This window comes from Ylistrum balloti, unplaced genomic scaffold, assembly GCF_031769215.1.
Source record: "Ylistrum balloti isolate Yb309-2 unplaced genomic scaffold, AGI_CSIRO_Ybal_v1 Utg369978, whole genome shotgun sequence".
Classification (NCBI taxonomy): Eukaryota; Metazoa; Mollusca; class Bivalvia; order Pectinida; family Pectinidae; genus Ylistrum; species Ylistrum balloti.
This window is the reverse complement of record NW_026782067.1, coordinates 451,206-739,563: the sequence shown is the minus strand read 5'-3', so window position 1 is coordinate 739,563 and position 288,358 is coordinate 451,206. Positions and strand designations below refer to the sequence as shown.

The following is a 288,358-nucleotide window of genomic DNA, read 5'->3' as shown; positions in this document are numbered from 1 at the left end:
TACACTGAACACAATAATTTATGTATGGGGTGTAACCAATGTTAGGCTCCATAGATAGTAAATTAAATACAATACCTACGCCGAGGCAAGAACGACACTTGTGAGGAAACAGAACATAGTAACTAACCTAACGGGAAAGCCGATGACTATAAATGCTCTCTCTCATCATACAATATTTTACAGCACCACAAAGCCCTGGGCCAGGTAGTTTCTGAAGTTTGTCGAAACCTGGCGGACAGTCTCATCATTCCCTTCGATGTAAATGACTTTGCTGACCAGCTTGAAAACATGGTCAGCAGCCTTGACAACGAGTACGGTAAACTACTCAGAGACAATGGAGTTCGATTTGGTGCGTATTTTCAAATGCTTAGTCTAGACTGTGTTCAATATATAGTCAAATCGTGTACGTGATGAAATAATCTTATTCTGTTATTTAATATTCGAACCTACTATATCATCACAATTACATTGTAGAACTGTAACACAGGGTCTATTTTTTCAAGTAGATGACCTCTTACAATGTCTTCCAACTTACCGCTTTGTTAATATGTGGCTTCGAAAGCATGGTAATGTATGGATATATAGAATACTTATATATATATATATATGCTATGTAATACTCAGCGTTACGTTTGTGGACATTTATTTGGCTTAAATCATAATTATTGTTGGCAAACAATGGTGCCATTTGGAAAACTAGGTACAACTGTTTCATTTCGGTGTTCGTTTTCAACAGAATGGCTCCAACAAGCAGCGCAAAATTTCACAAATGAGGCCAAAAGGTTCACTGATCTGGTAAACAACGTCAACAAAAATGAGTAAGTGTCAAGAATGTCATTCCTACAATCTAAATAAAGGGCGTGTCTAATAAATCAACACGTGGGAAGGAACATGTGTGTTACTTGAGACTTCTTACAGTACAGAAACAACACAGAATGTACGAACATGACAACAGAATCTCAACACAAAATTAAATTGTATGAAACTAGGGCAAAATAGGAACAGATAAAAGGTTGACAGGGAGACGTGAAAAAGTACAAGGATAATAAGTCCATGTGAGGATTACACTCCTCTGCTTCGTTGACGATACCGCCATGTAATTAGTGGTCAATCTAAGTAGGCAGTGTCACGTTCTGAAGTGAGACAAAGGTCAACCGCAGCGGAATAACCAGGCAAATTTACGAACACCAAACACGTCCGACTTTACATTGCACACGGAAAACAAAATATTTTGCAATAAAATTATTGGGACGACAGTCAAAATTCTTCCTTATCGTCACCAGCCTACAGCTCTCGAATTGTTGCCATGAATTTGTCGACATCTTGCTCGGTAACTTGGTCATGATGTTGGCAGCATGACCTTGATTAGCCAGCTCAACTACGACATGCACACACCATCATCAGTCAAAGAACATTCACCAGCTTCTTTCGACTATTCATTTTACCAGTAACCGTCAGACTTCGAATATTCAAATGTGGTAAAGATGGTCGAATTAGATTTTGATATTCGCGTCTAGGGGTCCATCAGCTGTTAAAGGTCATTTGAAAGACACCAAAGGTCGGTTAGTGAGCCGACATGGACACTTAGCTTGCATTGTTTTAAATCATGCACGATTATCGTACAAACGAAAGTAAACAATTTTAGTGGCTGGTTTTCTTTTCATTTGTAGTCCTTTTGCCATTCGACAAATCAATGACCAGCTGATCCAGTTGGAAAGAGCCTTTATGGATCCCGCTGGACTTCCGAACAGACCTCTCGCTAGGTGTGTACTTTTTATTTTTCTGTTCCATTGAGGAAATTTGAATGGAAAAATCAAGGCATAAAAACTGCAGCTTTTAGTTATTTCTCCAAAACATTAATAAGTGACTTTCGTTTGATCTGATGGATAGTAAGCTCTTTTGGTGGACTTGTATGTCGTTACAATGTATTATACGAGTATAATTTCATGTGATTATTATTCTCCGTTTCATGTTTACATTTTATTCACTTAGTGCCTACAATCAGTTAAAAAAAGTAACTTGGAACTATTTGCTATTGACAATACTGTAAAGATCCCACTACGAGTTTAAGACCCTATTGACAATATTGTAAAGATCCCACTACGAGTTTAAGACCCTATTGACAATACTGTAAAGATCCCACTACGAGTTTAAGGCCCATTTGACAATATTGTAAAGATCCCACTACGAGTTTAAGGCACTATTGATAATACTGTAAAGATCCCACTACGAGTTTAAGGCCCTATTGATAATACTGTAAAGATCCCACTACGAGTTTAAGGCCCTATTGACAATATTGTAAAGATCCCACTACGAGTTTAAGACCCTATTGACAATATTGTAAAGATCCCACTACGAGTTTAAGACCCCATTGACAATATTGTAAAGATCCCACTACGAGTTTAAGACCAATCCACCCTGTTTGGCAATGAGTGTATTATTTTTGTACCCACAGACACATCTTGTTTGCCGCGAGCAGTGTAAACACCTACTCGGGAAGCAGTTTCCCTGGGCTGGTCGACGCTCTATTTGAGATTGAGAAATTGCCTTCTGCTGACCACGCACGAAGATGGAATGTGGTCAAGAAACATTTCTCTGTCATTGTGTTTACTGTAGGGTCGGCTCAGTCTACTCTCCGGGAAGTCACAAAGTTCATGCCGGACTGATTGGAGCAGCAGCAAAAAAGAACAAAATGTATGTTCCATACGATCTCATCATGTTAGCAGACAACTTAAACAACGATTGTTACTTTCATTTCTTTCATCAGAATACAATTTTGGCGCTTGGTCGGACCAATTTAGCTCAGAGAATGCCATATTAAAACTGAAATTATAACTTTGGCTCAGAGAATGCCATACTAAAACTGAAATTATAACTTTGGCTCAGAGAATGTCATATTAAAACTGAAATTATAACTTTGGCTTAGAGAATGCCATATTAAAACTGAAATTATTACTTTGGCTCAGAGAATGTCATATTAAAACTGAAATTATAACTTTGGCTTAGAGAATGTCATATTAAAACTGAAATTATAACTTTAGCTCAGAGAATGCCATACTAAAACTGAAATTATAACTTTGGCTTAGAGAATGTCATATTAAAACTGAAATTATTATGTTGGCTTTGAGAATGTCATCAGACATAAAAAATGAAGGATATTTGTATTGTGCAATATATTAGTACAAAGTTCATGACATGATTTTAAACATTCCTGTGAGAAATATATTTTGAGGTAAAATATTACTGTATGGAGTGCTACTTACTACGTATTATTTGTCTAAGCTCTATCAGTTTATTAATGTTTGTTACTCAGAACACCGGAGAACCTTTATCATATTATTAACTGGATATATATTGATGTGTTTGTGTGACAGTAATGACTGTAAATGAGAGAGCAAGCAAATGTGATATCGCATGAAAGTAAACTGTGCCATTATGTACAGCAATATGCTGTCGGGTGAAAGATGGAGAGAAAAAGATTAAAAATAATAAATTCAATGAAAAACACTTGAAACTCAAAATTAGTATCTGCAGTAAATTGCAATATATCTTTAGTGTATGTTTGTTGAAATCACAAGATTTTAATTCAACTGGAATGTGACGAGTTGGTGGACTTTCTTTACATTTGTCTTTAAAGCTATTATATAGATTTTATTAAGTTTGAAATGATATCTATGTAAATTACCCCGTTGTTCTACATGTAAAGTGACGAACAGAAACGTATAGATATGATAGCGAGGGTCACTGATGACACTATAACAGGAATCAATGGCCTTAGTCTCTCTGTAACAGAGTCAGTAATATTGGTCACTGACAGCACTGTAACCATGGTTATTGGCAGCACTGTAACGGGAGTCACAGGCCAAAATTCCTCTATCTGTAGCCGATGGCGAGTCAGTACTAGCCAAAAACCCCTGTCTATAGCCAGGTCAGCAGTCATTGTAATAGGAGTGACTGGCTAAAGTTCCCCTGTCTTTAGCTGAGTCAGTATGAAGGTCACTGTAACAGGGGTCACTGGCAAAAGTACCTGTCTGTAGCCAAGTCAGGATGAAGTGTCATTGTAATAGGAGTGACTGGCTAAAGTTCCCCTGTCTTTCGCTGAGTCAGTATGAAGGTCACTGTAACAGGGGTCACTGGCAAAAGTACCTGTCTGTAGCCGAGTCAGGATGAAGTGTCAACGTAATAGGAGTGACTGGCCAAAGTACACATGTCTCTAGCCGAGTCAGGTTGTAGAGCCACTTGCAGCACTGTATGGGAGTCACTGGCAGAAGTACCTGTCCCTTGCTGAGTCAGTCAAGATGAGTTACTGACTTCACTGTAAAAAGGCTGAAGTCACTGGCAAAAGTATACATGTCTCTATCAGTAACAATCATACATTCTTGGAAATATTTCAACATCAATAGAATATAATTCCCCTTCTTTTTATGTGACTGTAAAACAGACTATCACCTGTGGCCTCAAACATCCCCAAAACAATACACAATACTGTAATATGAGACTCCAACAATATTTATTATCTTAATGTCCTTATTTGGTAATGAAATAGACCTTATTGTTGTAGTATTTATTACCTCTGAGACATAATATTTGTGATTTTGTATGACACAATTTTTAACTTTTTTACTTAAAACATTATATGTACCATACATCAGCTAGTTAGCATAACCAGATAATGTGCAATAGACACGTTGATATCTAACAACATATGTACATATACTAGCATTTCAAAATAATGTACATATTCAATGTTGTGTAGCAACTATTTTCAAATGTAGTTGACCTTATAAGTGCACCTGCTCTTTAAGCACATGCCCACTTTATGGAAAAGTGGGTGGGAGGTGCACAAAAACTTTCATTTCACTGTTCTAAATTCTGTCCTCTAACTTGTATCTTCCATAGAAATGCTAGGATTTTATCTGCAATTCAATTTATGTTTTTTGTCATTACAAGGTTTTGTACCTCAACACTTTTCTTTGTAAATAGCTTGATTAAGAACAACCCTCTAATGATTTTGTAAATGTGCACTTATAAGGTCTACAATGATATTCATTTGTCAGCATAAACAAAAAAAATAATTCAAGCAGCATATCAATACATATGACAAGGACACAATAATAAATGTGTTTCACTGTATAGACAACCTATTTGTGGAATCTTCACTTTATGTGTCAAACACCAGCAAATTCATGAGATTGATAGTACATCATACAGAATGTGAAAGTTAATTTTGTATACAGAAAACATGAAGGTAAGAATTTTTTAATTAGATAAAGGGAAATGAAATGTATCAAAATATATACTGTACTTGTTCTTATAGCCAAAGACAGATTCAGACATTAATCAGTATATACCCACCACTAAGGCAAGAGATTTCTTAATAAACGTCAAAAAGACTAATGTTTTCTGTCTGTGTTCAAGATACACACAACCTGTCTCACTGAACATGTGTGTGCTGATGACATCAGAATCAGGATGGTCAATATGTATAAAGCCTCAAGCATCAGATTAATTACAGAAGTCCTTGGATATCTGTTTACAGTGGAGAAATCATATACACCCAATCTTCAGACATCACTCCTTGACACAGAAATTTTACTGGCAGGTACTTACAAACTTACATTATCATATTATAGGACATATAAGTTCCTCATCTAAAGATGTTTACAATAGAAAGTTGCATTTAGAAATTATGTTAGAAACTATTATAAATCCTACTTAAAAATAGAATTATCTCTGACATAATAATACACGTAGCACTTACAAAATTTAAGTAAACATTAAGAACAAACAGAATTGATATTTCTTAATTAAATAAAGCAACATTATAATCTCCCATGTATGATGACCTATATTTTGGATACCTCAGAAATGTCCGGAGTATCATGTATAAGTGCTGTACATTAGGAAAGTTTAACATTAAGATGTTTTCCAACAAAAAAGCCATAAATATGATAAACTGAGATGGATTCATGTGGAACATATGATGGAGTTATTACATTGATCCAAGGGATTCAGAAAATAAATATCATCAAAAATGATTATTATTCCAAGATCATAAAGAAATCAACACAGATGAACATGGTATTTTCTTGACTATTTCAGTTTATATGATTTCATTTGAGTCTATATGCTGACTGAAGAAATTACAATCAAAACTCACAAGCAAGTTGACAGAATTGGCCTTTATGCCGATTCATAATGAAAAATGAACAAAAATTTATATATTTGCATTAATTTTTTTTCAACTACAAAAAGACATGGTCCCGCAGGTAATAACAACTTAATCTACATACTCTGGAACAACCAGTGCTATGAAAAAGCACCTAAGTGATAAGGGCCATAAAAAGCATGTACCTACAGGTATGTACTCACTACCAAACCTACCTATAGGTATGTACCTTCAGGACCACTCATACTACTAGTTAGTACTCATGACCACACCTACATACAGGTAAGTACTCATAACGACACCTAACTACAGGTAAGTACTCATGACCACGCCTACATACAGGCAAGTACTCATGACCACTCCTACATACAGGTAAGTACTCATGACCACACCTACATACAGGTAAGTACTCATGACCACACCTACATACAGGTAAGTACTCATGACCACTCCTACATACAGGTAAGTACACATGACCACACCTAACTACAGGTAAGTACTCATGACCACACCTAACTACAGGTAAGTACTCGTGTCCACACCTACCTACAGGTATGTACTTACGACCACACCTACCTATAGATAAGTACTAATGACCACACTTACGTACAGGTAAGCACTTAGGGCTATACCTACTTGTAGGTCAACATTCAGAGATATACATTCCTACAGGTAAGTCAACACTGTACATGCATTTACAGGTAAAAGACCCAAGTTCAAGCAGGTATCAGCACTATACATACACCTGCCCTGAAGCCAGACGGTCCATAAATGGTGCAACAATTTCACTTGTTGCAAAATTGAATATTAGTCCAAAGGTAATGGATATGGGAAGAGCTGGCAGAGCCTTCTTAAATATTGCCAGCAACAGTAGAGTAAAACACAGCCCCTGTGGGATAAAAGATGACACAATCATTTTAAAGACATAAACATATACATAAAAGGAGAAAAAGATGAATCAATATTAACATACAGCCCCTGTGGGGGAGAGAAGAACAAATGATAGTAACACGCAGCCGTTGTAGGAGAGAGGGAAAACAGTTTATCTCATATCATGATATGCAACTTTTTAACAGAAAGAATACAGCATACATTTGTTAATTGTTGAATTTTCAAACACTTACTATTAAAATGGCGACAAAACATGCAAGGGTAGTGTTCCAGTCTCCATAAGATGAGGCTTTTCCTACCAACACACTGTAGAAGATGAAGTCCCCGAGACCAAGCTTTATTCCTCCTGAAACACAGCAAAATTATACAGCTACATCTACATACTATCATTACCCCTAACAATATATTACACTACACTTGACCAGCAGTATCAAACTGATGGACTAATTCTCTTTATTTAAAACTGGAATCAGAACATGCATCCTGACCCAGGAATAACAGACTTACGTTCTTCATCCTGCTGAGTTGAGTTCTGTGTCTCGCGAGAATTGCGGGAAGCAGTTTGTTGTGTTGGTCGACTGGTAGTTGTTGGTCGGGGCCTATCACTCAAGGCTGCTACTGCATTTCGAGCCTGAATTAAATATGACAATCTATCTTATACGTTTTCAAACATAATGCTTTCAAACAGCTGTATTTCTCTCTACATGAAATAAAGAAGATTTTTGTTATCAGAAGCTGACTTGAATTTAAGACAAAATCACAATCATTAAAATGTTTACCGGTCTGGAGTGGGGAAAACTGTAAATATAAAGCATTTTGATATCTTTGATTATATAAAGTTAGAAAGCGTGTTAGGGTTAAGTCAAAATCATGTATGCATGCTACTTAACATCAATGGGCACACGAAAAAAAGACTGCATAATGGGTATGCATAATTGTTATTATCAATTTGTATTCAATCCATTTTGGGTCGTAAAATATGCTGCTGCGCAGTATATCTTGAGCATTGGCAACTAGCAAGACAGGAAACTACCTATTGGGGTAAAGACAGTGGCCTGTTTGGGACAATGAAAACTAGGATGATTATGACTATCTTTTAAAACCCTTACATGCCTGTTTCATTTTATTCTCTTTCACTTTGGATATGATGAGGAAGAAGCCATGAACACATGTCTGTTTGTGTAATGGCTGATGTCAATGTTGACATATCGGTATGTGTAGTGTGGATTGAGACTTATAACTACAGATTTATTATTTATTGAAATTGGGACTCATTAGTTTTAATGAAGCATATCTACGAGTCTTACATTTACTTATTCGTCATGATAAATAGCCTTGGTGTTATGATCTATATATATAATATATAGAGTAAAACACCATTTCAGACTTTTAATATTGTTGATGTGATGTGTTAACTGAATATTCAGATCAATTTCTTACCTTCAGAAGGTAGTTTTGGACTGAATTTTTGGATGTGCAAATCATGTCAGTAGAAACATATTTTCAGCATTTTCAATCCCATAAAGTACATGCGCATATTTCTCAGATTTTATGGTAAACTATTCTATAACCTATTTGTTGTTTATTATCCTTATCTAAATTCACAGCAGTTAACTTTTGGGGAATCGTTTTATGAAAAAGAAGTTTGGTTTATGGTATGTATGAATAGTGTAAGGGCCTTAAGATGTTATTTTCCTGTTTGTGGTGAGTAGAATCATATGTAAACAACAAAAGCACAGGTATCCTGCCTATTTAGAAAGTAAGAATATTATAAGACTGTTACAAGCAATGTTGATAAAAACATCAACAAATATTACTCACTGTCAGGATTCAAATCAAAGTAGAAGTAGCATTCTAAAGATTATCTTAAAGGTAAGCGACTCTTATCCATGTGGAGTACCTAGGACACTAAAAATGTTATTCTAACAATGTTAACTCCTTTTTAATTATATTACCTCTGCAGAATCTGTACTACTTCGGGCAAAAATTTGTTCTTGTGTGGCATTTGAAGTTAATCCACCTTCTTCATCTTCAGACGCATTGTCTGTTGTTGAACTGGCTCCACCTGTAGCTCCTTTAATATAATTAACAGGTAATGTTTAATATGATTCTGTTAAAACACTCATCAAAAGTGATTTTAAAAGAATTTTTGATGTAAAGGATGATCAACAAGTAAAGAAAATGAACTTTAATTAACAATTTAAGTTTTGTTGATTGGTTTTATAAAAATGTTCAAAATGTTTAAATTGCTAAATGTTTCTATTTCATTTAATATACATGCCCATAATCAATTTTTTTTTGAAAATCAGACACAAGGAAACAAATTGTAAAATCAACACATTATTATTTACAAACATAGAAATATGCAATTATAAATTTAAAATTTGAATGTTTAGACATAAGAAAGATATGGTGTAGAATGTTTTGTTTTGCTCCAATAAGATTTCATAAAAACACCTCACCATCTGCTTGTGTGTCTTTCTTTGATTTCTTTGATTTTTTCTTTTTTGTTTGTCCTTCTGCCATTCCAATGCCAACAGTCCAGATCATGGTAGCTGTTCAAGAAAATTCAATTAAAAGACTTACATGTCATCAACTGTACAGATTTGCACTGACTAGATAAAGTATGTTTGAGAAATCTGAAACTGCCCGTATAATGGTAACTTTATTAGAAAATGTTTTCATCAGTAAAAAAAAAACTTTCAGGCCTATCAATCATTTTTCATTTAGAAGCATGTATAAAGTAACTGGTTGTCTGGGTAAGGTAACACCAATGTCTGTTTGTTTTAGGATGGGTTTTCCTAGTACATACCTGTAATGGGTAGAATTTGTGCACAGTATCTACCCTGATTGGGAGCATTATGATAAACAATATATATAGTTATCTCTAAAGACAAAGCAAAGAAACTATATAAAATGATCAAATGATATCATCGATCGTTTCACCAAAGCTAGAAATGACTACAAAGTGAAAATAAGTACTAAAGCGGAGTTAGAAAGCCACAATTTCACATCTAACATTGTCAGTAATGAAATATTGTTATTTTAACACATACAAAATGAAAACATCATTGGAGTGTAGATATTTTGTTCGTACTGATCCACAAAAACACCTATTCATCAAATGTATCAGTTGATCATCCAACTGGGACTAGGTCCAGCCATACCTAATGTAAGTTCCCAGATTATGGGGCAATGCTAACAGACTTCTTTTTGATTAAGTCACAAATTGTATACAAGTATTAGTTTCTTCATTTCACCAAGACATTTTTACTGTATAAATTTTTTTCTGTATTCAGTTGGACATGCACAGTGTAAATGCTGAAAGTGAACGGAATGGTAAAAGTAATGTACAGAATGGCATTGGTTTAATTATATCTAAGTCCGGACAGGTCAATTTAGTTCACTTCCACAAAACGGACCCTCCTTAAATTGGCCAAATATTAATGTCCCCTGCATGGTAGGTTTAGAGAGTTACACTCTTGAAAGCAGACAATTTATATGAAGTCTGGACATAACTCCCCTATTACAAGTACAAAACAACTAGTTAAGGACCTTCCAGGGGACATAACTCCCCTATTACAAGTACAAAACAACTAGTTAAGCACCTTCCAGAGGACATATCTCCTCTATTACAAGTACAAAACAACTAGTTAAGCACCTTCCATAGGACATAACTCCCCTATTACAAGTACAAAACAACTAGTTAAGGACCTTCCAGAGGACATAACTCCCCTATTACAAGTACAAAACAACTAGTTAAGCATCTTCCAGGGGACATAACCCCCCTATTACAAGTACAAAACAACTAGTTAAACACCTTCCAGAGGACATACCTCCCCTATTACAAGTACAAAACAACTAGTTAAGCACCTTCCAGGGGACATAACTCCCCTATTACAAGTACAAAACAACTAGTTAAGCACCTTCCAGGGGACATAACTCCCCTATTACAAGTACAAAACAACTAGTTAAGCACCTTCCAGGGGACATAACTCCCCTATTACAAGTACAAAACAACTAGTTAAGCATTTTCCAGAGGACATAACTCCCATATTACAAGTACAAAACAACTAGTTGCCCTAATTGCCACACTACATATACAAAATGGCTAGTTAACCTAATTGCCACACTACAAGTATAAAACAGCTAGTTAAGGACATCCAGGAGGACATAATTCCCATAATACATACATGTTTGAAATAACTTGTTAAGAATGTTTATAAGGGCATAAATCAACTTTACATGTACAAAATACAAATTAAGGAAAATTTCAGGGAATGACTTCAGCGTCACAAAGTATTTGGTAAACAAAAATGACTAAATAAATCACATCTTACAACAGAACTTAAAGTAGTTAAACTGAAAACAATGGATAACACATATTGTGTGGGACATACACGAGTATATAAGTAACACATATTGTGTGGGACATACACGAGTATATAAGTAACACATATTGTGTGGGACATACACGAGTATATAAGTAACACATATTGTGTGGGACATACACGAGTATATAAGTAACACATATTGTGTGGGACATACACGAGTATATAAGTAACACATATTGTGTGGGACATACACGAGTATATAAGTAACACATATTGTGTGGGACATACACGAGTATGTAAGTAACACATATTGTGTGGTACATACACGAGTATGTAAGTAACTCATATTGTGTGGTACATACACGAGTATGTAAGTAACACATATTGTGTGGTACATACACGAGTATATAAGTAACACATATTGTGTGGTGCATACACGAGTATATAAGAAACTCATATTGTGTGGTACATACACGAGTATATAAGTAACACATATTGTGTGGTACATACACACATACATGAGTTTATAAATAACACATATTGTGTGGTACTTACACGAGTATATAAGTAACACATATTGTATGGTACATACACGAGTATATAAGTAACACATATTGTGTGGTACATACACGAGTATATAAGTAACACATATTGTGTGGTACATACACGAGTATATAAGTAACACATATTGTGTGGTACAAACACCAGTATATCAGTAACAAATATTGTGTGGTACATATACGAGTATATAAGTAACACATATTGTGTGGTACATACACGAGTATATAAGTGCAGGAAATATTGGTTCATTCCTCTTCTGGGCAGTCTCCACCAACATCCGCAGCGGCCCCTTGGGACAAAGTACAGCCACTAAGTCTGAAAAGGGAGCACAACCATATAGAAAGCTGTCTGATAAATCAAAATGAATGACATATCAAATGGACTATCAATTACAAATTACGTGGAATTGTCCCAAAACACCTGGAAACAAATCAAAAGATAAACAGATTTCTGTAACAGTTCTTAATGATTTTTGTCTCTGCTTACACTAATATCTAAACTAGACAATTTTTTTTATAAGCATATATATATCAAACTTTTGAAACAAGAAGAACAGAACTTCCTCTAGTCACAAACACAACCACTTATATTGGACCCTTAAAAAGCATCATACAACAACAATTACATTAAGTACTTAACAGTAAATTAGTCAAGATGGCCACTATACCTAGAAAAACATGGGTACCTACCCCAAATGACCATAACTCCTAGTAGGACCCAAGTAGTCCAATCAGGCAGGTACTTGATGAAGATGAGGGACATGAGAGCAGAGATGATGATGAGGTAGGCCTGTTGGAGGATAAGTGGACCCTTCCAGTGGATACAAATCATTCCCATCACTCCAAAGTTCCAGATCAGCAAGGCAACTGTGATGTAGTCTATTGGTACATTGTATGCCTGCAGCACCACTCTGTAATAACAATCAAGGGGATTACAACTGCTGCACTGACATTGGTTTAAATATGCTAGACAGAAGTCTGAATTTACCCATTCAGCTGATTTTTCAAACTGCTTGAAACAATTTCTCATCTTTTCCAATGATGAGTCATTGCTTTCATTTAAGCATATCCATCATTTTTTTTATTGAATGATTAAAACATGTGTTTAATACTTAGACATAGGAGTATATACCTGCATTGTATGATTACTTCACTATATCACACTGTTTTTGGAATCATGACTATACAATTCATATCAGTGTCAAATGGAAGATCAGAATGACACAATGAGTTTAATGATATCTTCAAACTTTAATGTAACACAACAGCATTCCATGTAGTGATTTTTCAGGCTGTTACCTCAACTAAAATTCTAAAATGTGTTTTAAAAAGCTCAACTTTTTGAAAGAAATATTACTGTACACAGGTGAAATGTTATGTTTCTAGTTGACAGAGATGATAACAGTAATGATAAGGACAACATTGATGTAAGAGATAATTTATGTAGCACTACACTCAAGGCTATTAAAATTTCATGCCACTGTGTCATATAGACAGATAGGTATATATTTCTCTGTCAAATATGACAATTTTTTTAACTTTAGTACGAAGTTTAGCCAAGTGTCAACCTGGATTTTGAAAACATTAACATGCTTGAAGATTATCTATCTGAATTTTAAAATTAATCTAATTTCCATATCAGATAAACAGCCACTCTTTCTTGTGTATTTAAAAAATTACTTACTCAATATACAGATAGGAGAATAAAAACAACAGCATGAGAGATGAGCCCACCAGCCAGCCATGTATGAACTTGTAGCACCTGTATTTGTAGAGGAGGAGTAGGAATATTGTCATGACAATCACCACCCCCAGAAGAATCATCGCATTAGCTAATGACTGCCATACTTTTGTCCCTGTGGTTGAGTCAGCCTTATCACCGTCATGGAATGGAGTATAGATTCTGTAAAATCCAAACTTATCAGGTAACACATGATCAACTCTGAAGTTGTATAATGATTACAAATTCTTATAAATTTCATCTGATTCAACTGATAGTACAAATAAAATAAATTTAATCAAGGAATTATTTAATCTTTTATCTCTATAAACCTTTTGCCATTTCTTTTTTCTCCAATATCAGAATAATGATATAAACAGTATTAAATAATTCTAAAACAGTAGGATCCCACTTCATACCCTTTGTGTACATTGAATGTTGTAATATCCTAAAATTTTGAGAATTAAATGTCACTTATACCAGTATCCGTCTTAATTTATCTTTACATGGCTTATAATTTTTTTCAAAAGACTGGCATCTTTTCAGGGGCATATCATTTTTGAGTTGCAAGCTGATTGAGGCATATCATCAAGATTTGATTCTTTAATGATACAGAGTTGCCTCCCATTGTTCTAATCAAATCTCATTTTCATCAGCATGTGTCAATGAAAATGAAAAAAAAAGATAGAATTTGAAGTTATATGAAATAAACATTTCTAAATCAATGGAACTAGGATTCTGAAGCAAATACAGGAATTTTTATACAAACACTGTACCATACATTTGTGACCATTTACATAGTGCATGAAGCCACCCAGATCTTACACTCTTTCAAACAAAAAATTCTCAAGAGATCATCCTGGTATGTCATTACAAACTGGTGAGTTATTTTCAAAATACTAGCAGAGTTTGAAGCTTTACCAATTTGGAAAATAACAGATTTCAATTTCCCAGCATTTTGAATGGTGATCACATCATTGAAAACAAGGCTATGTACATACTGAGCCAATTATCTAAAGTGTTGTACATGGACTAATCTACTCTGACTGCCCTGCATGTAAACACAGTGTGTAATAAGATGGTTGAAAGTCTCAAAGTGACAAAATGAAATATGCAAGAGTTCTGGAGTCCAAAGGAAGGGATCTGATACCAAGATAACATGTACTTATATTAAACATATTAGGATAAATAATTAACTTGTCTGTTTTATTTATTGAAGAGAAAACATAACTGACTTTAACCAATTTCCTATTCACTGATAGAAAATAGTTCATATTTTGAAAGTGATTCTTCTAATGAATATAACCTTAAATCACAGGGTTTTACTTGTTTCGGACACTTTGCAAGTCATTACCATTTCACAAAACTATTAACAATAAAGCTAAATGGAAAATATACCAATGATTATGTAACTTGAATGTAACTCCTTTATAAAAAAAATAGTAAGATATGTTCTCAGCAAGACTAAATTACCACTTTGCAGCTGTGGCCTTGAACCTTGGAAATCAGATGGTAAACTTACAAATAGCCAGACTTCTTTGTGTAGAAGGTGACAGAGCTGATAGAGGCAACCACCACTATCATACACACGGTGACAGGAGCAAATAACATGATGACATGTTTTGCTCCATACAGCATCACCTCATCTTCATCTTCCTCTGTGTCACCACTGGTGCCACGCCGTCTTTGTGGCTGACGTGCAGGACGAATCTCTGTCCTGGTTTCATCTGTCTCATCCTCGTGATTCGCGTCCTGTAAAAATTCAACAATGATGGAAATTACCTGTAAATAATAAGTGTAATTAATATCCATATACATAGTAATTATAAATAAACGTACAGCTGTACTATGTAGTGATATAATACAAATGCTGTACATCAAATCACCAACATACATTAAAGCATGGTTGATCATTTGACCATAATGTACGCATATTTAGAGCAAATAATGTTTTGTGGTTAAATGTTTACTTATATGAAATAAAAAGGAAAAATAACACAATGAAATTTGGTTGATTGATTAAGTCCATTGTATATTATTTTGTTAATTAATACAAGTATTAGTAAATACATTCTAAAATGAGAAAATTTCTGTAAGACATAAGTCTCACTAATGAATTTATAGAAGCTATCAACTTTGACGTTTGACACTTCATAACACTGACCTATGATCATGTTATCATCATGACATGGGGAATGTCATGTTATGATACAAGTTATGGGGTAAACATGAAACAAATTTATTGAAAGATCAACAGGATGAGATAGGACAGACATGGGTAACACTATGTAACCCCCTCTTAATAAACAAGGGTGGAATAAAACAGTACAGCCTTCCTTTCTAAAGATGAAAAAGAGAGAAAGAAAAACAAGACAAGGAAAGCTGACAAAATGACTATAAATGAAATAGGAAAATGAATCAGGATTAAATGATATTTTCAGTGTAGTTAAGTGTACATTTCAGATTATATTTTCAGTATCAACAACATAATTTTATAGTAAAATATAATGAAATAATTTAATACACATATGTAGATAAAGAAACAGATAGAACTTCGTATGATATAATGTACAATGATAGAGAGACAGAAATGCATTCATGAATAGATGTATATGTTGACTTTTGCATGAAAACAAGTTCAAGTAAAGACTTGAGTTAGTCCATATCATTAAATGTATCCTTTGTTAATATTGTCTTATGTCTATTTTTGCGGGATTGTTTCCGTTACCACTCATTATTAATCGAATTTGCTATAGTTTTTAGTGGGTGTACGTATACTCGAATTTCACAGACTAGTTGAATTATTATTTTTTTACCATACCATTCCGATGCCATTTTCTTGATTATCTCTGTTACGGGCTTCCCCCAAGTCCTCATATTCCTCCCGGGTAACGGGTTGAGTCCTCCTACCCTGGTAGGTTGTCCCGGCAGACATCAGTGGCCTGGTTTCCCCGGCTGAATCGGACGAGTCGGACTCACTCACTTTTCTACTCATGCAGTCAAAATGGAATACAGATTGTTACGTTGACTACATCAGGGGCGATATATCAGCAGATACAAATGTGTCAGTACAATAGTCAATTAACTTCCTTAAACACCCGTAATCTGTTCAATGCAAGGAAGTGTATGTTATGGTAAGCTTTGTCCCCAACTCAGTGACGAAAATGGGTGAGTCATCTATTTGTTTCATTAAAACAAACTCATGGTTTCTGACGGTCTGTTGTGTCGGGAAATCAATAACAAGTTATTACAGCGATGCGAACATCAAAAAGTAAAGACTACATCTATCCTTTAAAACTATATTCACATCCACTCGGCTGTCTTCCTTGTCCGGAAGTAGGAGATATCTCATGACACAAAAGAGCACTGAAGGGAGATAACTTGATAACTTACTTGACTTTATTTTCGCGCGTATTACAAAATCAGCATACGGTGTCTGTGTGGTCGAAGATTATTGGATTTATTGCCTCGTGCGCAGCCGTGATCACTTTGAGGGAGAGTATCATTGTAGTAGTCTATGGCTACCTCAACGAACAACAAACGAGTGTCTCGTCGCATGCCGCCCAGAGCAAAAATGATGAAGTGCCTTGCCGAATCATACAGCCCATGTTTGGCGAAAACCGGTCAGGAAACACAAATCGCTCCGAGTAAAGATTTTCGAACCAAGCGGAAGATACAAACGAGTTCCGAATTTAGTTTTATTTGCCGATATAATATTAATTAAAGCAGAGACGTATATAACACATATATACGTCTCTGATTGAAGTTTAATATGTAGCTGAGTAACAGAGAATCAGAAGCAAGTAGGATGCAAAGAACTTTTCCCACTGTTTTTCTTACTTTCTTGTTTCTATCAGCTTCACATTTGCACTGCTAAACATTTGGAAGCATTTTTTAAAAATATTATTTATGTAATAAATATTGATATAATGGTTAAAGTATGAAAGAGCTTTACAACGGAGGGGATTTTATTGATTCAGTTATTGTTTATAATATAAAGAAAATGTGGCATAAAATGGTTAGAAAAAAACTATTGAATAGATACTACAGAATCTAATATTTTCAGATAATATGTAACACACATCGCTCCGTCGTCGTATTTCCAATTAGGCCCATTTTCATTTGAAAACTTGACTGTGTATACTGACGTCGACAAGGCGTATGCTAAAACTATGCGTAATGATTCAGTAGAGAATGTCTCGGACACGCAAGATTGAATACATTGAAATCTGGTACATAGCTACTCGATTGTTTGCACGTGGACATCTTGAAAAGTGCAATCGCGGCACCTGGTGGTCGGAATAAAGGGTTATGATTAGTGTTAATCGCTTTTTGTTACATGACTAGTATTTAAACCAGAGGAGAAGCTCCCATGTATTCATTTACGGAATCACGACAACGTCCTTCTGTAGATGGTGTTTTTGTTTGCTATTTTTTTCGTCGCGCCACGCACATGAAATAGAACGAAAGCGCGAGGAAAGGTTCCAGTAACCACGATATATATGGAGAATTTATTACCATCTATGTATCTATTCAATACAAATTTCTGAATTGCTCACGGTGTCAGAACACATACTACTAAGTAAGTCGGAACTTTCGGTTTGGTTTGAACTTTTTAACACATTTAACTGTGTAGTATTTTGAGTGGTTTGGCCATTCTGTACTGACGTCATTCAATTTGTTATTAATTACTAGTTCAACTTAATAACCCTATGTTACAATGTACACCAGATATCATTTACAGCTAGCGTGTAAAGATATATACAGGTATGGTATTTTGTAAATTTGACGTTTTTATTCACTACTAGTATTGCACAAATTAGCATTGGTACTTAATATTGTGAGGCCGCGATATATCGGTCAATAGTCCTGAGGTGTGTGGTTCGATCTCTTTTATAAGAAGCGAGAATTGCCTTATGCTTATGTCACAAGGTAAATAGGAGTAAGTGTCTGTAAACGTCCTGTTTAATTTGTATTCGTTACTGTCCGTGCATTTACGTGTATGTCCTTATTTGGTGTGTTACCTGTTAGGTATTGTCAGTGTCTGTCCTTATATGGTGTTGTCTTGAGACGTCTACGTGGCCAGGTATGACAGTTGAGGAAGTCATGCGAGAGTGAGTGTGGGGTAATAAAACTAGGGATACCCCTGGGTGCTGGGCAGAACCACAGATTAGCCACGTCGCTCTGGACGTCCTCGGGAGGCCAGGCGCCACATATAGCTACGGATGTAAAGTACTGACACGACCCGACGGTCGGTGATGTGAGATGGTTTCATTCCTAAACCAGGGGTACCAATAGAAAACTTTTAACACACAACGAATCCTAGTTGATGGTGTGACACTTGCATTGCCGGGTCTCTGGACTCGCTATATCATGCTAAGGGCCTCCAAGATGGTTTTCATTGGTGTAGCCACCAGCTACAAAAAGAAAACTCCGCCTCGGAATGACACTGACTGTTCATGAGATGTATAACCAACATCATGCAACACATAAAAAGTGTAAGGATACTTTGGCTGGCTGACATAGACCATCTGTTGGGTGGGGGTGGGGATGGGGTCATATTTAACGAAACAAACAATATACGTAACTTGTTTATGGATGATAAACACCGTGATTTGATTTTTAAAGGAGTGTTTACGTTTACAAGTGCAGTACACTCGGACAAAATATTTTTTTTATTCACATCACTCAATTATCAACTATCTGATTCTGTACTATACGTGATATATGATATAACTCTGGGAGATCTACAATATAAATGAATTCCAGGACACGAAGTAAAATATATTCTCTAAGACTTTAAACTTGGAACTTGATGCAGAATACCTGAACTCGATCACTTCAAACCATTTACTGCCCGAGGTAAAAGATAAGATTGACTGAGAAATGGGAAATACAGCTACTGTTTTGTTTGGCCAATTAGCAATACATGATCTTATCGTTTGAATTTATTTTCATCGATGGTATTTATGGAAACCACTTTGGCTGTGAAATAATAGGCATTCAGTAGTGTTTTGCCAAAACCGTATGTGTCTGTTGCATTCCTTTCAACACACCATTAGATTGGCGAAGCCTTGACATGTTTTATGATGAAGTTTGAAATAGAAAGTGGATCAGATTTGTAGAACAGAAAAAAAATAAAGATACGATACCATACCACTAAATAACAATAACCTTCCTATCGGATGTGGCGGTAACACGGGGAATCGCTTGTCGGTGGGGGGCGGAGGTGGGGGCGGGGGATCGGGTTTTAGTTTTACTTTGGGGGATCTCGTATCCAAGGTACATCAAACTTATCTATGTATAATATATTATCTCCAGCTGAAACCCCGAGGTTTTTCACGCAAACCTGGAAACGTTTTAGCACAATGTGTAGATCGAAGCATTGACGTATCAAAATCTATAATATTTGCTAACATGAATATTTCATAACCACCTTTACATTTAGTAACCATGACAGCAATGCCAAATAACAGTTTCTTTAATTGGAAGGGGAAAAGGAAGAAAATGCCCATAACGTGCTTCTAGCGAAATGTTCCTTCGGGAGGAATCTTGCTATTAAAGTGAAAAAAAAATTACATAAATATATATATTATACACAAATCTACCCAATACGGACAAGCGATTCCCCTGCGGTACCGCTTGCACCCGGTGGTTCCTGAAAAGGAGTGTTTTGTGTGTGTTGATATGTAACATCGCTATTTGAGCGCCATAGATATATAAAATAAAGAAATAACCTAAAAGTGATAAATAACTTCTCATCACTAACCGCGCCTTTTTACCGCGATCAGCTTGTACGTACCGAGAAAATGCTTCTGCTTGTTGCCCTTTCGCGTCGAGAAAGTGCGATTTAGCAAATTAAACGAGACTTCGCGACTGCAAAGCGCAACATGGGACAGTTAAAAAATGTTTTCTCGTAGCGACAATGTGCCGTTTTAGAATAAAACTGCTGTTTCGCGCTGTTGCGGCGGCAAAACGAAAAAGCATGCAAAAATAAACCAAACCAGTCCTTGCTTATGCATCACATTTGATTTGCTCTAGTCTACGGTGTTAAATGTGCCGTATTTTTCTTTGCACAAATAATATGCATACACAAGAAGGAATTGTGTTTATGCCTTATGGATGTCACTTGCATGCTAATCTTTTCGATATCGATCCAATAAGGTTAACACTAGTTTTCCGTTGTCCCTGATAATTACTGTTTGTAATAAGATATAATTACAACTATACATTTTCCATGACTCTTAACGTTGTGGATACGAGACCGATGAACTTAATTTGTGTCGTTATGACCATCGCTGAATAAACAAATAAAGATAAGAAAAAGATCACAAGCTGGGATATTTTGTTCTGTAGTCGGTTCCTTGTATGGGTCAATATTCAGCCTATATCAATGCAGAATGAAGAGTAAATACCATACGTTATCGCACAACTAAAATAGAAAAATGCAACTTTCATTCACATTATATGGTACTTAGAATTACAAACACTGCAGCTGTCGCGTGGACGAAATATACTACTTAATTATTGGGTTCGGTAGTCTGTGATCTGTAAAGCACGGTTACAATCAAAGCAATGCAGCAAAATGTAATAAAATCTTGGAAGTATCTGGCCTAGTCGTATCATCTCACTCGGCAGTGGTGTTGGCGGAGCAGACAAGCGCTTCACAGCCAGTCCACACTATCGATCTCACACAGACGAAAAAATCAATCGGAGCATTGTCCTGTTCTTATACACTGGAACTATGTTGTCATGTATGCGATTCAGAAGCTGTAGTCATGTCCTTATCAGGGATAATGTAGACGGTAAGTATCTAATTAATTTTGTGCGTTTTAAAATGAAATTTAGTATTGCATAATTTTTGTTTTTCTAATTCTCACACGCAGCTATATGCGAACGCACCTGCATTTCCTTACAGCCGTTCAACCAATCAAATACCAGTATTGATTTCAATATTCAAAATGGCGCTTCAGTAACTTTGCATGTGCCTTGGCATTTAAAGGTTAATGAAAACGCACAGAAGACGCCTCGGAAATATTGAAAATGTTTAATATCAGATTGATGTAGATGGGGTTGCATACATTTTGTAAATAATGGCGAGACCACGAAGTGTATAGCTTCAACATCGTCGTGTGTAAGGAGTCTGGAGGGTAATACTCGGCAGCAGCAACAAACAGCGGCAGTAGCAGCAGAGGAAAGCGTGTAGCCTACTGTATAAGCAGACGCTAAATTAGAATGCGATGTTACCGTGATTGATCGGAAGGACGGCAGAGCCCGTACAGTAGCGTTACACTATGGTTATGTTAGTCGAGACTATACCCATCTATTTTGTTTGGAATTTAAACTCCAATGCAGATGGCAACAGTGCTACCAGTCTACTACTGACAATATGTAGTCTGTCTGGCGACCTGTAGCGGGCAATTTTGTTGTTCTCGAGTTTTATAGCATGTGATGGATGTATTGCCTCTATACGGGAAACAAAGAGGAGGAATATGTTTAATGTACAGTCGTGAATATTTTACAAGTACTCGCATATAATCATCATCGGAGAGACTCTGGGAGCGGTAGAAACGCCTCCTGTTTTTTTAAGTTTTGAAAGACACTCTAGTGTTCCCAAGCTAGGGTTATTTCTTAGCTGGGATGTCGACTGTTTGATTTTTCCCAATAATAGATTGACCTAGGAGAAAGCAGCTCTACCGACCCTGTGTTGAAGCAGTGAGGAGGGTATAACTGGAGATGTCTTCCCTCTAAAGGTGAATCTTTCGTAGCTTTACCGAGTGGTTTTGGTGATTTATGATCTGGTTTTGTAATTCAGAGTGTGGAATGGCAAAAACTACAGAAATAAACACCATAGAAACTTAAAATCATCAGTATAGACAGTTTGGTGAGGAATCTGGGTTACTGAGTCAATAATTGTTGGTTTTCACTTCCCCTTAGCACATACTTTAAAGCATTTAAAAGGGTAGCAGCATGCAATGTGAAGTTTGATGCAATTATATGTGTGTTGCTTTGTAGCAGAGAGCAACTCTATAGATGTATATCTGATAATCTGGACCTGCCCCCAGTTTGTTTACATGCATGCTTGCCCAAACATTTCATGTGTATATATATTCTGTAGCTGTGTACTAACTGAATCACTCAACACAGTATTCCTAAATGATGCTTCATATAAAATCTTATCAGCTAAAAACTGCATTATGTTTTTGATATCTTAATCTATTAATTTAAAAAGGGACATGAATTTTATTAATCACAGGATTTATATGATTGCCTATAAATAACAATTTTAGTAATTTAGATCTTGTGCTTCACAGTTAGTATTAGCATTTAAACAGCAAAAGCAATACTATTGTTGTAAACATACAGTGCATACCACAAGTAAAACTGGTAATATACACTTAAAATCTGGTGGAGTGTTAATTACACAATTTACAAGTGTATCAATTAGTGAACAAAATAAACAAAAATAACCTTAATCACAGTGAATATTGTCAGACGTGGCAAAACCTGTCTATCTTTGATAATAATGAAAGAATTTCAGGTCATATCTTTAGATTGTACAAATTCCTTTGTAACAAAGAAAAACAATTATTAAGGAAAAACAATTGAAAGGAGTTGTTGACATATCAATTAGTTTACCTGTTCATGTAGTAAATGCAAAAACTGTCAAAGCGTTTGAACACCTATTGGATAATAGTTTCAGGAACATAATTCATGGTTTTGAATTGGTGCACTTCATATGCCATGTCTTTGATACTAGTCTGTTTTATGGAAATGTTAGATATAGATCTAGAAGCTTTCAGAGTCTGTCTATCAAGTTGATGTCATAAGGTGTTAATGTGCTTTTAAAATAAATGAATAGATATTGTGTTAAACTAAAAGTACACGATGTATTTATGTCAAATGAACATAACTAGATCTGTCAATTTTTATTTTGAGTCTGAAATTTGATTTAGTTTTTTCTTTTAATTTGAGATTTCTCAGGATTTATTAAAATGCTTTTGTAGTATTGTAAAGAAAGGATAAAGAGATGGGACTGGTACTGTTGGCATGTCCAATCAGCAGTATTTAGTAATACACTGCTATCAATAATGTACACTTATTATATTGTGTGTTTAGTATGTGTCCCTGGGGCATCATTAAGGGGGCTGGACAGATGTAGGAGTACATAGCTGATGGGATTACCACTCTAATAAAGACATCTGTGTACTCAAATATTGTTACATCCATTGCATGGTACAAAGCCTGAAAAACACATATACTTGTCCTTTTAGAGACCCTGTTTTGTTGGACATGGTTCAGCATTGGTGCACTTGTATCATTATCCATGTAAACATTAACATGTACATCAACAGTTAAAAGTTTTCAGTCCATCACATGATAGTTTTTACTTCAGGTTCTTAGAATGCATTTTATAGAAGTTGCTGCAAAACATTTAAATCGTTTTTGAGGCATTTAAGACTTTAATACAAATATGCTGTATACATGTACATTATGTATTCTGTGTAAAACATTAATAAACAACATTCTGGCCTCCTGGATCTTGATGATGAAATAGAAATACACTTTAAATATCGTTAGGATTACATGGTACTTGTATTGATAAAATAAAGTATGCTAGTTGTTATACATGAATCACCTTACTGTAAGTACTATTATGTACAACATTGTAATATATTTTAAAATGAATTACAACATATACAAATCACATTTTAGTTTTACTTTGGTTTACAGGAATTTGTAGTATTAAGTTGTATTTTGTAAATGTACAAATATGTAATTGTACAAACACTATTAGACTTTGAGCAATGTTCAGACCTACATGGATATATCCATTGTGCATATTAAGACTTACTTTCTATCAAAGTGTTCAAAATAAATATTTGTTGGAAACATTTAAAAAAAATCTTATCTGTTATGTCACACACAGGTGCTTAACTTAGTGTATTTTTCTTACATCAGTACATATTGATTTCCCCCCCATGATCTTTGACGTTCGTAATGCCATAGACTATAGCAATAGAATATATACTAACAATGTAAATGTGCAGTAAATTCAGTGAGAACAAACAGTCAAGTTTTATTTCTATGAATTATGATTTATCTGCAACATTAAAGTTAATGTTGAATATTCGTGTAGACACATTCAGTTATATAGCAATGATGTTAAAATGTAATATTCATTAAAATATAAAAATTCAACAGAGCCCTGATGATACATATCATTGTCTAGAAAACCTCCATATACACATGAAGAGTGGTGCTGATGTTGGCAGTACATATCATTCACCTTCTGGTGTTAACTTGCATGTTTGTTAATGACGAGAGAGCTCAGCTTTAGTCAGTCCATATGAATGGAATAGCTCAGACGGTACTACACTTCTCTTTCATTTCTTAAGTGATTTTATTTGGAATATTGCTACAGAAATTTTAGTGGTAAGTGTTTGGAATTACTATATCTCGTATATCTCGTGGTGTTTACTACTGTTTGGGATTATATTTACATTAAAACAAAATCCTCAGCAACTGAAAAGCTTGATTTCTTTTTTAGAAGGCAATTTTCTATTTTGTAAATTTCAAGTAAGGCAATATCTACATTGAAGTGAGCACTTGCAGTTTTCCTCAAAGAATTTGACCTTTTAACTTAGGAAATGAATTGGTAAATGAATTAATGTCAAAAACATCACTTGTACAATTTTTTTCTCCCCCATAATTGTAAGGGACTAACTTAGATGGAATCAGTTTTTGATTGCTGGGAAAGATCAAATGAGCAAATTAAATGGATGATGGGAGTAGGGCTAAATTTGGTAAGATGTGTATTATTGTTGGACTAAGGAGTTCAATCTTATGATATTGTACAAATGAATGCTATCAGAGAGCAGGCCTAGTAGGAGAGAAAGAAAGAAGTGCTCTAAAAATTTGGAGAAAGTAAAGGAAGATGTTTTCTTTTTCATTTTTGTCTGCAGCATCTTTTGTCTAAGAGTGTGGACCTCAGATAACTGGAGTCCACTATAGTACAAAGCATGGATAAATCCTGGCCAGCTGTACTACCTTCATCAGTAAATTTACTCATTGGCATTTTGCATAAAAAATTACTCTTGAATCTGGAAAATATTCTTGTTCTCAGAAAATATTTCCCAACAAGTTTGATTGATCCCCGAATGTAAATTTATCATTAAAACTCTACAATAGCTTAGAGTCATAACAAACATAGAGTGCTATCGTTTGTTGGCACACTTTTAAAGATGAGGTGTCCAGAAGAGGAAATGGAAGTAAATTAAAATTGTCATTATCAATATAGGTACAGGGAATTGGGTGTAAATTTTGTTTGGTACATACTTTGGCCCAATATGAACACTAAATAGGTCAACATTAAAAGACTACTCCCATCACAAGATATATATAGAAATCTTATCCTTATTTAGTTTGGACCACAAATATAAAGTGGATTTACCAGTAAAGAAGGTTTGGTACAGTTAGGGTGTCTTGGCCAAGAAGGCGTAGAAATGTAGCATAAAATGTATTGGTATTGGCTTCCTGAGGACAAATGGCAAGGCTAGGTAGAGTTTGTGATTGATGATTTTTTGTTGTTGTTGTTTTTGCCTCTCCACCATTATAGATAGATGAGACCAGTTGACGTGTAACCTACTCCTTCTCTTGTTTGATGTATAGAAGTAAATGATATGAAAAATAATACTCTGGTATGAAATCAAATGGAATTGAAATAAGACGCCATTATACTGGTCTATGTCTTGCACGGAGCATTGATTTTTTTGTGGTCACTTTAAACTTACCTTGTCACTAAATGTAAGATCAAAGCTTTGTGTTGTTAACATAACAATTAATTTGTTTTGTCAAATATAAATACTTTTAATTACACTGATATAGATACTTCTAGGCAGATCTGAATTGTTTTCTGAGGACAGGTTTGTTTTCGTACAACATGGTTTATAAACATGATAAGCGAGTGTTTTAATTGGTAATGCTTTTATGTTTTGACATGGTTATTTTGGTTCAGATGTTAGATTTTATTCTTTAGCATGGCTTACTTTATTGAATTTATTTTTTGAATTGGTGTCTAATTTTATACTGTATTGTCTTTGTGGTGTTCTGATATTGTTTAAAGCATACATGCATTGTAGCAAACATATTTCTTATATTTTTCAGGAATGGCACTCACCCCTAAATATAAACCAAGGACGGAGAGCCTGCCCAATACATTGTCAAGTGCAATGTTTGGGAATGGGCAGGCTAACCCTGAGGACAACCCTAACTATCTTGTCTACAAGAAGGTAAGTCACTAATACATTGTTTGGGACAATGTTTTGGAGTGGGCAGGCTAACCCTGAGGACAACCCTAACTATCTTGTCTACAAGAAGGTAAGTCACTAATACATTGTTTGAGACAATGTTTTGGAGTGGGCCGGCTAACCCTGGGGACAACCCTAACTATCTTGTCTACAAGAAGGTAAGTCACTATACATTGTTTGGGGCAATGTTTGGGAGTGGGCTGGCTAACCCTAAGGACAACCCTAGCTATCTTGTGTACATGAAGGTAGGTCTCTGATACATTGTGTGGGGCAATGTTTGGGAATGGGCAGGCTAACCTTGAGGACAACCCAAACTATCTTGTCTACAAGGAGGTAGGTTTCTAATAAAATGTCTGGGACAATGTTTGGAAATGGGCAGGCTAACCTTGAGGACAACCCTAACAATTTGATGTACAAGAAGGTAGGTCACTATACATTGTCTAGGGCAATGTTTGGAGGTGGGCAGGCTAACCCTGAGGACAACCCTAACTATCTTGTGTACAAGAAGGTAGGTCACTATACATTGTCTAGGCAATGTTTAGAGGTGGGCAAGAGGCAAACCCTAATTATTTAGTCTACAAGAAGGCAGATGACTGCAAACTACATAACTACTGTGTGTGCGTGTGTTTTTATCAATGCTGATTTCTGCTCAATCAGGAAAATATGTTGACCATATGATACTTGGCTTAAATGGTAATCTTTCTAAGTTATCAAAATCTATGAAATATCAACTTAAACCCTAGATCCATTTTATTTCAAGATTTTGTTTTGGTAATATCATAAATGGATAATAGATTGTTTTTATATTTTGAGTAATGGTGATGACTTTTGTTATTGTGGGTCGTGTATCAAAAAGCTTATGCAAGAGTGATATATCGTTATCCACATAAAATCTCACTATTATCATGACCTATTGCGCTGTCATGTCTTTGTTGATATAAAGGTACACTTATTCACTATGGCTCTCTAAAAATCAACACAAATAGGGTATAATGTTTGGTCTTTAAAGTAAATCTAGTGGTGAAAAATGGTTTACAAGTTTTGACTGATATGGATCAGAAACTAATTTTGACGTGATCATATTTCAACGCAATGTCAGTTTAGAACAAACAAACAAAATGATGAATCTGGGCATTTAAAATGATTGCTATATTGATGTCATGCAGAAACTGCAATAAATACCATAATATTTCAAGGCACTGTCTTTAGGCCAACAACGCTTATGTTTACATTGTTTGATTTGGAAGTATAGAAGTAGAGTCTCTGGTCAGAGGAAGTTTCACTGTAATTTTATGGCCTTTGTGTTATTCTGCAGAAGTTTTATGGGAATACCAGTATACCAATGGTAAATTTACAGCTGTATTTAAACTACGAATCGTATATTCAAATTTGTCTTATGTTTCTTATTTTCTTTATATTTATGTTTTTACGTTGTATTGTGATACCGTTCACTTTGGTGGCACTCTGCCATTTTTCAAGAAATCTGAATCTTTATCAGAAATTGATTCTGCTCTGGAGCTGACGCCATCAGTGGTAGAAGTGAATTTGAATTGTGCGGGAGGATTCAGATGGCTGGGCATAGGAAATAAAGCTTACTAAGAGTAAAAAAGTCATATTGGATGATGTTATTATTACACTGTCAGGGTAACATTTTTATAAATCTTTAGTATCAAGTTGATCTGTTTTCTTAATGTATGTACAATTTTCTCATTTTTGAAATCTTTACTCTCTGCAAAGACTTCCATGGCAGTGTTGCATAATCTGTACTAAAGCTTAATTTCTCATGGCTTACACTTAGAGGAATCAATGGCACCAAATCTGTAATATTAGGAATGAGTGAAGAAAAAATGTCCCTACCTCGACAGAGCTAGGTAACAAGGATACCAACCCTTGGTAGGCTTTTAACAAAGTTTCTACTATCCTAACTCGATAGGACTGGGTAAACATTAATACCATTCCTTGGTAGACTTTTAACTCATTTTCTACTCTTCTAACTGGATAGGACTGGGTAAACATTAATACCATTTCTTGGTAGATTTTTAACTCAGTTTCTACTCTTCTAACTCGATAGGACTGGGTAAACAATAATATCATCCTTTGGTACACTTTTAACACAGTTTCTACTCTTCTAACTCGACAGGACTGGGTAAACAATGATATCACCCCTTGGTACACTTTTAACACAGTTTCTACTCTTCTAACTCGACAGGACGGGTAAACAATGATATCACCCCTTGGTACACTTTTAACACAGTTTCTACTCTTCTAACTCGACAGGACGGGTAAACAATGATATCACCCCTTGGTACACTTTTAACACAGTTTCTACTCTTCTAACTCGACAGGACTGGGTAAACAATAATACTCTCCCTTGGTAGTCTTTTAACACAGTTTCTGATATAATAATACCAACCCTTGATAGACTTTAAACGCAATATTTACTCTCCTAACTCGACAGGATGATGGTTGGCTTGAAGCAAAGACTAGTAAGGTCAGCTTTTGCCCTCTACAGCTGTAATATTATACATAAATTTTGCAATTCTTTGGTGTTTAATGACATTATACTCTTAAAACCATATGTTAATCTGTGTGCAGATCGCTATATCCCAACCCTATGTGTAAGTTAACTCAGTACATTTCTATCAGATGGATATATTTTCAGGAGGTTAGAGGGTGCATGAACAAAGCAGGATTACTTCAAGTGAAGTCAGATTTTTTTATATCTTTAATAGGAAGGATTAATGAAAAATGTCCCACCCATGCTGGGGCTTGAAATGGCCCGTCTCTTGGCTAAAGGGAAATTCCCACCAGCTGAGCCTGACAGGGTTACATGTACTCTCTATTTTACATATGTTTAACAATGAAGATAGGATAGATCAGGGAGAGGGTTATACTTAAATTATTGTAGATTTTGGCAGGAAGCTTCGGGTTAATAGCTCAAATATGTCCACCTTCTGGTGACCTGCAGACTTGACACTTTGACAGATAGGAATAGGACGACTGGGTTTCTATTTTTTAGATGCACCATTATAGACATGGAGATAAGCTGATCACTTTGGGTAGCTTGAATGCACAGGGTCTTACCATTTTTGTTAGTCAAATAGGGTCAGGAATGACTGTTATGTATGACTTATAAACAACCTTTGATTGCTTAAGTGACTGTCTGACAACCATTATTTCCATCTAGGAATTATAGATGCACAACATTAAAATGACACTTTGAAAACTGAGACAATTGTGAGTCAGGAAAAATCTTGATTGAATTTTTTGAAAAAATTGAACAAGAAAGAGCATTGCCAAAATTGATATTGTCTTCAAGATCTATATGTAAATTTCTATTTGACTGAGTGAAGAGCTTCTGCTGGTTTGCTCGGTTTTATCCAATGTACATAGTAACTTAGTACACTTTAGAATGTATACAAGTGAAGTGATTCAGAGTAAAAGTCGGGAAACTACATAAAATGGGTACATAAAATGGGAAGGGTTGTTGGGTATGGTGTCAGGAGTGAAATTCTTACAAACCAATAACCAGGAGACTCCATAAAATAGGGAGGGTTGACAGGGATGGTGTTAGAAGTGGAACTCTTATAAACCAATAACCAGGAGACTCCATAAAATAGGGAGGGTTGTCAGGTATGGTGTTAGAAGTGGAACTCTTATTACATACAAATATTCAGGAAATGCCTTGAAATAGGGAGGGTTGACAGGTATGGTGTCCGCAGTAGAACTCTTCTTCTTAGCCATGATGGAAGTATTTCTATATGTCGCTTATATGAACTTGTACTTAGTCTTGGAACTCGGGTTGTAGCTGTAATAGTTTACTTTAGATGGTAGTCATCTTAGTGTTTGCACAAATAAATTAACAATTATCCCTGGTAATGTTTGCCTACTGATGTAGTAGTTATATACTTCTGTCTTGAGCACAAATATTAACTGTGTTTCTGTATATTGTATTTGAGTCATTGGCTTTCAGCAGCAATAGCGTTTGATTGTTAATGGTACATGATTTTGCAGGTACATAATACTTGACTTGAGACATTGGCTTTCCAGGTATTGAATTGTATTATTGGGAAAAACAGCTTAAGTGCTGGTTTATATTTGTCGTTGGTATGGATGGGGCATGTTATTACAGGTGAGAGAAAATGAAAATCAATTTTAATGTACCCAGCCTCACCTACAATACAAATACTTTATTCACCGATGCTTGATAATCAGTTGTAGATATAGTCATTTCATGGGTTGTATTAACAAAGGGTGTTTTCCCAATAGATCCCACATTTATTGGTTAAACATCAGCATAACCTTATCAAAATGACACAATTACATTTTATCATGGTGTTATGAATTTAATTTCTTCGGTTTGAGTTCATTTCTTGGATTGTAGTGTAAATATAAATATGCTAATTATATAGTCATTTGGGTGGAAGGGGATGGGGGATGGTTGATGAGTTTGTTTATTCACCCTTTGGTTTGGGGGTTGGGGGAGGGGTTGGGGGATGGTTGATGAGTTTATTTGTTCAGCCTTGGTTTAGGGGTTGGGGGAGAAGGTGTGGGATGGTTGATGAGTTTATTTGTTCAGCCTTGGTTTAGGGGTTGGGGGGAGAGGGTGGGGGATGGTTGATGAGTTTATTTGTTCAGCCTTGGTTTAGGGGTTGGGGGAGAGGGTGGGGGATGGTTGATGAGTTTATTTGTTCAGCCTTGGTTTAGGGGTTGGGGGAGAGGGTGGGGGATGGTTGATGAGTTTATTTGTTCACCCCTTTATTTGGGGGTTGGGGATGGGTTTGGGAATTGGAGGTAGGTAATTCTTTCCACTTTGGTTTTCATTAACTTCGGTGAGAGATGGGATTTGCTATAATTGCCAGGTTAGTTATATTCCAGGGAGGAAACCATTGAAACCCTAATAATTTCCTGTTGTTATGGTTTGCAGTACTGTAAAAAGTAACCTTGAAATGATTGTTTGGACATATATAGTCTAATCCTGTGAACTCTGTATTTTCTAATTGAAGTTTCATTGAAATTCATAAAACTAATAACTGGAGTGGTATATCATCTGTTTGGACCTGAAAGGTCACATTGCAGTTTATACTGTACTGGGTTACTGTTATGTTTTTCTTTAAGGTCATAGTTCATTTATTGATATTGTCTAATGTCAGACCTTCCATTGTTCTTGAAAAGAAATCTAGCTGTTTTTGTGATAATAAAAGCCATTAATTTTCATGCTTTTTATATTGAATGTTCCTGTTAGAAATATTATGGGAAAGAAACAGTTCTGTGAAACATGTGACTGAAAGGAAAAATTTGCTGCTGAGCTGAATTGATTTCAACCACTTACGAGTATCATATTCCTATTTCACAAAGAATCTTGTATTTAGGCATCCTATGCTTAAAGTCCTTGTGCAGAGTCTTGAAATGCATATGGAACATCCTTGTTTTAAGTACAACTTGTCGTTTCTGATGAGAAAAGTTGTTTTGATTTACTGCAACATATGCATAATTGTAATCAAATATGAAGTAGCTTATGTTTTGAAGTCTGGAGCTTTCCAAGGAAATTGGTTCTATTGCATCTGCATACAAACCTATAACAGGTGTGGATGTAGCTACATTAACAGCTGTCATAGTGAACCATAGACAGAGCTACAATGTTCTACATACAATAGATGTAACTATATTGTATAGTGAACCATAGACAGGGCTACAATGTTCTACATACAATAGATGTAACTATAGTATATAATGAACCATAGACAGAGCTATAATGTTCCACATAGAATAGATATAACTATAGTATATAGTGAACCATAGACAGGGCTACAATGTTCTACATACAATAGATGTAACTATATTGTATATTGAACTATAGACAGAGCTACAATATTCTACATACAATAGATGAAACTATAGTATATAGTGAACCATAAACCGAGCTACAATGTTCTACATACAATAGATGTAACTATATTATATAATGAACCATAGACAGGGCTACAATATTCTACATACAATAGATGTAACTATAGTATAGAGTGAACCATAGACAGGGCTGCAATGTTCTACATACAATAGATATAACTATATTATATAATGAACCATAGACAGGGCTACAATATTCTACATACAATAGATATAACTATATTGTATAATGAACCATAGACAGAGCTACAATGTTCTACATACAATAGATGTAACTATATTGTATATTGAACCATAGACAGGGCTGCAATGTTCTACATACAATAGATATAACTATATTATATAATGAACCATAGACAGAGCTACAATGTTCTACATACAATAGATATAACTATATTATATAATGAACCATAGACAGGGCTACAATGTTCTACACACAATAGATGTAACTATATTGTATATTGAACCATAGACAGGGCTACAATGTTCTACATACAATAGATGTAACTATAGTATATAGTGAACCATAGACAGGGCTGCAATGTTCTACATACAATAGATGTAACTATATTGTATATTGAACTATAGACAGAGCTACAATATTCTACATACAATAGATGATAACTATATTGTATATAGTGAACCATAAACCGAGCTACAATGTTCTACATACAATAGATGTAACTATAGTATATAATGAACCATAGACAGGGCTACAATATTCTACATACAATAGATGTAACTATATTGTATATTGAACCATAGACAGGGCTACAATGTTCTACATACAATAGATGTAACTATAGTATATAATGAACCATAGACAGGGCTACAATGTTCTACATACAATAGATGTAACTATAGTATATAATGAACCATAGACAGGGCTGCAATGTTCTACATACAATAGATGTAACTATATTGTATATTGAACCATAGACAGGGCTGCAATGTTCTACATACAATAGATATAACTATATTATATAATGAACCATAGACAGAGCTACAATGTTCTACATACAATAGATATAACTATATTATATAATGAACCATAGACAGGGCTACAATGTTCTACATACAATAGATGTAACTATAGTATATAATGAACCATAGACAGGGCTGCAATGTTCTACATACAATAGATGTAACTATAGTATATAGTGAACCATAGACAGAGCTACAATGTTCTACATACAATAGATGTAACTATAGTATATAATGAACCATAGACAGGGCTGCAATGTTCTACATACAATAGATGTGACTATATTATATAGTGAACCATAGACAGAGCTACAATGTTTTCTTACTAAAGATGTAACCATATACTTTACACTAAAACTATTGCAGTGTATCATAGACGGGGTTCCAATTTTCTATATATATAAGATGTAACTATATTGCATACTATAAACTGAAAGCTTTCATAGTGATCTATAGTCAGGGTTCAAATCTTCTTTATTTAGTTGATGTCATTATATTGAATATTTTATACTAAAAATGTTAAAGTGAACCATAGACATGGCTTCAATGTTCTGTGAACAATAGGTGTAGCTATAACATATGGGAGATACTTTGGTTTTGTGAAGCGTCTTGAGCTGAAATGGGATCTTGTGTCGAATGGAAAACAGAGTTATTGTCCTTTACCATGTCTTTGTTTGGATATATGTGGTCAGATGTACTGCTGTAGTCATTGCTTGTTATTCAGCTCAGTATCAGTTCATTTGGCAATTTTTACAATAATGTTTAATTTTGAAGATACACCAATTATTATTGAACACCAGTGTTTTAACAGCTCTTGGTACATGTATTACAGAACAATGATTCCTGATTTATGAAGGTATTATTGAGCACTTAAGGTTAATAACTGTTGGTATTTGAGAACAATGATCCCCAATTAATGATTGTATTGTTGAACTGTTCAACAAATGTTGATTGTTATTATTGAGTTGTTGTGTTCAACAAATGTTATTACTGAACCATTGTGCTCACATTAAGAAGGTACTGCAGTACTTTGTTGCTTGCCTTACTGGTGTTATTACTGAACCATTGTGCTCACATTAAGAAGGTACTGCAGTACTTTGTTGCTTGCCTTACTGGTGTTATTACTGAACCATTGTGCTCACATTAAGAAGGTACTGCAGTACTTTGTTGCTTGCCTTACTGGTGTTATTACTGAACCATTGTGCTCACATTAAGAAGGTACTGCAGTACTTTGTTGCTTGCCTTACTGGCGAAGTATATGATAATGATTCAGGATGATGCTAAATAACTTGTGCTGTTGTGTGTAATTATGATTGATCTCTGCCAAGTTATTGACTACTATATAATACTAGTAATGCTCGGATTAATTATCCGCTAATGGTACTTTAATCAATATACCAGCATAATGCTACTGTGATAAATTACTTACTAATGGTACCCTAATAAATGACTGGATTTTGATAATAGCCCACCAGTAAGTAGTTAGTGATATTATTACCTGGCAATTTCTCTAACTAGTATGTTTACTGTTAACCTATACCTTCTTAAACTGTCATCCTACATCTTGTATGTCTAAAAACACAATCTCTCACTTTTCATGAATACAAAATTATTTTAACATAAAAACAAGCATGTGTCATGTGATTTGATATTGTGCTTTGTTCGAAGTGTGGTGTATGAACAATATTTTACTTTTATTCCATATTAAAAGTCATGGTTGATAAAAGATGCAAATTAGAAATTATGTTGGGTTGGTGATTGTTAAAGATAAATTGGAACATTCCATTTTGCAGTAAGACCTTTTCTAAGAATCGCTCTATTGCATGTATAGTTGTAAGTAGATTTTTATCTGGTGACCTTGATCAACAAATGATGACTGACAATCAACACTGAATTCATTAGATCCATGAATAATTGCTGTAGGAAATATTATTCTTTCCATGCTGTTGATTTGTCAACTCCTGTCGTTGGTGTGAGTTTTTAGTGAAATAGTTAATATTTTAAATTCATAACATAGAGGATTAGTGTTTTTTTTAATTATATAATGTACATTAAAGTATATAGAAAATCAATATTGGTACCATACATATTTATTAGATGTCAAAGATATGTTATTTATTTAGTCTTTTTCCTATCCTCTGTTTTATGTCTATTTATGGTTATATGAGTTCACACAATGAATGTGTGTTGTGTATTGGTTTTACCTGTGTGATTCTACATTGTATTCAGCCAATGTGTGAAAAAAGGGAAAAAAAGATGGTTTGCATTTTAGAGTTTAAGTCAACTCAGCTTAGTGACAATTTAAACATCAGTAGAGTTTGACCACGATTATAAACTTTTGCCGAAAGTAGAACTGCTTGATTTCAATTGGTCCATCATATTTTACATCTTTTCAAACATTCATTTAATTTCCTTGATTATTTTTAGAATATGCTATGTGTATTTTATAGTAATTTATGTAGTCCATGTTGATTGGTCAAAGTTCTGCTATGTGGCTAGCCGTTATAACATGATATTTGTAACAGTAATAACATGATATTTATAATACTTTTATATCATGACATTTGTAACACTGTTATAACATGACATTTTTAACACTGTTATAACATGACAATTTTAAAACTGTTATAACATGACATTTTTAGTACTTTTATAACATGACATTTATGATACTTTTATAACATGACATTTGTAATATGGTTATAACATGACATTTGTAATACGCTTATAAAATGACATATATAATACTGTTATAACATTACATTTGGTATACTGCAATAACATGACTTTTGTAGTTCTGTTATAACTTGACATTTGTGATACTTTTACAACATGACATTTGTAATACTGTAATAACATTACATACTTCATTATCAGGGGCTGTCAAGTTTCCATATATATATATTTTGGTTTACAGAAAATGTCATTATAGGGAGTTAGCCATCAAGGTTACATGTATGATGTATGTTAAGTGTGCCTTAATTTTGTATCGCAGATCAAAGTGAAAGGAAATAAGGAAGTTAAAAATGCAATGATATTGACAGGAAGAGTTATTGTGTAGTTTATTAGTTAGTAAATGTATTGGACACATTCCAGGGTCAGTAAAATTGACTAGAATCCCTGCTGTTTGCCTGTGGCCTGCTCTAATTTGTCTAATCAAAAGTGAAAGTAATACTAATTGGGTTGGTGTAAATCTGCATCAAAGTCAAGCTACTAATTAATGACAGAGTGTTCAGGTATTAATATTATCAAGATGCTCTCCTTACCTTTGATAATTTAATTATGGTTTGTCTCTATAGCCTTAGGATTATTAATTTACTGATCAAGGATCTTTATTTATATATTTAGAGCTGGTCAAAATGCTCTGCAGAATGAAGCTGGAGTTTCTGTCTTCTTTAGCATCAATGTCAGTGTAAGCACTGCCTTGGTGGGTAGCTTGTATAAATCTGTTGTTGTTTTGGTGTTGATCAAGCCTTTGTAATCTCTGTTTCATTAGTATATCTGTTATCTTCTACCGGATTCACTTGACCTTGATGGCTTCTCTTGCTTACCAAAAAAAGAACAGAAATATCCACAAGCCCATACTCAGAATCATAAGGTCACAAGGCCACTGAATCATGAAGGAATTTAGAGTCCAAATTCATAGATGTTTTACGCTACACAAAACCATACAAAAGATGTACTTATGTTAACATGAATTTTTCACTAAATTTATTTTATATATGATGTCAACTTTTGAAATTTGCTGCAAGAAGCAGCATTGTTCCAGGACCTTACGTGTAGGTGTTGAAGATGTTTGTGAGAAGCTGTCAAGGTTATGATTGTCAGGCTCACACTCGGTGATCAGCCAATTTAACAGTGATTCTCTGGCACCATGACAGCCTGGCAGTTACGGTAATACCAGCCTGGCAGGACTTGACAGAAGAGATTTTTCTCACTTGTGATGTCAATTGATCATTCTGTAAATGATTTTGATTTAAAAAAAAATCATTCATAATGTATGATTGTATGATTTTAGCATAAAATAGATGTGTAACTTTGTGATGTTTGTCTGAGATTAATTTGGAGAAGATAATAAGAATTATCGATGTGGGCAGGTAGATGTAGTTGAGTAAGGACCAGTCGTGTTAGAGTAAAGATAACACACTAATAATGCTGAAGATCCCAAATTCATTGGTAATATACATATCATGATAAAATGGAAAATAATTTGTAGATACTGCTAAATTTTCCTGATTTTGATAGTTGTGCAAGTTAACTTCACTACATTTTTGGGAAAAGTTATCAATTTTTATCAAAGATTTCTATAGTAGCAGTTTAAGCATGAAAAAAACCCATGAAAAATAGGTAAAATTTGGAAAAATATTGAATTCAACTTTGAAATCTTGTCTAAAGTAATTACACAATTTTGAAATATCCATTTGATAGTAGTTTGGAATGCATTGCCATCTGGTTATAAATGATTAAGGTTTGGTGTACTTGACTTGTGTTCGTGATCCTAGATAGAGTATCAAAAGTAGTTAACAACAGTTTTATGTCCACACTTAATGATGCAGGTTCTTAACATTCCTTATAAATTTAACCTAAGGGAAGTTGGGGGTTTCATTATTACATATGTAATAATTTTAAACAAAATTTAGCAATATGCTACTGTAACTTCAAAGGTGTCATAGATTTTAGGAATAAATAGTTTATTCTGTGTTGTGTTCCTTGAGAGAGGCACATGGTGGTGTGGAATACTGTACCTTTGTGACAAACCTTGAGATAGGCACATGTTGGTCTGGAATACTGTACCTTTGTGACAAACCTTGAGATAGTCGTGATGTAGGTCTGTAGTATTACTCCTTTGTTCCTGATTTTGGAATACACACATTGGTATTGATTATTGAACATTGGTTACTTACTTTCAGATATACACATATTTTTAATTGAGCAATGAACCTGATTTGAATAAGGATGTGTTTTGTTTTACCTGATGCTGTGCCTAGTTTTCGCTTTACCTGTGTCTAAGTTGTACACAGGTACTATATGGGATGTTGTTTTTCGTGGGGATATGACCATGCAAAGATAAATTTTTTTGTTCAAAAGGATATGACAATGTACATACCCAGCCTTTTGTTCCCAGGTGTACAGCTGATTACAATCCATTGGGCATGCTTCATGCACTCATTGGCTTTTGGTGGTTCTGCTTGTCAACATCAGCAATAAAAGTTGTGGTTGATGAATGAAGCCGCAAATTAAGACAAACTGCTATGAAATTTAAATTGGTATTTAAAAGCGATAGCCTTGGAAGATAGCCTTGTAAAGATAATTAACAAAGTGTGAAAAAATTCTCTGTCTTAAAACATTAACTTGGTTGTTAACATAATGGATTGGATTTCCAAAAGGTTTCTCAAGTTTATTTTAGTGCTGATGCTACAATATGAGCTGTGAAAAAGAGAAATGTCACTGGATCACTGTTGGTTAGATTTAAATAATGTTGATACATACAATATCCTTGAGGTGCTAAAACTAGCTTTCTGTCTCAAATTCTTATAAGCATGCTGTCCATATTTTAGGTTAGGAAAGGGAGTGCAGGAGGCATATCAACAGTAGAAGATATATCATTTTATATATATCTTCATTTCATCATTGATAGATGATTTTCCTCTGTAGGAGTTTCCTGAATGTTGATTAAGCTTGGTAAATCTTTGTTTTGTTTTTTTAGATAAGAATCAGTTTTGGGCATTTTAAAGATGTGCCCTTAAGAACCGATGAGTAAATGCTATGGCGTGATGTCCAGCGCGCATTTACTTAAATCATAACTAGTCATGAATGACTTGACAGAGTTTGACCAAATTTGGTCTGAAGCATCCTTGGGGAAGAGGGAACCAAATTTTTATAAATATTGGTTACTGGCCCCCAGGAGCCTGATGCTCAGGGTTAAAAAGGGGGAATTTTAAAAGATCTCTACAATCTTACTTTTCCTCTAGAAATGAATGGATATTGCTCTATTTGTTCTGAAGCATCCTTGGGTGAAGAGGATCAATAGGTCCTCAAGTTATAGGTCAAATTATAGAATGATCACCATGCTTGTTTCTGATATCTTAATGGCTTTGTGTAACTTACAAGAAGAAATGATATGAGACTAGATGAATTTGGTCAGCATGCAAGGGCCTTTGTTAATAGTTAACAGTACAGACACCAATGGAGAGATAGTTTATTAAACCCTGTGTAACGTCAGGCCCTGTATCTGTGCAAAGACAATCTGTGAAAGAATAAAGAATATCGGTAAAATTTATTTGTGTATAATTTTTTTGTAAACTTTTTTAAATGTTTCATTGATGATCTCGATAAATTACCTTCCATTGTCTGTTATGCCAAATAATTTTGGTCAACATAATGGTTAACACTTTGTACGAAAGGGTGCAGCTTATCTGTGGATAGAATTTTTAAAAATCGCTAAAATCTGGCCCTGTGGCTTATATACTGTTGTGGCCTGGAAAATATGGTAATTGGACAAATGATTCTGTCGTATGTTGAAGTAATACTTTGAAGATAATTAAAAGAATTGTTTAAGTTTAAAATCATTTGAATTACATTGTAAAGGAAAATGATTCAGATATGTAGATGACCTTCTTTTCTGGAACAGCAATATTGAGTCAGTGTGATTACGTAACATTTAGCTGGTAATCTGAAGGTTGGCATTTCTATAAGGAATTCATTGCTGGCTATAACACACATTTATTTTCTGTACAGTATGAGATTATTGACTTGAGGTAGAACACATGTCTATTAGGACAGGGTCCATCAGTACGCTGTCACACACTTAGTGTTGGACAGAGCCAGTGTTGGAGATGTAATGTATTAGGCAAGTAGTTGGCCTGTACCCTGCTGGAACCCAGTCACAATCTCTCTGACAAACTCATGCAATGAGAAGCTGTCCATGAAAATCCATAGAGACGAAACCTTTAAAGAATTAATAATTATCCCACTTTTCTATTTCCGCAGCATATAGATCATAGACGTGATTGGTAAATCTTTTTGGTGATTGTTGGAGACAAACAGGATTGGTAGCAGCTGTTTGGCTTGAGTATATCTACTGCATATCAACACTACAGACACGTATTTACCAAGTCATGCAATTGTTTATATAGATACAACTGTGATATAGAACCATTACTGGTTCATTAATATCGATTCATTTTCCTTGGTGCATATTTTTATTTCTTCATTAGCAGTATGTTTTTGATATTAGGCTTCAAGTATGAATAGTGATGAATTATTTCAAGTTGTGTAAAGATATCCTGGCTCTGTGGAATTATTTCACATAAATCAAATGTGAAAATTTAAATTGCACAGATTTTGCTTGAAAATATTTTTTTGACTGATTGTTTAAAGTCTTTAAAGGCACCCAAGACAATGTTCATCTCAAGTGAGGCACCAAGGTCGTAACTAATCAAAGGTCATTATTGAGTCTCGTGCATCATCGCAACTTCTGAAATATGCATGATGTTACAAAATTGCTTGTTCATGGTTATTGACTTGTCAGAGAATTTTTTCTCCTGGTTGAAGGCAAAAGTAATTTAGTGGTACGGTATCGTAATAATTAAAGGGTGTTGAATACTTAAGGAGGTGTGGTAACTTTCATGTAAGTAATTATCTAGGCTAATACAAAACCAACCCTCATCGTAAATGACACAAACGGTAACACTCGGACTTTCTCACATATTCTCTGCTAGATGCAATGGCTCATTTGGAAATGCCATAGCTGTATGGCTCAATTGACATGAAATTATATATTTCTTCACATTAAAAAAAATTTATTCTGTGGGGCTAAACATTTGATCTTATTAAAACTCTTGAGAAATAATGACACCACTAATGATAAAATGTATATGTGGTGTTTAAGATTAAAACTGTTTAATTACTATATGGTAGCAGTGGAGCATTTCATATCTTTTTGATTTCATTTTAACCATAAATTGAATGACTGTTTCAACATTTTTAAGTATTACAGATGCATCATGGAAGTTTTGAATTTAAACAAGATGTGCAATATTTGAAAACTGGACTCTAATTATCTTATACTGAGGTACATTCTGCATGCTGGTAGTGAAGGAATTTTAATTTAATACAACTGCATCATGGGATTTAAAGCCAGAAGCAAAATGTATAATGCTTAACATCTGGATGCTGATAATCTTACACTGCAGATAGGGTCTAAAGCTCCTTTGTATGGTATTCTCCAACTAGGACTTTATACACTCAGTGCTGATACTCCAACATTTTACCAAAGAAGTGAGAGAAATGTAGATATTGTCCATGAGAACAGATATGTTCAGTATGACCCAGGGCCCCCTCCCTGTGGGATCTATAGCACTTATGCACAGTGTATGCATTAGATGTTGATCACAAATTCCCCCTTGCTCCACTGTGTGTCTTTGATGTGTTTCCTGTAGGGAATGGTATATCTTGACTTCCTTTACCGACTTGGGATCCCCTTTCTCAGTGCACTTGGTAACATATCCTTATCGCCCCGCAATCCTAATTATTATCAATAAAAATCAGATTTATGAGGCTCGACTAGCATTGTTTGTGTTCAGTTTTCTGTGCTGGCCATTCAGTGGTCTTCACCATCAGATCTCAAGATCAGGAATTGATTTGTGGCATAGGTTTTGTGCCAGGTCTATGGCACTCCTGATGTGCCAGATGTAAAATACTATGACCTTATTATGACTTTGAATGTTAGAAGTAGGCGATATTCTATGTTAAGAATATGAAGCTGAATAGTGTTTACATCTATCTTTAACAAACTTACTATCATGTTAGACCTAATGGGTATTGATCAGCTTTCAATCAAATGTTATTTCTGCCAGGTCAATGTCTTTTCATGATAGATATAGCCATCTCTTTTCTAATAATCATGTTGTTTTAAATGAGATTTTCTTCGAAAGCCATGAAAAAAAAATCTCCCAGATCTCAATTTAGGCTTTTATTTGTAACACTTGAATAGCTAAATGTATATCAACATTTAATGGCATAAGTTTTGAAAATATGTTTTGGTTAAGCATTGAAGATGGTCTTTATTACAAAATTTTCAATGTTGCAAATCATACTCTCACTTTCCAATTTATCATATTGACTCACTTGCTGGTCAGTTTGCTGTGATCATAGAGTTTAAAATTTTCCAGATTATTGGAGAAGACTTGTCCATGCAGTAAGAAGACAAAATTATGGGATGGGGTGGGGTGTGCTTATACAAGACATGGGTTTTGTATCAGAGTTTGTACCAGACCTGGGTTTTGTATCAGAATTTGTACCAGACATGGGTTTATTGCTGGATAAGTTTACTATCATGACAGTCAAATGACAGTGCTTTTTTTCTGTTGGTCATGTGTGTGCAATTAAAATGAAATTTGATGGTCACACAAATATTTATCTGTGCTTTGTAAATATTTCCTCGGGTCGATGTACCAATTTAACATTGGGAAAGAGTAGAAATGACAACATTGATTAAAGTTGTCTTACCCAAATAACTTCCCTAATTAGGTTATGTAAATTGATTATTGACACTTTACGTTTTGATTAGTTTAAATTTATCATACCATAAAACACAAGTTTAATATGTACATAAATGTTTATTATTGATGCTGCCAGAATGCATGACAGATTGAACCAGATATTGGGTGATAAATGATGAACAGTACCATTCTGGGACAATTATTTTTGTATTACACCGTTCACTGTAAAAGACACAAATTAACAACTATATATCTTCAGCGATTTTATAATTGGAACTACTGATTTTGTCTTTTCTGATATGGCAGAGTAAAAGATGTATATGAAGATAAAAGGCAGGTGTTTCTTATCATGTGTGTAGCATGTCCAACCATTTTGTAAGTATCTATAATGTATGAGACTGAAACGAAGCCACCTTTCTATCCTTTGTAAAGCATGTCCTGGGTATATATACCTTGATAACTCCTTGCATGTTTCACTTTGATTGTATAATGTAAATCTTCTCTGTCAGGTATTTTATTTAGATAGACTAAAAGTCGTCTAGTTGCCATATAAAACTTAATGCAATACCTGGTAAATGTATATCCCAAGTGGTTAGGAGGTACAAGCTCAGTAGGTGAGACATGCGTGTACAGAAGTCCTCTTGTATCGGTCCCATAAAATTGTCTGTCTCTTGTTATAGTGGTGTTGGTGATCAATCCAGTTTCAAGGTATAGGTTCATGCTAATCAAAGGAATACACAAATCTATGTTGAAAATAGTGTATCTTGAATTGTAAATCACTCAAAAAATGGTCAAAGTCAAACGGACATTAGATGGAAAACTTACAAACAGTCAGAAAAGAGGTCAAGATCACCAACCGCAATATTAACTACCAGCCAATTGGCCGAGATTTCTGCCAATGAGATTAACTACCAATAAAGGGGTCAAGATGTCTGCCAATGAGATTAACTACCAACCAAGGGGTCAAGATGTCTGCCAGTGAGATTAACTACCAACCAAGGGGTCAAGATGTCTGCCAGTGAGATTAACTACCAACCAAGGGGTCAAGATGTCTGCCAGTGAGATTAACTACCAACCAAGGGGTCAAGATGTCTGCCAGTGAGATTAACTACCAACCAAGGGGTCAAGATGACTGCCAGTAAAATTAACTACCAACCAAGGGGTCAAGATGTCTGCCAGTGAGATTAACTACCAACCAAGGGGTCAAGATGTCTGCCAGTGAGATTAACTACCAACCAAGGGGTCAAGATGTCTGCCAGTGAAATTAACTACCAATAAAGGGGTCAAGGTGATCACCCATAAGATGATCTACCTACCGACCAAGAGGTCAAGATGACCACTAATGAGATGACCTACCTGTCAATGGGTAAAGACCAATAAGATAACATATCAATTGTTGGTCATTATGACTGTCAGTAAGTTCAGCTCCCAACTGAGGGGTGAAGATGGCAGCCAGTGAAATGGATAAAGACTACATGGCATGAAGGGGGGAAAGACAGCAATAGCTCTGATAGTAGCAGTACATTAGTCAACTGAAGTCAAGTGAGTCGATTGAAGTGCAATACCACATATTGCATGTGATACTTCAGTTAGTCACAGAGAACTTGAATATTTAAGGATGCATTATGCTGCTCTTGGTAAAGGTTATGGTTTAAGGTTATAGGTAATTTTACACGCTATGGTTAAGGGTAATTTTGTACTGGATCAGGGTTGATATTTGTGGCTGAAAAGTTTCACTATTGAAGGTTCGAAGATTCCACATTTGAATTAAGACTGTTACTTTTATTCTGTTTACATTTTGGTGTCTGATTGATCTGTGCACTCTTGGCAAAGGAATACATAACATTAGCATTTGTTATTGGGAGAAAATATCCAAATTGACCTGACATGGTATAACTTTCTTATGGTTTATTCAATGGTTACTTCACTGGTTGCTCTAAATGTCTACTTAATGTACCATTTGTACTGATCTGTACAATTGTATACATGATTGATCCAGGTGTATCCATAACACTGATTATCTACACAGTGTATCCATAACACTGATTATCTACACAGTGTATCCATAACACTGATTATCTACACAGTGTATCCATAACACTGATTATCTGCAAAGTGTATCCATAACACTGATTATCTACACAGTGTATCCATAACACTGATTATCTACACAGTGTATCCATAACACTGATTATCTACAAAGTGCATCCATAACACTGATTATCTACAAAGTGTATCCATAACACTGATTATCTACAAAGTGTATCCATAACACTGATTATCTACACAGTGTATCCATAACACTGATTATCTACACAGTGTATCCATAACACTGATTATCTACACAGTGTATCCATAACACTGATTATCTACACAGTGTATCCATAACACTGATTATCTACACAGTGTATCCATAACACTGATTATCTACACAGTGTATCCATAACACTGATTATCTACACAGTGTATCCATAACACTGATTATCTACACAGTGTATCCATAACACTGATTATCTACACAGTGTATCCATAACACTGATTATCTACACAGTGTATCCATAACACTGATTATCTACAAAGTGTATCACTGACACTGATTATCTACAAAGTGTATTCATAACACTGATTATCTACAAAGTGTATCCATAACACTGATTATCTACACAGTGTATCCATAACACTGATTATCTACAAAGTGTATCCATAACACTGATTATCTACAAAGTGTATCCATAACACTGATTATCTACACAGTGTATCCATAACACTGATTATCTACACAGTGTATCCATAACACTGATTATCTACACAGTGCATCCATAACACTGATTATCTACACAGTGCATCCATAACACTGATTATCTACACAGTGCATCCATAACACTGATTATCTACACAGTGTATCCATAACACTGATTATCTACAAAGTGTATCCATAACACTGATTATCTCCATAACACTGATTATCTACACAGTGTATCCATAACACTGATTATCTACACAGTGCATCCATAACACTGATTATCTACAAAGTGTATCCATAACACTGATTATCTGCAAAGTGTATCCATAACACTGATTATCTACACAGTGTATCCATAACACTGATTATCTACACAGTGTATCCATAACACTGATTATCTACACAGTGTATCCATAACACTGATTATCTACACAGTGTATCCATAACACTGATTATCTACACAGTGTATCCATAACACTGATTATCTACACAGTGTATCCATAACACTGATTATCTACACAGTGTATCCATAACACTGATTATCTACACAGTGTATCCATAACACTGATTATCTACACAGTGTATCCATAACACTGATTATCTACACAGTGTATCCATAACACTGATTATCTACAAAGTGTATCCATAACACTGATTATCTACACAGTGTATCCATAACACTGATTATCTACACAGTGTATCCATAACACTGATTATCTACACAGTGTATCCATAACACTGATTATCTACACAGTGTATCCATAACACTGATTATCTACAAAGTGTATCACTGACACTGATTATCTACAAAGTGCATCCATAACACTGATTATCTACACAGTGTATCCATAACACTGATTATCTGCAAAAGTGTTTTCATGACACTGATTATCTACACAGTGTATCCATAACACTGATTATCTACACAGTGTATCCATAACACTGATTATCTACACAGTGTATCCATAACACTGATTATCTACAAAGTGTATCACTGACACTGATTATCTACAAAGTGCATCCATAACACTGATTATCTACACAGTGTATCCATAACACTGATTATCTGCAAAAGTGTTTTCATGACAATGGTGAGGTAGAAGAGTGCAGTTACTGTGCCAGTTACTTTTGACATGTGCCCAAAAGAAATGGTAAACTATAAAATGTACTTTACTGACAGGTCGCACAGGATTGATTTTCACTGGATTGAGAAGTCTTGGCTGATGACTGGGAGTGGGTGTATTGTGACTGATCCTTTCCTGTTGATTTCTGATCTTATTTGACATGTTTACTAGAACAGCTATAGGTATTAGGAGTTATACAATCACACGTCTGATCCCAGACAAGCTTTCATTAGTTTTACAATTGTGTATATTTCCAATGCAAAAATATTGTGTAGAAGATTCACAGCAAAGATATGATATATTAATTAGATTTACAAGATGACAATTAATTCAATTTCACATTAAAAGTAACGATGACACCTGATCGAGATTAATGTGATGATATCACCTGATTCTGATTAACAGTGATGATGACAACTGATTCAGATTAACAGTGATGATGTCACCTGATTGAGATTAACAGTGATGATGACAACTGATCGAGATTAACAGTGATGATGACAACTGATTGAGATTAACAATGATGATGACAACTGATTGAGATTAACAATGATGATGACAACTGATTGAGATTAACAGTGATGATGACAACTGATTGAGATTAACAGTGATGATGACAACTGATTGAGATTAACAGTGATGATGACAACTGATTGAGATTAACAATGATGATGACAACTGATTGAGATTAACAGTGATGATGACAACTGATTGAGATTAACAGTGATGATGACAACTGATCGAGATTAACAATGATGATGACAACTGATTGAGATTAACAGTGATGATGACAACTGATTGAGATTAACAGTGATGATGACAACTGATTGAGATTAACAGTGATGATGACAACTGATCGAGATTAACAATGATGATGACAACTGATTGAGATTAACAGTGATGATGACAACTGATTGAGATTAACAGTGATGATGACAACTGATTGAGATTAACAATGATGATGACAACTGATTGAGATTAACAATGATGATGACAACTGATTGAGATTAACAGTGATGATGACAACTGATTGAGATTAACAGTGATGATGACAACTGATTGAGATTAACAGTGATGATGACAACTGATTGAGATTAACAGTGATGATGACAACTGATCGAGATTAACAATGATGATGACAACTGATTGAGATTAACAGTGATGATGACAACTGATTGAGATTAACAATGATGATGACAACTGATTGAGATTAACAGTGATGATGACAACTGATTGAGATTAACAATGATGATGACAACTGATTGAGATTAACAGTGATGATGACAACTGATTGAGATTAACAGTGATGATGACAACTGATTGAGATTAACAGTGATGATGACAACTGATTGAGATTAACAGTGATGATGTCACCTGATTGAGATTAACAGTGATGATGTCACCTGATTGAGATTAACAATGATGATTATAACTGTAACACATAGTAAAACCCAGGGTTTAATAACCAGAGATAAATTCTCTGAGCAAAATTCTTTGTTAAACCTTACAGCTGATTAAAGAGATACAGTTATTTAGGACATTATTGAAACTATTTTATTTAATTTTCCAAACCAAAACTGATTTCTCATGTAGCCGTCTGAGGCTAGAATGACCCTATAAGTACCTTTTATGGCCCTTTCTAATACTCTTGCCAATTACCTATCCTATCTTATACTATTGTATGAATATATTCTTAATTAGTTATTCCTATAAAACCATATATGGAAGAGAACATGTCTAGACAATGTTTTTTTGCTAAATTAAGAAAGGCAGAAAAATAAATACAACTGGTTTATTGCTATGACTAGAAAACTACATGTATAGGTAATTGTGTCGCTAATCTGACCTAATATCAGCTAAGTACTGTTTAGTTAAGTATTGTAACAGCTGTTCATGTCACAGATGTTTAGTCTGGAATACTTGTACAATGACGTAAATAATAATTTTCTAGGTAGTTAATAATCAAGATAGTTTGTATTGAGCAATAAAAGTGTACATGTGTGCAAGAGAAAGAACAAACTGATTTTATCACATAATTCTGGTACATGTCATAGTAGACTGCTGTTATGAGATAGGCAAATGCTAATCACTGCTCCGTCCTTAAACAATGTAGCTGTCATGTGTAAAAGGTTTGTTTCAATGACGTTTTAGCAGCACTGATGACGTCCTTTTTCCATCATCTGTACCGTTGCACAATATTGGAATAAAAGGAATCGGTGTTAATTCTGGTATTTCTGCACTCCCCAATCTTTCTAATCCTGTTTTTATGTAAATGTACATTTGGGGGCAATCTGCATCACTATTATTGGAGGATAATGTGTTTTTCCTGTAAATTTTGCCCATGGTAACTGGAGTGATAATTGGTGAACTCCCAGGGTATGAATATTATCCCCCTTATGAATGTTTCAAGAATAAATCCTGACAACGTATTTTCCAGTGATAGGCGATTGTTATTTCTTCACATTTGTTAGGCTTTCAGACAGGCTTATTTAGGCAGGATTGGTGGTTTTATAATGATAGGGTTGTCAATAACATATGATGAAATAATGTTGGATTTACAGTTGATTTTAATGATAATGTAGAAAAATATATTATTTAACAAATATCTTTAACTAATAAATTTTTTCTTGTTTTTTTTTAATCAGCTGATGGACTAATAAATGATAGGTTAGGTTGTTTGGTTGAAGTATCTAAATGAAAATAGTTCTTGCACTTTAAATTTTTGAAAGGAAGGAATATATTTATTCCTTGCAAGAGATATGGTCCTTTATCATTCCAAATTACCAATTCCAGTTCATTGCCTTTTTGATCTAAAAATACATGTCTAATGCCAAAAAGCTAACATGCATTTGGAAATGCTGTGGCTAAATAAGGAACATATATGCCCTGACAGTGCTGTGTTTATTGTGTATGTCACAGACAAATGTAGGAAACAAAAGGTGAAACCTATGGCTGAATTGATGCTTCATATGATACTTTTTGTAATGATAAAGATACATTGAACATTAAGATGACACTTTACGGTGCCACTGTGCCACTAACACAGTACTATCATGTAACTCCTGGCTGCATTCATTATCGCCTGAGATAACAGGTCGGGTTTTGGCTAATAGTCACTGCAACACATTGATATGAGTAATAAAAATAAATACACTCGCTCCTTTAATTAGTTCATTTAAATGGTGAATGGGAAAAAAGTAGGCGAGATAGAATGTGTGATCATAAGAAAATATGATAAAATTTTGAGAAAAGGATGTAAGTTTTATCTGATTAAAACTTGGTACATATGTGAAATGTGTGCTAAACTTGTATTTGAAGTCTTAGTGCATATTTCTTAAGTTAGAATCTTTGACAATCAATTAAAAAATAACACATGACACATATCCATGATATTTTTCTGATATTTAACATTTGGATATATCTCAATAAAATTACCTCTCCAAATTTTCCAAAATAGAAAATTTTTGCATTTCATTGTTGACCTGATTATGGTTGAAGTTGAGGCAAAGATACACGTATAATGTATATATTTGTTTGTGTTTTACAGGTATTCATTTATTGTTTATTTATGTATATTTATAAGAAGAGCAGTTTCACAGGTGAGAATATTTTTTAAAGGAGTTACAGATATATCTGCAATGTTGATTGTAAATTATAAGAACTAAAATTTATTACAGTCTTGATAACATTAGGCATGACTACATCTTTAAATTCTCTGAGATGTTCAGTTTGTATTTGCAACATCATGATAAAGTATAGTATACAAGGATGTGGCAGCATCAATGTGAATATAACGATGTACCATTGCCCCAAACCATTAATTACTCACCTGTACAAATAGTACTGCAAGAACAGTTGGGACGGGACCTATTGATCAACAACAGATCAGCTGATCCAGGCTATATATAGCATCTTACTCTCAGCAATCTCAGCACTGATTCACTGCAGAACCTTATTATAGCAGAGCTGTACTATCAAAGGTCCATTGCAGAATCTTTTCAAACCTCATAATCAGATCATTTTAAGGGAAAGTATTTACCCTGATAGCCCACCCATTACATATCTTGTCACACACCTCATAAAACATTTCCTCATTTCATACTGAAACATACCACCACATACAAATGTTTCCAGGCCTCATACTGACACATACCACCACATACAAATGTTTCCAGGCCTCATACTGACACATACCACCACATACAAATGTTTCCAGGCCTCATACTGACACATACCACCACATACAAACACATTTTCTCACATACATACCACATACATGTAATTCTCTCCCCTCACATGTTGTTGCACACCACCACATAGAAATGTTTCCCTCACCTCACATTTTCTCACATACATACCACATACGTGTAATTCTCTCCCCTCACATGTTGTTGCACACCACCACATAGAAATGTTTCCCTCACCTCACATTTTCTCACATACATACCACATTAGGAAATAATGTGTCTTGATCAATAGAATGGCTGATACCACAAATTGCTGTATGTTTCCTGTGGTAGCAATGAAATCTTTTTGTCAAAGAATCTAAATCCATCAACGTAACCCTTCATCTGTTTATAGCAGTGAGATTTTGTTTACTGACAGAAGCGATCAGAGGCGAGATTTGTTATGATTTCCATCGGCATCTTTTCTAACTGATATAAATAAATCTTTGTTTAATCTTTAGAATTTCTGTCGAGATGTTAGATCTATCATTCTTTGTAATGTTCAACATTTCCTTGTTTAATTCACTGTGTGTCTTTGCCCAATTGGTCCATTGGAATGAATTGTATTGATCATAGATCATTGACTTGTGATTTTTTGTTTAGTGTTCTATAATCTTTATATTTAGTAAGTTTGTAGTTCTCACTTGTTTTACTGGACAAACTTTGTTGTCTTGGTTTCGATGTCTGTGTCAGCACTGTTCTTGGTTTAACAGTCTTAGTCACTCAGATGCTCTTATAATTTCAAAGAATCAGCATCATATATGTTCTTGTTCCAATATCTTATTATATCTTAGGTGTCCTTGGTTCCAGAGTCTTTCAATCAGGTGTTCTAGATTACAGGTTTTGTTTCAGTAGGATGTTCAGACTTGGTTTCTGTCTGTGTACTTGGTTGACTTGGTTTCTGTCTGTGTACTTGGTTGACTTGGTTTCTGTCTGTGTACGATGTTGACTTGAATTCTATCTGTGTACTTGGTTGACTTGGTTTCTGTCTGTGTACTTGGTTGACTTGGTTTCTGTCTGTGTACGATGTTGACTTGAATTCTATCTGTGTACTTGGTTGACTTGGTTTCTGTCTGTGTACTTGGTTGACTTGGTTTCTGTCTGTGTACTTGGTTGACTTGGTTTCTGTCTGTGTACTTGGTTGACTTGAATTCTATCTGTGTACTTGGTTGACTTGGTTTCTGTCTGTGTTCTCTGTTGACTTGGTTTCTGTCTGTGTACTTGGTTGACTTGAATTCTATCTGTGTACTTGGTTGACTTGGTTTCTGTCTGTGTACTCAGTTGACTTGATTTCAGAATCTGCACTAGGTTTACCCATTTTGCCAGTGGTGTTACCTCTGACATTCTATGTTTGTTTTGTATTAAAATGTCTTGTAATGACAGTCTGTATTTAGTAAGTAGATAACTTTGACATTTAAAAGCCCCGCAGGAGAACATGCTAAATGGCAACATATTAGGTTATATGCTTCTGATTTCTGTCAACAGATTACAAGAGAGTATATGTGGAGAAATGTAAGCAAAAGAAAGAAAATCATTGAAAAGTCTGAATCTGATGTTTATCACTTTCTGTTCAATACCATCTGTGTATTTCCCAGGGGGGACTATTTGTCTTTTTGATGACACGCTATATGATAGTACCCTGTGGAGCTTTCTTTGTTTGATGTAAATTAAATAACCAACACGATCATCAATTTTTCTCATGCAGTAAATTTGTCTGTGGTAAATTGATCCAGTTAATTGGGAGAATTGATTGGCTCATGTTTCAAAATATGAATAATTAATATTGAGTGCACATCTATCTTGGAAAGTTCAATAACATGTAGATTGAATTGAATTGAGCAGTATAATTCTTATGAAATAGATCATCTACACTAAACTTGTTTTGTGATTGATCAAAATTCATCACTTTAGAGAATTGAATGTGTGTTTAATACATCAGAAAATAATTCCATACTGACTGCCTTTCCAGAACCATTGTCTACACGGTGTTGTGACTTTCCTGCAGAATCTCCATCACTTTCAATGGCTGTTGTTTTCACCTGTTTGACCCATTTGGTAACCTTGGTATCTAGCAAACATCTAAACCATGTACTCTTGTCCCATTCCTCATACTGCTCCATTTCCACCATTCTACCAGTCTTAAATACAATCTCTATTACAACCATTCAGATATCTTGTCATTATGACCCCCTCCCCCACCTCCCAACCAATAATGTACCCCCATTGTCTCCATGACCATTAAAACCACTGTAAAAAGCCCTACATCAAAATGCCTTCTTCCAACTTTAGCAACTTCTTCCTTGCTCCCTCATTTCCAGAGACCAGAGTTCACTCCCTTTGCTTTTTCCAGTTGGCTTTAGTAACCCCCCCCCCCCTCCCACCTCTCCTAACAATAATACCCTCCTTCCTAACCTACTACTCATGTATTCTCGTCCTTCCACATATTCCAGTTTCTATTGATCTGTACACATCCAGTGCTCTTTGCAGTCGGCCACTTTATTCACGCCATTTCTTAGTGTTGGTAGGTTGACTGAATCTTTGCACTGCATTTACCGCTGCTACTGGTTGGAAAAGCTACCAACATTAATCTTTCTTGTTTTCCTATTTTACCCATCATTTCTAGGAATTGGTAACCCATTTAAAGTATCTCCATTATAAAAGGAAACTATGCTACTCCCCCAGTATCAGTGGCTGGTTTTCAATTGGAAGCCATTTTCCAGTGCAATGAAAATCTCTGCTCCCCTAATGCAATCTATCTGTGTGAAAAAAAGCTCAGTTAATAATGTTTCCTAATAAAATGTTAAACTTCCCCCTTCTTCAAACCCTTATTGTGGGAAGATAGTTCCTTTCTCCCCCTGACAATCTCTGGGTGTGAAAAGCCCCCCTGTTTGTCTACAATAATTTCTTGGTGTTATATGTTTACTGTTCCACCATTACAATGTATGGGTGAAATGTTTTTCCCAGTTTCTTTGTGAAGATTGAGAGGAAAGGTCTCTGTTGCCTTATTAAAAATTCTGGGTGAGGAAAGCTCCCATTTTTGTCACAAGACCTGGGCGTGGGAAGCCATGAATAACACATGTGTGATATTGATTGATCCATACTTTCCTTTAGCTCTGCTTTTAAATTGTCAACATGGGAGCCAACCAATTGTTGTAGAGGGGTGAAATGCCTAATTGTGTCATTGATTTCATGGCAGATATTTTGAAAAGAGGTGTTTTGCAATTTGTCACTACTTGCTCACCCATGTAATATAAATTTGAAAGCAAGGCAACAAACTAAAGGTTGAGTTTGGTGATCTTGCCAAAACTATCAAAGCTGTCTTGTTCAAAACATTTTTGTAAACCTGTCTATCAATATCATAATCTTAAACTAAATCTAAAAAGGTTCCCCACAGGTTGTCTCCCTTTATTCAGTGTATTACCCCATAACTCCTACAGATGCTTAATTAATCTGTCCTTAATTTGATTATGTATACTCCATAATGGAATTTCTGTGTGTGAAAGTTATGAGAATATCCTTGAACCCTTTGATGTAGCTAGATTCCAGAGTAAAGCAAAAGTTATAACTTCCAGATGTATGAGAAATTCAAGTTGCCAGAATTAAGAAATATGTTAGTGATAGAGATACAAGTTTTTGAATTATCTACTTTTATTTCTTACAATTTTGTCATAGATAGTAGTTTAATGAAGAAAGGGAAAAGAAAGGGAATAAACTTCCACTTCAATTGAGGTATTTTTGATGTTTGTCCTTGTAACCACAGTCCGCAGTTATGGCTCTTCAGTTGAATGTTGTTCTGTTGAGCTTGGTAATTCAATAACTACCATGAACTGTTTCAGGCAATGGCTCAAAGTACGTTTCACATCAGCAGCGAACCCGTATATAGAGATGGTGTGAAAATTGGGAGGAAATTGATAAATTAATGTGGGCTTGAATTAAAGTACTCTTATCGGCCATAAACTTGTATTGGTATGGAGATGTAATGAGATGAATGTCATTGCTAATAACAAGTACAAATGATTCACAACATTGCAACTAGACCACCAACAGGCTTATAGGCCAATGTACTTCACAGCTACAAGACCACCAACAGGCTTATAGGCTAATGTACTTCACAGCTACTAGACCACCAACATACAGGCCAATGTACTTCACAGCTACTAGACCACCAACAGGCTTACAGGCCAATGTACTTCACAGCTACTAGACCACCAACAGGCTTATAGGCCAATGTACTTCATAGCTACTAGACCACCAACAGGCTTATAGGCCAATGTGCTTCACAGCTACAAGATCACCAACAGGCTTATAGGCCAATGATTATACATCTGCCAGACCACCCACAGGCTTATAGGCCAATGTACTTCACAGCTACTAGACCACCAACAGGCTTACAGGCCAATGTACTTCACAGCTACTAGACCACCAACAGGCTTACAGGCCAATGTACTTCACAGCTACTAGACCACCAACATACAGGCCAATGTACTTCACAGCTACTAGACCACCAACAGGCTTATAGGCCAATGTACTTCACAGCTACTAGACCACCAACAGGCTTATAGGCCAATGTGCTTCACAGCTACAAGATCACCAACAGGCTTATAGGCCAATGATTCTACATCTGCCAGACCACCCACAGGCTTATAGACCAATGTACTTCACAGCTACTAGACCACCAACAGGCTTATAGGCCAATGTACTTCACAGCTACTAGACCACCAACAGGCTTATAGGCCAATGTGCTTCACAGCTACAAGATCACCAACAGGCTTATAGGCCAATGATTCTACATCTGCCAGACCACCCACAGGCTTATAGGCCAATGTACTTCACAGCTACTAGACCACCAACAGGCTTACAGGCCAATGTACTTCACAGCTACTAGACCACCAACAGGCTTACAGGCCAATGTACTTCACAGCTACTAGACCACCAACAGGCTTACAGGCCAATGTACTTCACAGCTACTAGACCACCAACAGGCTTATAGGCCGATGTACTTCACAGCTACTAGACCACCAACAGGCTTACAGGCCAATGTACTTCACAGCTACTAGACCACCAACAGGCTTACAGGCCAATGTACTTCACAGCTTCTAGACCACCAGCAGGCTTATAGGCCGATGTACTTCACAGCTAATAGACCACCAACAGGCTTATAGGCCAATGTTCTCTACATCTGCCAGACCACCCACAGGCTTATATGCAAATGTACTTCACAGCTACTAGACCACCAGCAGGCTTATAGGCCAATGTACTTCACAGCTACAAGTTCACCAACAGGCTTATAGGCCGATGTACTTCACAGCTACTAGACCACCAGCAGGCTTATAGGCCTATGTTCTCTACATCTGCCAGGCCACTCACAGGCTTATAGGCCAATGTACTTCACAGCTACTAGACCATCAATTGGCTTATAGGCCAATGTATAACATAATTGCTTTTGAAGACACTGCACATACATAGTCCAATTTTAAAGGATATTGAAAAAATTGTTAGGCAAACTCAGTTTTCATTTTAGTAAAAATGCAAATAATGTATTCTGTTGGGAGGATCAGAATGAAATATTTATGGTATTGTACCTGATTTACCTGCAAGTCACATCTGATGTGGGTCACTGTATAAACTTTCCAAATAAACTAAATTCAAATGTCAGCTGATTGATGAGGTGCTTCTGTAGTCAAAACATGAACTCTTGAACTTTCTATGATGACCTATGAAATACAATGTAACATGGCCTTATTTCCTTCAGTGAGAGCTGTTTAATCTACAAAGTGCAGATTGGGGTCCTGTGTTGATGATGTTTGTTGATGGGAATGATTCTCTGAATTAATATAATTGCAATGTTATTAACACTGGATTTCTTTCATTGTTTTGCTAATTTGACATTGCAGTGTTATTAATATTGGAATTTCTTTCATTAATTTTTTTTTTATTTTAGTTGTTTTAATTTCATTTCTGTATATAAAAATGCAAGTTGTTAATTTTCTAGTATTATCTTATTGTTTAGTCAATGAAGGTGTCAAAATATCTCAAAAAGGGAAGAGAAATGTACTGGAATCGGTGCCTGAGATGGCTACATTATCCCCTGGCCAGAAACCCTGGTCTGGTATCATATGTCCTCTCATGTCTCAGTGATGTCAACCCTCACTTGGGTATTTATCAGTTCTGTACTAATACTTTTTATATTTTACCTGATGCAAATTTCTACATTTCAGCTGGAAATTTATTGGCATGCCATATATGGTACTGTGTCCATACTTTTTCTGGTGGTGTCACAAGTATTTCTGATATGTTTTATTATTTTTTCACTCTTTTATTTTACAGATGGAGTCCATTGTTGACCGGATGCAGGATGAAAGCACAGGTGTACCCGTCCGGACAGTCAAAAGCTTCATGTCCAAAGTACCAAGTGTGTTCACAGGTAAGCCTAATGTTGTTACCTAGTGTTGGTTGGAGGATAATATTCCACTGTTTTCATATAGTCTTTTTTTTTTCTAAAAACATAAGTTATTACTGGATATATGAGATTTTGATATTGAAGAAAACATTCCCTTGTAGAGGTAGATAAAATGATTATTGTTATTGATCCGAGAATAGAAATAAAGATAGGTACCATTATGCAGTTCTAAACCTGAAAAGTACCAGAAACCTGCTTTTTTATTGATTTTTGATCAATTGAAAAATGCTATCTCACTAATTGGGAAAATCCTTGTTTAAAATAGCTGAGTAAACTGTGGAGTTTTTTCTGGACTAATGAGTTTTCAGAGTATCTACATATAATGTAATAGTACAACAACTGCTGCAAATGTTAAACATATATATTATTATATTCCCCTCTGTATCAAATGTTTCAGCACAACTGATGGGTTCGTGTTGGGGATACTTTAATAGTTTTTATTAATATTTTTGCCATGATGCAGAGGTTGTATCAAATTATCTATGTTTGAAGTCTCAAATCTTGCAACTGGAATGCTGTACACGAAATTCCTTTCAGAACATGACTTTCTTTGTAGCTTGCCTCTCATTCTGATCAGTGTTGGTAGATTAGACCTCTGGGGATGAATCAGAGATTTGGCAGATCGTTTTACCAGTCCGAGACAATTCACACTTACCCACACATGTAGCATGTCTCTGGTTAATTTAAAAAAAACAAGATCTACTTTACAATGTTACTGCATAGTAAATATTTTTTTAGCTCACCTAGGCCAAAAGGCTGAGTAAGCTATAGGAATACTGTAGTGTCAGTTGTCTGTCAACTTCTCCTATAAATCCAAACTAGTTATGAACAACTGAGCAGATTTTAACCAAATTTGGTCTGAAGCATCCTTGAGGGGATGGGAAAACATTTTATATAAACAATGGGTCTGGGCACCCCAGGGCTTTAGGAGTAGGCCCAGTTGGGAAAATCTACAAATTATTTAAAATTTGTCTTGTTCTTGAGAAATTGCAGGATATTGTCTAAATTTGGTTTGAAGCATGCTTGGATGAAATCAGTTTTGTATAAACAGTAGATCTAAGCCTCATGAGGAAGGAGGGATAGAGCCCACTGGGGAAAATCTATCAATTTCTTCAAAGTGTATTTTGTTCTTGAGGATTTCTAGGATATTTCCCAAATTTAGTCTGAAGCATGCTTGGGTGAAAGGATATTAGTTTACATAAAACAATAGATCTCAGCCCCCTAGGTTGGGAAGGATGGGGCCTCATAGGGGAAAAAGGAAAAATTATTTAAAATCATTCTTCTTATGTAGGAATATCTGGATTTTCTTCTGATTCTGTTTGAAACATCCTGGGTGAATGGATCAATTTTGTATCAACAATGGGTTCTGGCTGGAGGGCCACATAGTGGAAATAAAGAGTAATTAAAGACATCTTTGCTGAAGAGAACTTAGTTTTGTACAAACAACATATCTAAGCCCCTTTGGAAGGAGGGGTGAGCCTTTTATAGGGAAATAGATACAACTGTTTTAAATACTTTTCCTTTAGCTAGAATTAATCGTTTTCAGCAAACTTAAGCAGGTGAGCGATACATGCCTTATTGGCCTCTTGTTTTCTTTTTTACATTATATGAGTGAAATTTATTCCATGTTGAATACCAACTGAATTCTAGTACTGATATGTTGACACTATGCAACAGAGTTTTGACATTTAGAGATGTCAGCAGTGTCTTTTTTCATCTTGCTGGTTTAAAGTAGCATTCAGTTGATGGTAACAGCCTGGTAAAATATCACATTAGCTAAATGCCATTTTCTGTTTTAATACACAACTCTGTGGAATTGCACATTATCCTTTACAATGATCTTATAATGTCTGCTTGACAATAAGCCTGTTATTGAGCGCACCCAGAAAACAGGAATACTTAGGAATGATTTCATACTTTTGTATTGAATGTGATATTTTAATTTCTAACACTGCTACTAAACTATTGACTTATGAAAGAAGTCACCAAAATAAGGGACCTGATACAGATCTTTTGACTGTTTCAAATGACTGTGTGTTACAATGGTTATATAATGTCAGATCTTTCATCACACTAGGCAATGTATGGGTAGAATAAGGGCAGTATTTATATAAAGGTCATCTGACTGTTGATGTATAGCTGGAATTGGCACAATTTGTTCCAAACTGAAGGCAGCTTTGTTACATAATTTGATTAGCGTAAACATTAACTTTCAAACTTTGCCAATTGCATGTACCCCTATGCCAATAAAAGCAGGTTAAAAACCATTGGATAGCAGTTTCTTTATGTAATTATTAAGAAGAGCCAAACTGATGTGAGATGAAACTGGCTTGTTTTAGGTCTAGTTATATGATTATGTACCTATATGTATATTTGATACACTGCATTCCTATCATAGCTATAAAAATACTTGTCTCCTTGTTTCTGATCTGATTGTTTCCAGCTCTAGATCTGCCTCTTGTTTCTTCCCCATCTCAGTGGCCATGTTTTGCCTCTTTTTATGTTTTCCATTTTCAAGCTGTTGGCTTGTCTCTTCATACTCGATCCTTGTCTCCTTGGTTTTTTCTCCTTCCCTTCATATTATGCTAGTTCATTAATTTTATTTCTTCCATGTTTCCTCTATTCCTTTTCTTTGCATTATTTCCCCTTTGTCTAACTTTCTTCGTCTCTTTTCCATGCTTCTCTGTTTCCTTTGTCAAATTTTTTCCATTCTTGACTGTCTGCCACTGTTTTTTCCTTGTATCATTTGTTTTTTCTCTTTTCTTCTTCTTATCATCTTTCTGTTTTCTTTTCCTTCCTGCCCATTTTTATTTGTCTCTCTGATTCCTTTCTTCCCTATATCCTTACCTTTCTCCTTGTCACTTTTTTGTTTATGTATCATCTCTGTTGTTTTCGTTGACTCTGTTATATTCTTCCTTGTTCCCTCAAACTTTTTTCCTTTCTTTCCTGTGTCACAGGTCAATTTCTGCCTTCTCACTTATCCCAAGTCTTTGTTGTTTTCTGTCTTGCTGATCACAAGCCATTATCTTCTTTACTGATAGTTAGAATAACGTGTGTAAACTGACAATATATACCGTCATTTAATGTATACATAAAATCCAAGAGGGGTTGCTATTTCTGAGGTTTTTCTCCCAATATACTATCATATTGTCAATCAAATTATTTGTGATTGCATTGATGTTGTCATTCATGACATAGCCTTGCCATAGCGATGCTTTAAACATGCCTGTAGATTAGTCAGGATAGAGATATAACAGAGACATTGGCTGACAAGTAAAGGATGTACAACAATTTCTATAACAGATAGATATGTCATGCATCTTTGTTGTACTCTAATTTTGTTGACCTTGAATGACCTTGGGTTTGCTTCCTTGTCAGGTTTAGGATCATCTGTTAGGCAGATAGACATGTTGTAGAAGATGGCCAGAAAACACCTGGCTGTGTTTACATTAGCACAGGAAGGCAGCATTTAATACTATTCCCACCGCAGGGTACTGCATACAACACTGCATAAACACAGATGCTTCGCAGTAATACAACTGACAAACGTTTACATCTTCCCGAACAACACATGTCTCTCTCACCTGGTTATATGGAACTTGAGGAAGAGAAATGTGATTAAAGTCTATCAGTGACATCCCTTATTCCTGGATATTGTGACATTCAAGAAAATAAACATTGATAGTCTTGGCAGTGTTTTCTAACAATTTTCTGTACAATCAGCATCATTATTACATGATTGCCATGTCAGCAATTTTGACATGTTTTAGATGAAATTCTGAAAAATGCTGTTATATCCTTGAGACTGTAGAGTGTACCAGTTTGAGAATTTGTTTGATGTACAAAGATTTACAAACTGCTATGAGTCAAACAATCAGGTGACCTGTCTTGTTAGAGATATGTAGTATATGAGAAATAGGTTCATGGTAAAACTGTACTGGAAAAAGGATTCATTGTTAAACTTGTTGGTGGTTCTGAACATGCAATTGTGTGGGAAATAGGTTCATATTAAAACTTGCTGGTGGTTCTGAACATGCAGTTGTATGGGAAATAGGTTCATTGTAAAACTGCTATGAGTCCAACATTCAGGTGACCTGTTTTGTTAGAGATGTGTAGTATATGAGAAATAGGTTCATTGTAAAACTGCTACGAGTCCAAAATTCGAATGTCCTGTTCTGTTAGAGATGTTTAGTATATGAGAAATAGGTTCATGGTAAAATTGTATGGGAAAAAGGGTTCATTGTAAAACTTGTTGGTGGTTCTGAACATGCAATATCGGCTCTGATGGGAATCAATATGGTAAGAAGTGTGTCCTTGTTCAGGACACTAGTCATAATTGGGCTGTTAATGTTGAACCAAGATTGGCTCAACAGCTATTAATATCATCTAGCTCCAGCTGCATACTCTCTATTATAGCCTTAATAGGAATCTGTTCATGTGATTATTGGTCCTTCGTAGTCTGCTGACATAATGATCAGTACATTTACGTACGTTAAGTGGTCAGTGTTCTTTACTGAGACGTGTAACGATCAGTATCTTAGACATAATGGTCAGCTAAGGAGTGCAGACAATAATCTGAACAGAAATTCACATGTACACTTATCAATATAGACTGAAATGAAACACTTGCATGTGAAGTGTGTCATCCTTAGTGATTGTTGGAGCCAACATCCTGAGGAAGGTACATCATTATGTAATAGAAATAGTACATAGTTGAGTGAGGGTAAAGAAAAGGATAGGGGCTTGTATCGTATCTGAAGTGAGGATGTGGAAGAGGCAGAAGCATATATATGTCCTGTAATGAGGGTATAGAGGGACAAGAGCATTTATCTGTTAGCTAAAGAGGGTAAAGAGGAGGTTGGAGCATGAAACTGTTCTTTAATGAGGCTCTAGAGGAAGGAGCATGGAACTGTTCTTTAATGAGACTGGAGATGAGATAGTAGTATCTGTTCTATAATGAGGCTATAGATGAGATAGTAGTATCTGTTCTATAATGAGGCTATAGATGAGATAATAGTATTTGTTCTATAATGAGACTGTAGATGAGATAGTATCTGTTCTATAATGAGACTGGAGATGAGATAGTAGTATCTGTTCTATAATGAGGCTATAGATGAGATAGTAGTATCTGTTCTATAATGAGACTGTAGATGAGATAGTAGTATCTGTTCTATAATGTGACTGTAGATGAGATAGTAGTATCTGTTCTATAATGAGACTGCAGATGAGATAGTAGTATCTGTTCTATAATGTGACTGTAGATGAGATAGTAGTATCTGTTCTATAATGTGACTGTAGATGAGATAGTAGTATCTGTTCTATAATGTGACTGTAGATGAGATAGTAGTATCAGTTCTATAATGAGACTGTAGATGAGATAGTAGTATCTGTTCTATAATGAGAATGTAGATGAGATAGTAGTATCTGTTCTATAATGAGACTGTAGATGAGATAGTAGTATCTGTTCTGTAATAAGGCTATAGATGAGAGAGTAATATCAGTTCTGTAATGAGGCTATAGATGAGATGGAAACATGGAACTGTTCTTTATTGAGGCTATAGAGGACAGTCATATTCCTTATATGTTATATGTTTTGCATATGGGGTGGATTCACAAATAAACCAATGACTTGTAAAGGAGACAGGGATGAACTGGACAAATATATATGTATACTGGATCTGTTGTTGAATAAACTTGTCTTTAACTCAATGACCATTCACTATGTCTAGGCTAATGAACATTCAATATGTCTATGCTAATGAACATTCAATATGTCAAGGCTTAAGGAGTGGAAGGGATGTTACTTCTGCCTAGCCATTCAGTTAACCATTTTGGCCCAAAATTTTAATTAATTTTCTAAAGTAGTATTGAAGATCTAATGCAAACCTAATCTGACAAGAGATGACAGACAGTAAAAATGCTCCCAATGAGTAGCTTCTCTGCTTCTCTACAGTAAATCTGATGTAGATTCCTTTTTGTTTTCCAGTTAAGGAAGGAGGAAGTTTTATGATTCCTGATTTAAGTACTCCTATAGTACCGGGTCTTCTGTCTCATTATAATGTCGGTTACTACAACTGACATGTTCCAAAAGAGTGTTTAACTGCTCACACAGTTTTATGGTCATTTCGTTTCTTTTTTTCCCTTAGGTGTGGATCTGATAGCCTGGATTATGAAGAATGTGGACGTGGAGGATCAAGGTAAGGCCTCAGGAGGGAAATGATTTCCAGACTTAAGGCTATCATCTTTACACACTCACAATTTACTGTCTGTTTTCTGCATAAATGCTGCCAAGAATAAGGCGTTGGTATAAAGGCGGGCGCAAAAATACCTTACACATCTGCACAGAAATAGTTCAATTTGTGTAATGATGTGTACTTTGGACTGCCTAAATGTGACAGTGCTATTTCATGGCTGCTGCAGCTGTTACCTGCCAATGCTTTGGGTGTTAACTCGTACCTCTATTTAACTGGCAGATTAACGATCAAAACTTTGACACATACTACTTGATATGGCAGAACCTTGTTCTGTGAACATTAAGAAACAGAAAAGAAAAACTGAGGATTAAGATAACACATTCCTTTTCAAATCTGTCACTTTTATTTTTAACTACGTAGGATTTAATGCACTGACATTTGAGTAGGTGTTCTTGTAGGCATTGGTTGAAATGTTACTATAACTAGAATGTTTGTGTTTTACATACTTAACATCCCTCTAGGATCCAATGTTATTACAGTCCAAACACATTTTGAAGTCCACAATAATGTTTGTGTTTGACTAATCGTGATAATGTCAGTAATAAAGTTTTGATACAAGTGTTAAAATCCATTGATGCAACTTTGTTATTTTATGAACTGCATATTCCCTTGGGTCTGACCTTGATTCAGTGTAATTACAGCACAAGAGGATTTTAATAATTTTTGCTGAAGTTACAACATTAATGATTTCCCATTTCAAGACTGACATTTATTTTCGTCCTGAATTTTCAAGTTTTGATCCCACTGCAGGAGTTTATTGATATCATTCATTATTTAAAACAGATCCAGAAAAAGTTTATTACAGAATTCAAAATTGATTTTCTTCCAATTATGTATAATACATCCCAACCTCAAAAGAGTTAAAACTTAAATATAACTCAAATATCAAGGTCAGATGTTTACTGTTACAATCTGATTCACACCAAGTAAATTAAAAGTTCAGGCAATGTGTGACGTATGTTGACCAAAATAAAGGTCACATGTTTACTGTTAAAAACTTCAGGTAGTGCCTAATTTACTGTTGTTACCAATTAAAAAGTCATATCAAATGAACCAAGGCTCAGTATAAACCAGTTGATACAAAAATTCCTTGTCATTCCTGGTTGCATCATGCTAATAAGTTCATGAATCTATATTACAAAGTCATTTTGACCAGAAAACAAATAAAAATTGTAGGAGCCACAGCTTAAATTTTGTCATTAACTTGTCAAGTTGGGAAACATCAATTTATAATTGATGACGGAATGAAAAATGATGTATCTTTACTTACCTTATTTGGAATTGTAAACTGATTTGCAAATAAAATTCCAATCATGTGCGCAGACATGTCCAACCCTTCAGATATCGCTATTTGATAGGCTAAATGACCTGGCGTCTTACATCTTAACACTGAGTAATGACTGTGACAGGACAACAGCTCCTATCGTATGTCAATACAAGTCACTTGAGCTTGTTAAAATGGCACCAATGATGTGGGAACGAAAGAGCTTTAGAAATTTGAAGGGATCAGACTGGGATGAGTTTCTGTAGTGTTATAATCAAGGAATACACTGAACTGATAGGATCCAAGCCAGTGTGTCTAGAAAGTGAAGTTTGGCAGAGCTTATATTCAAATAGCTACTCCCACAAAGTGTCTGCAATTGTGCTCATCCTCATCAAGTGCAAATTGTGTAGAAAAATGTTTTAAGTAAATAAGGAATTTTGTCTCTGGCAAGGGGAAGTAAGTCCATAGCAACAGTAAACACTGTGTCAAGGTCAAGATAATTAATTTGTCAAGTTTGTTATTGAGGATAGATTTATACTTGGGATGACCTTGTGTATTGATTATATCTATATATACCTTTTTGCATATATAGAAGATTACATCATGTGATGTTTGATTGTTTTCCAATAGATTGCCATTGGTTTTAGTAACGTGACTGGGATATATGCTGCTAGCACTTTTATCATATTATAGGTACTACAATAGATCTAGATGCTGCTGAATCTGTTCTCAACCAGATTGTAGAGGATGAAAAAAATCTTGTCTTTAACAACTTGAGCTCATTTATCTAAATTCTAATGTAAAATACTATAATTTTAGACGTATGATGCCATAAAATAATTGAAAATGAGATTCCAAAAGTAAACAGACAAACAGAACAAAGCAATTGCAAAAACCTCAAGAATGTTTTGTTTAAGAAACCAGGAATAAATAAATGAGGTAGCAGAATGATGGTTGTGCCTCCTCCACAATATGGATTTTTGTCTGGTATGACTTGAACATATTACTACTGCCTGTACATAAAACACAAGCCGGAAAACACCAAATTCCATGAAGGGCTGCCTTGTCATTTTCTGATAGATTTCATATTTACTGGAGATGCTATCTGTAAGCAGTCAAGTGCCAATACAAAAACTATATTTCCAGGTTTTTATATTTTGGTTTTATCATAGGGTAGTTTTTTAATGACAGTATGGAATTACCTATGAACCATAAAAAAATAAAAAAGCCATCTGTTAATTAGGCTCGGTGGAATCCAACGGCACAATATGGCTCTGACTTTCATAGTTCTATAAATGGTACAACCATTTGATGTATGTAAACATTTTGTTCATTTAAGACAACAATTATCAAATGTTTTTACATTTAAATTTGTATGAAATTTGTAATCATGTTGTACAATATGTATTAATTAATGTTATTTTACTGTCTATAAACTGTCAAGTGTATTTAAAACTGTACTGTCAAAAAAAGAAGAATTATAACACAGCCTACACAACTAGAAAATATACTCGATAGAACCATAAAGATTTCTTCCTGTTGTATAACATTTAAGAGAGCTGTCATTTCGACACACCAAGCGTTATATCTTTCATGCATATGCAGAGTGTACAGGGCACCTCAATATGAGCCTGAGCTAGGTTGGCACATTGATTTTCAGCGAATCATTGCTTTACCATGCTATAGCCACCAACACATGGACACATCTTACAGGGTCTTCACAGTGTTACTGTGCTGTAACTGGTCCAAGGTCATGTGAATAGGTCAACATACTGTCACATATATCTAGTCTTCACAATGAGACTGCTGTAACTGGTCCAAGGTCATGTGAACAGGTCAACATACTGACATATATATCTAGTCTTTACAGTGTTACTGTGCTGTAACTGGTCCAAGGTCATGTGAATAGGTCAACATACTGACACATATGTCTACTTATCACATTTGTCTTTATACAGAGGTATCTAATACAATAACGGAACATTTATATTTGTACTATCAGGGTGTGTCTGAATGAAAAAGTGATTTTTTAAAATAAAGAGGTCTCTTGTGTTTCAGCTGAGGCGACACACTTGGCGACACTGATGGCTTCCCACGGTTACTTCTTCCCCATAGACGACCATGAATTGATAGTCAAAAATGACAACACATACTACAGATTTCAGGTTTGAAAATTAATGTTGAATTCCTACTGTATATATTTCAGGTCATAAGTCAATAGTTCTGGGATTCCTCTAATAAGTTTCACACTCCTTTCTAGACAGTTAAGTCAAGTCGGGTGTAGATATTGTTGAAATCAGGGTAACAATCAAATTAGGACTTCTTTAATCTCCTGGAGGTTTGTAGAAAAAGAATAGTGTGATGTTATATGTGGGGATAGCCCTGATGAGGGCTTCACAAGAAAAACATTGGACAAGTTTGTGATCAAGTTTGCCAGAGATGTAATCAAAGCATCCTGTCATTGGATTGTATGGTCAGGATCTCCAGGACTGTAATCCCATTACCTCAGTAATTATTTCGCTCAATCTACCCTCTAATTGTATAAGTGCCTAATTTGGTGTAGGGGATGATGTCTGTCTTTATTAGCTACAGTCTGCGATACATATGTATCATAGGACAAAGACCATAAGTGTTGAATGTGTGTTGAATATTGATGTCTGATATGTGTGGATGTATGTGTCTGGTGTGTAAGGAGACATTTATCACTGGACCAACATGATTGGTGTAGTGTGTGTGGATACATGTGTGTGTGGATGGACCTAGATGGTTGGTGTCTAGTGTGTTTAGATACATGTGTACAGATGGACCTAGATGGGTGGTGTCTAGTGTGTGGGATACATGTGTACAGATGGACCTAGATGGGTGGTGTCTAGTGTGTGGGATACATGTGTACAGATGGACCTAAATGAGTGGTGTCTAGTGTGTGGGATACATGTGTACAGATGGGCCTAGATGGGTGGTGTCTAGTGTGTTTAGATACTTGAGTACAGATGGACCTAGATGGGTGGTGTCTAGTGTGTGGGATACATGTGTACAGATGGGCCTAGATGGGTGGTGTCTAGTGTGTTTAGATACATGTGTACAGATGGACCTAGATGGGTGGTGTCTAGTGTGTGGGATACATGTGTACAGATGGGCCTAGATGGGTGGTGTCCTAGTGTGTTTAGATACTGGAGTACAGATGGACCTAAATGAGTGGTGTCTAGTGTGTTTAGATATTTGTGTACATATGGGCCTAGTTTGTTGGTGTCTTGTGTTTTTATATACATGTGTACAGATGGGCCTAGATGGGTGGTGTCCTAGTGTGTTTAGATACTGGAGTACAGATGGACCTAAATGAGTGGTGTCTAGTGTGTTTAGATATTTGAGTACAGATGGGCCTAGTTGGTTGGTGTCTAGTGTGTTTATATACATGTGTACAGATGGGCCTAGATGGGTGGTGTCCTAGTGTGTTTAGATACTGGAGTACAGATGGACCTAAATGAGTGGTGTCTAGTGTGTTTAGATATTTGAGTACAGATGGGCCTAGTTGGTTGGTGTCTAGTGTGTTTATATACATGTGTACAGATGGACCTAGATGGGTGGTGTCCTAGTGTGTTTAGATACTGGAGTACAGATGGACCTAGATGGGTGGTGTCTAGTGTGTGGGATACATGTGTACAGATGGGCCTAGATGGGCGGTGTCTAGTGTGTTGGATACATGTGTACAGATGGGCCTAGATGGGTGGTGTCCTAGTGTGTTTAGATACTGGAGTACAGATGGACCTAGAAGGTACATGTCAGGTGCTTGGTGGTTCAGACATCAGTTTTATTAAGATAATTGATGTCTGATGTACAGGATATTGTAGATAGCTGTGAAATATGGATATTTTTATAGTCAAGGAAAGTTATTTCATTATTTTTTTTTATGGTTTCAAAGTTACGGTGATAACTGAAAGCTTTCTGCAGCAGGAAATTGTAGGATCAGTAGCTTGGCACCATATTCTATAGGCACATTTAAGTTGCATCATCTCTTATTCTCCACAATCATCATAGTGAATTTAGTATTGCCATTTTGACAGCCACTGTTTGTATGGTCACTTCATCAGAATTTATAATCTTAAGCATTAAAAAATATGCTTTCCTGTGTTGAATAAAAAATTGCTTTCTTCACATATTTGAAAATGCTTTCAATGAAGCTATATTGCTATAAGTGATCAATATATTTTTAGGTCATTGATCTGAAGGTCAAGATGACCTATAACTATTGTGCTGCATCCATCGTCGTGCACTATGTGCCATGCATTATGCTCAAACTTTTTCTTTAAAACCCTACTCCTCTTTTATACCTTGGTGGATTTCACCCTTATTGGTCTGATACATCACTGGGTGATGGTTATCTTTATATTAAATTCAGAATTTCAATTCAACTCCTGGGGTCAAGGGATGGGGCCACAAAGAGGGAGGTGCTGAAATTGGCTTTAAAACCCTACTCCTACCTTTTTGCCAGCTTTGGCCAGATTCATCAGAGTTAGCAATTATTTCTTGAATTCAGAAATTTGATTCGACCGGAAGGGACTTGGAATTTGGGCTCCAAAAGGGGAAATTAGACAATATTTTGCTTCAAGACCATACTCCTTCTTAATGCTTTTGTAGACATCATCTAAATTGGGTTTGAAACTTTATTGCAGATGGGTTATCATTTCTCAGATTTAGAAAGTTGATTTGACCCTTATGGACCTTGGGATGCTGGGGCTCAAAATGGGGAAATTTGACAATACTGTGCTTCAAAATGCTATTCTTTCTTAATGCTTGAATGGATTTCAACCAAATTTGGTCTGAAACATCATTGAGTGTGGAGAATCATTTCTTAAATTTAGAGAGTTGCTTTTACCCCTACGGACATTGGGATAGGCGTGGCCCCACATGGGAAAGTTAGTCAATATGTTGCCAAGGACTTCGGTGCAAGGCCCCAAAAGGTTAGTTGGACAATACTTTGATTCTGAACACTTTTCTTCCTGGGAACTTGGGGACTGAACCCCAAAAAGGGAAATTTGTATCATCGCAGGCAGGTTATCATTTCGTAATTCAGAAAGTTGATTTGATCCTTAGAGACCTTGGAGCAGGGTCCCAAATGGGAAAATTACTCAATAATTTTGCTTCAATGCACTATGTTTCCTAAAGGCTAAAATGGATTTAAACCAAGTGTGGTACAAAACATCATTGAGAATGGACAATCATTTTTTAAATTCAGAAAGTTGATTTGACCCTGAGGGACTTAGGGGCAGGACTCAAAAATATTTTGCTTCAAAATGCTACTCCTTCTTAATGCCTGTGTAGATTTCACCTTAATTTGACCTGAAAGATTATTAGGGAGTGGCACTGATATCAGACATGAACCGGAGATTGTCATCTAGAACAAATAGTTTGTACTTCTTCTTAAGTTTCATTCACACCAATGAGAAAAATATATTTGGAGTTTGATTTTTGAAGGAAAAGAAAGAGATGATTTGTAGTTATTTTTCAGCCTGATCAAAACCTCAACACGGTAACTACAGTAACCATTTTGTTATATGATTGTGCAATTGTTTATCATGAACAGAACTTACCATTTAGGGGTTTCTGATACTTTCAAGGAATGTTTGAAATTTTAATTCATCAGATTTGTCAGACAGCTATCAGTGAATTCTGTGGTGTGTCCATCCATTCATTGATTGTCAGATGACTGTTAAGAGCCATGGATTTCTTGTTTATCATATTCACCATTTTTGACTTTGTTATGTTGCCCCATCCAATGACAACATGTGCTAGTGCAAATTCTTATTTATCTAATGCAATCTTTGCCATGTTGTAACTTTAAGCTGATAAAGACATTTTGATAAACTATTAACTTATCTGCATCACTTACAAGTGGTGTGCATTGAATTAAGATAAGGTCACTGACTTTCCAGCAATGTCAAAGGTCAAATGAGAGTAAAACTTTCTGTATATTCTTGTTCAGGCAATAACCTTTTTTAACTATTAGAGATATCTTGATTAAAGGTCACTTTGATCTCCGCATCTAAGTCACGGGTAAAAAAATATATCTTCTTGTTTTTTTTATACTTTTGGAGATATATTGATAAAACTTGAAAGTCACATTATTACATGTCAGTGTCATCATTTCAGAGGTCAAGATCAAAGTCAATTTTTCAATTTTTTACTGGTTTATATTTCGTTGTAACTTTCTTAATCAGAGTTTATCTTAATTGAGTGACAAGTTACTTGACTTAAGGATATGGACAGAGGGAGACCTAAATTTTTTTGTTCACAAAAACAATTTTTTATTCATATCTATAGAATTGAAATGATTCAGGACAACATTGTATCAGTGTTGAAGGTCATCTGAGATAAGTACATCAGTAAGCATACATAAGCAACTGTTTTGCAGGAGCTATTAGTCAATATCAGTCTATATATGGGCAAAGAGTACACAGACCTTACTGTCTAGCCTATCCTTATGTGTCTCTCTACACTCATCAGACCTTAGTGTATTGACCTGTGATAGCAATCTGTCCGGCATTACATTTCACTGGCTATAATATGCTCTTCTTTGTATTGGCATGATAACCTAGGATGGAACAGTAAAAAAGACATATTAGAAAGAACAGAACAAAAAAACACTGTCATGCAGCAAAAACAGAAAAAGTAGAACAAGGTCGACTCTAAAACAGCAAAATTTAGGGATTCATGGTATTATGTTGACTTCTTCACCTCTTCTATGTTTCATTTATAACTATAACTAAAGTTTCAGGGGGGAAGAAGTATGACTTTGGAAGCTGTGATATACTTGAAAATGAAAAAAAAAATGAAAAAAAAAACAACCAGAAGAGGTACACCAAATCCATAATATATTTTATAGGAAGAAGTAATGAAAAACACCCTGCCTCGCTGGGGTTTGAACTAGTGACCCATTGGTCTCTAGCCAAACACTCAACTAAATGGAAATTTCCACAAGCTAACTTGTACTAGCAACTTCTACTACACCATATTGTATTAAGAAGTGGTGTTTGATAGAAGATTATCTCTTGTGTATAGCTAAAAGGTAGGTTTTTATTTGTACTAATTCAGATTCTTTACAGCTACAATGTAACTTTACATATATATTCATATTTCTGTACTTGCATACACAATTCTCTTTTCAGACACCATGTTTTTGGCCATCAAGATGTGGGGAACCAGAAAATACAGATTATGGTAAGGAACAGATTCTTAATCCTTTGAACAGATGAATGGCGACTTCATTGTATTAGTGTCATAAAAGTTGTTGTTGACTTGAGGCAAAAAGAAAAAAGTGACTTTCAATTTTCATCTTTTGTCACCCTCGCTAAAGTACAGATGATATTTAAGACACTGACCATGTTTTGTATTTTATTATGGCACGTTTGTCAGTGAGGCAATACCCGGGCACTGGAAGAGTCACAAAGATGGAAAACTTGTCAATCAATCAATCAACATGTATTGGGAGGTCCCAATTAGCCGTCCTTTTGTAAGGCAAAGGAAAATGTTCTTTTATGGCAACGATAGCTAACCAATGATAGTCTGTTCCATGCATTTACCTGTGTTGTTACCTGTGTAAACTCTTACCAGAGATACTATTCTAAACACTACAGATACTCATACTCTCTCATACACCATATACATAATTTGAAGGCCTGACCCCTATCAAAAATATAGATGAAAAACTCGTAACTTTGAATATACATGCCTTAAATACTAATTTCATATCCCTACTTATTTAGAAATACTGTTCCTAACTCTACATTGCAACTCTCTATATTCTACTCTATATACCCAACTGTGACTTTAACTATAAAATGACAAAGAAGCAATAAGTCCCTACATAACTCTACATACTGCATTTATTCTAATAAACACCCTCTACCCCTTTTCTCAGTGATTTTCCCCAACTAAGATCACAAATATCCACACATATACATATGATTATGAAACAGGAAAATCCATTTGCCTTATGCATATGTAGGGCCTCAAAGCGTAAAAATCACCTGGATACTGGTTTCGCGTCTGTCAGTCTGCTATTTCATCAAGTTTTTATTAATATTACCATGTCGAACAGGCCTTTCACCTCCTTGATTTAAAAATTTATGTTTGTGCTGACACCAGTCCCGTACTCATTTTCTGTCTACACGGAACACATTAGCCACGACATGTTTTCCCTTTTCTTGCGCATATGCGATAACTTTAAGTTTAAAAGAAATATCTTATTTATGGTGTAATGACAAATTGGGATTGGAATAGCTATAGATTGATATTATTTTAATATTATATAATGACATACAAGTAATGAGAACACAAGGTCATGACCTTATTACTACATCTCTTAACAGAAGTTGAGACGCTCTGTCTAATTGTCATTTCATACACAACTACAGGTCACCATGAGTACAAATGACAACAATATTTATGCTAGTGCAGTTTCTTACATCAATGCCAAAACATTTGTTAATTTGCTTAACAATGATTGAAGCATTATACAGACATGATGGCTATAGACTCTGTTTATATCCTTATATTTACACCTAACAACCTTCCGAGTCTGAAATTTTGTGTTCTATTAAACGCCCCCTCCTTGGAAAATTGCATGCCTCCGGGGTGTTTATTAGAATAAATACGGTAATTACTACCATAAGACTTGGGGAAAAAGAATAAAAGGAGCTTACCAGCCTTGTCAAGACTTTTCTACTTACTAGCGTACTATAGAAAACCACTGGCTTTTACAACCATAATACAACAAACTGCACATTCAGAATTCCCACTAAATACTGGAACACTGACATCAGGTAAACAACCGAGGTGCTCCATTAGTTACATTTATTGATATGTACAACATACAGTATTATTACATTTTTTTAATACATGTTACATATAATTTTATATTTATTTCTTTATGCGCACTACATGCAATGATATAATATTGGCTGATATGAAATACACAACATACTTTGATTGATATACAGTACAGGTACAAACACATTATATATAAGGGATTTTTAACAGTCCAGTACTTTGCACATTATAATAGAAACTTTTGGAGAAAAGTCATTCTAAGTGGAAAAGATGTAATGCTGCGTTTTTGTGCACTCTATGATGTTAATCTACTTAGTCTGTGTTTTATATTGTATATGTAACAATCATGTGCATGTTTATGTCCATTATGCTTGTCTCTAAGAAACTTGACCTGTGACTGTGCATTGAATATTGTGTAGTTGTTTTGAAGTAGGTAGTTGTCTTGTGGGTACATGCAGTTGTCATGGTTTCGGGTACCTGCAGTTGTCACAAGGTAGTTAGTTGTCTTGGAATGGGTATTTGCAGTTGTCTCAGAGTCGTTAGTTGTCTTTGAGTGGGTAGTTGTCATGGTTTCGGGTACCTGCAGTTGTCTCAGAGTAGTTAGTTGTCTTTGTGTGGGTAGTTGTCTTTGAGTGGGTAGTTGTCGTGGTTTCGGGTACCTGCAGTTGTCTCAGAGTCGTTAGTTGTCTTTGAGTGGGTAATTCTCTTGAAGTGGGTTATCTCATAGCATTTATCGACATTCAGACTATCAAAACATCAACAATTATTGTTAAAAACTATGTTTATCTAACGTTTATGATAATTGCCCACACAGAAATATAGTTCCAAACTTCAACAGATTTTATATACCAAGGTACAAACATTGGTATACAAAACCTAGATAACGTTGTCATGGTTGTTTTAGTGATTTTGGAATGTATTTATGGTATTTTGGTGGTTGTTTCAGCAGTGTATTTATGGTATTTTGGTGGTTGTTTCAGTAGTGTATTTATGGTATTTTGGTGGTTGTTTCAGCAGTGTATTAATGGTATTTTGGTGGTTGTTTCAGCAGTGTATTAATGGTATTTTGGTGGTTGTATCAGCAGTGTATTAATGGTATTTTGGTGGTTGTTTCAGCAGTATATTTATGGTATTTTGGTGGTTGTTTCAGTAGTGTATTTATGGTATTTTGGTGGTTGTATCAGCAGTGTATTAATGGTATTTTGGTGGTTGTTTCAGTAGTGTATTTATGGTATTTTTGTTATTGTTTCAGTAGTGTATTTATGGTATTTTGGTGGTTGTTTCAGCAGTATATTTATGGTATTTTGGTGGTTGTTTCAGCAGTGTATTTATGGTATTTTGGTGGTTGTTTCAGCAGTATATTTATGGTATTTTGGTGGTTGTTTCAGCAGTGTATTTATGGTATTTTGGTGGTTGTTTCAGTAGTGTATTTATGGTATTTTGGTGGTTGTTTCAGCAGTGTATTAATGGTATTTTGGTGGTTGTTTCAGCAGTGTATTTATGGTATTTTGGTGGTTGTTTCAGCAGTGTATTTATGGTATTTTGGTGATTCTTTCAGCAGTGTATTAATGGTATTTTGGTGGTTGTTTCAGCAGTGTATTTATGGTATTTTGGTGGTTGTTTCAGCAGTGTATTTATGGTATTTTGGTGGTTGTTTCAGCAGTATATTTATGGTATTTTGGTTGTTGTTTCAGCAGTGTATTTATGGTATTTTGGTTGGTTGGTTCAGCAGTATATTTATGTTATTTTGGTGGTTGTTTCAGCAGTGTATTTATGGTATTTTGATCGTTGTTTCAGTAGTATATTTATGGTATTTTGGTGATTGTTTCAGCAGTGTATTTATGGTATTTGGGTGATTCTTTCAGCAGTGTATTAATGGTATTTTGGTGGTTGTTTCAGTAGTGTATTTATGGTATTTTGGTGATTCTTTCAGCAGTGTATTTATAGTATTTTGGTTGGTTGTTTCAGCAGTATATTTATGGTATTTTGGTGATTATTTCAGCAGTGTATTAATGGTATTTTGGTGATTCTTTCAGCAGTGTATTAATGGTATTTTGGTGGTTGTTTCAGCAGTGTATTTATGGTATTTTGGTGGTTGTATCAGCAGTGTATTTATGGTATTTTGGTGATTATTTCTGCAGTGTATTTATAGTATTTTGGTGGTTGTTTCAGTAGTGTATTTATGGTATTTTGGTGGTTGTATCAGCAGTGTATTAATGGTATTTTGATCGTTGTTTCAGTAGTGTATTTATGGTATTTTTGTTATTGTTTCAGCGGTGTATTTATGCAAGAGGACAATGCAGAACAAACAACGCTTAGAATTAGCAGATTACGAGGCAGAAAACTTGGCAAGACTCCAGAAAATGTTTTCTAGGAAATGGGAATTTATCTTTATGCAAGCTGAAGCCCAGGCAAAGTAAGTAATGGGTTTTTGATTTTATAATACATTAATGTTTTTTGGTTTTAATCTGAGAAAACTTAGGAATGGTAATGTGATCAAAATATGTTATGAGATGTATAGGTCTTTAAAACAGACATAAATCTGTTCATTTTTGGCTGTAAAGGTATAAAGAAGCTACATGTCTATATGTACTAGGCAGTTTGATGTCACTCATCAAAGTATCACTTCATCGTATCATCATGAATTTTGTCTAAATGTCACCAGTTCGAATGATATTTATACTGGCACAATATAAAGAGTAGATTAGACAGAATTATACAAGTGGTTTTGAGATTCTTTGTTCTTAGTTTCATACTAGAAGTTGAGATTGCACTCGTTACCTAGAAAACTGAAACTCTTCCACACACAACTTCCAGTAACTTTAACTTTTTTTGTTCTCTATCATAACATAGGAGTTGCAGGTTCACACCTGTGTTATATGTTGTCATGTTGAAATCTACAGTTTCTTCATCATTAACATCAAAAAAATGGGTACACATGACTCAAGTGGAGGCATATGTTCTCCATTCTCCACTAGCCCGTTACTTTTCCTGTCACCGCGACTCCAGGTCTATCAGGTCACCAACAATCAACAATGAAGCGAGACTCCACACTACTCCCTATTCTCTGCAATCGTGGAGGAATGGGGTGAAAACATTGAGGACATGGGACACTAATTCCTCCATGCTTACTTTACCTATTCTATTGTGGTTAGTCCTCCCCATGTACAGAGATCTCCACTAACACGAAGAGCAGCTTCTCTGCACCAAAGTTTATTATCCTCATGTAGGGAATATTAATCCCAATTCTGAGTATTTAACATTTTACCGTGTTAATCTCACACATGTCACTTACCCATAATGTAGCCTTCCAAAATATGTAGCAAATTAAACATCATTGGTTATACACATTGATGACAGTGAAAATCACCTTGTTGCTTTTTTCAATGCCAGTCTAGATAAAGTAAAATTTTAAGTCAGCGATGTCGGCATTGATAGTTATTTTTGAAATTAAACAGAATCATGTGGATGGATTCTTCATTATTCTAATATTTTACTGTCAATATTAAAAAAAAGAATGTGTGAAATGGATGTATCTGCCCATATATACATGTACATGTATAGGCAAGATGATAGTAATACTGACAGTAGTCTAAGATTGGTTTATCTACAATACAAAGGAGTGCGATAACAGTACAATAACTGTACAACAATATTTTCAGCGTGATTTAAAACTATGTATACTATTTGTCTGAACACCGCTGCCTGCCATGTAGTTGTTTCTGAAGTAGTCACTGGGGTGCTGTCACAGGAAAAGTTAATTGGGTAGATTTTACATCAAACTGCATCTTCGGACTACAAGTTTGGCTTCGTTATTTAAGTATCTGTCTTTGTAAATATTTCACTGAAGTTACTGTCCTAACTTAATCTGAGATCTCAGGTTCTGAGAGACATGTGTCAGCCTTGCACAAGATTACATTCTACATCAAATATATTGATTTTACATTGAAAAGCCATGACTCAGTTGATAATAAACTTTTGCAATTTCAAAGAAACATTCACTGTCTACAAAACAGTTGCCAATGTCTTCACATATAATGGACATAGACCTGCACCTGGATTTAAGATGAATGGTCACAGGTAACAGTTTCTTTTGTGTGTTTGTGTGTACCTGGCCAGGGACTACACCATAATATGGATCTATATTTTTCCCCTGCAAAATTCCATTTACACAGATGCAAGAAGCAGTATGTTACATAAATTGTGATATAATGACGCATAATGATGGCAACCATAACATGTATGCAAAGGTTATATGTAATTCACATGAACAGGGACATATAGATTAATATATGTCTGTGACACAAACTAGCATAAGTTACCTACATACATACATACATACATAAAAACCTATTGTCATTTTGTTGTTCTAGGTATTGGTTTTTAATGCTATTGAATTTAGCTTTAGCAGGTCCCAAAAACTACAAATTATCCAAGAGTCTTCAAACAGATATGTTTATGAAACAATGTTTTCAATGTAGACTGTAAATGTTCCTTACAAATTTATCTTCAATTTTGTGAATATATTCACGTTATTCATTTTTATATGATGTAAATGTGATCGTAAGTAACAGCGGACTGAAAAGAAGTAAACAATATTAAATGATCAGTATATGAAGTCGCGCACTCTCCCTGCATATTTATACACATTTGCTTTGCTGTCAAAATATGGCATCAAACTTATTGAATGCGGAAATTAGAATAAAAGAAAGACAAAGAGTAAAACTATTGCATACATATATATTCTGTATCATTCAGACTGTCACTGTAGTTGTCTCCCTTTGTGCTAATGATCTGCATGAAAGTGCAAAAAACTGATGTAATAAAACTAGAAACAATATTTTTCTTGATCAGGACATCTTTGGTTTTATTAAGAAAACTCGGTATGCAACAAATTTGTCTATTCTCAGCAAGACCAATTTTTGCTATGGAGGTGTTAAATTCTGTGTGTATTGTCTTATTTTTAAGCCCATAATGTGCCCCTTTAGTTTGTCTTTAGGCGTATGAGGAACACAGTCAGTGAATCACTGGCAGTAACAAGTTTTGACACTTCCAAGAGAGCCAGTATAGTACAATACCTTGATGACAAATTGTTGTCATTATCTGAGATCTTGTGGTTCTGTTTTGTTAACATTTGATGTAAAAGACATTCATGGATCATTAATGGTTGAATAGTTTTGTATATTTTACTTAATGTGGATTCGTATATTTTTACTTTGTCAAAAACCCAAGTGGTCTTTAACTGAAATTAACAAACATGGATGTCTGAGACAGTAAAACAATGAAACATTCAATATTTGGGATATTGTGTAAATTAGGTGTGAAGCTGTGGCTTTAACTAAGTTCAAATAAAGTCTACACATCTCACATTTCACTTGTTATTAGTTTGATAGACCTAATACACATTACAAAGTACCTCCTTTCTTCTCGACACCTGTGTCATCAGGCACAAAGTGTAGAGCAATGAACTGTCAAAGGTAAGTCAGTTCAGGAACGTTCAGGTACATGTAATGCTGGACTTTGGGTAGAAGGGTCAATTTATCAACATACAGGATTGTGTTTATTTGAAATTGTCTATGAGATAAAAGTGAGTGAATAAAACAAATAATAACACAAAATAACCAAAAAGCATTGATCTAGATCAGAGCAGTTTACATATCAAATTTTAATCATCAAATTATTACGTTTCATGTCCCTCAAAGGAAATCAGTTTTGTGACCAAACAATCAATATACAAGGAACAGATATCTGTTCTGTTTATGTAGAAGGGTTGGGTTCTTCAGTTCTCTTCTGATTTTACTTTCATTGCGGTTGTACATATCATAATGATAGTGTCACACACATTTCTATCATCAAATTTCAAAGTCTCTTTGTTTACAAGCTATTACTATATAGATCCACAGATTTTTATGCTGTATGTATGTTGGAAAGGACAGAAAGTTCATTGAAGGTATAATGTTTGATTCTTTGGTACATTTTTACAAAAACTTCATTGCCAAGTATAGCAAATGAAATCCATGACAAGGTCAACCACTGATAAAGTAGGGTGTATCTATGGAACTTTCCTTTGACATGAAACTCCTTGTGATAAGAACCAAGTAACGTTGTTACAGTTTGAGGTTCTAGCACCTAATAGATCAAATTAAATTCATTTATTCACAGTGTTAAAAAATGTATTACCTGAAGCAAGAAATATAAATGTAACAAGTTGCTGCACACACGTAGTTGTATGAGCAGCTGTCACGCACACAGACTGCACAATTTAATTGCTGAAGCACTGTGTGGCCAGATCTTCTACACTGTATGTGATGATGACACCACATTTTGACACCTCAAAACCTATAAGGATGATGTACGACTCCAACACATGCTAAAACAAGAAACACAATCAGGACTGGCAGAATATCCTAATGACTTCAGACAGGCGGCCATAGCTGTTTAATTTAATTTCAATATGTAATAAAATCCATTAAGGTTTGTGCTGTGTGTGGTAGTGAAGTTGATCTATGATGCTAGCTTCCCTCAGCTGGGCCAGATAAGTAATAGCCCAGCTATCTACCTACCTCTAGTGGAACAGGTCCCAAGGGCTTGTACCCCCAGCTTGTTTTTAAAAGTTGGACTGGACTGAAGAAGTGGTTTTGACAGTAGAATGTGACCTGAACCAGGCTAGGCTTTAATATCACTTTATCAGAATTGTGAATGAATGAAATTATATAAATGTATACAGGTCTGGACATGTTTGTAAAATTATATTTGATATAATATTGATCCAAGGACCTGAAGTGATTGTCTTGTGCTGCGGAGAAAACTAGTTTAATCATGGATTATGAATATCTATAGAGTGATGCTTTGAATCACGCATTTCTTTGATGGATTCAAGGACTGAATCAAAGACTCTCGACTTACAATGAATCTTACGGAGTTAAATAGTGATTAATTAGAGTCACGAAATACTGATCTGATCACCAATGAAATGACTCACAGGTTTACACAGCTTATTGACACGAGTTTTGGACCTTAACACTGTTGGGATTCTCTCTGTAGGATGTCATGAATCCTTGAATAAGATGTACTTCCTAACTAGTGCCCGTATACTTAACAGCTATCTAAGGATATAGTTTGTGTACAGCTATGTTATATGTTTCTGAACTAATCACTGTTCTTATAATGTTTATATTTCCCATGTAGCTGTTTTTAGTGGTTTTTAATGGGTTTGTTCTCTAAAGAACTCTCATCAAACTTCACACACCTATAAAGCATCAAAATATCCTTTAACAAGTTTGAGTTACAGGGTTGTAAGGCCAAGGTCAAGGTCACCATTCCTACTTTCTTTTTTCTTTCTTTTTTTTTTTTTTGAGAAAATCATTGTCAGCTCTCTAGCAGATATATTCCTTGAGATATTTTCATCAAACTTAACACACTTATTAAGCATCAAAACATCTGGGACAAGATCAAGTTTCCTGGTATTGAGTGCATGTCAAGTTCACAGCTACTACTAAAGTCATTTTCAACACTTTAGTGGCTTCACTCCTTCAGGGATTTTCATCAAATATGCTTTTAAAACACATAAATATATTAAACAGGTTGATGTTTCAGGATTGTGGAGTAAAGGTCAGGTCACTTAATTTCTTGTTACTGCTGTAGCAGCTCTACCCCATAAGGGATTTTCAGAAAAATCATTTCATTTTTAAAGTACTAAAATTAAAAAACTAGTGGGGTTAAGGTCAAGGTCAAGACCACCATTACTAGTGTTCAGAAAACTCGAGGAGCTTCATTTTGCCAGGATTTTCATCAGAGCTCATACACTTACAAATGTCTATAACACATTATTACACATCAATCATAAAACTGTATTGTCATTTATTGTTACATTAAAATCAGTTACAAACTAAATGATTACTTTTTATTTTTTTTCAAGTTAATACCAAACAGCACCTTTTTTATAAACCATTAGCTTGCGGGATTGTTAGGTGACATGTATTGCTTTAGCAATACTAGTATGCTTGTTGAACTAGTCCCAGTTCATATATCTAGTCAGTGTTTCTCAGTACAGCTGTTATGTTGTTGAAGTCCCTGAATCTGTATGTCCAGTCTATGTTTCCCCATACAGTTCTGTGGACGCTGGCCAAGTACGCCTGACCTAGTCACATCTTTATCTGCTGTTGGCTTACAATGTGAATTAAAAACCCATTAAAGGAAATTCCTAGTAACTAGGTGGTAGTTTATTTGACTTTTTAAATGTTTTTCTCTGTACAAACTTTTCTTGCAGTAATCATATAACATTATTTGTAGTCATTTAGGGCTGATAGTCACACCAACAGTATGTGGTGATCACAGACATTAACACCTGGTATTCAATGCACACAAATCAGACAAGAAAAGAACATCAGTGACATTTACAAAATTCAGTTAGGTTTGTACTTGGATAATGAACAGATGTCAGTGTTGTAGATTGCTTGCTAAAGGTCAAGGGTTGATGGTCATACGGTGTTCCTGATTGCTGACACATTGGTGTTATTTCTGGACATGAATAACTCTGTAACCCCAGAACTAATATAAAAAACATAAGAGACAATCATGCATTGTTTATCTTACAGGGTAGACAAGAAACGAGACAAATTGGAACGTAAAGTTCTAGACAGCCAAGAAAGAGCATTCTGGGATGTCCATCGACCTGTGGTATATAATTTCAAATATTAATATCCAGTCTGGGTTATGTAATTGAGTGATTTTGTATGGAATTCTAATGAGATAAACAATGATAAATCGTGATAATTTTCTACATCAATGTAAAAGTATGTCTGAAGGTGATAAACTGATAACCCTATTGTGAATGTATTTGTTCAGAATTGATCTTGATATATTTCTTCTCCAGCCGGGTTGTGTAAATACAACAGAAGTTGATATAAAGAAAGCATGTCGGATGAACCGCCATTCAAAAATGACACGGGTGAGTAAACGCATCTGCCAAGTCTGTTAAGTAATATATCTCTTTGGATATGAATTTCTGAATTCTTGAAAATGCACAAATAAATCCCTTCATCAGTGTGTTTATCTTGATTAAACTGTGTGTCATTTGTAAATCAAAGCACTGATAACAGCTGGGGCTAATGGCCAACTTAGTTTTGCTTATTTAAGGCCTATCTTCTGAATATTAACTGAAAAACCATGGTATTACATTAATTGACAGTCCTATTGTTGATCTGAATGTAGGGATGATTCCACCTCGTTGGTAATAATAGTTGTCTAATACAGAAGGATATGCATTTGTATTTTAGCATAACTACGCTGTACCAGGAGGACGGATTAGTCCCAGTGTGTCAGAAGCAGATCTACACAACCCTTGTGAAAGTATACGACATGAGGTAATGGCCAGTAATAGAGGGACTTTAGACTGTTCTTCTATTGTAACATAACCCTAATAATGCTTTGTTTCATTGTCGTTCACAAATTACTGGATAAATATATAATGCTGATATATAACTTGTTGTATAAACTTTCTCTGTGGTATCATCCATGTCTATATAATCTCAGCATTGATCAGGATTTCGTTTCTCAACAACCTATCATACCAAATCGTTGTTTAAGGAAGTTATGATAGGTCATCTGATTGGCTGAGGTAAGGTGAATGTAATGACCTATGATTTGCCATAGTCTCTGACTGGCCAGGACAAGAGGAATGTGATGGTCTTTGATTGGTCATTGATTGGTCATTGATTGGTCATTGCTGTTGATTGGCTAAAGCCAAATTAACATTATAGTTTACTTTAGGTTTCTTGAACTCATGCTTCATACTGTGCCTTCTTACTGAAAGTAGTTGCTTGAGATAGCTTTTCAAGTCATGAAAATAATTAGGGTCACTATTACTATAAATAGAGAAAAAAATTCTACTATTAGCCACTTAGGGAACACTTTACTAAGGGAATTTTTTGCGTTGTAATGATCTTTTTAAAATCAGGTTAGAAAGAAAGGTTAATTAAGCAAGTCTGAGATCCTTTTACTAATTGACATTTAGACTATTAACTAATTTACCATTGATATTTTACAACCTTAGATAATTATTACCACTTCTGATGTTAATTTGAGGTTGTAGTTTAATGAAACTTTAACTCATTACTGACTGAATCAGTTTAAAGGATATGATTTAGGTGCTGTGAACAGGCTCCTTGTGCCTCTTTTCCCATATTTAGGTCACTGACCTGAAGGGTTATTTATCAGCCTGATCAAAACCATAAAATTCTATCTGTTGCTGTGCAATCCTATTTGTTGCTCTGCTATAATAAGTTCTATCTTCTGTTAAAATTCCATTCATTGTTGTGCAATCCTATCTGTTGCTGTGTTGAACTAAGTACTGTCCATTTTATTATAAAATGGACATGCCAGAGGTCTCGTGTATTGCACACAGCATTAACATTAGAATTGATAGTTTGTATCAGATGTGTCTTGAAGTACAAGTTGGATGTTAAGTAAAAATCAATAATTTGATTTGTACAGCCTGTGGTATTGATAAGTCATTATTTCCATTCACATTGCATACAAATCTTTTTCAGCTTATTAGTGAATCCTAAAACAGATGCTTTTTAAATCCATATCAATTTATAAAAAATCAGATTGCAGTAAGTTAATTATATCTTGGATTGGAATGAAGCCCAGTCTGATACAAGATTTATGATAGTAGCTGCAGCAGTCCATGCCAATATTTGAGGAACTCGGCGAAGCATGATATCATATTTATTGCTGTAGAGGCAATAAATTAAATAATTTTTTCCTTGTCATGCATGTTAACTTGGAATAGTGCTGCCACCTGAGTTTAGCCCTTCCAGAATCAGCCTACGCCCACAACTACAATATATACCACAAATTACTAATTAATGTTTGCTTTTCCTAAATGGAGCATATGATTTGCCCCAAGTCATGATATGTGGTTACAAGATCAGGTTTTTATGGTACCTATTCATGGAATGTTCCAGCTGCAGAAAATACTATTTGCAATGATAGTGATAAACAATGATCTAATCACAAATCAGTCAAGTACTTCTGGAACAATTTCAGGAGAGAGGAGAAAGATATTCTTAACAATATGGGGCTAGTACATACATGTATGTCATTCAACACATATTTCATTGGCCATTACTGGATGATTTAGCTACAGATAATCAGTGTACACGTTGATACAGTGGTACACATATACAAAGGCCCTCAGTGGTACACATATACACATACACTCAGTAGTACACATAGACACAGGCCCTCAGCAGTACACATATACAAATGCCCTCAGTAGTACACATACAAAGGCCCTCAGTAGTACACATATACAAAGGCCCTCAGTGGTACACATATACACATGCACTCAGTAGTACACGTACACACAGGCCCTCAGTAGTACGCATATACAAAGGCTCTCAGTGGTACACATATACACATGCACTCAGTAGTACACATATACAAAGGCCCTCAGTGGTACACATATACACATGCACTCAGTAGTACACGTACACATACACACAGGCCCTCAGTAGTACAGTTACACACATGCACCAGTAGTACACGTACACACAGGCCCTCAGTAGTACAGTTACACACATGCACTCAGTAGTACAGATGCCAGACCTCAACTGAAGTCCTAGATATGGCTTTATTGATGTTTCTCCTTTGAGTGTAGGGAGACACTGTATTACTATAGGTTGTCCTGGTTCTTACTGAAAGTATACCTTTATTACTCTGTGATGAAGTGTAATATCTTATTGGCTCATTGTGACCTTAACATCAAGGTCAAAGGTCAAATAATTTCCTGTCCACATGATCATGAAAGTTACTGTATACCTTTATTACCTAATGATGAAGTGCAGTGCTTTGTAGTTTTTTTGTTTAATAAGTCAAATTACTGATTTAACAAGAGTTGTCATTTGTGGATACAAGTATTTACTTGTTAATTTCTGCATGTTTTACTGAATTTGTTACTTGTGATCAGCTATTAATGACTATTATGAAGTTAAATTGACTTACTAAACATAGCACAACGTAACAAAACTTGTCTTTATATTTCATTGTAGATCGACTCCTTAAAAAAGAAACTAGAGAAAAGAAGAGTAAAAATATCCAAAGTGACAGAGAGGTAAGTATAGCTGTGTATCACAGAATCGTGGTGTGTCACTATATCTATCTATAGTAAAGCATTTATAACCATGTCATGTTCATTTAACATTTTACTAATTAAGAAAACATTCATTATGGATATCTATTAAATATATTTTGACTTACTTCAGCAGTGATACAGCAGTGACAACAACAAACACTGGTCTTTGTCACCTGACTCATGATTTCATTTTGATATGTCAAACAAAAGTAGTGATAACCAGCATGTTACCTAAATATTGGTAGCTCAAAGGTATAACCAAATCAGTGGAAAAGGTCACATGGTAGTGAAAACAAAACCAGGTCAGAATGTATTGTACAGTTTCATCTTGTCTGATAATTTAAAAATAAACAACACAAAAACACAAAAAGAAGAAAAAAATGCTAATGACAAGAAAGCTATTTGCATGACAAATTGTGAAAAGAAATTTTTGGTTTTATTTGCACCTAAATGAAGTGGATTCATCAGCTGCCATTGTTTTTGCTGGGCTATATTATGTATAACAATTAAATTTGTTTTAGCTATGTGGCGTACTATGAACAATATGCTGAGTTTGACCCCTTTATAATGAGTCCTGACCCCTCCAATCCGTGGGTAACTGACTGCATAGACTTCTGGGAAATGGAGAAAACAGTGTAAGTAAACATATGTGGGTCTGAGTGAGCTATGTATTTTGGGTATAGAAAGATGAGGCCAGGCTGGGAAGTGGGTTATAGAATCTGGTTAGAGAATGGTGAGGCAACGGGAAACAATTTGTTATAGTGTGGGCAAAGTGACGTAACCCTCTAGTTAGAGGAAATAGGGGGCAGACTGGGCAATGTGTTATAGACTCTGGTTGGAGAATGGTGAGGCAACGGGACACAATTTGTTATAGTGTGGGCAAAGTGATGTAACCCTCTAGTTAGAGGAAATAGGGGGCAGGTTTGAAAACGTGTGGTAGACATGATGGATTGTCCATGAATGTAGGTGGTGATGTAGTTACAATTGATATGTTATGTAGGTGGTAAGCCTTGAAAGAGGAACGTCTATATTAAAATCTTGCCTTGATGATATTTTGCAGAATTGATTCATATTTATGCATAAATGAAAAATACATGTTATTGTTTTCATGGTGAAATTCACTTGAAAATAAACAGGATAAAAAAAGGTATAGCTCTGTTGTAAAACGAAAGTCATACTAATAGTTACTGATAGGAAAATAGTAATGAAGAGAGTATTTTGTATTACAATTAATGTTGGCATGATCAAACACATCCTCAAAAATTTAGAAGAATATTAATACTTTGAATGAAAATAATAAATGGTATTTTGATAAAGTCTAGTACTGGCTAGTGATATTATAAACCAGCCATTTTACCACAGCACTAAAGTTGAATTTGAAAAAGAAATGCATAGAATGATCTATGCCCCGTTCTCCAAAAGTAACCTTGACTCTACATGTTTTCTGTTTGGAGTAATGGAGAAAGTGTCCAGTTTTATAACAATCTGTAGATGACCTTACCCGGTGAGAGTGTTTGTTTTAGTCCTTCTATGTGTACTGTATGGAGGATTCACTGGTGTTATTTAGTTATCTACTCTGTTTAATGCAGCAATCCACGAGATATTCCACAACGCAGGGTAAAACGCTGGGCGTTTTCTATAGAGGAACTATTGGGGGACCCAGCAGGAAAAGAACAGTTTAGCAAATTTTTAGATAAAGAATTCAGTGGAGAAAATTTGAAGTAAGTGCATCAATTCAAAACTCTCTTTAATTTTTAATTTTGGAAGGTGATATCTACGATAAGAATCATGGTTTGTTTTTCTTATTTAATTGTCTTTTGAAAAATGTTATGTTCAGCATTTTGCTCAACCACTAACTTTTTATTTGAATTCCTCTTTGCATAGTTTTACAATTTGGTCATTGTTGATATGCATGGACAACTCCTTCACATTATTGAATTCTTTACATGAAATGTATTGCAAGACTAAGTGGTATGTAACTAACCCATCACTTTGACAGGTTCTGGACAGCGTGTCGGGACCTGAAGGGGCTAGCTATGAAGAAAGTTAATTGTAAAGTACATGAAATTTTCTCGTAAGTATGGCTTTTATTTAATTTTATAGGATAAAGTACTGCAGTGTTAGCATTTTGTTAGGTTACAAGGTTTTGAAGTCATCTAATTTTGAATAATATGGGTTAACATCATATAATGTGCAGGCAAATTTGATTGCCTGATTATAAGTCTAATAATGAAAACTTGGGACTATGTTAATTCTGAAACTATAATTTATTATGATAACAGTTACTTGTTCCTTCAAATTTATTTAATTAACGTTATCCTAAATCAGGATAATGTCAGAAATACGCTCCATACAGTATTGAGATATGCAAGTTCAGGAAACAAAGAACGTTAATTTAAATGATGGACTGCTTTCATTTGATATTTACAAAAGCATGCTGGTGTTTCAAATTGGATTTTTTTCTCCGGTTGACATTTTCATTGTTAGAAATGACTTCTACACTGATTCAAACGTGTATAAATGTATTTGATTTCTTGTTTAATTGATTTTACATTGTATAAGGTGAGATGTTTTAACCATTTGTAAACATTTCTCCACTCGTTATTGATGACTGAAGACTTCCTGTAATATCAAGAGACAAACCAGAAGTGCTGACAACAAAAACAGATATAGGGTTTATAGTCAGTTTATGTCATTTATAGGGTTAAAGATGCCATGCACTCTAATTGTCACTATGTTACAGAGAGTTCTTGGCTCCTGGTGCTCACAACCCTGTCAATGTAGATAGTCGTATAACAGAACTTGTACGATCGCGGGTGGAAAACTGCCCCAACCGATATTGTTTTGAAGAAGCTCAGGTATGTGTTTGATAAATTCTACCTTCAGTTTCAATTCAATCTGTGGTAATAATGAATACTCCCAGCCAAGTTATGTAGGTATTTATATATATGTTTGGCTGTGCTTTGTCTAATAATCTTGGTTTGTTATGATAATGAAGACCCTCAATTTTATTAATTTTTTAGTTTATATAAGTGTCGTAACTTTAAACATTGTATCTTGCGATCAAAATAATCAACATAAAGGACAAGACATACAACTGTTGACCTATTGGCGATTGCCTTTTGTCCAACGTTGTGCGCCTGTAAACTTTTAACATTTTCAACTTATTCTCAAAAACACCTGCACCGATTTCAGTGAAATTATATGGAAACCTTCCCGAACCAAAGATGAACACAAGTGGTGAATTAAATAGTTCCCAACCCAAGGGGTCTGTGGGGTGGAGCATAAAGCTCTCAAATTGATTCATATTTTAAAAATCAGCTTCTTAGATATGGTAGAATCAAATGGATAGAAGATTCTTGATGTGCTCTATTAAAACTGGGAATTTCATGGCCCTAAGGTCCCACCTTCCCCCTAGGGATGGAGTAAAGCTTCTATAGTTTTTATGAAAAAATTGCCTGTTTTTCTTGAAATTGTTTATTCCCACTGGAAATAACTTGATAAGAATTAGTAGTATAGGATGACAGTTTTGATAGTAGGTATATACTGACACTGGCTAACCTACAAGGGATTAAAACATATTACTTAAATCACACTGTCATCAATGTCACAATCTCTTTTTCATGTTGCTTGAAAGCTACTTACCTGATAACCTTTATATTTAATATTGCTTATTTCAGGTGACTGTCAAGGCCACTAGGCCCCTTGTTATCATAGATTTATAGTCGATTTAAGAATAAATTAAATAAAAAGTAAATATGAGTAAATAAAAATGATATTCTCTAATTGAATTTTTCAGGATCACATATTCAAGCTTATGAAAAGTGACAGTTACAGTCGTTACCTTCGCTCAGATATGTACAAAGAATTTTTAAGTGGAACCAGGAAAAAAGTAAGACTTCTACCAGCAATAGCAAGCAACTTCTCAGCGTTCAAGCACTCATCCTGACTGACTGTGTCGTATTGTCCATCCTGTCCTGTAGTTCGTCCCAACACTTGTATCCCATGTGACACTCCCATAGTCCATTTGATATTGTGGTGTGCTGTACTATCCCATGACAAGTCCAGAAAGCTCTAAATGACCTGTTGCCATGGTGATACATTATTAGACAATCTGATACTGGAGTAAAATTAAAGAAGATGTCACATTAACAGACTGAATGAAATATCATAGAGTGGGTTTCAGTGCTTATGAATAGGAGAGATTCCTCCAAAGTCATTACCCCATTATGTCTGTGACTTAAAACAAAATTTTCCATATCAGAGCAGTACCCCCTTCCTGTGTATCAATTACAGTCAAGAACATTATTGTTTCCGGACATTGCTAACCTTGACAACATGAGCTTAAGGCTTCCCATGGGATGTACAGCTTTCTGTGTCTAGTTGTGTGGTATGTTGGTGGTCCACTAAGCATCTAAACACTTGGATTTGGTCCAAAACTTTTTTGTGAATACTTTTCTTTGTTCAACCGACAAGATGCTACACAAATCATGGACTGACAAGATTTTTGGAAAATAAACTTTGAGGATTTTCATTTATATTCTGTTTAGTTGCTCAAACCGAAAACAATATGTATAGTTATCCAAACATTTTACTGGCTGAAAGAAAGCTGGAATGTCAGTGTAGGTATTTCCTGAATATGCCCATGATTTTTGTTTAAATTATTTGTTTTCGTTAACCATGAATGATTGTGTGATATAGTTTAATCACTTTAACCTCAAAATGTATTGTTTCTTTTCTAATCTTATTTTAATTTCATACAAAGTTGCTGTATTACTGATTCTTTCATTTGTTGCCTTCTTTACTTACAAAATATTTACATTTGTAAATAGACATCCTAGAATGAGCCATAAGGAGTCCAGATAGTTAGATATATATTTTATTTTGTAGTTGTTATTTATTAATCACTCAATCCGGAAAGAGATTATAAAATTGGAATGTAATTTATTTTTAATTTTTATGACGTGGACATTAAAAGTCCATTGTGGGTTTGATCATTTGTTACTGTTATAACAAGAATTTGTCTATTGGGACCAAGAGCAGATTGTCTCCCCTGCACTGGGTTCTCCTTCAGAATAAAATGCATTCATAAGTGATATTACAACTTATTTGCTGAAGGTCTTCCTTTTTCACTGTATCATTTTAATTGTCATATGCCATGAAAATATGACTGAGTTTGTGGGAATGACTGAATAATTTTTAATATTATCTAGGTACAGTTAGATTCCACTTGGGTTTAATCACCCATTGATATGAGGGAAAGAGACAAGTAGCAATTCATATGAATAAAACTTTTCTTTATGTTACTATTCAGTTCCTGTTGTGGCCAACTTTGAAATATGTTCAACTGTAAATTATTATTTAAAATTTTATTCAGAATGAGAAGTATCTGTTGAAATATGACGGAAAATATATATTTTGAAATAATTTTGATTAGTCGAGGGAAAAAAGGAGAATGAATGGAGATAGAAAAGAGCAATATTGTAATGTATTATGGAATTTTAATTCAGAGATGACAGAGATAAGATTGGAATGTTCTGAACGACCGTGTAGGATAATCTTTGACATTTCCTTTCTTGATATTTTACTACAGTCAAATGAGATAAAATGCTTATTAGTTGTGAAGGGAGCATTTGGCTTAGATAAGTTATGTCTCTGTAGCATGTCTGAATTGTGATAGGTTTGGGAACAATGTTTTGCTCACTTTTGTAATTTTAAAGAAAGGAAACTACACACTGAAACAAACTGACCAAATTTCTAAATGACTGTATATGTATATGTTATTCATATTGCAACCATTGCCTCATCATTTAGCTTTTGCTTATGCTGGCATAATGCTTCAATATACTTGTATATTTATTAATGGAATATTAGTGGGTCATTATGATAAAAGTGCCCCGACTGTTGACATTGTTACTGTCCTTACATAAACATTGGTCAGTGAATCCAGATGAGGTTTTGTAATCTGTATAAAATATCTTATTGTGATGTATTTTTTAAATGTATACATCTAAAGGAGGGAACAGCTAATGAAGAGCCAGGCATGTGTTGTAGATACAATTACTAGTCTTATTTAATTTGTTTGAAGCAGCACTTTATTTTTGTATAACACCTGTGATAGAATTTCCTAGTGGTGTACTTACACATGTTATAATTACTGATGTAGATTTGTTCCATTAGCACTCCATATTTTTGTTTCACTGGGTTAACAATTTTTATCTTTTTGTGTGCTATTGTTTCTTATTATTGTTATTAATTTTCAGTCTCTAATTGTTGATTTTATTATTTAAATTTATTATTTGAAATTTCTAGATTTTTTTATTGTTTGCAAATTAATTTTTTTTCAGAATATTTAATTCTTCCTGTAAACATGTACATATTTTCTATATAGATATAATACTGAATGTAATATAGATCTGCTAAAGTTATTTATTCTTGTTCAACACAGTATATTTTAATGAGTTTGCATGAAAAAATTTGTAGATGAATTTACATGAAAAAAATAAAATGAAATTACGAAATATATGAACTTTGTTAGTGATTTATTTACCTAATATCTCATCAGACAGAATGACTTTGAATTTTACTTGATATCGTAAAACTGGACAATTTTATTTAAAAAGTTTGAATGATATATATATATGTAAAATTTACATAATGTTTTTGAAATGATAAGAATGTTGTTTATTTCTATGATGATAGTAGGATACAGTATTTTTAGAAGTCTTTAAACTTACTATTAAAATTCAAAGTCATTTTCTGAACATTTTAGTTGAAATTATTCTTTATTAAGAGTGATGATGCCAAAATAACACTTTTCATTTGTGTGAAATATATTTTTTTTCTTAATCAAATTACCTTGCTTGTAACATACATATTGTTGTTTCCTCTAAAGTATGACCTTGGCCTGCTTGCATGTCAGTACATTTTCTATTTTTAACTCTACTAAATTTTCCCACTCCAGATTGTTGACTGACTGTTAGTTATGTGATTCTATGAAAGAATTTTTCTTTTTTTCTTTTCATTTTTAATTAAATACCTCTGTGACATCTCAAAATTAGATACTGTATATAAAGTGTACCCTGTAGGTATTGTGTGAAAGAACAATACATTTATTGCAAGATTTGCTTAAACATGGCAAGTTAACAAGCTATGAACCCAGAACCTGTTATACAATAATGTTTCTTTTTTTAATTACACATAAAGCATTTGAGAGAGTCTTTCAAGCTATGTTGTATGCTCTGAATAACCATTGTTAAAATATTTTCTGTAGACTTAAAAATAAAAAAATAAAAATGTCTTTTGGTGTTGATGTAAGTTAGCTAAAATCTTCATGATGGAGTTATGTCTTCTTTTTTTTCCCCAAGTCATTACATATATAAATACATTTAGAGAACTGATTGTGAACAAACTCTTGTCAATGAAAACATAAATTTATAAACAATGGAAATGCAAATGCATTAAATTTCTAGTTGAATATTTTAGACATTGAAAATTCTGAATATCTTGGGGTGTTTCTTGATCTCTGAATATGTCTATATCCTGAACCTAAATTGTAATAATTTAATCACAAACTAAACAACTGAAATGAGACTATCTACACCTTGAACTACAGTTTTAGATAGAGTATGAGAAGATAAAAAAGACAAAAACAAAACAAAAAATTTTAAAAAATACAAATGCTTAACCTTTTAAGATGTGTCTAAAAATTAATTGAAATTTGTCGCTTGAGCTATTTTAACTTTTTTTTTCAAATTTTTGTTGAAAGGTCATGCTAATGACCTTCCAGCTATTGCCTTTTTTTATAGTAATCTGTTATTATACCACAAAGTCAGGTGATTTGTAGTTACTTGTGTATTTTCTTTCATCAGACCTGTATTATTCAATCTTTATTTTCTAATTTTCCCAGTGGTGTCTCCACTGTACTAACACTTTATGAATGTGTTTTGTCTCTTTCCATGTCTAGCAGACGAGATCCATTATCCCCAAGCTACCAAGTTTAAGTCTGGGAGGTGCACCGTGACCCTGCATGGAATGGTCTTCACATAGCAACCTGTGCATCATCTGCCAGTGTTATAAAGCTGCCTGCCCACCTGTTTCCCTTGTCATCTTATCAAACTCTATCTTGAACTTTGCTTGTTGCCTAACCAATCACATATTTCCCTTAGTCCCATATTCTTTGACCTTTGAACCTTGTATGTTTTTGCAGACATTTTAACTAATCTGAGCTGGCTCTTTGGACAGTGTCAGAGGTGCTGACTAGTGGTCACTAAACAGCAATGGATATGATTATCTTTAACTACTGACCAGTACTGGGTTTAGTGACCTGTGACCACTAACAAGTACTGCATGAGTTGACCTCGGACTGCTAATATTGGTAACCTCTGACTGCTAACCAGTGCTGGATGTGGTAACCTTTGATTACTACCAATATTAGAATGCAGTGACCTCTGACCGGTATAGGGTGCATCAACCTCTGACCAATGACAAGTACTGGGTGCATTGACCTCGGACTGCTGACCAGTATTGGGTGCAGTGATCTCTAACCACTGACCAGGACTGGTTGCAGTTACTAAATGATATAGGATGTATTTATTTATATACTAATATGTTTTATAACCATTTTAAGCATTATTTGCACTCTGTTATTTCTACACACATCGATCTGTAAGGTTTTCATTCACTCAACAAACCAGTGGACTGTGTTAATACCTTAATTTTAACAGTTTGTAAAAATTCCTGTCTCACAATCTCATAGTGCTTGAGTTTTCAGAATGTGAATGCTAATCCTAGAATATGACATACCTGATTTGTTGGCCGTTGGTGAGTCCTTACTAACTACCAAAGGCCTGTTCTGGTAAGGTGTTCTCTACCACAACAGCAAGCTTTGGTGTGAAACGGTTTATAATAATGTTTTAGTTTTATATAAAGTTTGTTTCTGTTGAGAATTTTAGACTTTGAATATTTTTTCAAATTAAGTCATGACATAATGATTTCAGTAGATTTTCTTGTCCCAGTACAAAACTGAAAACTGTTGGCTAGCTCAAAAAATAGGACTAAATGGTTGCCATAACAATGTGATCACGCATGCAATGAATGTTGTCCAGTGCACATGTTTGGAGTTTGAACCTTACAGATCGGGCGTGCATGTACAATTGTATACCTCTACATATGTACTTACATATATAGTAATTATATTATCTTATTAAGTTTTTTGCATCTGCTCCTATAACCACTGCACTGTGCTGTATTTACACTATTGATTAGTTTTGCATATTTTGTAATTACACATTTATCTTAATATATTGTTGTTCATGATATTATCATAATTTCAATAATTTTATATACCATTATAATATTGGTCCATACTGTGGGTCTTTCAGCCCTTTTCTGTCCTTTAATGGTAAAAAGACATATTTTTTTGAATTTATAGAAATTTTTTATATGGTAGCGGGTTTATGGACAAACTCCAAAACTCAATCCATGTTGTTCAGATTTTTTATAACATTACAGTTGATCTGTCCAATCACAGACTGAGATACATTTATATCTAAGTCTGTGGTCCAATATACTAATAATTTTACTAATATAATGTCATTTTACAATAAGGCAAACTGTTTTCTATCCATATGACATTTTTGACAGTAAAAAGAAAAAGAAAAAAAGTGGGTTTTTTTTTCTTTTTTTTTTTTTTTCAAAAGCATTTCACCAAAACATTAGAGAAATGATTACAGCCTGTTTTTATTGTATAGATCAAACAATATGTATCATGTGCTTTTTACTAATGCTGTTGTTTAATCTGCTATGTACATAGTTGCATGTACTGCAGTCTGTCCACTTGATATTAACCACTGGAAGGGAAACTTTGATATAAGAGTATATATTGACAACTGGTGCATTTCTTGGTACTTTACAGAGTAGAAAACGATTGGAGATTCGGAAGGTGGTAGCTGTTTGATTTATCAAGACAAATATAGTGAAACGAAAATTCAGTGTTAATTCCATTTGAAGATGTGACACCATCTGGAAGGATGATGAGACGTTCACTGGTATATATAATGGTGATCCAACTTTATGGAATTGTCTTTCTTCCTGTATCTTTCAATGATTCATTATTTGTGAAGATGACAAATATATTCAAAACCAGCATGGTAGCCTAAAACCATTCAATGCATCGAAGCAACATCTGCTGCACTACAGAGCTACAGGAAGTCTTTTTAGACAGCAGACCGCACTCTGGATTATAATGGGCAAAATCTGTGCTGTGCATGGAGAACTTCAACTATGTGTCTGTAATTTGATACCTAATGTGCATGCCCAGAACTTTGACATAGCTGTAGTTGAGACACGATTGCTGTGGGTATAGGGGATCACACAACATCGCTATGGCAGCATGTCCTTGTGGGGTCTACATGTAATCTGTATATATGAGTCCAACACGCATACTAAACCTTGCATTGGACATATGCTGTTTCCAACTTCAGGTCTCCCCCACCTCATCACAAATGTTATCACAGGTAAAGTGGGACCACACATCACAGAAGAGGTGAGCCAGGAAGGATAACTCTTGTGTGAATGAGAAATGTACATTTTATGTATGATCTCATAATAAAAATTTGATATTTTAATGCAGAGTTTGCTTGCACCCAAGCTTTCCCTTGTTAGTGGAATATTTCTAGAGTGTATAAATGAGAAAACATTTTGTTATCTTTCCACAAACTTATAACCTTTAGAATGTTTTAATTTGTAGAAGAAAGTGGTGCTATTTTTATAGAATGCAAAAAAAAAAAAAAAAAAAGATTGTATTCCATGTTATATCATTGCTAAATATGATCTTCTAGACTATATATATATATATATATACATACTATATGTTAATATTTATAGAATTGTGACTGCGTACTGGTTATGGCATGGTGCACAGTCTGGGGCTTTCCTAGTTAGGATAGTGATTAATGAACATTCTTGTTAATTTGATGGAATTGATTGGTATGGGAGGTTGTGATTGGATACACTTGGAGTTTCCTTGGGGGAAGACTGTGATTGGATACACTCTGTGTTTCCTTGGGGGAAGGCTGTGATTGGATACAATCTAGTTTTCCTGGGTTGGAGACTGAGAAAGTAGTATACACTAGGGGTTTCCTTGATGGGAGGCTGTGATTGGATACATTCAGGGTTTCCTTGGTAGGAAAATGTAATTGGATACACTCAGGGTTTCCTTGGTTGGAAGCTGTGATTGGATACACTCAGGTTTCCTTGGTTGGAGGCTGTGATTGGAGACACTCAGGTTTCCTTGGTTGGAGGCTGTGATTGGAGACACTCAGGTTTCCTTGGTTGGAGGCTGTGATTGGAGACACTCAGGTTTCCTTTGTTGGAGGCTGATTGGATACACAAGGGCTTCTTTGGTTTGAGGCTGTGATTGGAGACACTCGGGCTTCTCTGATTGGAGGCTGTGATTGGAGACACTCAGGCTTCTCTGGTTGGAGGCTGTGATTGGAGACACTCGGGCTTCTCTGATTGGAGGCTGTGATTGGAGACACTCAGGCTTCTCTGATTGGAGGCTGTGATTGGAGACACTCAGGTTTCCTTTGTGGGAGGCTGTGATTGGAGACACTCAGGTTTCCAAGGTTGGAGGCTGTGATTGGAGACACTCAGGTTTCCTTTGTGGGAGGCTGATTGGATACACAAGGGCTTCTTTGGTTTGAGGCTGTGATTGGATACACTCAGGTTTCCTTGGTTGGAAGCTGTGATTGGAGACACTCGGGCTTCTCTGGTTTGAGGCTGTGATTGGATACACTCAAGTTTCCTTGGTTGGAGGCTGTAATTGGAGACACACAGGTTTCCTTTGTGGGAGACTGTGATTGGAGACACTCATATTTTCTTGGGGTGAGATTGTGATTGGAAACATTCAGGTTTCCTTGGTCAAAGGCTGTGATTAGATACTCTTGGGTTTTCTAGGTGGGAGGATGTGATTTGATACACTCCAGTTTCCTTGGTGGCAGACTGTGATTATTTTAAGGTTATGGTTTTTGAGAAATTGTGATTTGATGAATGTTTGTATATATTTGGTGAAAGATTTTGATTGGATGAACTGTCTAAGTTGTCAATGTGGTTGATTTTTCAACACTCGGGGGTTTCAGCTTTTGGAAAACATAATTGGTGATTTGCACAGTATTTCATGTCAGGAAAAAGTGAATCAATGGTCAGACCTACTGTATGTAGGATATTGGTTTTGACTGAATAAACAAACCATCTTTTGTGTGGCTTGGTGAGATGTAAGTTTTGATTAGATAAACAGTCTATGGTTTCTTTGGTAGGAGGTTAATGTTCATTGAATAAGCAGTCTGAGATTTCCCTGGTAGCAGACATTTGATTGGATGTGAGCCTCTGTGTTCCTTGGTTGAGGTCAGTTTCAATTGGATAAATAGTCTATGATTTGCCGGATGGGATTTTAAGTTTATTCGAATGTGGTCTTGTTGATTAAAAAACAGCAGGATGCAAGTTTTGATTGGGTAAATATCCTGTGGTTTTCCTTTGTTGGAGATCAGGTTTGATTGGCTAAATAGCTGGTGGTTTCTTTAATTGGAGGTCAGTTTTGATTGGTTAAATAGATGGTGGTTTCCTTCATCGGAGGGCTCTTTTGATAGGATAAGAATCACAGTTGCTTGCTATGAGGTAGGTAATGATTTGATAAACAGCCTTGTGGCTTCTGATATGTGGAATATGTCGGTGGAAATATAAGGTAACTGTGTTGTGTAGATCTTACAGACAATACCAGTAATCAGAGTATGTCAACTTTGTTACGGGTTTCATTCAATACTCTTTAGTTCGAGGGTCATCTAGACTAAACTGTAAAGCTTATTATTGTTTTCCTATTTACCTGATACAGTCGGGATCTACTAAACATTCAGAGTCATATCCATTCCTAACAAGGCTACATAATAGAATGCTATAGTTTTGTTCTATTGAAGATGGATAATTTAAAGTCATGTTAAATCTCCATGAACAGATTGATAAAAATTTCAGGCTGTAGGTTTCAAAATTAATAGACATTGAAAATACTGTTGTAAAGGGAAATTTTTTTCAGCAAGATGGTGGGCTGTTCTTTTTCTAAAGTAATTTTTTTTTCCATTATCGTATTCTGTTGAAAAGTGCCATAATTTCATTTGTATGGTAATGGTGTCATATATAGAAGAATGTTTCTTATGAAACATAAATAATTAACTTTGATGGCTGTCAGGAGGTGTTGAGAAAACATCAGTAAACAACATTACAGGTTCTCACACTGATTATATGGCTAGGTTAGAGTGGGTTATACTGCTGCTGTGACAAAGTTTTGTAAAAGTAAACATTTTAACCCCAGGTTTTTGCCATTTTCATTCTAAAACTGGATATCAATGATAAGGAGGAATTTTGTTTAGATTTGCATATATATACATGTGTATGAAACAATGGTAGAATGTATTCAATATTTTTGTGTGATTTTGTGTGAACAAACCCGGAAATGGTAAATAATTGATGGGATGAAGTGCTGTATGTTAACAGTGAAAAAGGTGTGAATTATTAAAAGAGAGGATCTGATTGAAAGTTTGTGCCTACATTATGTACAATTAAAATTAGCAATATTCTCCATTTTGAAATAAAATAATATACTCTTTTTCCATTACAAGCTTCAGTAGAAAAGTTGTATGCTCACATGACGGATTTTATTTAAACATGAACATTATTTTACCCAATGCCATTATGCACATTATATAAAAAAATACTTGTACTCCCTGCTTATAGAAGCAAGAGATTGCTTTTGTACAAACTGTCTGTCAGTTCGTCTGTTACACTTCCAGGTTCTTCACATCACTGTAGGAAGCCTATCTATGGATGGATTCTGGTTAAGTTTACCCTAAGACACCTAGAAAAAATTTAAGTAACAGGATGAGTGAATTTTCATTGATGAATGAAACATTTAATTGTCCTGTTTAACATACAAAACTGATAAGCTGTGACTACGTGTCTACCTGTACAGGATGTGTTTGAATGGGAGGGACTAGACCTGTATAGACATACTATGCTCTTTTTCATAGGATAAACTTTTCATAAATTCAGCAATAAACAAGAATGCTACACTATTTAACATGGATGAAGAAGCTAAGGCTCTACATGTGTATGTACCTAATTGCTGTGGCGTCATGTATCCACTGGTTGTTTTAATAATAAACATCTGAACTTTACCATCATCTACTTACATCAACTTTTCACCCATTAGACATGTAGCTGTATCATTACCATCAGGAGTGGCCACACCAGTGCTTTGTTTACCTCAGGAACCACAACATTGTGGCTATAATCTCACAATGAACGGCAATTTGCTGCCATCTGACTGTATTACATAAAGGCTAAATAGGGATTGAAATTCACAGTCTGATTTTGTATTTATACTCCAGCTGAAAGTCTACTCGGAACAACTTTCTTGTAACTTACATCACTTGTAAGGGGGAACTTCTTGTAATCAGTAATAGACATGGCCTAACATAACATGAAATAATGTTATAACTTGGTAGCTCTAAACAGACTTTAAACTCTTCCATGGTATATACTGAACATACTTATTGTTGTAGCACACTTCTAAATTATGTGAAAACAAATTTTCAGAGTTTTGTTTGAGGACAGCTTGCCTGAAATGATCCTGAGATGTTTCTGACTAATAGGTGTTATTTTTTGGGTTGGTCCTAAATCCAATATTGCCGCCATGGCAGCTATCTTGAAAAAACACATGTTTAACTTCTCAAGTTCCAAAGGTGTCATTGAGTGGAAAATTGGTGTGGATGTTAAGGAAGTGAAGCTAATAAAGTGTTGTTATTTTGAAGCCTCATCTAAAGTTACATATGGCAGCCATTGTGTTACGTGATTGCACAAAGTGGTTTTCCTGAGCCACATCTATTTTAAACTTCTTACAGCTCCACTGGTGGGATTTAGCTGAAACATGCAGAGAATGGTCTGGAGATGGTCCGAACCAAGTTTGTAATTTTTTGGGTCAATCCATACATCAGAATGGCCATCAAGACCCCCAACTTTAAAATCATGTTTTAAACTTCTCTTGTTCCACTGATGAAATTGGTCTGAAATTTTGTGGGAAGGTTAAGAAACTGAATTGAAGAGTGTTTTTGCCTTTACAGCTGAAATATTCCAAAATGTTTCAATTGGTTATTAATTGTTCCAGTGTATCAGATACTGATCTTTACAGTCAAATGACCATTGTGATTGGTTTACCAGCAGACTTAAGTTTACCAAGACAATATTGTACACTACCTTTTCAGGCAGTAATTGTGGTAAAAATGAAACATGATAACACATCAATCAGCATTATACCGTACTGATAATATACATAAAATGCAGAAGTTTGAAACGGTTGAAATAAGATTATAAACATGAACAAGTACACATGAAATTGACATTCAAAACCAGTTACATACTCAGATCTGAGAATCTGTGTCCAGTCTTGCTTTCTATATCTACAGACAGAAAGAGAGGGAACTAGTTAAATCATTAATATGTCTGTGCTGATGGAACAATAATGATTGCAAAGGTCATAGATCAACTTACACATTGAATTAATGATTTGTGTTTGATTCATCTCCCTACAGGACATGATTTGTGTTAGAGTTATCTCCCTATAGGACATGTTTGTGTTAGAGTTATCTCCCTATAGGACATGTTTGTGTTAGAGTTATCTCCCTATAGGACATGTTTGTGTTAGAGTTATCTTCCTTCTGGACATGATTTGTGTTAGAGTTATCTCCCTACAGGACATGATTTTTGTTCGAGTTATTTCCCTACAAGACAGGATTTATGTTAAGAGTTATCTCCATTCAGAACATTATTTGTGTTAGAGTTATCTCCCTTCTGGACATGATTTGTGTTAGAGTTATCTCCCTTCTGTACATGATTTGTGTTAGAGTTATCTCCCTACAGGACATGATTTTTGTTCGAGTTATTTCCCTACAAGACAGGATTTATGTTAAGAGTTATCTCCATTCAGAACATTATTTGTGTTAGAGTTATCTCCCTACAGGACATGATTTTTGTTCGAGTTATTTCCCTACAAGTCAGGATTTATGTTAAGAGTTATCTCCATTCAGAACATTATTTGTTTTAGAGTTATCTCCCTTCTGGACATGATTTGTGTTAGAGTTATCTCCCCTTCTGTACATGATTTGTGTTAGAGTTATCTCCCTACAGGCCATGATTTGTGTTAGAGTTATCTCCCTATAGGACATGTTTGTGTTAGAATTATCTCCATTCTGGACATGATTTGTGTTAGAGTTATCTCCCTACAGGACATGATTTGTGTTAGAGTTATCTCCCTATAGGACATGATTTGTGTTAGAGTTATCTCCCTTCATGATATGATTTGTGTTGGAGTTATCTCCCTTCTGGACCTGATTTGTGTTGGAGTTATTTCCCTACAGGACCTGATTTGTTTTGAGATACCTCACTAATTGACACAATTTTTGTTAAAGGTTATTTCCCTTGTTAACAATTACAGCTACAGGTCAAGCTACAGCCTGCCATTTATGTTAGAGTATTCTCTCTTGGTAATAAATGGAGATCAACCTTCACATCCTGATGATACTTGCATGTCAAGTTACAAATCATACTTGTGGCACATAATACTTTATTTTAAGCATTACATAAATGAAGCCAGTGCAGACTGAAACAAATTGATCTTCATGAAGTGTGTTTGTGAAGTTTATATTTTGGCTACAAGAGTGAATGATCATGGTTAACTATATATAGATATAGCTGAATGAATGTTGGATATATAGCCATGGTTAGCCATACCAAGGTGATGTGTGAATGTGTTATTATATTAATGTTAGGGTTGTACACAGTTACATATAGCCGAGATGATCGAAACATACCTGATAGTTGCTAATGACTGAGGCATGTCAATTTGTTAAAAATATTTATTCATAGTTGATAATCTCGGACAACATTGGTAAGAGTTGATCTTGTTTACCAGGTTTATCCTGCAATAAGCCCAGGGGACCAACACATTACTTCTTACTCAAAGTAAGAAAAACATTGGTGTATAATTTTATTGAACAGTATCTATGGGCAGACTTCTCACCAGGCATGGGCTTATTGTTGGAGAAATAGATAAAGATGACTGAGAGTTTTTATCATCTTGGTTAACTACATAGCCAGTATTTTATAATCTTTGTAAATTATTTAAGAATTAAGAATCCTGTATATACTTTTGGTTTAAGATATATAGCTGAGCATGTGTAAAGTATTTGTTAACTATAGCTGAAGACATGTCATAATAAGTATTTATCCCAGGGTTCTGATATGTATATAAAGAAAACATGTAGATACAGTGTATGTGTCGTCCTTGTTCACCAGGAATATGACGTGTACCGTTGTATTACCTGGCCTCATGTAAGACTGCAGCCAATCTTGCTCCCATGATGGGTTTGCATTGTCAAACTATGATGTACATATTGTTTGATACACATGGCTGGTAGAGAGTTGTTAGCTATACTTGGCTTTGTGTGGCTGTATCATTACTTTACATTAATTATTAGTGGGATTTACATGAACTGTCAAGTTATAACTGTAAAATATCTGCTACACAACCTATTGTTTGCATATTTCAACCACTGATAAAATACCTTCAGACAATTTGCTATTATTCATATTTTTAGCTCACCTAGCCCAAAGGCCCAAGTGAGCATATCCATGTCAGGATGTCCATCAAACTTTTCTTTAAACTTTTAAATAACCAGATGGTGTAGGGTCAAAATATTTAACTGATAGATTCATTGGACGGAGTTTGACAAAGTTTGCAAAAAACTTCATGATTTCGTATTATTAACTTAAGGGTCTAAAATCACAACATCTACCTGGTATTCCCGGAATAGAACCCAATGAAGTTTGTGAAAAGAAGTGACCTCGATCCATATTAAAAAAGTGGTAAAATTTGTTTAAACGCTAAAACTCTTATTTTTTAAAACACCTAGTAATTACAATTGTACCATTCAACTGTATATTTAACAACAGTGTATAAACAATATATAACATGCAGCTATAGGAGTATTTCACATTTGTTAAGAATCACCAGGCTTTTCAACGTGTATAAAGTGCCACTAGCTTATGAATAATAGATCTACACAATCAAGTAATTTATCTTTTTGATAAACAAACAACAGCCTTTTTGTATGTTTCAGTTGCTAGGTACCACATTGCTGTGTAATTTACAAATGCTTTGTACCACAAGGTTACTTGTGTAATTGATAATTGTTAAGAGCCACAAAGTTACTGGTATAACTGATAATTGTTAAGAAACACTGTAAATGTAACTACCACAAGGTTACTTGTGTATTTAACAACTGTTACAATACTACCACAAGGTTACTTGTGTATTTAACAACTGTTACGATACTACCACAAGGTTACTTGTGTATTTAACTACTGTTACGATACTACCACCACAAGGTTACTTGTGTATTTAACTACTGTTACAATACTACCACAAGGTTACTTGTGTATTTAACAACTGTTACGATACTACCACCACAAGGTTACTTGTGTATTTAACTACTGTTACAATACTACCACAAGGTTACTTGTGTATTTAACAACTGTTACAATACTACCACAAGGTTACTTGTGTATTTAACAACTGTTACGATACTACCACAAGGTTACTTGTGTATTTAACTACTGTTACAATACTACCACAAGGTTACTTGTGTATTTAACAACTGTTACGATACTACCACAAGGTTACTTGTGTATTTAACAACTGTTACGATACTACCACAAGGTTACTTGTGTATTTAACTACTGTTACGATACTACCACAAGGTTACTTGTGTATTTAACAACTGTTACAATACTACCACAAGGTTACTTGTGTATTTAACAACTGTTACGATACTACCACAAGGTTATTTGTGTATTTAACTACTGTTACGATACTACCACAAGGTTATTTGTGTATTTCACACTTTCTTAGGCTCCATCATGTTATTTTATATATTTACAGTATCACCATACTATCTGTGCATTCAATATCAAGATAAGGATTTATGTGCATCTGACAACTGTTAAGTACCGCCAGATTATTTGGTACCATTTAATTACTATCAAGTTAGGTTTTAGCCCCAACCTGCTTATGTGTGCTGGAAAAAATACACAGACTGGTTGACAGAGCCAACCAGTGATTGGTCGATACCGAAGGCCATGACTATGTAGATCAGCAGTGTTATGATTGTTGATTTTGTTATTATTTATTATCATTATTATGTGATCAGTATAATGTAGAACCAAGATGGCTGCTGCTGATCACTATGCTACTAATATAATGATATCATCAAAATAAAGATTCACGTTACAATTAAACACGGTTTTCTTGTCTTTTGATATCTGTGTACTAATATTTCGGTGAGTTAACCCTGAAATCCTGATCATTATAATCTATTCTAAAGACACCTACATATCGTAATATAGATGTTGTCAATAAAGGAGTTCAAAATGAATAATCTATCCATTAAGCAGGAATCAAAATATAAAACATATCTTAGAATTACATGAAAAATTTTATAAAGGCTTGTTATAACAGAGATTGTACACTATCTTCTGCTGTAAGGTGTAGGTGACCAGAATTATCTTCAGTGATTATCTATGACTAGGTGACCAGAATTAGGTTCAGTGGTTATCTATGACTAGGTGACCAGAATTAGGTTCAGTGATTATCTAAGACTAGGCGACCAGAATTAGGTTCAGTGGTTATCTAAGACTAGGTGACCAGAATTATCCCCAGTGGTTATCTAAGACTAGGCGACCAGAATTAGGTTCAGTGGTTATCTATGACTAGGTGACCAGAATTAGGTTCAGTGGTTATCTAAGACTAGGTGACCAGAATTATCTTCAGTGATTATCTATGACTAGGCGACCAGAATTAGGTTCAGTGATTATCTATGACTAGGTGACCAGAATTAGGTTCAGTGGTTATCTAAGACTAGGTGACCAGAATTAGGTTCAGTGGTTATCTATGACTAGGTGACCAGAATTAGGTTCAGTGATTATCTAACCAGAATTAGGTTCAGTGGTTATCTATGACCAGAATTAGGTTCAGTGGTTATCTATGACTAGGTGACCAGAATTAGGTTCAGTGGTTATCTATGACTAGGTGACCAGAATTAGGTTCAGTGGTTATCTATGACTAGGCGACCAGAATTAGGTTCAGTGATTATCTATGACTAGGTGACCAGAATTAGGTTCAGTGGTTATCTAAGACTAGGTGACCAGAATTAGGTTCAGTGGTTATCTATGACTAGGTGACCAGAATTATCTCCAGTGGTTATCTATGACTAGGTGACCAGAATTATCTTCAGTGATTATCTATGACTAGGTGACCAGAATTATCTTCAGTGATTATCTATGACTAGGTGACCAGAATTATCTTCAGTGATTATCTATGACTAGGTGACCAGAATTATCTCCGGTGGTTATCTATGACTAGGTGACCAGAATTAGGTTCAGTGGTTATCTATGACTAGGTGACCAGAATTATCTTCAATTTATTTGACGAGTCATGGGGACCGAAAACCAATTAACCATCAAATCATCTATAGCTAAAAAATCAGAACAAAGGTATTGTTAACCATAATTTATTATAATAAATACACTGCAATAAACAGCAAACAAAAATACTATAGAATCTCTAACTTGTCTAACAATAGATACGAATATTAGTATTGATATTGGCAGGTCACATGTATATAAAGTTTTATAATTATGTATAATGGTTTTTGGCAATTTGATTGATAAAGCCATCAAATTCAGCAGAAACTGTCAATAATAGGCATCACCTAGACAACCACAACTAAAAACAACAGTAATCTGAAATTGATATCTTTACAACATGATTATCTGACATGACAGAACTTACATATTCCTGATATAATACAGGGATTACAATGTTACTGACATGTTAATACAAGGTATACTATAGTACAGGGCTTTACAACATGTTAATACATAACAACAACTGTTGTTTTATTTACACTCAGACCACAGATCTAATATGTTGAGGGTAAGAATTTAGATCCAAATCATCAATATCACATGAAAACATCAAATTTTCAAAGACAAGTTTTCAGTGACAAGCATAACTCGCATCATTTTCAAATAAAGGAAAAGGAAGCAAAAAAATACTGAGGATTTTTCATCTTTTTTTTTTTTAAATTTCTGCGCTTAATGCCTCAGTTCCCTGGAGACAAGCATCCACTTTCAAAGTAAAATATTGTCTGTTCTCTGTAAACAACAGTATCATAATATACCAGTACCTTCATAATTTTTGGGAGACTTTTTTTTTTCAAAATGATTAATTGTAATTAAGAATTTGATGTTTATGATTTTACTGTATGACATCAATGTTGGACCCTCAGAATCTCAATGCTAAATAAAAACAATCAATAAAAACAACAGAAGATTACTAAGGCCTGTAAACAATGTGAATCATTGACCTTTCGACCTCGTAATGTAACAACATCACAATAGGTTTCACATTGTCATAAGTGAAGATTCTATTGTACTAAAAGACTGTCACAATAAGTTACGAAAACATTGCACTAAAATTTGTCACAATAAGTTATGAAAATATTGCACTAAAAAGGACTGTTTTCATAACTGGAACTGCCAGAATTCACAACAGAAACAGTCAGTTTTTACAACTGGAACAGTCATCCAGAGGTTAAATTACAACCCCCCACACCCCTACACCCCCACACCCCCACTTCTAACACCTCACCCTCTCCAATAGTTTCAATCCCAGTAATCTCAGTACTATATGTATGAGGAATTTCACTAGACATACATGTACAAATCCCTTGTCTTGTCCAATCACTTTAACATAAATCAGAAAAGCTATTGGCCATTGCACAAATACATATGTATAGTGACATAGTTGCCATGGCAATGTATATACACAATTACACATGACCCATAATATTTCTAATATAGTTTCATTGAAATTGTAATTCTTGACTAAATCCCTCTATTAATTGGTCTTTTGTTTGGTCACTACGGCAACCCAATGTCATCAGGTATTTTGGAAAATAGTATCATTGTAATTGCAATAAACACACTTCTAAACCCTAATATATTGATTTTCAGCATAACTTTGACCAGAAGAAGTCTCCATTGTTTTTCAAAAGTGATGGTTCTAGAAATACCTGATGCATCAAATAAAGGCATTGATAGTTAACACCATCTGACAATGAAGTATTCAAAGTAGCTCAAGTTTTGGAGGTCGTTGTCTGGACCAAACTTCTATAGTTAGACAGATTCCAGTATACAACCCCCTCCCTCCCACCCCGATGTAAGGTACATTGTATTATGGTATAGTTAACTATTGCACTTGTCACCATATGTTACCAAACTTTTGAACCAAAAAAGTAACAATAAGTTTCCAACAATTGCACTTTAAAAAAAAATAGGGCAGTCAACCCAGCCAGATATTGTCCTGGTCATCTTTACCTATTGATAATTCTATTTTACAGCCAGACCCTTGTATTCTCTGTGCAATATATCAACTGGCTATCACAGAACTTTACTGCACACTTTATGTAGATGTTGGATTTCTCATTCTTTGTCTATTGAAAAAAACTTTTCAAACTATGTGATAATGAATTATATCAAAATGTCAAGACAAGTCACTTATCATTGCATGCAGTAGATGATATTCCATAGAACAGTGATTTAATCACAGATTTGTCTCTTATGATTAGCTCTTAGATGATAAACTCACCAACAAATTACTGGCAACAGTTGAATGGTGAACAGATAACCTTCACTTCCATGTTATTATTATCAACAATTTTTACTGTAGAGAATTAGTTCCAATGTTCTCAGAGATATTGTATATCTGACAATACCAGCCAAGAAATGGACCTTAATCTGGCCCAAAATTGATCTGACAGATAACATAGCATAGAACTGGGTGGCAATCAAGAATTGGACCTAGATCTGACCCGAAATTGATCTGACAGATTACACAACGTAGAACCAGTTGGCAGTTGTGAAGTGGAACTCAATTTGATCCAACAGTTTATACAGCATAGAACTGGGTGGCAGCTGAGGACTGGACTTCAATCTGACCCAATTTAAACTGGCTACGTTTGAGCCAGTTGAGGAGGACTGTGGAGTTGACTGAGGCCAAATCTTTGGTAGGGCTTGGAGGCTCCCAATTCTCACATGTCTGCAGCTTCACCTGGCCTGATAACTGAAAGTTCAAATTACAGACACTGAGAAACAAGGGGTATGCTGTGTAATGAGTTCATCTGGTGCAAATTTTGCCATTAGGTGTCAAAACCACAATATGTAAATTTAGCCAGGTCATATTTTTGTTATTTACTAAAAGGAAGTAGAAATAAATGATAACGCTAAATAATGAAAATTAGACCAAATCTGTTATACCTCTATACAGATCTTTATACTCTCTCTAATCAACAAAATATTATTTTTAGAAAAAACAGAACACTTAAAAAACATTCTATTAAAGATATAACTACAGATAGATGGTGTTACTATACTTACACTTGAGTGATGAGTAAATAAAATGGTTGTCCACATCGGAAACAGCTGAAACAACAGATAAAAGATTTCATCAGGATTGGATTTCATTGGTACTAACTGGCTAAAACAGAACAGTTACACTCCCAAAGAATATACAAATCTTGGCTAAAACAAAACAGTTACATTCCCATAGAGTATACAAATCTTGGCTAAAACAGAACAGTTACATTCCCAGAGAGTACAAATCTTGACTGAAGCAGAACAGTTACACTCCCATAGAATATACAAATCATGGCTAAAACAGAACAGTTACACTCCCATAGAGTATACAAATCTTGGCTAAAACAGAACAGTTACATTCCCATAGAGTATACAAATCTTGGCTAAAACAGAACAGTTACACTCCTATAGAATATACAAATCTTGGCTAAAACAGAACAGTTACACTCCCATAGAGTATACAAATCTTGGCTACTGACTGAAACAGAACAGTTACATTCCCATAGAATATACAAATCTTGGCTAAAACAGAACAGTTACACTCCCATAGAATATACAAATCTTAGCTAAAACAGAACAGTTACACTCCCATAGAGTATACAAATCTTGGCTAAAACAGAACAGTTACACTCCCATAGAATATACAAATCTTGGCTAAAACAGAACAGTTACATTCCCAGAGAGTACAAATCTTAGCTAAAACAGAACAGTTACACTCCCATAGAATATACAAATCTTGGCTAAAACAGAACAGTTACACCCCCATAGAATATACAAATCTTGGCTAAAACAGAACAGTTACACTCCCATAGAATATACAAATCTTGGCTAAAACAGAACAGTTACACTCCCATAGAATATACAAATCTTGGCTAAAACAGAACAGTTACACCCCCATAGAGTATACAAATCTTGGCTAAAACAAAACAGTTACACTCCCATAGAGTATACAAATCTTGGCTAAAACAAAACAGTTACACTCCCATAGAGTATACAAACCTTGGCCAAAACAGAACAGTTACATTCCCATAGAATATACAAATCTTGGCTAAAACAGAACAGTTACACTCCCATAGAGTATACAAACCTTGGCCAAAACAGAATAGTTACACTCCCATAGAGTATACAAATCTTGACTGAAACAGAACAGTTACATTCCCAGAGAGTATACAAATCTTGGCTAAAACAGAACAGTTACACTCCCATAGAGTATACAAATCTTGACTGAAACAGAACAGTTACATTCCCATATAGTATACAAATCTTGACTGAAACAGAACAGTTACATTCCCATAGAATATACAAATCTTGGCTAAAACAGAACAGTTACATTCCCATAGAGTATACAAACCTTGGCCAAAACAGAATAGTTACACTCCCATAGAGTATACAAATATTGACTGAAACAGAACAGTTACATTCCCAGAGAGTATACAAATTTTGACTGAAACAGAACAGTCACACTCCCAAGAGTATACAAACCTTGGCTAAAACAGAACAGTCACATTCCCATAGAGTATACAAACCTTGGCTAAAACAGAACAGTCACACTCCCAAGAGTATACAAATTTTGACTGAAACATATGATCTATAATCCCATAGGACATACAAACCTTGGCTAAAACAGATGAGTTACACTCCCGCAGGGCTTCCATCAGACTCAAAAAGTGTTGGTTAACCTTCTCTGCCAGCTACAAGATGACAAGTATTAATGTCAGTAGGTAACATATATGGCCTTCCAAATACAGATGTCCTAACTACACAGTTATGACAATTCCTTACATCCACCAAAGAGTCAATAGAATCTGTGTAATTAAGTTTGTGGTATGATTGGCCTTTGTTATAAACACTTTGTCAATTTCTATAACAAGAGAAATTCTGTAAGACAGTTACCTAAAAACGTGAATACATCTGAGGTACAATATTCTAACAAAATGTATCTACTTTTGTGTAAATTTTGATCCAAGTCCCTTAATCAAAGGATAGCTATATTGACTTTCCAGGGTCAGTACATTGTTACCACTTAATGTATGGATGGAACATCATCCACTATAATCTTATCATCTTGTCTCACATTTTCTTCACCTTGGTGGACACAGCAGTACAGTTCAGCTTAAACGTCCTGTGATTTCATTACCACTAGATACAATGTATACCACAGTGTAATACACTTCGCACTAGTCATTAGCTCGGATTTTCTAACTTGTGATATATGTAGCTGTACAATACTCAAGGGATAAAGAAATGCAGGGTGGCATAATTTGCAATATCCTGCAAACGCGTTATTAAAAAACAATGAAAATCGGTCAAACAACTCTCTAGGTTACAGTGATGTGGTCCTGTATTGAATGTTGTATTATTGTATTGCATGACAATGTCTCCAGGGGAAAGCACGAAACGGGAAAATCTCGTGCACAGTAGTGTTGTGACATTGAGTTACATTGTTCAACATACTATTAGATAGTCTTCATATAGACACATCGTTTTCCGATATTTTGATTAATTTCTGATAGCATTAAACAATGGCACAGCTGATGGAAGTTCATAGGGGTCAGGCCATTGTGATGATTATGCATTTCTTTCGCTGCTCGTTGCCGGCATCATATGGCTTGGGTGGTGGCCCCAGAATATTCCCATTGAGGCAGTGGAGGCGGGTCTTGTTTATTGATGAGTCGCATTTCACCCTGTTTTAAGCAGATGTTTGACATCATTTGTACTGACGTTGTGGAGAATGTTTTGCCTACTGCTGCGTAGTAGAGAGGGATGATAGGTTTAGGGGTGGATTGGTTATGGTGTGGGGAGGAACCCCACATGGGTAATTTAACTGCTGCTAGGTATAGAGATGAGATCCTCCAACCCCATGTTGTCCCATTATTGAAGCAAAACAACCTCAATTTCAAGCAGGATAATGCTTGGCCCCATGTAGTTAGGATCTGTCGCAACTTTCTCACTAACAATAATAGCCATCCACTGGACTGGCCACCATGCAGTCCCAACCTTTCCCTTATAGAGCACTTGTGGGACCAGCTGGATAGACAGATTCGACGATGCCAGCCTCCTCTTGTTACTCTGACCCAACTAAAAGCAGCACTCTTGGATTAATGGGCCAACCTCCCAATGAGGTGGATTAAATTTCTCATGAACTCCATGCCTTGTAGAATTAGAGCTGTGGAGAGAGTGAATGGGGGACATACCCGGTATTGAATAGCCAGCTCCCACAAACTGTCCATTCAATTTCAGATTACAGATTTCTCCTGCAATTCCCTTCAATTACTCCTAATCACTTACCAGATACAAATTGTCGATTTTGCATTTTGTTCTATATAGATTAATCTTCATTCTTACATAAAATATTGAACATTATACTCGACGTCTTGTCTAGAATCATCTTCAAATTTTACCCTGCATTTCTTTATCTGTTGAGTATATTTTAAGACTGCCTACATGTTCAGCACCAATAGCAAATGATAGGTCCAGGTATGAAGGTTTTAAGGCTGTAAGAGGCTCCAGACTAAAATCTAACTAGGGCTGTGCCATTAGGGTTTATTTGCCAATTATGTAATTATCAGGTGATGTTAATGTAATACAAATACTACACATCACAAAAAGTATTTTCCTGTATTAACTTGACTTGGTTCTGAATTTATAACAAAAATGTTGTGAGCAACTTCCAGCACCTAAACCTGAATCTGTGAGAAAGGTTGATTCGTTAGAAAATTATCAACATTAACATCAGGCTTGCATTTTATCAATACAGAATGGCAGTGTTCACCAGGGTCCTTACAAAGTGATAGGGTTATATGGGAAGATGATAAAGGCCTTATCATACACCTTCCAATAACAATTCAGCCAATCCATGTAAAGTTACAGCAGGGTTTACATGGTCAGTGAGAACAGGCAGTTATTTCACAGATGTAAGATTTTATTTAAAAGTTTTATTTAAAGGTATGCTGAAGAACAAAACATTTAAATAAAAAAACACTTTTGTACACAAAATGTATTGTAATCTTGGTGACCACCAATGGTATGATATCACAGAACATAATATATATAATATAGACTGTTTCACATCTTAACCATTCATCTCTCTAATTCAATTTCCATCACAAATTTTTCCAGCTATAAAACAAAACATTCTAGTAATAACACACAGACACGGTCTACAACACATAGGACATCACAACACTGTCACAGGGCACTAGGCCTATCCCAAACATACTCTAGCACAGAGCAGCTGGTCTACAGCGGGTCAACACTAGTTCAGGGCAGACAACTCTGTGCAACCAAAAGGCTGGGCATAGGGCAAGGACATGTGGTATTGGCTAGTAGGTGGATGCTGTTCTATATTAAAACACCATGCAGGCTTTGTAAAGAAATCAGATTATCTACATAACTATATAAACTCGTTCAACAATTTTCAATACTTTGTTTTTGGATCTGTCTTTCTTGTGCAACACAAAAAGGTATCATACTGTTTCCAACCATGCATCAGATCAGTGTAGTAAGCCCGTCCCAACCTCTGTGTATCCTCCAGGATCAAGAGAATAAAGCAGTTACTCTCGTACTAAACCTGTTCCCCATCCCTCCATCCTTCATTCCCCTCAGACTTTTTCAGAACAGCCAAAATGCTCTCCAGCATTACTGCAGATCAGTATAAACATTCAAAAACTTAATCATATCAGTGTAATACTTTCCAACCCTGGCTCAGATAAACATGTCTCCTATAACATACTTCAAAGTCTTTACACCCCATCTATCACAATCTTCTTGCCCTCTTCCCTTCAGCCTATCTGTTCCTCTACCTTGATATCCTTGCCCTCTTCCTTCCCTCCAGCCTATGTGTACCCCTACCTTGATCTTCTTGCCCTCTTCCATCCAGCCTATCTGTACCCCTACCTTGATCTCCTTGCCTTCTTCCCTCCAGCCAATCTTTACCCTTACCTTGATCTTGCCCTCTTCCTTCCCTCCAGCCTATCTGTACCCCTACCTGGATCTTGCCCTCTTCCTTCCCTCCAGCCTATCTGTACCCCTACCTGGATCTTGCCCTCTTCCTTCCCTCCAGCCTATCTGTACCCCTCCCTTGCCTCTCCTACCCTTCTTTCTTCCCTCCAGCCTATCTGTACCCCTCCCTTGCCTCTCCTACCCTTCTTTCTTCCCTCCAGCCTATCTGTACCCCTCCCTTGCCTCTCCTACCCTTCTTTCTTCCCTCCAGCCTATCTGTACCCCTACCTGGATCTTGCCCTCTTCCTTCCCTCCAGCCTATCTGTACCCCTACCTGGATCTTGCCCTCTTCCTTCCCTCCAGCCTATCTGTACCCCTACCTGGATCTTGCCCTCTTCCTTCCCTCCAGCCTATCTGTACCCCTACCTGGATCTTGCCCTCTTCCTTCCCTCCAGCCTATCTGTACCCCTCCCTTGCCTCTCCTACCCTTCTTTCTTCCCTCCAGCCTATCTGTACCCCTCCCTTGCCTCTCCTACCCTTCTTTCTTCCCTTCAGCCTATCTGTACCCCTCCCTTGCCTCTCCTACCCTTCTTTCTTCCCTCCAGCCTATCTGTACCCCTACCTTGATCTTCTTGCCCTCTTCCCTCCAGCCTATCTGTAATCCTTCCTTGATCTCCTTGCCCTCTTCCTTCCCTCCAGCCTATCTGTACCCCTACCTTGATCTTCTTGCCCTCTTCCCTCCAGCCTATCTGTAACCCTCCCTTGATCTCCTACCCTTCTTTCTTCCCTCCAGCCTATCTGTACCCCTCCCTTGCCTCTCCTACCCTTCTGTCTTCCCTCCAGCCTATCTGTACCCCTCCCTTGCCTCTCCTTGCCCTCTTCCCTCCAGCCTATCTGTACCCCTCCCTTGCCTCTCCTACCCTTCTTTCTTCCCTCCAGCCTATCTGTACCCCTCCCTTGCCTCTCCTACCCTTCTGTCTTCCCTCCAGCCTATCTGTACCCCTCCCTTGCCTCTCCTACCCTTCTGTCTTCCCTCCAGCCTATCTGTACCCCTCCCTTGCCTCTCCTACCCTTCTTTCTTCCCTCCAGCCTATCTGTACCCCTCCCTTGCCTCTCCTACCCTTCTGTCTTCCCTCCAGCCTATCTGTACCCCTCCCTTGCCTCTCCTACCCTTCTGTCTTCCCTCCAGCCTATCTGTACCCTCCCTTGCCTCTCCTACCCTTCTGTCTTCCCTCCAGCCTATCTGTACCCCTACCTGGATCTTCTTGCCCTCTTCCCTCCAGCCTATCTGTAACCCTCCCTTGATCTCCTACCCTTCTTTCTTCCCTCCAGCCTATCTGTACCCCTCCCTTGCCTCTCCTACCCTTCTTTCTTCCCTCCAGCCTATCTGTACCCCTCCCTTGCCTCTCCTACCCTTCTGTCTTCCCTCCAGCCTATCTGTACCCCTCCCTTGCCTCTCCTACCCTTCTTTCTTCCCTCCAGCCTATCTGTACCCCTCCCTTGCCTCTCCTACCCTTCTGTCTTCCCTCCAGCCTATCTGTACCCCTCCCTTGCCTCTCCTACCCTTCTGTCTTCCCTCCAGCCTATCTGTACCCCTCCCTTGCCTCTCCTACCCTTCTGTCTTCCCTCCAGCCTATCTGTATCTGTACCCCTCCCTTGCCTCTCCTACCCTTCTGTCTTCCCTCCAGCCTATCTGTACCCCTCCCTTGCCTCTCCTACCCTTCTGTCTTCCCTCCAGCCTATCTGTACCCCTCCCTTGCCTCTCCTACCCTTCTGTCTTCCCTCCAGCCTATCTGTACCCCTCCCTTGCCTCTCCTACCCTTCTGTCTTCCCTCCAGCCTATCTGTACCCCTAATTTCTAACCAACATCCACCTGATCTGCCAATGTCTAATACCCAGTGTGTATGCTATATTGAGGGACAATAGTGGAAGCCACTGTCAAACCTGGTGTGATGTTACTTTGGTGTCCTTTGAAAGTTTTAATAACAAAAATAATTCCATTTAGCTGCATATGTATACAAAAAGAAATGATTTCATTGACGACATAGAAATACAGCCACAATCCTGATCATACCCCTAAATATTGATTAAAAGTTTAGTAACATTACACAGACTGATACATGTGTTATCATATCGTACAAATCTTCATCATCTCCATGGAGAACTCTATATGTTCATGAACCTGAGTTGATATCTAATGAAACATTTATATGAAATGTAAAGATAATTGTTTTATCTTCTAATACAGTAATTCTGTGACTGCTTAAATAAACTGTTTAATAAAGAATGAATAAAACACGAAGTAGTACATGACTGAGCACTATTGATACACCACAGATATAGGGAACATGTCTATAAAACATACTTTATCTCAATATCAGAGTCAATTATCACATTAATTATCAAAGATAATATCGGAGGGAATACCTGTAAAAAGTACTTTGTAGGTGTGATCATATCTCTTAACTGTGAAGATTTTATCATATCTCTTAACTGTGAAGATTTGACCATATCTCTTAACTGTGAAGATTTGACCATATCTCTTAACTGTGTAGGTGTGATCATATCTCTTAACTGTGTAGGTGTGATCATATCTCTTAACTGTGAAGATTTGATCATATCTCTTAACTGTGTAGATTTGTGTGATTTGATCATATCTCTTAACTGTGTAGGTGTGATCATATCTCTTAACTGTGAAGATTTGATCATATCTCTTAACTGTGAAGATTTGATCATATCTCTTAACTGTGAAGATTTGATCATATCTCTTAACTGTGTAGGTGTGATCATATCTCTTAACTGTGAAGATTTGATCATATTTCTTAACTGTGAAGATTTGATCATATCTCTTAACTGTGTAGGTGTGATCATATCTCTTAACTGTGTAGGTGTGATCATATCTCTTAACTGTGAAGATTTGATCATATCTCTTAACTGTGAAGATTTGATCATATCTCTTAACTGTGTAGGTGTGATCATATCTCTTAACTGTGAAGATTTGATCATATCTCTTAACTGTGTAGGTGTGATCATATCTCTTAACTGTGAAGATTTGATCATATCTCTTAACTGTGTAGGTGTGATCATATCTCTTAACTGTGAAGATTTGATCATATCTCTTAACTGTGTAGGTGTGATCATATCTCTTAACTGTGAAGATTTGATCATATCTCTTAACTGTGTAGGTGTGATCATATCTCTTAACTGTGAAGATTTGATCATATCTCTTAACTGTGTAGGTGTGATCATATCTCTTAACTGTGTAGGTGTGATCATAGCTCTTAACTGTGAAGATTTGATCATATTTCTTAACTGTGAAGATTTGATCATATCTCTTAACTGTGAAGATTTGATCATATCTCTTAACTGTGAAGATTTGATCATATCTCTTAACTGTGAAGATTTGATCATATCTCTTAACTGTGTAGGTGTGATCATATCTCTTAACTGTGAAGATTTGATCATATCTTAACTGTGAAGATTTGATCATATCTCTTAACTGTGAAGATTTGATCATATTTCTTAACTGTGAAGATTTGATCATATCTTAACTGTGAAGATTTGATCATATCTCTTAACTGTGTAGGTGTGATCATATCTCTTAACTGTGAAGATTTGATCATATCTCTTAACTGTGTAGGTGTGATCATATCTCTTAACTGTGAAGATTTGATCATATCTCTTAACTGTGAAGATTTGATCATATCTCTTAACTGTGTAGGTGTGATGTGATATCTCTTAACTGTGTAGATTTGGTGTGATCATATCTCTAACTGTGAAGATTTGATCATATCTCTTAACTGTGTAGGTGTGATCATATCTCTTAACTGTGTAGGTGTGATCATATCTCTTAACTGTGTAGGTGTGATCATATCTCTTAACTGTGAAGATTTGATCATATCTCTTAACTGTGAAGATTTGACCATATCTCTTAACTGTTAAGGTTTTATTATACTTCATAATTGTGAAAATTTGATACATGTAAGTTTAATGTCCTTGTTCTGACTAATTATAACTGGCTACATGGTATGTAAGGCTAATTTAGACATTATCGTTATTATAACTGTTATGTAAATAATGTTATAAATTATTTTTAACCATTTGTGAGAGCTGAGATGCTGTTCTGACTTGTTACAGACACCTAAATATTAAACCTACCCCAGGCTCCTTGGGTGTAGCCAGCATCTGTAGTATCCCTGGAGTAACACGTCCCCAGAAGTCCATCACTGTAGAGGAGGCCACTTTGTAGCTATCACTGTGAATAGGGTGTTGGGCTGCTGCTGACTCACAGTATATTGTCCACAACTAGAAGTCAGAGGTCAAACTTATAAATATCTAAAGTTATGTTTTTAGTTAAAAGTTTTCTAAGATCAGTTATAATCAGATATATTCAGGTAAAGTTTTGCCCTATCTAAAGTCATACTACAGCAAACATTTCTCTTTATAGTTTACAAAGAAATACAAAAAATAATGCTCCATATATTATAGCATTCATTACACAAACAATATCCAAAGTTAACAAGTTAATACATAGATTATGATACAGGAAAACAGTCTGCAGTCATAACCAGAACTTCATGTTGATACTTACCTGGCATAATATAAAGGCATGGAAAAGCGAGCTCATGTGTAGGACATTGTCCTGTAAAGAAGACAAGAATAAAGTCAGGATATCACAAAAACCCAACAACACTGATAGCATGCGATACACCGAAGCATTCAAGTAATTTGAAAGAGAATAAAGGAAATATTTGTACCTTTGACCTTTCATCAAAGCCTGTCATGATGACAAGAACATGTTCAGCAATATAGGTGCTGGCATCCAATGGGATTGGCAGACAAGACATGGGGGCAGAGCCTTCGGTCATTGCTGTGTGAGTTAGGGAGCCTATCAGAAGCCAGGACAGTAAACGGATATGTCCTATACAGTCTGTAAACTCTTTTGGTCTGAAAAATAAGGATGGAGAATTAACATTTTCAAAGAGACCAACAGCACTGAAATGAAAATAAATTTTAAAATGTTTCCAAGACTGGCAGTTTTTAACTAGATGAACCTCTAAGAATGACTTGTGGGAACATGATAATACAGTTGGGAAATGCATCACACTTTACAACTGCAGGTGAAGATACAGTTTTGCATGAAGATGAGGAGGTCTTGGATCATCCCTTTTTGTAATAGTTGTTCCCTACTGGGTAAAATACTTTAATTCAGTTGTACTGGATAGCATGTAACATGCTGCATGCATGTTCTGTCTGGTAGTCACCAGCTACAACTAGGAGACCCAACCTAAAATAACCTGTGTTATTCATGGCAAAGATGAAAAGGGAAAGTCTTCAAAAAGGCTGAATATTATTATCATATTTTAGTGGAAATAATACCATTTAATTACTTATTTTCCGAGAGTCAAAAAGGTGAAAATGAGCCAATCGGCTGAAGAACTTCATCTCTAACATGGGGTATTAAACCATACAGATAACAACATGACTAAGATAATGCTCCCCCCAGATGTGATGGTTTTGACACTTACCCTTGTTGTACAGTGGAGGGAGGGTGGTACAACCATGGTAAATAGCGTGAGATTGCCCTGTTGTCACGACCATTACAGCGAGTCATCTCTAAGGAAACGTACTGGGCTATACCTGACTTCAGCTGGCTCCCTAGTGTGTCCTCGTTCAGACTGCTTGTCCCTCCCTTCATATTACTCTGTAAAGGCACAAACACAAAAACTGTCATCAAATGTATTCATCTGACTTTCATTTGTCACACAATGTACAAGACAAGAAAGCAGGAATGTAATAGTTTGGGGAAATTTTCCAACATTTAATATTCAATGTAAATTTCAGTTTGTTTAGTTCAAGGACATTTTGTGACAAGAGTTATCATTCAGCCTCAATCATGATGAGAGGATTACTAGTGTTGAAGGGTACCTTTATAGGAGAGTCTAGCACTGTTTAATAATAAGGTCTTGTCCTTACCTTGACCTTTGTTAGAGTGTGGGGATCAGCCACAAACTCGATGGAGTCATGGAGATGGTCCCTCATACATTCTGCAGCACATGTACTGATAAGCATGTTAGCATGACTGTGATACAGCATGCCTCCCTCCCCAACAATGTTTGTGTTTCCAATGGTACCTCCAGCATCCAGCACCACAAACTGTAGCATCAATGTAAAGGTCAATGTGTAACAATATCAAGGTCATTGTTTCATCAGCACAAAGAATGATATTTATAACATCATCTTAAATCTGGATATGAATTCATCCAAAACACCCTGTGTATATATACCTACCAAAAATAGCTGATTATCTGACTTCTGTGTACAGCTTAGTCTGTACATAAAATCATCTCCATCTAGTGATCACCTGTTATTGAGGGTTAAAAGGTTATTGTCAGGTCTAGCTGTAATCACTGTGACTACAGGTCTAGCTATAAATGTTGTATCTATGGGTCTAGCTGTAGTCACTGTAACTACAGGTCTAACTGTATCCACTGTAACTACATGTCAAGCTATAAATGTTGTATCTATGGGTCTAGCTGTAATCACTGTAACTACAGTTCTAACTGTAACCACTGTAACTACAGGTCTAGCTATAAATGTTGTATCTATGGGTCTAGCTGTAATCACTGTGACTACAGGTCTAGCTATAAATGTTGTATCTATGGGTCTAGCTGTAATCACTGTGACTACAGGTCTAGCTATAAATGTTGTATCTATGGGTCTAGCTGTAATCACTGTGACTACAGGTCTAGCTATAAATGTTGTATCTATGGGTCTAGCTGTAATCACTGTGACTACAGGTCTAGCTATAAATGTTGTATCTATGGGTCTAGCTGTAATCACTGTGACTACAGGTCTAGCTATAAATGTTGTATCTATGGGTCTAGCTGTAATCACTGTAACTACAGGTCTAGCTATAAATGTTGTATCTATGGGTCTAGCTGTAGTCACTGTAACTACAGGTCTAGCTATAAATGTTGTATCTATGGGTCTAGCTGTAATCACTGTAACTACAGGTCTAACTGTAACCACTGTAACTACAGGTCTAGCTATAAATGTTGTATCTATGGGTCTAGCTGTAGTCACTGTAACTACAGGTCTAACTGTAACCACTGTAACTACAGGTCTAGCTATAAATGTTGTATCTATGGGTCTAGCTGTAGTCACTGTAACTACAGGTCTAACTGTAACCACTGTAACTACAGGTCTAGCTATATATGTTGTATCTATGGGTCTAGCTGTAATCACTGTAACTACAGTTCTAACTGTAACCACTGTAACTACAGGTCTAGCTATAAATGTTGTATCTATGGGTCTAGCTGTAGTCACTGTAACTACAGGTCTAACTGTAACCACTGTAACTACAGGTCTAGCTATAAATGTTGTATCTATGGGTCTAGCTGTAATCACTGTAACTACAGTTCTAACTGTAACCACTGTAACTACAGGTCTAGCTATAAATGTTGTATCTATGGGTCTAGCTGTAATCACTGTAACTACAGGTCTAGCTATAAATGTTGTATCTATGGGTCTAGCTGTAGTCACTGTAACTACAGGTCTAGCTATAAATGTTGTATCTATGGGTCTAGCTGTAGTCACTGTACCTACAGGTCTAACTGTAACCACTGTAACTACATGTCAAGCTGTAATCACTGTTACTACAAATCTAAATATAAACACAGTTCCATTCATGGTACATACCTGTACCAGGAGGAGGAAGTTCTCGTCTGGTAGAGAGTGTTTGAACTTCATGGCTTGGATAAGTTCAAAGATGACAGTCCTTGTCAGATAAAGTTTGTCCCGTTCCTGCCAAACAAAAATAGTGTACAGTTGTAACAATGTTTCTTGAAGTAATGGCAAACATAAAAATTTCATGAAGATGATATGACTCAACAGGTACAAAGGAAATCACCTTTCTTAAAAATCAATGACCAAGTAATTTCTGAAGGAATATCAATGAGAAGCACACATTAATCTTAAGATGAAGAAGCTGCTTATTCCCACAGAGCAGATATCTTGGCTTTTAATCTTACCTTGAAGAAGACACGGTTACACACAGAGCAGATATCCAGGATATGCTGGAGTTTGAAAGAGCAGTTCTGTATGGTGAAGCTAAGCAGCTTAGAGAATGGTTCAAGGATGTACTGTTAAAGATACAACGGTTCATGTATGTACTGTCAAAGTTACAATGGTTCATGTATGTACTGTTTAAGATACAATGGTTCATGTATGTACTGTCAAAGTTACAATGGTTCATGTATGTACTGTTTAAGATACAATGGTTCATGTATGTACTGTCAATGTTACAATGGTTCATGTATGTACTGTCAAAGTTACAATGGTTCATGTATGTACTGTTTAAGATACAATGGTTCATGTATGTACTGTCAAAGTTACAATGGTTCATGTATGTACTGTCAAAGATACAACGGTTCATGTATGTACTGTCAATGTTACAATGGTTCATGTATGTACTGTTTAAGATACAATAGTTCATGTATGTACTGTCAAAGTTACAATGGTTCATGTATGTACTGTCAAAGATACAACGGTTCATGTATGTACTGTCAATGTTACAATGGTTCAAGGATGTACTGTCAAAAATACAACGGTTCATGTATGTACTGTCAATGTTACAATGGTTCATGTATGTACTGTTTAAGATACAATAGTTCATGTATGTACTGTCAAAGTTACAATGGTTCATGTATGTACTGTCAAAGATACAACGGTTCATGTATGTACTGTCAATGTTACAATGGTTCAAGGATGTACTGTCAAAAATACAATGGTTCAAGTATGTACTGTCAAAGTTACAATGGTTCATGTATGTACTGTTTAAGATACAATGGTTCAAGTATGTACTGTCAAAGTTACAATGGTTCATGTATGTACTGTCAAAGATACAACGGTTCATGTATGTACTGTCAAAGATGAAAGAATGTTCGATTTAAACTTTCTCTCATTGTGAAAAATAAATTGTTGTAATCCTTAGTTCCTTGGAGCTCTTCCACTTTAACAATGTAAACATTTAGACCAAAAACTTTTGTTCTGAAAGACAAAAGGAAGTAGCTATTATCAATTTGTAAAAATACTTAACATCCTACACCTACTGACCCTGGCATTATTGATGCCTGACACTTTGAGGATGGCTAAGATGATTTTCAGGAGAGCTGTGGTATCACATGGGTTGGGCAATACAGTTGGTAACTTCCTCATGAAAATGTCAAACTGGCTGATGATGCTGGTCACCATTGGAGCCGAGGTTTCCAGGGAGATGTAGTTCATATAGGTGGAGAGATTGTTCAGGAGAAGGACTAAGTTCTCAGGAGGTGGCAGATTCTTACGATTGTTCAACCCCTAAAACATTGACCAAACCATGATTGATAGATCACTTTATTCAATCAATGAGAAACAAAACCTGACATGGATACTTGTCTACCTCTAATCTGGAATGACAATTTAAGATATGAAATTTTAGTAAAAATTTCAAACTGATAAATCTACTAAAACTGCATAAATCTTTTCCTGTCCCAAGCATTTCTTAAGTCAAATGTCATTCTATTAAATCTGACAAGTCTGTCTAGCTGGAAGGCTCCAGACATTTCATATCAAATTTGAAAACATGTATATATATACTTCTTACTAACAGGCCATATATATGACATTTGCTGATAAAGGTGATTTCTGAAATTCCGCTGAAGATTTACAACTACATACTGTTCTACAAGAGAACATGGAATACAGAGTGTTTAGCCTCTGGTATCACCACTTACCTCCAATAAAAACTGGATAGGAGCATGGCAGGTTAACTCATTGAAGTCCACCAATGCAGCTGCCATTGTCTTGAAAAATGGAGGATCTGAAAGTAAATCTTTATAATAGACACAGTCATGTTCAAAGACAATTTTACAGTAAGCAGCCATTTCTACTAAACAGGTAAAACAGATCTTTGTGAGATTTTATACATTTAATTAGTATCCAGCATATTAACATTTTTTGGACACATTTCAGGTGCATATTTTTCAATTTTTTATTTTCTAATCATCTGAGAAACGCTTTTTTTTTCGGTGTGATACCTTCAAGGTTACTCTGGAACAGCATTGGGAAGACTCCATTAGGGGCCAGTTGATGGAGGCAGCAACGCAGAAACTGGCGAGCAATGCTCACACTGTTACCTGGTACCATCAGGTTACTAGGAACAACAGTAAAAGTCATCAATATAATCTTCTTTGCTTCACTATATCATATACAACAACCAGCAGGAAAGCTTAAAATAATTATAACGTTGTCATAATTCCCTTTCTTAAATCTATATCATATTCAATCCCAATACTTAATGTATAGATCAACCTATTATGAATAACAGAAAAGTCATGGTCATCACTACTGGTAGGTTGGTTACATATTTTTTTTGTTCCATGCCTCTGTCTGTTGCTAGCTTTTCTGTCTCACCAACAGTCAGTGTTCTGTAGGTGTCATTGCCATTACAATGGGTAATAATGTGTTCCTTGTATATTAGACAATATATACTTTCTTCAGTTAAATTCCTTATAATCAAAGACATATTTCTTAAAGTAAAATTTCTTTTAAGCTAAAAGATCTAATTTTACACACAGTTCCATAAATACTTTATGACTACTATTGTGAGTATCCTGTAACATTTTACACGCTTACCTCTCTCCTTGCCAGACAAACGGGCTACTGGAAGCAATTCTGAAATGATAAAAAATCAATGTTTTCAAAAGTAGTACATTTCACATATCCTTCTCAGGTCCAATTAATTATAACAGCATGAGATGCTACTAAATTAATTTTATCAACTATCTACTTTTATGGGAGAATTCAATTCTTTTAGCTTGCAGAAATCATTAAGTCAGAGAGAAGGAAGAAATGAAGATAAAGTGGGAAATTATCAATTGTTTATGAAACAGACATTGTAGAATCTCCAACAAGTGGGGCATGGCTTATTCTTACATAGACACACTGTAAAGCCTCCGACAGAAGCAGATTGTCTTATGATTACCTGTACAGGTGCTGAAGGATACTTACTTAGACACACACTGTAGAGTCACAAACAGAAGGGGTGTGGCAAATAATTACCTGTACAGGTGCTGAAGGATACTTACTTAGACACACACTGCAGAGTCACAAACAGAAGGGGTGTGGCAAATAATTACCTGACACACACACACTGTAAAGCCTCTGAGAAAAGTGGATTATCTAATAATTACCTATACAGGTGCTGAAGGATACTTACTTAGACACACACTGTAGAGTCACAAACAGAAGGAGTGTGGCAAATAATTACCTGTACAGGTGCTGAAGGATACTTACTTAGACACACACTGTAAAGCCTCCGACAGAAGCGGATTGTCTAATAATTACCTATACAGGTGCTGAAGGATACTTACTTAGACACACACTGTAGAGTCACAAACAGAAGGGGTGTGGCAAATAATTACCTGTACAGGTGCTGAAGGATACTTACTTAGACACACACTGTAAAGCCTCCGACAGAAGCGGATTGTCTAATAATTACCTATACAGGTGCTGAAGGATACTTACTTAGACACACACTGTAGAGTCACAAACAGAAGGGGTGTGGCAAATAATTACCTGTACAGGTGCTGAAGGTTACTTACTTAGACACACACTGTAAAGTTTCCAGCAAAAGGGGTGTGGCTAGTGATGGTTCCCGATGGATAAATGTAGAAAGAACTACAATACAGTAACCAATAGTATCCTCATCGTACTGTTCCAGAATCGCATTACACTCTGGACAGCGTTCCACCATCACATTCTCACCGTACCGGGAGGAGGTCGGTTTCTTAAGAGTTTTCCTGTTAGTCACCTGCTCGTTCTTCCTTGATCTACGACTGTTGTAAAACAAAAAAGATAATCAAAGATTTGGATTCAGATCAGCAAACTTGTAATATATCAATAACAAGAGGTCTATAGGGCCTGTATTTCTCACCTGGTTTTGTTTGGCTGAAATTGCTGCATCCAAACTAAAGGAAAAGGAATTCTGAATTTCTAAGCACACAACACACACTATTCATTTTCTTCATGAGGCCACACTTCTCTGTCAGGGGGTCAGCTACACATTCTATGTTTTATACCATACTGGGATAGAATCCTGCCATTCCTACAGGAGAACTTTTAAAAAATTGCTCCATTGGGCCCTTCTAAACCCATGGACCGAGACCCACCTTTTATACAACATTTAATACCCTTCATCCAAGAATGCTTCAGCCCAAATTTTGGCAAAATGCCATCATTCCTACAGAAAAGTAGAATTTTAAAGAATTCGCTCTATTTCCCCGTTGTGCTCTACCTCCTAGAAGGCTAAGAACCACCATTTATACAAAATATGCTCTTCATCCTCCAAGGTTGCTTCTGACTAAATTTTGTCAAAATCTAGTCTGTCATACACTACTATTAAGCATTTGTAGAAAAAGTTTATGGACGATGGACAGCTTGGCATAAGTTTAATGGTCTTTCAGACCAGATGAACTAATATAACTTGACAGAATTTCAATAAGAAGAGAATCATGTCATGCAATGTAGCAAAATATGATCCCTTGTAAGGGCTAAACAGGAACTCCCACCACCCCTTCCTCCACTCTTGGATTTTGGCTTAAACAACTGTCACCCCCTAACCTCTAAAGAATTTACAGTTAATTCTATTAAGTTGTGTGATTTCTAGATATGTAAAAGATTTTTTAAAAGAATGAAAATTGACCTATTTAGAGCCCCTTAGCCCAGCTCCCTGGGTTTTAAATAAAAAAAAGCTTTACTATAAGAAAATCTCCCTTGAATGGTAACATGACTAATTGGTTATGTAAGGGGCATACCCTGTAGGTTTGTGTTCCTCCGGTGATGGTTCTGTCATATCAGGGTAAATCTTCTGGAGCTCTACAGTGGTTAATCCTGTCTTTCGTGCCTTCCTCTGACGGAAGTTTGGTTTGATGGTGTTACATCTGCCCGGCAAAGTCAGTAAATCTTGGTCACCTGCTGGACAAAGTTTATTGTTTAGTCCAGAGTGGACCCTTGGTAAAATTAACTCGTTTCTGGTAAACCAAACTTAACATCAAATGATAGCTACATCAGAATCAATGCAATATAGAGACAACAAAACTAAAATGTTTTCTCTGATTAATGAAATTTCCAGACTAATATCAAACAAGAAAGAAAATTAATCTTGTTAAGGGATAAATAAACTTTTAACTTCAATAAGATTTAAAAATAGGCAGATGAAGTTTAATTATATCAACAATACAAAGCATGAAAAAATAATTAAACTACTGAAGTATGGACTATTCCACTATCCTTCTCCCTATGCACACACCTTTGTTGTCAAGGACTACTGAGTTATCGACTATTCCACTATCCTTCTCCCTATGCACACACCTTTGTTGTCAAGGACTACTGAGTTATCGACTATTCCACTATCCTTCTCCCTATGCACACACCTTTGTTGTCAAGGACTACTGAGTTACCGACTATTCCACTATCCTTCTCCCTATGCACACACCTTTGTTGTCAAGGACTACTGAGTTATCGACTATTCCACTATCCTTCTCCCTATGCACACACCTTTGTTGTCAAGGACTAATGAGTTATGGACTATTCCACTATCCTTCTCCCTATGCACACACCTTTGTTGTCAAGGACTACTGAGTTATGGACTATTCCACTATCCTTCTCCCCTTGCACACACCTTTGTTGTCAAGGACTACTGAGTTATGGACTATTCCACTATCCTTCTCCCTATGCACACACCTTTGTTGTCAAGGACTACTGAGTTATGGACTATTCCACTATCCTTCTCCCCTTGCACACACCTTTGTTGTCAAGGACTACTGAGTTATGGACTATTCCACTATCCTTCTCCCTATGCACATACCTTTGTTGTCAAGGACTACTGAGTTATGGACTATTCCACTATCCTTCTCCCCATGCACATACCTTTGTTGTCAAGGACTACTGAGTTATGGACTATTCCACTATCCTTCTCCCCATACACATACCTTTATTTTCTTCCTGTGTCATATCACCTCCAGAGTCTGTATGTTTCTCTGAATCGTCTGCATCAGATGTTGTCTGTGTCTTCTCGCTATCCTCTGCACTTTCAATCTCAGACATCCCTCCATGACTTATATCGGCTGTGGTTGTTGTGGTTGACCGAGAACTAGATCCATCCGTGATGCTGCTACTGACAGATCGAGCCCCCTTGCTACTGAGGTATGCTGGGATGACAGACACTGGTTCCACAACAGCACTGCCACTTTTACTATTCAGATTGGTTTTATCTGTTGCACTCTCTGTCAATATGTCTGATTTTGAAGTAGAAAATGCCTGGAGTTGTTGTGCCATGATACTCTCCACAGTAGAGGGTGAAACTGGCTTCTCTTCTGTAGGCGTGGTCAGTATTTTAGCTGGAGATGGTGACCGGCCAGCAGGTGTAGTGGGTTGTGGGATCGGAGTGGTGGGTGAGCGGGCAAGAGGGGACAATGGGCGGGCACGTACAGCTCGAGAATGGTGAATACCTCCTCCACTTTTCTCCTGCAATGAAGTCAACCATTGACTGGGAATAAAAGATGTCTAACAAAACACACACTGACATCTAATAACAACCTGCTTTTAATCCACATATTGCAGTGAGAGTAATAACTGATGATACAGGTATTAGCAGTGAGAAAAAATCCATTTAGAAAATGTCAGCTAACATGAATATCTTTATGAATATCAGTGACAATGTTTGACAAACTCATATGAAGTATTGTCACAGCTGTTGTTTATCAAAATCCTGTGAAATGTGATCACTAAGGAGATGTCATTGATTTCGGACAGGACAGGATGGACAATGGTAACAAAAGTATATATTCCCACATAAAATTGTGAGGTCACATTGAAGTCTCCTATGTAGCCACTTGGGTAATACTTCTTTTGTTTATTTTCACAGCAGATGTCAGATTAGTCATATGTAAGTCACTATCACCATTATTTGGCTTCCCTTACCTTGAGCGACTGACTTTCTTCCTTAACCTTTGACCCTTTGCCACTCCCCATATCTGGTTCATTATACTCTATGATCTTGCGTGGTTTGCGTTGTCGGACAGGTCGTTTGGGCGTGTCTGTTGTCTCCTCCACACTCTGCTCTCTAATAGGGAAGCAGCCCCCTGTGGCTCCCCCTTCCTTAGTGTAGGATACTGTACTAGTCTCGGAGGGGGTCTTCAAGTTCATTGCCACAGTTTCCTTAGATTTTGGGCTCTGTGGTGGGGTTTCTGTTTCTTGAATTTTCTCAAGGTCGTTACTCATTTTATTGTCTGCATATCAACAAAATATCTTTGATGATAAGGTTCCATATCCTAATACATTAACTGAGAATTATTGGGTCATAAAAATGTAAGTTTTAATTCTGTGAAAAGCTGAAATAGTCAAAGCAGCCGTTTTACCAACAATATCACTGACAGTAAACATTTACCAGTTACATCACAGGAAGTAAACACACTTACCTTTACTTCTGACATGAAGTAAACACACTTACCTTTACTTCTGACAACAGAGGGACTTGGAGGTGGAAAGCCGTCATCATGTGAGGTCTTACAATGATGATGTTGAGCATCTAAAGTATTGATCACAATGCGGATCAGAGTCTGTATGATGGCTGACACAGGGGAGGTATAGAACTGGTACTGTCAACACAGCAGTCAAATTTTACAATACAATCACAAAAAATACTTCATCAAAGTATCGTATGAAGTAGTCACTGAAAAAGGTTTCACATCCTATATATGTTACACTCCAACAACCTAGTCTGTACGTACACATTTGTTTATAAAGGTCTAGGACATGATATAGATGATGATATCCTGGATAAACAGCTGCACTGACTTGGTGATCACAAGGTACAATACAGTTCACTATCACCAAATCTGGTACATGTAGCTGACATTCAAACATCACTTAGAATGTACCTTCATATCAAAATTACATAAATCAAAGGGAAATAGTAACAGATGTCTAATCTGGAAGACATTCAAGTCAGAAAGAAGGACAGAAAACAGAACTGAGGTGTAGAAATTGAACGCTTATTTTCATATAGAGTTTGATGAGCAGGACAAATGAGTATACAGCCAGGAAAAACAAGTATACAGCCAAGAGATAGGAGTGTGTAGCAGGACAAATGAGTATACAGCCAGGAAAAACAAGTATACAGCCAAGAGATAGAAGTGTGTAGCAGGACAAATGAGTATACAGCCAGGAAAAACAAGTATACAGCCAAGAGATAGGAGTGTGTAGCAGGACAAATGAGTATACAGCCAGGAAAAACAAGTATACAGACAAGAGATAGGAGTGTGTAGCAGGACAAATGAGTATACAGCCAGGAAAAACAAGTATACAGCCAAGAGATAGGAGTGTGTAGCAGGACAAATGAGTATACAGCCAGGAAAAACAAGTATACAGCCAAGAGATAGGAGTGTGTAGCAGGACAAATGAGTATACAGCCAGGAAACAAGTATACAGCCAAGAGATAGGAGTGTGTAGCAGGACAAATGAGTATACAGCCAGGAAAAACAAGTATACAGCCAAGAGATAGGAGTGTGCAGCAGGACAAATGAGTATACAGCCAGGAAAAACAAGTATACAGCCAAGAGATAGGAGTGTGTAGCAGGACAAATGAGTATACAGCCAGGAAAAACAAGTATACAGCCAAGAGATAGGAGTGTGTAGCAGGACAAATGAGTATACAGCCAAGAGATAGGAGTGTGTAGCAAGACAAATGAGTATACAGCCAGGAAAAACAAGTATACAGCCAAGAGATAGGAGTGTGTAGCAGGACAAATGAGTATACAGCCAGGAAAAACAAGTATACAGCCAAGAGATAGGAGTGTGTAGCAGGACAAATGAGTATACAGCCAGGAAAAACAAGTATACAGCCAAGAGATAGGAGTGTGCAGCAGGACAAATGAGTATACAGCCAGGAAAAACAAGTATACAGCCAAGAGATAGGAGTGTGTAGCAGGACAAATGAGTATACAGCCAGGAAAAACAAGTATACAGCCAAGAGATAGGAGTGTGTAGCAGGACAAATGAGTATACAGCCAGGAAACAAGTATACAGCCAAGAGATAGGAGTGTGTAGCAAGACAAATGAGTATACAGCCAGGAAAAACAAGTATACAGCCAAGAGATAGGAGTGTGTAGCAGGACAAATGAGTATACAGCCAGGAAAAACAAGTATACAGCCAAGAGATAGGAGTGTGTAGCAGGACAAATGAGTATACAGCCAGGAAAAACAAGTATACAGCCAAGAGATAGGAGTGTGCAGCAGGACAAATGAGTATACAGCCAGGAAACAAGTATACAGCCAAGAGATAGGAGTGTGTAGCAGGACAAATGAGTATACAGCCAGGAAAAACAAGTATACAGCCAAGAGATAGGAGTGTGTAGCAGGACAAATGAGTATACAGCCAGGAAAAACAAGTATACAGCCAAGAGATAGGAGTGTGCAGCAGGACAAATGAGTATACAGCCAGGAAACAAGTATACAGCCAAGAGATAGGAGTGTGTAGCAGGACAAAAGAGTATTCAGCCAGGCAAAACAGGTTTAGAAATCTAGGTATAACAGTAATACCTACCTTGTAGAGTATGACTAGCAGAGTTGACAACCAGGAGATACGAGTGTGGGGTTCCAGGAACCACAGTGTATAGTTGGGTGGCTGGTAGTCACTGGCATAGCGCTGCGGAGATGGACTGTACTGGAGAAGCAGCAATGTAATTGGCAGGATAGTGTTTCCCAGGGTAAAGTTACGATCAAGAACCTGTAACAAACAAACCATCATAGGGAACTAATAATCACACTTGGAATATTTAGAAAAAATTGCTCTTTTTGAAGGAGAAGGATTTTAAACAATTTGCGTAATTTCTCCTATTGGTACCCTTTTATACAAAATTTCGCCCCTCTTCCCAAAAGGATAGTTCTGACCAAATTGAGAAGAAGTCATTTAAACATTTTACCTGTGACCCTGAAAGTGGGTCAATGTCATTCATATTAACTAGGAGTCAAATCAATTTTCTGACTTTAAGAAATGATTCTCCACTCACAATGATGTTTTAGACTAAATTTGGTTGAAATCCATTCAAGCATGAAAAACGAGTAGCATTTTGAAGCAAAATATTGACTAACTTTCCATTTGGGGCACTGCCCATCACCAGGTTCCTAGGGGTTAAATCAAGTTTCTGAATTTAAGAAATGATTCTCCACTCTCAATGTTGTTTCACACCAAATTTGGTTGAAATCCATTTAAACGTTAAGAAAGAATAGTGTTCTGAAGCAAAGTATTGTCTAATTTCCCCTTTTTTATGCATGAAAGAGAATTAGGGTATCAATGAAAAAGTTTACACAAGATGCAAAGTGCACAACGACAGACAAAGCACAATTGCTAAAAATTCAAACTTCCAAGGCAAGTTTCATAAAATCATATATGAAACAAAAAAAAAAATCCAAAAGTGATCTTGGTGCCCACCATTTTTTGCTTTCTGTTCTATTTTCTCCTCCATTTTTCATCTTAAAATATCTACATATGAAATTTGAAAAAAGATTCATGTGGTAGCTCTCAAGAAATAGCAATGATTGTTTATTGCCAAAATCCAAGATGGCCTCCTGTCTTCAAGACACCAAAGGTAACTTACATATAAAATTTGAGAACAATCCATCCTGTGCTTTTACACAACAAGCAATAACAAGGATTGTTTTCAGACAGACGTACCATGAACAATCCATCCTGTGCTTTTACACAACAAGCAATAACAAGGATTGTTTTCAGACAGACGTACCATGAACAATCCATCCTGTGCTTTTACACAACAAGCAATAACAAGGATTGTTTTCAGACAGACGTACCATGAACAATCCATCCTGTACTTTTACAGAACAAGCAATAACAAGGATTGTTTTCAGACAGACATACCATGAACAATCCATCCTGTACTTTTACAGAACAAGCAATAACAAGGATTGTTTTCAGACAGACATACCATGAACAATCCAAGCTGTACTTTTACAGAACAAGCAATAACAAGGATTGTTTTCAGACAGACGTACCATGAACAATCCAACCTGTACTTTTACAGAACAAGCAATAACAAGGATTGTTTTCAGACAGACATACCATGAACAATCCATCCTGTACTTTTACAGAACAAGCAATAACAAGGATTGTTTTCAGACAGACATACCATGAACAATCCAAGCTGTACTTTTACAGAACAAGCAATAACAAGGATTGTTTTAAGACAGACGTACCATGAACAATCCAACCTGTACTTTTACAGAACAAGCAATAACAAGGATTGTTTTCAGACAGACGTACCATAGACATAGGGGAACAATCTGATGATGGAGGGCTCATGAAAACAAGTTTTTTGATACTTCTTATCATAGAACTCAGTAAGTTACAGATGGCAGATCTAAAGTCAACATGTAGAGGAAGATATTGATCCACTTTCAATTCATAACATAACACAACTGTCCATTTTATGATTTCTGATTGCACAGCCAATGAAAAACGCTCTAAGTTATAATGCACTAGTGATTCCAGGTGCTAATTTACTGAATTACAGACTGGTTATGTCACCATCCACAGAGTCGTAGAGAAATAACAATACTTACAGCAGGAACTCCTGACAGAAAAGCATTGAACACTGCTGACGTTCTGAAAATAAAGTAAACAAGATTTCAATTAATCTAACAGCATCAATTCCTTAACACTGAATGATCAGTAAGGTCAGAGGAGTCACATCTATGATATTTTAACAGCACATGCTATGATTTAAGTTGACAGAAGGAGGAAAAGACAATAACCTGAGTTTGTTTGGAGGTACACTGAAGGACTTCTCTGTCTGATTATAGCCCAGCAAGATGTTCAGATGTCTCAGTACAACATTCTGAAAAAAAAACATATCCATTTTAAACTACAGTATAATTATCATACTCATACACTACTGTATAATTATCATACTCATAAACTACTGTATAATTATCATACTCATAAACAACAGTATAATTATCATACTCATAAACAACAGTATAATTATCATACTCATAAACAACAGTATAATTATCATACTCATAAACTACAGTATAATTATCATACTCATAAACAACAGTATAATTATCATACCTACAAACTACAGTATAATTATCATACTCATAAACTACAGTATAATTATCATACTCATAAACTACAGTATAATTATTATACTTATAAACTACAGTATAATTATTATACTCATAAACTACAGTATAATTATCATACTCATAAACTACAGTATAATTATCATACTCATAAACTACAGTATAATTATCATACTCATAAACTACAGTATAATTATCATACTCATAATAATTATCATACTCATAAACAGTATAATTATCATACTCATAAACATACAGTATAATTATCATACCTACAACACATACTGTATAATTATCATACTCATAAACAACAGTATAATTATCATACTATAAACTACAGTATAATTATCTCATAAACAACAGTATAATTATCATACCTACAAACTACAGTATAATTATCATACCTACAAACTACAGTATAATTATCATACTCATAAACTACAGTATAATTATCATACTCATAAACAACAGTATAATTATCATACCTACAAACTACAGTATAATTATCATACTCATAAACAACAGTATAATTATCCTACTCATAAACTACTGTATAATTATCATACATAAACTCAGTAATTAATACTCATAAACACAATTATCATACTCATAAACAGTATAATTATCATACTCATAAACTACAGTATAATTATCATACTCATAAACTACAGTATAATTATCATACTCATAAACTACAGTATAATTATCATACTCATAAACTACAGTATAATTATCCTACTCATAAACTACAGTATAATTATCATACCTACAAACTACTGTATAATTATCATACTCATAAACAACAGTATAATTATCCTACTCATAAACAACAGTATAATTATCATACTCATAAACGACAGTATAATTATCATACTCATAAACTACAGTATAATTATCACATCCAAAGCAATGTATAATTATGAAAATTTTTTTCAATTCACAAAAATACCTAATATAATGCATTTTCATGGGGACAAGGTCTTTAATTAAGACATAGTTTCATAAGCTTTATCTACTTTATCAAACTACATTTACATAATTTGTAATTAAAACTAAAAACCTGTGTCTTGCTGGAGTTCTTATCATCATTGTCATGTTCACTCTTCACCATGAACTGCAAATAAAATAAATTTCTGCCTTTAATTCACCAGGAAGTGAAGTTCTACAATTAAACAATGTCAAGATGGTTGACTAAATTCACAAGATATCTGAACTTTAACCTTCATACAATGCAGCTCTCCTGACCAAATTCTTTTAACTGCCAATGAATGAGGGAGTGAACAAACTATCTATCTATCTGTCTCATCTGTCTGTCTGCCTGTCTATCTTGTCTGTCTATCTTGTCTGTCTGTCTGTCTGTCTGTCTGTCTATCTTGTCTATCTTGTCTGTCTGTCTGTCTATCTTGTCTGTCTGCCTGTCTATCTTGTCTGTCTGTCTGTCTATCTTGTCTGTCTGTCTGTCTGTCTAGCTGTCTGTCTGTCTGTCTTATCTATCTATCTATATCTATCTATGTAATAGTTCATCTGTTTTTCTGATTTATGTTTTGCTATTAAATCCTTCCAGCAGACAAACTTGCTAGATTGGTTGGGTATGTTTAATGAGGCTTGACGTCTGTCCTTGTTCCAGTTATAACTGGGCCATAGACTACATCTATCCAGAGAAGACACACATGCTTTATACATATAGTGAAATCTGTGACCTCTGACCTTCATCAAGAGGTTGACCAGTGTGTAGACAGTGTCTCTGTCCACTCCCTCCATATCCATTGCTTTCTGCAGCAGGGCAGTGAAGTTACTCTCCTCATCTGTAAATTCCTTCAGCTGGCCACCTGTCAAATCACAACATTACAAATTCTAGTTAGAGTAATTTTCTAAACTGTTGTTAAACAGTTTACAACAAATTAGTTATTTCATATTACTGGTTGATGTATACATCATGTTGTAAATATAAAGAACCTGATTTCTCAAAATCTGACCATATCCAGCCTACCATAAACAAATTCCTACCTAAAGCCCTGAGGTTGTCTTATTGCAGGACTGTAAAATTTTGTAATTCTTTTAAACTGTAGTACATGGATGGGTTTATATATGGTGCAATAATATAAAGATATTTTTCTTTTAAAGCCCTTTTTTATTACATGTTTCTGGGAAAGGAAAAGGGTTGATCTACTTGGTTAAAGCATATTCACCCAAACCAACACATACCTGGGAACATCATGTTACCAAAAGTGCCCATGTTCAGTTTAGTGGTCATTCGTCGTCCCAAGTTGAAGTATGGCTCTGACTGCTGTCTGATACAGGATTTCTCCTTCGCCTGGTCTACTGATGATTACAAACAACTATATCAGTACAGAGAGCCTTGGTACACTGCCATATATGTCCAGGAGAGTATCAGAATTAAGAAAAGGCAAGGCTACAGAGCAATGGAGACAAATAAAGGATCGTGTAGAGAACAGGAAAATAGTGACATTTAGATACAACAGTAGTAAGTTCAGTAGTAAATAAATAATAGAGACTATAGAAAGATTATATATAAGAAAGGAGCATTGAACTGAGGTTTTAATAAAAGTATATATATATCTGTACATAGCAGGTATGTTGTAGTATTACAAGGCTGCATCATGTTGATATCTGTAAGGCTACAATAATGTTTATAATGAACAGGTTTTTTTTAGTTGAAAATTGGGTAAGGTCTTATTTTGATCAATCTTTAACTTTTCTTAAAAACTCCTCTTCCTAAACAGAAATTTTTGAACACTAAAGAACTATGAAAAATTCTCCCATATCTTGTTTGGAATCAGATTCATCAGTTTGACTAAGATTTGATGACAGCTCACTATTCAGTGAATGGACATCAATGTAATGACAACTTGTCACTTTGCATTTTTGTCCCAATAACACTTTTATACTGTAGGCAGACTTAGAGATGGTTGATGGTTCATCCATTCTGCCCTTTACTGCGAAAAGTCACATCAGCACACCCATGTGGCCACACAACACCGTCGAACATCTATTAATGCATCCTAAGGACAAAGTAGCAAAAGAAGACAAAACGGGTGTGGTTTACCGTGCAACAGCTGCAATCAGTTACAACGAATGACGACTCAGGGACTGGAACTCATCTCGATGAACATCAAAAGGACATAGTTTAAGAGTTTCATCTTGCTATCAGGGGTTTGATGCCCCCCAATGAAGATAAAATGGTAAGGTTCATCCGCCCAACCATGTCGGTTTTCTCAAATACTGTTTGTTGTCACAGTAAGATTCCTCCTACCATTACATCAGTACCAACAACATTGATAAGTTGAAATAACTTGTTTCACAATTATTGGAAAATAAATGACATTTACATTATATATTTGTACAAGAGTGCTATTGGTATGAAATGTGGCATGACAATTTAGCAGCTGATATTACACTCGCATCCATTTGCTGAATAGTAAACTATCATCAAGACCATAGGAATTTTTGTAAAAAGGCTGCCCTGACACACACAATCTAGTACAATTTTAAAATCCTGTCACCTGTATCTAAAGTTACGAGTCTTCGAGGCACATTCATGATTTATGGAGTTTACAACTCATTGTCCACCTTATAAGGATTTTGGTGAAAATTTATCACATCATTTACAGTCTTCACACTTACAAAAAGAAACAATCATACTTAACCATATTCAACAGTTATTTGAAAGTTTCAACTTACCCATGGCACTATACCATACAAAATACAATTTTTAAATGAAATAAATGGTATACCTTGTAATAAAGTATTGGATTGTGGTGGTGGGTTATACAGGATTCAGGTGCATTGTAATGGGTTGTGGTGAAGTGTTATTATCCACATGGATAATAAGACAGGTAGAGATAGATTGTGGTGGTGGGTTATACAGGGCTCTGGTGGGTTGTAATGGGTTGTGGTGAAGTGTTATTATCCACATGGATAATAAGACAGGTAGAGATAGATTGTGGTGGTGGGTTATACAGGGCTGTGGTGGGTTGTAATGGGTTGTGGTGAAGTGTTATTATCCACATGGATAATAAGACAGGTAGAGGTGGATTGTGTTGGTGGGATATACAGGGCTCTAGTGAGTTGTAATGGGTTGTGGTGAAGTGTTATTATCCACATGGATAATAAGACAGGTAGAGGTGGATAGTGGTGATGGGTTATACAGGGCTCTGGTGGGTTGTAATGGGTTGTGGTGAAGTGTTATTATCCATATGGAAAATAAGACAGGTAGAGGTGGATAGTGGTGGTGGGTTATACAGGGCTCTGGTGGGATTATAAGTAGAAGTAAGGAACACAACATTAGTTTGTTAACATCACTAAACACACAAAGTTCCAAGTAGATTCAGTACAACAAAATCAAAGGTCTATCTTCATTTTTGTAATATTTTCTAAATCACAAGATCTCTTAAAAGGCCTATAGAGAGCAACACTGTCACTCTTGTTCATAAAGTGTTTTCAGAGAAGGTATTTGTTGAGAAGTAGCCTTTTCACCTACAGGTACTCTTTGAGAAGTAACCTTTTCATCTACAGGTATTTGTTGAGAAGTAGCCTTTTCACCTACAGGTATTTGTTGAGAAGTAGCCTTTTCACCTACAGGTATTTGTTGAGAAGAACTTTTTCATCTACAGGTATTTGTTGAGAAGCAACATTTTCACCTACAGGTATTTGTTGAGAAGTAGCCTTTTCATCTACAGGTATTTGTTGAGAAGCAACATTTTCACCTACAGGTATTTGTTGAGAAGTAGCCTTTTCACCTACAGGTATTTGTTGAGAAGTAGCCTTTTCACCTACAGGTACTCTTTGAGAAGTAACCTTTTCATCTACAGGTATTTGTTGAGAAGTAGCCTTTTCACCTACAGGTATTTGTTGAGAAGAACTTTTTCATCTACAGGTATTTGTTGAGAAGTAGCCTTTTCACCTACAGGTATTTGTTGAGAAGAACTTTTTCATCTACAGGTATTTGTTGAGAAGCAGCATTTTCATCTACAGGTACTCTTTGAGAAGTAGCCTTTTCACCTACAGGTATTCATTGTTTTTTTCAATTACAGGTACTTGATCAGAAGAAGTGATTTCTTCACTTACAGGTACTTGATCAGAAGAAGTGATTTCTTCACTTACAGGTACTTGATCAGAAGAGGCTTTTGTATAGATAGTACAGAAAGTAAGAAATTCAGATAGAAAGTATTGTACAGGAGAAACCCTTCTCACATCAACGTTTTTGAGGAGAAACATCAGTTCACCAAGAGCAGCAAGAAGTTCCACATTTGTCAAAAGACACTTTTAAGTAAATGTATTAACATAATAAATATGTAAATATTGAAATACAAGGTAGAAAACTGGATGTGATGTATACACTTCTCAGAATGGGAAATGACACACAAAATGCCAGAAAACATCTAGAGTTACACAGTGTAGTCTTGTAATCTTAATCTTGTCAGTAGTAAATTTTGTATCATTCAATTCCTTAGTAAAATAAGTAGATGTATCTTTTTCATACAGATCCACTAGCTGTGAGAAATAATATATAATCTTGGAATCCACCAACATGTTTACAACAAAGTCAACAATTCAATTCAAAAGAAAATGGAGGTAACTTGTTAAATTATGTAAATGAAAAAAAAATCTATAAAATAAAATGGTTGAAAAAATCCATAATAAAATAATGATATGTATATCGAAACAAATACATTTACATACCAAATAAGGTTATGTTAATAATAAAGACCCACATAAAATAATGTGAACATGTACAGGAGTTACATCTCAATGAGTATTATTGTAACACTAAATGTCCAGATGTCTACTGGGACATCAGAACTGAAATAAAAAGACTGATTAGGTTAAATCAGGACTCTGCAACCCAAAGTGACTGTTAATGATGACACACGTGAAGCAGAGCTATAAGTAAGGGGTCACAAGAAGGAGTCTCTAATAACACTACAATTAAAGCTTATTTTTGATATGATGCAAATTGATATAAAACCCCTTGTTATTAACTCCCCTTGAGGGACCCCTGTTAATGACTCCCCCTTGTGACCCCCTGTTAATGACAGTGTGGTACCAGCAGCCAACACCAAGAAGCACCACCCAGGAGCACAGGACTTACAATGGAGTTTATGTAAGTGAATCTTCCATTTATGGTGGTGATGAGCTGAAACACAGACACACAAAACATGGCAGCAGGAATCTCCTAGCCACTGTGACCTTCCAGTCAAATGGCCAACAATGCAAATATGTCCAAGCTATTTCAAATTTCAATATCTATCCAAGGTTTAACCAATATTTGTCAGAAAATCAGCATGACACCATTGTGACAAGCAATTGTTGAACCCCATACATAATAATATCTGCGAAAGGTGGAATCAAGAAAATATTCTCATCACAGTCAAAGGGGACAGACAGAGACTCATAGCCAACTAGGAAACATATCAACTTACAGGGTAAGTTTACTTATCTACAGAAAGTATACAGAGACCCATTCAGCATTAAGATTTTGTTTCAGTAATATTTTCAAGAGATACTTTCTAGTTGAGATAATTTTGATTCTGATTCAACATTCCTGACAAGTCAGATTCATCTGAGACAGCAATGTCATCCTGTAAAATGTTCAATTGGAAATAATAACTATACCAAATGTGATTTCTTATGCTAATCTTATCGTATTGAAAAGATATCACACTATAATATTGTGTACTGTAATAGAGATGATGGCAGTCAAATTCTGTGTGAAATATCATGTGTTAATTTACGGACAATTCTAATACAGCAATAAAAGAACCCATATATCAAAATTCTTCTCTTCTATATGAACTGAGTATCAGACAAATATTGGAAGAACATTTATTGACAGCTGGTACATACGTTTGGGAGGTGTTGTCTTGGTGATGAGATGCATGGGGACAGACACTGCTCGACGGTATGGGGGTTTCCCATTCATACTCGTGCTAAGAGACCGGATACTGTCTGTTCGCGCCATGGCAAACCTGGCTCTATTGATCTTACGTAGAAAGTGCTCACTCTCCCTATCACTGCTGGTTAGATCTGTAATACATAAAAAGGAGTCATTGCCAACTGATTAAAAATGGCATGTGTCTTATTTAGTTGTTAATAATAATTGTATCAGAAAATGTTTCATCTAATTTCAAGAGACACAAATCATTCCACATGAGACTTGTGTGTTGGTGAGGGGGGTATACCTGTGGGACAGGCAATGTCCCCATTGTTCTCCAAGTCCAGCTGAGCCTCCAGGGACAGACTGTCAAAGCGAGCCAGGAAAAACTCCCAGGACAGAATCTTCTGGTCTTTTAGTACATTGGCAAGCAGCTGCATTCGCTGCAGTATCATGATCCGGTCAGAGATGACGTGGTCAAACTGGAACTCCATACACTGACAGAGACACTACAGAAATACCAAACATATTGTAATCACTTGATAAACTTGTGAAAATCTCATCACTGATGGAGACATAGTACATAACCAAAAAGTGAAATCCATTATAACCTCACTTCCTTTAAATATGCCCTCTATTTATCAAACTGATCGTTCAGTACCGACTGTGTCCTTGAATGAATCTTGATATTTAAACTGTTATTCCTTGAATACCCTACATTTCACTGACTCATTTTCATCCTCTTCCTGTCTTGTTCATAGTATTTCCCCTTTCTATTTGTTGAATAGGTGTCATGCTCACCAAATTTTACCTGTGTTACATAGAACTATTTACAACTTCAATGTACCAGTCCGACTACTTTCTGAGTTTATACAGGTGTCCGAGAGGACTACAGAAAATTACAGGATTAACAGTGGCTTGATTACATACCTATATTGTCATCTGCTATGTAGTACCATTGTTTTGAATTTGAATTTTTCCGTTAATGAAATTACCAAGAATAACAAACTTTACAAATTTCTTTTCACTAAAATCCAAGACATTGAATTTATGAGAAGTAAAAGCATCATCAAAATCTTAAATAGGACTAATAAAAGATAGAGGTTTAGGTATATTGTTCACAGACACTGGGGATTCACAAAATCTTAAATAGGACTAATAAAAGATAGAGTTTTAGGTATATTGTTCACAGACACTGGGGATTCACAAAATCTTAAATAGGACTAATAAAAGATAAGAGTTTTAGGTATATTGTTCACAGACACTGGGGATCTCTTAAATAGGACTAATAAAAGATAGAGTTTTAGGTATATTGTTCACAGACACTGGGGATTCACAAAATCTTAAATAGGACTAATAAAAGATAGAGTTTTAGGTATATTGTTCACAGACACTGGGGATTCACAAAATCTTAAATAGGACTAATAAAAGATAGAGTTTTAGGTATATTGTTCACAGACACTGGGGATTCACAAAATCTTAAATAGGACTAATAAAAGATAGAGTTTTAGGTATATTGTTCACAGACACTGGGGATTCACAAAATCTTAAATAGGACTAATAAAAGATAGAGTTTTAGGTATATTGTTCACAGACACTGGGGATTCACAAAATCTTAAATAGGACTAATAAAAGATAGAGTTTTAGGTATATTGTTCACAGACACTGGGGATTCACAAAATGCTAACTGAGGGTCTTTGATCTGACCTCTGATTACTCAAACACCCCATATTCCTCAAACTATTATCCCAAGGATCTGACAAGAAAAATCTTCAGCTGGAAAAATTTCCATAGAAGAAAAGCATAAAACAAGTGTGTTAAGGTTCATCTTCTTGGCTCCAGGATGATACCTAGTGATATATATACACAGATATATCATTTAGCTAACTAGTGCATTTATAGGGGCTTATCAACAATACCTAACAGATAATGAAGAGTTCAGAACAGACACATGTACATGATATTCTTCTAAAATTATCAGATATATGAAAATTCACAGAATTTATTGAATTATGGCTCTGTTGCACCTCCCCATCCAGATTTTGCCTTTACTTTCAATATCTTTGCATTTTTCTTAGTCACCTCATAGGTATCAAAACTTGAATTCTTGATGTCACTGACGAGTCCTTAAAGGATAAAACAGCTGTATGATGCAGTATAAATAATTGTTTCACTCTAATGTTTCTAACTTGAAAAATTGTATTTAAAGGTGCTATTCACTTGAATTTTGTATAATCTTTTTAAATGAAAAAGAAAAGGAATATTCACTTTCTAAGTAATTACAATGACTGAGTTTGATGGATCCGTCTATAAGCCTACCTTTACAGAAGATGTTTTAATGGTTTCCAAGTACTGTATAGTTCTCTGTGCTATGGCAGCATTGATATCAACAAGAGAGCCGATGAGGAGACAGAAAGCGTGTGCCAGAGCAGTCTGTATGACCTGGTTATGTTGTATGGTCTCTCTGTCCAGTAACCTTGCTAACACAATCACCTTCTCCACTGTCAAACACAAATATGAACACAAACACAAATACTAATAAAGGCACGGTCTTATTTTTGTCCCTTTGTAGAGACAAAATTTTATATTTACATGATAAATATTTCTCTTAAATGTTGTTTAAAGTAAAACATTACTGATTTTAAAACTTACAAACATATATATTCTAAAACAAACATAATACCAGTTTGACGATTTCAACATTAAAGAAGAGTTCCAGTTTGACCTACAATCTTCTGTGCTAGAGCAGTCATTGTCAATTATTTGACACAGCATGATTCTTTAGCTCAGTTAGTGGAGCACATAGCAATATCAGGAATGTGTTTTTTCAATGTTCTCTTTCACAATATGAGACATACTATTACTAAAAATGTGATGTAACTTAAGTAGGTGACATACCAGCGGCAAACCTGCATCGCCAATCATCAGAACTGAAGTCATCTTCCACAAGTTTCCAGAAAATGTCAGCTCCTGTTGGCAGTGTAAGGCAGTGTAACAGTAATGGTACACACACTGAGGCTAGGTGGGAGTGCTTGGCTTTTAACAGCTTCCAAAGACTGAAAACATAGGATAGGCTTGGATATGAAGTGTTTGGACTAAGTTGTGTATAAAGTGCACTCAGACTGGAGAAGAAGCATATGGATAGGCTTGGATATGAAGTATTTGAACTTACTTGGGTATAAAGTGCTTGGAAAGACAATACTTGACGAAGTCTGGACACTGGTTGATGGTGTAGTTGAGACACTCGCCGTGAAGAATTAAGTATTTCATAGACACAAGCAGAGAGTACAGGGCATCTGTGTCGGATAACTTGCACAGTTCCTGATCAACAGAAAGACATTGCATAAAATTCAGGTTTTAGGTTTACTGCTCAAATAACCTTAATGATAGGGAAGTACAAACTGTATATATCATCAGCACTTAGTCTATATCACTACTTAACTGTTCTGTCTTATATATATCATCAGCACTTAGTCTATATCACTACTTAACTGTTCTGTCTTATCATCAGCACTTAGGCTATATCACTACTCTACTGTTCTGTCTTATATATATCATCAGCACTTAGCCTATATCACTACTCAACTGTTCTGTCTTATCATCAGCACTTAGTCTATATCACTACTCTACTGTTCTGTCTTAAATATATAATCAGCACTTAGCCTATATCACTACTCTACTGTTCTGTCTTATATATATCATCAGCACTTAGTCTATATCACTACTCAACTGTTCTGTCTTATATATATAATCAGCACTTAGTCTATATCACTACTCAACTGTTCTGTCTTATATATATCATCAGCACTTAGTCTATATCACTACTCAACTGTTCTGTCTTATCGTCAGCACTTAGTCTATATCACAACTCAACTGTTCTGTCTTATATATATAATCAGCACTTAGTCTATATCACTACTTTACTGTTCTGTCTTATATATATCATCAGCACTTAGTCTATATCACTACTCTACTGTTCTGTCTTATATATATCATCAGCACTTAGTCTATATCACTACTCAACTGTTCTGTCTTATATATATCATCAGCACTTAGTCTATATTACTACTCTACTGTTCTGTCTTATCGTCAGCACTTAGCCTATATCACTACTCTACTGTTCTGTCTTATATATATCATCAGCACTTAGTCTATATTACTACTCTACTGTTCTGTCTTATCGTCAGCACTTAGTCTATATTACTACTCTACTGTTCTGTCTTATACCTTGTATTACAATATTTATGATCAGATGCTGAACACAAAGTTTGGTTTCGGAGGCTACAGACTAGTCTTGTGTTAAGTTTCAGTGATTTTCTCTATGCTTAAAGCTATACATCAGCTTTGTTTCACACACTTAAGACTGGTTTGATGTTTTTGTGAAAAAAATCAACTTAAAACAAGGAAGCTCCACACTAGCCATATCTTAAGTAACAGCCCATTATAATCAGGTAACTTTTAACAGAGAAGCTCCACACTAGCCATATCTTAAGTAACAGCCCATTATAATCAGGTAGCTTTTAACAGAGAAGCTCCACACTAGCCATATCTTAAGTAACAGCCCATTACAATCAGGTAACTTTTAACAGAGAAGCTCCACACTAGCCATATCTTAAGTAACAGCCCATTATAATCAGGTAGCTTTTAACAGAGAAGCTCCACACTAGCCATATCTTAAGTAACAGCCCATTATAATCAGGTAGCTTTTAACAGAGAAGCTCCACACTAGCCATATCTTAAGTAACAGCCCATTATAATCAGGTAACTTTTAACAGAGAAGCTCCACACTAGCCATATCTTAAGTAACAGCCCATTATAATCAGGTAACTTTTAACAGAGAAGTTCCACACTAGCCATATCTTAAGTAACAGCCCATTATAATCAGGTAACTTTTAACAGAGAAGCTCCACACTAGCCATATCTTAAGTAACAGCCCATTATAATCAGGTAACTTTTAACAGAGAAGCTCCACACTAGCCATATCTTAAGTAACAGCCCATTATAATCAGGTAACTTTTAATAGAGGAGCTCCACACTAGTCTGGTGTGATATTTTAGTAACTACCTGTAGAAACTGGTGGAATAATTGTAGGTGGATAGGCATGGTGGATACATCAAACTGAGGAACTTCCTCCTCCTTCTCTTCTTCCTCCTCTGGACTGTCCTCTCCATTAGAGGAGGAGCCTGTGATAGACAAGGAAGGATTCTGAACATGTGTTTATAACAAAAAAATAAAATGTCAGGTAGACATTGATATGAATATTACATAAAGCTTTAACATGATATAGGGCCATAATAGCTCAGTCAGTAAAGCTTTGGCCTACACACCTCAGGTGGTCGTCTGAGGTGTCCTCAACATTCCCTTCCTGTAGCTGTTTGTCTTCCTCAGGAATCCAGGCAACAGACTAATATGTGTATGGACCACCGGAACAATGTTAACAATTGTACTGTTTCACAGCACAGGTTACATATATGTTACATGTGTATTATGTGCTCAGCTTGGTATCTATATATAGTATATATACATATTATAAGCTGTATATCACTGTATGTACTCACTTTTTCTTTCAGTGGGGGAGGACATGGGATGTGAAGGTTTGGTGTTGACAGAGGTGAACTTCATCTCCTCAACCTTGGGTACATCCTTGGGTGGAATCTTTGCAGTGTCACGAGGACAGTAGCAGCACATGACCTTGGAGGTAAGTTGGTGCCACAGAGCCACGTTCTGACAGAAAGTACAACTTGAGGCCTGCTGCTCCTGGCTGCAGGTATGACTGCCATCCCAAGTAACATTTAGCATTGACGTGAGTAGGGACATGATCTGACGACTTGTCTCATTGTAGATACCAAGGTACTTTGGAAACTCTTGTAGTTCAAGCTGTTAAAGCATATGACACAGTTACACTTACACAAGGATTTATGTACTGGGTATAAGACATAAATACGTATTGATTATAATATGTTAGACACAAAGCATAATGTAGGATTAAAATGTAAAGTTTGTTTCCCTGTTCACGGTCCTCCTTTGAAATATTTTAAGTTAATGTGCTTCCACTATAATACAAATTGAACATATAAACATCCAACATCTCTCAAAGCATTTTACTACTTGGGCATAAGAACCTCAGAATGAAGACATCACACAAACAATTCACAAGTTTTAGGAATAGATTTGAAATATTTACCTGTTTGAGACACATGTCCAACATCATACAAAAGCAAGGAAGAACAAGTTCTGTTTCACGATCATATATCTCATATGCCTCTACAACTACATGAGACTTCTCAGGGCTGAGAGGTGGTGGACATTCCTCTATAGGGGTGCTAGGAGAAAATATCTGTTGGTGGTTACCACCTGCAACCCCTGCCTTTTTGGATTCTCCCTGTGTGATGATGGTACACAGATTTTCCACCCCACACTGGAACATGTTCAGCAACATATTGATGGGGATGATCACATCTAGTGTTGACAAAATCTGTAAGGAAAACACAGATTTGATGTATTATCAACAGAATATTTGCATGAAATAAAATCCACTTCACACAAAAATCTTGCCAAGATGAACTTTATTCTATGGAATACTTCCAAGACATAACACATACTGTAAAATCAGACATCACTGGACTCATGACATGACAAAACACTTTTTCTTTGGCACTTGATTTCATGAATAAACAGTACTCATAATCACCACTAATGACAGTGCCCCTGATGAGCTGAGTATTAGCATATGCGTTGATAATCAAATTGATGCATACTCATTACAGTCACATTTTTATTTATCCATTGCTTATTAATAATGTGTAAGTGATCCGACTTTACCCAACACCTTTTCTACCTTTCTATAATCATAGTTGCCAAAACAATTCATATCAATTACTCCTCCTAAATCTAGATCCATGAATATTTTAATGATTCTGAATATGTCTCATTTTGAAGCCAATGATCACCAAATCACGGCAAACAGTAAAGCGTTAGAGGTTTTAAAACTTCAACAATAAAGCAATGGTGAGCAATATCATTGAACAAATGATTACCAAACATTTTAGTTGTTTTAATGTATCAAATTAAGAAATATCACAGCAGTCAACAAAAGGTAATCCTATTTCATGCTGAAAATTCTTGCATGGCATGATCAAAATCATTTTTACTCCCAAGGTAAGAAAAGTAAGAGCTCTTTACCCATCGATTAAAAACTTATCTGGAGCATTGAATACTTATCCTTAAAGTTAAATGGTTCATAGAATTTCTGGAATAGGAGAACATATGAGAACAACAAAAATAAGTTCCCACAAAAAAAAAATAACCACAGGAGGCAATAAGCAAAAGGTGTATTAATGTTTCAAATGCTTTTAGTTAAAAGACTTTTACCTGAAGCCATTGAAGTGCTTGTTCCTGAACATAAGCACTGGTATCAGTGAAGCGGTCGGAGATGAACTGAAGGATCTTCTCTGGACTATCTGGTGTAAAGGGCAGGGGACATAACTGAATGTCAAATGCTTTGCTGAAATATTGTAAAAACAAGGTGACTTTATACATTTTGCTCTTTGTATCCATTTCTATTGAAGTTTTTGAAGTACAAATGTGAAATGACTAAAAACAAATTGAGATTTGTCAAAAGTCTACCCTTTACCTGCTGACAAAATTTTACCTACCAAAATAAGCCAGATAGAGTTGGTATACTGAGGCCAAGATGGTCACATTCAGTCATACAAAATCAAATTACAAAATGAGATACTTCAAACCATCTATCATAAAGATTTTCAAACCATCTATCATAAAGATTTTCAAAACATCTATCATAAAAATTTGAACAGTTTTCATATAAGGTAGTTTTCTTTTCCTTGAAAACAAAAATTTAATTGACAGATATAGGTAGTCAAATTTTGTTGCTTCAACTTTGTCGACTAAAACTTGAAAAAGTATCATCTATTGTAAATTGTTAAGTCTTGCCTGTGATAAGTTTACCTGAGGAGAACTTTGAGTTCATGAAGATCTTCTGTGGGCACTTCTGTCCTAATGGCCTCTAACCAGTAGGGCATCACATAATCCCATATCTAAAATAATTAAAGGCAATGTAAAATAATGACTTGATACAGTAGGAGACTGTTACAGTGAAACCCACTTAATATCATGGTCCATTTGTCAGCGGAAACTGTGATAATAAGTGGAATGTAATATTAACAGTTGACACATTTTTCCAGACGTCTAAACCCAAAAGTTAATTTCCAGATGCCCCAAACTGACTTTTTTTTAACAGAAATTGTTTGAAGACAATAAATTTGTAATTTGATTTGTATTTCCCCATAAGAACAGTGTGTTCCTTGACTTGTATTTGTTTATTCTTTGAAATATCTAAACTCCAGTCATAAACTATCGTAAACGATCATGACACTTCACGTCATATTCAGTTTACACCTGGTCAGATTGGTACATGACACTACCGTGTCATCAGCTGAAGTTTTGCCGTATAATTTATTCATCCTTTACTGTATAAGCTTCATAATGGTGTATTGTTGCAAAGTTGGTATATATACAGTGTGTATCTCTGCAACTTCGATAAAATGTATTCTGAAGATTGCAACTCGATCCTTGCTGACAAAAATAGCCAACAGAGTGTGAACTGTTCACCTTTGAAACACCATGTTTCATTGGCTGTTAATTAGTGGTTATTTTTAATGGCCAATCTGATGTCATGTAACACATCTTTGGAAAAACACTGTTTCAGAATTAGCTGGACTTTGCAGGTAAGTGAGTCAATATTATTGTTTGGGAGTCGCTGGTTGTGAAAAATTGGTCAGTGGGGCCATGACATTGTTTACATAACATGTCCAAGTGTGACTGTAACGGATGCCCCTTTACACCTGAATCCAAAGATTCTGTCCTCCCTTATCTGTGATTAACCTGTGCTTTTTATGTGATAGTCAGCAAAATGAAGTGATATTAAGCATTGCCCACATGAAAATAAGTGACATTATCAGATGTTCGATTACATAAAAACCTGAGACTAACCAGAAAGTGACATTAACAGACATGATATTAAGTGGGTTCCACTGTACCAGGCAACATAACATAAATCCAAATCAGAGTACAAACTAATGTTAAATTATTTCACCTCAAAAGTGATGATGTCGTAAGGTACAAGGCAGAAGAAACAGTTGAGTCCTTCTTTGATCTGTGTTGTCCGGCTCACCAGTGTGTCCCTATAAGAAATAGAACAATTAATATTGGTCCTTGTATGAAAGTAAAACAATAAGTATCACAAATATACAGACTGACCATCCTCCACAATTAGTTCAGACCAGAGAAAGAAACTCTCAAAATATTCTAAATCAGGACAGATTGAAAGACCTCTGGCCATCTCCATGAAAGGCTCGAGAGTTTAGCACTCATGCTAACCTATACAGGTACTCACCAAAATCCTCCAACACGAGCATACTCTACTGGGTGGGGCAGCAGGCATGACACGATCACCTCAAAATGTGTGTGTCCTATCTCCTCCAGCCAATCATAGATATACTACAACAGACAATAGAAGGTATACAGTAATCTCTGTAGGACTGAGAGAGAATGTACAGTAAAGTAAAGGGTATAATAGTGCTATATACTGGCCAAAATAAAACATGAAACAGGTAGTGATCTAACCATTACGACTTATGTGTGATATAATAGCAGTGGTGATGTATCAATTATCAAATGATTCCAACTATTTTAGCAATTAAACACTGTTATTTCAGTTTCTCTACATTCCCACAAAATTTCAGCTCAATGGCACCAGATTGCTGTTATGGATTTTGGACCGATACATAAAATAACATCATTTGGTCAAGATCAATTCAGGATCACTTCAAGCACGCTTGAGTTGAAACCTGCTATTGAAAGTCTACACACAGCAGATGATGACATATAACAAGTAAAGGTCATGGTCAGATGACCTCAAAACAAACACTGATTTATATTCCTCTAGGTTGAACTATATGTACAATCTGTAAAAAAAACATTTTTACATTGAAGTTTGTTGTATTATTGTGAGGAAATTTTGGCATCATTATTTGCTAAAATAGTAGACAACATAAGAGACTTATCAAAGATCTCTTTTCATGACTTTAATTTTTCAAGTAAAATGTACTTACACCAGGTTTCAGTTTTTCTAATGCATTTCCAATGTTATCTACAACAATAAATAAACTTAATGAAAAGGATTGAAAATAGAGTAGAAGTAGATCAACAGAGTACAGGTATTGTAATTGTCGTTCACTACCTTTAATTCACAGTAGATCAGCAGAGTACAGGTATTGTAATTGTTTTTCACTACCTTTAATTCACAGTAGATCAACAGAGTACAGGTATTGTAATTGTCGTTCACTACCTTTAATTCACAGTAGATCAACAGAGTACAGGTATTGTAATTGTTTTTCACTACCTTTAATTCACAGTAGATCAACAGAGTACAGGTATTGTAATTGTCGTTCACTACCTTTAATTCACAGTAGATCAACAGAGTACAGGTATTGTAATTGTTTTTCACTACCTTTAATTCACAGTAGATCAACAGAGTACAGGTATTGTAATTGTCGTTCACTACCTTTAATTCACAGTAGATCAACAGAGTACAGGTATTGTAATTGTCGTTCACTACCTTTAATTCACAGTAGATCAGCAGAGTACAGGTATTGTAATTGTCGTTCACTACCTTTAATTCACAGTAGATCAGCAGAGTACAGGTATTGTAATTGTCGTTCACTACCTTTAATTCACAGTAGATCAGCAGAGTACAGGTATTGTAATTGTTTTTCACTACCTTTAATTCACAGTAGATCAGCAGAGTACAGGTATTGTAATTGTTTTTCACTACCTTTAATTCACAGTAGATCAACAGAGTACAGGTACTGTAATTGTTTTTCACTACCTTTAATTCACAGTAGATCAGCAGAGTACAGGTATTGTAATTGTCGTTCACTACCTTTAATTCACAGTAGATCAGCAGAGTACAGGTATTGTAATTGTTTTTCACTACCTTTAATTCACAGTAGATCAGCAGAGTACAGGTATTGTAATTGTTTTTCACTACCTTTAATTCACAGTAGATCAAAGAGTACAGGTATTGTAATTGTCGTTCACTACCTTTAATTCACAGTAGATCAACAGAGTACAGGTATTGTAATTGTCGTTCACTACCTTTAATTCACAGTAGATCAACAGAGTACAGGTATTGTAATTGTCGTTCACTACCTTTAATTCACAGTAGATCAGCAGAGTACAGGTATTGTAATTGTCGTTCACTACCTTTAATTCACAGTAGATCAGCAGAGTACAGGTATTGTAATTGTTTTTCACTACCTTTAATTCACAGTAGATCAACAGAGTACAGGTACTGTAATTGTTTTTCACTACCTTTAATTCACAGTAGATCAGCAGAGTACAGGTATTGTAATTGTCGTTCACTACCTTTAATTCACAGTAGATCAGCAGAGTACTTTGTAATTGTTTTTCAACCTTTAATTCACAGTAGATTGCAGAGTACAGGTATTGTAATTGTTTTTCACTACCTTTAATTCACAGTAGATCAGCAGAGTACAGGTATTGTAATTGTCGTTCACTACCTTTAATTCACAGTAGATCAACAGAGTACAGGTATTGTAATTGTCGTTCACTACCTTTAATTCACAGTAGATCAGCAGAGTACAGGTATTGTAATTGTTTTTCACTACCTTTAATTCACAGTAGATCAGCAGAGTACAGGTATTGTAATTGTCGTTCACTACCTTTAATTCACAGTAGATCAACAGAGTACAGGTATTGTAATTGTTTTTCACTACCTTTAATTCACAGTAGATCAGCAGAGTACAGGTATTGTAATTGTTTTTCACTACCTTTAATTCACAGTAGATCAGCAGAGTACAGGTATTGTAATTGTCGTTCACTACCTTTAATTCACAGTAGATCAACAGAGTACAGGTATTGTAATTGTTTTTCACTACCTTTAATTCACAGTAGATCAACAGAGTACAGGTATTGTAATTGTTTTTCACTACCTTTAATTCACAGTAGATCAACAGAGTACAGGTATTGTAATTGTTTTTCAGCAGAGTACAGGTATTGTAATTGTTTTTCACTTTTAATTCACAGTAGGTATTGTAATTGTTTTTCACTACTTTTAATTCACAGTAGATCAACAGAGTACAGGTATTGTAGTTGTCTTTCACTACCTTAATTTACAGTAGATCAAAAAGTGCTCAGTCAAATTTTTAAGTACTGTATTAAGTACCAGGTAAGTATCTTCAAAAACAATTACTTAATAAGCCTTTTCAATTTTTCATTATTACTTGGACTATAGCTCAACCAATAACATAAATGTTAGTTAAAGTTTCTTAATAAGAACCATATATCTCCAAATTCAGATCTGTATGAATATGTTATAAAGAAAACCAACCATCAGGGAGATAGGCTGTAGCATCAAACCACTGGAACAGCATACCAAGCAGGCGGCCCAGGATCTCCTGTAATAATAGAGAGGGTTACATACATACCACAAACATATATACTGACAAGGAAAGATAAGGATACATATAGCATTAGATAATTAGGATTAAACATCCATTAAAATCAATCAATATTTCATAATTTTCAAAAAGTGTTTCTGAACAGTTTGTACACATTCATATACTTAATACCTCCAAAAGGCTTTTTAGTGTGACAATAAATGGCATAATTTAAACACAGAATACACAGAAAGAGTTCAACCATGACAAAAATGAGACAGCCAACCAATAGAATAAACATAAAGTGTACAACAGGATTTTATGTGACAAAAATGACTACTAGACCATGGAATTCACAGAAAGTGTATAACAGGGTCAAATGTAACAAAAATGACACCTTCAGCCAAACTTCCAGATAAATAAAAGAAGGGCTAAAATTGAGTATATAGTGTAGTAAGAGACCAAACTGCAGCATGTGATACTGCTATCAATACAGCTAACCACATGTAAAGATTTGCACTAGTTATTAGATACAGTACATGAGAAACACCCTCGACATATGCAAAGGCCATATTTCTATATGGGAAAGGGATGTAAAAACTGATTTTTATATGCAGGACACTGTAATTCTTATGCACCCATATACAAAAATCTGCATTTCAAGGTAAAATTCTCCAGGACATGATCCATACAAATAAACATATGGACTCAGGAATGGAGTATAAACCTATAGACTACATGGCTACCAACAAAGGACTTGTAACCAGCGTATACTGTAAGTAATTAACAAGAATGTCACCAGTCAATCCACATACAATAGGTATATCCTCTCTGGAGCTACACAACTCCACCATCAGCCAGATGCCATAGCGACTGAGTAGCTTCCTTTCCCCAACTTCCTCCATGGCAAAGAAATCATCATCGTCAGAGAAATGTGGTCGGTGTTCATCTCCCATTTCTACCATTCTCTTAGACTCAATAGGCTGTGCTTCCTTCAGGAGACTACAACAAAAACATCAGGATCAAATCCCATAGACTACAATACACACATCAGGATCAAATCTCATAGAATGCAACACACACATCAGGATCAAACCTCACACACTACAACACAAACATCAGGATCAAATCTCACAGAATACAACACAAACATCAGGATCAAATCTCACAGAATACAATACACACATCAGGATCAAACCTCACACACTACAACACACACATCAGGATCAAATATCACACACTACAACACAAACATCAGGATCAAACCTCACAGAATACAATACACACATCAGGATCAAATCTCACAGAATACAACACAAACATCAGGATCAAATCTCACAGAATACAACACACACATCAGGATCAAATCTCACAGAATACAACACAAACATCAGGATCAAATCTCATAGAATACAACACACACATCAGGATTAAACCTCACACACTACAACACACACATCAGGATCAAACCTCACACACTACAACACACACATCAGGATCAAATCTCACACACTCAACACACACATACAACACACACATCAACACACACATCAGGATCAAACCTCACACACTACAACACAAACATCAGGATCAAACATCACACACTACAACACACACATCAGGATCAAACATCACACACTACAACACACACACCAGGATCAAACATCACACACTACAACACAAACATCAGGATCAAACATCACACACAACACACACATACAAACACACACTACAACACACACATCAGGATCAAACATCACACACTACAACACACACATCAGGATCAAATCTCACAGAATACAATACACACATCAGGATCAAATCTCACACACTACAACACAAACATCAGGATCAAATCTCACACACTACAACACAAACATCAGGATCAAATCTCACAGAATACAACACAAACATCAGGATCAAATCTCACAGAATACAACACAAACATCAGGATCAAATCTCACAGAATACAACACAAACATCAGGATCAAACATCACACACTACAACACACACATCAGGATACAACACACACATCAGGATCAAATCTCACAGAATACAACACACACATCAGGATCAAACCTTACACACTACAACACACACATCAGGATCAAACCTCACACACTACAACACACACATCAGGATCAAACATCACACACTACAACACACACATCAGGATCAAACATCACACACTACAACACACACATCAGGATCAAACATCACACACTACAACACACACATCAGGATCAAATCCCATAGACTACAATACATACATCAGGATCAAATCCCATAGAATACAACACACACATCAGGATCAAACATCACACACTACAACACACACACCAGGATCAAACATCACACACTACAACACAAACATCAGGATCAAACATCACACACTACAACACACACATCAGGATCAAACATCACACACAACACACACATCACAACACACACACTACAACACACACATCAGGATCAAACATCACACACTACAACACACACATCAGATCAAACATCAAACATCACACACTACAACACACACATCAGGATCAAACATCACACACTACAACACACACATCAGGATCAAACATCATACACTACAACACACACATCAGGATCAAACATCACACACTACAACACACACATCAGGATCAAACCTCACACACTACAACACACACATCAGGATCAAACATCACACACTACAACACACACATCAGGATCAAACATCACACACTACAACACACACATCAGGATCAAACATCATACACTACAACACACACATCAGGATCAAACCTCACAGAACACAACACACACATCAGGATGAAACATCACACACTACAACACACACATCAGGATCAAACCTCACAGAACACAACACACACATCAGGATCAAACATCACACACTACAACACACACATCAGGATCAAACATCACACACTACAACACACACATCAGGATCAAACATCACACACTACAACACACACATCAGGATCAAACCTCACAGAACACAACACACACATCAGGATCAAACATCACACACTACAACACACACATCAGGATCAAACCTCGCAGAACACAACACACACATCAGGATCAAACATCACACACTACAACACACACATCAGGATCAAACATCACACACTACAACACACACATCAGGATCAAACATCACACACTACAACACACACATCAGGATCAAACCTCACACACTACAACACACACATCAGGATCAAACATCATACACTACAACACACACATCAGGATCAAACATCACACACTACAACACACACATCAGGATCAAACATCACACACTACAACACACACATCAGGATCAAACATCACACACTACAACACACACATCAGGATCAAACATCACACACTACAACACAAACATCAGGATCAAACATCACACACTACAACACAAACATCAGGATCAAACATCACACACTACAACACAAACATCAGGATCAAACATCACACACTACAACACAAACATCAGGATCAAATCTCACAGAATAAATACACATATCAGGATCAAATCCCATAGAATATAACGTAAATATTGGGATCAACTCTCACACACACTACATCAAACATTGGGATCAACTCTCACACACACTACAACAAAACATTGGGATCAACTCTCACACACAATACAGCAAAACATTGGGATCAACTCTCACACACACTACAACAAAACATTGGGGTCAACTCACACACACTACAACAGGAACATTGGGATCATCTCTCACACACACTACAACAGGAACATTGGGATCAACTCACACACACTACAACAGGAACATTGGGATCAACTCTTACACACTACAACAGGAACATTGGGATCAACTCTCACACACACTAACAATGGACTAAAGTATTATGTGTACCTAACAATAGCATCCATTAGGTAGCGTTGCATTTCCAGACTGCAGTCCCAGATCTCAGGCACACTGACATGATACACATGGTTACGACCACGGTTTGTATTGTGACGTGACTCATGACAGATCTGACAGTAGCGGATTGGTCGGTTCCCATTAAAACTGGCACAGTCAATGGAAAAACAGGTACACATTGCCAGGTTGTCTCGTGACTTACAATTCTGAAAAGATAACGTTCAAACATTGATAGATATCAAAGGGGGATGTTCCAAATCAATTCTTTAAAGAATGCACTAATCATGGTTATATACACCATATTTTCATATAACATTGGGAAATGAGAAGAGTGTTGTTGCTTTTTGTGGCAAATTTATAGAAGGTTCAAATTTTGCACTTGCAATTTGCGATACACGGTTGAGATGTAAAATATGGGGTGAGAACTGCTGTAGTTAGTCTTTACACTTGAGTTTAATATACAGAAAGATCAGACATGGAAGTGGCGAGAAGACTGTTTTTATTCTGTTGAATGGCACATGAAAAAGGGACAGTATTTTTGTACTTGTAGCATATGAAAACTCGTGAAAAATTCACCTTGTTTTCAAAAATGGTTGAAGCTGAGTATCGCTATTTGAGGTAAAATTCATCTTGTTTTCACAGCATGAGACATAGAATGAGTATTGATACTTGTGGTAAAACTCACCTTGAATTTCACAGAGCGTTGAAGCATGAGACATGGGTGAGTATTGTTTTTTGGTGGTAAGACTCACCTTGTTTTCACAAATGGTTGAAGCATGAGACATGGGCAATAGAATGTCGGTCATGTACTCGCTGTGCTCCTTTCTCAGCACCTCAGCACAATCACTACAGATATATAAGGGTGGTGGTTTGTCTCCAGAATGGATAGCCAGCGCAGGGTTTAAACACATCTACAAGAAACACAATATTAAACATCTGAGCTGCCTCCATGTTTCATACCTACTTAAGGAAGGTGAGTTATTATGTAGTTCATTTATTTGTTTCTGGAGGATTATAATAATAAGTATAGATAACCAGACAACATCCAAGGAAGTTCTTCACCAGGCTTTAATGTTGACATGTTCCTGCATACTAGGTATACTGTCCTCAGAACAGCACAACAATTCAAAATATAGGACTTATATAGTACCTCTGTCTAGCAACTACAATGTTGTTAAAAGTTCATGTCATAAATAGTACACAGAATACAATGACATGATCTTTGGGTAATGTCATTTAGGTGGAAATTACACTAGATACTGTACCGATACTACCATATTTTCCAGGTTATAAGCTGCACCTTTTTCTCATTAGTCGGATGTGCGGCTTAAAAATCGGCAGTATGGAGAAAAAAAAACAGGAGTTTTTACATGTACAACCTGGCCATCACGTGTTTGTGACTGAAACAGATCATCTTGAACTGTCATTTGCATTCGTATACCAGATGACGATCTAAATAAAAGTAACATTCTCATGGATTTAATTAATGATACCTTTTGATATGGATAACAATAACATTGTCTAGACTACAAAGTTACTTCGAAGCCATAGCTGAAGTTTACAATAGACTTTTGCATCCTGGGATCGATAGGTCATCAGGTTATAGGTCAAATACCAGAAGAACTACCATGGTTGTTTACTTGTACAGGGTTATCTGTGTATAATTCATTTGCAAACTGTATCAAATGTTTTACTAATGATCTTGGTAAATTGCCTTCCATTGTCCGTTACATCAACAAACTCTGGTCAACATAATGGTTACCACTTAGTAAGAACTGCCTTCCATTATCTGTTACCAGTATATAAAATGTCACCAATAGTGGTCACCATATCGTAAGAAAGGGTGCGGCTTATATGTGGATCAAATTGAAAAAATCACTAAAAACGGGCCCTGTGGCTGTGGCCCAGAAAATATGGTATATGTTGTTCAATAGAGATCCTTGGTCCTCGGAAGATTACTGAAAATTAATGGAACTGCCCACACAGATATTGGATCTCAATTTCCTTGTATTATAGAGAATTAGACAACATTGTTAACTTTTGTTTATTCCATGATAAATATGTTGTACTCCCTACCTTCACAGCCTGACAGTTTCCTGAGTTTACACATCCTCGTCTCTGACACAAAACAGGGGGCCAAGCTAAAATATAAAACTCAGAATAGAACTGGCACCCAGGCTATAAACCTATATACAACCGTTTCTACTTCATATGAGAATTACAAACTATTCTGTTCAATTTCGTAAATGGCTCTGATTATCATTTAAATATCTACTTCTTTCAATTTTACCTTTGATCACAGAGATGAGGCAGACCTCAATACTAACCTACGTATCTGTAGTTGATGCGCCTCCCTGTGTCTGACTGAGAGGGACTCAGCTGTGGCCAGTAATAAAATAGCAGGTTAGCAGCTGGAGCACGACCTGCTGGAGGGCCATAGGCGATGATACTGAGAATGTCCTGCACATAGACAAGGTTATTACTGTATCCTCTATAAATATGTGTAAATGTAATGGCTTGAATTTGATCATGTGATATAAAAAATCTATTTCACTCTAAAAGTCAATTGTACATAGTAAAGTAAGAATCAGAAGTCATATCAGTCCAAATCTTGGTTTTTAGAAATTATTTTGATATTTAAAATAAAAACAACACAAGGGCGAACCTGAAAAGGAAACTAGTTCCTCTATTTTCTCGGTAAAAGATTCCTATACCGAGGAACCTTTTGGTCAATCACAATTCAGAGTAATGAAATTAAATGCTGTTGTGAAGAGATATATAAAAAAAAACCCAAAAAAGTAAACTAAACATTAAAATCAACAAATTAACAGACAAAAAGTATATTGATGAAAATATGAACAAAATCTTTGAAGTGCATTACCTCCTATTTCCCATGCTGATTATAGAACTCACCTTAATGAGGTCACGTTTAATGCTCATAAAGCACTCCATGATCTGAGAGTGGAAGGCTACAATGTAAAGTATGTGTAGTTACACAGATATAAAGTCATTACAGATAAGTATATATCATCTAGACATCAGTTCCAGACCATTATGTATTTCGGAACGGCCAGTTTGTTGAACCATATCACTAGAACTGTTGACCTGCTTGACCTCGCACCTGGATAATTTTTGTTGCTGTAACGTGTTAGGCTTCCAGAAAAAATGACAACTTTTTTTTATCATAACATCCGCCATAAATTTTTTGAGAATATATTTTTTTGGCAAATTTGTGTATTTTTTCTTAATACACATTTTTACATGTCAAGCATCCTCACAGATATGATGATATATACCAATCAGCCCATCCTCAAATGCCAGTGTTTTGTTGTTGTCTGTTCAGTGAATGAAAATCAATCAGGAATATAAGGCCACGCTTTCTTGCAACTTTTGGTTACTAAAGTCTTAACAAGGATGCCTTATATTGCAACCATGGTGAATTTTAAGTTATCACTTTTGATGACTTATTTCCAATTTGAATTAACTACCGATTGTAGAGTGACCGATGAAAAATTAACTTCATTTATATAGTTAGTGTTATAAGAAAGAAGTTTGCCAATAAATATATCTTTATTTGAGAAAAACAACCAAAAATCTTGAATCTAACTCTTTAGAAAGGTGCACACATTCCTTTTCAAATGATGATTTTCTGTAATACATGAGTACTTCTTGGTCACTGTAAACTATCCCAAGCATCTCTGTAATTTAGTGATGTCATCAGAAGTGCAAGTGCAGTCACATGTTCGATACTCATGTCGATCATTTCAAGTGAGCAAAATACAGGTTGGATCTGTGGATACATTTTAGAAAATACTGGTGTTTCACTGATCAGTTTTTTAAAAAGTCATACAGTAAGTACACTTTAAATTCATTTATGTATTTGTTTGGTGCCAATTGGTTGACATAGCGCAGCTAGCAAGAAATTATTCTTAAGGGGTCCAAAACTATTGTCCCAAGGATACAGAAATAAAGTTTGGACAGATAAGTATGTACTGATATAAGTAGAAAGTATGGACAGATAAGTATGTACTGATATAAGTAGAAAGTATGGACAGATAAGTATGTACTGATATAAGTAGAAAGTATGGACAGATAAGTATGTACTGATATAAGTAGAAAGTATGGACAGATAAGTATGTACTGATATAAGTAGAAAGTATGGACAGATAAGTATGTACTGATATAAGTAGAAAGTATGGACAGATAAGTATGTACTGATATAAGTAGAAAGTATGGACAGATAAGTATGTACTGATATAAGTAGAAAGTATGGACTGGTAAGTACTGTAAATCACATCTTTTGCATGGGATTTATTTTCGCATTAATACAGAGAGCCAATAGCTAATTCAAATCTTCCACAATTATTTATACGAAACTCTTCCTGACATCCTTGTTATTCTGCCCTTAACTTGCTTTAATAGACACTTCCTAGAATTTATATGTACCTTATATTTCCACAAACAAATCTGCAAGACATATATCACTTTCAAATTTAAACATCTTTAGAACTTTTCATTGACATCCCTGTATTGCAGATTGCAGGAGCTTTTAAGAGTCTCTGAGAGCTCATCTTTCACAAATTCAAAGTCATTTCTAGATCAGCATTCATGAAATCATGTATTCATGGCTATGTCTGCAGAGGTAAGTTCTCAAAATCTAAGTGATTTACAATATGTACAGGTATGATGTATGTACATGTTGGAAGTATTAAAATAAATTAAATAGCACTGGTGTTTTGTTTACTGATACCATTTACCTGTATCTTTGACTCACTACTTACACAACTATATTTGTATTGTGCTACTTACATCCATTGTCTGTGTGTTGCAGTACCATAGTGATGATGGCTGCGGCTGACTCACTGGCATAGGACGGCTCCAGACAGCCATCAAACCCTGAAGTTTATAACACATCAGATAATTCAAAATTGGTCTTAATCCATATCCATATGTTACCAGACAGCAGGTTAATATGGTTGGCAAGTTTTGCCTCTGTATGTGAGGCTCCATCTGAACGGAGTTTTGATTTCCAAATGTTGTATAATCATCAAATGTATATCATGGATAAATTATGTTTAAACATCCTTCAAACCTACAGTTTACGTTACACCAAAGTACACTAAAAGATAATGATTGATCAAAAATATCTAGTTACTTTTTGACCACATAACAAAATTACAGATACATTACCTAGTGTCATCGGCAGCATGTTGCTACAGAGCAAGTCTATGGTATCTTTGTGGAGGGTCGGGGGGAAAATAGCCAGTGTGGAGGCTACTGTGTAAGGGAGGGAATCCAGCAAGTCATGCTCCAGAAATGGTACCAGACAGCCCAATACCTTCAGTACATTCTCCCCTATCTCTACAATAATCATATTATCCAACATTTTATCATCCATTCTAAACCATATATTTCAAAACATTTCAAAATTCATGTGTCATTTTCTCTTTGCATCTCTATAAATTAGGAACATGTACACATCAGCAACTGCATTAGTTAAGATTTCCATTTAGGAATTTGTCTGGAAAAAAGTATCAATGATATATGCACCATCTTTGAATATTCAAAAATTCAAATCTAAGTAACAAGTTGTATCCTTCATAGCTGTTTTTTTTTCACTCTAAAACATCAAGAAGAAAAAAATGACAGTGCTTGATCATCCAGACTTACCCAGCTGTTTAATCTGCATAGTTGGTACAATATCAATCATATCAAGTACTGCATAGTACAATTCGGTATACTTAAGGTTAGGAAACACTGACAATCTGACACTGTCTCTTTGGCGAGGGCCATAACTCTCAGCTGGGATGTTGGGTACATCCTTCAGTACACTGCAAGAAGACAAAAACGCATATATGCACATTATGTAAATATCAAATAATATACATTCTAGCCCTATCACCATGCAATATAATAGAGGTTGGCCATACATTTCATTACATTTGATAGCCTTTCATTTAAACATACTCCACACTGGCAAAATATTACTGTGAATTTCTCAAATAATCAGAAAAGGTTGGGATGCAGAGTAATTAAGAATATTCAAGGCATTTAAACACAATTTATTCCCTCAACATTTGTCATGAGCCAAGGTCATTCATTCTTGCATATGCTATTTACTTAACATCATTAACCTACTGGGCTATACAGACAACTTTGTCATCAAAATACACCAAATGAAATTCATTATCACTGAAATATTCAACAAATCAGAGGCTAAGTCATTCAAGTTCATCTGATATTCTTTTGTACCTGAGCAGTGACTGAGAAAAGTACTTGAGAGTATTCTCAATCTCAATACCAGTGGGCTGTGGTGTGGTATTATTGATGATCCGATACCTGTAATCCTTCAGGTTATGTATCTTTGAAGCAACTTGAAAAACAATGAAAAACACAAAAGAAATGTATCATTGAGCCATAGTTAGACAACATAAATTTTATGCCTTATATCTAAATGCTAATTTGTGATTTTTAATATGTGATTTATTTTTGCATTTCGCATGAAACAATTGGCTAACTAATTGTAGTAACATTAGGGCCATCCTTAAAATATTCACTGATTGGCATTGATTCATGACCCGTCCTTGGAGAACTCTAGGAACTGGAAATAATTATTTTATTGGTGGAAAAAAAAGACATCGTGAACTTCAGGTTCTGTTTGGCCAGCTCACAAATCAAAGTCATTTATTTGTTTTAGTGGTAGGGAAAATAAATAACAAATGTTTATATGACATTGCATCAGAAAGCATTAGTTTCAGCATGAAGACCTAAGATTCTGGAAAGGGTGTCCACTACAACAAAAATTGGATACAATCAGTCATCATAAAATTATTTCAGTCAGGGGTATTTCTTTTTTTTAAGTTGGTAAATCAATGCCAAACAAACAATATTTTAATTGAAGTCTTGTGGTCCATAGTTTTAAATAAATACCTGAGGTGTTCATAAGTTTATTTATACATAAGTAATCCGAAGCTTGCACTGAAAATACAACTTTTGAATCTACTTCTAATGTAAAAATATCAATCTTGGCATTTGATACAGAAATCCTATCTCATTATACGGATAAAACAATATATGATATTAACAAGCAAGAAAACAATGGAATTAAAGAAAATGCCATAGAGTAGGCCTAATCATATTCCTGAAACAGCAGTGTTGGTCTGCACATCAACGAAAGCCCAAATCAGTAAATGGATTGTTGCAAATGTGTTTATCAACATGCATACTTCCTGAGAAAACACTTACATGTGGCTGCCTTTGTGGTCATCTTGATGGCAAGAAAACAGACCGATAGAAGGGTTATTTCAATGAAATATTTCCCAAAATAATTACAAAAATTTGACCCGTCGAATCATCCATCATCTTCTTGCTTATGATTGAAATAGATGTCAACGACCGAAAAGTTCCGAAAATATGTTGCTGCTGCTGATCGGTATCGCCCCAAATTCCTGTCTAATTATGAAAATTGTGTGAAAAATTAATTCGTCATTGTGGCATATATTTTAATACGTATAGTAAATCTTGAATTATTGTTTTTATATTAAGAGTTATTTGCTCATAAAACCTCACATCTTAATAATAACTTTAAATTCAGGCAAGGACTAGTTGGACATAATAATAAAGTAGTGAAATTCTATCGACACATTTAACTCATTCATTTGTTACGAAGAAGTTTGAAATGTTCCGAATAAGCGCACAAGCAAGATGGCGGAAAGGTCGGAATGGGTTTACGATCAGTTGCTTTGTTTTCTCGGCAACCCATTTTTCCAGATACCGGTGATAACATACATGGAAGAAAACTGTTTGAGTAAGTCCTCTTTGTATATGAATTTGCAGTAATCGCTCAATGTACAGCTACCATGAATTGTAATCAACCAGTTACTGCGTTGCCTAGGACTCATTTCATTTTACAGTTTGCTGCAGTTAAGGACGTGTTGCAGCTGGAAAAAGAAAATTTATTTAAGCTAAAAACATAGCTTGTATCGACCTTGATAGCTTTTTTTCATTTTCTGTGCTCCATGTTACATTTCTAATACACATAATAAACATGTTTTATAAGAAGTAATCATCTCTTTTTTCTGATATTACGTTCATGTATTTGACAGTGTTCTGCTTTGTATGTGAACACAGTAAGCCAATCAATTCTAGTTCCCAGTAATAAAATTGTAAAAGTTTACTTGCTTGGTAAAGTATCAGAGTGTAAAATGTTATTGTTATGATACACTCCAACATCACGAATTTGGGACATTACAGTACATTATCAGGGCTCTCGATCTGCCAGATTTGGGGCCGAAATTCCCAATGCAAAATAGTATCTTTTTGTCCCAATTTAGACCCCAAGTTTTCCCAATTCTAAGGAAAACGCTGCTATTTTTCTCAATCCTAAGAGCCCCGGGCCCCAGTCCCAAAATGGGGTGTATCGGTATCATTACAGAACCACATACCAGGTATCTAACAATTGGAATATCTTTAGAATAATATTGTAACGTAATTAATCGGCAACAGACTGTGACTATACCATGTGTATATATTGATGAGGTTTATACATGATATTTAAGTTTGCAGATTTAATTGGACACAAACTGAAAAAGAAATTCAGAACAATTGTTCTGATGATTAATGCACACCCGAAAATAAATCCAAGTCTATGTAAATGATAGAATAGAAATAATGTATTTTTAACTCATTGTCTTCTGTTCTTAAATTGATATTGATGCCATCAAAGCTATTCTGGGGAGAAGTGTTCCAATAATGGCATTAGTTTTATTATCTTCATATATCTTATCATTCTTGCAAAAGAAAAAGAAAAAACAAAAGATCAGAGACTCCTGAAAAAGTACAAGATTTGTAAGACCAGCAATTAAATGTGAAAATAATTCATGAAAATAGTTTCCATGACAATTCTTTGTTTGTGTGGATGTATGAGTGAGTTTGGATATCATTTTTTCACTGATATCACCCATTTTGTTGAGTATTTGGCCATTCTGTTATCTAATTCATTTAAATTTGTGATATAGGTCCAGTAACACAAGTCCAGCTCTAGATAATCAGGGTGTTTAGAAAGTTTTATTAGAAATGACTATTCCTTAGATTTACATGATAGATTTTTACATTATACTAGCTTAATAGTGTCCATTTCTGCATGATCAGGTGTTACATTAAAAGAAAACATACTGGCAGTCTCAACCATTCTAGTTGTATGATCTTAACTAATAATCTAATTTGGTAATTCCTCATACTTTTAAGAAAAATCATTCAAATTAAACTTGAATAGATTTTTATGATGAAAATTGTCAAATCAATTACAACATTGATATTTTATGATATAGTCATCAGCAGATTCTTATTATTACCATGGTATTTAATGAATTTAAAGAAATGAAATGGACAATGCAGTAGTAGAATCAGGGAAGTGTGTGGGTACATTATAGACATAGTGAAAATGATGCACCAGTCAATACAGGTATAGTATTGATTCAACAATGTCTGCAGTGCATCACCTTTAACTGTCAACCTATCTGTGGGCTTACCATTGTATATCATCGGCTCTACCTTCTATGTCACTTAATGTAGCCCTTGCCCAACCAATATTGACAATAAGTCTGGTTAGACCAATACATAGCCAACAAGACTAGCCAGATCATCCCTTTGTGACAGCCTTTACCACAACCAAATACCGACAATAAGTCTGTAGTGAGATCCATACCGATTCTCCATGGCAATTTTTGAGGATCTCAGATATCTAATATATTGAATAAGTCTATGCTTTGACTAGTACAGTATAATTCCCCCATTAGATCTACATCAAGTTTCCAGTAACTAGAGTCATAGATGACAAATCTTGATACAAATGTTACATGTATATCTATAAATAGATGTAAAAAGTGCAAACCAGCAGCTCTCGTTGATCATATAAGTAAAACCATGTATTGTGAGCAAAGGCCATGCTAGATATATCAATAATACAGTAATATAATGAACCAATAATGGACCAGATCATCATATACCAAATACTGTGTGTTAATCCTAGTAAGTCTAAACCAAGACAATTATCATGAGTCTAATATAAAAGTCTGACCAGATGTATTTTAGGACTGAAAATAACTACACAATTCTATGTTTATTGTAAGTCATATTCAGACCAAGATCAGTTTTTCATTAGGTCTGTATGAACTAACCAGACCTATGATGTGAACAAGGTCTGGCTAGATCTGTGTGTATGGATAGTTACATACATGGTTATATATATTGCAGGTATGACATTGCCATTGTTAAATCTGTACAGACCTATAATGAATAAAGCCTGGTTAGATCTATAATATGTTATCTTGTGATTAAACAAGCCCCAGTTAGAATAGGCTGAGCTGTTATTTATGTAAATAAAACTACATATTTACTTCAGTCTGTTCGTTGGAAATACACACTATCACTCTGGACATTTGAAGTATTTAAACAGATATAAATTCTATGTACAGTTTTCTTTATGATGTGGTATAAATGAATACTCCAGAAGTCATGTTGTTATAGTATGATTTATAGGTATTAATGGTGTGTAATACAATTCAGAGAACTGTCTTTATTTTGAGTAATATAATGTCAACAACGAGCTCCCCTTAACCTTCAACACTTTCTATCCTTATTCTTGTATATCCATTTGCCTTCATGGAATTACAAATGGTGATCAGTGCTGCTGTCACTGAAATAGCGAGCTTCAAAGTTGGCATGTAGGGCTGATTTTGTTATTTTTTTATGCATAAATTGACAACATACATGTATCTACAAATATACTGGACAAAATAAGTTAAGGATCATAAATTGTGACCATAATATCTTTAAAAATTCAAATCATGTATTGCCGGTAATTGCACTCGTAGTTTCTCCAATATGTACCTAAAGTCATGTCAAAGGTGAAAGCACGTGCATCTGAAGGTCTTGCCGTTCCACTCTAGTTAACTATGGTGGTGTGAAAAACTGACTGGTCTATTACTACAGAGGAATCTTGCAGGTTTTGATTCTGTTACTTCTAAGCTAAAAAAAGTTGAATTTGGAAATATTTAATCAATTTGTAACGAAAACTTGAAAAACTAATCATGCGAAGACATTTAAATGATATGGAAGCCGCGCGAGCTATAGGGCTCCTTCAAGCTGGTCAAACTCAACGAAATGTGGCGGCACAGCTTCATGTTTCTCAGAGCGTGATTAGTAGGCTATGGAATCGCTATCAGCAGACAAATAACGTCCGTCAACGCCCCAGATCTGGACGACCACGCTGTACGACAGCCCGACAGGACAGATTCATTTGCATCACGGCAAGACGTCAGCGGTTTTTGAGTGCTCCTGTCTTGAATTTTCAGTTTCAGCGTGCTACAAATCTAAGGATTTCATCCCAGACAATCAGAAACAGACTCCATGCCTCTAATTTACGAGCTAGAAGACCAGCAGTCCGACCAATTTTATCCAGAGGTCATCGACAATCCAGACATCAATGGGCCACTCATCATTTGAATTGGCAATTACGTCATTGGAGAAATGTTATGTTCACAGATGAGTCTAGGTTTTGTGTTGACTTCCATGACGGTAGGAGGAGGGTATGGAGAACCCAAGGAGAGCGCTATGCAGACTGCTGTGTTGTCCAGCATGATCGCTTTGGTGGTGGGTCAGTGATGGTTTGGGCAGGGATCAGTGTTGACTTCCATACAGACCTCTACATCATAGACAATGGATCTTTAACAGCTGTTCAATACAGGGACGAGATTCTACACCCTATAGTAAGGCCCATTGCAGGAGTTGTTGGCCATGATTTTATTCTGATGGATGATAATGCTCGTCCTCACCGTGCTCGTGTGGTCAACGACTATCTTCAACGTGAAGCAATCGTTCGCATGGACTGGCCAAGTCGTTCTCCTGATCTGAACCCTATCGAGCATGCTTGGGACACCTTGCAACGCCGTGTTTCAGCTCGACCTAATCCGCCACAGAACCGCCAACAGCTTATGATTGCTCTGCAAGAGGAATGGCAGCACATCCCACAGATCAGCCACCGACGACTAATAAGGAGCATGTGCAGACGTTGCAGGGCAGTTATTGATGTCAACGGAGGTCATACTGCCTATTAAACTGCCAATTGCAGTTTGATGAGTTTTCCTTGTCTAAATGATTAACTTGCTCTACTTCCTCTTACACTTTGATTTCAAGGGTGCTGTTACTCAGGGTTATCTGCTCTTGGTAGCAATTACCACAAATAAATTTGTTTTGTGTAATTAAAGACTAAAATGAATGTTCTGTCATTAAAATTTAAAATATAATCATATTATTATTTGTATGTAAAACTGCACTGTTTCAAGTTTATGATCCTTAACTTATTTTGTTCAGTATATATACATCTATTTCAGTGTCATTTTATATGTCCATCAAACTTTTGATGTGATGTATTGTGGTATTCTTAATGTCCTTCCCATGATCAATTTACCAAATTTCCATATAACTGGATTTTTAGGGAATATTCATATCGTCTTCATCACATATGGACAAAGACTCAATTTTAAGATGAATAAAATTTGGGCATAATTCACTAACACACTGTACTGTATATTTTGTGGAATACAAGAGAACATTCTCACTAGTGGTCACCAAGGCTGCAGTTTTTGTGGAGTATGAGAGAGCATCATCAGTTGTGGTCACTAAGGCTGTTAGGTCTTGTGGATATGAGAGAACATCATTACTAGTGGTCAGTAAGGCTGATAGATTGTCTATTTATACTTAATACAACATCTTTAATAATTTACAAGGTTTTCACTACTGTATCATGTATCCAATATAGGAATGGCAGTTTTTGTTCTCAATTTATTAATACATTAATTAGAATTGGCTTATATTGTCATGCTTCATCAGCCACCTTGTACTGTCAATATACTACAGTAATGGTGATCAACTTTGGCCCTTCTACTTTCCAGATATGGTGTACCATCATTATAGTATTGTGGTGATCAGATGTCTGTCCTCTTTATTGATTTCATTTTAGTATATCACAAGATAAGATCTCAAATATTGATTGGATAACTCTATGAGACTTATGACCTACTGCTAGTTTGTCACACAACACGGCAATGGCATTTTGTATTATATGTGGTGTTATATACTTAACTGATTATTTCCTTATACTAAGGGTATAATATTTATGTCAGGAAAGATTTGTGCATTTGTCAGTAAATTGGGCTTTATTAAACCCATCTGCTTTACCAGATCAGAATGTCTCCAGGCAGTGATTTTCTATGCCTATTATAAATTGTATGTTAATCTGTTCCCTTTTCATGTTCTTTTGGAGAGAAAGCCTTTTTTTTTTGTTCATCAAAGTGTTGTCCATCCTTCCATCTGTTAACTTTTTTTTTTGTGCAGCAAGTTTCTCAGACACTGTTGACAGATCTTAATACATGTCCTTACTCAAATATTGGTCATTACACGTAGATGTAACATTATTTTGATCTGACCATTTAACCGATCACTCTACAGAGGTTTTGGAAGACATCACTATAACTCTTGTTTCCTTTGTTGCAGTTTGAGAGCACTTGAGATAAAGTCTCATGGTGACCTTTTGTAATCATTTTCTTTTTCTATTTAGCATCATTAATCACCTATTTACATCCATAAACTTTTTAGATTTTCGACTTCTAGAAAACCTCAATGGAATTTTGCAGAAACCTTCCATGGCGGGAGGTATACCAAAATTGTAAATGATATGTAGGTTTGACACATTATGCTCTATCACTTCTTTATGAAAGGGTTCCTCTTAAGTTAGTATAACACAATAGAGGCTTATGGTTGGTGAAACTTTAAAGACAATCAGATTTACCTAAAATAAGTTTGTGGGGAATCAGGTACATACTTAAACTTTATGACATGATTGCAACAATGCTTTTTTTCTGTGGCCTTAATAACTATACAAGCGATGCACACCATAGTGACAATACATCTATTGCATCTATGACACACTTAGTAAATATCTATTATCAGCTGGTGTTTTGTAAATTTCAGTATTTGATATGGCTGTTGACATCTGTGAAGAACACCATAACATCCACCGAGGATACAACAAGCTGGTAAGTAATGTAATTATACAGAGAGACACTACTATTGTAGATCAAAAATAGAGGGTACATGTTGGTAAGTATGTACTGATAATCAACAGATTAGAATGTTACATATTTAGATATTGTATATAGAAAAATAGATATGTTCATGTTTCGTATTTATGATGTGTATCATTTATTTGTACATGTGTTAAGGGATACACCACAGTAGGACAGTTCATGTCTCTCAGGGAGCTAGGGTTGCAAATTACCCTGTGAACAAGACACTTTACCAAATTCCTTGGGACGGTCTACAGCCTTCTGAATATTGTTTAGTGAGGTAGCGACCATCTATAAGTTACTGCAAAGAGACTCAGCCTCAGAATAACCCTGGATGTTCATGGGTGATAAATCCGATGAACAAACACATCATTTTATCAAGGCAATTGATACCTTTCAAAGCAATTTTCCCTTCTGTTATTCAAACAATTGCTTAAAATTTGTTTGACTTTTTCAGGTGGAAAAGTTACTAGAAGGCTTCATAAGGGATTCTAAGCTTACACAAGATGAACTGATTAAAGCCATGGCAAGCATGAATTCTAGGCCAGATCTAAGGGAAATTTTCCAGGTAAGATAAAGTCTTGTGTACTTAATTGTTAATACACTTCCTACTCATCATTTACCATTAGATCAGGGATGGACTAGATTTTGATGATGAAGTATTAAGGATCAATCATATATGTAGGGAAATTGTCCAGAAGAGGGATTAGTTTACATTTAAATCATAATCTGTGTGTCACCTTATCTTGGGCATAAATTTGTTATTTTTCCACTGATAAAACTCAAAATTTTAATACAAACACTTTTTGAAATGCCATAGTGTCATACTAAAACAGGACCAAAGTTAAGGTGATATTTTCCTGGTTTTGTAGGTGTTGTTTGAGCAGATCCTTTGTACAGACCAGTTTGATCTGTTTGTACAACTAATGAACCAGAAAAATATTGAGCTCCAGCAACAGGCCCTTCTGTTGATCATGAAGCGACAAGGATCTCTCCCCACTAGTCTACAGGATGACACTGCAGAAACACCACCTCCTTCCCAGGAAAACGTCCATTCAGAGGAGGATATCCTTCGAAAAGTTCTCCAGTAAGTATACATTAGGATCAAATTGATGTTCGAATATTTATTTTTTTTCTGTAGTATTTAACATAATGGTATATATATTTCCTATAGAAGATAGCATTGTAGGTGTTATTCTTTATTGAACAATAAGGTAAAAAAAGTGATGCAACACAGTGAACAAAAATTGAATGCAATATGTCACCGATTATTTCTCAGCTTGGTTACCAATAGATGCTTTCATTTTACCTTACTAAATTATTACTTCAAGGAAGCAATGGTTTCATCACTTGTGACTGATGCAAAATACAAATGTATCACTTTATCTGATTTGTTACAGGGAGTCTGAAAAACAAGCTCCGAAAGGGAACACTCCTTCAAGAGCATCACCAGAGGAACCCCCACAGGCAGTGATAGCCAGTCTGATGTTGACACCCACACATGTTCAGGCAGAGGGTCTCAAGTTGGAAGAGGAGAGAACTAAAGGACAGGAAAAAATAGTTGAGGTACAGATTAGGGACATCATTTCTTCATATAAAATGTTTATCAGAATACATTACAATGATTGTTTTGGTAACATTTTTGTACATTATCTACAATTGTAAACCCAGAGTATGTCTTGTGTGTGCTAATATGGCAGGTTTGTTTGATTAAATGTAGTCGATGTGGAAACAAATTATTTTTTAACATTGTAGAAAGGTCAAAGAGCCCTTTATTTTGTATTGAAAACAAAAAAGTTCAGTTGCAGGCAGTTGACTCATTAATCAGTATATCCAGAAGGAATTAGTGATGCTAGACGTAACTGCATGATAGTTCAGTAATACTAGTTTCATAGTCACAATAGATTTTTCTTCCATCATCTTCACAAAATGTATTTTGTGTTGCAGGCGATACAGAATGTATCCATTTCAGACCCCCCTTCGGCACCAGTGGCAGCTGCTGCAGCAGTAACAGCTAATAAACCCTCTAAACCTCTGACCGATCTAAAGTCAGCAGTAAGTAAACCCTCCAAACCTCTTACTGATCAAAAGTCAGCAGTAAGTAAACCCTCCAAACCTCTTACTGATCAAAAGTCAGCAGTAAGTAAACCCTCCAAACCTCTGACTGATCTAAAGCCTTCAGTAAGTAAATCCTCCACACTTCTGACTGACCTAAAGTCAGCAGTAAGTAAACCCTCCACACCTCTGACTGACCTAAAGTCAGCAGTAAGTAAACCCTCCAAACCTCTGACTGATCTTAAGTCTTCAGTAAGTAAACCCTCCAAACCTCTTACCGATCAAAAGTCAGCAGTAAGTAAATCCTCCACACTTCTGACTGACCTAAAGTCAGCAGTAAGTAAACCCTCCACACCTCTGACTGATCTAAAGTCAGCAGTAAGTAAACCCTCCAAACCTCTGACTGATCTAAAGTCTTCAGTAAGTAAACCCTCCAAACCTCTGACTGATCTAAAGTCTATAGTAAGTAAACCCTCCAAATCTCTGACTGACCTAAAGTCAGCAGTAAGTAAACCCTCCAAACCTCTGACTGATCTAAAGTCTATAGTAAGTAAACCCTCCAAATCTCTGACTGACCTAAAGTCAGCAGTAAGTAAACCCTCCAAACCTCTGACTGATATAAAGTCTTCAGTAAGTAAACCCTCCACACCTCTGACTGACCTAAAGTCAGCAGTAAGTAAACCCACCAAACCTCTGACTGATCTTAAGTCTTCAGTAAGTAAACCCTCCAAACCTCTGACTGATCTAAAGTCTATAGTAAGTAAACCCTCCAAACCTCTGACTGATCTAAAGTCTATAGTAAGTAAACCCTCCAAAACCCTGACTGATCTAAAGTCTTCAGTAAGTAAACCCTCCAAACCTCTGACTGATCTAAAGTCAGCAGTAAGTAAACCCTCCAAACCTCTGACTGATCTAAAGTCTTCAGTAAGTAAACCCTCCAAACCTCTGACTGATCTTAAGTCAGCAGTAAGTAAACCCTCCAAACCTCTGACTGATCTAAAGTCTATAGTAAGTAAACCCTCCAAACCTCTGACTGACCTAAAGTCAGCAGTAAGTAAACCCTCCAAACCTCTGACTGATCTAAAGTCTTCAGTAAGTAAACCCTTCAAACCTCTTACTGATCTAAAGTCAGCAGTAAGTAAACCCTCCAAACCTCTGACTGATCTAAAGTCTTCAGAAAGTAAACCCTCCACACTTCTGACTGATCTAAAGCCTTCAGTAAGTAAATCCTCCACACTTCTGACTGACCTAAAGTCAGCAGTAAGTAAACCCTCCAAACCTCTGACTGATCTAAAGTCTTCAGTAAGTAAACCCTCCAAACCTCTGACTGATCTAAAGCCTTCAGTAAGTAAACCCTCCACACCTCTGACTGACTTAAAGTCAGCAGTAAGTAAACCCTCCAAACCTCTTACTGATCTAAAGTCAGCAGTAAGTAAACCCTCCAAACCTCTGACTGATCTAAAGTCTATAGTAAGTAAACCCTCCAAACCTCTGACTGATCTAAAGTCAGCAGTAAGTAAACCCTCCAAACCTCTGACTGATCTAAAGTCTATAGTAAGTAAACCCTCCAAATCTCTGACTGACCTAAAGTCAGCAGTAAGTAAACCCTCCAAACCTCTGACTGATCTAAAGTCTTCAGTAAGTAAACCCTCCAAACCTCTGACTGATCTAAAGTCAGCAGTAAGTAAACCCTCCAAACCTCTGACTGATCTAAAGTCTATAGTAAGTAAACCCTCCAAACCTCTGACTGATCTAAAGTCAGCAGTAAGTAAACCCTCCAAACCTCTGACTGATCTAAAGTCAGCAGTAAGTAAACCCTCCAAACCTCTGACTGATCTAAAGTCAGCAGTAAGTAAACCCTCCAAACCTCTGACTGATCTAAAGTCTTCAGTAAGTAAACCCTCCACACCTCTGACTGACCTAAAGTCAGCAGTAAGTAAACCCTCCACACCTCTGACTGACCTAAAGTCAGCAGTAAGTAAACCCTCCAAACCTCTGACTGATCTAAAGTCAGCAGTAAGTAAACCCTCCAAACCTCTTACTGATCTAAAGTCTTCAGTAAGTAAACCCTCCAAACCTCTGACTGATCTAAAGTCTATAGTAAGTAAACCCTCCAAAACCCTGACTGATCTAAAGTCTTCAGTAAGTAAACCTTCCAAACCTCTGACTGATCTAAAGTCAGCAGTAAGTAAACCCTCTTGACCTCTGACTGACCTTAATGTCTGTAGTTTTCATGTGATGGATGAACACATTTAAATACAAATGTACTTACATTATGAATTGACTGCAGACGGCTAACACATAATCTCTGACTAACGGAATTTCTAATACAGGACAGACAATAAGATAGTGTTTGTTAGTATTTCTTCATAACTTGTATAGCTACTGATGGGATTGTTTACCAGGTATGCTTCCTTTAACATTATAAAGATGGTACTTACATTGATGGAATGTTATCATGCTATCATATTAGTTTGCTTACTGCGATACACATAAGTCTAGTACATTCTCATAACTTGTTTGTCTTTTACAGCCTTCCATAGCAATTACACCTGCACCAAAACCAGCCAAACCAGTGGCTGCTGCTACAGTGCAGGCCAAACCTGCTCCTGTTAAGCCAGCCCCTCTGGGGGCTGCTACCCTCCCAAACATCTCTGGACAGTCCAAGGTGACAGGATCCGAGGCAGCCGCTATGTGGATGCAGGAGGCACAGAATGAGGCTACGACAGGGAAACCATCTGCAGCTGTCACCGCTGCTGCTGTGAGTTTTTAAAATATTCTGAGAGAAGATGAGATTTGATTGACTGACATATGATCAATAGGAATAACAATTCTGCAATAGTGGTATTTTTACTCCTTTCAACGAAGTTCACGATGAATATGCAAGAAATCTTCATCATTATTGGTTTAAGGTTAGTTAAATAGTAAATTCCATCAAACTAGTAGATCTATATTATAGAGATAATACTTTATTGTTGTTACAGGCGGAGTTGTCCAAGTTAGATGCAGCACAGCAGAAGCAGAGACAGGAGTACTTAAAGCAACAAAGGGACAAGCTTCTGGCAATGAAGAAGGCTGCACGGGAAAAACAGCTTCTGTCTGCCGAGCAGTCTCAGCAGGCAAGACCAACATCAGCAAGAGTTGCTCGAGCTGCTCTTAAAAGTCAGAAGGAGGAACTTTCTTCAACCAAAACCCTGAGTCCTGAGGAAGAGAAGAAATTGGCCATGCGTCGTGCAATAGCCAGCAGACTAAAGGCAGAAATGTTAGATAATTGAATTGATAATTTTTGATGACTTGTGTATGAAATAAGTGGTAAGATTTCTAGCTCTGGTAAACATATGGATTTATTTCTCACATGTCAAAATTAACATCAAATCTGCCATTGTGGCTGATTTAATATTTCATCAAATAAGGTTTCAAAATGATGTACACTTATATCATCAAGAACTTTCAGTAAATTACTTTGTATTTGAAAATCTATTATTATGTAGTATAATTGCAATATTGTATTTGATGGTTGGTAATGTGCATTTTCTTTTCTATGTAAATCATGTCATAAGCAAATTTAAATGTCATTTTGCTTACACAATATATGTAAGAGATAATGTTTAGGACTTTTCTTCTAACAAATGTAGCATTTTTAAATCTTGCATCTATAAACAGGGTATTCAAAACATTGGTTGACATACATGTAGCTAGCCCAGAGCATGTGAACCAAGATGAAATATATTCAGTAAGATATGAAGTAATCTATTCTCAAAATGATTGATATTCTTTAAACATTAATCTAAAATCCATATTAATCCTGCAGTAAGCACAGAGTGGAGCCTTCTTATAATCTTTGGATGAAAATAAGGTGTGGGATTTCAACAGGATAATGATTTAGGTAAAAACTCAACTTTTCATTTCAGGAAGCGGATGAATCATAGAAAGTTATTACGGTACTCTAGAACTCATGAAAGGAAATGTGCATAAAGTTCATGATTTGTATGAAGAATTTGATATTTCTTGCCAAGGGCTTTGCTTTAACACTAATCCTTTTCTGTAAAGTCTTGTTATAAAGTAGGAAAGGCCTTATGGCAAGCATACAAGTAAGTTTATTATGGTACAATGTCCAATCATACTTCAAACATCATGTTATCATCTGGAGAGGCAGCTTTGTGCCAGGTCATCCGTACCTGGTGAGGCAACCTTGTGGTGGTTTATCATTACCTGGTGAGGCTACCTTGTGGTGGTTTATCATTACCTGGTGAGGCAACCTTGTGGTGGTTTATCATTACCTGGTGAGGCAACCTTGTGGTGGTTTATCATTGCCTGGTGAGACAACCTTGTAGTGGTTTATCATTACCTGGTTAAGCAGTCTTGTGGTGGTTTACATTGCCTGGTGAGGCAGCCTTGTGATGGTTTATCATTACCTGGTGAGGCAGCCTTGTGATGGTTTATCATTGCCTGGTTAAGCAGTCTTGTGGTGGTTTACATTGCCTGGTGAGGCAGCCTTGTGATGGTTTATCATTACCTGGTGAGGCTACCTTGTGGTGGCTCATCAATGCCTGGTGAGGCAGCCTTGTTGTGGCTCATAATTGCCTGGTGAGGCAACCTTGTGATGGTTTATCATTACCTGGTGAGGCTACCTTGTGATGGTTTATCATTACCTGGTGAGGCTACCTTGTGGTGGCTCATCATTGCCTGGTGAGGCAGCCTTGTGATGGTTTATCATTACCTGGTGAGGCTACCTTGTGGTGGGCAGTTCATTAATCTATTGAGGCATCCTTGTGGACGTTTATCATTCTCTGGTGAGGCAGCCTTGTAGTGGTTAATCATTGCCTGGTGAGGCAGCCTTGTTGTGGCTCATAATTGCCTGGTGAGGCAACTTTGTGATGGTTTATCATTGCCTGGTTAAGCAGTCTTGTGGTGGTTTACATCGCCTGGTGAGGCAGCCTTGTGGTGGTTTATCATTACCTGGTGAAGCAGTCTTGTGGTGGTTTATCATTGCCTGGTGAGGCAGCCTTGTGGTGGTTTATCATAACCTGGTGAGGCAGTCTTGTGGTGGTTTATCATTGCCTTGTGAGGCTACCTTGTGGTGGTTTATCATTGCCTGGTGAGGCAACCTTGTGGTGGCTCATCATTGCCTGGTGAGGCAGCCTTGTGATGGTTTATCATTACCTGATGAGGCAGCCTTGTGATGGTTTATCATTGCCTGGTTAAGCAGTCTTGTGGTGGTTTACATCGCCTGGTGGGGCAGCCTTGTGGTGGTTTATCATTGCCTGGTGAGGCAGCCTTGTGGTGGTTTATCATTGCCTTGTGAGGCAGTCTTGTGGTGGTTTATCATTGCCTGGTGAGGCAGACTTGTGGTGGTTTATCATTGCCTTGTGAGGCTACCTTGTGGTGGTTTATCATTGCCTGGTGAGGCAGTCTTGTGGTGGCTCATCATTGCCTGGTGAGGCAGCCTTGTGATGGTTTATCATTGCCTGGTTAAGCAGTCTTGTGGTGGTTTATCATTACCTGGTGAGGCAGCCTTTTGGTGGCTCATCATTGCCTAGTTAGACAGCCTTGTGGTGGTTCATCATTGCCTGGTGAGGCAACTTTGTGATGGTTTATCATTGCCTGGTTAAGCAGTCTTGTGGTGGTTTACATCGCATGGTGAGGCAGCCTTGTGGTGGTTTATCATTACCTGGTGAAGCAGTCTTGTGGTGGTTTATCATTGCCTGGTGAGGCAGCCTTGTGGTGGTTTATCATTACCTGGTGAGGCAGTCTTGTGGTGGTTTATCATTGCCTTGTGAGGCTACCTTGTGGTGGTTTATCATTGCCTGGTGAGGCAGCCTTGTGGTGGCTCATCATTGCCTGGTGAGGCAGCCTTGTGATGGTTTATCATTACCTGATGAGGCTACCTTGTGGTGGCTCATCAATGCCTGGTGAGGCAGCCTTGTTGTGGCTCATAATTGCTTGGTGAGGCAGCCTTGTGATGGTTTATCATTGCCTTGTGAGGCAGTCTTGTGGTGGTTTATCATTGCCTGGTGAGGCAGACTTGTGGTGGTTTATCATTGCCTTGTGAGGCTACCTTGTGGTGGTTTATCATTGCCTGGTGAGGCAGTCTTGTGGTGGCTCATCATTGCCTGGTGAGGCAGCCTTGTGATGGTTTATCATTGCCTGGTTAAGCAGTCTTGTGGTGGTTTATCATTACCTGGTGAGGCAGCCTTTTGGTGGCTCATCATTGCCTAGTTAGACAGCCTTGTGGTGGTTCATCATTGCCTGGTGAGGCTGCTTTGTGGTGGTTCATCATTGCCTGATGAGGCGGTCTTGTGGTTCATCATTATCCTGGTGAGGCACCCTTGTTGCAGTCCATCATTCTTTGGGTAGGTGGCCTTGTGGCAGTTCATCAGTCTGGTGAGGCAGCCTTGTAGAAGTTCATCATTCTCTGTTGAGACAGCCTCATGGCAGTTCATTAATCTGTTGAGGCATCCTTGTGGAAGTTTATCATTCTCTGGTGAGGCAGCCTTGTGGCAGTTCATCATTCTCTGGTGAGGCGGCCTTGTGGTGATTATAATAAGTCTGGCCTTGAAGGTATCAATGTGCACTTATAATGTAATGCTTCAGCAAATATGAGATAGCCTTGTAATTTTATAAATAGTATGTTTTCTGCAAGTGTGTACTGTATTTTCGTCTTTTTACTTGTTTGCTTTCAGTTTTATTATACATGCCGTATATTATGTAGATGTCAGTCAACCTCAGCTCTATTTTCTCCCTTATACTTGTAAACATGTGAATTTTACTAACAGAAATCCTCCAGGTGTTATAAAGCCCTATTGTGATTCATGGGATCTTATTATTCAAGTTGTTCAACAGTCTAAGTGATTGGTAATTCATCCCTGTATCACAAAGTGACTTAAACTCTACCAAAATATCCATGTTCAAGGTGCCATTTTTTCACTGTGCAGCATTTTAAATCTAGACAGCTAGTCGTGGTAATAATTATTTGTCAGCCTTTAATTTTTGTTAAATACATATATCATATATGACAGCTAAGTTATCTGGGACTTACAGTATTGCAGTAACTATTTGATATCAACATTATTGATTTTACAACCATTGTGTAACAAGTTATTGAACTTCCTCTTGATAGCATAGATGGAAGTGCATAATAGGTCTTACTGTGAGAAAACTAGAATCCTTTTGGAAAACCCTCTTTGATGTCTTGATTAATTTGGGACACTTCAGTGGAAGACAACTTCACCACTTGACCCACCTCTTGGCCATTTGAGTACAAGGCATTATGAAATCTCTCTTTTACTCCATCCATTGTATTCAAGGATGCAATGTAATATTCAGTGTTTTAGTTTTTTCAAAATGTTATAGAAATTATTTATTACATTTGTGTATATGCTCCAATTTTAACAATTGAGTAACTGCCTTGGCTGTCCATGGTAGTTGGATGTATTATCAGCCAAGTATCATAATAACAGCATATCATTTATAAAGTGACCTTATACCCTTAATTGCTAGATCTACGAAAACAGACATTTTCATACGATAAAATTTTGATTGATGATAGTAACTAGTATTAGTGTTATATATAATATTTGGAGATGGTAAGTCTAGAAGACTTCCTCCCAGCATATTCAAAGAAGATTCACTTTTTGTCTATGTAGACTACAAGAGCCCCTAGTCTTACCAAGTAAGACTTATAAGTATATCATCCCAAGTGTCAACTCCCCAGGGAGACAAAAATCAGTTAAGAGAGGTGTCCAATTTTGATGATTTAGAAGTTTACACAACTCACCCACCCAATATAGTGACTCTGTGATAAACTGTGATAGAACTTTAACCAAAGATTCCACTTGCTGATTTGCCTTGAGATTTATTACAACTTCTCACTGTTATGACACCGGCCACATCAACCTTTTATTCACATTACTGGCACTTCACAGAGGAATCTAAAAGGAGTTGATAGATCTAATTGTGGTTTATTAAGATTCCTATATATACTTGTTTTTTTCATGTTTTATTCCTGTGATAACGATGTTCATTAAACATTCCATTCTTTTAATAGTTAGTGTTTTATTGAAAATCTATTCTATGCTTGTGATTAATTTTATACAAAAACATATCAACATTTATATATATAATAATCAAATATAGCATCAGGTGTTCAGATTTAATACAGAGAGCAAACTGGTCTGTCTCAGGATACCATAGAATAACTACTTAGTCACAATTAGGCAATCACTCCGTCCTTGATGTAAAATATTTATTTTGTTAGGAAACCATGTATGCTGTAAATGCATCATCTTTTTCACTTTTTGTTCAGTTAATTTATACCAATATCATTCCAGTCACATCATAAATATCAAAGATCTCTACTTCATGATAATGATATTAATGTACATGTGTATCCATCATTTGCAAGTATGCTAGAACTTTATTTCCTAGTATTTATTGGTATATGCTTTAAAGCAACCCTACTGTTCTGTACATGTCCATCCATCACACTAACAAATGATGCTTTTGAGGTCACCATTGTGTGTAATGTTGTTTAAGAATTCATTCTACAGAACTTGGAATATATACTATAAGTTGCAAATTTATTGTTGAACATCATTGATGTAAGCTTTATCAGAGTTGCTTTTTTTACATAAAGCTGTGTAATGAAAGTTCATTCCAACAAATAATGATATTAATCATGTTTTGTTTAATAGATGTTTATATGTCAAAGTAAATACAATATAACATCAGTAGAAATCACAGAACACATTCTGGTGTGGTTGGTGAGATTTTCCACATGTACTTTGCAGATTATGTAAGAGTAAGTCCCTCTGTTGTTCTTCCTTCACTATTGACTTGCGTGAATTTTATATTATCTCACATCACTGCTAATTCATCATATTTTCCTGAATACATATCACTGTTTTGTACACCAATCATCTGAACTCTGTTCTGTTACTTTTTCCAGTTAATACTCACAGTTTGCAATTTGCATTTTTTTTTTTTTGGTTTTGCCTAACAAAATTTGGAGACAAAAAAAAAAGAAAAAAATTCTCTATTTTTCCATGTATAATATTTTCAGAAAAATACAAATGTATGCATCAAAAAACGTTTGCCACTTGGTAAATGTAAAATTATCTCAGCTTATTACTATAGTTATTTTTTCCCTAATTAAGTGTGAAAATTTAATGAAATTTTTATAGTAGATAGTAATCTTGTCTCAACTAACATATCCCTCGAGATACTGGTGATCAAGTCTGAGGCTCTATATCAAGGTTAACAACCAAGAATTTAGAATGAAAAAGACTTACAAAGTTTTTATATACCATTTACAGCCCAGATTGTCTAAACAAATCTTTAAATATGTCTAATCAGAGAAAGAGTACTTTCTAGCCATGATTTTACTTATGTGTAAATATCTAAATTCTACAGTATCTGTATATATATATGTTTGCTTGATCATATTGTGTCTTATGTGCAATTTTTCTTGACTATGTAAAGTGAGTAGATTACAATTCTAATCTGTGAACAAAACCAGGTAAAGTATCAGCAATATGATACCAGGATATGGTAAAACTGGAGATTCCCAATTTGTCAGCAGTTCTTCTGTTTTACACAAAATGCAGAAATCTGTGTTTCCTATAAAATGTATACTGTTCATAAAGATCAGAGATTATCTCAATGAAAATTAATGACACTGTATAATTTACAGAGAATCAGACAATTTCTATTTCAATGTATCAAAACCAAGCTGTATCCATCTTGGAGAGTATTTCATGTCCTTTGTTGTGAGCATATCATGCACAGTAGCTTATATGAGATGATTTGGAAACAACTGTGTGACATATATGAACGAATAAATCTACATTTATTCCAGGCATGTATCCATGTTGTACTTTGTAAATGAGTTTGAGAACTGTGTATACATGTGTATTTATTTGAACACTTTATTTAGTTTCAAGAATACTCTTTTCCCCTTAATTTGAGAAAGAGTTTGGCAGCATGACAGTCTGTAATGATATTTGTCAATTCTGGGTTATTCTTAGTACACTGTTTTGAAATCCCTAGCTTGTGGGTTAGCTCGGGTCATAAGATAAGGACTCTTAGGGCACCAAGTCAATAAACAATCGGAGAAAAAGATACAATGTCCTCAGAGGTGGATCAAAGAGCAGTAGAAGCGTTTTTTCTTTATTGAATAAAAAAGAAAAACAATAATAATTTTCAGAAGTTAAACTATTTTTGGGCCATGCCATCTCTTTCCCAAAATCCTACATTTTCCATGGATTGTCTATGAACATATATAACAGGAAAATTGTCAAACTATGACATTTTATGTATGTATTTCCACAACATCTTTTTCATTTCTCAATACTTGACAACTCTTTCTATCAATACATTTCAAGATTCAAAAACTTACACTCATTTTCCTTTCAATCAACTCACCATACCAAACATACCAGAAATCTTTTTTCAAAATAGAATCTACTTTCACTTTTTATATTTCTTTTTCTTCTTTTTCTTTTTTTGTGTTTCTCCTAAAGCCAAGTCATCACCATTTGCTTCTGTATCATTTTTATGTCTCCTCTTCTTTTTAGTATCTGGTATATAGATATACTCTTCAGATGAGGCACTAGGCACAGCCGCCTTCTGACCAAGTTCACCTGTGTAAAGGATGTAGTGATAAAGTTTTTCATGTCAGATATTGTAATTCTTTGTGATCAAAAACATACAGGTAATCATCTATAACTGTAACCCCTCTCTTCATCATTTTAGTAAAGGACCTAAAACCCTTCCATCCATGGTAATATTTGATGGTACTATATCTAGATCTTCAGAAGATTTTATTAAATTGAGTCAACTTCAGTGATTTTGATCATTGGTTCCTTGAGGTCAGCCACTGTATACCATCATAAAGTCATCTTATTCACCCTAGGATGCCTCAGATCAAATTTGGATAAAGTACTTTCCACCTAACAAAGAAGAATTTTCAATGGTTCCTATATTTGTCCTATTGGGCTTGCCCCTCCGGTCATAGGAGAATCAGACCAACTACTTATATAAAACTGAGTCCTATTCATCGATGGATGCTTCAGGCCAAATTTTCATAAATTCAACCAGTCCTACAGATTTTTTAAAGAAATTGCTATATTTTTTTTAGCTTTTGAGCTCCATCTCTCAGTCCTATTGATGATCAGACCCTTGATTTCAAAATTTTGTATTTCCACCGCCCCTGAAAGCTCCCAAACACATGAGTGATATCCAGAGCATATTTCTAGAGTAGAAGTCATTTATTGCAATATTGCTCGATTGCCCTCTTTTGGTCCCACCTCTCAGGCCCCAAAGGGTTCAGCCCACCCTTTGTACAATTTTTTAATTCCAACCACCTATAGGTATGCTTGCAATTAAAATAAATTCCAATCATAGGTTAAGAAGTTGTTTGAAGAAAGTTTTGACGAACAAATGACAGTTGGACACTGGACGCCTCCAGACCATGTGAGCTAATTATTGTATCAGAACTAATCGTTATCTCATTCATATCATAAATAGGTATTACATGTATAAATTGAGGAAACTTACCTGTTCCAGAGGACCCCTCTACATTGTCAGTTGCCTGTTGTTGACTCTTTGCTGCTTGCCAAAGAGCATTTCTCTGGAAGCGTTTGGCTGCGTCTTTGTCAATATGCGGCATAATTGTCAATTTGTCTTGTACGTCTTTCACTCTGGTCATATAGCTTTTAATGCGATCCTGTGTGTCAAGTTAATATCAATTAAACAAGAGTTTCCACAAAACAAAATTATTTTATCTATATATACTTATTTTTTTATACAATTGCAGGAAAAGTGGAAATTTTACCAGTGATCCTGGCATTGTAATAATCATTAAAATCTTTTTCATCTCATGTTCAAATTATATAGAAATAAATCTGAAACACAGTACATGAAACAAGCACAGACATATCTAAATAGAGGTCTCACAGCCAACTTACTAGTTCCTGTTTCACTGCATGCTCCTTAGGTTTCTCCCCACACACATTTAAGTACACTGAAAACAATCAATTAGTAATGACAGACAGACATGTAATATGTATACATACACTGTGTACTCTGTAAACAATCAAGAATTCCACAGAAGTGGATGTGTCGCCTGCCCAGCAAGGTTTCTGGAGATGAGTTTTATGGAACAATAGCCATAGATATTCATTGTATATATTAAATTTATATGATTTATTTTGCTCCAATATGGCAGGAACAGAGACAACCCAACTGAAAATAATCTCAAACAAACCCGTTTGTTTAAGTAGCATTGTATGAAGTTTGAGTCTACTTGTCCAAAGAAAACCCAAGTATTCATACAAAATTAATTTTTTTTACAGCTACAATGACCTTGACCTTTGACATTTATTTTCTATCTATCCTGACCTTTGACTTCAAATCTCAAAAGCAATCCAAAGGAAGCAAGCACTTTTGGTAAGGAAGCACTGTGTGAAGTTTGATGTTGATCAGCAAAAGGGAACTAAAATTATCACTAAAGAAATCCTATATATAGTAATGGTGACTTTGACCTTTGACCTTTGGACCTGAAAAGCAATCCCAAGCAAGCACTTCTGATAAGAAAGCACTTTTGTAAGTTTGACGTAGATCAACTAAAGTGTACTCATAAGTTATCAAAAAAAAAAAAAACAATTTCCTTTATATAGTAATGGTGACCTTGACCTTTGACTTATGGACCTGAAAAACACTCCAAAGCAAGAATTATTGGTAAGTAAGCACTGTATGAAATTTGAGCTTGATCAGCCAAAGTGAACTCATTTATCACAAAAAAACCCCTTTGTGTGGACAATGGCGCCAATGCCGACTCAGAAATACCTATATATTGCATGTGGCAGGTGACACAAAAAGAAGAGACCTCTATTTACTACTAGGTATCCGCCTTAACCCTAGAAGACAAACCTCGACACACATACAAACTTTGCATGATGTTGGTTCTGCGGAAACTGGAGACTTTTCTTGTCTGATTAATGGTCTTAATGTATACCATGTAATTGTGCAATGTGTTTCTGTATGTTTGATGTGTATCTCTATACTGTATGTTTCTGCATATTGTGTATCTGTATTTCTCTACTGTGTATCTGTGTAATACGTATCTGTACTGTCTAAATGTATGGTGTGTACAGCTATATATTGTGTATCTGTATGTTGTGTATTTCTCTACTGTATATCTTTGTTATGTGTATCTGTACACTGTGTATCTGTATATTGTTTATCTGTATGTTGTGTATCTCTATACTGTGTGTATGTGTAATGTGTAAATGTATGATGTGCATCTGTATGCTGTGTATATCTAAACTACTTACATGTACAATGTGTATCTGCACATTGTATATATTAACAATAAGTACAACTTACATATGTGTACATTTGTGTTTTATGTATTGATGTATAATACAATGTATCTGAAAGCCATGCTACAGATTCTCCTATTTTTCCTGGTATAATTACACTCTGAGTCTGTCATTATTAATCTGTATACAATTGAATTGTATATTCAAAATAAGAGGAAAATGTTTATATGAGGTGACAGTAAAAAAAGAACATTATATACAATAAATATACAAAAATACATTTTTTATTCAAAAATCAGAAATTTTAAATTTGTTTAAGTACATGTACAATGATAACTCAAACAGATTACTTACTCCAAAACAAAGAATTAATTGTGTAAGCACCAACCAAATCCAACTTAGCTTTGTCCAGGGGAGACAGCTGAAACAAATAGCAACATGTGATAAATGTGCAATAATTGTATGTGACCTTAAGTCATCATCATGATCAGTAAAGCACAGAAAAAAAGAATTGGTGTCAAGACAGATATAGCAGATCAAAAAATAACATCTTGACTGCACAATCTTTCTTCCTCAGAGTTTACTTAAATATGTAATGGGCAGAGATCTTAATGTCGCCAAGAAATTGTACATATATTCCTAATACATGTACTGACAATGCTGAATATATCCTACCTTCTCATGTAGCTCACTTTCAGGTACTTCAAGCCAGGGGCGGATAATTTTTTCCATGTCAGATAATGAAGTGTCAAATGCTGCTAGTTTTTCCTTTAATTCTGAGGGTATATTATCCTCACTCATATCAGCTGTTGCCATGTTGTTTGTTTGCAAGGGGAATTCTGAACATAAATATTAAATAAAGATAAAAGAAAATGAAAAAAATAAAACGATAGACACCAAGCCAAAACCATTACTAATCTAATTGTATTATCTGATCCCTCTTTTAATAACAAAAATAATTATTTTTTCAATGGCTTACAGATACATCTGCTAGAAAGATTACCATGAGAGAGAAAAAATTAATTTACATTGAAACATCAAAAAACTGCAAAAATGAAATTTATTTGTACCGAAAATCAGGGAAGTAGTTCCGGCCTATATGACGTAGGTTACGATAATACAGTTTCTACGGCAACGACCGTTACAACATGTTTTCAATGAACAAACAATATCAGTAAATACGTTTTTGTGAAAAAAATACTGTGATTAATGATATATATGGAATTAATCATTTGTTATTGTATATCTATGATTGTAAATTGATACATATAATTTTTAAATATATCACCTTGCCTGTGGGAGAAATATTGAGCACCTAGTATTGCCTGTGTATGCGTACTCAGGTGTATCGAGCATCTATGTGTGTTGTGATGCATGAGTAGGCCTGACCTTTGACACTCTCCAGTGGTGTATAAACCAGCTGGCATGCTACTTGAGAGCACTACGTCTCCAGAGAATTTGACACACGTCGACTGGACAATGCCCGGCAACGGGCAGAGTCACAGGACGAGAAATCATCACCATCATCATCATCATTACCTGAGAGGGCAGACTGAGAGAGGACTGCAAAGGCACAACACTTGTTTTTTTTTAACCATATCTAAATGACACAGGCTCACATCATGGTATGTCACTGACAGTTGAAGTAACCAGTGACCACCATTGAGGAAGTCAGACCACCACCCAGAGCCCTGAACTAGGGTGTGGTGGCTCTACCTACCGAACAGAACCGATATGTTCATGTGCCGTGTACACTAGCAACCCTGGTTATAGGCCTACCTGGTAGGTACCAAGTACCAGAACCAAGCTAATGGTAGTGTTACCAGGTAGCAAATTTATTTGACCGGTTGGTCTGGTTGGTGGCTGGTTCAACCCATATCACTGGTTAAGGATTATTTTACTCAGTTTCATGTCATTAATGATAATAAAAAATAAATTTGATATAATTGTTTCTCCTGTTCTTGAGAAGACCATCACGACCTTTTTTTTTTTTTTTTTAAATGTGATAATGTGTAAACATTACAATACTTACCACGTCGTAAATGCAAACCCCCAGTTGGCGTATAATAGGCTAGATTGCGTATTTATATGAAAAAGGACAAATTTGTTTTCCCCAACCTGATAATATCAAGAAGTTAACATGTCAACCCTGGATACTGCGAGAATTCTTCAGCTGCTTGTATTTAACCATCCAATGCGCCTAACTAAGAATTCATTATATTCTATTTACAGTTGGGTAATTATAAAGAACTTTCGTTATCCATGCAGTCTCAAGATGTCGGATAACCTACCTTTCACGTGTAAACCAACTCGCTGTCATATACATCGGTGGCCGTCGGATATCTTTGTCTTCTGAATAATATTTATTCACATGTTCTGCCAAAACACTTCCAAACTCGTGGTCGTTGTTATTTCCGGAAACGAGTAACCGGATATGGTTACCTCCCTTGCACAAGGGGATGTAATCGTTATAACTCTTCTGTATAACGTCAAGCTAACATAAAACCGGGACCAATTATTGCAGGAAAAACGGCGAAGGTTTTTGGCATTGTGACATTGTCAGTTGTACGTACAACAGCCCACCAACTCAGAAAAGACTTTTTTGTTTTACAAATTTAGCGACACTGAATCAATAATAGGTGTACACAGTCAATAGTCTACTGCCGAGATATTCAAGTGTCCATTCCAACCAAATAAAGTTTTTCGGTGAGAGATACTCACAGTGGAGTAATAGAACCAGATACGTATATATCACATACGTCTCTGACTAGAACCATGACAAAGAAGTTTAAAACCCAGGCCTCAAAAAGTAAACACTCCTTAAAACTCAGGCCTCAAATAGTAAACACTCCTCATACTAGAACCATGACAAAGAAGTTGAAAACCCAGGCCTCAAATAGTAAACACTCCTCATACTAGAACCATGACAAAGAAGTTTAAAACCCAGGCCTCAAATAGTAAACACTCCTGATACCAGAACCATGACAAAGAAGTTTAAAACTCAGGCCTCAAATAGTAAACACTCCTCATACTAGAACCATGACAAAGAAGTTTAAAACCCAGGCCTCAAATAGTAAACACTCCTGATACCAGAACCATGACAAAGAAGTTTAAAACCCAGGCCTCAAATAGTAAACACTCCTCATACTAGAACCATGACAAAGCTTTAAGTTTAAAACCCAGGCCTCAAATAGTAAACACTCCTCATACTAGAACCATGACAAAGAAGTTTAAAACCCAGGCCTCAAATAGTAAACACTCCTGATACCAGAACCATGACAAAGAAGTTTAAAACCCAGGCCTCAAATAGTAAACACTCCTCATACTAGAACCATGACAAAGCTTTAAGTTTAAAACCCAGGCCTCAAATAGTAAACACTCCTCATACTAGAACCATGACAAAGAAGTTTAAAACCCAGGCCTCAAATAGTAAACACTCCTGATACCAGAACCATGACAAAGAAGTTTAAAACCCAGGCCTCAAATAGTAAACACTCCTCATACTAGAACCATGACAAAGAAGTTTAAAACCCAGGCCTCAAATAGTAAACACTCCTGATACCAGAACCATGACAAAGAAGTTTAAAACCCAGGCCTCAAATAGTAAACACTCCTGATACTAGAACCATGACAAAGAAGTTTAAAACCCAGGCCTCAAATAGTAAACACTCCTGATACTAGAACCATGACAAAGAAGTTTAAAACCCATGCAGGCCTCAAATAGTAAACACTCCTGATACTAGAACCATGACAAAGAAGTTTAAAACCCAGGCCTCAAATAGTAAACACTCCTCATACTAGAACCATGACAAAGAAGTTTAAAACCCAGGCCTCAAATAGTAAACACTCCTGATACTAGAACCATGACAAAGAAGTTTAAAACCCATGCAGGTCTCAAATAGTAAACACTCCTGATACTAGAACCATGACAAAGAAGTTTAAAACCCAGGCCTCAAATAGTAAACACTCCTGATACTAGAACCATGACAAAGAAGTTTAAAACCCAGGCCTCAAATAGTAAACACTCCTGATACTAGAACCATGACAAAGAAGTTTAAAACCCATGCAGGCCTCAAATAGTAAACACTCCTGATACTAGAACCATGACAAAGAAGTTTAAAACCCAGGCCTCAAATAGTAAACACTCCTGATACTAGAACCATGACAAAGAAGTTTAAAACCCATGCAGGCCTCAAATAGTAAACACTCCTGATGATCGACAATGCCACGTTGTTCAAATAATCCACAATCGCACCATGAATATCAAACCATGAAAAGTTACATGTCTGGAGACAAAACCACACTTTTAAATCTCAAAACCACGCAAAGGTTACATATATATTATATACGGGCCGAATATAGATTAAAGTCTGTGCTGGAACCGTAAATAAAGAATGGCCTAGCAAAAACATCTGACGACTTGAAATCAACCGGACAAACACAAACCATTAAAAATGATCAAGTCAAACAGAAATACTTTATTAATAAACAGCCGTGTGAAAAAATGCTAGTCTATAACAGAAGGCACGAATATACAGTCAAGCTAAAAAGTCTAGTAAACTAACGTCAGCATTAAATAACGAATGTAGACGCAAAATCCGAGAAACACGGAATGGACATATGCCAACGACACTATATCAGAAGGGCTAGGCAATATGTAAGGTAAGAAGAAAAAAAGTAGTTCCGTTAAAAGAAAATATCAAGAATAACAGCGGGAAAGCGATAATACTGATCAAACAATTCAAGTTTGTATTCGATACCACTAACACAGACAAAAAGTCGGAGGCGAAAAAGATAAACACTGAATCTCAGATCTATCTATCAACTTGGATGGGCTCACAAACCTACTGAAGGAAATAAACTCGGCAAAAACCTCGGGTCCGGGTTTCCCTAACATCAGCATAAAATTAAAGACATGTCTCCCTAACATCGGCATAAGATTACAGACATGTCTCCCTAGCATCGGCATCAAATTACAGACATGTCTTCCTAGCATCGGCAGACAGTTATAGACATGTCTCCCTAACATGAAATTACAGATATGTTTCCCTAACATCGGCTAGAGTTACAGACATGTCTCCCTAACATCGGCATACAGTTACAGGCATGTCTCCCTAACATCGGCATACAGTTACAGACATGTCTCCCTAACATCGGCATACAGTTACAGACATGTTTCCCTGACATCGGCATACAGTTATAGACATGTCTCCCTGACATCGGCATACAGTTACAGACATGTCTCCCTAACATCAGCATGAAATTACAGACATGTTTCCCTAACATCGGCAGAAAATTACGGACATGTTTCCCTGACACCAGTTCCGTGGAAGATCCTGGATCACATCACATGCAAGCATGTATTACAAACAATGCAAAAATGAGCCAAAGATTGGGATATGATTTTTTGAACAATCATTTTATTCACAGAAAAAGATACACCGATGTTCTGATGACATTAAATTTATTGCAAGACGTTATAACCATGAACGAAAGTTTTAAAAAATCTACATCCATTTCATTGTCACTGACCGGAACTGCACTATCATGCCATTGGTTATGGTTGAGCGGATAGGTGAAAATGTACTTGTCACAATGCGATGTTCGTTTGAATAGCTGTGTAACATGCGCCGTAAGCTGTAAGACTTATATTTACTTCCTATGTAAAATTTGGTATGGCAATGCGTTTCTACGAGATAGATTATTTGTTGTGGTTGTTGTTTCAGTATTTCCCAAATTTCACGAATGGTGCCCTATAAGACTTCCTCACGTGTGCTTTTGGTTGAAAAATATATCTCACATCTTTTGTAGTTCGTCGGGCGCCATTGGGCTGAAAATTAGTGGGAATATTAAGGAATGGAATCCGCAAAAGGGTAGTGGAACTCAGTGACGTATGTTATGCCACTGACTTACATATAATCTAAGTACAGTATGTGGTAACGTTATAGATGTCTCCACTGAAATGAAGGAAAAGTGTTGTTGTTTTTGTTACATTTACTGCTGAAATTCATCATTATTTCAATTATTTAGTAGTTCAGTGTCATCGGTTCCACTGGTGATTGCAAATAAGAGGAAATCCCACCTCGGTATATCTTTCTTCGCCTCTCTGAAGTTATTTAGAACATTGAAAGGATTGTCTCCCTTTATGTGGTTTAGGATTAGGTAACCAGCTGTACAAAAATCCTTTCATATTCAACAGCAATTGTCAAGAAAGACGAAAAACAGAAGGATAGTAATACCGGGAATTCACACAGTGATCAGATCGCTCGTTAATTAGCAAGGCATGACAGTCAATCATTTGTCAGAGTAAAACGAGCACGTTAGGTTGTAATGCTGAGCACGAACTAAGATATTTCCCCCCTTAAATAACATTTCTCATCGAATAAAAATCAACAAGTTTTCAAAAAATATGTTATTATATCGTAAACCGATCTGCAGAAAAAGTTGTAGAGTCTCGAATCAGCCACTGAAGGAGTTGCTCGATCCTTACCAAATCAATTAACATGATTTCATATCTTGATTTCCTTCAAAAAATGCCGATAAGCACTCCTGTACCTACAAAAACGTATACTAAAATACATAACAGATCGTACATTATAATACAAACCAGATCGTACACTATAATACACACCAGATCGTACACTGTAATACACACCAGATCGTACACTATAATACACACCAGATCGTACACTATAATACACATAATATAGTACACTGTAATACACACCAGATCGTACACTGTAATACACACCAGATCGTACACTGTAATACACACCAGATCGTACACTGTAATACACACCAGATCGTACACTATAATACACACCAGATCGTACACTGTAATACACACCAGATCGTACACTGTAATACACACCAGATCGTACACCGTAATACACAACAGACCGTACACCGTAATACACAACAGATCGTACACTATAATACACACCAGATCGTACACTGTAATACACAACAGACCGTACACTGTAATACACAACAGATCGTACACTGTAATACACACCAGATCGTACACTATAATACACACCAGATCGTACACTGTAATACACACCAGATCGTACACTGTAATACACACCAGATCGTACACTGTAATACACACCAGATCGTACACTGTAATACACACCAGATCGTACACTGTAATACACACCAGATCGTACACTGTAATACACACCAGATCGTACACTGTAATACACACCAGATCGTACACTATAATAAACATAATACAGTACACTGTAATACACACCAGATCGTACACTATAATACACACCAGATCGTACACTGTAATACACACCAGATCGTACACTGTAATACACACCAGATTGTACACTGTAATACACACCAGATCGTACACTGTAATATACACCAGATCGTACACCGTTATATACACCAGATCGTACACTGTAATACACACCAGATCGTACACTGTAATACACACCAGATCGTACACTGTAATACACACCAGATCGTACACTATAATACACACACGTACACTGTAATACACACCAGATCGTACACTGTTATATACACCAGATCGTACACTGTAATACACACCGTACACTGTATACACACCAGATCGTACACTGTAATACACACCAGATCGTACACTATAATACACACCAGATCGTACACTGTAATACACACCAGATCGTACACTATAATACACACCAGATCGTACACTGTAATACACACCAGATCGTACACTATAATACACATAATATAGTACACTGTAATACACACCAGATCGTACACTATAATACACACCAGATAGTACACTGTAATACACACCAGATCGTACACTATAATACACATAATATAGTACACTGTAATACACACCAGATCGTACACTATAATACACACCAGATCGTACACTGTAATACACACCAGATCGTACACTATAATACACATAATATAGTACACTGTAATACACACCAGATCGTACACTATAATACACACCAGATCGTACACTGTAATACACACCAGATCGTACACTATAATACACATAATATAGTACACTGTAATATACACCAGATCGTACACCGTTATATACACCAGATCGTACACTGTAATACACACCAGATCGTACACTATAATACACACCAGATCGTACACTATAATACACATAATATAGTACACTGTAATACACACCAGATCGTACACTGTAATACACACCAGATCGTACACTATAATACACACCAGATCGTACACTATAATACACAACAGATCGTACACTATAATACACACCAGATCGTACACTGTAATACACACCAGATCGTACACTGTAATACACACCAGATCGTACACTGTAATACACACCAGATCGTACACTGTAATATACACCAGATCGTACACTGTAATACACACCAGATCGTACACTGTAATACACACCAGATCGTACACTATAATACACACCAGATCGTACACTATAATACACACCAGATCGTACACTGTAATACACACCAGATCGTACACTGTAATACACACCAGATCGTACACTGTAATATACACCAGATCGTACACTGTAATACACACCAGATCGTACACTGTAATATACACCAGATCGTACACTATAATACACACCAGATCGTACACTATAATACACACCAGATCGTACACTGTAATATACACCAGATCGTACACCGTTATATACACCAGATCGTACACTATAATACACACCAGATCGTACACTATAATACACATAATATCGCGCAATATAGACGGAGTTGCCTGAAATATTTAAGAAATAAAATCACAATAAAAGAGACAAAGAATAGCGGGATGAAAATGTAGAATGCTTTATACATACTTTTACGGTAGTGCACTGATTGTGGTTAAACACACAATCATTTGGAATACAAGCATGTAAACAACCGCAAATAAATTCAAATATTTTAGAAAGGAATTGAAATGAAGTAAATGTGTTAGTCCGTAAACAATGATAAATCGTTTTGTCCTTATTGACAATGTAATACGTCCGTGGTATTGACAAGCTCATTTTGACGGCAAATGCAATGTTGAGATACACAGGTGGGCTGATGTTTCCACTTTTCCGTTACAATCAATATTTACTCGTAGGCAATCCTTTATAGTATGTTGGCAATATTCGGCGGGATACACATCTCTACCGCTCTATATCGGTGCACTGACTGTCGGGTTGTTTTCATTTTTTCCCTTCTAAGGAATAAAAGAATTCGAATTATTTAGTTTACATGGATCTATCTATATGAACAGTGAGTTAAGGAGTGTGTATTTCTCCACACCGATCAGGTTATGTCAGGTTTTCTGTCGGTCGTGTACCGTAAAACATGTTCACTCAAGTGTGACCACGGTCCACACATTCCACTGATTATTGTGTCGAACGCAGTAAGCCCGCGCCCGACTGATTCGCGATCATATACGAATTTCGTACCTGTGGGCTCAGGTGAGGTGTGGACTGGCAGAGTACGGTATATACTTACCTGAAGGGCCAGAACGAGTGACACCCTGCTGACAATACCGGGCAGTGAGTTACTCTCTCACCTGTCTTTGACGGATATTACGGGGAAGTGCCCAACTGCGGAATACTTATGTAACTGTTACAAGGATGTGTATACTCTGAAAGTTTTAGAGAATAGAACGTTTAAACTATATGACACGAACCTCGTTGAATGAATTTATGATTTATTGATTGTATTGTCTGGTAATTAGCGATATACAGTACTTTTACATACCTGTGCAAACAAGGATTTTATCAGGTGCTTTAGCCTTGTATGATATGTGGCTTACACTAGTGGTTTTATTTATCTTCTCAAGAAGGTCGTCGACGAGTAAAGAAATACTGTATATCATATCTATATAGTGTACTCTAGGATATTTACATTGTGGCTTTACGTGAATATAATTTGACCGACAAACCATTGGAACTGGTGTTTTAAAACTTTGCTGTTTCCGGGACAGAGAGGGATGAATGAGGGCGGGCTGAGGATGCTGGGCGTCGTGATAATTTTGGCAGGTGTGACCGGGGTTTCAGCCCAGTGCCAGGGTCCCAGTACCGCCGTGGTTGTGGTTGCCAGTGTCTTCAGTACACTTGCTGTCGTATTCTTAGTGTTGGGAATTATTGCATTTCTGGTGTGGAGACGTCGTAGAGGTAAGTGATTACATTATCAGCTACTCATGCTCTTATCACGTGATGTGTAACATAGGTATCTGTTGATGTTTAAGAATGTCTCGTGTTATGATTGTTTTAACTACCTACAGTTTATGTACGCCCTTTAAAATAGGATGTCCCCAGTTTGTTAAATTGGTAATTTAAAATATAGTTTTATAAAGCACAAGTGAAACGATGAGAGAAGATACATTTTCCAAGACAGTCTGAACACCACCAGGCCATCAAACAATACAAATGTCGAACCACGACCTGAGAAGTTAATCACCATAAACAAAATTCCAGCCCCTGAGTTCTCTACCTGAGAAGCCCTAGTTAGGTATGAGGAACTAATAACGTGCATGACCAGGTATGTTTTATAAGCACTTGGAATGAATCATCGTGGACATTTATGTTGTAAATGTTGCATTCCAGTATTTTTTTATATATTGACGCTATTGATCTTAGCATTCATATCTGTTAAAGTCGGCAAGTTTTATCACATGTTTTATGTAGACGATCCCACATGTCAATATCTTACAGGTAAAAGTAACACAGGTAACAAACATTATGTATTCTGTCAGCTGTCGAGTGAAAAAAAAACATGCATCAAGCTCAAATCTAAACCAAGTATTTTAGTCTAAAAAATCAGGTTCGTTACATTTTTCTACATTATTATAATAATAATATTAAAGAAAAAAATCAACAACTTTTCTTACTTAAGATGACAATACTTAAAGTTTCTAGATTCTGTACGTTTTAATGAATTCAAAGTTTGTGTTTTGCTGATAGGTGAGATATCCTAGCTTGATGCCTGATGGCAATGTTGTGTATCAGTCCTTATTTAAACTAGTATGTCGGCTATTTGGATATTAAAACATTTAAAACTGTGTCACATTTAATGACTTGTATTCTGATTTATATTTTACCTGCAGGACAATTGTATCTAACTTGTCTAGATTATTAAAGCAGTGACCTCTCACTGAGAATTCTGAAACGATCACCTGATATGGTAATCTTCCAGGATATTTTTAAATGTTCTGTGAAAACCCTTAATCAGGAGTCACAACATTCTGATATAGTAACAATATCTGATACTGTAAATATTTCTGTGACAACCTGTAGACATGACCCAGAATGACCAAATACAGCATTATTCTATGATACTGTAAATATTTCTGTGACAACACGTAGACATGACTTTAAATGACCTGATACATCATTATTCTATGAAACAGTAAATATTTCTGTGACAACACGTAGATTTGTACTATAAATGATAATAAATTCTGTAACATCTCTTACATCACAAAATGTTGTTTTAACTCGGGAGTATTTATAGTAAAATAATTGCTCTATATTTCATATCAAAGCCATTTATATGCAGAGTATGTTTGATATGGTCACTGTCACCTTGTAGGATTGTTAATGTGTAACACTAACAAGTACACGTGGAGGTTCATTGCCCTATAAAATAGTTCCACCAATTAATGACAGAATCTTTTAAAGATCAATCAATGTAGATATATAGGTCTATTCTCTTGATATAATAACTGTGGTCGTAAAAATATGCTGAAAGGTGAAGGACAACTATGTACCACAAAGCACTTAACCGTGATCAATACCCGAGGGGGGTCACCATTCAGTAACAGTTATAATATGATATTGATTTCCAGCTGATATCAATGTAAATCTACTTTATATTTACTACCCAGTATAGTGTCTACTCATCAAAATGGCAAATTGCTCACAACTCCACACAACAATTAATCTTGCTAATAGAAAGAAATTTGGAACATACAGTTGAAACTTTAAAGATAGAAAGCTTTCTTATTCAGGTATTATGTCATTTTTATAGAAAACAAAATTCATTTGTAAAAATCACAACTACATGGTGATAGGCTCTATTGTGGTTTGATTAAGGGTCACTAATTCTCTATAAATAAAGATATTGGTTCTAAATTGAGTTGGAAACAAATTGTTTGAAACTTATTTGTAGATGATTACAAGGGTCATAGTAAAATGAAGGGCTGTTGTTCACACAAAGCCAGCTGGACTTTAATTTATACCTGTACCCAGTTTTTATCTGAATTATAATTAAAGAGGCAGCTGTTGACTTGATCTCCTTAATGGTGTCATTTTAAATAACAAAGGTAAAGTTGTAGATATGCTGTCAGTCCCACATACACACATTGACTTTGTATTTGAACTGTGTACATGTTTACTCTACAAATCTAATGTATTACGATTTATAGATAAATCCCTTGCTATTATTATTGACACAGGAAATGATTTAAACGTATGGCATTCCAATGATGTAACTTTGTATACAAAACAAGTATTACTCAATATGATTGTATGTTGTCATTGATTTTCACTGCCTAGGGTTACAAAAGTTATGTCTGACAGAAACGTGTGGCATATTTATTTTTGTTTAACAATAATCTAAGGCCCTTCAGGCAGTTATTTTATAAAATTGTATGAGAAGAAAATCTGGACTTTAGGCAAAAAAACCCAAAATATTTACTTACTGGTGCATTATCAACTTTGTAAGGTAATTATTGTGATGATCCCCCTTTACAGTTTAAAAGATAAGATTATTCTTAAGAAACTCATTTTAAATGTACGGGAGATTAATTATACAGGCACCTGTATACTAAATAAAAATTTCAAATTTTGAAACTGCCTTTAACCTGTACCATTCATGTCATCTTTGTTTGTCAGAGACAATAAAGTAATAAATTAGAATTCCTTTGTTAGAAATACTTTATATAAAAGATTTCATTATTTTGGATAAAAACAGGAGTTTTAAACAAATATGCTGAATGAGCAATGTGTCTGCCCAGTATATAATATATACTGTATTCATGGAATGCAGACAAACCCAGACAGCGTACAAAATAGGGGATATGGAGCCAACGTAAATTGGAGTTTTACTAAGCACTGAGCACCCAAACACGCAACATAATTGTTTGAACTGAAATCTATGAAAAGTTGACATGCAAACCAGTGAGCTCCTTAACCGTTTACAACCGTTGTAACGTAAAACCTGTGATGTCTGTCCACACTTGATAGAATTGTTGGAATGACATATTGAACGAGTGTTTTATGTTTAAATTGCGTTTTTTTCATATGTTGGCATTCAATTAAGAGTTGATGGTATGTAAGATATACCGGTACTTGTGAGTTTAAATACTTGTCCGACAACACCATGTACAGATTCGGCAATATCAGGTCGTATTGTTCTCTGGTGTTTGTATATGGGTAGAATTGAAATATTTGATAGCCTGATCTGAGATTTTCGATAGCCAGATTTTCAACACCTCAGGCAGAAGCCTTTAATTTAAGACCTGATTGTCATTGAACAGAAAGCGCTGGATTTATAACAGATAATCGGACAATACAATCAGTATGATCTTCTTCGAAGTTCTACATGGTATATAGAATATGGGGTTTCACAAGGTTTCACCTTTGACCTGTAAAGTGATCTGACATATTTAAAAAAATTATATAGCATTTATATATTGTAATGATAGTTATTTCATATTTCTGTGACATAATTGCTTATAACAGTTTTAATTGGTTAATTTCATTCAAGAAAACCAATTACATTATTCAATGAGCAACGCATATAAATTGTGAAAAACTAATGCATAGGTATACATTTATCATCAGAGACTTGTAGGAATGCACAGCTGGTAGATGTCAGTGGTGGTCTATTTCCATGATTTATTGAGATTAGGCAAATATGTGACAAAAATACAAAGAAATCTGGTAAATATATATATTTTAATTTAAAGTTTTATGTTTGGAAGATATTAATTTATTAATGTTACATGTACAGGAAAAATTAGAAATGTTAATATATTAAACGAACATTAAAGTTTTTAGAAATTCACAAAACAAAAATTTTTGTTTTGTTTTAACAATGAATGAAGTTGTGTGTGTTTTGCCGCGGGACATCTGATTGGTATATTCTGACTACTTATTGTGATAATAACACAGCATGTCACAGCTCTGTACCTACAGGGCTCCGACGACATGTCACCAGATTTATTTTAGAATGATTTATAAGCATGAGGTTGTATAGGGATCAAAGAGGAACAAGAAACCATTTCAAGCGTGACAACATTCCAGCTCCACGATGTCCTGTCAGCAAGTTCTCTCTCCCCATTTATCACACCTGCACAGGTATACTTACTTTGTCATATAAGTCTTCCTGGCACTGTGACCTTTCAGACCACCTGACACACCTAGTCTGTCTGACCCTAACAGAGCAGGTGTGATCAGTGACCACATGGTATTCCTGCTGATAGGGGTAGAAGTGTGGGGGTGTTGATACTTTAGGGGGTTTTGGTGTTGATTAGGGTAGGAGATATGTGGAAGTTGATTAGCATAAGGGATGGGGCTGTTGATAAGGATAGTGGATGTGGGTGTTGATTGGGAGTATGATATGTGAGGGTCTTGATAGGTTGGGGGTGTTAGGGTATTGAAAAAGGGGGTAGGGGAAGTAAGGTGTTGATAGGGGTAGGGGTGTAATGATGTTGATGATGAAGGGAATGTGGGGATGTTAAAAGGGATAGGCACTGTGAGGGTTTGGATAAGGTTAAAGGAGTTTTGATGAAGGTAGGAGTGTGAGGGTGTTTGATAAGATGAAGAGAGAACTGATAAGGGATATGGATGTGGGTGCATTGATAAGAGTAAAATGGGATGGGGTTGTTGATCAGGTTAAGAAGGTGTTCATTATCAGGGGGGTAAGGGTGTGGAAGTGTTTATAAAATTAAGGAGGTATTGTTAGGGGGTAGGGATGTTGATCAGGGTAGGAATATAGGGGTTGTTGATAGGGTCAAGGGGGTGTTTACAGTAGGTAAGGGTGTAGGGTTGTTAGTAGGGGGTGTCAGTAAGGGTTATTTATACTGAGTGTTGGGACAGGTCATGATAACCAGTGTCCTTGTTCCTGTCACTTCAGGATTAATGGACTACTGGGTCCAGCAGGCATGTACAGACAGAAGAAGTTGACACACTAACACATGTAACTATCAGAAACTAATTGTTGGTGTTTAGTATGCCAAAGACATCTTGTTGTGTATCATGAAAGACCTTTCAAACAATGACGACGCTGATGAAACGTTCTACAATACATACACCAGAGTAATAGTAATAATTGCACTAGTCATCTGTTACACTATGATATAAGTGGGAGTAAAATTCAAAATAGATAAAAATAAAATTTATTTGTTTGTACAACAATGAGGAAAAAGTGTTATCAATAAATAATGTCTGTAAGTGTATATAGGGAGCAGGGTTAGTAACCCTAATGTCTTTAAGGGTTTATAGGGAGCAGGGTTAGTAACCCTTTTGTCTTTAAGGGTTTATAGGGTCAGGGTTAGTAACCCTTTTGTCTTTAAGGATTTATAGGGTCAGGGTTAGTAACCCTTTTGTCTTTAAGGGTATATAGGGTTAGGGTTAGGGTTAGTAACCCTAATGTCTTTAAGGGTTTATAGGGAGCAGGGTTAGTAACTAATGTCTTTAAGGGTATATAGGGTCAGGGTTAGTAACCCTAATATCTTTAAGGGTTTATAGGGAGCAGGGTTAGTAACTAATGTCTTTAAGGGTATATAGGGTCAGGGTTAGTAACCCTAATGTCTTTAAGGATTTATAGGGAGCAGGGTTAGTAACTAATGTCTTTAAGGGTATATAGGGTCAGGGTTAGTGACTCTTATGTCTTAAGGATAGATGGAGGTTAAGAATGGACAACTCTAGTGAGATATTACTGATCTCAAGTGATAGAGTCATGTATTGTTGAGATTCTCAGAGATGGAGAATAGCATAGAGCCATCGTATTTGGATCAAAATAGTTTAGGAATACATGAGGGATTATGTATTCAGAATTTTATTATTTTCATGTGTGCTTTAATTAAACATTTCATTGTATGAGTTAGATATATGCATGTTTTCATTAATTGTTTGAGGTAGGAAGATATTCTGTTCCACAGAAAGGCATCAAAATATTTCTTATCTACATTTTCCATAATGGTATATGTATTACCTATTTTCATTGGCATCCTCCAAATTAGTATTACATGCAGGTAGCATGTGTTTGATTTAGTAAGCAATGACAGGTATTCCACACCTGTGTGGACGCTTTATTTGACAGGTTGAATACATTAACACAGAAAGGAAGCCGTAGCCTTCAACATTGATGTAGGTTTTTGTACGGCTGATGGAGAACATCTTGTTGTGTCATATACACAAGGATATACTGAATCCCTAATATACACAAAAATAAAGAAAAAGAATCTGGTACGCCATGCATTGACTGTGATATATATCATACCTGTTCCATTATATACATAACTGGTAAAACATCTGATTTTCTTCGATGTCTGGTTACTCTTTTATCTCTATCACACTTTTCTTATAAACTATAGATTGCTGTGGTATTTGTGATTTAGGAAGATGTACATGCTCGAGAGGAGTGAAACCAATTGTAAAGTATAATATATACCTATTTGGCCTGTCTTATAATGACCACCAGGATGACTATACTAATAAGAGCTGCTGTGTCGTAAGTTATCAATATTATAGTAAAGTCGTTGTTGATCTCGGTTCTCTCAAATTTATGCCATTATAAATTTTCATTTATCAGCTATTTTATGATGTGATGAAACCAGAAAGAATTTTACATGGAGTATGTAATTGATCAGAATGCCACATATAATCCATCGGACTGTTAGCTGGCCGCTCCACCTAAACAAATCCAAACATTATGTGGCCTCCAGGTCACCAAGGCATGCTGTGGCTGACCAAGGGACACAAACAAACACCAGAGGATTTTAGGACAATCTTCACCCTTCTCACCACCTACACGTGCCGAGGTCGGCAGCTACGGAAGTTGTTGCGTGGAAATGATTGCCATAACTAGCCCTGTTCTGAGTGCCTTATATTTGCAGAGATAAGGACTAGAAGTTTATTTTATCACTGTGTAACATACCATCTCAAGTTTATTTCTGGGGATTTACCTTGATTGGTTAATGGGCTAGGGTCACATTCCAGGTGGGCAGCCGTAACACATAGACACCTGTAATTACAGGTACTGCTCCTGTCAACAACCTACCAATACATAATAATAGAGATATAAAGTGGATCATATTAATTAGTTCTGTTCAATTTTTTATCTAATGGACCATGACACCATTACCTGAACTTTTGTGTATACAGTAGTATTAAGCAAATGAGAACATTCAGGTATTAGCCTGAATGGTTTTTTAATTCTTTAGGACAGTTACTTTTCAGTTTTCACATGTCAAGGCATTTACCATACCTGGTACCATGTATATAAGACAAAGATAAATGAGCCTTCAAGCATTTAACTATAAGCATACTTATTGTCATGTGTGTTGTAATTAGCCAGAGAAATCTGTCACTTTCGGCAATGCAGAAACTCACAAACATATGTAGCATTGTCTCATAAATAAGGCAATATGTGTGGCAGGAACAATTTGTCATGAGGTCATGCTAACATGGCCGACAAGCTGCTTACTAAATAAAGGTAGTTGACAGGCGAGGTAGGTCTGCACTTCCTGTCATATATGGCTGGTAGATGAGAAAACTTTATAATTACAGGGAAGTTAGATGGCAATATGACATAATGCCATCTAAAACAATTATCTTAGGTATGTTAATGAATTCTGTATAAAGTCGTAAACAGGTAAAATACATACTGATTTTCAACATGCAACAAACATATGGTTTGAGAAAGTGAAAACTCTAGGCAATACCAGAAAAAGTACTCAATTTTCAATGAAAGAGTTTTTAAATTGCCTTTTATGGATAATGTGATAAAGAATTTCAACAAGTTGCTTAATTGAAGGTAATATGGTCGTACCATGTACATTATTTAAAGACTGCCCTTGTTTAGAAGATATTTAATAATGGACAACCCTAACGAATAATCTATTAGTCTTTGCCGTTTTTAAAAATATCATATATTATTGGTAGACAAGAACCTTCTGACAAATGAATTCGTTTACACAACTAAGGAGGAAGAAAGAGCCAATGTGTGATTGAAATCGGTGGGTTTTCCTTGTGTGAAACCTCACATTGAGTATGGATACCTCAGAGGTATGCGGGCAGTTACAGAAAATAAACTTACTATAGAGAGAGAATAATAACGACAACATACTCAAACATTACCAATTGGTTGAAACTTTACTAGTCTACTGGTTTTTACCCTATTGCATAATCTTCATCTGGACAATCTCTACAAGAACATTCTTACTGAAGTATTCATCAAGAGGATAACATTTGATTGTTACATCATTAGAAGGGGCAAATAATTGCCTTATGCTTACAAATGAATTGATAAAATGAAATTGAAAGGTTTATCGTAATCATCCTTTCTGCCAAACATTGATTTGTATATCTCGTATCGGTAAAAAGTAGATCTATTTCACTGTATATTATTGACATGGTAGTGTAGATTCTCATTTGTGGTGTAGCATTTACAACAGAGTATACATGTAATTGTTGGTCTCCATGATGTCTTCTTTGTCTTTCATCTGCATTATGTCCTCCTGGCAGTAGATATGATATCGATGGTTTGTTATCCAGGTGTTGATGGTGTTAGAGGTTTGTCCTACGTACTGGATGTTACAGTCTATTTCAGACTCTGACAAATCACTGAGGTATAAGTCCTGTTTTAGTCACTCCATATCATCCGATAGGGTCAAAACTGGTAAACTAGTACAGTTTCACACTTGAGTATGTTGCGGTAATTATTTTCTCTCTGTAATACCTTTACACAAGATACACTATGTGTCGCTCTTTTCAAAGGACCTCTTAGAATTATGTGTGAAATTGTTGTCAAAATCAGTCTCCGCTTTAGCGAAATCAGTTTACCTATGGACTAATAATAGGTCACACATTATTGATGTTAGGAAAACATGTTTTGTAAAGCAGATTTACAATTCCAACTCCCAACCTGCAGGTGTACTTCCATTCTCTGCTAATCAATTATTCAGTGTTGTATTTTCGTGTCTGGTTGGTTGTGATACGTTGAATAATGCTAAACCCATGAGATGGTGCAATAAAAAAAACAATAGATTCGATGGATTAAAATCTGTTACAGAAAAATGTTTGTAAAATCACATTTTGAAACAGTATGATAATTATGAATATTTTTATATAAACTACAATTACAGAATAAAGAATCCAGACTTCATTAAATTTATGGCAGAAAATTTTGATTATTGAGATTGTAATTTAAGCTTATGCATATTTTTCTTAAGTTCTTTTAAAATGCAAAACTTCATCAACATGGTGTCCTGAAACAATGAAATAATTACTGTTATATTGTATTCTTAAATGAAAAGCATTGACTTGTAATATAATTGATTTCAATTTTTATTTAAAACAATTTTTCAGGTTTATTTTAGATAAAAATTAAATCCCTTGTTAAAATATTGTTGAAAATTATCATTTCAAATTCAAATAGTTAAGAAGACCTTACTTAAAGCTATTAAATATTTACTTAAGAATTATAATTTTTTTATGATTTATTATGTTTCTGGGCTGAGCACACCTACCAGGTGCTGTGTAGAAAGTATCACGGCCCTGTAATTCAATCCTTTCATATTTGATATATATATATTTAACAAGTATGAGAAAATATCTACTTGGGATATAAGAATGAAATAAAAGTGAAAAATATGGATACATTATATCATATGAGTAAAATATATATTGCAACCCACTTATTAGGATATTCTGTTTTCCAGATAAAAATATTTTAATCACCAGATTATTATAAACCAGAGAAAGTTGTCACGAGAATCGGAAGTTAGACAACCATAATTGATGTCTGATATAATACAAAGTGATATTCACGGTGTATGATGTTCAACAGAAAACCATTAAAGTTACTTTTCATTACATTTCTATAGGGGAAATAAAGCTGACTCAAACACAAAAATAGAGCATTGTTAAAAAATAGTTCAGGAAATATTAGCATGCTCTTTGATATCAGATGTTTGGATGTTTCACTCGACAAGGCAATGCCATCGTGAATAGACTGTTTTACCCTGTATTCTTCCATTTTACACTGTTATCTGGTAAGAGTTGCTTACAAATTGTTTCCTTATACCAAGTTAGAGGAAACTAGAAATGTATACGGGTGTTTTTGGATGGAAATCCAGCTTATTCCACCTTTGCTTCCTTAGCATCTGAACAAGAAATTTCAGTGAATTTAATTCAGTGCCTAGAAAGAACCACTCTGGTTGGTCAAAAGTATGAAAGTTATATTATCATTGGAAAAGTTATATAACCTGTTATAATATTAGTTTTTATCAAATTGATAAATTTTTATTTTTACCAGCAGAAATGTAATAAAATGAACTAGATCCTTGCCAGAGGAAATAGACCCTTTATGTATCACTGGGGCTTTGATATGACTTCCACAGCCTCTAATGTGACCTTCAAAAGTAGATCATGTGGAGGGAACAATACTATCATTGAACTAGTCCTCATCTCTTAATCTGTTCAATTTAATTTTGAATGAGAACCTGTAATGTTTGCAGGATTGGCGCCACAGATTCCATCTCTAACTCTACACAAAGCATGTCCCTGACAGATGACAGCAACACAATACTATTGCCTTCACCTTCATTTCCCAAGGGTGTGTCTTGCCCAATTCTGAGGTGGAGCGTGCAGTGTATATTATAGGGGTCAATCTAGTGACAAAATGTGTCCAAGTCACGCAAGCAATGGGTCCACTGAATATGGTTCCTAAATAGCTTTTTGTAGTAAAACTTAGGTTACAGGACTTTTAGTGCATACTTGGTATGTTATATTTTACCCAAGCTGGATCATTTTCTTTCAAAACCCTAGTCAAAATTCTGAAGGTATAAATTTATGTAACCTCAGGCTGATTTAAGGCTGTATGCTACCTTTTCACAGCTTATGTATGTCTACCTTTAGGTCTACCTTACTGTCACATGCATCATTTTGCATATAATAAACATCTTTAAAAAGTGTTATTTTGATACAATTATTGACTATCTATTTTCAAGTGAAATAATTGCCAGAAATCACAGGTACAACAAAGGTAACACATATTATATAATGTACAACAATACACTTGGAGCATGCAGATCCATTAAGGAAGCATTTTAAGTTCACTGTGATTTAACAATGATATTGCTATGTTAGTCGTTACAGGAGATACTTAGAATCTAGATTATGGATGTCAGAAATTCCTTGTGTTCCTTCATGGAACAATTGTCTTTAGGTTACTATTGCCCATTAATATTGACTTCAGACAGAAAGTGTTTAGTGTAGAATGTAAGGGAACAATGTGGTTATGTCTGCCAATAATTACATGCTTGGAGAATCTCACATTGAAATCATAGATAATTAATCTCTAAGACATTATTTTTTTATGGAAGTGAGTTTTAATGTTGTTTCCGTTACCTAAATCTACTACTGTATTATTATAGTACTACCAGCTAACACTTGAGTGAGTCCTATGTTGGTTTAGTGACTAAAGTCGGATAATGGGTGGATTAACGATATTAAAGAGGCACATGACTTTTATAAAGTCTGTATGAAATGTACCGCCTTTTGCCTGAAGCAAATCTTAACTTATAACATTTACTAAATGTAGGTTGTGGAAATATTTTAATTCTTTTTGATATATAATCAGGCTTTTGGCTTCATTACAAATAAATATAATCATACTTGAAAAGTTAATTTTGACGTGACCTTATTTCATATCCTATAGAACAAAGAGAACTGATACTGTGACCTTATTTCATATCCTACAGAACAAAGAGAACTGATACTGTGACCTTATTTCATATCCTATAGAACAAAGAGAACTGATACTGTGACCTTATTTCATATCCTACAGAACAAAGAGAACTGATACTGTGACCTTATTTCATATCCTATAGAACAAAGAGAACTAATACTGTGACCTTATTTCATATCCTACAGAACAAAGAGAACTGATACTGTGACCTTATTTCATATCCTACAGAACAAAGAGAACTGATACTGTGACCTTATTTCATATCCTATAGAACAAAGAGAACTGATACTGTGACCTTATTTCATATCCTATAGAACAAAGAGAACTGATACTGTGACCTTATTTCATATCCTATAGAACATAGAGAACTGATACTGTGACCTTATTCCATACACTAGGACAGTTAGTGCTGATACTGTGACCTTATTTCATATCCTACAGAACAAAGAGAACTGATACTGTGACCTTATTCCATACACTAGGACAGTTAGTGCTGATACTGTGACCTTATTTCATATCCTACAGAACAAAGAGAACTGATACTGTGACCTTATTGCATATCCTACAGAACAAAGAGAACTGATACTGTGACCTTATTCCATACACTAGGACAGTTAGTGCTGATACTGTGACCTTATTTCATATCCTACAGAACAAAGAGAACTGATACTATGACCTTATTTCATATCCTACAGAACAAAGAGAACTGATACTGTGACCTTATTCCATACACTAGGACAGTTAGTGCTGATACTGTGACCTTATTTCATATCCTACAGAACAAAGAGAACTGATACTGTGACCTTATTCCATACACTAGGACAGTAAGTGCTGATACTGTGACCTTATTTCATATCCAACAGAACAAAGAGAACTGATACTGTGACCTTATTTCATATCCAACAGAACAAAGAGAACTGATACTGTGACCTTATTCCATACACTAGGACAGTTAGTGCTGATACTGTGACCTTATTCCATACACTAGGACAGTTAGTGCTGATACTGTGACCTTATTTCATATCCAACAGAACAAAGAGAACTGATACTGTGACCTTATTTCATATCCTACAGAACAAAGAGAACTGATACTGTGACCTTATTTCATATCCAACAGAACAAAGAGAACTGATACTGTGACCTTATTTCATATCCTACAGAACAAAGAGAACTGATACTGTGACCTTATTCCATACACTAGGACAGTTAGTGCTGATGCTGTGACCTTATTTCATATCCAACAGAACAAAGAGAACTGATACTGTGACCTTATTTCATATCCAACAGAACAAAGAGAACTGATACTGTGACCTTATTCCATACACTAGGACAGTTAGTGCTGATACTGTGACCTTATTCCATACACTAGGACAGTTAGTGCTGATACTGTGACCTTATTCCATATACTAGGACAGTTAGTGCTGATACTGTGACCTTATTCCATACATTAGGACGGATAGTGCTGATACTGTGACCTTATTCCATACACTAGGACAGTTAGTGCTGATACTGTGACCTTATTCCATATACTAGGACAGTTAGTGCTGGTATTGTTTCATGTTCTAGAATATTTATTATCTGGTAAATTTGACATTTTTGTTCATTGATGCTTTCAGTTTAAATTACATGCAAATGAATGACACATTTAAGATGTTTAATAAGGAAATAGCTCAAATTGTCTTATATGGTTGTATTCATGGTCTCAATCAAAACTGATGTGATAGGAGTGATACAGGGATATCTGGGTGATACAGGGATATCTGTATTGATGGAATGTCGAGGTTCATATTGATAGTAAAATGTATGTTATATTGGCAGTACTGTAACGGTAAGTCTGTGTAATAAACACATCAGAACTTAACAGAGGTCAGTTAATGTCCGTACCTGTCATCAATCACATCACGGCTGAATAGTCAGCACTGTCTCAACACCACCATTTGTATTGTTCTATATAACAATGATAGTGCTGTCTTACCACTGACTTGATATAAAGTGTTTGTCATATAGAAAGCTACTAAAGTCAAGGTCATAATAGTCAAGAATACACAAGGTCACCACAGATATATACTTAGGTAATGTTACTCATAGTAAGGAAAAGACAAGGTCAGTCACATAATGTTTAAAAAGTGAAAGTCACTTTAGAAATCAAGTTAAGTGAAGGTTGTAGGTAGTATGAAAGGACAAGGTCACATTAGAAAATTAGTTGAGTAAAGGTCATAGCTAGTCACCACATTACCATACTTAATTAGCAACTTTTTATCATAAGTCAGTTTAATTGATGTTTGTTTTTGACTAAACAAAGAGGTTTGTTTAGTCAAGGTCACAGGTTAGTGAGGGTTAAGAAAGGTCATAAAAACGTTCAGAATCAGGAAAAGCTACACAAGAGAGGGCAGTGAGGGTGATGTAATAGGTTAAGAAGATGATTAAAGTATGTATCACGTATGGTCAGACCCTTTATATTCCGATTGATAGTATCTTTGTCAGTCAAGGTCACCTTGAGATCAGAATGAAGGTCACAAAGGCAATCAGAATATGACCTGTTAATTAAGACAGGAATGACCAAAGCATTCTATAGAAATGTAACTGTCATGTTAAGCAGTCACTACCATTGTAGATGTAAGAAATGATACAACTTAACTGCCTCTGATATAAATAGAAAATTAAATTTGATATCAAAATCTAGGTTGATTAATGTTGTTATGTTTCCCAGCCGGATACCTTAACCAGAAACATGCATACAGATGTAGGATGTAGGTATAAATAGGTAAATGTAATTTAAATGTATACATAATATATCAGTAGATTAAAATATACACATTAACTAGAATTTAATGAGTGATTAATTATATATACCAGGTATTCCATTGATCATTATTTATATATCAATAGTATGTGATTTGTTTCCCAATTTTTAAGTGTGGTTTTATACTAGATAATGTATGATAGGTATAATTCCTCAGGTATAATTCCTCAGGTATGATTTTCCAGGTATGATTCCTCAGGTATGATTTTCCAGGTATGATTCCTCAGGTATGATTTTCCAGGTATGATTCCTCAGGTATGATTTTCCAGGTATGATTCCTCAGGTATGATTTTCCAGGGATAATTCCTCAGGTATGATTTTCCAGGTACGATTCCTCAGGTATGATTTTCCAGGTATAATTCCTCAGGTATGATTTTCCAGGTATAATTCCTCAGGTATGATTTTCCAGGTACGATTCCTCAGGTATGATTTTCCAGGTACGATTCCTCAGGTATGATTTTCCAGGTACGATTCCTCAGGTATAATTCCTCAGTTTTTCAGATTTAATTCTACAGGTATGATTCTCAGGGTACAATTAGGTGTAAGTCTTCAGGTTTTATTCGTCAAGTAAGGTTTTGATATAATTCAGGTGTAATTCTCCAGGTATAATTATTCAGGTATGATTCTACAGGTGTAGTTCTCCAGGTATGATTCTACAGGTATGGTTCTACAGGTATGATTCTCCAGGTATGGTTCTACAGGTATGATTCTCCAGGTATGGTTCTACAGGTAGGATTCTCCAGGTATGATTCTACAGGTATGGTTCTACAGGTATGATTCTACAGGTATGATTCTACAGGTAGGATTCTCCAGGTAGGTTTCTACAGGTGTAGTTCTCCAGGTATGATTCTACCAGTGTAGTTCTACAGGTAGGATTCTCCAGGTAGGATTCTACAGGTATGATTCTCCAGGTATGATTCTACAGGTAGGATTCTCCAGGTAGGATTCTACAGGTATGATTCTCCAGGTATGATTCTACAGGTAGGATTCTCCAGGTAGGATTCTACAGGTATGATTCTCCAGGTATGATTCTACAGGTAGGATTCTCCAGGTAGGATTCTACAGGTATAGTTCTCCAGGTATAATTATTCAGGTATGATTCTACAACAGGAATGTATGATCTAGTAGATGTTACACAGATGCATTGAGAGATGAACAACAATGAATGTTATGTGTTGTGGATGGATTTGTCAGCCTAGTGATGTAACAGGGCAGGCCTTAAGGACAATACAATAGTTGACTTATTATCTGCTGGTATCTAAGTACAGAAAAGTGATGATTGGCAACAGAAAACACCTTGTATAAATCTGTAGATGAGGAATAAAGTGTAAAAGGTAATAATTTCACTATATATGACCTTTTTCCTCACCTGGCAATTATTTTATCTCTGCTTCGGTTTAGAAATGTAAACCAAATGATGATCAAGTTTGCATTATTGTGTGATGCAGCAGACTTAATCATTTAACAACAGAAGCCTGGATGTAGAGGGTATTACTACAGTACAAGGTGACCAGCTCTAGGGCAAAGAGAAATTAACAGACTTAATTAAATACTGACAGGTGTGTGGAGATGGCCAGACAGAATCTGTGTATCAGGTAGATATTGATTGCAAGATACACAATTACCTGTTATACAAGTAGATACACATGATCGTCGGATAATCAAATTCCTTTCTGGGTCATTTTAGCCCACTTAGGAGACTATATATACTTAAGAGACCATATATATAAAGTGTTTTATGTGCCTGACTAAGCATTAAACCTCCGGAGTCTCATAGATACCCTACAAAGGGAACCGTTTTGTGGGATGACCCAGAAAACATACTTTTAATTAGGTTAACTGGTAAATACTATAAACAGACCTGTATTTACCTGTGCATTCCGGTAAGTTATTGTGTAGAATATAGGTAAATGACATGCACAGCTGCTTCTGGTATATAAGTTACATAGAATTCATCACCTGTTGTAGAATGTGTACCGTAGTTATTGTAGCACAGCATGGATGTCTCTGCCAGGTTTTCAATTTTTGTATTGTCTCCGAAATGAATACATGATATATATACCGGTATATAAATAAAATCTTACAATTGAATGGAACAATTACTAATTAATGTCAAGAACTAAGTGAAAAAGATCTGATTATTTTATCTCTATGTGAATTAATGCAAGAAATTTCATGTGAAAGTGATGTGATAAACAGAATTTATTTCTGTGGCACTCTTTATGTATGGCAGTTTTGCGCTGACGACATAATGACATTTTTCACATGTATTTCTGAAAACTTATTTTCCCAAATAAAGAGTTGTCAATAACAGGGAACACTAGGATATTTTCCTTGGAAGAAATGTGAACAGTACTAGACCGGAAAATGGAGTTCCTCTGTAGTGTTGGATTCTTGGATAAGGTTAAAAGGTTATTTGATTTGCAATTTAAAAGCCTTTGTTCTATGTGGAAATATTGGTGGGTACATTAGATTATTTTGCATATCTGTATGCAGTAAAAAGATATGTTAATATTACTTTAATGCATAACATATTTAGATTCTTTGTTTAGACTGGGTAACTTACAATAAGCTTAGATATAACACTGAGAGTGTGTATCACTGGACTTTGTGGAATCGGTTAATCCAAACAAAAATAGATATTGTTGAACCCCTTTCCAATTATGCAACACTGTGCTTGTTAAAATAAATAAGAATTTGAACTGTCAGAGTTGACAAGGCCCAAAATTATGACAAAGTGTTTAAAAACATGCTAGCAAGGCAAGAAAGAGAACATACCGATCGTTAGAGACAGAGGCCGGAGTGGAACATTGAAATATGTAGTGGTTATCATATAACTATATTTTGAATCACTTGCATGTTAATTGACTGTGTGAAGAAATCAAAAGTTTTTAGTTGTTTTTCATCACATTGGATATAACAAGAATGCAAATCTGAAAAAGTGTATTGGCAGAAGTTTGCATTGACATAGAAATGTATAGCTAGACTTATGACTGTGTATTAATGTTTATTAAAATCATCTCCTTGGTGTTTATGAAGTACATGTATATCTAGGTATCTTATAATTATTTATTTGACATTAAAAATAAGGACAAGTTTGGCGTGATTGTTTTATCAAATTGTGTAGTGGAAACAATGTTGCTTTTTGACAATACACATTGTTAACATTCCATGCTCCCTAAACTGATCACTTGTTTAAACAGAGTTTTTGTTTCAAGTTGTGTCAGCTGGCAACCGCATGATGTGACAGCAAGAACTGAAAGAAACATTGAATCAGTGCTGATTAAGTGACATGTATATATATAGTAGGTGGTATCAATTACTTACAATGGGCATTTACAACCTGCTATTTGAAGTGTATGCTATTGATGTACCTGGTAAATAGATTATTGTGGTGTCAGTGTCCCTATCAATAAACAGCCATACATATAATCTCACAATGTGTTCCAATGATTTGAAATGTCAGTAAAATAAAAATAATAAGGGTTTGATCATTTTACAATCAATTAATGGTTAACACTGCCTGTAAGTGTGTATCACTGGACTACATGGTTAACACTGCCTGTAAGTGTGTATCACTGGACTACATGGTTAACACTGCCTTGGTTTGTATTACTGGACTACATGGTTGACACTGCCTGTAAGTGTGTATCACTGGACTACATGGTTAACACTGCCTGTAAGTGTGTATCACTGGACTACATGGTTAACACTGCCTTGGAATTTGTATTACTGGACTACATGGTTAACACTGCCTGTAAGTGCATATTTTTGAAATATATGGTTAACACTGTCTTGGAGTGTGTATTTCTGGACTACATGGTTAATACTGCCTTGGAGTGTGCATTACTGGACTACACGGTTAACACTGCCTTGGAGTGTGCATTACTGGACTACATGGTTAACACTGCCTGTAAGTGCGTATTTTTGAAATATATGGTTACCACTTTCTTGGAGTGTGTATAACTGGAGTACATGGTTAACACTGCCTTGGAGTGTGTATTACTGGACTACATGGTTAAGACTGCCTCGGAGTGTGTATCACTGGACTACATAGTTAACACTGCCTTTGAGTGTGTGTTACTGGACTACATAGTTAACACTGTCTGTAAGTGCGTATTTTTGAAATATATGATTAAAACACTGCCTTGCAGTGTGTATAACTGGACTACATGGTTAACACTGTCTTGGAGTGTGTATTTCTGGACTAAATGGTTAACACTGCCTTGGAATGTGTATCACTGGACTACATGGTAAACACTGCCTTGGAGTGTGTATTACTGGAGTACATGGTTAACACTGCCTGTAAGTGTGTATTACTGGAGTACATGGTCAACACTTCCTGTAAGTGTGTATTACTGGAGTACATGGTTAAAACTGCCTTGGAATGTGTATTACTGGACTACATGGTTAACACTGCCTGTAAGTGTGTATCACTGGACTACATGATTAACACTGCCTGTAAGTGTGTATTACTGGACTACATGATTAACACTGCCTGTTAGTGTGTATCACTGGACGACATGGTTAACACTGCCTTGGAATGTGTATTACTGAAGTACATTGTTAACACTACCTTGGAGTGTGTATCACTTGACTACACAGTTAACACTGCCTTGGAATGTGTATTACTGAAGTACATGGTTAAAACTACCTTGGAGTGTGTATCACTTGACTACATGGTTAACACAGCCTGTAAGTGTGTATCACTGGACTACATGGTTAACACTGCCATGGAATGTGTATTACTGGAGTACATGGTTAACACTGCCTGTAAGTGTGTATTACTGGACTTCATTGTTAACACTGCCTGTAAGTGTGTATTACTGGAGTACATGGTTAACACTTCCTGTTAGTGTGTATTACTGGAGTACATGTTTAACACTACCTGTAAGTGTGTATTACTGGACTTCATTGTTAACACTGCCTGTAAGTGTGTATTATTGAGTACATGGTTAACACTTCCTGTTAGTGTGTATTACTGGACTACATGGTTAACACTGCCTGTATGTGTGTATTACTGGACTTCATTGTTAACACTGCCTGTAAGTGTGTATTATTGAGTACATGGTTAACACTTCCTGTTAGTGTGTATTACTGGACTACATGGTTAACACTGCCTGCTAGTGTGTATTACTGGACTACATGGTTAACACTGCCTGTAAGTGTGTATTACTGGAGTACATGGTTAACACTGCCTTGGATTGTGTATTACTGGACTACATGGTTAACACTGCCTGCTAGTGTGTATTACTTGACTACACGGTTAACACTGCCTGTAAGTGTGTATTACTGGAGTACATTGTTAACACTACCTTGGAGTGTGTATCACTTGACTACACAGTTAACACTGCCTTGAAATGTGTATTACTGAAGTACATGGTTAAAACTACCTTGGAGTGTGTATCACTTGACTACATGGTTAACACAGCCTGTAAGTGTGTATCACTGGACTACATGGTTAACACTGCCATGGAATGTGTATTACTGGAGTACATGGTAAACACTGCCTGTAAGTGTGTATTACTGGACTTCATTGTTAACACTGCCTGTAAGTGTGTATTACTGGAGTACATGGTTAACACTTCCTGCTAGTGTGTATTACTGGAGTACATGTTTAACACTACCTGTAAGTGTGTATTACTGGACTTCATTGTTAACACTGCCTGTAAGTGTGTATTATTGAGTACATGGTTAACACTTCCTGTTAGTGTGTATTACTGGACTACATGGTTAACACTGCCTGTATGTGTGTATTACTGGACTTCATTGTTAACACTGCCTGTAAGTGTGTATTATTGAGTACATGGTTAACACTTCCTGTTAGTGTGTATTACTGGACTACATGGTTAACACTGCCTGCTAATGTGTATTACTTGACTACACGGTTAACACTGCCTGTAAGTGTGTATTACTGGAGTACATGGTTAACACTGCCTTGGATTGTGTATTACTGGACTACATGGTTAACACTGCCTGCTAGTGTGTATTACTTGACTACACGGTTAACACTGCCTGTAAGTGTGTATTACTGGAGTACATGGTTAACACTACCTTGGAGTGTGTATTACTGGACTACATGGTTAACACTGCCTTGGAGTGTGTATTGCTACATTAATTTTTTTAAGTTCAGTATTCATTTTTGTCTTAATAAGTAAAAACAGGATTCTGTTAACATAGTCATTATTACAAAGCACAAATTCATTCTCATGGTAATTCATATTGGTCTTAATTTTAAAAAACCAAACATATTTTATGTTGTATTGTGTACGTGAACATTGATGGAATAATTCAAAACTGTAGGCAAGTTCAGTAATTAAATCAAATTGAAACTGTTCCTTTGAAAGGTGGCTAGGTTGTATTTGATAATACTGTGATGGATATTTATTTCAAGCCTTGATAAACGTATTTGATATTGATATCTACACATTAAGTAGAGCTTGTTGATTTGTGAGGAAGATATTAGTCTTAAATTGTCCATCAGAAATGTGATAGCCAGCTACTTAGCCATCAAGTCTACATTCAGCTGTGATGCTCTTGATTTTAATCTCCATGTACTGAAGGCCATGTATGTGACATATGTATGTACCTGTGATCTGGGTTATACATGCATGGAAGCATATCATACCTGGTTTATACATGTATGAACACCTTTGGCCCCAGGTTTATAGGTCGGAGACATTGAGTAGGTGGACCATTACTTTAATAGGTAATCATACAATTGATGGCATGATTTCAGAGGACTATCATCCTTTGTAATCAACATTGATGTTAAGGTGTTCCAAACCCATTTAATTCATATGAATAGTAAGATACTTCCTGATGCAAAAATGATTTTAGCTTGAATACATGGACTTGCCACAGATATACTGCAGCTTTCCTCTTTAGAGATGCTGCTCTCAAATTTGTCATTTCAAAGTGGTCACAATGGTCGTACTTGGCATCAGTTAAGTTCTTACCATTGTCATGGCAAAGTGGATATCTGGTTCAGGAAAAAATCTTGGGAGGGCAATCTGGGGGTAACTTTGTGATTAATGAGACTGGTATAATGTTAGATAGGATAGCAAAACCTTAGACGTCCTAGAAATAGAACAGTTATGCAGCGACATGAAAACACTTTGCTTATTGATCATGGGACATTGCATCACTATATCTGACATATGATGGATTCCATTGTTTTTGTGATAGGGATAAGCTCAATTCTCATGTTATAAACAGGTTCCATTACTACTTTAATCATTCTATACCAGTGGTGTACATACCTCAAATAGTTAAAACCAGTACTTTTATCTCAGAAATGTGTTACTTTTAGGATGAGTTACGTATATTTACTTTAAAGTTGTCCTGTGATTGTAACTTTAAAACTCGATGTCAAGTGACAGTGATTTTAAAATCTAAAAAAAACCTGTCATTTGACTGTTACTTTGCTTGACCTTAATTAGACATTATCTGTCCTGTGACAATAATTTTAATTGGACATCAGCTTTCATTTGACAATCATTTTAAAGTCTGAAACTGTGACGGGGCAGAATAGGTAACTGTCTTTAATATCACAACATAATGTGACTACATGACTTGAAAACATGATGTGACAACACCTGTAAAATCTGTCAGATGACAACCTATGTTGTGTGACAATAACTTTATATCCTACCATATAACAACAAGTATTTTGTTGTGTTATGATTTTAAAACATGTAATGATTTCACATAATTATACAAACTAAAATGTGACAACACACTCTGTTCTGTTGTGATATATCTGAAATGTGACAACACACTCTGTTCTGTTGTGATATATCTGAAATGTGACAACACACTCTGTTCTGTTGTGATATATCTGAAATGTGACAACACACTCTGTTCTGTTGTGATATATCTGAAATGTGACAACACGCTCTGTTCTGTTGTGATATATCTGAAATGTGACAACACACTGTTCTGTTGCGTTATATCTGAAATGTGACAACACACTCTGTTCTGTTGTGATGTATCTGAAATGTGACAACACACTCTGTTCTGTTGTGATATATCTGAAATGTGACAACACACTCTGTTCTGTTGTGATATATCTGAAATGTGACAACACGCTCTGTTCTGTTGTGATATATCTGAAATGTGTCAACACACTCTGTTCTGTTGTGATATATCTGAAATGTGACAACACACTGTTCTGTTGCGTTATATCTGAAATGTGACAACACACTCTGTTCTGTTGTGATGTATCTGAAATGTGACAACACACTCTGTTCTGTTGTGATATATCTGAAATGTGACAACACACTCTGTTCTGTTGTGATATATCTGAAATGTGACAACACACTCTGTTCTGTTGTGATGTATCTGAAATGTGACAACACACTGTTCTGTTGACAACACACTCTGTTCTGTTGTGATGTATATCTGAAATGTGACAACACACTGTTCTGTTGTGATATATCTGAAATGTGACAACACGCTCTGTTCTGTTGTGATATATCTGAAATGTGACAACACACTCTGTTCTGTTGTGATATATCTGAAATGTGACAACACGCTCTGTTCTGTTGTGATATATCTGAAATGTGACAACACACTGCTCTGTTCTGTTGTGATATATCTGAAATGTGACAACACACTCTGTTGTGATATATCTGTTCTGTTGTGATATATCTGAAATGTGACAACACACTCTGTTCTGTTGTGATATATCTGAAATGTGACAACACACTCTGTTCTGTTGTGATATATCTGAAATGTGACAACACACTCTGTTCTGTTGTGATATATCTGAAATGTGACAACACACTCTGTTCTGTTGTGATATATCTGAAATGTGACAACACACTCTGTTCTGTTGTGATATATCTGAAATGTGACAACACACTCTGTTCTGTTGTGATATATCTGAAATGTGACAACACACTGTTCTGTTGTGATATATCTGAAATGTGACAACACACTGTTCTGTTGTGATATATCTGAAATGTGACAACACACTCTGTTCTGTTGTGATATATCTGAAATGTGACAACACACTCTGTTCTGTTGTGATATATCTGAAATGTGACAACATGCTCTGTTCTGTTGTGATATATCTGAAATGTGACAACATGCTCTGTTCTGTTGTGATATATCTGAAATGTGACAACACACTCTGTTCTGTTGTGATATATCTGAAATGTGACAACACACTCTGTTCTGTTGTGATATATCTGAAATGTGACAACACACTCTGTTCTGTTGTGATATATCTGAAATGTGACAACACACTCTGTTCTGTTGTGATATATCTGAAATGTGACAACACACTCTGTTCTGTTGTGATATATCTGAAATGTGACAACATGCTCTGTTCTGTTGTGATATATCTGAAATGTGACACCTCTCTTTGTTTGTTTTGCAGTTTATTTTCTGTATATGTAGTGGAACAATCAACATGCACCTTTGAGGAAATGTAAATTTAGGAAGAACAAAAGCCAATACATTTTATAAAAGCATGTTCAGTTATATTCTGTAATAATGACTTCCTTAAGCTGAAGATGTTTAAGTCTGTAAACCTTTCAGTTTGGTTTCAAAGAATTATAAAACTTGTAACAAATATTCTACATACTCAACAAATGAAACACCCTTAACTGTCTTATAAATACCATATAACATTGCACTCATCCCACAACCCGGCCAATTGTGGCTTTCCAAATATACACGTCTTTCTGTGTTAGTTACCACAAGCATTCTTATTCATGTACTTTAAAATCAAGCTGGAAACATCAGTCTTATCATCTGTAATTTTACCGAGTGTAACTACAGGCATCCTAACTCACCAAGCATTAAAGTCAAGCTGCAAAAGTCTTTCTTATCATCTGTACTTTGTCTATTTCTTAAATTTTTGGAGGTATCTGTCTTTTACAATTTCATTCCATCCATGAAAAGTAGTAATATCTAAAAAGTTCTATTTTAATGAATACACAAAGATATATAGATTAGTTTGATAAACATTATATTATTGATTTTACAGGTCTGTCTAGCCCCACTAATACGCCGTCAAAGAAGAACCATCTACAGGAAGTTAGGGATGTCCCCTCCCCAGAAGGGGGTGTGTCTAATCCAGCATTTAGTGACATAGATGTCAGTTTAGCAGAAGAAGGTAAGTCTTAGACTCAGCGTTATATCTTATACCTCTTCTGTGTCTTGGTTAAGACTCAGATTTTTCATAAATAGCATGTACAGATTTCAGTTTTAATCTTTAGATGAACTCTGCACAAATAAGACACTGTTTTAGTTGTTAAAGTTGTGTACTGAATGTAAGTGACCATTTGATAAGGTTACTGTTCAAGTGAGTTAAGTTACTTTTCAAGTAAAGTTTGTATTCAAGGAAACAGGGTTAATGTCAAAGTAAAGTATTCAAGTAAACAGGGTTATTGTCAAAGTAAAGTATTCAAGTAAACAGGGTTATTGTCAAAGTAAAGTATTCAAGTAAACAGGGTTATTGTCAAAGTAAAGTATTCAAGTAAACAGGGTTATTGTCAAAGTAAAGTATTCAAGTAAACAGGGTTATTGTCAAAGTAAAGTATTCAAGTAAACAGGGTTATTGTCAAAGTAAAGTATTCAAGTAAACAGGGTTAATGTCAAAGTATTGTTACTATTCAAGTAAGGTTGCTGTTCAAGAAGTAAGGTTGCTGTTCAAGAAGTAAGGTTGGTTACTGTTCAAGAACTAAGGTTACTGTTCAAGAAGTAAGGTTGGTTACTGTTCAAAAAGTAAGGTTACTGTTCAAGAAAGGTTAAAGTGTGCAAATGACCTCTGATGTGTTACAATCTTGTAATGAATTGGGTCAGGTTATTTTGTTGAATATTTAGGTACCACACTCCCTGGACTACAAGGCAGTTCTTCTCTTTAATTATTCATACTGTTTAGGTAAGGTTAATATTCATGTAAGGTTAGTGTTCTTTTGATGTATTGTTCAAGTGATTACCATTCCAATAAGGTATTATATAACTAGTTTAAATGAAAACAAAGTTATGCTATTGACAAGATAAAATTAACAAAGGGCTATAACTCTATAATTGGAGGTGGGGGAGGGTTGTCGTGGTCCCTGAATTTGGTACACTGCACACTGCCTTAGGATGACCAATGTATAGACAAGTTTTATAATATTTGCTTAACTATGGACAAAATTATGTTCTGGAAATGAACAGACAGATTGAAAGATTTACCGACAAACAAAGCAGCAACCCTATGCTCCCCACAAAATTTCAGGGAAGCATGAAAATACTCTTTAGTGGTGTACTTTCTTTCATACTGACTTGTCTGCTATATCACTAACACATTACCCTATAAAATAATGTTTAGTTAAATACACCTGTTATCAGTTTTCTTTATTGTTCCTTAATTTCAGTCAAATCTTACTGTAATTTCATTTTTCTTACCATACTGAATTAAGGGCTTTGGAGCATAGGTCCTGCAGATTTTTCAGTCAGTTATTAGCATATTCATGACATGCATGATTTATGATGTTCTAATTAAAATATCAGGTGTTGAAACATCTAGTGTATACTTGAAATTCCAGACAAACATTTAATTTAAAACCTACATAATGTAAACTTCTGTACACCTGATCCATATCAAGCTGAATTGATCTGGTGACCTACCTCCCCCAGTATTGTTATGGAATGATCCATATTCCCGAGCTATGGAGAAGAATATAGAGTAACATACTAAATTCCACAGTGGAGGGCTAGTTTACTGATGGAATGATAAGGGGAGAGGTATTAGATATCAGTGTCAGCACTTCTGTTTTATGAAAACCTGTCCATGCAAGTTCTACATAATGTGCATACAGGTGATTTGTGATAAGATGCTTCCCGTCCTCTCATGATCACCAGGTATTTCCTCCTCTCCACTTACCTCACAGGAAGTGTTTTCTCATTTTTCTGAATATAATTAAATCAATGATATGTTTTTCCCCACTTTGTCAAATTATTATGACTGCTTATTCTCCAGTTTAGTAAGACATGTTTTCCTTTTTTCTCATTCTACGGTATTTTCTGGGTTATACGCTGCACCGATATGTAAGTCGCAGAGCCAATTTTTATAGACTTTTTCGATTAGATCCACATATAAGCTGCACCAGAATATAAGTCCCATCCTTTCTTACGATATGGTGATCACTATTGTTGACGTTTGATATACCAGTAACAGATAACGTCAGGCAGTTCTTACAAAATATAATCGTTATGTTGATCAAAGTTTGTTGATATAATAGACAATGGAGGACAATTTATCAAGATTGTCAGTAAAACATTTAATAAAGCTTGCACATGAATAATACACAGACAATTTTTTTATGTAGCTCAAAAAACGTAAAATAGCAAATATTAATTTTGTTTGACTTGGGTGCCATCACAGATTGTGTAGATATAGGGCCTGAAGTTACGTAGTTTACAAAACAATCTCACCATCTGTATTTGTACTTTTAAATATAAGCAAAGGCCCTCGCATGCTGACCAAATTCTTATAGTCCCATATTATTTCTTTTCAATTGCATGAAGCCATTCATATCATAATAAGCATGGTGGTTGTTCTAGAATTTGACCTATAACCCAATGACAACGATCCCAGGATGCAAAGGCAATTGTACACATCCACAAAAGTCCAGAATATCAGTATCTAGTTGTGATGACTGACCTACTTTATTGATATCTAGTTGTGATGATTGACCTACTTTATTGATATCTTGTGATGATTGACCTACTTTATTTATATATAGTTATTTTTGTTTTTTGGGTATCTGTCTGTAATTGTATTTATATCTCCTCCATCTTTTTTCCAGTTGAGGGATTTATTTTATCTAGTTTTTACCTGGAATGCCTGACTTTTGAACCACTTGGTGAACATTCTATGTCTTTTATAACCAATTCTTAACCAGATGCAATTAGACATTTAGTTAGCACTTTGTAAAATTCCTGACAGATCATGAGTAAAAAGTATGGGGACAGTTAAAGACACACTGGTACAACAAGGTGATTTATAAAAAAAAACTCATCTCAATCAGTCATGTTTCTACAGTACCTATCCCTCAGCCTCATTGTAGTCACACATTTGACACATAATTAATCACTCATTAATATGATTCTGTCAAGGGTGCAGTGTAGCTACATTCAAAGTCAGGCCTGAGTATTTGAGTTGGAACCTCACACAAACCTGAAGTATTTACCTGATCAAGAAATACTACCTTGTTGTCTTTAATAGTGACCTTTATAGTATTTTCATAAAGACCTTATGATCTGACTACACGTAGCTCTCTTGAGGTTTGATGATGCCCACATTAACTTCTGTTGACTCTAAACAAATTATCAAAGTTAATGGAGCATCACCACCAGAGATTTCCTAACTTTAATTTTATTTGTTGACATGTTTCAGTTGGCTAGGCTAATTATCCAAGTATCAATTCTCGCAGTGATCCTTAGGAAATATGGCTGCAAAATAAACAATGAAATGGATAATAGAATTACAAGTGCCATAAAGAACTATTTGATAGAGTAAAGAAATCGTGGTCTGTACACTAATTGGCTGTGGAGTTTCTGTACTACATTCTTATCAATGTTTCTAGGGAAAAACATCTTCCATGTCTATATCATAAGCAAATGTTTTCAACACAAAGACATTAAGTGAGATATTTAATAGCATGTAGCTATTAAAAGAGGCATGTTGCATGCTGATATAGGTGGGCAAGCTTACCAGGTATTAGGGGTACTCCTGTGCAAACAGAAGTCATACAAAAAAACAGAACAAATAGGTGAAATGATTGATAGGAAACCACAGTAGAAAACCACAAGGAAATAGGATTACAATTGAAAATCAATAGAATGGATGAAACTGACACCAGTCTTTGTCAAAAGCTCAATGATTTACCACGGTCAGCTGACACTGGACATGTGCACACCTTTGGAAAGTGAGCATTATAGATATCAAAAACATGCTTATCCCTGATCACTGGATGCAGGTGATACAGGACACGGCACTGGCTATTGGCTCTTGGAGGCCCCTACCAACACTATGTGGTTATTATGTCCAGTTTTGATCTGGACATTGGCCAAAATTTGATATTATCTGTGGTCATTGAAGCCTAGGACTGACCACAATAAACATCAACACAGCATATTTCATTACAGAGTGAAATGTGAATGTTTTTACTATCAACAATTGTGATGTAGAGAAAGACAAGTAATGATGGTGACTGTCAGGTAATAGAGGGTTCATATAGGGGACACACGTACAACTGACAGGATGGCAGAATATATCCTCTAAAACAAATTGATTTCTACAATATACTAACATGTATCCTTTAACCCAAATTGATTTCTAATAATCTGATTATGGTTTGATAAAAGATGTCACAGACTTGTGCCAATCTTATGATATCAAGGCTAACATTATTTCTTCTTGATGCTATAAATTTATCTTATCTCAATAAAATGGCAGACATGTTAGGTTGGTAATCAATTAATGTATCTTTGATCATTAAGAGCAAAAACAGAGAGGAGAAAAGAAATGAGGGAAAAGATCCAACTTTCAAAGAGCAAATAAAGATCAAACAATGGTGGGTGCCAAGATCCCTCTGGGATCTCTTGTTAGAGAGGTGGTTAGATAGGCATCTTGATAAAAGATTTTAGACCATTATACACAGGTGGTAATTAGACAGCCAGTTGCTTTTAATAGGTGCATGCATGTCTTTAAGGCAGACTCGAATACATGTTTATCATACAGAAATATCCGATATCAGTGGCCTTTTTGCCCCACAAGGTAAAAAATTATTTATTTCGTAACACCTCAGCATGTTTATGTAATCCTACCATTTCTCACTGTAACCAGTCGGTTTTGATGCATAGGAAAAGATGTAACACTTACTTAAGAAACTATTCATTTACATATAAATGTAACTTGAAATATCCAGATAACACCACAGGTATGGGTCTCTCACGAGGCAGAGAATCAGGACCTCACAGGACTAGTAGTGATGGGTCACTGTCAAGGATTTGGATGACCTGGTTCAAATTCATGAATGTATTTACAATTATTTGTGTATGGTGATTGTATAATGAAAGGAAGAGTATTGAGCTAAGAGACCCAAACATCTACATAGCAATGTATATGTTGGTTATGTAAATGGAGTTTAACATTCATTCTGACATATCAGCATTCTCACATTACCATTGTTCCTATCCATGTCTTACCTTTGATTCCAATGCAGTCACTAAAATTTATAATACCATCGAGAAGGACACCAACAGTAACATATGTAGGTAAATATTAGCTGAGGTGGAGATAAGCAAGCAGTAGAATTAGATGAGACTGTGTGTAGAGTATGGTAACATTGTAATACATAGTAGAATTAGACGAGACTGTGTGTAGAGTATGGTAACATTGTAATACATAGTAGAATTAGACGAGACTGTGTGTAGAGTATGGTAACATTGTAATACATAGTAGAATTAGACGAGACTGTGTGTAAGTAGAGTGTGGTAACATGTGTGTAATACATTGTAATACATAGTAGAATTAGACGAGACTGTGTGTAGAGTATGGTAACATTGTAATACACAGTAGAATTAGACGAGACTGGAAGTAGAGTGTGGTAACATTGTAATACACAGTAAAATTAGACGAGACTGGAAGTAGAGTGTGGTAACATTGTAATACACAGTAGAATTAGACGAGACTGTAAGTAGAGTGTGATAACATTGTAATACACAGTAGAATTAGACGAGACTGGAAGTAGAGTGTGGTAACATTGTAATACACAGTAGAATTAGACGAGACTGGAAGTAGAGTGTGGTAACATTGTAATACACAGTAGAATTAGACGAGACTGGAAGTAGAGTGTGGTAACATTGTAATACACATTAGAATTAGACGAGACTGTGTGTAGAATGTGGTAACATTGTAATACACAGTAGAATCAGATGAGACTGTGTGTAGAGTATGGAAACATTGTAATACACAGTAGAGTAAAAGTAGAGTAGCAGTAACACCATTGCCACAGCGCTATAACATATACCATGTATCAGCATTTCTGATTCCTTCTTTAAACACTTGCCTACATTTTGCCCCTAAAGGCTAAAATAAGTGACAAAGTGGAATCCTCAATCACCTGTTAAATCAATCATTTAAGTAGAATTACATGGTGTAAACACCTGTACAATGTTACTTTGATGTGAATTTTCTTACATAAACCTAGTGCACTTGAAAATTGAGTGAATTTTGGCATATTAAAAAAACCCTGAATTGATCACATCAACGGCTGTACTTATCTCCATTTGTAAAATTGTATATCAGTACTATATGCATTACAAAGGAAAAGAATTACAGTGGAACATGTAATAGACCTAGCAAAGAGGGGCTGTTATGTCAGTGTCACAGATAAGATATACAGGTTGTGCTTTTTGACATGTGACATGCATCTGTCATCAATGACCACACCCAAGTGTTAATACAAGGTAAACACATGTTCATATGGCCATAATTAGCACTACTAGGACCTACTTACCTACCACATGTAGGTACATAATAAATCTACCTGTGGATATATAGCGTCTCACCTGTAGCTCACAGCTGTACGACTCAAAATTTCTTATTTCATATGTCAAGCAAAAAGCATTAATAAAACTATATCATCGAGATTTCATGTTACGTTTGGAAATCTGTATTTTTAAATAGTTGATCTTCGTTAGCTTCCTTGTGGTATTTGGCCTCCTAAAGTCCACTGTCTATTATTTGATCGCCTTGTAATAAGTCCAGTTCTACCATGTCCACAAACTGATCACCTGGTGTGTGATATCCTTGCTATGTTTTATGTTACAGTCATATCTCTACAAAGTGGTACACTATGTCTTTTGTATGATGAACTATTTCAATATGGGTACTAGGATCAGTCCCCATCATTATAATCTTGGATCAAATAGTGCGTCTTGGTTATGATTTTGTATTCTTGATCTAACTCCTGTCATAGGAACTAGGATCAATCACCACCATTATAATAGTGTTACTAGAAACCAACCTCTACCATGATTATTTAATGGTATGTTTAGATTTTACTCTGTGGTATGTAATGGTATGTTTAGATTTTGCTCTGTGGTAGGTAATGGTATGATTAGATTTTGCTCTGTGGTAGATAATGGTATGTGTAGATTTTGCTCAGTGGTAGATAATGGTATTTGACTATGGAACTTGGATGCTTGGGGTTTATTCATATCATTGATATATATGGTCTTCATTGTAATACCATATGTATTTATCTTTCCATCACTTATATTCCATGTTGAAGTCATTTTTCTGTGTTGTCAAAAAGTTAAATTATATCAACTCAGTAGTAAACAGTTATGTTAAATGGAAAATTCTTTGCAAATTTATATGAAATCATTGTTTTTACTGTTTTTTAGGAGTGAGTTATGTCCAGTGTAAAGAGTACAAAGGTTCGCCTCCCAAACAAAAGGTATGTACCAGTAATTATTACAATACAGCTACAAAAAGCATGCAACACGATGTGACTTTGTTAGAAAGCATGCAACACCATGTGACTTTTGTCAGAAAGCATGCAACACCATGTGACTTTGTTAGAAAGCATGCAACACCATGTGACTTTGACAGAAAGCATGCTACATCATGTGACTTTGACAGAAAGCATGCTACATCATGTGACTTTGACAGAAAGCATGCTACATCATATGACTTTGACAGAAAGCATGCAACACCATGTGACTTTGACAGAAAGCATGCAACACCATGTGACATTGACAAAAAGTATGCTACACCATGTGACTTTGTCAGAAAACTTTTAACACCATGTGACTTTGTTAGAAAGCATGCTACACCATGTGACTTTGTTAGAAAGCATGCTACACCATGTGACTTTGTTAGAAAGCATGAAACACCATGTGACATTGACAAAAAGCATGTTACACCATGTGACTTTTTAGAAAGCATGCAACACCATGTGACTTTGTCAAAAAGCATGCAACATTATGTGTCAGTGACAAGGCATTTAACAAAAAGTATATAATATTATGTGTCTGTCAGAAAGCATGCAACACCATTTGACAGTGATAGAAAGCAAGTAACATTATGTGTCACTGACTTTGTCAGAAAGCAAGCAACACCATTTGACAGTGATAGAAAGCAAGTAACATTATGTGTCAGTGACAAGACGTGATAAAGAAGGGTTGCAACACCATGTGACATTGACAAAAAGCATTCAGTGCCATGTGACATTGACAGAAAGCATCCAACACCATGTGACATTGACAAAAAGCATTCAGTGCCATGTAACAGTGAAAGAAAGCATGCAACATTATGAGGCTGTGACAGAAAATATGCAGTACCAAGTGACAGAGTTTAGTGTATTGTCTGAGATTTATAGTGTGAAACTGTGTTGTAGGACATTTCTATCTGTCTCTCCCTACAAATGTCAAAATGCAAAACTGTAAAAAGGGGCCTGCTGATGTTTTACTACACTATGTAAGTTATTATGTTAATGAAAGGACCAGTGTAATCTTATTCATATAAAAGTTTAAACGACCTCATCTCATTATTTTAAGATTTATACTGTGTTTCTTTTTTATGTCTTTTTCAGTCGAGGTGTCCAAACAAACATTTTAATATCACAGACTTTAAAACACTCTTTGTCATGAGAATGACAATTATTGTATGCACACCAAGGAGGCTTGCCATTCAATACACTGTATGATCATGAAAATGCAAATGTATTTTTATATAGCTTATTTATTGTGAACAACACCATACAGTCGGTGCTAACTACAAACGTAATTGAGTAGCATTTGAAATTGAAAATATTAAAACAGGTGTGTTTCCTGACATATTATCTGAGTATGTAGACTGTAATGAGATGTCATAGGCCAACAAATGTCATCAGGAACACTGTTGAGATGGTGTTGTCTAACTTTGGGTTTTATTTATAGCGTTAGCTTCCATTTGTGTGGCCAGTCCTGTCACAAACCAGCATGTTTATAGTCCTAACATGTAACCCACACCTACAGAGTAGATACAGATACTCCACACAAAACATGATAGTATAAATACCATGGTCTACAGTATTAATTCTTTGAGAAGCTTAAATCTATTGTTATCTTAACATCAAAAATATTTGAGCAATTTTTTTTTTTCTGATATCATGAAGGAGAATCATTGTAGAGTTCTGTAGAGATCTTGTGGCTTTGATTTTTACTTGAGTTCATATGATGCCTGTAAACCTGTTTTTATAAACACCTTTAGAGATTTTGTCCATCAATTTATTAATCCATGAATATTTATTTACCTTGCCTGCAGTATGTTGGCTAGTCAATAGATTTAAATGAAACTTCATACAGATCTTCTTTGCAGGACATTCTCAGGCTAACTTTAAATCAAAGGTCATACATTTTCAAGGTCCTGTGCTGGCAGTATATGTCATACTTACTGTTTTTAAGGATAGTATTATTACCTTTAAGTTGTATATGGCTGCTGAGTTAAACATCATGAGGTTGTATATAGCTCCTGAGTTAAACATCATGAGGTTGTATATAGCTCCTGAGTTAAACATTATGAAGTTATATATAGCTCCTGAGTTAAACATTATGAAGTTGTATGGCTCCTGAGATAAACATTATGAGGTTGTATGTTGCTCCCGAGTAAAACATTATGAAGTTGTATATAGCTCCTGAGTTAAACATTATCAAGTTGTATATGGCTCCTGAGATAAACATTATCAAGTTGTATGTTGCTCCTGAGTTAAACATTATGAGGTTGTATGTTGCTCCCAAGTAAAACATTATAAAGTTGTATATAGCTCCCGAGTTAAACATTATCAAGTTTTCTTGCTCCTGAGTTAAACATTATGAGGTTGTATGTTGCTCCCGAGTTAAACATTATGAGGTTGTATGTTACTCCTGAGTTAAACATTATGAGGTTTAACATTATGTTGTATGGCTCCCGAGTTAAACATTATCACGTTGTATATAGCTCCTGAGTTAAACATTATGAGGTTTAACATTATGAGGTTGTATGTTGCTCCTGAGTTAAACATTATGAGGTTTAACATTATGAGGTTGTATGGCTCCTGAGTGAAACATTATCACGTTGTATGGCTCCTGAGATAAACATTATCAAGTTGTATATGGCTCCTGAGATAAACATTATCAAGTTGTATGTTGCTCCTGAGTTAAACATTATGAGGTTGTATGTTGCTCCCAAGTAAAACATTATAAAGTTGTATATAGCTCCCGAGTTAAACATTATCAAGTTTTCTTGCTCCTGAGTTAAACATTATGAGGTTGTATGTTGCTCCCGAGTTAAACATTATGAGGTTGTATGTTACTCCTGAGTTAAACATTATGAGGTTTAACATTATGAGGTTGTATGGCTCCCGAGTTAAACATTATCACGTTGTATATAGCTCCTGAGTTAAACATTATGAGGTTTAACATTATGAGGTTGTATGTTGCTCCTGAGTTAAACATTATGAGGTTTAACATTATGAGGTTGTATGGCTCCTGAGTTAAACATTATCACGTTGTATGGCTCCTGAGATAAACATTATGAGGTTGTATGTTGCTCCTGAGTTAAACATTATGAGGTTGTATGTTGCTCCTGAGTTAAACATTATGAGGTTGTATATACATTAAACATCATGAGGTTGTATATAGCTCCTGAGTTAAACATTATGAGGTTGTATATAGCTCCTGAGTTAAACATTATGAGGTTTAACATTATGAGGTTGTTATGGCTCCTGAGATAAACATTATGAGGTTGTATGTTGCTCCTGAGTTAAACATTATGAGGTTGTATGTTGCTCCTGAGTTAAACATTATGAGGTTGTATATAGCTGCTGAGTTAAACATCATGAGGTTGTATATAGCTCCTGAGTTAAACATTATGAGGTTGTATATAGCTCCTGAGTTAAACATTATGAACATTATCTCCTGAATAAACATTATGTTGTATGTTGCTCCTGAGTTAAACATTATGAGGTTGTATATAGCTGCTGAGTTAAACATTATCAAGTTGTATATGGCTCCTGAGATAAACATTATCAAGTTGTATGTTGCTCTTGAGTTAAACATTATCAAGTTGTATGGCTCCTGAGTTAAACATTATCAAGTTTTGTATGGCTCCTGTTAAACATTATCAAGTTGTATGGCTCCTGTTAAACATTATCAAGTTGTATGGCTCCTGAGTTAAACATTGTCAAGTTGTATATGGCTCCTGAGTTAAACATTATCAAGTTTTGTATGGCTCCTGAGTTAAACATTATCAAGTTTTGTATGGCTCCTGAGTTAAACATTATCAAGTTTTGTATGGCTCCTGAGTTAAACATTATCAAGTTTTGTATGGCTCCTGAGTTAAACATTATCAAGTTGTATGGCTCCTGAGTTAAACATTATCAAGTTGTATGTTGCTCCTGAGTTAAACATTATCACGTTGTATGGCTCCTGAGTTATGCATTTCACAAGAGGTCATAAGATAATATTGTTTTCATAATTTTCTGTGAATCTGCATTTTCAATCATTTACAATACACTTCATATTTTCTTCCCTATATATCAGACCATTTTTTTTACTGATGTACACACTAAAAATCATTTGTGTATTTGGCTAGTTTACTTGCGAGACAATTTCTGTGACAGACAAAATAATGCTTTGTATATGTGACAGACTGAAAACTGTTACGTTTGTTTAACTACTCTACTATTTCTGTAACAGAATTTTATGATCTTTGATTTTAAGGAAGGAGTCAGATCTGACAATCTGAATGACAAACACAATAGAAAGACCATATATTTATAGATGTAAATGAGGTGAATGACCATGCTTTTTTGTGGTGAGGTTTATTTATTGCAGGTTTACGTCATGAGAAAAGTCTGAAAACTGCATGATCCTGGTATAAATCTGTCATAATACTGCTTCATGAGTAAGATCAAAAGGGAGTTTATTTTTGTTATACGTAGCATTCTGTGTTGTAGCTCCTCCAGCACTAACAAATCTGGTTGTATGTATTTATATAGAAAACTGTACCCTTGTTTGTGAAGTGTTTCATTCTGGTCTGATTGAAATCAAACCTGTTCAACAGGACTCCTTGATACATTCCTTCGCTAGTAAAGGTAGAACTTGGGCATACCTAAACACCACAACACAACACGTAGAGCTCGTATAGAATGTCGTAACATAACAATGATATATGACAGTTTATGGGTAGAGTTTTGAAATTTTTTTAACTTGAATTTCATGTAATTTATTCTTGTTTGTTGTTCAGAAATGTTTCACAATAACAACTAAATATATCAGATACCCTTTTATATCATGTTGCTTAGTGTTGAATTTCTGGTTAGGGAATGTTGTTCTAAAAGTTTTATTATCTCATTTATTGATGTAATTCAGATGATTTTTCATAATCTTTATTAGAGGCATATCTACCCATATGCATAAATTCAGAAAAATAAATATGAATAGAGAGTGGAGATTTTTAAGACAAGGATAGAACGGTATTTGTAAAAATAATTCATTTATGTGTACATACATTTTCTCTTTACTAAATATGTTTTCTTTTACGGTGACATTATCTTTCTGTTTATAGCAAGTTTCATTTTATATAACAGTTTTTCTCCTGTTCATAGCATGAAAATAGGATGTCTTTGTCACTGTTAAGGTGGCTCATTAAGTCACAGCAGGTTCATTGAATCACAGGTTCATTATTTCATAAATTGTTGAGTGAGAGACTTACGTGGTCACAGACTCAATGCTCAAGGCTCATCCTATCCAAGATATATGATTATATGTCCCTAGTATGTCACATGCTCATTAACTCACATGCTCATAGAGTCATAGATATAATTTACACTGGAAGAAAAATTTCCTACAATAATGTTTTGTCTATATCTTTTCCAGTTGCCACAGACCAATGGAGGGAAGGACACATCTAAGAAATACTGGGTATCTTTGCCATCAGGGAATGCATCAGGTCTAAAGAGAAATGGGTCTGTGGGCTCACTCGATGATGGGCTCATGTCAATGGTAAGGACAATGTCAGATAAGTATGTGTCTGTGGGCTCACTCGATGATGGGCTCATGTCAATGGTAAGGACAATGTCAGATAAGTATGTGTCTGTGGGCTCACTCGATGATGGGCTCATGTCAATGGTAAGGACAATGTCAGATAAGTATGTGTCTGTGGGCTCACTCGATGATGGGCTCATGTCAATGGTAAGGACAATGTCAGATAAGTATGTGTCTGTGGGCTCACTCGATGATGGGCTCATGTCAATGGTAAGGACAATGTCAGATAAGTATGTGTCTGTGGGCTCACTCGATGATGGGCTCATGTCAATGGTAAGGACAATGTCAGATAAGTATGTGTCTGTGGGCTCACTCGATGATGGGCTCATGTCAATGGTAAGGACAATGTCAGATAAGTATGTGTCTGTGGGCTCACTCGATGATGGGCTCATGTCAATGGTAAGGACAATGTCAGATAAGTATGTGTCTGTGGGCTCACTCGATGATGGGCTCATGTCAATGGTAAGGACAATGTCAGATAAGTATGTGTCTGTGGGCTCACTCGATGATGGGCTCATGTCAATGGTAAGGACAATGTCAGATAAGTATGTGTCTGTGGGCTCACTCGATGATGGGCTCATGTCTATGATAAGGACAATGTCAGATAAGTATGTGTCTGTGGGCTCACTCGATGATGGACTCATGTCTATGGTAAGGACAATGTCAGATAAGTATGTGTCTGTGGGCTCACTCGATGATGGGCTCATGTCAATGGTAAGGACAATGTCAGATAAGTATGTGTCTGTGGGCTCACTCGATGATGGGCTCATGGCAATGGTAAGGTCAATGTCAGATAAGTATGTGTCTGTGGGCTCACTCGATGATGGGCTCGTGTCATTGGTAAGGACAATGTCAGATAAGTATGTGTCTGTGGGCTCCCTTGATGATGGGCTCATGTCTATGTTACGGTCATTGTCAGATAAGTATGTGTCTGTGGGCTCACTCGATGATGGGCTCATGGCAATGGTAAGGACAATGTCAGATAAGTATGTGTCTGTGGGCTCACTCGATTATGGGCTCATGTCTATGTCATTGTCAGATAAGTATGTGTCTGTGGGCTCACTCGATGATGGGCTCATGGCAATGGTAAGGTCAATGTCAGATAAGTATGTGTCTGTGGGCTCCCTTGATGATGGGCTCATTTCTATGTTACGGTCATTGTCAGATAAGTATGTGTCTGTGGGCTCACTCGATGATGGGCTCATGTCATTGGTAAGGTCAATGTCAGATAAGTATGTGTCTGTGGGCTCACTCGATGATGGGCTCATGTCTATGGTAAGGACAATGTCAGATAAGTATGTGTCTGTGGGCTCACTCGATGATGGGCTCATGTCAATGGTAAGGACAATGTCAGATAAGTATGTGTCTGTGGGCTCACTCGATGATGGGCTCGTGTCATTGGTAAGGTCAATGTCAGATAAGTATGTGTCTGTGGGCTCACTCGATGGTGAGCTCATGTCAATGGTAAGGTCATTGTCTGATAAGTATGTGTTTGTGGGCTCACTCGATGATGGCCTCATGTCAAAGATAAGGTCATTGTCAGATAAGTTCGTGAAGACCAAAGTCAGAATCAAATGATATAGAATATGTTGTAAGGTTAGCATCAACTCAATGATTGTATTTCATTGAGCTAATCATGAAATTTTGTATCCATTCTGCTGCAACAGAGTTAAGGTAGGGGTGTAAACTGGACATACTTGTCTGTCCATCTGCCTATAGACGATGGAGTGAGTGTCCTTTTACTTGATAGTGTAGATAAATGTATTCCACTGACTTTGGTTCAGAGATGATGTGTCAACCCTCTGATTATATTGTCCTGTAATAAGTCCGCCCCACTGACTTTGATTCAGAGATGATGTGTCAGCCCTCTGGTTATATTGTCCTGTAATAAGCCCACCCCACTGACTTTGATTCAGAGATAATGTGTCAGCCCTGTAGGTTTATTGTCCTGTGATAAGCCTAACCCAATGACTTCAGTCCAGAGATGATGAGTCAGCCCTCTGGTTATATTGTCCTGTAATAAGCCCACCCCACTGAGTTTGATTCGGAGATAATGTGTCAGCCCTGTGGGTTTACTTTCCTGTGATAAGCCCACCCCACTGATTTTGATCCAGAGACAATGTGTCAGCCCTGTGGGTTTACTTTCCTTTGATAAGCCCACCCAACAGACTTTAGTCCAGAGATAAATTGTCTGCTCTCTGAGTTTATTGTATAAACATGATGTTGGTGGTGGGGACACCCACTGTGACAGAAGTGAGATCAGGACTATCAATCTCTGTCCTAAACTGCTGTATACACACACCCCACACTCTTCGCCCTGGTATTTAAAATTGACCGATGACCAAGCCTTCACTGACCATCCTTGACCATTAAATGACCCAACAATTATTACCTATAATGTGCCATTGCCTATTTTACACTGAGACCATACCTTTTACTATATCGGTTACAGGTAAAATGAAACCTAACTTTGATGAGTTCATTCCTATTATTTGTTGTCAGGATTTCTTAACTTGTTTTAATTGATAAATTTAAATCTACTGAGTTTTGTATTTTGAGGACACTGGCAATTTACTTACGTATAATTCCCTTTTCATTTGCATCAGATTAGAGTCTACAGTCAAATATTTGCACCGAGTCACTTTAAAAGGTCGAGTCGCACCAAATATGTGGCTACAATAGGTCGACAGATATTAACTGTTTGTACAAATCTCTGCTGACATGCTCAATGATTTGTGGCGCCAGAAAGTGATCATTCTGCCAGAAAATTGCTAAAATTCTTAGCACCTGATTGGGCAAGCATAAAAGTTAACGAGCAGGAAGGAAGTCTAACCACATAAACAGGCTTCTAATGGTTGACCAGGTCTTTAACAAATTCAGCTGTTCAAACTGACCAGATTTTTTCAAGTATAAAACGTTTTGTTTTCATAATATGAAATCTTTTACTAATTTTCATTGTGTATTTTTTTCCTGATAATTCCAAGATAAAAGAACCTTGATGAATTTCATACAAAGGAGATAATGCTTAAGTGATGTAACAACTTATAGTGTAAGCCCTATAACCAGGAATATTACAACTTATAGTGTAAGCCCTATAACCAGTAATATTACAACTTATAGTGTAAGCCCTATAACCAGTAATATTACAACTTATAGTGTAAGCCCAATAAAACCAGTAATATTACAACTTATAGTGTAAGCCCTATAACCAGGAATATTACAACTTATAGTGTAAGCCCTATAACCAGGAATATTACAACTTATAGTGTAAGCCCTATAACCAGGAATATTACAACTTACAGTGTAAGCCCTATAACCAGTAATATTACAACTTATAGTGTAAGCCCTATAACCAGTAATATTACAACTTATAGTGTAAGCCCTATAACCAGGAATATTACAACTTACAGTGTAAGCCCTATAACCAGTAATATTACAACTTATAGTGTAAGCCCTATAACCAGTAATATTACAACTTATAGTGTAAGCCCTATAACCAGTAATATTACAACTTATAGTGTAAGCCCTATAACCAGTAATATTAAAACTTATAGTGTAAGCCCTATAACCAGTAATATTACAACTTAAAGTGTAAGCCCAATAACCAGTTATATTACAACTTATAGTGTAAGCCCTATAACCAGTAATATTACAACTTATAGTGTAAGCCCTATAACCAGTAATATTACAACTTATAGTGTAAGCCCTATAACCAGTAATATTACAACTTATAGTGTAAGCCCTATAACCAGTAATATTACAACTTATAGTGTAAGCCCTATAACCAGTAATATTACAACTTAAAGTGTAAGCCCAATAACCAGTTATATTACAACTTATAGTGTAAGCCCTATAACCAGTTATATTACAACTTAAAGTGTAAGCCCAATAAAACCAGTAATATTACAACTTATAGTGTAAGCCCTATAACCAGTAATATTACAACTTAAAGTGTAAGCCCAATAAAACCAGTAATATTACAACTTACAGTGTAAGCCCTATAACCAGTTATATTACAACTTAAAGTGTAAGCCCAATAAAACCAGTAATATTACAACTTATAGTGTAAGCCCTATAACCAGTTATATTACAACTTAAAGTGTAAGCCCAATAAAACCAGTAATATTACAACTTACAGTGTAAGCCCTATAACCAGTAATATTACAACTTATAGTGTAAGCCCTATAACCAGTAATATTACAACTTATAGTGTAAGCCCTATAACCAGTAATATTACAACTTATAGTGTAAGCCCTATAACCAGTAATATTACAACTTATAGTGTAAGCCCTATAACCAGTAATATTACAACTTATAGTGTAAGCCCTATAACCAGTAATATTACAACTTATAGTGTAAGCCCAATAAAACCAGTAATATTACAACTTACAGTGTAAGCCCTATAACCAGTAATATTACAACTTATAGTGTAAGCCCTATAACCAGTAATATTACAACTTATAGTGTAAGCCCTATAACCAGGAATATTACAACTTATAGTGTAAGCCCTATAACCAGTAATATTACAACTTATAGTGTAAGCCCTATAACCAGTAATATTACAACTTATAGTGTAAGCCCTATAACCAGTAATATTACAACTTATAGTGTAAGCCCTATAACCAGTAATATTACAACTTATAGTGTAAGCCCAATAAAACCAGTAATATTACAACTTACAGTGTAAGCCCTATAACCAGTAATACAACTTATAGTGTAAGCCCTATAACCAGGAATATTACAACTTATAGTGTAAGCCCTATAACCAGTAATATTACAACTTATAGTGTAAGCCCTATAACCAGTAATATTACAACTTATAGTGTAAGCCCTATAACCAGTAATATTACAACTTATAGTGTAAGCCCAATAAAACCAGTAATATTACAACTTATAGTGTAAGCCCTATAACCAGGAATATTACAACTTACAGTGTAAGCCCTATAACCAGTAATATTACAACTTATAGTGTAAGCCCTATAACCAGTAATATTACAACTTATAGTGTAAGCCCTATAACCAGTAATATTACAACTTATAGTGTAAGCCCTATAACCAGTAATATTACAACTTATAGTGTAAGCCCTATAACCAGAAATATTACAACTTACAGAAAAAGCCCTTAACCACAGGAGCATTTTTAGGTGTCATATAATGACTTATAATAGGATGGGTTTTCATTTAGCTTACAACCAGTTAAGATATAAAACCAATGATATTGTTTAATAGTAACCCAAGCACATCCTTAGAAAATACTTCATCATAAATAGGCATACTTAAACAACTAGTTTATATGTTGACTGTCTCCAAAAGCTATAAAACCTTCTCACACTTATATCTTAAAACAGTATAATTTCTACCTATGTGAATCAATGATGTTGGGCTGATTAGGTGTCTGACGTGATTCGTACGTGGTGTGATCATCAGTGTCTAAAATTAGGATGAAAAATTAGGGAGGGTTGAAAGAATGAATGTTATCTCTTGTAGGAACGATTCTCAGATTAATGTGTTAATATTACAGGTAGTGTATATCTTGTTAAATATATAGACATAGTTGACAGTTTATAGTCCTCAGTATGGCAGGAGAAACCTACAGACACTTTGAGAATATTAACCTTTGTTTACTGTAGTGAAATCTGCAACAGTTTAATGAAATTAAACATTTATACATGACAAAAATATCCACTTTTCCTGAAACTGCATGTACATTTGAAAGTTTCCAGTGTTAAATCTTGATGAATCTTTGAAACTTTGGGGACATACACACTTATATATATATAAGTCCTGTGGCTAGGATTGTGTTAACATGTGATTAAGTATTATAAAGATTCATTCAGGTATGTTAAAAGTACAATAACAGGAAATACCTGTTCACTACAGTAATATAACGAGTATACACCTGTTTGTAACACTGATAAACCTCCTATAAATCATAAACATTACCTGTTTTCTAATCTGTATGTGATGTGTCAGGTAAACGTACTACCTACAAAGACTTACTCAAAGTTATCTGTGTTCTCCCTGTCTTTGTTATCATTTTACGGACATACAGAACCGTTTGATACACTCAGAACAGTTTTACTGATTTTTCTGGACAGAAATATGAACTCGAAAATCATACACCTCCTGAAAATAAAAACAAACAAAGATCATCTACACTAATTAAATAAGGATTAAGTTTGTTAAAACGACAAAGTACCGGGTATATATGATACATGTGGCTTGACCACTGATACTTTCCAGTATATATTTGATTGTCAGTACAGATACATATAATGTACTTTGATCAACCTGCTGTGAAAGTTATCTTTTGGTAACAAACACCTGTCAATAAAAGCCACATATGTGTAACAAACACCTGTCTATAAATGTCACATATGTGTAACAAACACCTGTCTATAAAGGTCACATATGTGTAACAAACACCTGTCTATAAAGGTCACATATGTGTAACAAACACCTGTCTATAAAGGTCACATATGTGTAACAAACATCTGTCAATAAAAGCCACATATGTGTAACAAACACCTGTCTATAAAGGTCACATCTGCATAACAAAGACCTGCCAATAGCAGTCACAACTGTATTACAAATACCTGTCAATAAAGGTCACATCTATATAACAAACACCTGTCTATATAGGCCACATCTATATTACAAACACCTGTCTATATAGACAACATGTTTATCACAAATACCTTTCTTTGAAGAACTTGCCTCCTGTATATAACAAATACTTGTCAATAAAGACTTAAGGTCGCAATATAACGTACCAATAATTCATAGTAATTGAATCTACATATAGGCCACCTGTCTATAGAGGTCTTGCTGCCCTGCTTCGTTGAGTGAACTTTGTGGGATCAACTGCATATTTTCTGTTTTATCATAGTTTTCAGAAAGGACCAGTGAATGATGGATTGATTGAAATGATCATATGGTCAGAGTATTTATAATAATGATGTTTATCTTTTGCTTGTCCACAGGATCCAGAAGTGACCAGTGTATGGCTACAAAGCCAGGACTTCATTGGTTTAGGGTTTAACATTGCTGGCAGCATGAGGGATGGAATCTTTGTCAGTCAAGTCCATAATAGAGGCCCTGCCATCGAGTCAGGAAAATTCAAAGTTGGTAAGTGAAATTCTACATTGGTCAATTCTAATGATACATGCTTGAGCATGATGGAATTCTGGTGGTGATACCAGTATCTACATCACATTGGAGTATGGGGCGAACAGGTGACATTAGACAGGAAGGAGGCTGTGACTCGGAATGAAATAAAATATTAATTACCAATGTCTTGTATTTTTTACCTTAGTCTGTGAGGTACAAAAATGCCCAGAAATGTAGGTTGAATCATAAAGTATTATTTTTGTAACTATTGAAACCTCTATCACTGTATTTATCCAGTAGTAATCCCTGCTTGGTGATAAGCACAGCAGCATATCTTGCTGTTCATCAAATCTGTAAACTAAAGTCTAACCCTTTGTCCTTTATGGCCCCTGAAATCTCCTATGTCTGAAATCAAATACAGAGTGTTAAAGTACCCCCACAATCAATTCTCACACAAATTGATGCAAAGTTCTATACCACCTGGAATTTAGAGATTTATAGTTGATGAACATCCAAATTGAATGTTTACAACAAAATGTATCATCTATATATTGTATTACTTATATTTGTAAAAGATTTGTGTCCTTAAAACATTTACCTGATTTTGTTTTCACAGGAGACCGCATTCAAAGCGTGACCATCTCATTTGCTAACATGGTTTTTGAGGATGCCCTGACCATCTTAAGTTATGCCTCCCCGTACCCTGTCAAAGTCACCTTACAGAAGGAACACCAGCATCAGAAGAACCGCCGTCTCAGTGACCATAGCACACGCCTGGCTCACCCGTTATATCGAAGCCAATCAGTAGACACTTTACTGAAGATCAACCGCCAGGCAAAAGTGACTCCTAAAAGAAGTTTTAGTGAAATGAGATCGGAGACTCGAACAAATCCTTCTCCTAAGAAAAATGTCCTACATGTTAAACAGACTAGTGTTCCAGAAGAAGTCAGACCAAGTCCGATATTAGCTACGGAGATTCCACAAATCAAAGTTATACCTGCCAAGAATATCAATTTAAATCAAGCTGTGGCTCAGTCAGATGTAGTAGTTCACAAAGTGGATGATTTCAATGTTGAAACTGAAACAGAAAATGTGCAATTAAGGAATAAAGACAATAAAAAGCTTACCCCCGCAGTTAAATTTGTTATGCAAGAAAAGCCGACAGATTCACTGGTAACTCCTGGACCAGTAGCACCTGCTAATGATAACACAGACACTGAGGCTGCCCGTGATTTTGTGGAAGTATTCGATACATTAAACGAGGAAGATAAACTGGATATGCTACGGTTAAGTTATGAAGACCCAGACACAAGTGCTAATGAAAGCCTAGTAATACCAACAAATGAAACAAAAACGGAGATTTCTCTGCCTCAATTTGAAATCAAGACGGATTCTCCAGGATTAAATACAGATTATGTAAATGTAGAATTGAGGTCTCCCCCTCCCACAAAGCCAGAACGCAGGAAAAAGAAAAACTCCACTGAGGATGGTGATGATCCAGGAACACCACAAGACTTCAGTGAAATTCCTCTAGAACTGTCTAATGATGACATCATTCCTACCATCTCCATAGTGTCGCAGAGTCAGCCAATCAACACACAGGAGGTCTCTGAGGATTTTATTGTTGCAAAAAAACATGCTAGAGATACAAATATTGGTTCTCCGAACTTCGAGCTATCTCCTATTGTAGCCACCTGTGAGGAGGTCCCTGAAATGGCTGTGTCCAGTAAGCTTCCACCAGACCTTGGACCACCCCCTCCTATCCCTCAGGAGGAAGGGGAGGATAGTGGTGGTGACTGTAGTCGTACCCTTGTGGATTACAGCCTCTCAGATATGGAAAGCACACTGACACGACCTCGCAGTCCAGAAGTAAATGTTGAGGAGGATCTTATCATGCCTCAGTTTTTGTCCAAGGAGCCACTTGAGTCGGTGATGCCACGTCTCTTTTCCTCAGCAGACAGTTTACCGTCCGATCAACGCCACTTGCAGGATTCAGGTAGTGATGATGACGACAGTTCATCGGAGAACAAAGATACAATAGTGGAGATGGAAAACAACTCCTCACCTATTGACCTCAGCTTTAACATGACCTCTGATCCCAGCTTGTTTTCTACACCATTTCCAAAGAGAAACACCAAGGAGACGCAAAGTGGCATGGCTTATGATATCTCGGTGCAGGAATTAGATGTCATTGAATCAGAAAAGAAGAAAAAGTTGCATCCTTCTGGGGATCCTAAAGGAGGAATAGCCTATGTGATCAGGGATGATGTTGTAAGTGGTGTACAGAGGACAATTAACTATGACCACAGCACAGTATCTAAATCAATGTCATATGCTGGGACAGAGCACTCATCACTAGAGCACAAACAACACACAGGTTCTCTGAAAGACATCAACAAAGCATCAGATGAAGAGGAGAGTGATCTGGATTGGTCAGGAAAAAGATTGGTTCGATCAGAACTATTCTCAGACATTCCTCAGAATGATTCTGTCAGTGATTGGACAGAACAAAAACTGGATGACGAAAGTACTTTGGTATTACAGAGTTCTTACCAGGACAATAGTGTGACTTCCTCAGAGGAAAATTTAAATGACATTGATAACCCCAGACTGATGAGGGCAAATATATTCAGGGCAAGAGAAAATCTTGCAAACTTGTCAGATAATTCTGATTCTATGATTCTGACATCAGAATCGGCCAGTCACAGTGAAAGTTCTACCCCTCCTCCACCGTACACTACAGCAAATGGGGAAAATGATGTTGCCATCTCACCAGAAACAACACCCACCAAAACACCATACAACCTCATGGATGTTCACAATGAACAATCCATCAGTACTGACCTGGAAAACAATGAGGTCATTACCAATGTAATCACATCAAAGTATGACGTGTCTGGTAATGGTGGTTTCAATGTCGCACTGAATACCTCAGCTGAGGACAAGGATGACACAGACTGCTAGCTAAGGTGTAGACTACAGAAACACCACTATGTTACGGGTCAAAATTATGGTGAAAATATCACTGTTTCACTACAGGTGAATAATGGGGTCATGGCCAGTTTTACTGCTGCTGCCTTGGGGGCCAAGGTAATTGTTTAGTGTACTGTCTACTAAGGTTTGTGCTATATTACAGCAGCTTTTAAGAAGATTTAAGATGTTTAGTGGTTATACTACTGACAGTAGGAGTCAAGGTCAGAGTCAATGCTGCTACAGGTACCTAGGGGTCAAGGTTAGATGTGACTGTCTATGGCTCATGGTAACCTGTATTTATAAAGTTACAAGAATGAAGTGTGTTCAATAGGTCATGTACATAGACCTTCTACCTCTGTGATGTTATTTTTGACATAATGCCTCATATTTTTCATATTTCTAAGGACAAAACTAATGCCATTCTCATGATAACATAAACCATACTGTATGTGGTAACCCTACAGGATGTGGTAACCATACAGTATGTGGTAACAATACAGGATGTGGGAACCATACAGTATGTGTTAACCATACAGGATGTGGTAACCATACAGTATGTGGTAACCCTACAATATATGGTAACCATATAGTATGTGGTAACCAAACAGGATGTGGTAACCAAACAGGATGTGGTAACAATACAGGATGTGGTAATCATACTGTATCTGGTAACCATACAGTATTTGGTAACCATACAGGATGTGGTAACCATACAGTATATGGTAACCATAAAGTATGTGGTAACCATACAGGATGTGGTAACCATACTGTATGTGGTAACCAAACAGGATGTGGTAACCATACAGTATGTGGTAACCATACTGTATGTGAAATATTCCTACTTGTGTATTCACTGCCTTCATCATTCATTAATCATCACACACTCTGTGACATGTGACATACCTATTCTTAAATACTAGTACATGTAGTTGTTAGATCAGGCTGATCAAAAATTGTGTTGGTCTGAACAAATGTGTCTAACTGAATTCTGTACAGGTTGTTGTCTGAATTGACCATTATTTGATCTGACATTGTAAACATACAGGTATATTCCTATAGTACATACAGGTATAGGATTCCTATAGCATACAGGTATAGGATTTCTGTAGTACATACAGGTATAGGATTCCTATAGTACATACAGGTATAGGATTCCTATAGTACATACAGGTATATTCCTATAGTACCTACAGGTATAGGTTCCTATAGTACATACAGGTATAGGATTCCTATAGTTCATACAGGTATAGGATTCTTAGTATCGTATGTGGACGTTGTGATTTAGTTTAATTTACACAATATCTATGTCTGCCATATTTCATTAGAATGTGAGGTCTCTATAATGATGTACTTACTTCGGCCAAATCTTATGAAATATCTGGTTTTTATCTGTGGTACCAACTAGTTACTAAGTCATGTATATTTGAACCAACCTGTGTGTTTGTATTAACTTTTGATTTGATATATTTTTTTGTAACATTATAGGCATTGATAGAATTAGACAGCATTACCAATATATATTTATACCGTAGACACTAGATATTGTAGCATTACATTCCTGATAATATCATATCTCATGTGATCTAATGTAAAATATGACATTAACAGATTTTTTCCAATGTAGATTAACTTAAAGTTTGAAAGTGTATGTGTTCTATAATCACATGACACCTGTGTTATACAATGAACACACTGATATACTGTTTTTTTGTATACCGCATTACCTCATGTACTACATATCCATTTTGACATCAGTATACTATACACAACAGGCATGTTCTCAAGTTTTCCTCAAAGTCAGAGAACTCATTGAGCATGTTACACTCATTAATCAAGTGAGTGAGAATTTTGTAAACTAAGATATGTTTTTTTTCTTTGCCTGAATGTTTCTAAATACTGCTACCTCAGTTTTATAATATAGACATCAGAAAAACGGAGCTTGGAATAAAACAGATTTACTTCCAATATTCCATAATTAAAGGGCAAGATTTCAATGATTTTAATATGGTTACCATTTAGCACACATAAATTTGCTGTATACATGATGCTATATCTTACTCCAGTACCTGCTTCCAAAGGTTTTAAGGTCATCAGGTCACCGTGAACACAAAATCAGTCACTAATTTCAGAATTTTAGCATTATGTTTGATTTCTGTAGTCTGTAAATCTTACCTTGGTTACATCTTCAAAATGGTTTGTTTATAAAACTTACGAGGCAGATATGAGTAAAGTCTCCTGAGAGTGGTAACATATAATTATCATATCTGGAGAAACAAAACATTTGTCAAATAAATGTCTGGTATGTGTATTCTTGGTGTGGATGTGTGAATTATCCGGTCTGTGCAGTACCTAATGTCCATATTATTAGGTAGATGAATTGAGACACCTACAATGTAACTGAATGTTCTAAGACAACAAAAATTGGGAAATTCTGAAGTGTCAGGTTCAACCCTTAATAGCCGTTCATAGGATGATAATCCCAGCGAACCATTCCAACATGTATAGAATAATATATAGAATACCTGGTGTACATTTCAGCTTCTAAAGTGCTAAGTTAGATTGTGTATATTTATCCCAAGCTGTACTTGTTGAATTTTGTTATGAAAGTAATTTAATTGACAATGAAAGATTACCAGAAGAAGACACTATCTAAAGAATGATGTTATTGATATCATATGTCAGTGGAGCATCACATGACGTTTATCAACATCTTTTTATGGACAAAATTTGTGTCAAAGGCAATACACTACCCTCTAAATTTAAGGTTTGTTATAATTAGCAATTACAAATATTGTAAATATGTAAAATAAATTATTTTTATGAAGCCAGGTTCTGTATGATATAGTAGTAAACATTTTTTTATCATTATGTATTGTGTAAATATCATATGTTATTACTTATATAATATACATGTACAAATATATATTACTTGTAACATAGCTTTTATCATGTTTCCTTCATTTATATCTATGCATTTTGTATAAAACATTCCATACTTGGACAAATATATATTTAAGTGCAATATATAGATCATATTTTAAATGTTAATCTTCAGGTTACAAAAGTCATTTAGTAGAAACAATTATAATGTCCAATGTCAGGTTCCCCAAGATCAATTTTGTTGAATATGACAACAGAATCTTGTGTGGAATTTGACCTTAACTATATTATTATAATTGTCTGTCATGTCCTCAACAAGATCAGGCAGAAACCTTTCAGTATAAAATGTGACTACCATGATGTATACTAAACAAAATATGACCAGAATGTATGTCTAACAAAGGAAGTGAAAAAAAAATTCAGTGAATTCGAGTAGATTATAATGCAGGGTGAACTTTTTATGCATTTCTAAGCAGTAAAATATTGGGTTAGTTATTGAATGAAAACTTTATATTGCACAAAGATTTGCAATTTCTTGCCTCCTAAATTATTGATTAAAGTCACATTGAATTAGATTTGCAATTTGGATGAAAATAGATAATAATCATGTTTTATTATTTAACACTACCTGTAGTTAGTGATCTGTCTTAAGGAGAATAAAAACACATTTCTGTAGATGTTACAGAGTTACCTCCACCTGTGGGTGTTACAGAGATACCTCCACCTGTTGATGTTACAGAGTTACCTCCTCCTGTGGGTTTTACAGAGTTACCTCCACCTGTAGGTGTTACAGAGTGACTTCTACTTGTTTTAGAAGGATTCCAGACTTGTGTAACTGGATATTTTCATTGTTAAATACAACTTTAGAAATAAGTTTAAGAAAAACTTCCTGTGCATTCGATACCTGTCACCAGACGTATATATCACATATCATGTGATATATACGTCTCTGCTGTCACCAAGTCATTTTTCATAATTCAATCTGATGTCTCACATTAGTAAAAAATACATTTATTCAAATATATTTATAGAATATTTCCTAAGCCTCAATAATTTCTCATGTATCTGATAATCAACAATCAGATAGTAGTAGAGTATAAATCTTTATTAATAAAGTTCTTGTAAAATGTGTAACATACGTACGAAGTATTCTATCAGCTGATCTTAATGTTTTTGACAATGAACAATGGATTAACAGTGTATTTTTATTTGGAGACATAAATGTTTATAAATATTGGCATGGGTATTTGTTATAAATGCTGTGAGCATAATCTTGTAAACTTTAGAGTAGATATTGTACAAGTATACATGACATTTATAGAGTAACAGGGTGCAGGGCATAACCATGACGATGGATTCTGAAAATTCTTAAATTTTATATTCTTTCCACAAAGTTTTCTAATCAAACTTTCATGGAAAATAAAACAAGTTGGTAAAGTACAAAAGTATCAAAACAAATTTATTTATATACAAAAAAATTTATCCCGCAATAAGCCCAGGGACTTGAAACATTCATAACCTTCAAATCAAAGTCATGGTGGGCTTATTACAAGACAAGAAGTCCATGCGGCTATCACATTGCCGCAGACAAGGAGTCAAGGGTTGGACTGATTACAGGACAATACTGTACTGTTTTTGTTAATTGTACTGAATAGATATGAGTGGGCTTATTATCAGACATTCGTTTATTGCCAAATTTATCAATACTGAACAATATTCAAAGTCAATCCATTCAGTTGATAGATTTTTCCAGTTATATTTTAAATTTATATTCAAATGCACTCAGTATTTAAGTATCAGTTGATGATTTTAGTGTTTTGTATTGTACACAATTTTAACATGTTTTAAATATAATCAATCTAAGCTGAATTGAATGTTACTTCCATTTAAGTTATATAAAATATAAACTTACGGTTAAACATGTTTGCAGAAATCAAACTTTATTAAAATCAACATGATGTATTATTTAGCTCCACAACTACATTCGTATACTGTACTGAACCTGGTTAAGTACAACACTCATCTCATTTAATGATACCTTATCAAATTAAAAATAATAAAGAGATTGTGTTTTGGTTTATTATTTGATAAAGAAGATTTACACAAAGACATCAATGACAAAACATAGATAAATTATTCTACTTAGGGCTGCATGGGTAGCCAGCCAATAGATTTTGTATGACAGTCACATTGTCAGACTAAGGAGGTTCTACTATATAGACTGGTATGACAGTCACATCGTCAGACTGAGGTTCTACTATATAGACTGGTATGACAGTCACATTGTCAGACTAAGGAGGTTCTACTATATAGACTGGTATGACAGTCACATTGTCAGACTAAGGAGGTTCTACTATATAGACTGGTATGACAGTCACATTGTCAGACTAAGGAGGTTCTACTATATAGACTGGTATGACAGTCACATTGTCAGACTAAGGAGGTTCTACTATATAGACTGGTATGACAGTCACATCGTCAGACTGAGGTTCTACTATATAGACTGGTATGACAGTCACATTGTCAGACTAAGGAGGTTCTACTATATAGACTGGTATGACAGTCACATCGTCAGACTAAGGAGGTTCTACTATATAGACTGGTATGACGGTCACATTGTCAGACTAAGGAGGTTCTACTTGTAGACTGGTATGACAGTCACATTGTCAGACTAAGGAGGTTCTACTATATAGACTGGTATGACAGTCACATCGTCAGACTAAGGAGGTTCTACTATATAGACTGGTATGACGGTCACATTGTCAGACTAAGGAGGTTCTACTTGTAGACTGGTATGACAGTCACATTGTCAGACTAAGGAGGTTCTACTATATAGACTGGTATGACAGTCACATCGTCAGACTAAGGAGGTTCTACTATATAGACTGGTATGACGGTCACATTGTCAGACTAAGGAGGTTCTACTATATAGACTGGTATGACGGTCACATTGTCAGACTAAGGAGGTTCTACTTGTAGACTGGTATGACAGTCACATCGTCAGACTAAGGAGGTTCTACTATATAGACTGGTATGACGGTCACATTGTCAGACTAAGGAGGTTCTACTTGTAGACTGGTATGACAGTCACATTGTCAGACTAAGGAGGTTCTACTATATAGACTGGTATGACAGTCACATTGTCAGACTAAGGAGGTTCTACTATATAGACTGGTATGACGGTCACATTGTCAGACTAAGGAGGTTCTACTATATAGACTGGTATGACAGTCACATTGTCAGACTAAGGAGGTTCTACTATATAGACTGGCATGACAGTCACATTGTCAGACTAAGGAGGTTCTACTATATAGACTGGTATGACAGTCACATTGTCAGACTAAGGAGGTTCTACTATATAGACTGGTATGACGGTCACATTGTCAGACTAAGGAGGTTCTACTATATAGACTGGTATGACGGTCACATTGTCAGACTAAGGAGGTTCTACTTGTAGACTGGTATGACAGTCACATCGTCAGACTAAGGAGGTTCTACTATATAGACTGGTATGACGGTCACATTGTCAGACTAAGGAGGTTCTACTTGTAGACTGGTATGACGGTCACATCGTCAGACTAAGGAGGTTCTACTATATAGACTGGTATGACGGTCACATCGTCAGACTAAGGAGGTTCTACTATATAGACTGGTATGACGGTCACATCGTCAGACTAAGGAGGTTCTACTATATAGACTGGTATGACGGTCACATCGTCAGACTAAGGAGGTTCTACTATATAGACTGGTATGACGGTCACATCGTCAGACTAAGGAGGTTCTACTATATAGACTGGTATGACGGTCACATCGTCAGACTAAGGAGGTTCTACTATATAGACTGGTATGACGGTCACATCGTCAGACTAAGGAGGTTCTACTATATAGACTGGTATGACGGTCACATCGTCAGACTAAGGAGGTTCTACTATATAGACTGGTATGACGGTCACATCGTCAGACTAAGGAGGTTCTACTATATAGACTGGTATGACGGTCACATCGTCAGACTAAGGAGGTTCTACTATATAGACTGGTATGACGGTCACATCGTCAGACTAAGGAGGTTCTACTATATAGACTGGTATGACGGTCACATCGTCAGACTAAGGAGGTTCTACTATATAGACTGGTATGACGGTCACATCGTCAGACTAAGGAGGTTCTACTATATAGACTGGTATGACGGTCACATCGTCAGACTAAGGAGGTTCTACTATATAGACTGGTATGACGGTCACATCGTCAGACTAAGGAGGTTCTACTATATAGACTGGTATGACGGTCACATCGTCAGACTAAGGAGGTTCTACTATATAGACTGGTATGACAGTCACATTGTCAGACTAAGGAGGTTCTACTATATAGACTGGTATGACAGTCACATTGTCAGACTAAGGAGGTTCTACTATATAGACTGACACAACACACTGACTGATGTTTCGAGGTCAGGTACATTCCAATGATCATTGAGTGCTGTTAATTGATTGTGAGCAAAATCAACTACATGACCTTTTCTATTTACACATATATTTGTATAAGTGATGATGACAGGTAAGAAATGTACAAGATAGTGTGAAAAAACTTCTCTGTCAGCCATTTTGTCTTTTAGATCAGTGTCAAGATTTCAATAACTCTTCTAGATACCATGGGATACTTAAATATGAAATTTGCAAAAATTCCCTTCACAAGAAATTACTATACAAGAATTAAAAAAACTGTTGAAGGATGGAAGATGGACAGACACTACAGAAGGACAGACAATGGATGAAGCTCAATTTAAAAAACAAACAATCTGCTGATGGCAAACTAAAAACCACAACAAATATTTTAATGAAAACAAATTTATTTTGATAACATTTGAAATAAAAAGGATATGATACAGACTACAGTAAAAATCACAGTGATATCACAGATACATCATATAGTATATATTTGGAACATTTTAATATAGTATGTAGTTATCATATATCAGTCCTCAAGTTTTCTTCCCAAAACAGTTGTACCCCTCTTATCAAAAGAGTTTGAATGTTACAGATTTTCTCAATACTATCTCAGTAATACAATGTGTACTGAATTATCACCCAAGATTTGACTGGATACAAACGCAGCACAATTTGTAGATGCAATTTATAAGAACTCATTGTATTAATATGAGAGTATTGAGGAAAGGTGTATGAAGTTTGATTTCCTAAAGAGTTAAAATCAAACACATGTAGAAAATCATGATTAAATCAGTAGATCTATATCAACAGATAAACACAGGAGATATATTCAACAGTTTCAAAATGATCGCTTCACAACCTCAAACATGAACAAGGCAAGGCTGTAAATATACACATTTTAGTTTTTATCTTATTTTACTCCGGTTAATGATGAATAAAATGGACTTAAATATCTTTTTTGAATGTTATTTATATCGCAACATTGTGGATGCTATTAATTTGCCAAAAGGTGATAATGCAATAAAATTTGAGTAGCCATATTATGTAAGTTCATGATAAACAACAAACACATTAGCTAGTTAATAATCCAAGCTGTTAAAACTGCCTTTTTCATTCCCATAAAATTCCTCTCATTAAAAATTAACAGATTTATCAATGTATTGCCAAGTAATCATGGATGCATGCAGTTGACGGTCTGAAGGTCCATACCTAATTTTCAATCATCAACACATTACCGTGCTGTCATGGTAACAGAAATATAGCTTAATATGCAGGTATTTGGTTTAGATCATGAATGATCAATGATTCGTTGAATAAACCCCAACATATTGCTGGACTGTTGTAATATCTCCTGGACAGATATCACTTGGCTTGGAAACGACGATATAGCGGAAGGAAAAGTTAGGACGATACTACAATAAACATGTCTGAATTAGACCAAGGAGTCAAACACTACCAACACACATAACAATTCAAAATGCATTTGGTGAGATCGACTACATTAACATGTTCATGATGTCTCATTGAAATAGTTTTGGTAGGACAGGTACCAATACATCTAGGCCAATGTTACAGACTTAACTAAAATACAAAACTGCAGAGTTTTCTGTCAAAATACATTTAATCATCTGGCTTTAAAAACTTTCCTGGGATATGTTTCATTTGGTTTTTGAGTATCGATAAAATGAGATTTCCTGTATTATACACCGATATCAACCTTAGTAAGAAATACTGGTGTCAGCTATTCCTTGCAGCATCCCTGTGTCTTCTGATGACATATATACTGAGATGACAGCCTCCAATTTCCACATGATCTTTAGGTTTAGGATCAATCAATTTATATCAACCTTTTACACAGTGTAAAAATAATCACATACAAAATATAACCTTCAATGACTGTAACCATGACACTAAATAACCAGTCAAGGGTGTCGAACATCAGAACAAGATCTGTAAACTTGTAACATAAATTATAACGACTGTTACCATGACACTGAATAACCAGTCAAGGGTGTCGAACATCAGAACAAGATCTGTAAAATTGTAACATAAATTACAACGACTGTTACCATGACACTGAATAACCAGTCAAGGGTGTCGAACATCAGAACAAGATCTGTAAAATTGTAACATAAATTACAACGACTGTTACCATGACACTGAATAACCAGTCAAGGGTGTCGAACATCAGAACAAGATCTGTAAACTAGTAACATAAATTATAACGACTGTTACCATGACACTGAATAACCAGTCAAGGGTGTCGAACATCAGAACAAGATCTGTAAACTAGTAACATAAATTACAACGACTGTTACCATGACACTGAATAACAAGTCAAGGGTGTCTAGCAACAAGATCTATAAACTAGTAACATAAATTACGACTGTTACCATGACAATAAATAACCAGTTGAGAGTGAATAACAACAGAACAGGATCTATAAACAAGTAACATACATTACAACATAAGCATATTGAAACAACAGAATTTTGTGACCAAAGCTTTTCACCCTGGAAAGATATAATGTATACTTGTAGAAAGTCTGCTTGTAGTCCCTATATAGATTCATCACACTACTGAGTACAGCCAGCTACACTTGTAATGTTCTGATGCCTTCTACCGGGTGATAAAACAAATCACTTTTATGTTGTTCTCCTATAAGGTATCCTCACAGAATTGATAATACCTATCACAGTAGAGTTCAGCAATACATTATTAGATAAACAGTCTTCATTAATAACTATGAATGGTAGACCCTGATCAGTTCTGTGATGTCCTTCCGACAAATTGGACAACCATCTCGCCGATTCAGGAGCATCTTTGAACATTCGTAACAAGTGATCATGTGGTGGCATGGGCTGAGAAGACAGTCCCTCATACGGTCCATACAGATAGCACAGTCTGGGTCGCGGTCCTCATCCATACCCTCTGTACACAGAAATTATACATTTACTATCAATGCTGTGAGAAGTAATTTTAAATATTTTGATGAAAAGTTTATCATACAACAGATGAAGATCCCTGAGATTATCATGCTGACTATATAGGATACTTATTCCAAACTGATTCTCTGAACTGAATTTCTACTTCAAACTGATCACTATACTGGCAGTAATCTGGAAAAATTGTTGCTAAGGATAACAAACAAGTTACCATACAAAAAATTATCTCCAGGGAATGTCTGATAACAACACTAAATAGATTATCATACAAAAGATTATCTCTAAGGAATGTCTGATAACAACACTAAATAGATTATCATACAAAAGATTATCTCTAAGGAATGTCTGGTAACAACACTAAATAGATTATCATACAAAAGATTATCTCTAAGGAATGTCTGGTAACAACACTAAATAGATTATCATACAAAAGATTATCTCTAGGGAATGTCTGATAACAACACTAAATAGATTATCATACAAAAGATTATCTCTAGGGAATGTCTGGTAACAACACTACAAAAGATTATCTCTAGGGAATGTCTGGTAACAACACTAAATAGATTATCATACAAAAGATTATCTCTAAGGAATGTCTGGTAACAACACTAAATAGATTATCATACAAAAGATTATCTCTAAGGAATGTCTGGTAACAACACTAAATAGATTATCATACAAAAGATTATCTCTAAGGAATGTCTGATAACAACACTAAATAGATTATCATACAAAAGATTATCTCTAGGGAATGTCTGGTAACAACACTACAAAAGATTATCTCTAGGGAATATCTGGTAACAACACTAAATAGATTATCATACAAAAGATTATCTCTAAGGAATGTCTGATAACAACACTAAATAGATTATCATACAAAAGATTATCTCTAGGGAATGTCTGGTAACAACACTAAATAGATTATCATACAAAAAATTATCTCTAGGGAATGTCTGGTAACAACACTAAATAGATTATCATACAAAAGATTATCTCTAGGGAATATCTTAAAACAATATACTTAATACCTTGCACTGCAAGACCCAGAAGTTTTGTCTTGAAACATTGATGAGGCAGAATACTAGTAATCAATATTCTTTGATCAGCATATACATATTAAAAGCTGTATACACTGTTCATGAAAAAAGCCTTATTAAAAGAAAAAACACTTTTGTATTTGACCTTGTGATATCATATGATGTGTATTGTATACATGAGGAAGGGAGTGTTTAAAAGATCTTGAGAATTCTTTCTACCTTTCAGAGGAAATCCACAGTTAAGTGAAAATCAGGGAAAACCGATACATCCACATCACATAGGAAGACAAAGGGATTTAGGTAGATATTGATGAGAGTGAGGAAAAACCCAAATGTAAGTCGGTAAGACGGTATCAGAGGTCATCTCCATAGCAACTGGAGAAACAAAGCACTCTGCATACCAGATATGCAGTGTTGACGAGGCTGAGGAGCTCAGCATGGGGTCTAAACTCCTAAGTCTCTGCTAATTACTGCTCAATCAGAGAAAGTGGAGGACTCTCTACATGTCAATCAGCAGCAGTACCTGGCCCTATATAGCATCAGTCTGACTCTTCATACCTCTAAACCCCCTATAACCTCATCCTCTCAACATCATCAAACAAACACCAATAAACACATAAGACATTGTTGACATCAATGAAAATTTCTGACAAAAAAAATAACAAATATTGAAACCGTTTTTGTTAAAGTTATGAAAACTATATAACAAATAAAATCGGAAATTAAAATATTTCTATAGTTGGAGTAATGGAGTAGTAGATAACACTTTACGTAGTGTTGATATCAGCATTGTTATTATGATCATTACTGAAGGACCCCTGATATAAGCCGATCTGTCATTCCGGTTATATATCGGTCACTGACACATAAACTAAAAGCCTCCATATAATAGCCTATTAGAATACATTACATTTCTCATGGACTGATGTTATATAGTCATTGTTTTCAGAGATTGAAAATCTCCTCTCAGTACTTTATTAAAGAAGAGCAAATATTCTATAAATTTGTATATACCCCCCCGGTATATACTGCAATTACATTTCTATTATATGATCATCATGACCTTGAGTTATTAATATTTCAGCTTGAAAAGGTCCGGTCAACTATTTCAGATATTGATTAGGTGAACTAGACCTGATGGTAATTTCATCAGGAATTTTAATGTTTTGTTTAAATCCTATCAACAAGTAAGAGGATCAAGTCAAAAGGATTTAAATCATGACCCAGGTCACACCAAACTTATTCTTTATGACCCATAACCTGGATACAACAGTATCGGGTATAGGCTTTTCTAAATTCTGAAGCTTCTTGGAATTTTGAAAATGGGTCAAGGTCCTTGATTTGAACAATCTTGAAAACTCTTTACCACTGCATTCTACAGATGAAATATCTTACATGGCTCCTTTTGATTACTCAAAAGAATTTCTTTAATTATTTCAACATAATGCACACCTGTGACCTGTAAATTTGGTCAAGGTCTTTCATGCATCTGCACAAACTTAAGAGCTGTTTATTTCAACATATAGCTGTTCTGATACTCAACCAGTGACAGGCTGAATGCTATAATAATGGATGTAAAATAAATATTCCTGTCGCCTTGTAGATTAGTCACGGTCATTATTTTAACGAGATTGGTAACCCATCATCCAAGCATGCTACATGTCAAATACAACAAAAATTTGTTTGTTTGTTTATGGTTTTATGTCCTTGTAACAGTCAGGAGATAAGGTCAATGGATGATGGGGTCCTAACAGATGTTGTTTTAGAGTGCCATCGCACTGAAATGACATGGTAGCATTACGCCATACTCAATCATATTAAACTGACAATGGACAATCCAGTTCTTGTGCATCCCATTTCATGCTGAGTGACAAAAGAAAGACTGCAACACCATTACTGTTATCTCACAGCTTTGGGACAGAATGTAAATTAGCATTTAAATATCATGACCCTGTGGGTCTTTTCATTTAGAGAAAGTGCTTCAAAATTTAAACATTAGATAATATTGTCCTTGAAAGTGGGTCACTGTTATTTATCTGAACAAAGTTGATAGCTGTTCATCTAAGCATACTACTGAAAAGATAACTCTAAAGAAACTGTCACCAGGATGGCTGACTAAAACCCCCTGCTTCCCAATCAACACTAGTTCAGGAGAGGTTGTCACAAGAAGCTTTCATTTGGTCACCATGGCAACCAAATAGCAACTTTTTTTTTGTCTTTTGTTTTCTTTTCTCTTGAAAATGGTACCATTATATTTGTCATCATCCTATATCTTTTTATACCAAATTTCAAACAAATCAGAATATACATGTATTTAAAATAGGACCAATCAAATCCTCCAATGTGTTTCTATGGTAATGCATTTGACTTTAAAGCATTTAAGCCCTATGACTTAAAAGTAGGTTGAGGCCATTCATTTTGATAATCAATAATTTGACCAACTTTTGTTACGGCATTCAGAAGAAATGACTGTAAAAGATCTGATAAGGTTTGAACCAGGTGAGTCTGTGACTTTGAAAGCAGGTGTTGTTCATTTAATATTTGGTAGACTTTGGTCCATTAGCATGCTTCTGACCAAATACCATGACCCTGATCAATTCCTGGTTATTCAGAAAATGTTTGCCATAAATGTGTTTTGACTGCAGTGAAATTGTGAAACTGAAGTCAGTTAATCTCATTTATTTCAACAAAACTGGAAGTCCTTTATCCCAGCATTAACCTGAGCCTCTGGTCATCAAAAACAAGTCATGTACATATTTCAATGTATTTTACCTGAAATATGGGTCAGAGTCATTTATTTGGAAAGCTAACTAGCCCTCTGACATCTTGGTTAGGCAACTGATGACCCATTTATCCATCAAGAATATCTATTCAACCATATCTAGGTCTTGAGAAGATTTTTCATCTTTAGTCCATACTTCCCAAATCATCAGTCCTTAAGATCAGTTTGGTTTAATTTGTGCATCACATCAATCTGTCAAATCTAATACCAATACCTATAATGCTTACAAAGTTTGAATTATTTCCAATTGAAAAAAAAACAAAGTTGAATAAAAATGTCATTTTCCTTGATAAACTATGGTAAGTTTTACCCCTTCCCAAGGGACAATGTGAAGCACTGGTCTTGTGAAATTCACAATTTCGGTAAACCACCTTAAGACTCTTCAAAAATAACTAAGTAAGCCTATATCTAAATAAGCCTATAACTAAGTCAGCCTATAAATAAGTAAGCCTATAATTAAGTATGCCTATATCTAAGTAAGCCTATAACTAAGTCAGCCTATAACTAAGTATACCTATAACTATGTCAGCCTATAACTAAGTATGCCTATAACTAAGTCAGCCTATAACTAAGTATGCCTATAACTAAGTATGCCTATAACTAAGTAATCCTATAACTAAGTCAGCCTATAACTAAGTTAGCCTATAACTAAGTATGCCTATAACTAAGTATGCCTATAACTAAGTATGCCTATAACTAAGTATGCCTATAACTATGTCAGCCTATAACTAAGTATGCCTATGACTATGTCAGCCTATAACTAAGTATGCCTATGACTATGTCAGCCTATAACTAAGTAATCCTATAACTTAGAAAGCCTTTAACTAAGTATGCCTATTACTATGTAAACCTATAACTAAGAGCCTATAACTAAGTATGCCTATAACTAAGTTAGCCTATAACTAAGTATGCCTATAACTAAGTCAGCCTATAACTAAGTAAGCCTATAACTAAGTATGCCTATAACTAAGTCAGCCTATAACTAAGTATGCCTATAACTAAGTATGCCTATAACTAAGTCAGCCTATAACTAAGTAAGCCTATAACTAAGTATGCCTATAACTAAGTCAGCCTATAACTAAGTATGCCTATAACTATGTCAGCCTATAACTAAGTATGCCTATGACTATGTCAGCCTATAACTAAGTAATCCTATAACTTAGAAAGCCTTTAACTAAGTATGCCTATAACTAAGTCAGCCTATAACTAAGTTAGCCTATAACTAAGTAAGCCTATAAGTAATCCTATAACTAAGTAAGCCTATAACTAAGAGCCTATAACTAAGTAAGACTATAACTAAGAGACTATAACTAAGTAAGCCTATAACCAAGTCAGCCTATAACTAAGTCAGCCTATATCTAAGTATGCCTATAACTATGTCAGCCTATAACTAAGTCAGCCTATAACTAAGTAAGCCTATAACTAAGTAAGCCTATAACTAAGTCAGCCTATAACTATGTCAGCCTATAACTAAGTCAGCCTATATCTAAGTAAGCCTATAACTAAGTAAGCCTATAACTAAGAGCCTATAACTAAGTAAGCCTATAACTAAGAGCCTATAACTAAGTCAGCCTATAACTAAGTTAGCCTATAACTAAGTTAGCCTATAACTAAGTAAGCCTATAAGTAATCCTATAACTAAGTAAGCCTATAACTAAGAGCCTATAACTAAGTAAGCCTATAACTAAGAGCCTATAACTAAGTAAGCCTATAACTAAGTAAGCCTATAACTAAGAGCCTATAACTAAGTTAGCCTATAACTAAGTAAGCCTATAACTAAGTAAGCCTATAACTAAGTCAGCCTATAACTAAGTTAGCCTATAACTAAGTAAGCCTATAACTAAGTAAGCCTATAACTAAGAGCCTATAACTAAGTAAGCCTATAACTAAGAGCCTATAACTAATTCAGCCTATATCTTAGGACAAGCTACAAGCTAAGTATGATTAAATGCCTTCAGAGTATTAACAGCAAGTGAGTGTTTTAACAAAAATGTCCTTTGTGACCTTGTATATGGTCATTTTTTTCACAATCAAGGTTTATCACCATAAACTTGTAAGCCATATATCATGATTCCATGCCTTTCGGTTCATCAGACAAAGCAAATTTGAGCATTTTCAGAAATTTGATCCCTGTGACCTGGAGTGTGGTTCAATGTCTTAACATTTATAAGATTTCATCCCCATCCCAGCAATCTGCCAGACTCTTGGCCTCTTGGTTATCAAGAAGAAATTATGTAAGGGAAATATATATGACTTGGGATTGAAGATAGATGCCACACCATGGTATAAGCTTACTTGATCCCATAGACCAGGAAGGAAACTTAAAAAAACAAACATGGACAACAGACACAAGCACACTTACATACACAGTAAATATGCGGCTTCAGTTTATCACAACAAGGGAAGACCAACAGCTTTCAGAAAGTGAAGTCTAGAATTCATAAAGATAGCGAGCAGACAAATCAAGGATCATTGCACAAATCTAATAGTTCTTCCAAATCAAGAAGATCAAGAGAGCTTAAAAGTATTTTAAAATTAAATTCTTCCACATGAAAATACACTGTACTATCCTGTGAGATAGCCCAGGATTAATGGTCATACATTCTTGTGTGATACTCACTTTTTTTCTCCTCACTCTGGGGAACATTACCCTGGTGTGACAAGGCAGGAATCATGCTCTCAAACAGGTGACCCACACCTGACGAGCTCTTTATCTGCTCCAGACGAGCTGCAGCCAAATGAAAAGAACACGGTAAAATAGGCAACATGAAAACACAAGATCTGTGATGAATGTTCAAAGCCTAAGCCATATGGTCTGATGGGTGTAATGATAACAAAAGTAATGACTTTAGAGGATTATCAATGTTTACATACATCAGATGAATTGTTAACATACATATCCACATATATATAAATAATGCCTTCAATTTCATAAACATTATTAAATCAATTCACGTCTTGTTAAGGAACATAGCATGAGGAACATGTTGATATATTTAGAAAAATATGATGTCCTAAAAAAATCCCCATTTCGTATATGTACCTTTCTTTCGTTCCTCTCTTTGTTCCTCTGACAAAATGAGGGGTTCTCCACCTGATCTGAAGAACAAGGTCTTTCCCATTCTTTCCAACATAATCCGAACTGAAAAAAGGCTCAGTTGCTCCAAATCATTACATCACCATTAGAAATTTGCTTAAAACACTACAAGTTCACCACTAAAGAAATCTATATATGATTTTACATGGGTATTACATCTTGTCTATTATATTTTTTTAAGAAAGTCGCAATTTGTCTATCATATGGTGTCCAGAACAAATTAACTTGTTAGAAGCATCAGTAGGTAACATTTAGCCCAAAGTAGATTCCTTGTATATGACAGCATGTGAACTTACCTTTCTGGATTGCTTTCTGTGAAGAGAATGAGCTAGGTGTAATTTCCACCTCTGGGATACCGTATACAGGATACAAGAATCGAAGACCCATCGTCCTCTGTAACATTGTTTATAATTCTCATTAACAGTGTAATAATGTTTCTATCTGATTCGCACCTAAAGGATATTGTATACAGGGAACGGGAATCCTAAACTTATCGTCCCCTGTAACATTGTAGACAGCACTCATTGTGTAATAATGTTTTTCTAGTTTTTCTAAATGATTGTATTTTTGATTTTCAGAATATGTATATATTTTATCAATCATGTATATAATATACTATGTAGATACTTTCTTAGCAGTCAAGACAAAATACATAAATACAATAAATTGTACAAATCACATAATTACATTTACAAATCAAGAGTGCATTCATGACTTTATAATCATAACTATAGGGAGCACTCCTACTTCAAAGATCCCAAATTTTTACTTTTACCTTGACACAAAATAAGTTTTGTATTTTTCTTCAGTATTGTTGGATGCATTAAGATGGCCAGAGTTATGTCCCTTCATTTTACCACACATGAAATATTGATATGACAACCTGGGTTATAGTAATTGGTTTTTCACCCAATAATCTTCTGATCAGTTTAAAGCAGAATACCATATTACAGGACCTACCTCTTTTATGTTGGTTCTCTGAACAACATCATCTATCTTCAATCTCAGTGTATTACTGCTGAGAACAGCGTCTGGCTTCATCAAGTGAGAAATTCCTGTCAAATAAACAAATTAAAACAGACTTATGTTAATTTTATAACATAACAACCATACGATGTCACAGTCAAATCTAAGCACACCACTAGGGGCTGCTATAGCTCAGCCATTTAGAGCATTGCATGCCAAACATAACCTCAGAAGGGCTAAGGTACATGGTTATCCTCACTGCTCTGGATAGCAAATGAAAGGCGTCTGGTCTTGTCTTATCCAGTTCAGGTAGCTACTAGCTACTACAGGGCCTGACTCTAAATGACCCTGTTCATAGGGTGAAACCCAGCACATAAAAAATAGAAATTCATTGCAGAAAGGAAAATGGAATTTTAATGAGAAATCCAGTAGATACACATGTCACATGTACTGAAATAACACTAGAATTTATTAATGTATGGGACATGACAAATTGTTATAAAACAATACTTGTATCATAATCATCTTAAAATTCAACAGTAGAAAGTTATCCAATGCTGTGGTTTATCAAGTCCAATAACCCTCAAGTTTAAACAATGGGAAACTATGATTTGCATTCCAATTATATAAATATATTACTTACTTTCAAATAGATCTCTCTTCACCTCAAGGTCTTCTATGACACATTCAATTACAATTTCAACATCACAGACTGTTTCTTCCAGCCGACTCATACATAGTACCTGGCCCTGGCAAGGGAAAATAGAAGAGTCCATTGAAGGAGCTGACATTTATATGAAATTGTTCTTTCAGGTTTTTACCTAAATCTGTATTACCTTAATATCACTTCTGGATCAGTATGCAAATGTACTATGTTACAGCATGTCTGTGCTAAGCATGGTCAGTGTGTAGAAGGATTCTTGAAATGATGTTGAGAAGTCCACTACGACATATTAGGAAGGTCAGCCCCCATCCCACTTAATGCTGACCAGTAAAAATCTGAAACATGTATGTATCTTGACTTACAATAAAACTTTTTTGGAGCAATAATCCTTCTTCTCTCAGATTCTTTTTATCTTCTTCCATACGCTGGTAAACACTGTTTAGATTCTTTATACTGGAGTCATAGATCTTGACACGATGGCCATGGTATGCTAGTTCTCCTGTAAAATAGATAATTTATGTCAACTTACTGAAACAATATTCTGAACATGACATACATTCAAATTGGTTATACAGAACTCACAATATTATCCACTTTTCTGCTAACTTAAGTGACCTTGACCATTCACCTAAAAACATGCAAATGCAAATTTTGAGTGAAAATGGTTCAATACCATTGCATACAAAAATGTAAACAAGTCCAGAAACAAGTTTTCTACTGACATTAATTAGTAACCTTGACTAGAAAAGGAACCTTAAAAATTCTGATTAGTCTGAATCAAAAAAGTCACTAGGGACCATGGAGAATCTATGTAGAAAAATTGAGAAAAATCAATTCTGACTTTTTCAAATAATATTGATAACAATACCTAATAATAAAATAAAGCAGTCAAAAAATAAAACAGCTGCCATTTTGTTTTTCATATAAGTCTTAAAATAGAATGTGCATCACTAGGGAAAGGAACAAAGGCTTCATATCAAAGATCCATTTGGTGCACTTCTCAAGAGATAGCGATAATATATTTTCATTGCCAATATCCAGGATGGCTTCCTGTAAGTCATATTGCTTTTCACATCAGTCACAAAATGAAAGGTCAGGAAACATGGGGAACCTGCAAGTGAAATTTGGGAAATATCTATCTAGTACTTGCCTAGAAATAACAACACCAAACTTCCTTTGTCAAAATACAAGGTGTCCATCTGTCAGCATCACTATTTTTCTGATCAATTACAAAATTGAAAAGGCACCATTTGACAGAAATCTGCTGTTCTGCACTTCCCAAGAAATAGCAATAACAAACAGAAACAGGAGGGAAAATTAGAATAGTAGCCAATCTGATGTTGGTGGCTTAAAAATAAAATAGCCAAACTTCATTTGTTTACAGAGGGATCAAGTGGTGCATATCATTGTATACTCTTCGTTGTTTCTTTTTTTAAACTGATTTTTTTTTCACAGCTACTTAGCTTCATGATCTCATGACACATCTATACCTTAATGGCATCAGTAGAACTTGAGAAGAAGTTTAAAATGTGTTTTTCAAGACGGTGGCCATCGTAGCTATATTTGATTTTGGACAGACCCAAAAAATAACAGCACTGTCAAGGCAATTTTATGCAAATGTCAGCTCAATCCCACATATGGAATTTGAGAAGTTTTACATGTAAAGTTTACCCTTGGCAGATGGCACATAGATGAAACACAATGGCTCTGTACATCACGACTCTTTGGTCACATGACATGCTTACAAAAATATGTTAACTTAAAGACTTGTTGTGTATATAAATCAATTTCTTTCAGAAGTGCATAACATTTTTTTTTCAAAATAAACAGTAGTAGAAAGTTTGTTGAATTTCAAATCAACAGCGCTAACTTTTGTGGCATATGATTTCTGTTAACATTTTATATTTCCAAAGCAATGTGTTAAATCATAAGCTATTTATTTACATGTACATCTGGAATATCAGGTGTCCCATGTTGTATACGACTTACTGCTTGAAATATAAATAAAATCCCTTTACAAAAGATGACATTAAAAAGTGAGTAATTTTTCGTTTGAATCAGGATTTTTTTATACGTCACTTTAACATTAGTTTTGCAGAGCGATAAACGACATAACTGCCACTGAAGATTTAATGTCTGCGACATCCTTACCTGCGATTTTAACCCCGAGTAACCCAGCACCTATCACAGCTATCTTCACCATTTTAACATTTCAGAGTTTCACTAAAACATAGTGACACAAATAAGTTGCATCAAATATATGTTGTTAGTCGCTTGAAATAAAGTTGATGAGATTATGTATAAAAGCTTATTGGGTAATCCATTTATTGACGCTTCCGTCCTCCATCTTGAATTACACTGGAGAAATCATTATGGGTATTTATCTAATATTATTCTTTTACTTACATTGACAAATGAGAATCAAAATAATTTGGTTTTTAAGATGTTAATTTTATTTATTTTTATCTTCACAAATTAAAATACTGTCAGTCTTGCGGGTGATCTTTTTTATGAAAAAAACTGTAGCTAACCTGTAATGGTTGCTCCCTTGCGTGGAAAAATTTTGGCGTCCTTGGTTGTGAACCGTTATTTCCCTATGAATAGACATATGGCTATATGATGCTTTATCAATAGGACATATTTAAATCATGAGTAAACAGTTTAATTCTTCAGAAAAGGCCCGGGAACGATGGAAACTTTTGGCAAAGGTACATATTCATAAATATATCTTTGAATTTTTCACTAATTCTAACAGGTGCTCGATCAGTGCATGGTATTCACATGTCGAATAGTCAGTTGTTGGTGTCGGCTGCTTTCGCGTAAACTGGCTGAAACTGTCCAGTTGGCACGAGACTATATATATTCCACGATAACTATATCTATATAATAAGCTTAGTCTTACAGGAACAGTACAGTATTAAAGTTGTCCTATTTTCATATTAAATGAAAAGATGAACAATCGACATTACTTTCTTTTTTAACTGTTTGAATGCCCTATGTTTTTCCCTTGAAATTTAAAGTTGATTATAACAAGAATTAATGCCATCAGTGGGAACATTAACTCTGAATCCTTTTTGGATATGAATCCCCCTGCTGCCACTGTATCTTGGACCCATGTTCGTAAAAAAAAATCTTATGCTCACGTTTGATTGCACACATCATGACAGATCAGACTGTTGATTGAAATAGCAGTCACTGGTACTGTGTACGTATGTAACATGTACTGGGGAGTGCAGCAATGCAAGCAGTCACCATGGCCCAACAACAAATACATAGACATGGCTCTCAACCACATTGTGTAGGTATTAAATAATTAATACAGAATTAATGAGATGGGATGGAGTGTCATTCTTGTCAGGTTGCCCCAACATTTATCAGGTTGATCATTTTGGGGCCAGTCCTCCAATTATGGCATGCCAAGTTTGGGGCAATGGGACCTTGGGGACCCTCTTGTTTGAGAAGGGGATTTGTATGGTCAGCCAATCACCTCCTTACCTTGACATGTTCTAGCCATGAACAACCTAACAGGTTTGTATGTTACACATGCACTGACCTGCTCGTTCAGTCTCCAAAGCACTGTGGAGTGACCAGGTCCAGGCCTCCAGCACTGACATGGTTTTAAGATATTAAATGAAACCCACCATCCCTTTAGATTGGGTCTTTCATGTTGTAGTTATTAGTTTGTAGTTGTCTCTTAGCGAAAGACCAGTATTTCATTACTTGTGGACTTTGTTGTCCACAGATAAATATTTTGTAATGTTGTATATCTTCATATCTACAGAACATCTGATTAATAAGCCACAGAATTTAGCTATTAGATCATCCATGTAAATATTCAGCTGAAAAGCCTATATTCATGAACCATATACACATCTTTGTTGATGAAATTCCTGAAGCTCAAAACTTCAAAAGCTGGTTGATGTTGAGTTCACTTCTACTACCATGTTTTAATTATATTATTAAGTGACTCCCTGCATACCATTCAGTATCCATCCTCCAGTGATCTACCAGCCTGAGGATCCTATCTTACTTACTGGACCGGTGTTGGCTCCCTCCCCCCATTTTTATACGCCGTCGAAAGACAGATGTATTATGGTATGGCGCTGTCCATCCGTCCGGCGTAAACTTTTATTTGTCCGGAGATCTCCTCCTACATTTTTCAGCCGATCTTTATAAAACTTAATAGGCTTAATCACCATGATATGAAGTGCTTTCCTGAACGGGGTTTTGATTAGATGATTTGAATAAGAGTTATGCCCCTTTGTTTATTTCACTATAGAAATCTTGTCCGGAGATATCCTCCAACATTTTTCAGCCGATCTTTATGAAACTTGGTAGGCTGAATCACCATGATATGAAATTGTGTTTTTCTGAACGGGGTTTTGATTAGACGATTTGAATAAGAGTAATGCCTCTTTGCTGTTTTGGATATTCACGGTCATATTTTGTTCCGCTTTGCGGTACTCTTGTTAGATAATATTAGAGACATTTCTGGCTTTAAGATCAATCAACAATCAGTTTAAAAAACACTACCATAAAGATTTTGTATCAGGGATTTAATACATATTAGTGAAAGATATATATGTATTTAACAATTTTGTACACCATATATATTATGGCTATGATAGAAGGACTCTTTCTCTAAAGGCCAGCTCAAAAAAACTTACAGACCATCTTATTCCCTACAAGTTATCATGTTTATTTTCTGGAATTATCCAGTTCCCGACTGTCCCTGTTTTTTTTTGCTTCTGACCATAATTTGTTTTTAACATTTTGGCAAAAGAATTCTCAAATCTCCATGTTGATTTTGCTCATGATTTGTTTGTTGGTGATCCCTAGATGTACTGGTAACCTGAGTCAAATTCACTTAGGTGCATGTCATCCATTGTTAAGGACCTTTCTCTTTACACCTTACAGGGAAGATGGAAGTTGCCAGATCATCAGAAGTTTTATAATTAAGGTTAGAGTGAAGAAAAAACTTTATATTTGCATACAGGTATCTTGAGTCTGATTCAAATAATGATAAATAAAACTCTCAGAGAATACTATAGTGGCAACATACAAGACACAACGAACGGACAAAAGTGGACATCAAACAAATACAATAGATTAATATTGGAAAACACCATGAAATTTCATAAAAACTATAGGTGAGATCTGGAGTTCCGAACAAGTATGTACCTCTTCTGCATATCTCTTCTTAATGTGATAATTCAGCATTGCTTTGGCAGATATTGACCAAATTTATCATTCTATATGATTGTTTTTCATTTTCCTTTTATACTCTCATAAACAAGTGGGTGGGGAGGCTATATGGTATAGAAATAAACTTTCTGTCTGTCCACTGTCCATCTGTAGCTGTCTGGAAGAAACTCGGCACATGATAGTAAAAGAAAGCCTATCATTTTAAAAAATCAAACAGCATAGATGTTTTCACAGATTGTTATATTCAACATAATACACATTTCATAACACATGCAACATCTATTCATATCTGACACATTAAAATAAGCAAAATATATCTAAAAAAATTATTTATTTATTTATTTATTTATTTCCTAAGCAGTCTGTTGCTGCCATATAGTATGGGAACCAGAATAAAGAAACACTGTACATGCACCTACTGTTAATGTAAGACTATGATAGTTGAGTAAAGTTTGAAATCTCTCAAGAAGAGTTAAATCATCTCACTGTCTTTGAAGTTAAGAATGGAAATGCATGGCTACACACTACAACATCTCAGGTTCACTTTTTTTTCCAAACGTTGTGTTTTATCATTTCAGTAATGCCTCACTTTAGACCTTTGTATTGAAAACATCTCCAAAGTTGACCTAAACAAACAAAAGTTCTTAATGCATGTACTTGCATGTGTCACCTCCCAGTTTGAGGTTGAATCCTATTTTTTGTTCAGTCAAAGTTTTTATCCCTTTACATACAACAAGCAATCTCAATGAAATCTGTATCATTGTCTTGCTGAAGACACAAGGGAGGCCAAGATGGATCTACTCTGTATAGGACCATCTTGTTATGTCCAGCTCTCCTCATACTTACTTCTTATTGGTGTCCAGACATACACCATCAGAAAGGAAATTGAAAAATATTAAGTGGATGCAAATTACTGTTACATTGTAACACCATACGATTACTTGATGTTTTCACAGGCATTGAAAGGACAACGATCTGATGAGACTTGTCAAAGTGCTGTTTCTGTACGACGGTTTGGCAGCTATGGCCTACTACAGACTCAGGAACTTTCTACGGCCGAAAATGTGAAGAATTGTGGATCAACATGGCACCGCTACACCTGTCCAGAAGTACTCAACTTTTCTATGACTATAAGGTAGATAACTCAGTTAAATATTGGCATATATCATTCTGTACAAATCTGACACTTACTGACAAATGACCTATGTTTGGTAAAAAGTCAAAACGTAATTTTTTCAGTGTTGTAGAAAAGCCAGGTTTATTTCATTGTCTTATGATAAGCTTGTTCCCACTTTGAGTGTGAGATTACGGATGTATGGTAATGAATCAAAGTTTTATGTAAATTTGTATAAAAATTGATTTTGTATTTCAATATACACTGTATAATCAAATGCATATATAGCCTCTCTATGGATTTTCTGGTTGTAGAAGTTCCTTTTTGTTTTTATACAAGATATAATACATCTGTTATGTCTATGATTTTTTAGACATTTGGCTGGGACGATAAAGCCTGAGACTGTGTTTGGTTTCAACAATACAGGAAATGTTTGTAAGTCAATTAAATTTCTCACATGATGATGAAAACTTTGCTAGTATTTTGAATAATTTGAAATGAATTGGAGTATATCATTGCATTCATTTATGTAATTCTGATGGTCTCAACTACTGAAATAATGATATCATACATAAAGAATTGAACTTTCTATGTGATACAAAAAAGTGACATGTGTATGTCTCTCCTCAACTTTGATAACTGTTTATAATGATGCTATCAAATTTCCCAAGAAAAAGATAATAATGGGGTTTTTTTTGGTGATTTTTATCATATCCTGTTACTATTGTAATGCTAAAATACTGATAATTTCTACTAGAATAGTATTTGCAAATTTTTTAAAAATACTGCAAAAAAAAAAAATCACTGGAAAGGTACGTCATAAGAATAAGTATCTTATGTCTGAGGTAACACATCTCCCCAATGTTCCATTCATAGTTACATCACAGTACTCACTAGCCCAGGGTGTTTTTATTTCAGGTGTGTGGCCCTCGGAGGAAGTGATGGCCTACCACACTCAAAAGTACCTTAATGACTTCAGGTATTTAATGTTTCACTTGGATATCTACATCAGTCGCATAGTGATAGCATATTTATGTACAGCACAACCACTGCATTACAGCTACATATAATTACAAACTACACAACAATGTATTACAGCTGTATCTACAAATCACAAAACAATGTATTGTATTACAACAACGTATAACAGCAATATGTACACACTACATAACAGTGTAATTACAGCCCTATCAACCAAAATACATTACATCTGAAGTGAAGTGGAAACAATTTGCTACAGTTGATGAAATTCAGCATCTTTCATGTACAAAGATTAATAGATGAACCTCCTCAGTACTAATTGTGCTCACTCAGTTTTATGTTTGAGAAACTATTTGAATCTAAGGAAACATAAAAAGTGAATTATAATGTGTAAGCTAATTTGATATACTTACCAGAGAAGGTTTATTGACAGGGGTGCAGCAGTCTGTGAACTTGGAGGTGGGATGACCTGTCTGGCCGGGGTCATGGTAAGTCTAAATATAGAATGTCCAGTCTCAGTATGTGTATTATGTATAATGTATAACTGGTGTGTATGATGTGTGTATCTGTGTGTTTGCTGCCTTGCCACACTAAGTAGTTCTGTCACTTCAGTTCCAATAAAGTCATAGATAGATGGTCTTTCTACTATGTGTAAAAACACTAATTCATCAACTTAACTTAAGCTTAGCATTATTTGTCATTCATAACAGTCAAAGTCTGAAAAGGTTAGAAGTTTTTAAATTTGGGTTATCTGTCTTTTTCCAGCTGTCCATTTTGTCTGAGGCAGAGAGCATGTTGTTGACAGATGGCAATGAAGAATCTGTGGACAGTAAGTTTTAAGTATTGTTTTGACTCTTTATGAATATTTCTCCTAAGTAGCCCACAGTCAGTGACATTATAAATCACCCAGTAGCCCTCTGTCAGTGACATTATGACTCACCCAGTAGCCCTCTGTCAGTGATATTATTAACAGTCAGTGACATTATTAACAGTCAGTGACATTATGACTCACCCAGCAGCCCTCTGTGAGTGACATTAAAAATCACCCAGTAGCCCTCAGTCATTGACATTATGACTCCCCCAGTAGCCCTCTGTCAGTGACATTATGGCTCCCCCAGTAGCCCTCTGTCAGTGACATTATGGCTCCCCCAGTAGCCCTCTGTCAGTGACATTATGGCTCCCCCAGTAGCCCTCTGTCCGTGACATTATGACTCACCAAGTCTGTCAGTGACATTATGGCTCCCCCAGTAGCCCTCTGTCAGTGACATTAAAAATCACCCAGTAGCCCTCTGTCAGTGACATTATGGCTCACCCAGTAGCCCTCTGTCAGTGACATTAAAAATCACCCAGTAGCCCTCAGTCAGTGACATTATGACTCCCCCAGTAGCTCTCTGTCAGTGACATTATGGCTCCCCCAGTAGCCCTGTCAGTGACATTATGACTCACCCAGTAGCCCTCAGTCAGTGACATTATTAACAGTCAGTGACATTATGACTCCCCCAGTAGCTCTCTGTCAGTGACATTATGGCTCCCCCAGTAGCCCTCTGTCAGTGACATTATGACTCACCCAGTAGCCCTCTGTCAGTGACATTATGACTCACCCAGTAGCCCTCTGTCAGTGACATTATGGCTCACCCAGTAGCCCTCTATCAGTGACATTAAAAATCACCCAGTAGCCCTCAGTCTGTGACATTATGACTCCCCCAGTAGCCCTCTGTCAGTGACATTATGGCTCACCAAGTAGCCCTCTGTCAGTGACATTATGGCTCCCCCAGTAGCCCTCTGTCAGTGACATTATGGCTCCCCCAGTAGCCCTCAGTCAGTGACCTTATGACTCCCCCAGTAACCCTCAGTCAGTGACATTATGGCTCACCCAGTAGCCCTCTGTCAGTGACATTAAAAATCACCCAGTAGCCCTCAGTCAGTGACATTATGACTCCCCCAGTAGCCCTCTGTCAGTGACATTATTACTCACCCAGTAGCCCTCTGTCAGTGACATTATGACTCCCCCAGTAGCCCTCAGTCAGTGACATTATGGCTCACCCAGTAGCCCTCTGTCAGTGACATTAAAAATCACCCAGTAGCCCTCAGTCAGTGACATTATGACTCCCCGAGTAGCCCTCTGTCAGTGACATTATGACTCCCCCAGTAGCCCTCTGTCAGTGACATTTATGACTTACTAAGTAGCCCTCTGTCAGTGACATTATGGCTCTCCCAGCAGCCCTCTGTCAGTGACATTATGGCTCCCCCAGTAGCCCTCTGTCAGTGACATTAAAAATCACCCAGTAGCCCTCAGTCAGTGACATTATGACTCCCCGAGTAGCCCTCTGTCAGTGACATTATGGCTCCCCCAGTAGCCCTCTGTCAGTGACATTTATGACTCACTAAGTAACCCTCTGTCAGTGACATTATGGCTCTCCCAGCAGCCCTCTGTCAGTGACATTATGACTCCTCCAGTAGCCCTCTGTCAGCGACATTTATGACTCACTAAGTAGCCCTCTGTCAGTGACATTATGGCTCTCCCAGCAGCCCTCTGTCAGTGACATTATGGCTCCCCCAGTAGCCCTCTGTCAGTGACCTTATGACTCACCCAGTAGCCCTCAGTCAGCGACATTATGGCTCACCAAGTAGCCCTCTGTCAGTGACATTATGGCTCCCCAGTAGCCCTCTGTCAGTGACATTATGGCTCCCCCAGTAGCCCTCAGTCAGTGACCTTATGACTCCCCCAGTAACCCTCAGTCAGTGACATTATGGCTCACCCAGTAGCCCTCTGTCAGTGACATTAAAAATCACCCAGTAGCCCTCAGTCAGTGACATTATGACTCCCCCAGTAGCCCTCTGTCAGTGACATTATTACTCACCCAGTAGCCCTCTGTCAGTGACATTATGGCTCCCCCAGTAGCCCTCTATCAGTGACATTATGACTCCCCCAGTAGCCCTCAGTCAGTGACATTATGGCTCACCCAGTAGCCCTCTGTCAGTGACATTAAAAATCAGCCAGTAGCCCACAGTCAGTGACATTATGACTCCCCGAGTAGCCCTCTGTCAGTGACATTATGACTCCCCCAGTAGCCCTCTGTCAGTGACATTTATGACTTACTAAGTAGCCCTCTGTCAGTGACATTATGGCTCTCCCAGCAGCCCTCTGTCAGTGACATTATGGCTCCCCCAGTAGCCCTCTGTCAGTGACATTAAAAATCACCCAGTAGCCCTCAGTCAGTGACATTATGACTCCCCGAGTAGCCCTCTGTCAGTGACATTATGGCTCCCCCAGTAGCCCTCTGTCAGTGACATTTATGACTCACTAAGTAACCCTCTGTCAGTGACATTATGGCTCTCCCAGCAGCCCTCTGTCAGTGACATTATGACTCCTCCAGTAGCCCTCTGTCAGCGACATTTATGACTCACTAAGTAGCCCTCTGTCAGTGACATTATGGCTCTCCCAGCAGCCCTCTGTCAGTGACATTATGGCTCCCCCAGTAGCCCTCTGTCAGTGACCTTATGACTCACCCAGTAGCCCTCAGTCAGCGACATTATGGCTCACCCAGTAGCCCTCTGTCAGTGACATTAAAATTCACCCAGTAGCCCTCAGTCAGTGACATTATGACTCACCCAGTAGCCCTGTCAGTGACATTATTACTCACCCAGTAGCCCCCTGTCAGTGACATTATGGCTCCCCCAGTAGCCCTCTGTCAGTGACATTATGACTCCTCCAGTAGCCCTCAGTCAGTGACATTATGGCTCACCCAGTAGCCCTCTGTCAGTGACATTAAAAATCACCCAGTAGCCCTCTGTCAGTGACATTATGGCTCCCCCAGTAGCCCTCTGTCAGTGACATTATGACTCCCCCAGTAGCCCTCTGTCAGTGACATTTATGACTCCCCCAGTAGCCCTCTGTCAGTGACATTTATGACTCACCAAGTAGCCCTCTGTCAGTGACATTATGGCTCACCCAGTAGCCCTCTGTCAGTGACATTATGGCTCCCCCAGTAGCCCTCTGTCAGTGACATTATGGCTCCCCCAGTAGCCCTCTGTCAGTGACATTATGACTCCCCCAGTAGCCCTCTGTCAGTGACATTTATGACTCCCCCAGTAGCCCTCTGTCAGTGACATTTATGACTCACCAAGTAGCCCTCTGTCAGTGACATTATGGCTCCCCCAGTAGCCCTCTGTCAGTGACATTTATGACTCCCCCAGTAGCCCTCTGTCAGTGACATTTATGACTCCCCCAGTAGCCCTCTGTCAGTGACATTATGACTCCCCTAGTAGCCCTCTGTCAGTGACATTTATGACTCCCCCAGTAGCCCTCTGTCAGTGACATTTATGACTCACCAAGTAGCCCTCTGTCAGTGACATTATGGCTCACCCAGTAGCCCTCTGTCAGTGACATTATGGCTCCCCCAGTAGCCCTCTGTCAGTGACATTATAGCTCCCACAGTAGCCCTCTGTCAGTGACCTTATGACTCCCCCAGAAGCCCTCTGTCAGTGACATTTATGACTCACCAAGTAGCCCTCTGTCAGTGACATTATGGCTCACCCAGTAGCCCTCTGTCAGTGACATTAAATATCACCCAGTAGCCCTCTGTCAGTGACATTTATGACTCACCAAGTAGCCCTCTGTCAGTGACATTATGGCTCACCCAGTAGCCCTCTGTCAGTGACATTATGGCTCCCCCAGTAGCCCTCTGTCAGTGACATTATGGCTCCCACAGTAGCCCTCTGTCAGTGACCTTATGACTCCCCCAGTAGCCCTCTGTCAGTGACATTTATGACTCACCAAGTAGCCCTCTGTCAGTGACATTATGGCTCACCCAGTAGCCCTCTGTCAGTGACATTAAATATCACCCAGTAGCCCTCTGTCAGTGACATTATGGCCCCCCAGTAGCCCTCTGTCAGTGACATTATGGCTCCCCCAGTAGCCCTCTGTCAGTGACATTATGGCTCCCCCAGTAGCCCTCTATCAGTGACATCATCAAATATTAATCTCTTGTTTAAACATATTTTTTTCAGATCTGAACAAGATAATTGACAATAACAGTTCAGCCTTTGGGAAAACAAAAGTCACCAGCAGGTACATGTTGTTATACAGATGTGGTTTGATTGATATTAAAGATGTTAAGAGTGAGTTGTATGGATGAAATTGTAAAATCTGTGACTCATTTGTTTCATTATGATGTCTTTTATGATATTGTATCATGTTTGTTTTTTTTACATGCTTAATCATATCTATATATGAGTTAGATGTCAACATTTAGAACTGACAGGATAATTAGTTTCAAGGATAATTAAGTTTAAGAGAGATATGAGGTTTTAGAGTAGTGAATTATCACTATGTTACTAACATAGGGCTTTCCCCATTTTTTATATAAAGCTGATACTCTGATATTGATATTTTCAGATTCAATTACCTTACACTACTTGTGACTACTCTATCATTGTAATTGTGTTGTATATCACATTTTGATATGCTTACAGAAATGTAAGACAAGTCTTTGTTTCAATAGGTTTTCAAGTATCAATGAAGACAACTATTTTCCATAATGTTTTAGATAAGTTGAGAATTTATATAGGATCTACATGTACAAACTGACTAAAGGTGTTTTTACCTAAGTAAAAATCTGAGCCAGAACAAATTAGAAGTACATTGTTTATTTATAATTTGAACCTTTTTATGAAGAAACAGTATATTGATAGCTGCAGTTTTCAACGGTAATAACTGCACATGGGGTTATCAAAGATCAAGTGAGGCTTTATAATTGTTGGACATATGTTCTCTATAAAAACTTATAAATTGGCTACTATACTGAAGTATTCTGGTTGTTTCAGAATGCTGCGGTGGGGGAGTGGACCTGTGGAGGAATCCCTTGTAGAGAAGTTTGATATTGTCCTCTGTGCAGACTGGTATGTATATATATGTATGTTTTAACACTTACACTATTTCCAGTTAACATTACAGCTCACATAGATAAAATGTTACAATTACTTTAAATCTTTAACTGTACCATCACTTCACATTTTATATAATATTATCAGCAGTGATAATACACATATATTGTAGTTCAGCAGCGATCATACACACACATTGTAGTTCAGCAGCGATCATACACACATATTGTAGTCAGCACTGATCATACACACATATTGTAGTCCAGCAGTGATCATACACACATATTGTAGTCAGCAGTGATCATACACACATATTGTAGTCAGCAGTGATCATACACACATTGTTGTCAGCACTGATCATACACACATATTGTAGTGAGCAGTGATCATACACACATTGTAGTCAGCAGTGATCATACACATATATTGTAGTCAGCAGTGATCATACACACATTGTAGTCAGCAGTGATCATACACACATTGTAGTCAGCAGTGATCATACACACATTGTAGTCAGCAGTGATCATACACACATATTGTAGTCAGCAGTGATCATACACACATTGTAGTCAGCAGTGATCATACACACATTGTAGTCAGCAGTGATCATACACACATATTGTAGTCCAGCAGTGATCATACACACATATTGCAGTCAGCAGTTATCATACACACATATTGTAGACAGCAGTGATCATACACACATATTGTCAGCAGTGATCATCATGCACACATATTGTAGTCAGCAGTGATCATGCACACATATTGTAGTCAGCAGTGATCATACACACATATTGTAGACAGTAGTGATCATACACATATATTGTAGTCAGCAGTGATCATACACACATTGTAGTCAGCAGTGATCATACACACATTGTAGTCAGCAGTGATCATACACACATTGTAGTCAGCAGTGATCATACACACATTGTAGTCAGCAGTGATCATACACACATATTGTAGTCAGCAGTGATCATACACACATTGTAGTCAGCAGTGATCATACACACATATTGTAGACAGTAGTGATCATACACACATATTGTAGTCAGCAGTGTTCATACACACACATATTGTTGTCAGCAGTGATCATACACACATATTGTAGTCAGCAGTGGTCATATAAACATATTGTTGTCCAGCAGCACACTCCCATGCAATATTAACTATGTACTTTCCTAGTTACCCAGTTTAAAACCAGGAATCTAGATAAGTTATTGGAGTAATACTCAAATATTCAATATATCTTTTAACTACACAGAGTTATGCTGTATAATCCTATGTAAATACCAATAATTTGACACATAGCAAATAACATTTTTATCGCACAAGAAATGAGCAGTTAACCTTTTTATATATGTCCCTTTATCATATTTGATACAAAAGTCATTCAGGAGCTTGCCTTACAAACAAATTTTCTATATTTATGATTTAGAAGACAGTGTTCACTGCTGAAATAGGATCTTGTGCCTGCCAGGAGCATATATGCCTCACTATTTCTACCTACCAATGAGCTAGTGTAGTCACAGGTCAGAATACCTCCTCACAATTTTTTTAAGAAAATTATTATGGTGAATGAGATCTATAGAATATGTTATGTATCACTGTTCTATCATTTCAGTTTGTTTTTTGATGATGGGAGAAAAGATCTGGTGGACCTCGTTTATACAATGGTGAAGCCACAAGTAAGCCTCACATTTAACTTTTTATACTTATTAACTGTAAATACACTGTATTAAAGCAATGAACTATTGTGTCATGGAATTCACAGTCATTATAAATGACAAAGCTTTGCAGACAAACATGATGTGAGTGGTTTTTGATTTGGTTTATCTGAAAGCCATGATTTTACATCTCCATTTCAGTCCTTAGATTATGCTGTAATGTGTAGGTCAGCTGATACGTTACACTGTACAATCAGATTTCTATGTAATTGTTCCTATCTTACATTAATCTTTATGTACGTGTGACATTGTGAAGCAAATCCTGCATAATTTCACTTTCTATTACATCATACACTGGATTTGAATTGTATTAAGGTAATTTTTAAAACAAGGGTGATAACTCCAGTGATGCTAAGTGTTTATATTGGATTGTTTTTATAGGGGAAGGTATTAATGTATGCACCACGGCGAGGAAAAACATTTGATGCATTTGTTAGTTTAGCAGAAGAGAAGTTTCATACTACTGTACAAGAGGAGTATGATTCTACAGTCTGGAGTCTACACAAACAGGTAAAATATATAGTCTTCAGTCTGGAGTCAACACAAACAGGTACAATATATAGTATCTACAGTCTGGAGTCAACACAAACAGGTACAATGTATAGTATCTACAGTCTGGAGTCTACACAAACAGGTACAATGTATAGTATCTACAGTCTGGAGTCTACACAAACAGGTACAATGTATAGTATCTACAGTCTGGAGCCTACACAAACAGGTACAATGTATAGTATCTACAGTCTGAAGTCTACACAAACAGGTACAATGTATAGTATCTACAGTCTGGAGTCTACACAAACAGGTACAATGTATAGTATCTACAGTCTGGAGTCTACACAAACAGGTACAATGTATAGTATCTACAGTCTGGAGTCTACACAAACAGGTACAATGTATAGTATCTACAGTCTGAAGTCTACACAAACAGGTACAATGTATAGTATCTACAGTCTGGAGTCTACACAAACAGGTACAATGTATAGTATCTACAGTCTGGAGTCTACACAAACAGGTACAATGTGTAGTATCTACAGTCTGGAGTCTACACAAACAGGTACAATGTATAGTATCTACAGTCTGGAGTCTACACAAACAGGTACAATGTATAGTATCTACAGTCTGGAGTCAACACAAACAGTACACAAACTACAGTCAACACAAACAGGTACAATGTATAGTATCTACAGTCTGGAGTCAACACAAACAGGTACAATGTATAGTATCTACAGTCTGGAGTCAACACAAACAGGTACAATGTATAGTATCTACAGTCTGGAGTCTACACAAACAGGTACAATGTATAGTATCTACAGTCTGGAGTCAACACAAACAGGTACAATATATAGTCTACAGTCTGGAGTCTACTCAAACAGGTACAATGTATAGTATCTACAGTCTGGAGTCTACACAAACAGGTACAATGTATAGTATCTACAGTCTGGAGTCTACACAAACAGGTACAATGTATAGTATCTACAGTCTGGAGCCTACACAAACAGGTACAATGTATAGTATCTACAGTCTGGAGTCTACACAAACAGGTACAATGTATAGTATCTACAGTCTGGAGTCTACACAAACAGGTACAATGTATAGTATCTACAGTCTGGAGTCTACACAAACAGGTACAATGTATAGTATCTACAGTCTGGAGTCTACACAAACAGGTACAATGTACAGTATCTACAGTCTGGAGTCTACACAAACAGGTACAATGTACAGTATCTACAGTCTGGAGTCTACACAAACAGGTACAATGTACAGTATCTGCAGTCTGGAGTCTACACAAACAGGTACAATGTATAGTATCTACAGTCTGATGTTTTTTTAATTTTCTCAAATTTTTCATTGTAAACTATTACATGAAGCATACTTAAAATAGCATATGAATATTTTATATGAAATAAGGAGCCATTTGTGTTATAAACCTTTTATCTGACCCCTATCAAAGGTAGACAAACTCTTGGTCCAATACTAATGTGTTGTTGACTTGTCATTTCCAGATGGATGCCAAAGGACTGGAGCACTATGATGCCAACATTCACTTCCCACTGTTCCTGTCCATGAAGCGCATCAACAAGGCCAGCTGATACTTGTATATTTCACAAGATACCGGTTTAAACCTCCAATTTTCATTTTGATTAAATGCACCAAAGATATAGGTATTATTTGAACAATATCCAGGTCATGTTACTCAGAATGAAAGGTGTCAAAATACTCAGTGTACTCTTATTTAGATGAGGTTCTACAGATTTTACGGTGTACATCTAATTTTATATACAAACATATTTTACATTTTCTAATTAAATAGAAACAAAAGTGCTTTGGCATATTTTTAGAACATATTTCATTTTAGTAAATATCTGAGTGTATATACCTTTGTGTATGCATTACCATAATCTTAGAAGGCAAATTGAACCCATGATTCCAACTACACTGTATTGATGTTTATTTATAAGTCCTGACAAACCTCTACACCACTAGCCCAACTACAGGAAAAAATATTGTTTTCTATGAGCACATAGTAATACTCTCCTGTATGTTGAACCAGAGAATGACATTCCCCTGTGTAAGATGGTCCTGTGTGTGATGGTCCTGTGAACATTCCCCTGTGTAAGATGGTCCTGTGTGTGATGGTCCTGTGAACATTCCCTTGTGTGTGACTTTGTCCCGTGTGTGATGGTTCTGTGAACATTCCCCTGTGTGTGACTTTGTCCTGTGTGTGATGGTCCTGTGAACATTCCCCTATGTGTGACTTTGTCCTGTGTGTGATGGTCCTGTGAACATGACTTTGTCCTGTATACGATGTAAATATGACAGCCCTCTATATACACATGACTTTCCCCAGCTTTATGATATTTCCCACTCAGGGCCCTAAAATCACACCATCACTTACTAAGGGTTAAGAAGCAATAATGCAACGTTGCCACATAATTGTAGAATGAAGTTCAGTGTTTGCTTAATTGATGTAGATACAGTTGTGTTATGTAGGAATATTTTTATTTAAAAAGTTGCTGATTGTTGTTTTTAAAGCTTTTTAACTTTTAAAGTAGATATTGGAACAACAGTACTGAGTACTGAATGTTTGTTACATCATTCCTCTATGTTATGTGAAGTACTTTTAACAGCATTAGAAAGCTCAGCAATTTAAGTTACCTATTTCTATGCTTTATAGACATTTTGTTTCGTAAATTATATAAATAGACACACATTCCATTTGTCTTGTCCTAATATCTTATTAGGGGCTAATGCATCGATTATGCAGACCTGCTACATTTATTGTCATATATCAAGAAAAATTCACCATGAGCTGCTACTGTTTACATGATGAAAAATACACTCTATAAGAGTTTTAAATCCTCTTTATTCTAGAATCTAGAAAGTTTTAATACAAAGTTGTCTTAGATACCAAAACCTTTAATTTAGTGTCCAGATAAATATGTACAATTACATCTGACAATATGATACTGTATCTAGGACAACAGGAAAGCAGACAAAAAAATCAGTAAAACCTCTCATGCGATTTCATTTGTTGGTATGATTTGTTTCAAAATTGTCCTGGACTAGTCTGCTGGTATGTGGTGAATACCCATGGTGTTATAAACATACATAAGTTTGATTGTAATCTTACCTTTACATTTTTTGTGTTAAAGATACTGCACATACATGTGTACAAATTACAGATTCCATACGCAGCTGTTGCCTATGTCTGAATCCATCATTGTGTTTGTATGTTCGAAATTGATGTCCCGACAATAAAATGACATTTATAGTATACAAGTATTTTAAAGGATGGAGTGTATTTCACTTTGATTGTGCATGCATGTTAGCTTTGGTAATGTATATGTATCATTATCATGTCATGATAACAGTGAGGGATATATTTTTATAGCATTTTCTTACAAGCAACATCATGGACACCAACTGTTTTACTAGACAGAGTAAAAGTTAACAATTTTTTTCTGTGATTGATATAAGGCTATTATGGAAAGCTGGTATCACATGTGAAAGGCTTAACACTAAAACTTTATCTCTAATCGTTTAAAGCTTTCAAAATGACAAAGTCATTAGAAAATATCTCTTTTGAGGAGAACAAATGTTTAGTTGGCTTATGTTGTCATTTATAAATGTTAAAGAGTTGTTGTCATTTGTTTATTTTGTTTGTGACATTCTGTTTAATTGGATATTTTCTTTGAATGCTTTATGAGAATATGTTATACTAAACATAGTATATCCTTTACACCAAATGTTAATGCATAAGGTGTTGTGTTATGCTGAATGTGAAATGCTTAATGTGAAGTACCTTTTACATGCTGTGCATCTGTAGGATACTCGTCTTATATAGTCATCACATAGATCAGCTGCTAGCTAGGCTATTTATAGCCTGGACTGAAGTTTACACTACAAAAAGACCCAACAAAGCACATACGAGGGCTGACTGATAAGTTGTGAGCCTCATATTTAAGGGTTTGACTTTTGGCAGACATATTGCATTATTTTTTCGACATAATCCCCATCAGTATCTATACACTAGTGATATTTAAGGGCCTCAATGCCACTTTTAAAAAAGTATTTTTCTTTTGACTGTTCAGAAAGTCCTCCATCGCATATATGACGTCATCATCTGACTGAAAGTGGGTACCGGAAATGGCCTTTTTCAAATTTGCAAATAGATGAAAGTCTGATTGAGCAAGATCAGGCAAATAAAGTGGATGATCAATCAATTTGATAGGGTAATTTTTTTTTTGACATGATTTTAAAACTGGGAGTTTGTATTTACCCCCACGAAACATGTTTGCGGGGAATATTAATTTGGTCTCCATCCGTCCATACATTTGAGAGCTTTTTCGTGCTATAACTTCAAAAGCTTTCAACACAACTTTACAAAACTTGCTATATATATCAAGTCAGTGCTCTTGTTGTGCCTTTTGCTATTCGTGACATTTCTTTATTTTTTGTACATTTTGTGTTACCATGGAAACATAGCCAAAAAACACAAAATTAGTTTTTTCCTTTCCAGGCTACAACTTCAAAACCATTCCACTCAACTCAACAAAACTTTCTGTATATATTAGGTTAGTGCCCTAGTTGTGCCTTTTGCTATCAATGACATTTTAAATATGAAACAACAATGATTAGTGTAGAGTTGGCTTTTTATGATAAATTCTGGTTTGTGCTGATGAAGGTTAGTAATTATCTAAATATCAGCAGTTCTGATGACGAGTGTACTCTGTACATTGTTGTGATGATGCGGTATTTCAGTCCTGTAAATCAAGTGTACTCTGTACATTGTTGTGATGATGCGGTATTTCAGTCCTGTAAATCAAGTGTACTCTGTACATTGTTGTGATGATGTGGTGTTTCAGTCCTGTAAATCAAGTGTACTCTGTACATTGTTGTGATGATGCGGTGTTTCAGTCCTGTAAATCAAGTGTACTCTGTACATTGTTGTGATGATGTGGTATATCAGTCCTGTAAATCAAGTGTACTCTGTACATTGTTGTGATGATGTGGTATATCAGTCCTGTAAATCAAGTGTACGCTGTACATTGTTGTGATGATGTGGTATGTGTACAATCGTGAGCAAGCATTTATCAACTCTTATTCAGTTGAAATGAAATCTAATGTGCAGTCGTTGTTATATAAGGGTGACCAATCATTGAAGATCACATGTCATTCCATACTGTTATAACACATTCTTTACTTCTTTATTTCAATATACATGTACATCATACACAGCGTCTACAAGTGTCCTTGACACTTTTATTATGAGATAGACCCTAGCTATATGTCTACAAACAGCCATGAATGCTTTGTGTATCCCTTCCAGTTATCACATCCCCAATAAAAACACTTCCTGATTTAACATTTCACATTAAGCATTCGGTATGAAGTAATTCAGATAAAGCATTGAGAATGTTGTACCAACTTTCCATAGAGTACAGATGTACATGTACTGACTGAATGCATACCTTTGTATTTAAATATACAGCTGTAGTTAATGTCTACATGGAAATGAAGGGTTTTGAACCATTTCCACAAACACTATGCATATCATTTTCCTGGTGAACATGCAAATAAATATAGTAAAATGATTTCATTTGTTGTTTTTATCATTCATTGGTTGAGGATGCTTTTTGAGGAGAAAAAAATGTGATCATAGGAATTCAATGCTGTGAAAGTCAAACTATTCTTAATATAAATGTCAATTCTAAAAAAATGTATTCAGATGAATATTGTCATCTTAACTGTTGGTAGGAGATACCTACAGTTTAGGAGAGCTACATGCATATACCACGGTATACAATATCCTGAGATACAATAAAAGCACTCAATAAACAATATACAATATGATGAAATACAGTTTAAACACCAAATAAGGCAATGTACAATATGATGAGATACAACAAATAGACAGTACACAATATGACAAGATACAATATAAACACGAAATATAAAATATGATGAGATACAGTATAAACACAAAATAGACAATATACAATATGATGGGATACATAAAAAAGCACCAAACAGACAATATAAAAATAGATACAATAAAATAGAGTCAGTGAAACTAATGTTGCTCCCAACAAAGGGCAATAATTCTGAAATTAAGGGGTCGCAGGCTATGAATTTGGTATACTGCACGTTATCTTAGTATGACCAATATATACATCAAGTTTCATTATCCTAGTTTTAATGCAAAAAAAATTTAAAGTTGTGCTGTAGACACAAAATTTTAACAAAGGAGTAAAACTTTACTTAAGAGGTTTTGGGTCTTTTTTTTTTCATGTTACACCAAGTATAATCAATGTATACCCTGAGTTTCTTTATCCTAGCTTGAATGCAAGCAGTTATGCTCTGGTCAAGACATTTTTTAACAAAAGACAATAACTCTGTATTTGAGGGGTTAAGGGCCCTGAATTTGCATATCTATCCATATCTTTTTCCAGGTGAACATACAAATAAATAAAGTAAAACTACATTAGGTTTTTATCATTCTTTGGTTGAGGATGTTTCCTGAAAAAAATATGTGTTCTTAGGAATACAAAAATGTGAAAGTTAGACAAGTCTTGATATCTAGTTGGTACGAAGGTTTATCGAAAAAACTTAAAACGAATTTACAAGTAGCACAAAACAAAGTAATTAGATTTATTTTGAATGTTCACAATAGGTACAGTCTGACACATAATGATTTTCTTCGGGTAAACATGCTTGATGTTGTTTCAAGAGTAAGTCAGCTCAGATTGAATCATATGTTTAATATTTTCCATGAAAAAGCTCCGAATTATATGTATGCATCTTTTGAAAAAAATCCGTGTCTGCAAAATACTCGTTCATCAACATATAATTTTACTCTGCCAATGATTCATGGAGCTGAATATACATCCTTTTGTTTTGTCGGAGCTAAAGAATGGAATCTACTTCCAGAAAATACAAAAACAATACCCAAAAAAGTTAGATTCAAATCTCAAGTAAAACGTCACTTTCAAGACAAAATGAAAGATAAACATAACAGTGATTATGTTTACTATTGAGACAGATAATCTTTTTTTTAATCTACATTTTGAAGGACCCCAACGGAAATAAGCGTATATTATTACGCTTTTTGGGCTATCCTTGGATAGATTTGTTTAACATATATATCAGCTGTCTTTATTGTGATTTTATGTTCCGGTGTTGCATGTTTTATTTATGTCAATTTTTCACCTTATGTACTATGTAACATGTATTTTATTTATCATGCTTTGTATACATTTGTGCAAATCTTTCCTGAATAAATTTATTATCATATATTATAATATAAATCACAAATTAAATAGGATTCAGATGTATATTGTCACCTTAACTCTGGGTGGGAGATAGATATAGTTCAGGACAGCTCCATTACATACAACACTACACAACATGATAAGATACAATAAAAACGCCAAACAGACAATATCGAATGCATAGAATAAAATTATAAAGTGCTGTTGTTAAGCTTGATGCATATTTCAACAGCTAAATCTTTGACAAAACTGTCAAATGATGATAGCCTTTTGTCTAATGTTGTCTATGGTCCATCGTGCCTCATCTGCCGTCCACCCGAAGACAACTCACGTGTTCAATAACTTATGAACCAAATCTCCTGGGATTAGGAATTATATCCTTCACATTTCTCATGGGACCTGAGGGATGCAGCCAAAAGTCATGAAATGGACTAAATTAAACGTATATATATTTTCAAAAATATATATTTTCAAATTCGGTAGAATGAAATGTTCTTCTTAAGATGCTTTGCCAATATTGTGAATTTCATGGCCCCAGGGTCTCACGTTTCCACATTAACACGAGATGTCAGTTTTATAATTTGACAAACAATTTACATTTTCGTGACATGTACAATATAGTTTAGGTACATGTAATTTTATATTGTAAAGATGATTTCTACAATGTTTCATACGTTAGAAGTAAAAAGTATCATTTTTCACTGAGATACAAGATGCTTTTTGAAAAATACCATCGTTGTGACCTTGACCCTGCATGAGAGATACACATAGTTCAGGAGAGCCTTTCTTGTATTATAAACTTTATTTATTCTACAACAATTGCGAAACAAGTTAATTGAACACACACACACACACATCACTATTGTTGGCCCGGATGTAAGCATGCGAGGGATTTTACTGTGGGAGAGAACCGGAGCACTTTGGTAAACCCGCGTGACGGACAGGTGACCCCAAATTTTTTTCACGTACGTTCCGGGAATTGAACTCCGGACAGCATGGTGAAAGGCGTTATTCTTTTGCCACCCGGC

At 35.8% G+C, this 288,358-nt stretch overlaps 9 protein-coding genes across 12 annotated transcripts in view; 5 read left to right on the top strand and 4 right to left on the bottom strand.

Annotated features, from left to right (window-relative positions):
- The window catches only part of LOC132547780 (putative N-acetylated-alpha-linked acidic dipeptidase), a 13,300-nt gene extending 10,634 nt beyond the window's left edge, over nucleotides 1–2,666 (top strand). Inside the window, exons 15-18 of the mRNA XM_060211580.1 lie at nucleotides 184–349; nucleotides 737–818; nucleotides 1,671–1,763; nucleotides 2,456–2,666. Of these exons, the coding sequence (XP_060067563.1) occupies nucleotides 184–349; nucleotides 737–818; nucleotides 1,671–1,763; nucleotides 2,456–2,666 (552 nt within the window). The remainder of the gene's footprint in view (nucleotides 1–183; nucleotides 350–736; nucleotides 819–1,670; nucleotides 1,764–2,455) is intronic.
- Nucleotides 2,667–4,491: 1,825 nt separating this feature from the next.
- Nucleotides 4,492–16,992, bottom strand: LOC132547787 (presenilin-1-like). The gene is made up of 10 exons (XM_060211590.1): nucleotides 16,496–16,992; nucleotides 15,197–15,426; nucleotides 13,639–13,857; nucleotides 12,645–12,865; nucleotides 12,172–12,270; nucleotides 9,523–9,615; nucleotides 9,016–9,134; nucleotides 7,568–7,691; nucleotides 7,294–7,406; nucleotides 4,492–7,058 (listed from the first exon to the last, which is right to left on the bottom strand). Exons 1-10 carry the CDS (start codon nucleotides 16,667–16,669, stop codon nucleotides 6,903–6,905), a joined length of 1,548 nt encoding a protein of 515 aa, XP_060067573.1. The 5' UTR covers nucleotides 16,670–16,992; the 3' UTR covers nucleotides 4,492–6,902.
- A 4,736-nt stretch (nucleotides 16,993–21,728) lies between these two features.
- On the top strand, nucleotides 21,729–92,742 carry LOC132547782 (regulator of G-protein signaling 7-like). Of its 3 annotated transcripts, XM_060211582.1 has the most exons (16): nucleotides 21,729–22,427; nucleotides 26,842–26,966; nucleotides 57,802–57,898; nucleotides 64,081–64,131; nucleotides 67,511–67,617; nucleotides 72,616–72,667; nucleotides 76,553–76,694; nucleotides 82,876–82,957; nucleotides 83,154–83,228; nucleotides 83,557–83,643; nucleotides 86,335–86,396; nucleotides 86,939–87,052; nucleotides 88,007–88,138; nucleotides 88,417–88,491; nucleotides 89,161–89,275; nucleotides 90,217–92,742. In XM_060211582.1, exons 2-16 carry the CDS (start codon nucleotides 26,844–26,846, stop codon nucleotides 90,364–90,366), a joined length of 1,464 nt encoding a protein of 487 aa, XP_060067565.1. In that variant the 5' UTR covers nucleotides 21,729–22,427; nucleotides 26,842–26,843; the 3' UTR covers nucleotides 90,367–92,742. The 3 variants fall into 3 exon arrangements, with proteins under 3 accessions (XP_060067565.1, XP_060067566.1, XP_060067567.1); XM_060211583.1 differs by lacking the exons at nucleotides 21,729–22,427; nucleotides 26,842–26,966 and adding an exon at nucleotides 27,012–27,054; XM_060211584.1 differs by lacking the exons at nucleotides 21,729–22,427; nucleotides 26,842–26,966 and adding an exon at nucleotides 27,087–27,142.
- A 16,058-nt stretch (nucleotides 92,743–108,800) lies between these two features.
- On the bottom strand, nucleotides 108,801–165,750 carry LOC132547788 (protein unc-79 homolog). 2 transcript variants are annotated; one of them, XM_060211591.1, is made up of 50 exons: nucleotides 165,663–165,750; nucleotides 164,670–164,790; nucleotides 164,088–164,248; nucleotides 163,608–163,778; nucleotides 163,227–163,313; nucleotides 161,331–161,386; nucleotides 160,745–160,877; nucleotides 160,494–160,558; nucleotides 159,170–159,328; nucleotides 158,409–158,623; nucleotides 155,336–155,522; nucleotides 154,472–154,538; nucleotides 152,172–152,209; nucleotides 151,454–151,557; nucleotides 151,154–151,241; nucleotides 150,007–150,095; nucleotides 149,410–149,542; nucleotides 148,223–148,513; nucleotides 147,597–147,915; nucleotides 147,103–147,221; nucleotides 145,211–145,359; nucleotides 144,937–145,094; nucleotides 144,358–144,539; nucleotides 142,346–142,547; nucleotides 142,011–142,190; nucleotides 137,349–137,465; nucleotides 136,851–136,972; nucleotides 136,204–136,257; nucleotides 134,811–134,893; nucleotides 134,619–134,661; nucleotides 132,586–132,768; nucleotides 130,492–130,639; nucleotides 129,963–130,270; nucleotides 128,972–129,506; nucleotides 127,796–127,955; nucleotides 126,584–126,817; nucleotides 125,616–125,654; nucleotides 125,018–125,133; nucleotides 124,715–124,800; nucleotides 124,056–124,298; nucleotides 122,972–123,082; nucleotides 122,640–122,744; nucleotides 120,915–121,094; nucleotides 120,467–120,642; nucleotides 119,696–119,885; nucleotides 119,530–119,580; nucleotides 119,097–119,243; nucleotides 111,611–111,688; nucleotides 110,019–110,063; nucleotides 108,801–109,704 (listed from the first exon to the last, which is right to left on the bottom strand). In XM_060211591.1, exons 1-50 carry the CDS (start codon nucleotides 165,682–165,684, stop codon nucleotides 109,531–109,533), a joined length of 7,224 nt encoding a protein of 2,407 aa, XP_060067574.1. In that variant the 5' UTR covers nucleotides 165,685–165,750; the 3' UTR covers nucleotides 108,801–109,530. The 2 variants fall into 2 exon arrangements, with proteins under 2 accessions (XP_060067574.1, XP_060067575.1); XM_060211592.1 differs by having other exon boundaries at nucleotides 127,796–127,952.
- Nucleotides 165,751–166,121: 371 nt separating this feature from the next.
- LOC132547800 (cilia- and flagella-associated protein 36-like) lies at nucleotides 166,122–177,842 on the top strand. Its single transcript, XM_060211604.1, is given in 9 exon segments — nucleotides 166,122–166,224; nucleotides 172,449–172,513; nucleotides 173,001–173,111; nucleotides 173,416–173,630; nucleotides 173,944–174,109; nucleotides 174,491–174,598; nucleotides 177,132–177,359; nucleotides 177,583–177,604; nucleotides 177,607–177,842. Coding segments are annotated over 9 exon segments (1,170 nt in total). The 3' UTR covers nucleotides 177,759–177,842.
- A 6,909-nt stretch (nucleotides 177,843–184,751) lies between these two features.
- Nucleotides 184,752–190,328, bottom strand: LOC132547791 (nuclear nucleic acid-binding protein C1D-like). The gene is made up of 6 exons (XM_060211595.1): nucleotides 190,212–190,328; nucleotides 188,596–188,759; nucleotides 188,275–188,341; nucleotides 186,565–186,620; nucleotides 186,155–186,323; nucleotides 184,752–185,238 (listed from the first exon to the last, which is right to left on the bottom strand). Exons 2-6 carry the CDS (start codon nucleotides 188,734–188,736, stop codon nucleotides 185,066–185,068), a joined length of 606 nt encoding a protein of 201 aa, XP_060067578.1. The 5' UTR covers nucleotides 188,737–188,759; nucleotides 190,212–190,328; the 3' UTR covers nucleotides 184,752–185,065.
- Nucleotides 190,329–197,871: 7,543 nt separating this feature from the next.
- Nucleotides 197,872–245,820, top strand: LOC132547778 (uncharacterized). The gene is made up of 6 exons (XM_060211577.1): nucleotides 197,872–198,055; nucleotides 222,662–222,790; nucleotides 230,083–230,135; nucleotides 235,579–235,704; nucleotides 242,730–242,874; nucleotides 243,473–245,820. The coding sequence occupies exons 1-6, from the start codon at nucleotides 197,872–197,874 to the stop codon at nucleotides 245,818–245,820; spliced, it is 2,985 nt and encodes a 994-aa protein (XP_060067560.1).
- A 9,547-nt stretch (nucleotides 245,821–255,367) lies between these two features.
- Nucleotides 255,368–266,972, bottom strand: LOC132547793 (probable 3-hydroxybutyryl-CoA dehydrogenase). The gene is made up of 8 exons (XM_060211597.1): nucleotides 266,797–266,972; nucleotides 265,008–265,144; nucleotides 264,625–264,730; nucleotides 263,976–264,070; nucleotides 263,312–263,408; nucleotides 262,962–263,060; nucleotides 262,539–262,646; nucleotides 255,368–256,085 (listed from the first exon to the last, which is right to left on the bottom strand). The coding sequence occupies exons 1-8, from the start codon at nucleotides 266,846–266,848 to the stop codon at nucleotides 255,898–255,900; spliced, it is 882 nt and encodes a 293-aa protein (XP_060067580.1). The 5' UTR covers nucleotides 266,849–266,972; the 3' UTR covers nucleotides 255,368–255,897.
- Nucleotides 266,973–267,263: 291 nt separating this feature from the next.
- LOC132547799 (calmodulin-lysine N-methyltransferase-like) lies at nucleotides 267,264–281,775 on the top strand. The gene is made up of 11 exons (XM_060211603.1): nucleotides 267,264–267,353; nucleotides 270,807–270,985; nucleotides 271,338–271,399; nucleotides 271,883–271,943; nucleotides 272,379–272,433; nucleotides 272,711–272,774; nucleotides 276,956–277,016; nucleotides 277,772–277,846; nucleotides 279,456–279,519; nucleotides 279,940–280,068; nucleotides 281,562–281,775. Exons 1-11 carry the CDS (start codon nucleotides 267,294–267,296, stop codon nucleotides 281,646–281,648), a joined length of 897 nt encoding a protein of 298 aa, XP_060067586.1. The 5' UTR covers nucleotides 267,264–267,293; the 3' UTR covers nucleotides 281,649–281,775.
- Nucleotides 281,776–288,358: the final 6,583 nt, after the last annotated feature.

What these genes read in the sequence shown, in the direction of transcription:
- LOC132547799 (XM_060211603.1), top strand. Translation starts at nt 267,294, where the DNA reads ATGAGTAAACAGTTTAATTCTTCAGAAAAGGCCCGGGAACGATGGAAA. An exon ending in AACTTTTCTATGACTATAAG is followed by an intron (nt 270,986 to 271,337) that starts GTAGATAACTCA and finishes ATGATTTTTTAG; the next exon opens with ACATTTGGCTGGGACGATAA. An exon ending in AAAACAAAAGTCACCAGCAG is followed by an intron (nt 277,017 to 277,771) that starts GTACATGTTGTT and finishes TGGTTGTTTCAG; the next exon opens with AATGCTGCGGTGGGGGAGTG.
- LOC132547787 (XM_060211590.1), bottom strand. Translation starts at nt 16,669, where the DNA reads ATGAGTAGAAAAGTGAGTGAGTCCGACTCGTCCGATTCAGCCGGGGAA. An exon ending in AAGAAAATGGCATCGGAATG is followed by an intron (nt 15,427 to 16,495) that starts GTATGGTAAAAA and finishes GAATTTTTACAG; the next exon opens with GACGCGAATCACGAGGATGA. An exon ending in AGGAGTTATGGTCATTTGGG is followed by an intron (nt 12,271 to 12,644) that starts GTAGGTACCCAT and finishes CTCCCTTTTCAG; the next exon opens with ACTTAGTGGCTGTACTTTGT.
- LOC132547793 (XM_060211597.1), bottom strand. Translation starts at nt 266,848, where the DNA reads ATGGTGAAGATAGCTGTGATAGGTGCTGGGTTACTCGGGGTTAAAATC. An exon ending in TGCTCCAAAAAAGTTTTATT is followed by an intron (nt 264,731 to 265,007) that starts GTAAGTCAAGAT and finishes TTCCCTTGCCAG; the next exon opens with GGCCAGGTACTATGTATGAG. An exon ending in AAGAGAGGAACGAAAGAAAG is followed by an intron (nt 262,647 to 262,961) that starts GTACATATACGA and finishes ATTTGGCTGCAG; the next exon opens with CTCGTCTGGAGCAGATAAAG.
- LOC132547782 (XM_060211582.1), top strand. Translation starts at nt 26,844, where the DNA reads ATGGCACTCACCCCTAAATATAAACCAAGGACGGAGAGCCTGCCCAAT. An exon ending in GTGAAAGTATACGACATGAG is followed by an intron (nt 83,644 to 86,334) that starts GTAATGGCCAGT and finishes ATTTCATTGTAG; the next exon opens with ATCGACTCCTTAAAAAAGAA. An exon ending in TGGGAAATGGAGAAAACAGT is followed by an intron (nt 87,053 to 88,006) that starts GTAAGTAAACAT and finishes TGTTTAATGCAG; the next exon opens with CAATCCACGAGATATTCCAC.
- LOC132547791 (XM_060211595.1), bottom strand. Translation starts at nt 188,736, where the DNA reads ATGGCAACAGCTGATATGAGTGAGGATAATATACCCTCAGAATTAAAG. An exon ending in AATTAATTCTTTGTTTTGGA is followed by an intron (nt 186,621 to 188,274) that starts GTAAGTAATCTG and finishes GATTGTTTTCAG; the next exon opens with TGTACTTAAATGTGTGTGGG. An exon ending in AGAGGGGTCCTCTGGAACAG is followed by an intron (nt 185,239 to 186,154) that starts GTAAGTTTCCTC and finishes TCCTTTACACAG; the next exon opens with GTGAACTTGGTCAGAAGGCG.
- LOC132547788 (XM_060211591.1), bottom strand. Translation starts at nt 165,684, where the DNA reads ATGACCACAAAGGCAGCCACAT. An exon ending in TATGCAGATTAAACAGCTGG is followed by an intron (nt 163,779 to 164,087) that starts GTAAGTCTGGAT and finishes TGATTATTGTAG; the next exon opens with AGATAGGGGAGAATGTACTG. An exon ending in CTATCCAGTTTTTATTGGAG is followed by an intron (nt 124,299 to 124,714) that starts GTAAGTGGTGAT and finishes TCAATGTTTTAG; the next exon opens with GGGTTGAACAATCGTAAGAA.
- LOC132547778 (XM_060211577.1), top strand. Translation starts at nt 197,872, where the DNA reads ATGAATGAGGGCGGGCTGAGGATGCTGGGCGTCGTGATAATTTTGGCA. An exon ending in GGTGTGGAGACGTCGTAGAG is followed by an intron (nt 198,056 to 222,661) that starts GTAAGTGATTAC and finishes TTGATTTTACAG; the next exon opens with GTCTGTCTAGCCCCACTAAT. An exon ending in GTCAGGAAAATTCAAAGTTG is followed by an intron (nt 242,875 to 243,472) that starts GTAAGTGAAATT and finishes TTGTTTTCACAG; the next exon opens with GAGACCGCATTCAAAGCGTG.